We start from the raw sequence: 288,358 nt of genomic DNA on the forward strand, positions 1-288,358 counted from the left end.
CCAGCTCGCTGGGTAATGGACACTTGGGGATGGTAGATCATTAGAAATGGGGCTGATCTACAGCAACTCGGAGCAGCCACTACACGGCGAGCTGGAGCGGTGCTGGTGACATCTGGCCAGAGCTGGCAGCCGATCAATGACGGTGCAGACCTAACCCCCCTGGCACTGCAGAGGTCGCCTCGCAACTTTATAATGATCAGATACTTCCTAGTAAAGTTAATAACAGCATAAATGTGACACATAAGGAACACTACAAGCAGGAGCACGCCCTATGAAACAAACACTACCAGTTTGGTGGCTGTGTACTGATAACAGTGAGCAGCGGCAGACGATGACTTGACCATTTATTTTTTAAATAAATACAATTTACAGAAAAAAAATGATTTCTGGTTCACATGAAACATGAAAATTTGATAAGAATGATTATAGGGAGAAGCTGCAGAGATTGCATTACATGATGTAAACCAGGGAGCCGGGGTGATCCTCACCCTAAATTCCCCCGACCCATCAGTAATACTGCAGAATGGTCCTCCGAGCAGGAACAACATGATCTTTCCCGTGGTCCTTCCCGAGACAAAAAGCACAACCCCCCATTATACTTATCATCAGACACTTTGATCTCTGGTCATTGGTCACACAGACCCCGACCACGTCCCAAAAATACACGTTTCCTATGGAATATATTACAATTCTGTCATAAAAAATACTTTGCCGACCAAAGTTAAGAAAAAAAAAAATCTCTTCCCCTTAGATAATCCTTTGAAAAAACAAACCCAGAGACGACATTAAAAAAAGATCAAAGGATAAAGATTTTTTTGCCTTCGGGGAGAGGCGGTGCTGTCCAGCGAGGGAGATTTTTTGGTTATAGTTTTTTTGTTTTTTTTTCTATAAAACTATTCTTTTAAGAGCTCTGTTTTACAAAAGGGGAAAAAAATGTCAGTCTTGAAGTCTGTGGGAAGAGAGGGGAAAGTGACCAGACACAAGGGAGAACGTGTTTATTACAAGTGCAGATGTCTGCCGATCACAGCAACCGCGGCTCTGCTCCTCAGTCTCCTGCACGCTTCACGGACCTCCAAATCCTCACTCGTTCAGTGCCAAGATAATGTCGTCCTCCAGATCTGAGTTATCTGAACTGTCAGCTGTGGAGAGAAAAGAAAAAAGTCAGCAGAGCACCAAGATCAGCGCCAGAGATCAGCGGTGACATCACTGAGAATGCCTCCTATCCATCACCAGAGATCAGCGGTGACATCACTGAGAATGCCTCCTATCCATCACCAGAGATCAGCGGTGACATCACTGAGAATGTCTCCTATCCATCACTAGAGATCAGCGGTGACATCACTGAGAATGCCTCCTATCCATCACCAGAGATCAGCGGTGACATCACTGAGAATGCCTCCTATCCATCACTAGAGACCAGAGTTGACATCACTGAGAATGCCTCCTATCCATCACTAGAGATCAGAGTTGACATCACTGAGAATGCCTCCTATCCATCACCAGAGATCAGCGGTGACATCACTGAGAATGCCTCCTATCCATCACTAGAGATCAGAGGTGACATCACTGAGAATGCCTCCTATCCATCACCAGAGATCAGAGGTGACATCACTGAGAATGTCTCCTATCCATCATCAGAGATCAGCGGTGACATCACTGAGAATGCCTCCTATCCATCACTAGAGATCAGAGTTGACATCACTGAGAATGCCTCCTATCCATCACCAGAGATCAGCGGTGACATCACTGAGAATGCCTCCTATCCATCACTAGAGATCAGAGGTGACATCACTGAGAATGCCTCCTATCCATCACCAGAGATCAGAGGTGACATCACTGAGAATGTCTCCTATCCATCATCAGAGATCAGCGGTGACATCACTGAGAATGTCTCCTATCCATCATCAGAGATCAGAGGTGACATCACTGAGAATGTCTCCTATCCATCATCAGAGATCAGAGGTGACATCACTGAGAATGTCTCCTATCCATCATCAGAGATCAGCGGTGACATCACTGAGAATGTCTCCTATCCATCATCAGAGATCAGAGGTGACATCACTGAGAATGTCTCCTATCCATCATCAGAGATCAGCGGTGACATCACTGAGAATGTCTCCTATCCATCATCAGAGATCAGCGGTGACATCACTGAGAATGTCTCCTATCCATCACCAGAGATCAGCGGTGACATCACTGAGAATGTCTCCTATCCATCACTAGAGATCAGAGGTGACATCACTGAGAATGTCTCCTATCCATCATCAGAGATCAGCGGTGACATCACTGAGAATGTCTCCTATCCATCACTAGAGATCAGAGGTGACATCACTGAGAATATCTCCTATCCATCACTAGAGATCAGAGGTGACATCACTGAGAATGTCTCCTATCCATCACTAGAGATCAGAGGTGACATCACTGAGAATGTCTCCTATCCATCATCAGAGATCAGCGGTGACATCACTGAGAATGTCTCCTATCCATCATCAGAGATCAGCGGTGACATCACTGAGAATGTCTCCTATCCATCATCAGAGATCAGCGGTGACATCACTGAGAATGTCTCCTATCCATCATCAGAGATCAGCGGTGACATCACTGAGAATGTCTCCTATCCATCACTAGAGATCAGCGGTGACATCACTGAGAATGTCTCCTATCCATCACTAGAGATCAGAGGTGACATCACTGAGAATGTCTCCTATCCATCACTAGAGATCAGAGGTGACATCACTGAGAATGTCTCCTATCCATCATCAGAGCTCAGCGGTGACATCACTGAGAATGTCTCCTATCCATCACCAGAGATCAGCGGTGACATCACTGAGAATGTCTCCTATCCATCACTAGAGATCAGAGGTGACATCACTGAGAATGCCTCCTATCCATCACTAGAGATCAGCGGTGACATCACTGAGAATGCCTCCTATCCATCACTAGAGATCAGCGGTGACATCACTGAGAATGCCTCCTATCCATCACCAGAGATCAGTGGTGACATCACTGAGAATGCCTCCTATCCATCACTAGAGATCAGAGGTGACATCACTGAGAATGTCTCCTATCCATCACCAGAGATCAGCGGTGACATCACTGAGAATGTCTCCTATCCATCACCAGAGATCAGCGGTGACATCACTGAGAATGTCTCCTATCCATCACTAGAGATCAGAGGTGACATCACTGAGAATGTCTCCTATCCATCAACAGAGATCAGCGGTGACATCACTGAGAATGTCTCCTATCCATCACCAGAGATCAGCGGTGACATCACTGAGAATGTCTCCTATCCATCACTAGAGATCAGAGGTGACATCACTGAGAATGTCTCCTATCCATCAACAGAGATCAGCGGTGACATCACTGAGAATGCCTCATATCCATCACTAGAGATCAGAGGTGACATCACTGAGAATGTCTCCTATCCATCACCAGAGATCAGCGGTGACATCACTGAGAATGCGTCCTATCCATCACTAGAGATCAGAGGTGACAGCACTGAGAATGCCTCCTATCCATCACTAGAGATCAGCGGTGACATCACTGAGAATGCCTCCTATCCATCACCAGAGATCAGTGGTGACATCACTGAGAATGCCTCCTATCCATCACTAGAGATCAGAGGTGACATCACTGAGAATGTCTCCTATCCATCACCAGAGATCAGCGGTGACATCACTGAGAATGTCTCCTATCCATCACCAGAGATCAGCGGTGACATCACTGAGAATGTCTCCTATCCATCACTAGAGATCAGAGGTGACATCACTGAGAATGTCTCCTATCCATCAACAGAGATCAGCGGTGACATCACTGAGAATGCCTCATATCCATCACTAGAGATCAGAGGTGACATCACTGAGAATGTCTCCTATCCATCACCAGAGATCAGCGGTGACATCACTGAGAATGCGTCCTATCCATCACTAGAGATCAGAGGTGACAGCACTGAGAATGCCTCCTATCCATCACTAGAGATCAGCGGTGACATCACTGAGAATGCCTCCTATCCATCACCAGAGATCAGTGGTGACATCACTGAGAATGCCTCCTATCCATCACTAGAGATCAGAGGTGACATCACTGAGAATGTCTCCTATCCATCACCAGAGATCAGCGGTGACATCACTGAGAATGTCTCCTATCCATCACCAGAGATCAGCGGTGACATCACTGAGAATGTCTCCTATCCATCACCAGAGATCAGCGGTGACATCACTGAGAATGTCTCCTATCCATCATCAGAGATCAGCGGTGACATCACTGAGAATGTCTCCTATCCATCATCAGAGATCAGCGGTGACATCACTGAGAATGTCTCCTATCCATCATCAGAGATCAGCGGTGACATCACTGAGAATGTCTCCTATCCATCACTAGAGATCAGCGGTGACATCACTGAGAATGTCTCCTATCCATCACTAGAGATCAGAGGTGACATCACTGAGAATGTCTCCTATCCATCATCAGAGATCAGAGGTGACATCACTGAGAATGTCTCCTATCCATCATCAGAGCTCAGCGGTGACATCACTGAGAATGTCTCCTATCCATCACCAGAGATCAGCGGTGACATCACTGAGAATGTCTCCTATCCATCACTAGAGATCAGAGGTGACATCACTGAGAATGCCTCCTATCCATCACTAGAGATCAGCGGTGACATCACTGAGAATGCCTCCTATCCATCACTAGAGATCAGCGGTGACATCACTGAGAATGCCTCCTATCCATCACCAGAGATCAGTGGTGACATCACTGAGAATGCCTCCTATCCATCACTAGAGATCAGAGGTGACATCACTGATAATGTCTCCTATCCATCTCCAGAGATCAGCGGTGACATCACTGAGAATGCCTCCTATCCATCACTAGAGATCAGAGGTGACATCACTGAGAATGCCTCCTATCCATCACTAGAGATCAGCGGTGACATCACTGAGAATGTCTCCTATCCATCACCAGAGATCAGCGGTGACATCACTGAGAATGTCTCCTATCCATCACCAGAGATCAGCGGTGACATCACTGAGAATGTCTCCTATCCATCACTAGAGATCAGCGGTGACATCACTGAGAATGTCTCCTATCCATCACCAGAGATCAGCGGTGACATCACTGAGAATGTCTCCTATCCATCACCAGAGATCAGCGGTGACATCACTGAGAATGTCTCCTATCCATCACTAGAGATCAGAGGTGACATCACTGAGAATGTCTCCTATCCATCACCAGAGATCAGCGGTGACATCACTGAGAATGCGTCCTATCCATCACTAGAGATCAGAGGTGACATCACTGAGAATGCCTCCTATCCATCACTAGAGATCAGCGGTGACATCACTGAGAATGCCTCCTATCCATCACCAGAGATCAGTGGTGACATCACTGAGAATGCCTCCTATCCATCACTAGAGATCAGAGGTGACATCACTGAGAATGTCTCCTATCCATCACCAGAGATCAGCGGTGACATCACTGAGAATGTCTCCTATCCATCACCAGAGATCAGCGGTGACATCACTGAGAATGTCTCCTATCCATCACCAGAGATCAGCGGTGACATCACTGAGAATGCCTCCTATCCATCAATAGAGATCAGCGGTGACATCACTGAGAATGCCTCCTATCCATCAATAGAGATCAGCGGTGACATCACTGAGAATGTCTCCTATCCATCACTAGAGATCAAAGGTGACATCACTGAGAATGCCTCCTATCCATCACCAGAGATCAGCGGTGACATCACTGAGAATGTCTCCTATCCATCACCAGAGATCAGCGGTGACATCACTGAGAATGCCTCCTATCCATCAATAGAGATCAGCGGTGACATCACTGAGAATGTCTCCTATCCATCACCAGAGATCAGCGGTGACATCACTGAGAATACCTCCTATCCATCACCAGAGATCAGCGGTGACATCAATCCCTGTTTGCGGATATTAGTACACATTTTGTGGTGGTACAATGCTGCGGACCCTCAAACATGAAGGTGTTGGGATGTTCACTACTTACAGTCGCCGAGTATCATCTCCACTTCCGGGTCAATGTCCGAGTCTTCATCACGACCATCATCATCGTCTCCATCGTCTTCTTCATCCTCCAGCAGATTAGCAAGTTCTTCATCATCGGAGGGGGAGAAGTCGTTCTCTCCATCCTCTCCCGCCTGCTCCCCTGCCTCCTCCTCTTCTTCCAGTTCAGCATCCAGGAGGGGTCCCAGATCATCAGAGTCATCGTCATCATCGTCATCCTCCTCGTCTTGTTCTTCCTCTTCCTAAGAGTGAGGGGCCACAAATTAGAAACCTCAGCATGAATGAAGCTGATAACCTAACCAGGAATCTCTCCTGTCCATTCTCCTGTGTCAGAACCTGATCACATTCCCCAGCGTATGAGACAATGGAGCCTAAATATAGTCCTAGTAGACCTGCAGCGGAGACGTTCCCCTACCTGATCCTCCTCCTCGTCCTCATCCTCTGCCAGCCGCTGCCTCCCGACCTCATAGAGCCGACAGACGGTGTCCATGTTCAGGGAATCCATGGTTCCTTGGTTCTGGGATCAGAAATATCAGATTAATACAAAAACAAATGCACTGCCCCCTGAACCATTGCAGCGCAGACCCCCACACACCTCTATGACAGCCAGGTAGCAGTCTTTGGTGTCGGTGCACAGGTCAAATATGTTCCTCTTCACGTCAATGGTGGCTGAAGAGTAAATGACACAATTAGGTTCAGAAAAAAAGGCGCAATAAAGAGGAAAAAAAGTCTGTGCCTCATTCACACGTCTGATTTTCACAGATGGAAAACCTATCAATTGTAGGTTATGGAAATGTTCACGTTTCCAAGATGTCTTTGTGGCTCAAGAGTTTGCAAAAAAAAAAAAAAAAAACCACTGAGACATTGCGGTTTTTATAATATGTTTAAAAAATAAATAAATAATGGATCAGGATTAAATAGAAGTAAAATATAAAAGGGAAACAGGATATATTGCTAGCCGTAGAATATTGGGGAGATCACAATCAACATGTCCTAACTGCGCAGGTGGGCACGCTATGGGGGACAGATGACTGTCTCTGCGGGGCCCCCTCTACTGGCAATTGCCTTCCTGCAGCTGACAACACGGCCCTAGGGACCAACACCTCTTGGCACTACCTGTCCATCATGGCACGGACAGTGGTGTGAGACTGCACCAATGTTCAGGTTTCGGCTGATAATTTTGGGACGGTTACTGATTTTGAAGCTTTCAGATTTGGCTTTGTGCCTGGAAATCCTCCCTGGTTTGTCAGACACTCACCGATGGGTTTGTAATCTGTGGCGTTAAATGTGCGGAAAGAGGAACCAAACGGACTCTTCATCTTCTCTTCCATGAGGTCGTCCTCATCGTCGGCCTGCAGCATGGCTGCCAGAACAGAGGATACAGACGTCACAGGACAGAAGGACATAAGAAGAGAAGCGTCGGCTGCGTCGTGCGCTCACCTCCATACATCACCGTCCCCGTGTTATTGAAGACCACACGGCACTGATCCAGGTCTGGCACCGTGTGCAGGAGGTGGAAGGTTCGCAGGTCCCACTTCAGCAGACGGTTATGGAAATAAACTCAAAGCACATCATAGGAAATGGACAGAAATGCAAATCATATATAGGGAAAAGTTCTGCAACTTTCCACAGACCGGACACAATCCATTGCTATTTTCAAGATCTCTGCTTGTTGTCGGTAAAAAAAAACATTCAAAAAGCAGTCTTGACAATAGTGACATCATTACATTTGAATGGAGTCTATGTTGCAGTTTCTGCTTCTAAATTGTCCCTATTCTCCGACAGCAAGCAGTGATATTGAAAACTACAGGAGAGGCCTGTGCTGTGACTCGGCAGAGGATACAATCTCGGTGTTGACTATGACCTCCAAGCCATTCGGATGGAAAACCCCGCTGATGTTCATGTTGAACTTGTCAAACTTGTGAATGGCTTGAGTGGAGCGTACGTCCCATAGGACCCCGTCATTCAGCACCAGGTCGTCCGTGGGGTTGAAGGTGGCGCAGTTACGCTTGTAGTTATTGGCCAGGTCCGGATTATATAAAGTCAGCAATTTCTGTCCCGTCTGGATGTCATAAATCTGTAGGAGATAACGAGGGTAAAGACATAAGAACATTGCAGCAGAGAAAGAGCAAGTAGTCGCCTGCAGAGAACCGTCACAAGCTGGACCAGAGAGGAGACCATTAATAAAACCTAATCCCTGCATAATGGAAAGTTCTGCAACGGAGAAAATCCAGTCCTCTGTGTGTGTCCATTGCTCACAGATGGTTTCTGTGAAACCTGTATAATCCATCGTATTTGCGCGGATACGAGGTTCACAAATTCCATTCACTTATATGAAGCAACTAAACCTGCTGAGTGTGAACCTGCCCGAAAACTAATATCCTGAGCAGCACACAATGAAGACTAGGGGCCGATGAGCGATGCAAGGGCCCCCCACACATTAAAGGACAGTCTCATCATGTCTCTTCAGGACCGCAATGCTTCTCATTTTCCTTCTTGTTGGGGGGACATGAACTCCTGATGACTGACTGTCTGAACCAGGTGGAGGGTCACACCTTTGGCCCGAATTGTGCACTCTCCCATGATGCTAAGAGAGACCACATTACCTCTGCAGCATCGGAGGAGTGCAGGGGGACTGAAGCAGCCGGATAAAGCGATCCAGTGAACTTCAGAGCAGCACGTACAAGCTATTTGCTATAGATCTCGACAGCACACACAAACTGCATGCTCAGGAAACCGGTCACTGCTGATACACCACAGAGGTGATCGGGAACAAGCTGTAAACAATAGAACTAAAAATCTCTCTGTTCTTGAGAACAGAGAGGCTTTTTCACGAGAGGGAAGTTGCAGCATTCCTGGTTTGCACAAGCACATGGCAATTTTACCCATTTGTGATTATGAGAATCATCTGCCAGCTTGGACCTTATTACCGCCAGTTTCTGTGCACCTAGGGAGTACAGGCCAGGCCGAGTGGCCTCCAGAGCTGCTAATAACTCACATGAGCCACGTCTTCCTTGGTGCCGATGACACGGTCCTGGGAAAGTTTGCTAAACTCCACATAATGATCCTCAGTAAACGCATGCCTGGGAATCCAACAAGACAGAGTGAGGTCCAGGCACAGAGACACTAAGAATGTAGGGACCTCCACCGCCTACCCAAAACCCACACTCACTTCATGTCAAAGACAGACTTCATTCCCCATAATGCAGAAAATGGCTGACTCCATGTGGCAGCAGTGAGAAGAAGGGATCCATCCTGTGGGAACAGACATGTTAAAAAGATGAGGGGCGCAGGCTTGGAGGTGGATGGGAAGACAAGGGACTAGATACCTGCTGACTGGACGCACAGGAGCGACATGTGGGCAGGGCGGCAGGTACCTACCCGTGACGGCTCCAGGTGGGTTATGGCAGAGTTGTGACAACTGTAGCTGGCTTCTTCCTGCCCACTAAACACATTATACAGCTTGAGTTGCCCTGTGCAGGTTCCCAACATCAGGAAACGTTCTCGAGCTGAAAAGGCACAACAGGTGAAGCCGCTTTCATCCTCATTGGCTTCTCTGAAAACAGAGATTGGACGGAACCTGGTAGAAGAGAGAAGATAGAAGTGGTGAGTACAGAACGGATCATCCCATACATGGGCCCGTTCCCATTCGATTATCACCTGCTGAATATGAGGTGTCGGTCAAAGCAGCCTCCATCCACACCCCCATATTTCGGGAAGGCGGCGCGGCGAGTCAGACGTGAAGTGCAATTGGTTGGTGCTTGTCTGCGTTGCTTGGGCTCTGGACATTGATGAGGGGTAAACAGGGAAAAGGGAGGGCAAATGGCAACTGGGTTCTTACAACGAGCGTGCTGCTCCCGTAGATATTCTGTCATGATACTGTCCAGAGTGGGTGGGGAAGGCACGTGCCGCTCTAGCTGTTTTCTGATGGCAGGGCTCTGGCTGTAGGCCCCGTGGTCAGACTTCTGTCTCAGGACACGTGATCGCTTTCCATTACAGGGCGACTGCCGCTCTCGTACAAAGCTGATACGACCGATTAGAGGGGAACCTGTAGAGGCTGGGACGGGCGATGACAACTGAGCGGGCAGCTGGGTGCGAGATGGCGGGTGCGGGCACAGAGAGCTGGTAGTCAAACGGGCAGGGAGGCGTGGGGTCCGCGGCAGGGAAACGGGTGAAGACGTAGCTGGTGGCTGAGTGGCTGCAGCTGGCAGAAAGGACGAGGAGTGCGATGCTGCAGTCATAGGCAGGTCCGCCTCCCGAGTCAAAGCCGTTGACGTTTCCTGTAGCCCCTTGGAAATTAGATGATTGCGAATTAACACCAAGAGTTCCTTCTCCGGGAAGGAAATACGAGACTGCGCCACCACATCTGCTTTCTGCAGCCGTGCCAATGATACGTCACTGCCCATCAGCAGGGGCTTCCCCGAGACCCTTTCAATCAGCTCTGCTGCAAACTTGCAGAATCGGACATGTTCGCTGCGTTTATCTTGGAGGATCGGCTCCTTCATTAGTTGCTGGATTTGACCACTGCTGAATAAGGGGAGCTTGCTGATGATCTGCCTCACCGAAGTGCTACGGCCGAGGCCAACCAATGCTTTGCAGGACAGAGCCCGGATCTGGTCGGCATCTGTTATGGGCATCCTCACCGATAGCAGAGACAGAAGCACCTTGATGCCATTATTGGACTGGACGACATTCCACATCTTGGCCAGCGTTGGCTCCCCGCTCCCACCACGTCCGTGCGACTGGAAACTTTGAGACATAGGTGTCCGTCTTCGGGGGGTCCCAGAGACATATTTTGCAATGCTGGAGATGCGAGTCTCTGGGGCACACACACAATTGATGATGATCTGTAGAGCCGATTTCTGGATCTCTGCATCATGGGTGAAAAACTCTCCCTCAGCAACACCCAAGACGATGCTCATCCCTAAGGAAAACGAAAACAGGTGAACTTGGTGACAAACGCTGCGTCTCTAACACTGACAATAGGCTCCATCACAAGGACGTCACAGACTCCTCTTCTTACCTACAGTGGAGACCGTGGAGCCAGCCTCATCCAAAACGTCCACCGGTTCGGACAACTGCAGCTGGATTTTTGGCACCACTGTGAGGATCGCAAGGACGTCCAGAGCATAGCGGACCGTGTCATTTCTGCAGGGTCAATGAGATACAATACAAGATGTGTCAGCGGCCAGGAGCTTTCCAGCCAAGCTGACGAATGAAGCTCCGTAATAAGGTGTAAATGGGGCCAAACAGCAGAGAAAGGCACACACGAATGTACCGCTGCGTCAGATGTACCGCTGCGCCAGATGAACAATATGGGGGCGCTCCAGCGATGTCCTATCACAAGAAAACCCTGAGCGTCACACTCACCTCGCATAGTACGTCTTCCAGCTGCAGGCGATGGAGATGAGCTGAAGAAGCAGCTGCACACAGGAAAGTTTGAGGAAAACCTCAGCAGGTTCCCAGTACAGCTGAGACGGGCCGAACGCTATCAGGTATTCCATCATCTCCACGATCTGCTCTCGGGTGTATGTACAGGCCTAACAAAAAAGCAGAGCGAAGCTTCAGGCAGCAGCGACTACGACAACCAGCTGTAAACTGCAGACAACTCTGCAAAATCTGTGACAAACCATCTACAGATAATACAGGAGAAAGGCTGAAACCGCTCAGGAGACGAGCTGCCCACCTTGTACGGAGGGGGAGGGTGGATCGGCAGACCACCCTCTGTGCGCTGCAGGGACTGCTTCACTTGCTCCACCTTGATGGCAAGATGAGCTTCAAAGTATCGGCGTAACGCCATGCACGTATGTTTTCCCGTTTGCCGACTTGCAAAAATCTCATCATCACTGAGTAGAGCTCCCTGGTCTTCTAGGTTCAGGATCTCCAGAGTGCTGATCTGTGCAAGAAAAGCAAAAGACACGTAATGAGAGGTCCTGCTGCATCAAAAATCTGCTCTCACTCCGTGACCTCCTCACATATAGCACTTTGACCCCCACCCCACTCACGTATAGCACTATGACCCCCCAATCACCTCACATATAGCCTGTGACTCAACCACCTCCCTCACGTATAGGCCTGTGACCCCCACGTTTAGCACTGTGACCCTGCACACCCCTCACGCATAGCACTGTGACCCCCCACTCACGTATAGCACTGTGATCCCCCACACCCCTCACATATAGCAATGTGACCCCCCCACGCAACTCACGTATAGCACTGTGTCCCCCTCCCCCTCAGACACCACCCGAGCACCTCACATATTGCAAGGAGACCCCCTACCTACCTCACATATAGCACTTTGGCCCCCTTAACCCCCCAAATATAGCACTTTGAGCCCCTCATGTTTAGCACTGTGACCCCCCCCCCCCCCCCACCTACTCACATATCACACTGTATTCCCCCCTTATCACTATCCAGGATCCAGCAGATACCCAGCCACAATACACACATGGCCCCATCACTGATATCCAACATCACCCCCCCCCCCCCGGCCTCCCTTACAAGATTAACCAGCCGCCGCAGTCCATCCTGGTTGTCAAACAGCTCCAGAACAGCTCGGAAGGAGAAGCAGATGGAGAAAAACATGGTGGCGTGGCAGCAGCCTGAAGCATGGGAGCACTCCATGAGCCACAGTGTGTAGCTGACCACGTCCGCCAGCACCTTGTGAGGATGCATGCAGACCTAGAAGAGGGGAGGAGATGGTGAGAACGCACGAAACATGGAATTCATAACAAGTTCACAGCCTCATCAGGTCTGAGACATCCCTGTGCACTTTGTATTTTATCATCTGATGACAAACTGTTTCACAAGCTCATTTAATATTCAGTAAAAGATCACCGCTTGCTTTCTGAGAATGAAACGGTCAAGTCCAGCCGACACCGGAGTGCAGCAGGTTACAGAGTCTTTCAGCTGCATCCTGCTTCTCCGCAATCAGACTCACCCGTTCCATAGCATCCTGGTTGTAGGACAAGTAGTACAGACACATAGACACTCCAGTCGCTGCCATGGAAGGACGGGGGATCTCCAGCAGTTTCTGCACACCACCGTGAGAAACAAACTCCGCAGCAAACTTGTTGTGCAGGAGAAGAGAAGCCAAATGCTGGTCAGACAAAGGAAAAAAGGAGAACGAGCTGAAACCACTGGTGGACAATAAGCGCACTCTGCGCTGACCCACATTCACACCAGGTGTGAAACAGTTGCAGGTCGCATGGTCACAACTGGTGAAAACAAAGGCAGAAGTCGGGAATCAGTCCCCCACTCTGGAAGCTTATTACCGTAGAATAAAATGATGAATAAATGAGAATAGCAAACAACATCAGGGAGGAGACCGCTTCTATCACAAAGATCATGGAGGGAATCGGCAAAATTTACCTTCAAGGCCTCAAACGTGAGGAGGACGTCGTTTGTTCTCTTCAGATCGATGTAATACATCATGAGCTCACGGGATCCCATCTGCATGAAGATTGGGAGTAACTAAGGGCGAAAGAAAGCGGGCAACACTGATAACATGGAATCAGAGAGGAGAACCGATGAGCTGCCCCGACATAATTACAAGATTGCAAAACCTATAACCCTAAGTGTGAGCCTTCCTTCCGACTCATAACTCTCAGCTCCTCACCTCCTGGTATTCTCCGAGGGGTGTGAGGTACTGTAGGATCAGCCGCTGCTCAATGGCCGGGGTCAGGGGGGACAAGCTGTAGTTGGTGCCAATAACCCAGACTGACATCTCGGACCAGCTGCTGTTGGACAGTTCGCTTGGTGCTCGTTCAGACTCGAAGCTCAGTTTCTGTTTCACTTTGCGGTGAGAATCGGTGTCGGGTTTTGGTCTCCGTGGTGGTCCGGTGCCATCAGAATTAACCATGACCCCGATACCTGGAGACGTCTCTGCCTGGAAAGAGAGGTCAAGATTTTCCGGCTTTGATCTTGTATCATGTGAATTCTCTCCGTAGTCCATGTCCACAGCCTCTTCATCCAGTGGGAGGAGCGGCTCACCGAGGGGCTTACGCGGACTGGGACGTTTGCTTTCCTGCTTGCTAGAGGTTTCTCGGGTCTGAAGTTCACGAAGTCTGCGCAAAACAAGGGAAACCTACGAAAAGGAGACGTCATCGAGAAGAGTCAGACCAAATATTATATGGACAATTACAGCAATTCTTTAGAGGGTTAATCCCAAAATATTAAGCTATCCCCTTATCCGTGGAATAAGGGACAGCGTCCTGATCGCTGGGCATACTAATGAAGTGGAGATGCAAACGCTGGTCCTCCGCTCCACTTACTCCCTACCTTGTGGAGAGCGGAGAACAGCGACCCGCTATTTCCGGAGTTCCCATAGACAAAGAACAGCGTGAAGGTCGGACAACATCCGCTCCAATCATTAGAACACTGGAGAAAAAAAGGGAGCAAAAGGATGAGTGCAAAAATACCAATGATTTTTTATTTTTAAATATCATACAAAAAGTGCACAAGAATCTAAATGCGGTGCCAATATAAAGCAGATGAAACACACACCTGACAAACCCCTCGTCCATCCGAGATAGAAAATACTATCCTCGTATATATATTCAAGGAATCATGCCTAAAGAGTGGACGCCCAAAAAGTATATAATGCCACCCCATAAAAATCAATGATCTTGCTCCTAATTAGATTCCCTGAGACTAGCTCAAAGTAGGGAACAGGACATGTAATGTCCTGGGGTGCAATGTGTCTAAATATAGACAAGGGCGACCATGATATAAGACAAGGGTTAACGTCAGTACAAATTCTTACCCGAGGAAGCAGGAGGAGGAGGGGAGGCATCTGGCAGTGCCCCCCGACGCGCGTTTCGCGGCGCAAAGAGGCCGCTTTGTCAAAGCGGCCTCTCTACGCCACGAAACACGCGTTGAGGGTCACTGCCAGATGCCTCCCCTCCTCCTCCCTCGGGTAAGAATTTGTACTGACGTTAACCCTTGTCTTATATCATGGTCGCCCTTGTCTATATTTAGACACATTGCACCCCAGGACATTACATGTCCTGTTCCCTACTTTGAGCCTTTGAGCTAGTCTCAGGGAATCTAATTAGGAGCAAGATCATTGATTTTTATGGGGTGGCATTATATACTTTTTGGGCGTCCACGCTTTAGGCATGATTCTTTGAATATACATACGAGGATAGTATTTTCTATCTCGGATGGACGAGGGGTTTGTCGGGTGTGTGTTTCATCTGCTTTATATTGGCACCGCATTTAGATTCTTGTGCACTTTTTGTATGATATTTAAAAATAAAAAATCATTGGTATTTTTGCAATCACCGTTTTGCTCCCTTTTTTTCTCCAGTGTTCTAATGAATGTAGGAGCTGATGTGGCTTGTGCCTAGGGTGAACAAAATGTTTTGGTATCATCCATAGGCATTTTAGCATTCTATATGGGACTTTTGTCAATAATATCCGCTCCAATCAGCAGAATCCCGGAATCTCAGTGTTGGCCCGCCGGTGATCAGCAACTTAACGCACATCCCTTGGCTAGGAGACAACACACTATTGTGGTAAATAACCCAATAATTGAAAAATAGGCAACTCTGACATTGTTTTCTGTGAATTCTTTTTACAGGGTTCATTGTGTGGTATAAGTGACCTGGAATCATGATTCTCCTCATCAGTACGATTACAGCAATACCAAAAGTGGAAAGATTTTTTTTTATTATTATTTTAGTGGTGGTGGAAAAAAAAATTGGGATTGTGTGGTCATCTTCCAGAACTCAATGTTTTCATTTTATGTCAATGGAGCAGAGAGGAGGGCTTGTACAAGAGGGCTTGATTTTTTGCAGGGCGAGACGGTTGTAAAGAAACTATTTTGATCACTCTGTCGGATTTTTTGCAGTGCTGCAAAGACAAAAAACTATTTTGGCATTTTGATTGTTTTCCGACGTCTACTGAGCAGGTAAAATATTTTTCATTTTGATAGAGCGGACTTATTTTGAAAGCAGTGATACCAAATGCGTGTATCTTTTATGATCTTTATTTGGAGGGAGTAATTCAAATTTTTTTTTTCTTTTTAATTTTCGCTATTTTAACATTTTTTCCCATGTAACGTATTGATTTGTCCACTTAGTGGACTTAAATCTGCGATCGTCTAATCGCTTGTGCTATAAACCGCGATCTAAATTATTCCACAAATTCTAGTTTGCTCTGAAGTCCCTGGATGCAGATGAGTCGCACAATGTCCAATCATCGACCGTTGGAGGATAAATCACGTTTATTGGACAAATCTCCCAATGAGAACACGATTTATTTCAAAACTAAAAAACTCAGAAAGCAGCAAATTCTTCTGCAGAACAAGAGTCCGGACATTTCATAGGTTGTGAAGCGCTGAGATCGGTGATTTGTGGGATCTGCAGCGTTAGACGTCACATTACCGACATCAGAAGCTTTTCCAACAGAAACCTGCTGACGGGCCGACTCCACGTCACATCGGAGCCGCTGTGATTTCACCTCCACAACTCGGCCTCCATTGATCTCCTGCGTTTTGAGAGTTTCTGCTTGAATTTCTTTGCAGGATGTCAGACTCCCCTCCAGAGCTGCTGTTCTGATGTGATCGGCCTCCCACCCTCATAGATCTTCTGCTGGAGGATCCTCCAAAGTTTCTCAATACGGCTGAGGTCAGGGGAGGGTGGTGGCCGCACACCGTGAGTTTCTCTTTGTGCCCATAGCAGCCAACGACTCGGAGGTTTCTTTGGAGCATGAGATGGGACATTGACAGCATGAAGGTGATGTTGCTACAGATGGCGCAGTTCTTCTTTTTGTACCAAGAAAGTGGTCATCCGTGCTCTACATACTTTGCCGGGGTCATTTTATCACCTTCAGGGACCCTGAAGGGGCTACCAGCTCTCCCCCCACGATTCCGTCTCCTACTTGCAGACATTGCAGCCTTGTTGGGACATAGTGGCCGAAGAAAACCATCCACTACTCCACCCATGTTTTTCAACAGCAGCAGGGACAGAAGAAATGGACCAAGTCGAGGGTAAGATGCATGGTGCGAAATACAGGGATATTCTTGAGCAAAACCTGTTTCAGTCTGTCAGTGACTTGAGACTGGACGGAGATTCACCTTCCAATAAGACATGACCCAAAGCATACTGCTAAAGCAACGTGGGGAAAGGTGGAAATGTTCAGGAGTGGACGAGTCACAGCCCAGACCTTAACCCCTGACCGCCAGGACGAATTTTTACGGACCTGAGATATAAGAGAATGGCATCCTCATACTGGTGACAATCCAGCCGCTGTCGGCTGTACACTATAGCTGACAACTTGCTGTATCAATATACAACTTGGTCCTGTCTTAAATAGCAATCCTATCAACAATAGGTGCCCAAACCATGAAGAAGGGTGCAGAAAAGAAGGGAGGCACTTAACACTCAAAACAGTAGTTTTCTGCCTGGTAAATGGCAACATCATAACCACAACTCAGAGTAATCAGACAAGAGGTTCATTATCTGCGACTAGAAGGGATTGGGTGCTATATGCTATAACCCATAGATTCCCTACTAACCTTTAATAAATAGTATAAAAAAAGGGAAGAAGGGCGAAACGTGTGTGTCGGGGCAGAGGGACGGGACTCGCGTATTCATTTTCACTCGCTGCCAGGATCCAGGTAATCGCTTCATGACCTGTTAGCTTATATATGGTGCCTGTTTATACTCAAGCAAGTCCTTACATGGCTTTGTTTTACAACCCTTAGGTGTATTCAGGTCCTTAATAGGAGACATATTGGCTGTCCTCATTGTTTTGCATTAATTAGGTTGCACAGGCCAGTGATTTCAGCTACCATGTGGCATTAGGATTATAACACTTGATTTGCATTCCTACTTTTGCAAAAACCTTGTGTATCTGCTATAATCTAAGTCCATTTTTTATATACTATTTATTGAAGGTTAGTAGGGAATCTATGGGTTATAGCATATAGCACCCAATCCCTTCTAGCCGGAGATAATTAACCTCTTGTCTGATTCCTACGAGTTGTGGTTATGATGCTGCCATTTACCAGGCAGCATGTGAGGAACGGCGGACCGCTGTCGCCAACTTGTGACGGACAGCGGACCCTGTGCCACCAATAGGTCACCATCCCACCACTGGCACCAGTAGGTCATCGGACGGAGGGATGCGACGCACTGCCGGCACACGGCTATCGCAGGCACAGTGGGGGCTTATCTAAGTTATCCCACCACTGGCACCATGTGACAAAAATACAGCAAGCTAATCTTGCTCTAACAATTTATCGCAGGGGGGGGGTATTTTGGTTGCCCCACCACTGCTAAAACCTTCCAAGAACTGCGGGGATTTATGTATATCCCACTTTCTCAGTTCCACTTTGGAACTCGCAGCTCTCCGGCGCCCCCCTTACCCTCAGGTCAGTCAGGGAACTGCACCTAGGATAATTAGTCGCCGGACGGGCTGCTTGTTGTGCACGGGCCGCTAGACTACTGCAGTAAGGGAATTATCAATGCTGTGGCCTCAACCACTCATTCAGCAATATAAGACCCTTCTGTACTGCCAGCTAGCCTCGCCAGCCGCGCACACCACCCCGCCACCAGCCACGCTTTACTTAATCAAAGAGTTAATTAAGAGGGTCCGCGGCAAACCCCAAATTAGTAGCGATTATCTAAAAAAGGCGCATAGTTCGTTTCTTAGAGCATGGAGTCAAACTGATAATTTTACGATTTATTCCCCAAAGTCGGGCAGTGATTACAAATACAAAAGTTGTAATAAATTGAGACATTACATATGTACAAATACAAATATAAAACAAAGCGGATGAAAGAACAGAAAGTAACACTCACATGTGCGTAGTTGGTATTAGACAGACCATGTGGCTGGGGGAGGGGCGCTTAACCAAACGTCCCCACTCATTGGCACGTCTCTCTGGCAGAAGGACTCCAGCTGAACTGACTGGAATTTGGTAGGGAATACCTATAGCCTAGAGCCTGTGACCTCACGAAATGGGCGGTCTGGAGAGGTCCAACCTCCCTCTCTCCAAGTTATGATTTGGCTACAATAATAATAATAATAATAATCTTTATTTATATAGCGCCAACATATTCAGAGAATAACTATATCTAAACGAGAAAAGCCAGTACCAACACACATAGGGCATCATTGCTTGTGATTTACCGAATAGAATCCGAAGACACCAAGCATGCCATAATTAAGACCCTCCATTTGGGAGCAATCCATATCTCAGTTTCTGGAAGTCCGAGAATTGTGAAACTTAGGGGTTTAGAAAGCTGGCTTCATTGACTACACAGTGATATGATTATTATATCTCGACGGTGTATGGTTTTTGCGGTACAGTCTCTTTAATATCACCCATAGTTTCATTCAGCCACAAATCTGAGAACAAAGGAAATGCTTTCCCTTAACTAATTAGCATTCCCTTCTGTGGAGAGGGGCCAAATGTTATAGAGGAAGTGTCCTATTACCAGTGCGGGCACACAGCTGATAAGGAGAGGGGGGATGCTGCTGTGTGACAAGGCGATTTTCTGGAAAGAATTGAGGATTCTAGAAAGTTCTACCTTACAGACATTTTACATTACACCTCCCCCTTTTAGAGGGCGCTACGGAGGAATTACCTCTCGGTTATCGGCCATACGCACCTCAGCGGGTTCGCCCCGGCGGGACAACCCATCGGCATTACCATGTTCACTGCCCTTTTTGTGTTGTACTGTAAAATCATACTGTTGAAGGGCAAGGCTCCAGCGGAGCAACCTTCCATTGTTTCCGGACACTGTGTGCAACCAGCTCAGAGTGTTGTGATCGGTTACCACGGTGAAGGTGCGCCCGTACAGGTAGGGCTGCAGACGTTGCAGTGCCCACACCATGGCCAGACACTCCTCGATGTTTGAGTATGCCACTTCCCTCGGCAAAAGTTTCCGGCTCAGGTACCGCACGGGGTGCCCGTTTCCCCGAGTCGACCTGGCTGAGCACAGCACCGAGGCCAAAGTCGCTGGCGTCGGTCTGTACCAGAAACGGGCAACTGCTATCGCCTGCTCTCAACACTGGAGAGTTGCACAGGGCTGCTTTCAAAGCTTGGAAGGCTGCCTCACAGTCATCTGTCCAGATGACTGCTTGGGGTAGCCTCTGCTTGGTGAGGTCAGTCATGGGTTTTGCAAGGGCGCTATAGTCTTGAACAAACCGCCTATAGTACCCTGCAGTGCCCAAGAAGGACTTCACCTGTTTCTTAGTCCTGGGGGTGGGCCAGGACGCGATTGCATCCACCTTCTCTGGCTCCGGAATCATGGAACCCCCGCCTACCCGGTGCCCCAGGTAGTGGACCTCGCTCATGCCCATCTAGCACTTTCCCGGCTTGATAGTCAGGCCTGCCTGGTGAAGACGCCTGAGCACCTCCTGGAGGTGCTGAATGTGTTCCTCCCAGGTGGAACTGAAGATGGCGATGTCGTCCAAGTACGCCACTGCGTACTCCTCCAGTCCCCGGAGCAGGTGGTTGACCATCCGCTGGAAAGTGTCAGGGGCATTTTTCATGCCGAAGGGCATGACTGTGGACTCGTACAGTCCAAAAGGGGTGATAAAGGCGGATTTCTCCTGCGCCTCAGGGCTCAGGGGAATCTGCCAGTATCCCAGACTCAGATCCATGATGGATATGTACCTTGCTTTTGCCAACCGCTCAAGCAGACCCTCGATGCGCGGCATCGGGTGGGCATCAGAGGTTGTGATGGCGTTAAGCCCCCTGTAGTCCACGCAGAACCGGGTGGTTCGATCCTTTTTAGGCACGAGGACTACAGGTGAAGCCCACGCGCTTTTTGACCGTCGAATCACCCCCAGCCTTAACATCTCATTGATCTCTTGGCGCATGACCTGTTGCACCTCCTCAGAGATCCGATAAGGTGTTCGCCGTAGTGGGGCGTGATTCCCGGTGTCCACCTCATGACCCGCTAACTCCGTCCTCCCAGGTCGGTTGGTGAACACGGCCTGGAAGGGTTCCAGGGCTTCCACCAACTGCGACCGCTGGGATACGGTTAGCAAACCACTTATCTCCATGTCCTCAATGGACCCATTGGCCTTGGCTTGGGCCAGCATGTCCAAGAGGGGATCTTCCTCCCCATCCTCGGGCAGGTTGCAGACCGGTAGGACGCAAGCTTCACGTTCGTGGTGCACCTTCAGCATGTTGACGTGAAAGGCCTTGCGCCTACCCCGAGCATGGTCAAGCGTGACCACGTAGGTAACTGGGTTGAGCTGTTGGTGGACGACGTATGGGCCTTCCCAGGCTGCCTGAAGCTTATCCGTTGGTATGGGGACAAGCACCCACACCTTGTGACCCACCTAGTAGGTCCGCTCCCGGGCGTTCTGGTCATACCAGTGCTTCTGGTCAGCCTGAGCCTGCGTCATGTTGTCATGCACCAACTGCGTCAAGGTCTGCATCTTGTCACAGAAGCGCATGACATAGTCCACGATGGACACTTCTGTGGGGTTTGGCTCATCTTCCCAGGATTCTCTTATCAACCCAAGGGGTCCCCGGACTCGCCTGCCATACAGGAACTCGAAGCGTGAGAACCCGGTCGAGGCCTGCGGAACTTCTCTGTAAGCGAACAGCAGGTGTGGGAGGTACCGCTCCCAGTCGCGTCCTTGGGTCTCAACCAGCATGTGGAGCATCTGTTTGAGGGTACCGTTGAAGCGTTCGCACAAACCATTAGTCTGTGGGTGATACGCGCTCGATACCAGGTGTTTCACCTGAATTCTCTTACAGAGAGCCTCCATTAGGCGACACATGAATTGGGTCCCTTGATCGGTAAGCATCTCCCTGGGAAATCCTACCCTTGAAAATATGGTCACCAGTGCGTCAGCCACCTTATCTGCCCTGGTTGAAGACATAGCTACTGCCTCTGGGTACCGGGTAGCGTAGTCTCTCCACGGTGAGACTGTATCGCTTTCCAGAGCTGCTGGGGACGGCCAGCGGGCCTACAATGTCCACCGCGATTCTCTGGAAAGGCTCCTCTATCACCGGCAAACTAAAAAGGGGAGCCTTAAAGGCAGGCCCGCCTTACCCACCTTTTGACAGGTGTCACAGGAGCGGCAGTATTGTGTTACGTCTGTCCCCAGCTTGGGCCAATAGAAGTGTTGAGACAGCCGTGCCTTTGTTTTGCTGATCCCCAAGTGTCCAGCGAGTGGAATCTCATGGGCAATCCGCAACAACTCAGTTCTGAACTGTAGGGGGACGACCAGCTGTCTCTCCCTCAACCACTCCTTTTGGAAATCTCCGGGTACTGGCTCCCGGTACAACCTTCTTCGTTCCCAGAACACCCTCTCCTTATCAGACTCGGAGGTGGGCGTCTCGGCGAGGTGTCTCAATTTCTCCAGGCTGGCATCTGAGTGCAGAGCAGCCTGGAACTCCTTGCTGGAGGCTGCCAGGAGTGATGTCAGGGTTCCTTCCGTACTGTGACCCTCTGGAACCGGCTCTGGGTTCACCTCTGGTTCAGTCTCTCCTGTAGCAGAAGAGGCTCCAGGAGGCAGGGCGCTACCTGCGATCTGGGCACTCTGACTGCGTGTGACAACTGCTATGTATGCTGTCTCCCTGGGGATTTCTACAGACCCACCAATCTGCGCTGCTATGGGCCCTACATCCCCATCCACCCCCAACACTCCAGGAGCAGTGCTACTTATGGGTCAGTTACCTTCCTCGGTGGCACTGGTCAGTTGCATGGCATTACCTTCCTTATGGTCCCCATGCACCTCCCTATTTCCTTGAGCACCGTTGCTTGCTCCTGCGCCAGGGGTTCCTCAGCCGTCTAACTCCGCAGTGACGGGGCTGAGCACTTCGGTACCTGTGGACACATCTACCTTTTAAAAGAAATGGTTAACAGGTTCAGTCGGCACAGATACATCATCATTCCTAGGAAAAGAATGGTTATCAGGTTTCTTTGGTACAGTTACATCACCATCATTCCTGGGGAGAGAATAATTGTTAGGTGCATCATTACTCATAACGTCATTAGCAGGTAACACATTCAGTTTCCCGTCATCATCATCACCAGGGTTGACGTTACCCTTATTATCAGACTTGGGAGGGGTGTCAGGGACGTAGTATGTAACCATCCTCCCCAAGTCAGTCCCCAATAAAACATCAGAGGGCAGGTTTTCAGACACTCCCACTTCCCTCAACCCGCTCCCAGCACCCCAATCAAGGAATACCCGGACCACTGGCAAGGGACAGCGGGTACCCCTGATACCGGTGACCGTCAGGGTTTTCCCCTCAACAAACTCTTCAGGGGCCGCTAGTCCAGGACGGATGAGGGTTCGTTCAGCCACGGTGTCCTTGAGGCCTGTAGCAAGACGGGCCCCCACCTGGACAGGTTGAACGTTGTCGTCAATCCACCCAACCACACCTCCCACCAAAAGAACAGAGGCGTTGGGCCCAGAGGCCTTGGCTGGGGGGTTCTTTGCCTTTTCCGGACAGGCGAGACAGAAGTGAGCAGCCCGATTGCAGTTGAAACACAGGCGACTGTCAGTAGTAGGCCTGGTGTTGGCAACAGGGACGGCCAGCTGGGGGCACTGGGGTTGGTTGCAGGCTTACCCCCTCTCCAGCTGGTGGTGACTGGCCTACGTGCTTCTGGCTTACGGTTGGCCTCGTAGTTGTCGGCGATCTGCGCCGCTTTGTCCATGTTCGTTGGTTCGTGGGCCAGGATGAACTGTCGGACCTCAGCTGGGCAAACATGCAGGAACTGGTCTTTGATCATCAGGTCCCGTAGCTGCTCAAAGGAATCAACGGACAGTCCATGGATCCACTGGTCAAAGTGGGTCCTGAGTCCTTGCACCACATCACTGTAGCTATCGTGTGGGCCACGTTGGAGGTTCCGGAACTTCTTTCGGTATACCTCAGGTGTCAGCCGGTATTTGGCGATCAGAGCCTGTCTTATGGCGTCATAGTCGTCTTCTGACGGAAGAGAAGCAAACACCTCCAGAGCTTTGCCTTTTAGCCCTGGGGTCAAATACCTGGCCCATTGGTCTCTAGGCAGCTGGTACTGTCTGCAGGCTTTCTCAAAGGCTCGCAGGAACTTGTCCAAGTCCCCGTCCTTTTCCATCACGGGAAAATGCTCTGGCCGGGATTTAGGAATCTGGACGCTGCTGGGCTCACTGCTTCGGGCTGTGGGGGCATTCCACCCCCGCTGGAGCATCTCCAGGTCATGGGCCCTCCGAGCATATGCTTGGCGCTCACGTTCGGCTCTCTCAGCCTCTCTTTCGGCTCGCTGCTCCGCTCTCTCCCGAGCTTGCTGGATCAGCGTCAGACGTCCATCACGGTCTTCGGCAGGGAGTGCGTCCAAGGCCGCTTGCAGGTAGGGGTCCAGCGCGCTCTGGTTGGATGTGGGGCCAGCACTCAGGAGTGGAGCCTCTGCTGCAGCCCCATTGTCACTTGGGCCAACTTCTGCATCCGCTGGACCCTGGGTGTTGTCCAGCTGCACCAGAGCCGCGATCAATTGATCTCTGGTTTTGTTTGTGGCGTCAATGCCTCGGTACGTGCATAGTGCATACTGCAGCAAGGTTTTCCTTTTTCTGCTGTCTGTACCAGTGTTCTCCTTTTGCTGCCATGGTTTCCAAATAAAAGATAGAAAAGAAAAACGAAGACGGAGGGAATACTTACAAGTACACAAAAATGTCTCAGGACTAGTAACCATCGAGTCTGTTCTCCAAAACCTATGATGCAGGATTCCCACAGGAACCGTGCAGGTTTTTAGTGAGAGGAATGATTGCTCAAACCAAATCACTAACGCTCTAGGATTATCCCACCGCTCTGCCACCAATATGAGGAACGGCGGACCGCTGTCACCCACTTGTGACGGACAGCGGACCCTGTGCCACCAATAGATCACGATCCCACCACTGGCACCAGTAGGTCAGCGGACGGAGGGATGCGACGCACTGCCGGCACAGTGGGGGCTTATCTTAGTTATCCCACCACTAGCACCATGTGACAAAAATACAGCAAGCTAATCTTGCTCTAACAATTTATCGCAGGGGGATATTTTGGTTGCCCCACCACTGCTAACAACCTTCCAAGAACTGCGGGGATTTATGTATATCCCACTTTCTCAGTTCCACTTTGGAACTCGCAGCTCTCCGGCGCCCCCCTTACCCTCAGGTCAGTCAGGGAACGGCACCTAGGATAATTAGTCGCTGGACGGGCTGCTTGTTGTGCACGGGCCGCTAGACTAATGCAGTACGGGAATTATCAATGCTGTGGCCTCAACCACTCATTCAGCAATATAAGACCCTTCTGTACTGCCAGCTAGCCTCGCCAGCCGCGCACACGACCTCGCCACCAGCCACGCTTTACTTAATCAAAGAGTTAATTAAGAGGGTCCGCGGCAAACCCCAAATTAGTAGCGATTATCTAAAAAAGGCGCATAGTTCGTTTCTTAGAGCATGGAACTGATAATTTTACGATTTATTCCCCAAAGTCGGGCAGTGATTACAAACACAAAAGATGTAATAAATTGAGACATTACATATGTACAAATACAAATATAAAACAAAGCGGATGAAAGAACAGAAAGTAACACTCACATGTGCGTAGTTGGTATTAGACAGACCATGTGGCTGGGGGAGGGGCGCTTAACCAAACGTCCCCACTCATTGGCACGTCTCTCTGGCAGAAGGACTCCAGCTGAACTGACTGGAATTTGGTAGGGAATACCTATAGCCTAGGGCCTGTGACCTCACGAAATGGGCGGTCTGGAGAGGTCCAACCTCCCTCTCTCCAAGTTATGATTTGGCTACAATAATAATAATCTTTATTTATATAGCGCCAACATATTCCGAGAATAACTATATCTAAACGAGAAAAGCCCGTACCAACACACATAGGGCATCATTGCTTGTGATTTACCGAATAGAATCCGAAGACACCAAGCATGCCATAATTAAGACCCTCCATTTGGGAGCAATCCATATCTCAGTTTCTGGAAGTCCGAGAATTGTGAAACTTAGGGGTTTAGAAAGCTGGCTTCATTGCCTACACAGTGATATGATTATTATATCTCGACGGTGTATGGTTTTTGCGGTACAGTCTCTTTAATATCACCCATAGTTTCATTCAGCCACAGATCTGAGAACAAAGGAAATGCTTTCCCTTAACTAATTAGCATTCCCTTCTGTGGAGAGGGGCCAAATGTTATAGAGGAAGTGTCCTATTACCAGTGCGGGCACACAGCTGATAAGGAGAGGGGGGATGCTGCTGTGTGACAAGGCGATTTTCTGGAAAGAATTGAGGATTCTAGAAAGTTCTACCTTACAGACATTTTACATTACACAACACATTCTACTGATCTGAGTCCTAAGTCCTCCCTTCTTTTCTGCACCCTTCTTCATGGTTTATTCTGTAATTTTTTATCATTTTTTGATTTAACAAAATTATTTTGTTTTATACCTTGATTTAGCTTCACTCCTTTATCCTGAGGTGTTTCACTGACCTGGGATCAGTGTTGGCCCCGTTCATATCTGTTTAACCCCTTAGATGCTGCTGTCAATAGTGACATCATATAAATGGTTAACAGAGTGCCTTCTCCCTTTTTATCCCCATCGGCACCCTGAGATCATGATTGTGTGGTCCTGAGGTTTGCCATAGCAGTTCATGACCAAATAGCGGCCTTAAGAGTCTCCCCGGCTACAGTGACCTGTCCAGAAGTCTGCGACATTTAGGTGGTAAAAATACACTTTTTCAATCCTATCATGCCACTTTGCATTAATTCCTAAATTAAGTCACCTGAAGGGTTAATAAACCACCTGACCGTCACCTTCCTTGGTATAAACAGATCCTCGGAGAGATATTTGTATTGTCCCCTTATAGACTTATACAGGGTTATTAGATCGCCCAAACTTCAAACCTGGATAGGTCCCTAAAAATATAAATTTGTTAAATTTCCTTGAAAAAATGAAAAATTCCTGCAACATTGTTAGCCTTTTATGAGGCTTAAAAAACTAAAATAACATTTTACGAATGGTGCTGATGTAAAGCCGACATGTGGGAAATGTTATTTATTAATGATTTGCTGTGGTATAATATCAGTATCTGGATTAAAGAAATAAATCAAAGTTTGAAAATTGGAGAATCTGTGGTAGATGTGAAGATTCCTGTTCACCAATGGAAACCATTGTACTGGAAGGAGCTGGAACAGTTGTGTCTTGCGGAAAGGGCAAAAACCCCAGTGGCAAGATATGGAAAGCTCATAGAGACTTATCCAAAAACACTGCAGCTGTGATTGCCGCAAAAAGAGGCTACACAAAGTAATGACTTTAGGGGGTGAATAGTTATGCACACTGACGTTTACAGTTCTTTTGTTTGCTTCAAAATGAAAAGAAAACCAAATGTTCACAAGTGTAGGGGTGATCTTTACATGAACTGATGCAAACCCTCTAAAAGGTTGGAATTTCAGGTTGTGAGGTAGCAAAACACAAAAATATCAGGGAATACTTTTGCAAGCAACTATATGTACACAGTGACTGCACCAGCAGAATAGTGAGTGCAGCTCTGGGGTATAATACAGGATGTAACTCAGGATTAGTAATGTAATGTATGTACACAGTGACTGCACCAGCAGAATAGTGAGTGCAGCTCTGGAGTATAATACAGGATGTAACTCAGGATCAGTAATGTAATGTATGTACACAGTGACTGCACCATCAGAATAGTGAGTGCAGCTCTGGAGTATAATACAGGATGCACAGTGACTGTGCTGAATGTGTAGACGCTCTCAGTCCTTTTGTACACAGGGCTCAGCTTACCATCTGTGAGTTCTCATCACGATAATTTGCAGCAATATCTTGATTCTCCATGGCTCCCCCCAGCAGTCCGATGGCGTACGTGCGGAGGGGCTGCTCAGCTTCCCGTGCCCATTTAAAAAGGTTTTCCACAATCCCTTCCTAATAATGCAACACAGATATTGTAGCAACCTCCAAACAAAAATTGCCACTTCCCCCAACAGTAAACACTGGGGAGGTTATAAAAAGAGGTTAAAGGACAAAAGAAAAACCCTCTGTCATTGGGGAGAAAGTACTAACCTTCTCCTGGAACACCACAGCGGTCTCCAGCCCCGGCATTATGTCCAGTAATAGTCTGCAGGCGGACGTGTTGAGCGGAGGCTCGCGGCTGGTCATGACATAGGCATTAACCAGCTGGTGGGAAAACAGACACAGTTTCATAAAGGGGAACACCACACGAAAAGTAATCACGTGGAGGCGTCCAGACGGACTCACCGCATTCATGAAGTCGTCGTTCTTGAAGAGAATCCGCAGGAGATGGCCCAGCATACATTCAGGGTTCGCACGGCCTGGAGAATACAGAGAAGTAATATTACACAAAAAGAATAAACGCAACATGCAAAGAATCCCACAGAGGTCAGCGAACAGGCGGATCCGCCATCTAAATCTAGTCTGACGTCAGGCAGATTTACTGCTATCCGTTACATGAGTAATCTCTCTAGACGTGCACTGACCTGGGTGTCTGTCATCAAAGGGGTCGGGGTCTCCCTTACGATATTCCTCTGTCTCCTTCTCGATCAGTTCTGACATCCTAGGAGAAACATGGAAAAGCTCAGTAACAGGTCACCCCCAGCACCAACTGCTCATCTGTGTTTCCTCACCTGGTTAATATGGCCACCATGTCCTGCCCGCTGCCATGTCCCGTCTCCCACTGCTCCAACAGGGAGGTCAGCTCAGACTTGGAGTCAACGTGATTCCCCGTGGACGCCATGACTGTCAGAAGAAGAAACGGGGAGAAATTCACAGAAACCAGAGCACTGATTGGGATACACAAGTCTCCTCCCCAGTAATGGCTGATAACAGGGAGTAATAGATTGTAGTGTCCTGTCCTACAGTCTCCTCCCCAGTAATGGCTGATAACAGGGAGTAATAGATTGTAGTGTCCTGTCCTACAGTCTCCTCCCCCAGTAATGGCTGATAACAGGGAGTAATAGATTGTAGTCTCCTGTCCTACAGTCTCCTCCCCAGTAATGGCTGATAACAGGGAGTAATAGATTGTAGTCTCCTGTCCTACAGTCTCCTCCCCAGTAATGGCTGATAACAGGGAGTAATAGATTGTAGTCTCCTGTCCTACAGTCTCCTCCCCAGTAATGGCTGATAACAGGGAGTAATAGATTGTAGTGTCCTGTCCTACAGTCTCCTCCCCAGTAATGACTGATAACGGGGAGTAATAGATTGTAGTCTCCTGTCCTACAGTCTCCTCCCCAGTAATGGCTGATAACAGGGAGTAATAGATTGTAGTCTCCTGTCCTACAGTCTCCTCCCCAGTAATGGCTGATAACAGGGAGTAATAGATTGTAGTGTCCTGTCCTACAGTCTCCTCCCCCAGTAATGGCTGATAACAGGGAGTAATAGATTGTAGTGTCCTGTCCTACAGTCTCCTCCCCCAGTAATGGCTGATAACAGGGAGTAATAGATTGTAGTCTCCTGTCCTACAGTCTCCTCCCCCAGTAATGGCTGATAACGGGGAGTAATAGATTGTAGTCTAATGTCCTACAGTCTCCTCCCCCAGTAATGGCTGATAACGGGGAGTAATAGATTGTAGTCTCCTGTCCTACAGTCTCCTCCCCAGTAATGGCTGATAACTGGGAGTAATAGATTGTAGTCTCCTGTCCTACAGTCTCCTCCCCCAGTAATGGCTGATAACAGGGAGTAATAGATTGTAGTCTCCTGTCCTACAGTCTCCTCCCCAGTAATGGCTGATAGCGGGGCGTAAAGGCCCCGTTACATACAACGATTATGTTGCAACATCACCAGTTTGGTGACGTTGCAGCGATGTCACAACGACATTGTTGCGCGTGACACGTAGCAACGATCAGTTGGCTGATTGTTGCCTAATGGTCTGGGCCATAAATGTATCATTGGTCTCCCGCTGGGCAGCACACGTCACTGCGCGTGACACCGAGAGACCAACGAACAGCTAGCTCCCAGCGACATACAGCAGACGCTGGGAGCTGGTATCCAGGGTAAATAGCGGGTATCTAAGAGCCACGCGGCGCTTAGATCAGGGCTGTGGAGTCGGAGTCGTAGTCGTGGAGTCGGTGCTCATTTTGGTGGAGTCGGAGTTGGAGTCGGTATAAAATGGACCGACTCCTAAAATATATAATAAATTGGGTGCAGTAATTCAATGCAGGATGTGCTGAATATTTTTTCATAAGAGTTTGGGAAAGTTATGAAATGTCCTATAAATGACTGTTCTATTCCTGATCTAAGTCTACATTCACACACAGCGTTTTTCCTGTGTTTTTTGAGGATACGTTTTTCAGCTGCAAAAGCTCATCATCTTTTTAAAAAACTGCATCACCTGAAAGGATTTTGAGCTCATAGATGTTTTCAATAGCAAAAGCAGATTAGAAATCTGCTCTATCTATATATCCATTTATCCATATCTGTCTATTCATATCTTATCTGTACCAAAAAGAATGAAAACCGGGTAGTACACCAATATATATTCTGTTCTATCTAAATATCTGGATTATTGGATCATAAAAATGATTAAATGTCTGAGGTTCACATTGTACTACAATAAATTTTTCACTTAAATATAAGCAATATGTGTGGGAGTCGGAGTCGTGGAGTCGGAGTTAGAGTCGGTGTAAGGGAAATTGAGGAGTCAGAGTCGCAGGTTTGGCTTACCGACTCCACAGCCCTGGCTTAGATACCTGCTGTTTACCCTGGATACCAGCGTGCTCGCTGGTCCTGATCGCTGGTGAGTCTGTCTATGTGACAGCTCACCAGTCATCAGCTACTGTATGTCCACTTCGGATCGTTGATGGGATCGCTGGGACATTGAAGCGTGTAACGGGGCCTTATTAGATAATTTGCATTTTGCTGCACTCGTGCGGCGGTTGCTGACGCTTCGCTGACTGTGAGCAATATATTCTATGACTGATCCCGATGAGTCCGTTACTGTAGTTTCTTATATACCTGCACCCAAACATGAGGAGGCGACGACAGCAGCTGGCATTGAGCTACTAATGACCCCGCACATCCACCAGGTGGCACCATTCCCACAGGACACAGGCGGGAGAACTGCCCAGATTCTAGGGAGGGAAATACATCAACAATGAGGGTAACAGGGCTCCACCGAAGAGAATTAACCCTGCGAGCACAGCTCACTTATGCAGGATAATAAATGTATAAAGTAATGCAGGGCCGGAGACATCACTGGTGCCCTAGGGGTGAGGGGGGCTGCACTGGGCCCCCTGTGTCCACTCCTGAAATAACATAAAAACAATGTCGCCCCTCATCACACAGACCCCCCCTCACCCCGCACTCATACGGGGGGCTGATGTGGCTCCACATCACTTTATAGGGGTCACTCCATCATTTGAATGTAACATTGCACCAATTTCCACACAGAGGACGATGTGCAGGAGCGGATTCCCAACACGTCACTGACACCACAAAATCACAGGGACCCCAGTAATAAACAACGGCCGGATCTGTACACGACAGGGGAGCCGGCGCGACAAGTGAACTTACTTATAAAAGGCTCTCTAAAGAACCCCGGCCAAACTATGGAAATGGTATGACCCAACCGCACAATCCATCCCAATTCCGTGTCCACTCTGGTTGTGCTGGGAGCTGTAGTTCCAGAACGGCTGGAAAATCACGGAAGGCTCCAGCCCGTGTCTCTCACCGGCTGCTCGCGGTCTAGATGCCGTCACTTGCAGCAACTACAACCCCCAACATCCTCCTGTCTGCTTCACGTAGAGTCACCGGGGTGACATCGCCCCACTGTGACCCCCGAGAATCCGGCTCTCCCGTATTGTGACTTCTCTATCACACCCCATCTCATGTCAGTCTCTTTCCTTCTCCGTCGATCTCTTCACCTCTCCCCTTCTCCATCGGACTCGTCCCCTCTCCGCTTCTCCTCGCCTCCGTCAGTCTCTTCCCCTTCGGTCTCTTCTCCTCTTTCCCTTTCTCCTGTCAGTCTCAATCGGTCTCTTCTCCTCTCCCCTTCTCAGTCGGTCTCTTCTCCTCTTTCCCTTTCTCCTGTCAGTCTCTTCCCCTTCGGTCTCTTCTCCTCTTTCCCTTTCTCTTCTCCTCTCCCCTTCTCAGTCGGTCTCTTCTCCTCTCCCCTTCTCAGTCGGTCTCTTCTCCTCTCCCCTTCTCAGTCGGTCTCTTCTCCTCTCCCCTTCTCAGTCGGTCTCTTCTCCTCTCCCCTTCTCAGTCGGTCTCTTCTCCTCTCCCCTTCTCAGTCGGTCTCTTCTCCTCTTTCCCTTTCTCCTGTCAGTCTCTTCCCCTTCGGTCTCTTCTCCTCTTTCCCTTTCTCCTGTCAGTCTCTTCCCCTTCGGTCTCTTCTCCTCTCCCCTTCTCAGTCGGTCTCTTCTCCTCTCCCCTTCTCAGTCGGTCTCTTCTCCTCTCCCCTTCTCAGTCGGTCTCTTCTCCTCTCCCCTTCTCAGTCGGTCTCTTCTCCTCTCCCCTTCTCAGTCGGTCTCTTCTCCTCTCCCCTTCTCAGTCGGTCTCTTCTCCTCTCCCTCTCTCCTGTCAGTCTCTTCACCTCTCACATTCTCCGTCAGTTTCTTCTTCTCCCCAGGTCCCGTTATCTGCAGTCTCTCCGCTGTCCCCGGGGGTCTCAGTCTCTCTCACCTCTCGGCCTCGGTGCCTCACGCTCTCGGATCTTGTGTCGCACGCTTCCTACGTCACGGTGTGCGGGCCTCGTCTGTCCATCCAACCTCTGACGCGCACAGGACTCTGGGTACTGCAGTCCAAACGTGACGTCACCACAGAGACAGCCGTCGGACATATTTCGAATGGCAGAGCAGATGAACTCTCTATGGCCATGTTGTGAATGGCAGGCGGAAATTCATTTCTGATTTCTCTCATTCCCGCCTTTTCAGACACCTCAGAACTCAGCTTCACAACTAAGCACTGTGACCAATCAGCATTCAGTGTTTTCATTGTGATTGGTTGAAATTAGAAATCGCTGCTTACTGATTGCAGACTTTTAGTTATACCGCAGAGCTGCACTCACTATTCTGCTGGTGCAGTCACTGTGTACATACATTACATTACTGATCCTGAGTTACCTCCTGTATTATACTCCAGAGCTGCGCTCACTATTCTGCTGGTGCAGTCACTGTGTACATACATTACATTACTGATCCTGAGTTACATCCAGTATTATACTCCAGAGCTGCACTCACTATTCTGCTGGTGCAGTCACTGTGTACATACATTACATTACTGATCCTGAGTTACCTCCTGTATTATACTCCAGAGCTGCACTCACTATTCTGCTGGTGCAGTCACTGTGTACATACATTACATTACTGATCCTGAGTTACATCCTGTATTATACCCCAGAGCTGCACTCACTATTCTGCTGGTGCAGTCACTGTGTACATACATTACATTACTGATCCTGAGTTACCTCCTGTATTATACTCCAGAGCTGCACTCACTATTCTGCTGGTGCAGTCACTGTGTACATACATTACTGATCCTGAGTCACATCCTGTATTATACCCCAGAGCTGCACTCACTATTCTGCTGGTGCAGTCACTGTGTACATACATTACATTACTGATCCTGAGTTACCTCCTGTATTATACTCCAGAGCTGCACTCACTATTCTGCTGGTGCAGTCACTGTGTACATACATTACTGATCCTGAGTCACATCCTGTATTATACCCCAGAGCTGCACTCACTATTCTGCTGGTGCAGTCACTGTGTACACACATTACATTACTGATCCTGAGTTACATCCTGTATTATACTCCAGAGCTGCACTCACTATTCTGCTGGTGCAGTCACTGTGTACATACATTACTGATCCTGAGTAACATCCTGTATTATACTCCAGAGCTGCACTCACTATTCTGCTGCTGCAGTCACTGTGTACATACATTACTGATCCTGAGTTACATCCTGTATTATACTCCAGAGCTGCACTCACTATTCTGCTGGTGCAGTCACTGTGTACACACATTACATTACTGATCCTGCGCTACATCCTGTATTATACTCCAGAGCTGCACTCACTATTCTGCTGGTGCAGTCACTGTGTACATACATTACTGATCCTGAGTAACATCCTGTATTATACTCCAGAGTTGCACTCACTATTCTGCTGCTGCAGTCACTGTGTACATACATTACTGATCCTGAGTTACATCCTGTATTATACTCCAGAGCTGCACTCACTATTCTGCTGGTGCAGTCACTGTGTACACACATTACATTACTGATCCTGCGCTACATCCTGTATTATACTCCAGAGCTGCACTCACTATTCTGCTGGTGCAGTCACTGTGTACATACATTACTGATCCCGAGTTACATCCTGTATTATACCCCAGAGTTGCACTCACTATTCTGCTGGTGCAGTCACTGTGTACATACATTACTGATCCTGAGTTATATCCTGTATTATACCCCAGAGCTGCACTCACTAGTCTGCTGGTGCAGTCACTGTGTACACACATTACATTACTGATCCTGAGTTACATCCTGTATTATACCCCAGAGCTGCACTCACTATTCTGCTGGTGCAGTCACTGTGTACACACATTACATTACTGATCCTGAGTTACATCCTGTATTATACTCCAGAGCTGCACTCACTATTCTGCTGGTGCAGTCACTGTGTACATACATTACTGATCCTGAGTTACATCCTGTATTATACCCCAGAGTTGCACTCACTATTCTGCTGGTGCAGTCACTGTGTACATACATTACATTACTGATCCTGAGTTACATCCTGTATTATACCCCAGAGCTGCACTCACTATTCTGCTGGTGCAGTCACTGTGTACATACATTACATTACTGATCCTGAGTTACCTCCTGTATTATACTCCAGAGCTGCGCTCACTATTCTGCTGGTGCAGTCACTGTGTACATACATTACATTACTGATCCTGAGTTACATCCAGTATTATACTCCAGAGCTGCACTCACTATTCTGCTGGTGCAGTCACTGTGTACATACATTACATTACTGATCCTGAGTTACCTCCTGTATTATACTCCAGAGCTGCACTCACTATTCTGCTGGTGCAGTCACTGTGTACATACATTACATTACTGATCCTGAGTTACATCCTGTATTATACCCCAGAGCTGCACTCACTATTCTGCTGGTGCAGTCACTGTGTACATACATTACATTACTGATCCTGAGTTACCTCCTGTATTATACTCCAGAGCTGCACTCACTATTCTGCTGGTGCAGTCACTGTGTACATACATTACTGATCCTGAGTCACATCCTGTATTATACCCCAGAGCTGCACTCACTATTCTGCTGGTGCAGTCACTGTGTACATACATTACATTACTGATCCTGAGTTACCTCCTGTATTATACTCCAGAGCTGCACTCACTATTCTGCTGGTGCAGTCACTGTGTACATACATTACTGATCCTGAGTCACATCCTGTATTATACCCCAGAGCTGCACTCACTATTCTGCTGGTGCAGTCACTGTGTACACACATTACATTACTGATCCTGAGTTACATCCTGTATTATACTCCAGAGCTGCACTCACTATTCTGCTGGTGCAGTCACTGTGTACATACATTACTGATCCTGAGTAACATCCTGTATTATACTCCAGAGCTGCACTCACTATTCTGCTGCTGCAGTCACTGTGTACATACATTACTGATCCTGAGTTACATCCTGTATTATACTCCAGAGCTGCACTCACTATTCTGCTGGTGCAGTCACTGTGTACACACATTACATTACTGATCCTGCGCTACATCCTGTATTATACTCCAGAGCTGCACTCACTATTCTGCTGGTGCAGTCACTGTGTACATACATTACTGATCCTGAGTAACATCCTGTATTATACTCCAGAGTTGCACTCACTATTCTGCTGCTGCAGTCACTGTGTACATACATTACTGATCCTGAGTTACATCCTGTATTATACTCCAGAGCTGCACTCACTATTCTGCTGGTGCAGTCACTGTGTACACACATTACATTACTGATCCTGCGCTACATCCTGTATTATACTCCAGAGCTGCACTCACTATTCTGCTGGTGCAGTCACTGTGTACATACATTACTGATCCCGAGTTACATCCTGTATTATACCCCAGAGTTGCACTCACTATTCTGCTGGTGCAGTCACTGTGTACATACATTACTGATCCTGAGTTATATCCTGTATTATACCCCAGAGCTGCACTCACTAGTCTGCTGGTGCAGTCACTGTGTACACACATTACATTACTGATCCTGAGTTACATCCTGTATTATACCCCAGAGCTGCACTCACTATTCTGCTGGTGCAGTCACTGTGTACACACATTACATTACTGATCCTGAGTTACATCCTGTATTATACTCCAGAGCTGCACTCACTATTCTGCTGGTGCAGTCACTGTGTACATACATTACTGATCCTGAGTTACATCCTGTATTATACCCCAGAGTTGCACTCACTATTCTGCTGGTGCAGTCACTGTGTACATACATTACATTACTGATCCTGAGTTACATCCTGTATTATACCCCAGAGCTGCACTCACTATTCTGCTGGTGCAGTCACTGTGTACATACATTACTGATCCTGAGTTACATCCTGTATTATACTCCAGAGCTGCACTCACTATTCTGCTGGTGCAGTCACTGTGTACACACATTACATTACTGATCCTGAGTTACATCCTGTATTATACCCCAGAGCTGCACTCACTATTCTGCTGGTGCAGTCACTGTGTACACACATTACTGATCCTGAGTTACATCCTGTATTATACCCCAGAGCTGCACTCACTATTCTGCTGGTGCAGTCACTGTGTACATACATTACATTACTGATCCTGAGTTACCTCCTGTATTATACTCCAGAGCTGCACTCACTATTCTGCTGGTGCAGTCACTGTGTACATACATTACATTACTGATCCTGAGTCACATCCTGTATTATACCCCAGAGCTGCACTCACTATTCTGGTGGTGCAGTCACTGTGTACACACATTACATTACTGATCCTGAGTTACATCCTGTATTATACCCCAGAGCTGCACTCACTATTCTGCTGGTGCAGTCACTGTGTACATACATTACTGATCCTGAGTCACATCCTGTATTATACCCCAGAGCTGCACTCACTATTCTGCTGGTGCAGTCACTGTGTACACACATTACATTACTGATCCTGAGTTACATCCTGTATTATACCCCAGAGCTGCACTCACTATTCTGCTGGTGCAGTCACTGTGTACATACATTACATTACTGATCCTGAGTTACATCCTGTATTATACTCCAGAGCTGCACTCACTATTCTCCTGTTGCAGTCACTGTGTACATACATTACTGATCCTGAGTTACATCCTGTATTATACCCCAGAGTTGCACTCACTATTCTGCTGGTGCAGTCACTGTGTACATACATTACTGATCCTGAGTTACATCCTGTATTATACCCCAGAGCTGCACTCAATATTCTGCTGGTGCAGTCACTGTGTACATACATTACTGATCCTGAGTTACTTCCTGTATTATACCCCAGAGCTGCACTCACTATTCTGCTGGTGCAGTCACTGTGTACATACATTACATTACTGATCCTGAGTTACATCCTGTATTATACCCCAGAGCTGCACTCACTATTCTGCTGGTGCAGTCACTGTGTACACACATTACATTACTGATCCTGAGTTACATCCTGTATTATACCCCAGAGCTGCACTCATTATTCTGCTGGTGTAGTCACTGTGTACATACATTACATTACTGATCCTGAGTTACATCCTGTATTATACTCCAGAGCTGCACTCACTATTCTGCTGGTGTAGTCACTGTGTACATACATTACATTACTGATCCTGAGTTACATCCTGTATTATACTCCAGAGCTGCACTCACTATTCTCCTGTTGCAGTCACTGTGTACATACATTACTGATCCTGAGTTACCTCCTGTATTATACTCCAGAGCTGCACTCACTATTCTGCTGGTGTAGTCACTGTGTACATACATTACATTACTGATCCTGAGTTACATCCTGTATGATACTCCAGAGCTGCACTCACTATTCTGCTGGAGCTGTCACTGTGTACATACATTACTGATCCTGAGTTACCTCCTGTATTATACTCCAGAGCTGCACTCACTATTCTGCTGGTGCATTCACTGTGTACATACATTACAATACTGATCCTGAGTTACATCCTGTATTATACCCCAGAGTTGCACTCTCTATTCTGCTGGTGCAGTCACTGTGTACATACATTACATTACTGATCCTGAGTTACTTCCTGTATTATACTCCAGAGCTGCACTCACTATTCTCCTGTTGCAGTCACTGTGTACATACATTACTGATCCTGAGTAACATCCTGTATTATACCCCAGAGTTGCACTCACTATTCTGCTGGTGCAGTCACTGTGTACATACATTACATTACTGATCCCGAGTTACTTCCTGTATTATACTCCAGAGCTGCACTCACTATTCTCATGTTGCAGTCACTTTGTACATACATTACAATACTGATCCTGAGTTACATCCTGTATTATACCCCAGAGTTGCACTCTCCATTCTGCTGGTGTAGTCACTGTGTACATACATTACATTACTGATCCTGAGTTACATCCTGTATTATACTCCAGAGCTGCACTCACTATTCTCCTGTTGCAGTCACTGTGTACATACATTACAATACTGATCCTGAGTTACATCCTGTATTATACCCCAGAGCTGCATTCACTGTTCTCCTGGTGCAGTCACTGTGTACATACATTACCGATCCGGAGTTACATCCTGTATTATACCCCAGAGCTGCACTCTATTCTGCTGGTGCAGTCACTGTGTACATACATTACTGATCCTGAGTTATATCCTGTATTATACTCCAGAGCTGCACTCACTATTCTCCTGTTGCAGTCACTGTGTACATACATTACATTACTGATCCTGAGTTACATCCTGTATTATGCCCCAGAGCTGCACTCACTATTCTGCTGGTGCAGCCACTGTGCACATACATTACTGATCCTGAGTTACATCCTGTATTATCCTCCAGAGCTGCGCTGCACTCGCTATTCTGCTGGTGCAGTCACTGTGTACATACATTACTGATCCTGAGTTACATCCTGTATTATACTCCAGAGCTGCACTCAATATTCTGCTGGTGCAGTCACTGTGTACATACATTACTGATCCTGAGTTACCTCCTGTATTATACCACAGAGCTGCACTCACTATTCTGCTGGTGCAGTCACAGTGTACATACATCACTGATCCTGAGTTACCTCCTGTATTATACTCCAGAGCTGCACTCACTATTCTGCTGGTGCAGTCACTTTGTACATACATTACATTATTGATCCTGAGTTACATCCTGTATTATGCTCCAGAGCTGCACTCACTATTCTGCTGGTGCAGTCACTGTGTACATACATTACTGATCCTGAGTTACATCCTGTATTATACTCCAGAGCTGCACTCACTATTCTGCTGGTGCAGTCACTGTGTACATACATTACATTACTGATCCTGAGTTACCTCCTGTATTATACTCCAGAGCTGCACTCACTATTCTGCTGGTGCAGTCACTGTGTACTTACATTACTGATCCTGAGTTACATCCTGTATTATACCCCAGAGCTGCACTCACTATTCTGCTGGTGTAGTCACCGTGTACATACATTACATTACTGATCCTGAGTTACTTCCTGTATTATACTCCAGAGCTGCACTCACTATTCTCCTGTTGCAGTCACTGTGTACATACATTACAATACTGATCCTGAGTTACATCCTGTATTATACCCCAGAGTTGCACTCTCTATTCTGCTGGTGTAGTCACTGTGTACATACATTACATTACTGATCCTGAGTTACATCCTGTATTATACTCCAGAGCTGCACTCACTATTCTCCTGTTGCAGTCACTGTGTACATACATTACAATACTGATCCTGAGTTACATCCTGTATTATACCCCAGAGTTGCACTCTCTATTCTGCTGGTGCAGTCACTGTGTACATTACTGATCCTGAGTTACCTCCTGTATTATACTCCAGAGCTGCATTCACTGTTCTCCTGGTGCAGTCACTGTGTACATACATTACCGATCCGGAGTTACATCCTGTATTATACCCCAGAGCTGCACTCTATTCTGCTGGTGCAGTCACTGTGTACATACATTACTGATCCTGAGTTACATCCTGTATTATACTCCAGAGCTGCACTCACTATTCTCCTGTTGCAGTCACTGTGTACATACATTACATTACTGATCCTGAGTTACATCCTGTATTATGCCCCAGAGCTGCACTCACTATTCTGCTGGTGCAGCCACTGTGCACATACATTACTGATCCTGAGTTACATCCTGTATTATCCTCCAGAGCTGCGCTGCACTCGCTATTCTGCTGGTGCAGTCACTGTGTACATACATTACTGATCCTGAGTTACCTCCTGTATTATACCCCAGAGCTGCACTCACTATTCTGCTGGTGCAGTCACAGTGTACATACATCACTGATCCTGAGTTACCTCCTGTATTATACTCCAGAGCTGCACTCACTATTCTGCTGGTGCAGTCACTTTGTACATACATTACATTATTGATCCTGAGTTACATCCTGTATTATGCTCCAGAGCTGCACTCACTATTCTGCTGGTGCAGTCACTGTGTACATACATTACTGATCCTGAGTTACATCCTGTATTATACTCCAGAGCTGCACTCACTATTCTGCTGGTGCAGTCACTGTGTACATACATTACATTACTGATCCTGAGTTACCTCCTGTATTATACTCCAGAGCTGCACTCACTATTCTGCTGGTGCAGTCACTGTGTACTTACATTACTGATCCTGAGTTACCTCCTGTATTATACTCCAGAGCTGCACTCACTATTCTGCTGGTGCAGTCACTGTGTACATACATACATTACTGATCCTGAGTTACAGCCTGCATTATACCCCAGAGCTGCACTCACTATTCTGCTGGTGCAGTCACTGTGTACATACATTACATTACTGATCCTGAGTTACCTCCTGTATTATACTCCAGAGCTGCACTCACTATTCTGCTGGTGCAGTCACTGTGTACATACATTACATTACTGATCCTGAGTTACATCCTGTATTATACTCCAGAGCTGCACTCACTATTCTGCTGGTGCAGTCACTGTGTACATACATTACTGATCCTGAGTTACCTCCTGTATTATACTCCAGAGCTGCACTCACTATTCTGCTGGTGCAGTCACTGTGTACATACATTACTGATCCTGAGTTACCTCCTGTATTATACTCCAGAGCTGCACTCTCTATTCTGCTGGTGCAGTCACTGTGTACATACATTACATTACTGATCCTGAGTTACATCCTGTATTATACTCCAGAGCTGCACTCACTATTCTGCTGGTGCAGTCACTGTGTACATACATTACTGATCCTGAGTTACCTCCTGTATTATACTCCAGAGCTGCACTCACTATTCTGCTGGTGCAGTCACTGTGTACGTACATACATTACTGATCCTGAGTTACAGCCTGTATTATACTCCAGAGCTGCACTCACTATTCTGCTGGTGCAGTCACTGTGTACATACATTACATTACTGATCCTGAGTTACCTCCTGTATTATACTCCAGAGCTGCACTCTCTATTCTGCTGGTGCAGTCACTGTGTACATACATTACATTACTGATCCTGAGTTACATCCTGTATTATACTCCAGAGCTGCACTCACTATTCTGCTGGTGCAGTCACTGTGTACATACATTACTGATCCTGAGTTACCTCCTGTATTATACTCCAGAGCTGCACTCACTATTCTGCTGGTGCAGTCACTGTGTACGTACATACATTACTGATCCTGAGTTACATCCTGTATTATACTCCAGAGCTGCACTCACTATTCTGCTGGTGCAGTCACTGTGTACATACATTACTGATCCTGAGTTACCTCCTGTATTATACTCCAGAGCTGCACTCACTATTCTGCTGGTGCAGTCACTGTGTACGTACATTACTGATCCTGAGTTACATCCTGTATTATACTCCAGAGCTGCACTCACTATTCTGCTGGTGCAGTCACTGTGTACATACATTACTGATCCTGAGTTACCTCCTGTATTATACTCCAGAGCTGCACTCACTATTCTGCTGGTGCAGTCACTGTGTACGTACATACATTACTGATCCTGAGTTACATCCTGTATTATACTCCAGAGCTGCACTCACTATTCTGCTGGTGCAGTCACTGTGTACATACATTACTGATCCTGAGTTACCTCCTGTATTATACTCCAGAGCTGCACTCACTATTCTGCTGGTGCAGTCACTGTGTACATACATTACTGATCCTGAGTTACATCCTGTATTATACTCCAGAGCTGCACTCACTATTCTGCTGGTGCAGTCACTGTGTACATACATTACTGATCCTGAGTTACCTCCTGTATTATACTCCAGAGCTGCACTCACTATTCTGCTGGTGCAGTCACTGTGTACATACATTACTGATCCTGAGTTACCTCCTGTATTATACTCCAGAGCTGCACTCACTATTCTGCTGGTGCAGTCACTGTGTACGTACATACATTACTGATCCTGAGTTACAGCCTGTATTATACTCCAGAGCTGCACTCACTATTCTGCTGTGCCTCCACATTATACGTCTCCTTCCCGCATTAGAGGAATTAGTGACAGACGATGTTTCTGGCTTTTTTTTTAAGATTTAACATTTATTTTACAAAAAAAGTCACTGATGACGGCGTCGTCCTCTCCGCACTTGGAGCCTCCAGTATTTGGGCAATTGATGTGTTTTCTTTTATATTTGCTTTAAAAAAAAAAAACAACGGGGCACGAGACCATAGAAATAAATAGGAATCTATAAACAGAGGTGTCGGTACAATGAGCGTTGACACCGCGCTGAGGAGTCGCCACACAGGAGCAGAGCCGCAGTGTCCGTGCGGTGGTGTGAGGCGCAGGCTCCTCTCCGCTGTCACCGGTCCTGGGCCACGTTCGCTGCACAGACTTTGTATTTGGCAGATTTGTGAGATGTTACAGTAGGAGGAACACGAGGGCGTAGAACGACCGGACACCACCGGGAGACCCTGAGCGTCTGCCAACGAGTGTTCAGAGCTGCAGCTGTACGGGGGTGAACTGCAGACTGTGCAAAGATTGAGCACATGGGAAAAGCGCTTCTCAGACGGGACCACCGGATCACTGACAGGATCACAGACGAGACCGTTCATTAGACGGGAGCACGCATCACAGATCGGACCACCACACTGCACAATTTGGACCCCCTGAATCTCATTCTTGTTGGATGGTTGAGTTTAGGATTTTATTAGGAATTTAAAGCCATTTGACCATCAGCAATTTACCCCTCACATTGGGAAAGGGTTAAATGTTCATGTAATACCATGAGATCGGATTGACTCCTGTAAATATGGAGGGTCACCGGCCGTCTCCCGCATCGGTCAGGTCTAGTCCTCGCTGCTCAGCCATGACCTAGTTGTAGCCGAGGTTGATGCCCCCGTGGTCCCGGTGGCTGTGTGGATCCCCAGCGCCTCCGCCACACAGGACAGCAGGGCGGTGACCACAAAGGAGAAGTATGACACCCCGACGAGAAATGGTGGAAATCACCGGACGGGAACGTCACTGATCTGACAGAAAAATGGACACCACAATAAGGCTGTGTGCACACGCTGCGGATTCTGCTGCGGTGTACAGTACCATTAAAATCAATGAAAAACAAAAACCGCTGTGCTCACGCTGCATTTTTTTCCGAGCGGATTTGCTGCGGTTTCTAATCCGCAACATGTCAATTCTTTGTGCGAATTCCGCAGCGGTTTCACAGCTTCTGCATTGTAGAGGTGTGAATCCGCAGGGCAAACCGCAGGCTAATCAGCAGGTAAACCACAGGCTAATCAGCAGGTAAACCGCAGGTCTTTTGACCTGCCGATTTATCTGCGGATTTTACCAAATCCGTGCGGAAAAATCCGCAGACCAATCCGCAGAGTGTGCACTCACCCTTACAACCTCTGGATTCTTCAGTCCAGAGTCTGAGCCTCATGCAGAATTCCCGGCACCTCCGGCCTCGGCTGTTGTCACTGGGGTTATTAATAGTCGCCCAAGAAAGGAAATCTTCAGGATCCGCTGCCAGCAGCTCCTGTGTAATTACCGACCAATGACTTCGCCGATGTGCTTGATAAAGACAAGTCTGGAGACGCCGCGGCTATAGGAGACAAATCCAGAGACGCGGCCATGGGAGACAAGTCTGGAGACGCTGCAGCCACGGGAGAAAAGTCTGGAGACACGGCCATGGGAGACAAGTCTGGAGACGCTGCAGCCACGGGAGACAAGTCTGGAGACGACGCAGCTATGGGCAGCAGCAGAACCTTCCACAGACGACCACTACTGACCTCAGTGACAGGAGCCGAGGCCGGAGGTGCCGGGATTTCTGCACGAGACCGGAGGTGCCGGGATTTCTGCACGAGGCTCAGACTCCGGATTGTGAGGATTTAGTTTCCGTCACTTGCAGATGGGCGACGTCTCAGTCCTGTGATCTCCCATCCTTCTCCTTTTTGGGGCCATAATAGTGATCTGCGCTGTGTGAGAATCGCTGCCCACTTCCACAGCTAACCCAGCCTCCTTCTCGGTCACGACCAAGTGTAGACGCAGGGGTCTGGCTTAGCTACAGAAACTGAGAGTTCAGCCGCCCTTTTCACACAGAGCACATGCGAGCAGTGGAGCCGCTGAGCTCGGGGGGTCGTCTGGAGATCGGGCCCCCGTGATCAGTGCATTGTGTCCCTTTCATGTATAATGCGGACGTGACAGAAGACTCGTCCCCCGGGAATGGCGCAGCATCTCAGGGGGTGCGAGCGGCACATTTCCATCCCTTTCCCCTCATCCCACCTCCTGTATTAACACTGGGCCTAAGACTGATGTCAGTCTCTCTACTTTGTATCATGTGACCGAGGGAAATGTACAATAAAAAAATAAGATTTAAAAGGAAATACAGTAAAATACCTGACAAACCGGAACGTATTAACCCCTCACTTCCGGGGCTGCTCTTTGCAACCTGTCGGACAAATCTGCAACTAAACTTAATGCAGCAGAACTTCTCTAGAAGCGACTTCCTGTGACGTCCGATGAGTCACCGACTACACGCAGGAAAGCGTCGGGCGAGCAGAGCGTGTGCGCACAGATCTGACCTCTGGCGGAACGTACGGACCACCACATCAGAGCACGCACCCCCCCCCCGACGACGGCTCAGTGACGCTATGTTGGTGATATCTGCCACTCTACGATGGTGGACGTGTGACTGCGATGGCCGGTCCCCGAGCCGGACGGCTTCCCAGACCATTCTGCCATTGTAGGAAAGCGTTAAGGAAGTGGAGCTTCTCTGGAAGTCTGACAACCAACACTCATTTTATCAAGTAGGTCATTAGTCCTGAGGAGAGGGGAGGTGACCCCTGTCCTGTCCCCTTCCCTGTGGAATGACAAGAATGATGAATCTGTGCTTGTTGCCCCCGCAGCGCTTATTCAGGTTCCTGGAGCGGTTCCCCCCACAACTGAAGATCCAGCGCAGTGGGGGGAGGCACAGTATTCTGCCAATGCCTAGCGGCACCGAGTCCTCACTGCCCCGGCACCTCCACCACGTCATCGTCTTTCCCATCCTCTTCGCTGGACTCCAGCTCTCCCTCGCCCAGAGGAAGGGAGCGGGATGCAGCTCCGGCAGCTGGAGGTTGGTAGCCGGGCTGGGAGGAGAGGTAGCCAGGGAAGGTCGAAGCTGCGCTGTTAGTGGAGAGACCTCGGTTCAGCATTGAAGATGGAAATGGGGCAAACATTCGTGTCTGAGCGGGCAATGGTTGTGTGAAGGGCATAGAGAAAGACGGGGGCAGAAGGTACGGGGGCACACTGGAGGAGGCTGAGGTGCCCGAGGTGGGGGGCAGTAGAGTGTCAGGAACCATCGGGAGACCTAACTGTGGGTCCGATAGCAAGGAGGGCAGCTGAAAGTGGGAAGCACCACCGCCAGCCCCCATATACACAGAGTTCGCTGCCCTCGATAAGCTGTGGTTCAGCGAGGGAGTGACGCCAAAGCCTGCCAAACCGGGGAAAGGCAGCTGGCTGAAGGGGTGCCGCTTACTGGACGACCACTGGCTGGACTGGTCCGGCAGCTCCTTGCGCTTTCTGGACTGTATTTTGGGCACCTGAATCACACCTGGAGGCTGAATGTTGGGGATTGGGAGCTGTGGGGCACCGTGAGAGCTGCGTGGCCCCGCGTGTGCATACTGCTGCAGCTCGCTAAGAATCTCTGGGCTGTCCGGAGACAGCGGCTGTGATGGCTCCTCGCGGGCCTGGGAAGGGGAGCTGGACGTATGACGCCCGTTACTCACATAGGGCATTGGCTGACCTTGGCCCGGGCCCAGTCCCTGGGTTCCTACAGATGGAAACAGAGACAGGACAAATAAGTCCTCAGCGTCACAGAGGGTTAAAAGCTATGGCTGCAATACTGGGGGGCTGTCGTCCACCAACAGGAATGAGAGGATGGCGTATTACCTAACTGCACCGAACGCCGCAGTTCAGAACTTTTCTGTTTGCTGCTTGACCTGATAGCGAATATGCGCCCGTCGCTGGTACGGATGTACGTTCCTGCAATGACAAGGATAACAAAGGCATACCACAGACTTATTAAGACTTCTGCAACTTTCTAATAACTTTGTGATTCCGTTTCTGCTTGCTGTCAATATATACTAAGGCTTATTGTGATCTATCAGGGTAAGAAATCCTCCGTGATCACAAATCTCACTACTGTCCTAAATGCTGCAATCTGCTGACAGCAAGCAGAGATTTTATAATGAGATTTCAAAAAGCGTCTTAGCAAGTTACTAATGGCCAGCGAGGTCTCCTCACCTTTTGTTCCACGGATCACGTGAATGCTCTCGCCCGCACTGATTCGCGCCTGCACGTCCGTGGATGTCGTCATTCCAGGTATTACAATATCTACCAGAAAGAGACGATGAGAATATGGATGGAGGGTCTCCTCAAGAAAGCAATCTGAGCTGCCCACCGTGGTGAACCCATGAGACCACTGGCTACAGTAACCTACCTGTGGTGGTGACCACCTTCTGAACAATGACCCCCGCCCTCTGAAGGTAGTTCACTGGGAAGTTAAAGGAAGGGACAGAGCCGGAGGCAGAACCATGGCTGACAGGAATGTGTCGGGGCATCATGGGGATCGGCGTGGACTGCAGAGGTCGGACACTGGCCACCGGCCTCTCATCGGTCTTCAGCAATGACCGCCTGGGATCAAAAATAAAAACAGTGAGCTCATTAAGCTACAGACCTCTCAGACACCGTGCACCTTCTGTCAGCTCCGGCTCCCTCACCAGTTCCTCTGGCTGAAAGCTGGGATATTTGCCAGGTTGTGGTCTGGTGCCGGGTAGTACTGGGTATAGGACGGTCGGGTGTAGGGCACAGACGCCCTCTTCTCCTCCTCATAGCTGCGCTTAGCTGCTTTTTTCTCAGCCAGAGTCAGTTTTTGTTCCTTACGATCCAGGAGAAGAGATTCGTGTTGGAAAGGATCCTGCAGGACGAGAGTGAAGATGATGATGGGACAATGTGCTGACATTATGAATGAATGCAAGCGATGGGCCAGGAATGTTGAGAGCGAGCGCCGGGGTGAAGGACGTGAGTCTCCCCCATGGCCGGTGCTGTGGTGCCAGGGGTGGCTCACCTTGGTGATGAGCTGAGGATACGCCGTACAAGCTTTCTGCAGCACAGTCTCATTGAATCTCTCGGGGTCCAGGTGCTGACGGGACAGATCCGGCTCCTCTTCCACAAAATGCAGCAGATTCTCCACTTCTCGTCGGGTGAAGTTTACATCTGGGTTCAGGTCATCGACCACACGATCTGGAGAGAGACAGTGGCGTTACATCCTTGGGGTGCAGGCTGCGGTGTATCACCGCCCGTCAGCCGCACACTCACCTGACATGCCCTGCTTAGTGATCTGCCGGTCGTATATCTTCCTCTCTAAGGTGAAGTCAGACACTAGACGGTAAATGTGACAAGGTTTCCGCTGGCCATATCTGTAGACGCGGCACACGGCCTGGGCATCATGACACGGGTTCCACGAGGCATCAAACACGACCACTCGGTTAGCGCCAATCAGGTTGACACCCAGGCAGCCGGCACTGGAAGAAAACTAATGTTGTCAGCTCCTGACTAATGGAAAAAAATCTATCAATGTCTGACAAGGCCTGCCCTCTCCCCCCACTCACCGGGTGGACAGCAAGAACAGCCAGACATTCTCATTACCGGGATCGTTAAACTGATTTATTAACCTCTCCCGTTCAGAGGCCGAAGTGCTTCCATCCAACCCTGATAAAGGAAAAGAATATGAGTAGAAAGCAATGATAGAGTACAGAGGTCACATCGGAGATCTGACAAATCAGATCCTTTCCTAATAAACATCAAATGAAAACACACTAAACTATATGATGCAGTTACAGCAGTGGCCACTAGATGTCAGCAGAGGCCGCTAAACTAAGTCATGTTCTATTGCTCCTATCAGGATGAGAGCGAAGGGTTAATGAACGGGGCCATCTCTCTGCTGCGGAGCCTGACCAGCAGCATTCACACTGACCGGAAACCAAGCAAAAATGGTAAAGTCAACGGACAGGGAAAAAGTGAGGTGGTAGGTGATCCAGGGATGCCTGGTGATGTCACTGCACACCCTGTCATTTCAAAAAGATTATTATGGGACAAGAGCGCTGCGCCATGCGGCACTCACTGTAGTAGTTGACGTTCCTGACCCAGGTGTTCCTGTCCTGACTTTCATTCCCCGGAGCGACGGGCATCGGCCTCTTCGATAAAAAATCTTCAATGATGGAAAGTGTTGACAAGCTCTGACTGCAAGAGAAAGGTTGTGAGCTCAAGAGACGGAAACCAGATCACTACACGGCCCCCCACCCCACCTCCCCGAACCACCGTACGGACCCCCGCATTACCCAGGAGCCTTGTACCCCACCTCCCCGAACAAACGTAAGGACCCCCGCATTACCCAGGAGCCCTGCACCCCACCTCCCCGAACCATCGTACGGACCCCTGCACCCCACCTCCCCGAACCACCGTACGGACCCCCGCATTACCCAGGAGCCCTGTACCCCACCTCCCCGAACAAACGTAAGGACCCCCGCATTACCCAGGAGCCCTGCACCCCACCTCCCCAAGCCACCGTACGGCCCCACGCATTACCCAGGAGCCCTGCACCCCACATCCCCGAACCATCGTACGGACCCCCGCACCCCATCTCCCAGAACCACCGTACGGACCCCTGCATTACCCAGGAGCCCTGAACCCCACCTCCCCGGACCATCGTACGGACCCCCCATTACCCAGGAGCCCTGCACCCCATCTCCCAAAACCACCGTATGAACCCATGCATTTCCCAGGAGCCCTGCACCCCACCTCCCCGAACCATCGTACGGACCCCCGCATTACCCAGGAGCCCTGCACCCCACCTCCCCGAACCATCGTATGGACCCCCGCACCCCACCTCCCCGAACCACCGTACGGACCCCCGCATTACCCAGGAGCCCTGTACCCCACCTCCCCGAACCATCGTACGGACCCCCGCATTACCCAGGAGCCCTGCACCCCACCTCCCCGAACCATCGTACGGATCCCCGCATTACCCAGGAGCCCTGCACCCCACCTCCCCGAACCATCGTATGGACCCCTGCATTACCCAGGAGCCCTGAACGCCACCTCCCCGAACCATCGTACGGACCCCCGGATTACCCAGGAGCCCAGCACCCCATCTCCCAGAACCACCGTACGGACCCCTGCATTACCCAGGAGCCCTGAACCCCACCTTCCCGAACCACCGAACAGACTCCCGCATTACCTTGGAGCCGTGAACCCCACCCTCTCCGAATCATCGTAAAGACCCCCGCATTACCCAGGAGCCCTGCACCCCACCTCCCAAAATGACTGCACGGCCCCCCACATTACCCAGGAGCCCTGCACCCCACCTCCCCAAACAGACCCTTGCATTACCCAGGAGTCCTGCTCCCCACCTCCTCGAACCACCTTACAGACCCCCGCATTACCCAGGAGCCCTGCACCCCACCTCTCCGAACCACCGTACAGACCCCTGCACCCCACCTCCCAAAATGACTGCACGGCCCCCCCACATTACCCAGGAGCCCTGCACCCCACCTCCCCGAACAGACCCTTGCATTATCCAGGAGCCCTGCACCCCACCTCCTCGAACCACCATAAGGCCCCCCGCAATACCCAGGACCCCACCTCCCAGAAACGGCCCCCTGCATTACCCATGAGCCCTGCACCCCACCTCCCAGAACCACCGTACAGACCCCTGTATTACCCATGAGCCCTGCACCCCACCTCCCCGAACCACCTTATGGACCCCCGCATTACCCAGGAGCCCTGCACCCCACCTCCCCGATCCACCGCACAGACCCCTGTGGGGAGCCCTGCACCCCACCTTCCAGAACCACTGCACGTCGCTCTGAATTACCCAGGAGCCCTGCACCCCACCTCCCAGAACCACTGCTCGGACCCCAGGTGTCCCCCCAGAATCACTGCACGACCACCTCCCATGTATCCCCCAGAATCACTACATGCCCACCTCCCTGACATGCTAAAAAGGAAGAAAAAAATGTTTATAAAATGGAAAGAGGGAGACATATCTAAAGAAGAATATAATGCTGTCTGCAGAACCTGCAGGGCACAAATCAGATTGTCTAAAGCTGAAAATGAATTGAGGCTTGCAAGAAATGTCAAAAGCAATAATAAAGGATTTTGGGGATATGTCAAAAGTAAAAGAAAAGTCAAAGATGCTATAGGATTTTTACAGGATGAAAATGATGAAATGGTAAGACAGGATGTTGAGAAGGCTGAACTTTTAAATTCCTATTTTGCATCTGTTTTCTCTCAGAAAAGAAAATGTAACATCAACTGTTATTCACTGTCCTATTAAGGGAATAGAAGAATCCAGGATATCTATAAACAGAAAGATAGTGAGGAAACACTTAGCTAACCTAAATGAATTCAAGTCTCCAGGTCCAGATGAATTACACCCCAGAGTACTGAAGGAGATAGCAGAAGAAATTTTTGAACCCCTCTCCATAATCTTTGAAAATTCTTGGAGAACAGGAGAAGTCCCAGAAGACTGGAGAAGAGCAAATGTTGTTCCTATCTTCAAAAAGGGGAAGAAGGTGGACCCACGCAACTATAGGCCGGTGAGTCTGACTTCTATACCAGGAAAGATCTTTGAACAAATTATTAAACAACATGTATGTCAGTACCTGGATAAGAATGAAGTGATTAAACAGAGTCAGCATGGGTTTGTAACTAATAAGTCATGTCAGACTAACTTAATTTCCTTCTATGACGGAATCACTGATTGGGTGGATCAAGGAAATGCTGTAGATATAGTATATCTTGACTTCAGCAAAGCATTTGACAAAGTATCTCATACAATCCTTATTGAAAAAATGACTAAGTATGGAATGGACAAGGCAACTGTTAGGTGGATTCATAACTGGCTTAGTGATCGGACCCAAAGAGTGGTCGTAAATGGCTGCACATCCAGTTGGAAGAATGTCTCAAGTGGGGTACCACAGGGCTCTGTCCTGGGCCCTGTATTGTTCAACATCTTTATCAACGATTTAGATGAAGGAATTGAGGGTAAACTGATTAAATTTGCTGATGACACAAAGCTAGGAGGGATAGCTAATACTAGAGAAGAGAGAGAGAGGATTCAAAAAGATATAAATAAACTGGAGAAGTGGGCAGCGACTAACAGAATGGTTTTTAACAGGGAGAAATGCAAAGTACTACATCTGGGGAATAAAAATGAAAAAAGCATATATAGAATGGGAGGAATAGGGCTAAGTGACAGCACATGTGAAAAAGACTTGGGTATACTAATAGATCACAAACTGAATATGAGTCAACAGTGTGATGCAGCAGCAAAAAAGGCAAATGCAATTCTAGGATGTATTAACAGAAGCATACAGTCTAGATCACGTGAAGTCATTATTTCTCTCTACTCCTCTTTGGTCAGACCTCATCTGGAAAATTGTGTCCAGTTTTGGGCACCACATTTTAAAAAAGACATCAACAAACTGGAGCAAGTTCAGAAAAGAGCGACCAGAATGGTGACCGGTCTGCAAACCCTGTCTTATAAGGAAAGGTTGCAGGATTTGGGAATGTTTAGTTTGCAAAAGAGAAGACTGAGAGGAGACTTAATAGCTGTCTACAAATATCTAAAGGGCTGTCACATTGTAGAAGGATCAACTTTATTCTCATTTGCACAAGGAAAGACTAGAAGAAATGGGATGAAACTGAATGGGAGGAGACACAGATTAGATATTAGAAAAAACTTTTTGACAGTTAGAGTGATCAATGAGTGGAACAGGCTGCCACGAGAAGTGGTGAGTTCTCCTTCAATGGAAGTCTTCAAACAGAGGCTGGACAGACATCTGACTGGGATGATTTAGCGAATCCTGCTTTGAGCAGGGGGTTGGACCAGATGGCCCAGGAGGTCCCTTCCAACTCTACGATTCTATGATTCTATGAAAACGGAATTCCCATTCCCAGAATTACTGCTCGGCCCCAAGCTATTCCCCAGAATCACTACATGTCCACCTCCCAAAATCACTACTCGGCCCCCAGGTATCCCCCAGAATCACTACATGCCCACCTCCCAGAATCACTGCTCTGCCCCCAGGTATCTCCCAGAATCACTGCTCAGCCCCCAGGTATCTCCCAGAATCACTGCTCAGCCCCCAGGTATCTCCCAAAATCACTGCTCAGCCCCCAGGTATCCCGAGCACTGCACGCCCAGCTCCCAGAGTCACTGCTCGGCCCCCAGGTATCCCGAGCACTGCACGCCCAGCTCCCAGAGTCACTGCTCGGCCCCCAGGTATCTCCCAGGAGCACTGCTCGTCCCCCCAGGTATCTCCCAGAATCACTGCTCAGCCCACAGGTATCTCCCAGAATCACTGCTCGGCCCCAGGTATCTCCCAGAATCACTGCTCGGCCCACAGGTATCTCCCAGAATCACTGCTCGGCCCCAGGTATCTCCCAGGAGCACTGCACGCCCAGCTTCCAGAATCACTGCTCGTCCCCCAGGTATCTCTCAGAATCACTGCTCGGCCCCCAGGTATCTCCCAGAATTACTGCTTGGCCCCGAGCTATTCCCCAGAGTCACTACATGTCCACCTCCCAAAATCACTACACGGCCCCCAGGTATCCCCCAGAATCACTACATGCCCACCTCCCAGAATAACTGCTCGGCCCCCAGGTATCTCCCAGAATTACTGCTCAGCCCCCAGGTATCTCCCAGAATCACTGCTCGGCCCCCAGGTATCTCCCAGAAGCACTGCACGCCCAGCTCCCAGAATAACTGCTCGGCCCCCAGGTATCCCGAGCACTGCACATCCAGCTCCCAGAATCACTGCTCGACCCCCAGGTATCTCCCAGAAGCACTGCACGCCCAGCTCCCAGAATCACTGCTCGGCCCCCAGGTATCCCGAGCACTGCACGCCTAGCTCCCAGAATCACTGCTCGGCCCCCAGGTATCTCCCAAGAGCACTGCACGCCTAGCTCCCAGAATCACTGCTCGGCCCCCAGGTATCCCCCAGGAGCACTGCATGCCCAGCTCCCAAAATCACTGCTCGGCCCCCAGGTATCTCCCAGGAGCACTGCACGCCCAGCTCCCAGAATCACTGCTCGGCCCCCAGGTATCTCCCAGGAGCACTGCACGCCCAGCTCCCAGAATCACTGCTCGGCCCCCAGGTATCTCCCAGGAGCACTGGACGTCCAGCTCCCAGAATCACTGCTCGGCCCCCAGGTATCTCCCAGGAGCAATGCATGCCCAGCTCCCAGAATCACTGCTCGGCCCCCAGGTATCTCCCAGGAGCAATGCACGCCCAGCTCCCAGAATCAATGCTTGGCCCCCAGGTATCTCCCAGGAGCACTGCACGCCCAGCTCCCAGAATCAAGACTCAGCCCCCGGGTATCCCCCAGGAGCACCGCACGCCCAGCTCCCAGAATCAAGACTCGGCCCCCGGGTATCCACCAGGAGCACTGCACGCCCAGCTCCCAGAATCACTGCTCGGCCCCCAGGTATCTCCCAGGAGCACTGCACGCCCAGCTCCCAGAATCACTGCTCGGCCCCCAGGTATCCCCCAGGAGCACTGCACGCCCAGCTTCCAGATTCACTGCTCGACCCCCAGGTATCTCCCAGAAGCACTGCACACCCAGCTCCCAGAATCACTGCTCGGCCCCCAGGTATCCCGAGCACTGCACGCCCAGCTCCCAGAATCACTGCTCGGCCCCCAGGTATCTCCCAGGAGCACTGCACGCCTAGCTCCCAGAATCACTGCTCGGCCCCCAGGTATCTCCCAGAAGCACTGCACGCCCAGCTCCCAGAATCACTGCTCGGCCCCCAGGTATCTCCCAGGAGCACTGCACGCCCAGCTCCCAGAATCAAGACTCGGCCCCTGGGTATCCCCCAGGAGCACTGCACGCCCAGCTCCCAGAATCACTGCTCAGCCCCAGATATCTCCCAGGAGCACTGCACGCCCAGCTCCCAGAATCACTGCTCAGCCCCAGGTATCTCCCAGGAGCACTGCACGCCCAGCTCCCAGAATCACTGCTCAGCCCCAGGTAACCCCCAGAAGCACACACCTGAACACCAGGATCTTGTCTCCCAATTTCATGCTTTCCTCAATGAGGTGGAACAGCAGGACCATCTTTGGGGAGTTTGACAGTACGCCCGTTTGGTAGTCACACAGAATCTCTTTGGCCTGAAGAGGAGAGAAAGGAACAGACCGTAAATGATCACACAACGGGGTCACAGCTGATTTTAGGCTTTGTGGGGGTGCAGGGGAAATGTAATGGGGAAACAGAGGGCGACGTGATCTGCCGCAGCCCTGACATCCGGTATACGGAGGGGAGCAGGCGGCAGGTCCGGGCACTCACCCATTCATACGTAACCACTTGGTTGGCTTTCTCCTGGCCGGGATGAAAGCCCATGCCTTGCAGAAGTTTGCTATTGGCTGCCTCCCCCATAAGGGCCCCTAATGCCCCAGTTTCCACTTTGACTTTTGATCCCTGAGTCTGACATCGGGTGTTTGTTCCGAGATCATCAACATCCAAATCCTGTTCATTGGCCAAGTTCTCCTTCTGGAGAGCCTCGTACAAAACATCCGGATGATTCCAGATCTGGAATGAGAAAACGTAGTCACACCCACTGTATGAACACTGAAGGACCCGACAGGGGGCGGTGTGAGGGTGCGGACCAACAACACTCTCAGATCTGACCAGGAATGGTGTGAGGGCCTGGACTGTCACCACTGCTGGATCTGAAAGGGGGCGTGAGGGTGCGGGCCGTCTCCACTGCCGGACCTGACAAGGAATGGTGTGAGGGTGCGGACCGTTACCACTGCCTGAAATGATAGAGGGTGGTGTGAGGATGCGGACTGTCACCACTGCCTGAAATGATAGAGGGAGGTGTGAACGTGCGGACCATCATCACTGCCTGACCTGACAGGGGGTGGTGTGAGGGTGCGGACCAACGCCATTGCCGCATCTGACAGGGGGCGGTGTGAGGGTGCGGACCAACAACACTCTCAGATCTGACCAGGAATGGTGTGAGGGCCTGGACTGTCACCACTGCTGGATCTGAAAGGGGGCGTGAGGGTGCGGGCCGTCTCCACTGCCGGACTTGACAAGGAATGGTGTGAGGGTGCGGACCGTTACCACTGCCTGAAATGATAGAGGGTGGTGTGAGGATGCGGACTGTCACCACTGCCTGAAATGATAGAGGGCGGTGTGAACGTGCGGACCATCATCACTGCCTGACCTGACAGGGGGTGGTGTGAGGGTGCGGACCAACGCCATTGCCGCATCTGACAGGGGGCAGTGTGAGGGTGCGGACCGTCTCCATTGCAGGACCTGACAGGGGGCCGTGTGGGGGTGCGCACTGTATCCACTGCCGGATCTGACAGAGAATGGTGTGAGTGTCCAGCCCGTCACCATTGCCGGATCTGACAAGGGTCGATGTGAGGATGCGGACCGTCACCACTGCCAGACCTAACGGGGCAGGTGTGAGGGTCTGAACTGTTACCACTGTATGAGCACTGCAGGACCTGACAGAGCAGTGTAAGGGTCTGGACCGTCACCACCGTATGAACAATGTCGGACCTGAAGTGGCGGTTTGAGGGTCCAGACCGTCACCAATGTATGAACACTGCCAGACCTGACAGGGGGGCGGTGTAAGGGTGCGAACCGACAACACTGCTGGATCTGACAGGGGGCGGTGTGAGGGTGTGGAGCATCTCCATTGCAGAACCTGACAGGGAATGGTGTGAGGGTCCGGACCGTCATCACTCTATGAACATTGCCGAACCTGACAGGGGGCAGTTTGAGGGTCCAGGCCATCACTACTGTATGAACACTGCCGGACCTGACAGGGGACAGTGTAAGGGTCTGGACCACTACTGCTGTATGAACACTGTCGGACCTGACAGGGGGCGATGTGACGGTCCAGGCCATCACCACTGTATCAACACTGCGGGACATGACGGGGCGGTGTGATGGTCCAGGCCATCACCACTGTATGAGCACTGTCAGACCTGACGGGGGCGGGGGGAGAGAGTGTGTGAGGGTCCGGACCGTCACCACTGTAGTAACGCTCACCTTGCAGCACACACAGAAAGCTTTCAGCGGGTTGAGCCCGAGCCATCCACTGTTCCCAGCATCCCGGAACCTGTTCATGAACTCCGTGTATAGGGCCCTCTGTATCGGGGACAGACGAACCAGGATCACATGTTCTTCTTTAGAGGGGAGCTGCGCCTTTAGAACTGTGTGCCCACGCCTACACCATACAGGTGAAAACAGAGAACAGTAGCCTCAGAGCCCAGAATAGTGCGCCGATATTAGAGCACTAAGAATGTCTGGAGCTGCAGAACATTAATCCTGAAAACATTAATAAGCATCATCCCATGCTGGAATATCAGAAAATCACATGATCGTCCGGCACAGGTCAGATGAGGGGAGAGGCACCTCATGGGTTTAGTGATACTAAAGAGCCCATGAATTGACCCCAGCATATCCAGATCTGACACACCACGTGCCAGACTATCAGGTAAGTGAATACATGTGTGCGCCAGGTATGTGTCAGGGCTCAGAATGTCCAATACTCCAGGTAATCGAATGGATTCCTGGGACTTTACTGCACTTGTGCTTCTGCAGGAGGCCCCTATAATCCCCAGCCAGCGAGCGTCGCCCCATCCTCACCTCTGCACGAAGCCTTCCAGCAGGCTGTGGAGCACGTGGCTGCGGTACCTCATCAGCCGCTTGTCCTGCGGCGTACTGTCCGTACATTGACCATTCAGGATGGGCCTCTCAAACATGTTACTAAACTCTTGTCTGGTGCCTAGAAAGTCCGGTCGCACAAAGTCCACCATGCACCAGTATTCAATGAGGTTGTTCTGCAGAGGGTATCCCGTCAAGACCACCCGCCGCCGGGACCGTATGTTCTTCAGGGCTTGGGATGTGCTGGCATGACAGTTCTTTATACGATGACCCTCATCACAGATGACCACGTCAGGGCCTGGCCGAGACAAAGCCTTCTCCATCCCTAAGAACGAAGGGGGAGGTTAGTAAGAAGCTGTACTAGGGAGATATGTAACGATGGGTCAAAGATGCGGTCTCCCCTGAAGCACCGCGACCAGAACACCACCAACCTTTTAGCATCTCTTGCTGCCGATCCTCCTCATCCAGGTCAATGATCACCGGTCCGGCTGCTTTCTTGCTCCTTTTCTTTCTACCCACAGTGAAGGATTTCTTGAGGGACAGAAGCCGGTACATCTCATACCCCATTAAGAGGACGCCCCCATCTGCTGCCCATTCATTCACAACCTTGGCTCGAGCAGCTGTTGTTCTAAAGGAAATGAGGAACGATTATATTGCAAGTCTGATAGGAAGGTCCAACTCAGGATTATCCACATACCCAGGACTAGTGGGGTCCAACCCGGGGCACCCACATACCCAGGACTGGTGGGGTCCAACCCAGGAAACCCACATACCCAGGGACTGGTGGGGTCCAACCCAGGACACCCACATACCCAGCATTGGTGGGGTCCAACACAGGACACCCACATACCCAGCACTGGTGGGGTCCAACTCAGGATTATCCACATACCCAGGACTGGTGGGGTCCAACCCAGGACACCCACATACCCAGGGACTGGTGGGGTCCAACATAGGACACCCACATACCCAGCACTGGTGGGGTCCAACACAGGAAACTCTCATACCCAGCACTGGTGGGGTCCAACACAGGACACTCTCATACCCAGCACTGGTGGGGTCCAACCCAGGACACCCACATACCCAGCACTGGTGGGGTCCAACACAGGACACCCACACACCCAGGACTGGTGGGGTCCAACATAGGACACCCACATACCCTGCTGGTGGGGTCCAACCCAAGACACCCACATACCAATGACTGGTGGGATCCAACCCAGGACACCCACATACTCAGGGCTGGTGGGGTCCAACCCAGGACACCCACATACCCAGCACTGGTGGGGTCCAACACAGGACACCTACATACCCAACACTGGTGGGGTCCAACACAGGACACCTACATACCCAACACTGGTGGGGTCCACCACAGGAACACCCACATACCCAGGGCTGGTGGGGTCCAACCAGGGACACCCACATAACCAGGACTGGTGGGGTCCAACACAGGACACCTACATACCCAGCACTGGTGGGGTCAACACAGGACACCCACATACCAAGCACTGGTAGGGTCCAACACAGGACACCCACATACCCAGGACTGGTGAGGTCCAACCCGGGACACCCACATACCTAGGTCTGGTGGGGTCCAACCCAGGACACCCACATACCCAACACTGGTGGGGTCCAACACATGACACCCACATACCCTGCTGGTGGGGTCCAACCCAAGACACCCACATACCCAGGCCTGGTGGGTTCCAACCCAGGACACCCACATACCAAGGACTAGTGGGATCCAACCCAAGACACCCACATACCCACGACTGGTGGGGACCAGCCCAGGACACCCACATACCCAGCACTGGTGTGGTCCAAACCAGGACACCCACATACCTAGGACTTGTGGGGTCCAACACAGGACACCCACATAACCCTGCTGGTGGGGTCCAACCCAAGACATTGACATACTCAGGTCTGGTGGGGTCCAACCCAGGACACCCACATACCCAGCACTGGTGGGGTACAACCGAGTACACCTACATACCCAGGACTGGTGGGGTCTAACCCAGGACACCCACATACCCAGCACTGGTGGGGTCCAACACAGGACACCCACATACCCAGCACTGGTGGGGTCCAACACAGGACACCCACATACCCAGCACTGGTGAAGTCAGACCCCAGGGAACCCATAGACTCAGATATCTAGTAACTTCCCCCAAAACGGAGCAGAGACACTTACTTGTGCTCATCATTCAGGGTATGAACCTTGAAGGCTCGTGGCCGCACAAACTCAGAGTCATGATCAGGAGGTAACGACTCAGGAGCAGGAAGCCACATATTAAACTCAGCGAGCCAGTTCTGCAGAGTGTTCACCTGACAAGAGAAATTACCATATAAGACCCCAACCTTAAGGACGTCCAAAGCAGAGTGCACATCCCATCCTATATAGGTAAACCAGTCATTCACCTGCGCAATGACTGCACCAGCAGAATAGTGAGTGCAGCTCTGGAGTATAATACAGGATGTAACTCAGGATCAGTTATGTAATGTATGTACACAGTGACTGAACCAGCAGAATAGTGAGTGCAGCTCTGGGGTATAATACAGGATGTAACTCAGGATCAGTAATGTAATGTATGTACACAGTGACTGCACCAGCAGAATAGTGAGTGCAGCTCTGGAGTATAATACAGGATGTAACTCAGGATCAGTAATGTAATGTATGTACACAGTGACTGCACCAGCAGAATAGTGAGTGCATCTCTGGAGTATAATACAGGACGTAACTCAGGATCAGTAATGTAATGTATGTACACAGTGACTGCACCAGCAGAACAGTGAGTGCAGCTCTGGAGTATAATACAGGAGGTAACTCAGGATCAGTAATGTAATGTATGTACACAGTGACTGCACCAGCAGAATAGTGAGTGCAGCTCTGGAGTATAATACAGGATGTAACTCAGGATCAGTAATGTAATGTATGTACACAGTGACTGCACCAGCAGAATAGTGAGTGCAGCTCTGGAGTATAATACAGGATGTAACTCAGGATCAGTAATGTAATTTATGTACACAGTGACTGCACCAGCAGAATAGTGAGTGCAGCTCTGGAGTATACTACAGGATGTAACTCAGGATCAGTAATGTAATGTATGTACAAAGTGACTGCACCAGCAGAATAGTGAGTGCAGCTCTGGAGTATACTACAGGATGTAACTCAGGATCAGTAATGTAATGTATGTACACAGTGACTGCACCAGCAGAATAGTGAGTGCAGCTCTGGAGTATAATACAGGATGTAACTCAGGATCAGTAATGTAATGTATGTACACAGTGACTGCACCAGCAGAATAGTGAGTGCAGCTCTGTAGTATAATACAGGATGTAACTCAGGATCAGTAATGTAATGTATGTACACAGTGACTGCACCAGCAGAATAGTGAGTGCAGCTCTGGAGTATACTACAGGATGTAACTCAGGATCAGTAATGTAATGTATGTACACAGTGACTACACCAGCAGAATAGTGAGTGCAGCTCTGGAGTATAATACAGGAGGTAACTCAGGATCAGTAATGTAATGTATGTACACAGTGACTACACCAGCAGAATAGTGAGTGCAGCTCTGGAGTATAATACAGGATGTAACTCAGGATCAGTAATGTAATGTATGTACAAAGTGACTGCACCAGCAGAATAGTGAGTGCAGCTCTGGAGTATACTACAGGATGTAACTCAGGATCAGTAATGTAATGTATGTACACAGTGACTACACCAGCAGAATAGTGAGTGCAGCTCTGGAGTATAATACAGGAGGTAACTCAGGATCAGTAATGTAATGTATGTACACAGTGACTGCACCAGCAGAATAGTGAGTGCAGCTCTGGAGTATAATACAGGATGTAACTCAGGATCAGTAATGTAATGTATGTACACAGTGACTACACCAGCAGAATAGTGAGTGCAGCTCTGGAGTATAATACAGGAGGTAACTCAGGATCAGTAATGTAATGTATGTACACAGTGACTGCACCAGCAGAATAGTGAGTGCAGCTCTGGAGTATAATACAGGATGTAACTCAGGATCAGTAATGTAATGTATGTACACAGTGACTGCACCAGCAGAATAGTCAGTGCAGCTCTGGGGTATAACACTGCATGTCACTCAGGCGATGCTGCCTATTAAATGATATATATAACTTGTACAAAAATCGGACTTGATTCTGGGCCTTAATGTCATGGCCACGTTATGCTTTCATTGATACCACTTTGTGTTCAGTAGAACAAGGTATTTGTGGAAGTGTCCTTGCAGGTTTCGCCAGTCTCATCAGTATATTCTGGCTGTGATGTTGACCATAGTTTTGCAGTGTGTGGATACCCAGATAATGAAACACGAGAGCTCCTCACCGGTACAATCGCCAGCACGGTCTTGGCCGGGGTGTGCTGGAAGAGAACGTCCAGGAAAGAGATAACCTGCAGGGTCTTGCCCAATCCCATGCTGTGCGCCAGGATGCAGCCAAACCCACTGCTGCTGGAAAATCTCTCCAGAGACTCCACAAGGTTATCATACAGAAAGCGGATGCCCCCAATCTGCCCAGGAGAGAACAGCCGGATATTGGAGGTTACATGGACCAGCAGGACATATTAGGGGAGTCATTGGAAGCAGATCGGAGACTGTGCACTCACCTGATGTGGTTTGACAGATCCGGCCAGCTGTGGTGCCAGGAAAATGTCCTTCTCATTGGGCGGGTGGTTAATATTGACAAGGACCCGTCCAAAGGCATCTGGCAGGTTCAAAGTGTCATTGACATGGGAGCCGCTGTTCTCACCCCCGAGATCAGCGTCATCAACGTCATTAGTGGATTCGCCAGTGTCCACGAGCTGCAGAGATTCCTCCTCCCCCGAGCTCAGCTCGATCACTTCTGTAGGGGGCAAACAAAGCGGGAGCGTGACAATGATGGGAGTTATGGTATGTTCACTCATGGGCACACGGACCGAACACTGATGAAAAGCCACCGAGGCCTCACACCCCACAACGCATGTCCTCACCAGCCAGAGCTTTCCTCTGGGACTCGTCCTCGCTGTCCCCACTGCTGCTGTCCAGGCAGATGATCTCCTGGTTCCCCACAATGTGTGACACGTCGGCCGGCCTCAGTTCAATCTCTTCTGTAAAGCAAATTGCAGATCACTCTATTGGTGGTATCGGCTCTACCGTCCCTCCAGGCCCCAACCAGCCCGACGCCCGTACCAGTGAGGAAGTCTAGAGGGACAGCAGGCAGCGTAGGGATCAGGGGTACAGGGTAGTCCTTCCTCTGCTGCTCCAGACGTTTCCGTCTTTCCAGCTCCTCCTGCTGCGCGGTCTTGGTCACCGCCTCCAACTGATCTTCACGGAGCAGCTTCCTGCGTCACAGCGAGACAAGCGTCATTATTTAGAGCGTCACACACAGGAGGACCAGAGTGACGCAGAGCCCAACCACTGTGTGATCATAAAGGTGGGCATAAAGCAGAACCTCGAATAGGAGCACAGATCTGCACACTGGACCTACCCCCTGGACTGCGAGATCAGACCTGCCCAATGGACTCAGAGATATGACCTGCCCAATGGACTCAGAGATATGACCTGCCCCCTGGACAGTAAAATAAGACTCGCCCCATGGACTGCTAGATCAGATCTGCCCACGGGACTCCGAGATCAGACCCGCCCACTGGACGCCGAGATCAGACCCGCCCACTGGACGCCGAGATCAGACCCGCCCACTGGACTCCGAGATCAGACCCGCCCACTGGACTCCGAGATCAGACCCGCCCACTGGACTCCGAGATCAGACCTGCCCACTGGACTCCGAGATCAGACCTGCCCACTGGACTCCGAGATCAGACCTGCCCACTGGACTCCGAGATCAGACCTGCCCACTGGACTCCGAGATCAGACCTGCCCTCTGGACTCCGAGATCAGACCTGCCCTCTGGACTCCGAGATCAGACCTGCCCTCTGGACTCCGAGATCAGACCTGCCCAATGGACTGCGAGATCAGACCTGCCCACTGGACTGCGAGATCAGCCCCCCAAACCGAAAGATCTGACCCGCCCCATGGACAGTAAAATCAGACCCGTTCGCTGGACTGCTAGATATAACCCGACTCCTGGACTGTGAAACCAGACCCGCCCCATCGACTGCGAGATATGACCCGCCGAACATGACTGAATGAACAGACCTGCCCCTCTGGACTGCGAGATGAGACCCACCCCCTAGACTGAACGATCAGACCTGCCCCCTGGATTGTGAGATCAGACCCACCCCATGGATTAGTAGATCAGACCCGACCACTAGACTGCGAGATCAGACCTGCACCCTGGACTGCGAGACTAGACCCGCACTATGAGATCAGACCCATGCCCTAGACTGCGAGATCAGACCCACCCCATGGACTGCAAGATCAGACCCACCCCTGCACTATGAGATCAGACCCGCCCCCACACTATGAGATCAGACCCACCCCCTGGACGGCGAGATCAGATTCGCCCCCGCACTATGAGATCAGACCCGCCCTTCACTATGAGATCAGACCCACCCCCGCACTATGGGATCAGACCCGCCCACGCACTATGAGATCAGACCCGCCCCCGAACTATGAGATCAGACCCGCCCCCGCACTATGGGATCAGACCCGCCCCCGCACTGTGAGATCAGACTCGCCCCCGCACTATGAGATCAGATCCACCCTTCGCTGAGATCAGACCCACCCACACTATGAGATCAGACCCGCCCCCGCACCATGGGATCAGACCCGCCCCCGCACTATGGGATTAGAACCGCCCCCGCACTATGAGATCAGACCCGCCCCCGCACTATGGGATCAGAACCGCCCCCGCACTATGAGATCAGACCCGCCCCCGCACTATGAGATCAGACCCGCCTCCGCACTATGAGATCAGATCCGCCCTTCACTGAGATCAGACCCGCCCCCGCACTATGAGATCAGACCTGCCCCTGCACTATGAGATCAGACCCGCCCCCGCACTATGGGATCAGACCCACCCCCGCACTATGAGATCAGACCCGCCCCCGTACTATGAGATCAGACCCGCCCCCGCACTATGAGATCAGACCCGCCCCCGCACTATGAGATCAGACCCTCCACCGCACTATGAGATCAGACCCGCTCCCACACTATGAGATCAGACCCGCCCCCGCACTATGAGATCAGACCCGCCCCCGCACTATGAGATCAGACCCGCCCCCGCACTATGAGATCAGACCCGCCCCCGCACTATGAGATCAGACCCGCCCCCGCACTGCGAGATCAGACCCACCCCCGCACTATGAGATCAGACCCGCCCCCGCACTATGAGATCAGACCCGCCCCCGCACTATGAGATCAGACCCGCCCCCGCACTGCGAGATCAGACCCACCCCCGCACTATGAGATCAGACCCGCCCCCGCACTATGAGATCAGACCCGCCCTCGCATGTCCTCACCTGATGTTCCTCCTCAGGTTGGTTGGCTTCTGTAATCGTTTCTTCTTTTCCTCCTCATTTGATGTTGTCTTCTCCCCTTTTTCGCTCTGCTCTGAGGTAGATGAGCATTTCCATTCATCCTCGCCACCAGAGCCATGCTCCGAATTGTCTGCACCACGTGCGGAGGTTTGAGACTTTTCTGCAAAAGAGAGAAGAAATCTGAGACACTCCTCACAATAAATGAACATTAGGGCAGCATCCAGTAGGGGGCGCTCAGGAGGGAGCTTAGGGCAGGTGTAACAATGAGCGGACAGTCTGTGCACCCCAACACTTTCCTCCGCCAGGATCTATCTGGCTGTCACTGACCCCAGCAGTCACCCCTGCAGATAGGTCATTGGTGTGTCTGCCTACTTATCGCCATCTATGTCCTGCACCCACACCGTCCTGCAACCTCCACACTAAGACTGAGTACAACGTCCGGTGTTAATATGTGCGCGAGGAGGCGCTATGTCAGCGGGGAGGGATCTGGAACATAAGGGGTTACACAGCTGAATATTTGGCCTCCTGTTATATAAGTGGGTTAATCTGCCGGGTGTTACATAAAGAGGCCGCGTCGTTACATAATGCTGCGAGGACCAGACGACGCAGACCCCAGGAAGGCCAGAAACGGACCCTGAAGGTTGGATAAAAGCTGGGCACAAGCCCTGCGCACTGTCACTAAGAACAGACCCGGCAGGGAGGACACAGACCCCGCAGGGAGGACACAGACCCCGCAGGGTGGGCACAGAACCTGAGCACAAACCACGAAGGGTGAGCACAGACCTCGCAGGCAGGGCACAGACCCAGAGCACAGACTTCGCAGGCAGGGCACAGAACCAGAGCCCAAACCCCGAAAGGTAAGCACAAACCTCGCAGGCAAGGCACAGACCCTGAGCACAGACCCTGCAGGGAGGGCACAGACCCTGAGCACAAACCACGAAAGGTGAGCACAGACCTCGCAGACTGGGCACAGACCCCGAGCAAAGACCCTGAAAGGTGAGCACAGACCTCGCAGACAGGGCACAAACCCCGAGCACAGACCCTGAGCACAGACCCCGAAGGGAGGGTACAGACCCTGTAAGGAGGGCACAGAACCTGAGCACAAACCCCGAAAGGTAAGCACAAACTTCGCAGGCAAGGCACAGACCCTGAGCACAGACCCTGCAGGGAGGGCACAGAACCTGAGCAAAAACCACGAAAGGTGAGCACAGACCTCGCAGACCAGGCACAGACCCCGAGCACAGACCCTGAGCACAGACCTCGCAGGCATGGTACAGACCCCACAGGGTGGGCACAGAACCTGAGCATAAACCCTGAAGCGTGAGCACAGACCCCGAGGACAGACCCCGCAGGGAGGGCACAGAACCTGAGCACAAACCCCGAAAGGTAAGCACAAACCTTGCAGGCAGGGCACAGATCCTGAGCACAGACCCCGAGCACAGACCCCGCAGGGAGGGCACAGACCCTGTAAGGAGGGCACAGAACCTGAGCACAAACCCCGAAAGGTAAGCACAAACCTCGCAGGCAAGGCACAGACCCTGAGCACAGACCCTGCAGGGAGGGGACAGAACCTGAGCACAAACCACGAAAGGTGAGCACAGACCTCGCAGACCGGGCACAGACCCCGAGCACAGACCCTGAAAGGTGAGCACAGACCTCGCAGGCAGGGCACAGACCCCGCAGGGAGGGCACAGAACCTGAGCACAAACCCCGAAAGGTAAGCACAAACCTCGCAGGTAGGGCACAGATCCTAAGCACAGACCCCACAGAGTGCACCAACTGTGGTCATCTACATATATATACATAAATCTGAGTGTATGCATGCATGTGTGTGTGTATCAAGCCAGACCCATTCCACACATTATATATATATATATATATATATATATATATATATATACACGTATTTTCATGTATTTTCAGCTCTTTCACAATTTTTTGTTAATTATATAATTCCACATGTGTTAATTCATACTCTTGATGCTTTCAGAGTGAATCTACAATTTTCATAGTCATGAAAATAAAGAAAACTCTTTGAATGAGAAAGTGTGTCCAAACTTTTGGTTTGTACTATATATATATATATATATTATATTATATTATATTATATTATATATATATATATATATATATATATATATATATACATACACACACACAAACACACTCTAGCTGAAGAGCCCGGCCACACTCACTCTAATATCCCACATCATCCTGTCAGATGTGGGATATTAGTGGTAGTAGTCTGGTGGCTCTGGCTGACGGGATGATGTGGGATATTAGGGGTAGTAGTCAGGTAGCTTTGGCTGACGGGATGATGTGGGATATTAGGGGTAGTAGTCCGGTAGCTATGGCTGACGGGATGATGTGGGATATTAGGGGTAGTAGTCCGGTAGCTTTGGCTGACTGGATGATGTGGGATATTAGGGGTAGTAGTCCGGTGGCTCTGGCTGACGGGATGATGTGGGATATTAGGGGTAGTAGTCCGGTAGCTTTGGCTGACGGGATGATGTGGGATATTAGGGGTAGTAGTCCGGTAGCTCTGGCTGACGGGATGATGTGGGATATTAGTGGTAGTAGTCTGGTGGCTCTGGCTGACGGGATGATGTGGGATATTAGGGGTAGTAGTCCGATAGCTATGGCTGACGGGATGATGTGGGATATTAGTGGTAGTAGTCCGGTGGCTCTGGCTGACGGGATGATGTGGGATATTAGTGGTAGTAGTCTGGTGGCTCTGGCTGACGGGATGATGTGGGATATTAGGGGTAGTAGTCCGGTGGCTCTGGCTGACGGGATGATGTGGGATATTAGTGGTAGTAGTCCGGTGGCTCTGGCTGACGGGATGATGTGGGATATTAGAGGTAGTAGTCCGGTGGCTCTGGCTGACGGGATGATGTGGGATATTAGGGGTAGTAGTCCGGTGGCTCTGGCTGATGGGATGATGTGGGATATTAGGGGTAGTAGTCCGGTGGCTCTGGCTGACGGGATGATGTGGGATATTAGGGGTAGTAGTCCGGTAGCTTTGGCTGACGGGATGATGTGGGATATTAGGGGTAGTAGTCCAGTAGCTCTGGCTGACGGGATGATGTGGGATATTAGTGGTAGTAGTCTGGTGGCTCTGGCTGGCGGGATGATGTGGGATATTAGTGGTAGTAGTCTGGTGGCTCTGGCTGGCGGGAGGATGTGGGATATTAGTGGAAGTAGTCGGTGGCTCTGGCTGACAGGATGATGTGGGATATTAGGGGTAGTAGTCCGGTGGCACTAGCTGACGGGATGATGTGGGATATTAGGGGTAGTAGTCTGGTGGCTCTGGCTGACGGGATGATATGGGATATTAGTGGTAGTAGTCCGGTGGCTCTAGCTGACGGGATGATGTGGGATATTAGGGGTAGTCTGGTGGCTCTGGCTGGCGGGAGGATGTGGGATATTAGTGGAAGTAGTCGGTGGCTCTGGCTGACGGGATGATGGGGGATATTAGTGGTAGTAGTCCGGTGGCTCTGGTTGGCGGGAGGATGTGGGATATTAGTGGAAGTAGTCGGTGGCTCTGGCTGGCGGGAGGATGTGGGATATTAGCGGAAGTAGTCGGTGGCTCTGGCTGACGGGATGATGTGGGATATTAGGGGTAGTAGTCTGGTGGCTCTGGCTGACGGGAGATATTAGTGGTAGTAGTCCGGTGGCTCTGGCTGATGGGATGATGTGGGATATTAGTGGTAGTAGTCCGGTAGCTCTGGCTGACGGGATGATGTGGGATATTAGTGGTAGTAGTCCGGTGGCTCTGGCTGACGGGATGATGTGGGATATTAGTGGTAGTAGTCTGGTGTCTCTGGCTGGCGGGAGGATGTGGTATATTAGTGGAAGTAGTCGGTGGCTCTGGCTGACGGGATGATGTGGGATATTAGGGGTAGTAGTCTGGTGGCTCTGGCTGGCGGGAGGATGTGGGATATTAGTGGTAGTAGTCCGGTGGCTCTGGCTGACGGAATGATGTGGGATATTAGTGGTAGTAGTCCGGTGGCTCTAGCTGACGGGATGATGTGGGATATTAGGGGTAGTAGTCTGGTGGCTCTGGCTGGCGGGAGGATGTGGGATATTAGTGGTAGTCGGTGGCTCTGGCTGACGGGATGATGGGGGATATTAGTGGTAGTAGTCCGGTGGCTCTGGCTGACCGGATGATGTGGGATATTAGTGGTAGTAGTCTGGTGGCTCTGGCTGACGGGATGATGTGGGATATTAGTGGTTGTAGTCTGGTGGCTCTGGCTGGCGGGAGGATGTGGGATATTAGTGGAAGTAGTCGGTCGCTCTGGCTGAAGGGATGATGTGGGATATTAGGGGTAGTAGTCTGGTGGCTCTGGCTGACGGGATGATGTGGGATATTAGTGGTAGTAGTCCGGTGGCTCTACCTGACGGGATGATGTGGGATATTAGGGGTAGTAGTCTGGTGGCTCTGGCTGGCGGGAGGATGTGGGATATTAGTGGAAGTAGTCGGTGGCTCTGGCTGACGGGATGATGGGGGATATTAGTGGTAGTAGTCCGGTGGCTCTGGCTGACGGGATGATGTGGGATATTAGTGGTAGTAGTCTGGTGGCTCTGGCTGGCGGGAGGATGTGGGATATTAGTGGAAGTAGTCGGTGGCTCTGGCTGACGGGATGATGGGGGATATTAGTGGTAGTAGTCCGGTGGCTCTGGCTGACGGGATGATGTGGGATATTAGTGGTAGTAGTCCGGTAGCTCTGGCTGACGGGATGATGTGGGATATTAGTGGTAGTAGTCTGGTGGCTCTGGTTGGCGGGAGGATGTGGGATATTAGTGGAAGTAGTCGGTGGCTCTGGCTGATGGGATGATGTGGGATATTAGGGGTAGTAGTCCGGTGGCTCTGGCTGACGGGATGATGTGGGATATTAGTGGTAGTAGTCGGTGGCTCTGGCTGACTGAATGATGTGGGATATTAGGGGTAGTAGTCTGGTGGCTCTGGCTGGTGGGAGGATGTGGGATATTAGTGGTAGTAGTCCGGTGGCTCTGGCTGACGGGATGATGTGGGATATTAGTGGTAGTAGTCCGGTGGCTCTGGCTGACGGGATGATGTGGGATATTAGGGGTAGTAGTCTGGTGGCTCTGGCTGGCGGGAGGATGTGGGATATTAGTGGAAGAAGTCGGTGGCTCTGGCTGACGGGATGATGGGGGATATTAGTGGAAGTAGTCCGGTGGCTCTGGCTGACGGGATGATGTGGGATATTAGTGGTAGTAGTCCGGTAGCTCTGGCTGACGGGATGATGTGGGATATTAGTGGTAGTAGTCTAGTGGCTCTGGTTGGCGGGAGGATGTGGGATATTAGTGGAAGTAGTCGGTGGCTCTGGCTGATGGGATGATGTGGGATATTAGGGGTAATAGTCCGGTGGCTCTGGCTGATGGGATGATGTGGGATATTAGGGGTAGTAGTCCGGTAGCGCTGGCTGACGGGATGATGTGGGATATTAGGGGTAGTAGTCTGGTGGCTCTAGCTGACAGGATGATGGGGGATATTAGGGGTAGTAGTCCGGTGGCTCTGGCTGATGGGATGATGTGGGAGATTAGGGGTAGTAGTCCGGTAGCGCTGGCTGACGGGATGAAGTGGGATATTAGGGGTAGTAGTCCGGTGGCTCTGGCTGACTGGATGATGTGGGATATTAGGGGTAGTAGTCCGGTGGCTCTGGCTGACTGGATGATGTGGGATGTTAGGAGTAGTGTAGATACCGACCCCTGGAAGTGCTATTGTCGTCGGTGCGTGCTCACTCTCTCCTTCAGCCTCCAGGCCATGAAGTTTTAATTGTGTGCAAATAAAGCGGACTTTCTATTTGGATCAGTGAGTGCTAGTCTTTTTTCTTTGATGGTGGATTCATACAACTGTATTTTTGGACTAAGCACCCGAGATCACGGTGAAGCCTATAACGCAGCATGAGTTTGACGGCATAACCTAGCAGCGGCGCCGCCGACCGGCTTTTTCCTAAACCAGTCGAATATAATCACTATAATTTGTTAGAACTAACCACAGTTACTATGCCCGGGCAGCGCCGGGCTCTTCAGCTAGTAAGTAATAAAAAAGGAAGTGTGGTCAATGATATCTGTGATCACTATCTCTTGACTACAAGCCCCAGCATGCCCTTATCATTGAAGACTGGCCCCAACAGGAAATCTCACACACGCAGGAATCTGCTCGTATTCATGGGGTTGATGATGACCAGCGACGGCAGCCGCTGATCACATAGGGAGACACCTGCCGACTGTCAGGAGGGTGCCCTGTTAATACCCGGCAGCCGGCTACATGCACTTTATAAGGAGAGGGTGGCAGTGAGGATCGCAGAGGACAACACGGCATTCATCTCCAGGGAGCAGTGACTGCAGCTGGAGGAGCCCCAGGACAGACTCACCTACTGCTCCTACCTAAGCCCTGGGGTGTAGCACACGGACACCGCTCACACAGATGTACCAGAGCAGAGTATGTCATCGACTTGTATCATCCAATTCAGACCCAAAGAGAAACTAATAGAATGTAGTCACCTCCCTTCCAGTAATGGCTGATAACGGGGAGTAATAGATTGTAGTCTCCTGTCCTACACTCTCCTCCCCAGTAATGGCTGATAACAGGGAGTAATAGAGTGTAGTCTCCTGTCCTACAGTCTGCCCCTCAGTAATGGCTGATAACAGGGAGTAATAGAGTGTAGACTCCTGTCCTACAGTCTCCCCCTCAGTAATGGCTGATAACAGGGAGTAATAGAGTGTAGTCTCCTGTCCTACAGTCTCCTCCCCAGTAATGGCTGATAACAGGGAGTAATAGATTGTAGTCTCCTGTCTTACAGTCTCCTCCTCCAGTAATGGCTGATAACGGGGAGTAATAGATTGTAGTCTCCTGTCCTACAGTCTCCTCCCCAGTAATGGCTGATAACGGGGAGTAATAGATTGTAGTCTCCTGTCCTACAGTCTCCCCCCCAGTAATGGCTGATAACAGGGAGTAATAGATTGTAGTCTCCTGTCCTACAGTCTCCTCCCCAGTAATGGCTGATAACAGGGAGTAATAGAGTGTAGTCTCCTGTCCTACAGTCTCCCCCTCAGTAATGGCTGATAACAGGGAGTAATAGAGTGTAGTCTCCTGTCCTACAGTCTCCCCCTCAGTAATGGCTGATAACAGGGAGTAATAGAGTGTAGTCTCCTGTCCTACAGTCTCCTCCCCAGTAATGGCTGATAACAGGGAGTAATAGATTGTAGTCTCCTGTCCTACAGTCTCGTCCCCCAGTAATGGCTGATAACGGGGAGTAATAGATTGTAGTTTCCTGTCCTACAGTCTCCCCCCCAGTAATGGCTGATAACGGGGAGTAATAGATTGTAGTCTCCTGACCTACAGTCTCGTCCCCCAGTAATGGCTGATAACAGGGAGTAATAGATTGTAGTCTCCTGTCCTACAGTCTTGTCCCCCAGTAATGGCTGATAACAGGGAGTAATAGATTGTAGTCTCCTGTCCTACAGTCTCCCCCCCAGTAATGGCTGATAACGGGGAGTAATAGATTGTAGTCTCCTGACCTACAGTCTCCTCCCCCAGTAATGGCTGATAACAGGGAGTAATAGATTGTAGTCTCCTGTCCTACAGTCTCCTCCTCCATTAATGGCTGATAACGGGGAGTAATAGATTGTAGTCTCCTGTCCTACAGTCTCCTCCCCAGTAATGGCTGATAACGGGGAGTAATAGATTGTAGTCTCCTGTCCTACAGTCTCCTCCTCCAGTAATGGCTGATAACGGGGAGTAATAGATTGTAGTCTCCTGTCCTACAGTCTCCTCCTCCAGTAATGGCTGATAACAGGGAGTAATAGATTGTAGTCTCCTGTCCTACAGTCTCCTCCTCCAGTAATGGCTGATAACGCGGTGTAATAGATTTGCAGGTCCCTACACATCATCTACGGCAGGGGTGGGGAACCTCGGGTCCCAGGGCCATTTACGGCCCCCGGGCAGATTCTCAGGGACTGCAGTGCTTTAGCAGGGAGCTGTATTTTGTCTTCTTGCTCTGTTAGCACACACGCAGTGTTCATTACTAAACACTGAAGGGCATGCAATGAAAGATTACGTCCTGACACCAGTGCCAGAGTCAGGAGGTACTTTGTGGGCAGAGTTTGTACGGCCCTCAAAGGATGGTATAAATATCCAAATGGCCCATGGCAGAAAAAAGATTCCCCACCCCTGATCTACGGGGTATGGGGCCCCTGACATCATACAGGACACAGGATCCCTCGGGATGAGCGTACACGGGTGCAGGGTTATCACATCCCTCTCCTGAAATCCTCTGTGCTGCTGTGAGCTCTGTTCTAATATAATCATCCTCTGGACAGAAGGTAATAGATTGATATTTGGAAATCTGGAGCAGAGCCGCACCCTAGCCCGCCTCACCCCCTACGTGCAGAGGTCACACACTACACTCACTTTTCTTGTCATCCACTTCATCTTCATCATCACCATCATTTTCATCATCCAACTCATCCTCTTCATCAGCCTCGTCGTCCTCATCATCTTCCTCCTCGTCCTCCTCCTCTTCTTCCTGTGGATCCAGGTCTGGCTCACTTGGCGAGATGGATGCGTCAGACATTGCAAATCCTTCCGGTGAGCAGCACGTTACCTGCACATCCTCCTGGCACAAGCGGGGAGCTGTAGATACAAACACAGCGACATCAGGAAACAAGGTTCCCATTCACTGACAGCAAGCAGATATTTCATGGAAAGAAATTAAAGCTCCAAATAAATTAGAAAGTTGCATAACTTAAGTGAAGAAAAAAAGCAGCATCAGGATGGTGGAGACCGGAGAAGAGCCTGGGATGTGGGGAAGCATTTTCAGGGTGCACCTTCGTCTGTTCCCATCACACGGTAATTGGTGTACTGATAAACAGATTGGATTCGTGGATGCTTGTCATGTGACCCGACAGTGCAGTCGCTATCCTCCCCATAACTGTGAGATCACCCAGTGAACACTGGGCTGATAACAGAGAGCAACAGCCTGCATGCATCATACAAAGTCAGAAGCAGGTGACGTCTGGCAGAACCAGGCCCACCGAGATCAGGACCGTGTGCACCCAACCTGGCGCAGGGGAAAGACGCCAGCTAAGCGCTGGACTAGCAGGGAGTCCGGACTATTAGACATGGCAGACGGCAGCTCTTCCATACAAACATCGGTAGGCTCAGGTCCTGCACCTGCACCGCTGTGTATGACTGGCGCGCCTCCTGCTCATGTCAGCCAGATGCTGGATCAGTGGGGATGGGGTTGCCAAGCCCCATGTTTGCAGCAATAGTTACATGCAGGAACTGTCCTTTTGCTTATTACAAAGCCTCTATCGCCCACATCACCCCGAAACATGGCATCCCAGGACCCTAACTTATGGGTGAGGAGCAGAGGCCACAATGACACCTCCGTAAAACGCTAGGTGTATAACTACTCAGGAAGAAGACAGCACTCCTGATGATTGGGCTGAGCGCTGATGAAGTGATCGATCTGCCAAGCCATCAGCAGAACCAAGCTGGCACAGAGCCGCCCCGCTCTTTCCTGGATGCCACTAACCAGATGGCAGCTTCATCTCCTCAGCATGACACCACTGTGATGCTGCAGGTCAGGGTCAATGAGTCTGTTATGTCCCCACTGTCTGGTAGACACCCTCACTATGCAATGAAAACCCCCTGCATATGACCGTCTGCCCCAGAGAAGGAAAACGCTGAGTTACTACCCCCATCAGGAGAACCAGCGCTGAATTACTACCCCCATCAGGAGAACCAGCACTGAATTACTACCCCCATCAGGAGAACCAGCACTGAATTACTACCCCCAGCAGGAGAACTAGCTCTGAATTACTACCCCCAGCAGGAGAACCAGCGCTGAATTACTACCCCCAGCAGGAGAACCAGCGCTGAATTACTACCCCCATCAGGAGAACCAGCACTGAATTACTACCCCCAGCAGGAGAACTAGCTTTGAATTACTACCCCCAGCAGGAGACACAGCTCTGAATTACTACCCCCAGCAGGAGAACTAGCTCTGAATTACTACCCCCAGAAGGAGACCCAGCGCTGAATTACTACCCCCAGAAGGAGACCCAGCGCTGAATTACTACCCCCAGCAGGAGAACTAGCTCTGAATTACTACCCCCAGCAGGAGAACTAGCTCTGAATTACTACCCCCAGCAAGAGAACTAGCTCTGAATTACTACCCCCAGCAGGAGACCCAGCTCTGAATTACTACCCCCAGCAGAAGAACTAGCTCTGAATTACTACCCCCAGCAAGAGAACTAGCTCTGAATTACTACCCCCAGCAGGAGACCCAGCACTGAATTACTACCCCCAGCAGGAGACCCAGCGCTGAATTGCTACCCCCAGCAGGAGACCCAGCGCTGAATTACTACCCCCAGCAGGAGAACCAGCTCTGAATTACTACCCCCAGCAGGAGAACTAGCTCTGAATTACTACCCCCAGAAGGAGACCCAGCGCTGAATTACTACCCCCAGCAGGAGACCCAGCGCTGAATTACTACCCCCAGCAGGAGACCCAGCGCTGAATTACTACCCCCAGCAGGAGAACTAGCTCTGAATTACTACCCCCAGCAGGAGACCCAGCGCTGAATTACTACCCCCAGCAGGAGACCCAGTGCTGAATTATTACCCCCAGCAGGAGACCCAGCGCTGAATTACTACCTCCAGCAGAACTAGCTCTGAATTACTACCCCCAGCAGGAGAACTAGCTCTGAATTACTACCCCCAGCAGGAGAACTAGCTCTGAATTACTACCCCCAGCAGGAGACCAAGCTCTGAATTACTACCCCCAGCAGGAGAACTAGCTCTGAATTACTACCCCCAGCAGGAGAACTAGCTCTGAATTACTACCCCCAGCAGGAGACCCAGCACTGAATTATTACCCCCAGCAGGAGACCCAGCGCTGAATTACTACCCCCAGCAGGAGACCCAGCGCTGAATTACTACCCCCAGCAGGAGAACCAGCTCTGAATTACTGCCCCCAGCAGGAGAACTGGCTCTGAATTACTACCCCCAGCAGGAGACCCAGCGCCGATTTACTACCCCCAGCAGGAGAACTAGCTCTGAATTTCTACCCCCAGCAGGAGAACTAGCTCTGAATTACTACCCCCACCAGGAGACCCAGCGCTGAATTACTACCCCCAGCAGGAGACCCAGTGCTGAATTACTTCCCCCAACAGGAGACCCAGCGCTGAATTACTACCCCCAGCAGGAGAACTAGCTCTGAATTACTACCCACAGCAGGAGAACTAGCTCTGAATTACTACCCCCAGCAGGAGAACTAGCTCTGAATTACTACCCCCAGCAGGAGACCCAGCTCTGAATTACTACCCCCAGCAGGAGAACTAGCTCTGAATTACTACCCCCAGCAGGAGAACTAGCTCTGAATTACTACCCCCAGCAGGAGACCCAGCACTGAATTACTACCCCCAGCAGGAGACCCAGCGCTGAATTACTACCCCCAGCAGGAGAACCAGCTCTGAATTACTACCACCAGCATGAGAACCAGCGCTGAATTACTACCCCCAGCAGGAGACCCAGCGCTGAATTACTACCCCCAGCAGGAGACCCAGCGCTGAATTACTACCCCCAGCAGGAGAACCAGCTCTGAATTACTACCCCCAGCAGGAGAACTAGCTCTGAATTACTACCCCCAGCAGGAGACCCAGCGCCGAATTACTACCCCCAGCAGGAGAACTAGCTCTGAATTACTACCCCCAGCAGGAGAACTAGCTCTGAATTACTACCCCCAGCAGGAGACCCAGCGCTGAATTACTACCCCCAGCAGGAGACCCAGCGCTGAATTACTACCCCCAGCAGGAGACCCAGCGCTGAATTACTACCCCCAGCAGGAGACCCAGCGCTGAATTACTACCCCCAGCAGGAGACCCAGCGCTGAATTACTACCCCCAGCAGGAGACCCAGCGCTGAGTTACTACCCCCAGCAGGAGACCCAGCGCTGAATTACTACCCCCAGCAGGAGACCCAGTGCTGAATTACTACCCCCAACAGGAGACCAAGCGCTGAATTACTACTCCAGCAGGAGAACCAGCGCTGAATTACTACCCCCAGCAGGAGACCCAGCACTGAGTTACTACCCCCTGCAGGAGACCCAGCGCTGAGTTACTACCCCCAGCAGGAGACCCAGCGCTGAGTTACTACCCCCAGCAGGAGACCCAGCGCTGAATTACTGCCCCCAGCAGGAGAACCAGCTCTGAATTACTAACCCCAGCAGGAGAACCAGCTCTGAATTACTACCCCCAGCAGGACAACCAGCGCTGAATTACTACCCCCAGCAGTAGACCCAGAGCTAAATTACTACCCCCAGCAGGAGACCCAGTGCTAAATTACTACCCCCAGCAGGAGACCCAGTTCTGAATTATTACCCCCAGCAGGAGACCCAGCGCTGAATTACTACCCCCAGCAGGAGACTCAGTTCTGAATTATTACCCCCAGCAGGAAACCCAGCGCTGAATTACTACCCCCAGCAGGAGAATCAGCTCTGAATTACTACCCCCAGTAGGAGACCCAGCGCTGAATTACTACCACCAGCAGGAGACCCAGCGCTGAATTAATGCCCTCAGCAGGAGACCCAGTTCTGAATTATTACCCCCAGCAGGAGACCCAGCGCTGAATTACTACCCCCAGCAGGAGAATCAGCTCTGAATTACTACCCCCAGTAGGAGACCCAGCGCTGAGTTACTACCCCCAGCAGGAGACCCAGCGCTGAGTTACAACCCCCAGCAGGAGACCCAGCGCTGAGTTACTACCCCCAGCAGGAGAACCAGCGCTGAATTACTACCCCCAGCAGGAGAACCAGCGCTGAATTACTACCCCCAGCAGGAGACCCAGCGCTGAATTACTACCCCCAGCAGGAGAACCAGCTCTGAATTACTACCCCCAGCAGGAGACCCAGCGCTGAGTTACTACGCCCAGCAGGAGACCCAGCGCTGAATTACTACCCCCAGCAGGAGACTCAGCGCTGAATTACTACCCCCAGCAGGAGAACCAACTCTGAATTACTACCCCCAGTAGGAGACCCAGCGCTGAGTTACTACCCCCAGCAGGAGACCCAGCGCTGAATTACTACCCCCAGCAGGAGACCCAGCGCTGAATTACTACCCCCAGCAGGAGACCCAGCGCTGAATTACTGCCCCCAACAGGAGACACAGCGCTGAATTACTACCCCCAGCAGGAGAACCAGCTCTGAGTTAATGCCCCCAGCAGGAGACCCAGCGCTGAATTATTGCCCCCAGCAGGAGACCCAGCGCTAAATTACTACCCACAGCAGGAGAACCAGCTCTGAGTTAATGCCCCCAGCAGGAGAACCAGCACTGAATTACTACCCCCAGCAGGAGACCCAGCGCTGAATTACTACCCCCAGCAGGAGACCAAGCGCTGAATTACTACCCCCAGAAGGAGAACCAGCTCTGAATTACTACCCCCAGCAGGAGAACCAGCTCTGAATTACTACCCCCAGCAGGAGACCCAGCTCTGAATTACTACCCCCAGCAGGAGAACCAGCTCTGAATTACTACCCCCAGCAGGAGAACCAGCTCTGAGTTAATGCCCCCAGCAGGAGAACCAGTACAGAATTACTACCCCCAGCAGGAGACCCAGCGCTGAATTACTACCCCCAGCAGGAGACCCAGCGCTGAATTACTACCCCCAGCAGGAGACCCAGCGCTGAATTACTACCCCCAGCAGGAGAACCAGCGCTGAATTACTACCCCCAGCAGGAGAAACAGCTCTGAATTACTACCCCCAGCAGGAGACCCAGCGCTGAATTACTACCCCCAGCAGGAGAACCAGCGCTGAATTACTACCCCCAGCAGGAGAAACAGCTCTGAATTACTACCCCCAGTAGGAGACCCAGCGCTGAATTACTACCCCCAGCAGAAGAACCAGCTCTGAATTACTACCCCCAGCAGGAGACCCAGCGCTGAGTTACTACTCCCAGCAGGAGAACCAGCTCTGAATTAATGCCCCCAGCAGGAGACTCAGCGCTGAGTTACTACCCCCAGCAGGAGACCCAGCGCAGAATTACTACCCCCAGCAGGAGACCCAGCGCTAAATTACTACCCCCAGCAGGAGATCCAGTTCTGAATTACTACCCCCAGCAGGAGACCCAGCGCTGAATTACTACCCCCAGCAGGAGAACCAGCTCTGAATTACTATCCCCAGTAGGAGACCCAGCGCTGAATTACTACCCCCAGCAGGAGACCCAGCGCTGAATTAATGCCCTCAGCAGGAGAACCAGCTCTGAGTTACTACCCCCAGCAGGAGACCCAGCGCTGAGTTACTACCCCCAGCAGGAGACCCAGCGCTGAATTACTACCCCCAGCAGGAGACCCAGCGCTGAATTACTACCCACAGCAGGCGAACCAGCGCTGAATTACTACCCCCAGCAGGAGAACCAGCGCTAATTTACTACCCCCAGCAGGAGACCCAGCGCTGAATTACTAATCACAGTAGGATACCCAGCGCTGAATTACTACCCCCAGCAGGAGAACCAGCTCTGAATTACTACCCCCAGCAGGAGACCCAGCGCTGAGTTACTATCCCCAGCAGGAGAACCAGCTCTGAATTACTACCCCCAGCAGGAGACCCAGCGCTGAATTACTACCCCCAGCAGGAGACCAAGCGCTGAATTACTACCCCCAGAAGGAGAACCAGCTCTGAATTACTACCCCCAGCAGGAGAACCAGCTCTGAATTACTACCCCCAGCAGGAGACCCAGCTCTGAATTACTACCCCCAGCAGGAGAACCAGCTCTGAATTACTACCCCCAGCAGGAGAACCAGCTCTGAGTTAATGCCCCCAGCAGGAGAACCAGTACAGAATTACTACCCCCAGCAGGAGACCCAGCGCTGAATTACTACCCCCAGCAGGAGACCCAGCGCTGAATTACTACCCCCAGCAGGAGACCCAGCGCTGAATTACTACCCCCAGCAGGAGAACCAGCGCTGAATTACTACCCCCAGCAGGAGAAACAGCTCTGAATTACTACCCCCAGCAGGAGACCCAGCGCTGAATTACTACCCCCAGCAGGAGAACCAGCGCTGAATTACTACCCCCAGCAGGAGTAACAGCTCTGAATTACTACCCCCAGTAGGAGACCCAGCGCTGAATTACTACCCCCAGCAGAAGAACCAGCTCTGAATTACTACCCCCAGCAGGAGACCCAGCGCTGAGTTACTACTCCCAGCAGGAGAACCAGCTCTGAATTAATGCCCCCAGCAGGAGACTCAGCGCTGAGTTACTACCCCCAGCAGGAGACCCAGCGCAGAATTACTACCCCCAGCAGGAGACCCAGCGCTAAATTACTACCCCCAGCAGGAGATCCAGTTCTGAATTACTACCCCCAGCAGGAGACCCAGCGCTGAATTACTACCCCCAGCAGGAGAACCAGCTCTGAATTACTATCCCCAGTAGGAGACCCAGCGCTGAATTACTACCCCCAGCAGGAGACCCAGCGCTGAATTAATGCCCTCAGCAGGAGAACCAGCTCTGAGTTACTACCCCCAGCAGGAGACCCAGCGCTGAGTTACTACCCCCAGCAGGAGACCCAGCGCTGAATTACTACCCCCAGCAGGAGACCCAGCGCTGAATTACTACCCACAGCAGGCGAACCAGCGCTGAATTACTACCCCCAGCAGGAGAACCAGCGCTGATTTACTACCCCCAGCAGGAGACCCAGCGCTGAATTACTAATCACAGTAGGATACCCAGCGCTGAATTACTACCCCCAGCAGGAGAACCAGCTCTGAATTACTACCCCCAGCAGGAGACCCAGCGCTGAGTTACTATCCCCAGCAGGAGAACCAGCTCTGAATTACTACCCTCAGCAGGAGACCCAGCGCTGAATTACTACCCCCAGCAGGAGAACCAGCTCTGAATTACTACCCCCAGCAGGACAACCAGCGCTGAATTACTACCCCCAGCAGGACAACCAGCGCTGAGTTACTACACCCAGCAGGAGACCCAGCGCTGAATTACTACCCCCAGCAGGAGACCCAGCGCTGAATTACTACCCCCAGCAGGAGACCCAGCGCTGAATTACTGCCCCCAGCAGGAGACCCAGCGCTGAATTACTACCCCCAGCAGGAGAACCAGCTCTGAGTTAATGCCCCCAGCAGGAGACCCAGCACTGAATTACTACCCCCAGCAGGAGACCAAGCGCTGAATTACTACCCCCATCAGGAGACCAAGCGCTGAATTACTATCCCCAGCAGGAGAACCAGCTCTGAATTACTGCCCCAGCAGGAGACCCAGCGCTGAATTACTACCCCCAGCAGGAGACCCAGCGCTGAGTTACTAACCGCAGCAGGAGAACAAGCTCTGAATTACTACCCCCATCAGGAGACCCAGCACTGAATTACTACTACCCCAAGCAGGAGAACCAGCTCTGAATTACTACCCCCAGCAGGAGACCCAGCGCTGAATTACTACCCCCAGCAGGAGAACCAGCGCTGAATTACTACCCCCAGCAGAAGACCCAGCGCTGAATTACTACCCCCCAGCAGGAGAACCAGCGCTGAGTTACTACCTCCAGCAGGAGACCCAGCGCTGAATTACTACCCCCAGCAGGAGACCCAGCGCTGAATTACTACCCCCAGCAGGAAACCCAGTGCTGAATTACTACCCCCAGCAAGAGACCAAGCGCTGAATTACTACTCCAGCAGGAGAACCAGCGCTGAATAACTACCCCCAGCAGGAGACCAAGCGCTGAGTTACTACCCCCTGCAGGAGACCCAGCGCTGAGTTACTACCCCCAGTAGGAGACCCAACGCTGAGTTACTACCCCCAGCAGGAGACCAAGCGCTGAATTACTACCCCCAGCAGGAGACCCAGCGCTGAATTACTCCCCCCAGCAGGAGACCCAGCGCTGAATTAATGCCCTCAGCAGGAGAACCAGCTCTGAATTACTACCCCCAGCAGGAGACCCAGCGCTGAATTACTACCCCCAGCAGGAGACCCAGCGCTGAATTACTACCCCCAGCAGGAGACCCAGCGCTGAATTACTACCCCCAGCAGGAGACCCAGCGCTGAATTACTACCCCCAGCAGGAGAAGTAGCTCTGAATTACTACCCCCAGCAGGAGAACTAGCTCTGAATTACTACCCCCAGCAGGAGACCCAGCTCTGAATTACTACCACCATCAGGAGAACTAGCTCTGAATTACTACCCCCAAGCAGGAGAACTAGCTCTGAATTACTAACCCCAGCAGGAGACCCAGCACTGAATTACTACCCCCAGCAGGAGACCCAGCGCTGAATTACTACCCCCAGCAGGAGACCCAGCGCTGAATTACTACCCCCAGCAGGAGAACCAGCTCTGAATTACTGCCCCCAGCAGGAGAACTGGCTCTGAATTACTACCCCCAGCAGGAGACCCAGAGCCGAATTACTACCCCCAGCAGGAGAACTAGCTCTGAATTACTACACCAAGCAGGAGAACTAGCTCTGAATTACTACCCCCAGCAGGAGACACAGCTCTGAATTACTACCCCCAGCAGGAGACAAAGCTCTGAATTACTACCCCCAGCAGGAGACCCAGCGCTGAATTACTACCCCCAGCAGGAGACCCAGCGCTGAATTACTTCCCCCAACAGTAGACCCAGCGCTGAATTACTACCCCCAGCAGGAGAACTAGCTCTGAATTACTACCCCCAGCAGGAGAACCAGCTCTGAATTACTACCCCCAGCAGGAGACCCAGCGCTGAATTACTACCCCCAGCAGGAGACCCAGCGCTGAATTACTACCCCCAGCAGGAGACCCAGCGCTGAATTACTACCCCCAGCAGGAGACCCAGCGCTGAATTACTACCCCCAGCAGGAGAACTAGCTCTGAATTACTACCCCCAGCAGGAGAACTAGCTCTGAATTACTACACCCAGCAGGAGACCCAGCTCTGAATTACTACCACCATCAGGAGAACTAGCTCTGAATTACTACCCCCAAGCAGGAGAACTAGCTCTGAATTACTACCCCCAGCAGGAGACCCAGCACTGAATTACTACCCCCAGCAGGAGACCCAGCGCTGAATTACTACCCCCAGCAGGAGACCCAGCGCTGAATTACTACCCCCAGCAGGAGAACCAGCTCTGAATTACTGCCCCCAGCAGGAGAACTGGCTCTGAATTACTACCCCCAGCAGCAGACCCAGAGCCGAATTACTACCCCCAGCAGGAGAACTAGCTCTGAATTACTACCCCCAGCAGGAGAACTAGCTCTGAATTACTACCCCCAGCAGGAGACACAGCTCTGAATTACTACCCCCAGCAGGAGACAAAGCTCTGAATTACTACCCCCAGCAGGAGACCCAGCGCTGAATTACTACCCCCAGCAGGAGACCCAGCGCTGAATTACTTCCCCCAACAGTAGACCCAGCGCTGAATTACTACCCCCAGCAGGAGAACTAGCTCTGAATTACTACCCCCAGCAGGAGAACTAGCTCTGAATTACTACCCCCAGTAGGAGACCCAGCGCTGAGTTACTACCCCGAGCAGGAGACCAAGCGCTGAGTTACAACCCCCAGCAGGAGACCCAGCGCTGAGTTACTACCCCCAGCAGGAGAACCAGCGCTGAATTACTACCCCCAGCAGGAGAACCAGCGCTGAATTACTACCCCCAGCAGGAGAACCAGCGCTGAATTACTACCCCCAGCAGGAGAACCAGCGCTGAATTACTACCCCCAGCAGGAGACCCAGCGCTGAATTACTACCCCCAGCAGAAGAACCAGCTCTGAATTACTACCCCCAGCAGGAGACCCAGCGCTGAGTTACTACCCCCAGCAGGAGACCCAGCGCTGAATTACTACCCCCAGCAGGAGACCCAGCGCTGAATTGCTACCCTCAGCAGGAGAACCAGCTCTGAATTACTACCCCCAGCAGGAGACCCAGCGCTGAGTTACTACCCCCAGCAGGAGACCCAGCGCTGAATTACTACCCCCAGCAGGAGACCCAGCGCTGAATTACTACCCCCAGCAGGAGACCCAGCGCTGAATTACTGCCCCCAACAGGAGACACAGCGCTGAATTACTACCCCCAGCAGGAGAACCAGCTCTGAGTTAATGCCCCCAGCAGGAGACCCAGCGCTGAATTATTGCCCCCAGCAGGAGACCCAGCGCTAAATTACTACCCCCAGCAGGAGAACCAGCTCTGAGTTAATGCCCCCAGCAGGAGAACCAGCACTGAATTACTACCCCCAGCAGGAGACCCAGCGCTGAATTACTACCCCCAGCAGGAGACCAAGCGCTGAATTACTACCCCCAGAAGGAGAACCAGCTCTGAATTACTACCCCCAGCAGGAGACCCAGCGCTGAGTTACTACCCACAACAGGAGAAGCAGCTCTGAATTACTACCCCCAGCAGGAGACCCAGCTCTGAATTACTACCCCCAGCAGGAGAACCAGCTCTGAATTACTACCGCCAGCAGGAGAACCAGCTCTGAGTTAATGCCCCCAGCAGGAGAACCAGTACAGAATTACTACCCCCAGCAGGAGACCCAGCGCTGAATTACTACCCCCAGTAGGAGACCCAGCGCTGAATTACTACCCCCAGCAGGAGACCCAGCGCTGAATTACTACCCCCAGCAGGAGAACCAGCGCTGAATTACTACCCCCAGCAGGAGAAACAGCTCTGAATTACTACCCCTAGTAGGAGACCCAGCGCTGAATTACTACCCCCAGCAGAAGAACCAGCTCTGAATTACTACCCCCAGCAGGAGACCCAGCGCTGAGTTACTACTCCCAGCAAGAGAACCAGCTCTGAATTAATGCCCCCAGCAGGAGACTCAGCGCTGAGTTACTACCCCCAGCAGGAGACCCAGAGCAGAATTACTACCCCCAGCAGGAGACCCAGCGCTAAATTACTACCCCCAGCAGGAGATCCATGTCTGAATTACTACCCCCAGCAGGAGACCAAGCGCTGAATTACTACCCCCAGCAGGAGAACCAGCTCTGAATTACTATCCCCAGTAGGAGACCCAGCGCTGAATTACTACCCCCAGCAGGAGACCCAGCGCTGAATTAATGCCCTCAGCAGGAGAACCAGCTCTGAGTTACTACCCCCAGCAGGAGACCCAGCGCTGAGTTACTACCCCCAGCAGGAGACCCAGCGCTGAATTACTACCCCCAGCAGGAGACCCAGCGCTGAATTACTACCCACAGCAGGCGAACCAGCGCTGAATTACTACCCCCAGCAGGAGAACCAGCGCTGAATTACTACCCCCAGCAGGAGACCCAGCGCTGAATTACTAATCCCAGTAGGAGATCCAGCGCTGAATTACTACCCCCAGCAGGAGAACCAGCTCTGAATTACTACCCCCAGCAGGAGACCCAGCGCTGAGTTACTATCCCCAGCAGGAGAACCAGCTGTGAATTACTACCCTCAGCAGGAGACCCAGCGCTGAATTACTACCCCCAGCAGGAGAACCAGCTCTGAATTACTACCCCCAGCAGGACAACCAGCGCTGAATTACTACCCCCAGCAGGACAACCAGCGCTGAGTTACTACACCCAGCAGGAGACCCAGCGCTGAATTACTACCCCCAGCAGGAGACCCAGCGCTGAATTACTACCCCCAGCAGGAGACCCAGCGCTGAATTACTGCCCCCAGCAGGAGACCCAGCGCTGAATTACTACCCCCAGCAGGAGAACCAGCTCTGAGTTAATGCCCCCAGCAGGAGACCCAGCACTGAATTACTACCCCCAGCAGGAGACAAAGCGCTGAATTACTACCCCCATCAGGAGACCAAGCGCTGAATTACTATCCCCAGCAGGAGAACCAGCTCTGAATTACTGCCCCAGCAGGAGACCCAGCGCTGAATTACTACCCCCAGCAGGAGACCCAGCGCTGAGTTACTAACCGCAGCAGGAGAACAAGCTCTGAATTACTACCCCCATCAGGAGACCCAGCACTGAATTACTACTACCCCCAGCAGGAGAACCAGCTCTGAATTACTACCCCCAGCAGGAGACCCAGCGCTGAATTACTACCCCCAGCAGGAGAACCAGCGCTGAATTACTACCCCCAGCAGGAGACCCAGCGCTGAATTACTACCCCCCAGCAGGAGAACCAGCGCTGAGTTACTACCTCCAGCAGGAGACCCAGCGCTGAATTACTACCCCCAGCAGGAGACCCAGTGCTGAATTACTACCCCCAGCAAGAGACCAAGCGCTGAATTACTACTCCAGCAGGAGAACCAGCGCTGAATAACTACCCCCAGCAGGAGACCAAGAGCTGAGTTACTACCCCCTGCAGGAGACCCAGCGCTGAGTTATTACCCCCAGTAGGAGACCCAACGCTGTTACTACCCCCAGCAGGAGACCAAGCGCTGAATTACTACCCCCAGAAGGAGAACCAGCTCTGAATTACTACCCCCAGCAGGAGAACCAGCTCTGAATTACTACCCCCAGCAGGAGAACCAGCTCTGAATTACTACCCCCAGCAGGAGACCCAGCGCTGAATTACTACCCCCAGCAGGAGAACCAGCGCTGAATTACTACCCCCAGCAGGAGACCCAGCGCTGAGTTACTAACCCCAGCAGGAGACCCAGCTCTGAATTACTCCCCCCAGCAGGAGACCCAGCCCTGAATTAATGCCCTCAGCAGGAGAACCAGCTCTGAATTACTACCCCCAGCAGGAGACCCAGCGCTGAATTACTACCCCCAGCAGGAGACCCAGCGCTGAATTACTACCCCCAGCAGGAGACCCAGCGCTGAATTACTACCCCCAGCAGGAGACCCAGCGCTGAATTACTACCCCCAGCAGGAGAACTAGCTCTGAATTACTACCCCCAGCAGGAGAACTAGCTCTGAATTACTACCCCCAGAACGAGACCCAGCTCTGAATTACTACCACCATCAGGAGAACTAGCTCTGAATTACTACCCCCAGCAGGAGAACTAGCTCTGAATTACTACCCCCAGCAGGAGACCCAGCACTGAATTACTACCCCCAGCAGGAGACCCAGCGCTGAATTACTACCCCCAGCAGGAGACCCAGCGCTGAATTACTACCCCCAGCAGGAGAACCAGCTCTGAATTACTGCCCCCAGCAGGAGAACTGGCTCTGAATTACTACCCCCAGCAGGAGACCCAGAGCAGAATTACTACCCCCAGCAGGAGAACTAGCTCTGAATTACTACCCCCAGCAGGAGAACTAGCTCTGAATTACTACCCCCAGCAGGAGAACTAGCTCTGAATTACTACCCCCAGCAGGAGACAAAGCTCTGAATTACTACCCCCAGCAGGAGACCCAGAGCTGAATTACTACCCCCAGCAGGAGACCCAGCGCTGAATTACTTCCCCCAACAGGAGACCCAGCGCTGAATTACTACCCCCAGCAGGAGAACTAGCTCTGAATTACTACCCCCAGCAGGAGAACTAGCTCTGAATTACTACCCCCAGCAGGAGAACTAGCTCTGAATTACTACCCCCAGCAGGAGACCCAGCTCTGAATTACTACCCCCAGCAGAAGAACTAGCTCTGAATTACTACCCCCAGCAGGAGAACTAGCTCTGAATTACTACCCCCAGCAGGAGACCCAGCACTGAATTACTACCCCCAGCAGGAGACCCAGCGCTGAATTACTACCCCCAGCAGGAGAACTAGCTCTGAATTACTACCCCCAGCAGGAGACCCAGCGCTCAATTACTACCCCCAGCAGGAGACCCAGCGCTGAATTACTACCCCCAGCAGGAGAACCAGCTCTGAATTACTACCCCCAGCAGGAGAACTAGCTCTGAATTACTACCCCCAGCAGGAGACCCAGCGCCGAATTACTACCCCCAGCAGGAGAACTAGCTCTGAATTACTACCGCCAGCAGGAGAACTAGCTCTGAATTACTACCCCCAGCAGGAGAACTAGCTCTGAATTACTACCCCCCGCAGGAGACCCAGCGCTGAATTACTACCCCCAGCAGGAGACCCAGCGCTGAATTACTACCCCCAGCAGGAGACCCAGCGCTGAATTACTACCCCCAGCAGGAGACCCAGCGCTAAGTTACTACCCCCAGCAGGAGACCCAGCGCTGAATTACTACCGCCAGCAGGAGACCCAGTGCTGAATTACTACCCCCAGCAGGAGACCAAGCGCTGAATTACTACTCCAGCTGGAGAACCAGCGCTGAATTACTACCCCCAGCAGGAGACCCAGCACTGAGTTACTACCCCCTGCAGGAGACCCAGCGCTGAGTTACTACCCCCAGCAGGAGACCCAGCGCTGAGTTACTACCCCCAGCAGGAGACCAAGCGCTGAATTACTGCCCCCAGCAGGAGAACCAGCTCTGAATTACTACCCCCAGCAGGAGACCCAGCGCTGAATTACTACCCCCAGCAGGAGAACCAGCGCTGAGTTACTACTCCCAGCAGGAGAACCAGCTCTGAATTAATGCCCTCAGCAGGAGAACCAGCTCTGAATTACTACCCCCAGCAGGAGACCCAGCGCTGAATTACTACTACCCCCAGCAGGAGACCCAGCGCTGAGTTACTACCCCCAGCAGGAGACCCAGCGCTGAGTTACTACCCCCAGCAGGAGACCAAGGGCTGAATTACTACCCCCAGCAGGAGACCAAGGGCTGAATTACTACCCCCAGCAAGAGACCCAGCGCTAAATTACTACCCCCAGCAGGAGACCCAGCGCTAAATTACTACCCCCAGCAGGAGACCCAGTTCTGAATTATTACCCCCAGCAGTAGACCCAGCGCTGAATTACTACCCCCAGCAGGAGACCCAGTTCTGAATTATTACCCCCAGCAGGAGACCCAGCGCTGAATTACTACCCGCAGCAGGAGAATCAGCTTTGAATTACTACCCCCAGCAGCAGACCCAGCGCTGAATTACTACCCCCAGCAGGAGACCCAGCGCTGAATTAATGCCCTCAGCAGGAGACCCAGTTCTGAATTATTACCCCCAGCAGGAGACCCAGCGCTGAATTACTACCCCCAGCAGGAGAATCAGCTCTGAATTACTACCCCCAGTAGGAGACCCAGCGCTGAGTTACTACCCCCAGCAGGAGACCCAGCGCTGAGTTACTACCCCCAGCAGGAGACCCAGCGCTGAGTTACTACCCCCAGCAGGAGAACCAGCGCTGAATTACTACCCCCAGCAGGAGAACCAGCGCTGAATTACTACCCCCAGCAGGAGAACCAGCGCTCAATTACTACCCCCAGAAGGAGACCCAGCGCTGAATTACTACCCCCAGGAGAACCAGCTCTGAATTACTACCCCCAGCAGGAGACCCAGCGCTGAATTACTACCCCCAGCAGGAGAACCAGCGCTGAATTACTACCCCCAGCAGGAGAAACAGCTCTGAATTACTACCCCCAGTAGGAGACCCAGCGCTGAATTACTACCCCCAGCAGAAGAACCAGCTCTGAATTACTACCCCCAGCAGGAGACCCAGCGCTGAGTTACTACTCCCAGCAGGAGAACCAGCTCTGAATTAATGCCCCCAGCAGGAGACTCAGCGCTGAGTTACTACCCCCAGCAGGAGACCCAGCGCAGAATTACTACCCCCAGCAGGAGACCCAGCGCTAAATTACTACCCCCAGCAGGAGATCCAGTTCTGAATTACTACCCCCAGCAGGAGACCCAGCGCTGAATTACTACCCAAAGCAGGAGAACCAGCTCTGAATTACTATCCCGAGTAGGAGACCCAGCGCTGAATTACTACCCCCAGCAGGAGACCCAGCGCTGAATTAATGCCCTCAGCAGGAGAACCAGCTCTGAGTTACTACCCCCAGCAGGAGACCCAGCGCTGAGTTACTACCCCCAGCAGGAGACCCAGCGCTGAATTACTACCCCCAGCAGGAGACCCAGCGCTGAATTACTACCCACAGCAGGAGAACCAGCGCTGAATTACTACCCCCAGCAGGAGAACCAGCGCTGATTTACTACCCCCAGCAGGAGACCCAGCGCTGAATTACTAATCCCAGTAGGATACCCAGCGCTGAATTACTACCCCCAGCAGGAGAACCAGCTCTGAATTACTACCCCCAGCAGGAGACCCAGCGCTGAGTTACTATCCCCAGCAGGAGAACCAGCTCTGAATTACTACCCTCAGCAGGAGACCCAGCGCTGAATTACTACCCCCAGCAGGAGAACCAGCTCTGAATTACTACCCCGAGCAGGACAACCAGCGCTGAATTACTACCCCCAGCAGGACAACCAGCGCTGAGTTACTACACCCAGCAGGAGACCCAGCGCTGAATTACTACCCCCAGCAGGAGACCCAGCGCTGAATTACTACCCCCAGCAGGAGACCCAGCGCTGAATTACTGCCCCCAGCAGGAGACCCAGCGCTGAATTACTACCCCCAGCAGGAGAACCAGCTCTGAGTTAATGCCCCCAGCAGGAGACCCAGCACTGAATTACTACCCCCAGCAGGAGACCAAGCGCTGAATTAATACCCCCATCAGGAGACCAAGCGCTGAATTACTATCCCCAGCAGGAGAACCAGCTCTGAATTACTGCCCCAGCAGGAGACCCAGCGCTGAATTACTACCCCCAGCAGGAGACCCAGCGCTGAGTTACTAACCGCAGCAGGAGAACAAGCTCTGAATTACTACCCCCATCAGGAGACCCAGCACTGAATTACTACTACCCCAAGCAGTTGAACCAGCTCTGAATTACTACCCCCAGCAGGAGACCCAGCGCTGAATTACTACCCCCAGCAGGAGAACCAGCGCTGAATTACTACCCCCAGCAGGAGACCCAGCGCTGAATTACTACCCCCCAGCAGGAGAACCAGCGCTGAGTTACTACCTCCAGCAGGAGACCCAGCGCTGAATTACTACCCCCAGCAGGAGACCCAGCGCTGAATTACTGCCCCAGCAGGAAACCCAGTGCTGAATTACTACCCCCAGCAAGAGACCAAGCGCTGAATTACTACTCCAGCAGGAGAACCAGCGCTGAATAACTACCCCCAGCAGGAGACCAAGCGCTGAGTTACTACCCCCTGCAGGAGACCCAGCGCTGGGTTACTACCCCCAGTAGGAGACCCAACGCTGAGTTACTACCCCCAGCAGGAGACCAAGCGCTGAATTACTACCCCCAGCAGGAGACCCAGCGCTGAATTACTCCCCCCAGCAGGAGACCCAGCGCTGAATTAATGCCCTCAGCAGGAGAACCAGCTCTGAATTACTACCCCCAGCAGGAGACCCAGCGCTGAATTACTACCCCCAGCAGGAGACCCAGCGCTGAGTTACTACCCCCAGCAGGAGACCCAGCGCTGAATTACTACCCCCAGCAGGAGACCCAGCGCTGAATTACTACCCCCAGCAGGAGAACTAGCTCTGAATTACTACCCCCAGCAGGAGAACTAGCTCTGAATTACTACCCCCAGCAGGAGACCCAGCTCTGAATTACTACCACCATCAGGAGAACTAGCTCTGAATTACTACCCCCAAGCAGGAGAACTAGCTCTGAATTACTACCCCCAGCAGGAGACCCAGCACTGAATTACTACCCCCAGCAGGAGACCCAGCGCTGAATTACTACCCCCAGCAGGAGACCCAGCGCTGAATTACTTCCCCCAGCAGGAGAACCAGCTCTGAATTACTGCCCCCAGCAGGAGAACTGGCTCTGAATTACTACCCCCAGCAGGAGACCCAGAGCCGAATTACTACCCCCAGCAGGAGAACTAGCTCTGAATTACTACCCCCAGCAGGAGAACTAGCTCTGAATTACTACCCCCAGCAGGAGACACAGCTCTGAATTACTACCCCCAGCAGGAGACAAAGCTCTGAATTACTACCCCCAGCAGGAGACCCAGCGCTGAATTACTACCCCCAGCAGGAGAGCCAGCGCTGAATTACTTCCCCCAACAGTAGACCCAGCGCTGAATTACTACCCCCAGCAGGAGAACTAGCTCTGAATTACTACCCCCAGCAGGAGAACTAGCTCTGAATTACTACCCCCAGTAGGAGACCCAGCGCTGAGTTACTACCCCGAGCAGGAGACCAAGCGCTGAGTTACAACCCCCAGCAGGAGACCCAGCGCTGAGTTACTACCCCCAGCAGGAGAACCAGCACTGAATTACTACCCCCAGCAGGAGACAAAGCTCTGAATTACTACCCCCAGCAGGAGACCCAGCGCTGAATTACTACCCCAAGCAGTTGAACCAGCTCTGAATTACTACCCCCAGCAGGAGACCCAGCGCTGAATTACTACCCCCAGCAGGAGAACCAGCGCTGAATTACTACCCCCAGCAGGAGACCCAGCGCTGAATTACTACCCCCCAGCAGGAGAACCAGCGCTGAGTTACTACCTCCAGCAGGAGACCCAGCGCTGAATTACTACCCCCAGCAGGAGACCCAGCGCTGAATTACTGCCCCAGCAGGAAACCCAGTGCTGAATTACTACCCCCAGCAAGAGACCAAGCGCTGAATTACTACTCCAGCAGGAGAACCAGCGCTGAATAACTACCCCCAGCAGGAGACCAAGCGCTGAGTTACTACCCCCTGCAGGAGACCCAGCGCTGGGTTACTACCCCCAGTAGGAGACCCAACGCTGAGTTACTACCCCCAGCAGGAGACCAAGCGCTGAATTACTACCCCCAGCAGGAGACCCAGCGCTGAATTACTCCCCCCAGCAGGAGACCCAGCGCTGAATTAATGCCCTCAGCAGGAGAACCAGCTCTGAATTACTACCCCCAGCAGGAGACCCAGCGCTGAATTACTACCCCCAGCAGGAGACCCAGCGCTGAGTTACTACCCCCAGCAGGAGACCCAGCGCTGAATTACTACCCCCAGCAGGAGACCCAGCGCTGAATTACTACCCCCAGCAGGAGAACTAGCTCTGAATTACTACCCCCAGCAGGAGAACTAGCTCTGAATTACTACCCCCAGCAGGAGACCCAGCTCTGAATTACTACCACCATCAGGAGAACTAGCTCTGAATTACTACCCCCAAGCAGGAGAACTAGCTCTGAATTACTACCCCCAGCAGGAGACCCAGCACTGAATTACTACCCCCAGCAGGAGACCCAGCGCTGAATTACTACCCCCAGCAGGAGACCCAGCGCTGAATTACTTCCCCCAGCAGGAGAACCAGCTCTGAATTACTGCCCCCAGCAGGAGAACTGGCTCTGAATTACTACCCCCAGCAGGAGACCCAGAGCCGAATTACTACCCCCAGCAGGAGAACTAGCTCTGAATTACTACCCCCAGCAGGAGAACTAGCTCTGAATTACTACCCCCAGCAGGAGACACAGCTCTGAATTACTACCCCCAGCAGGAGACAAAGCTCTGAATTACTACCCCCAGCAGGAGACCCAGCGCTGAATTACTACCCCCAGCAGGAGAGCCAGCGCTGAATTACTTCCCCCAACAGTAGACCCAGCGCTGAATTACTACCCCCAGCAGGAGAACTAGCTCTGAATTACTACCCCCAGCAGGAGAACTAGCTCTGAATTACTACCCCCAGTAGGAGACCCAGCGCTGAGTTACTACCCCGAGCAGGAGACCAAGCGCTGAGTTACAACCCCCAGCAGGAGACCCAGCGCTGAGTTACTACCCCCAGCAGGAGAACCAGCGCTGAATTACTACCCCCAGCAGGAGAACCAGCGCTGAATTACTACCCCCAGCAGGAGAACCAGCGCTGAATTACTACCCCCAGCAGGAGAACCAGCGCTGAATTACTACCCCCAGCAGGAGACCCAGCGCTGAATTACTACCCCCAGCAGGAGAACCAGCTCTGAATTACTACCCCCAGCAGGAGACCCAGCGCTGAGTTACTACCCCCAGCAGGAGACCCAGCGCTGAATTACTACCCCCAGCAGGAGACCCAGCGCTGAATTACTACCCTCAGCAGGAGAACCAGCTCTGAATTACTACCCCCAGCAGGAGACCCAGCGCTGAGTTACTACCCCCAGCAGGAGACCCAGCGCTGAATTACTACCCCCAGCAGGAGACCCAGCGCTGAATTACTACCCCCAGCAGGAGACCCAGCGCTGAATTACTGCCCCCAACAGGAGACACAGCGCTGAATTACTACCCCCAGCAGGAGAACCAGCTCTGAGTTAATGCCCCCAGCAGGAGACCCAGCGCTGAATTATTGCCCCCAGCAGGAGACCCAGCGCTAAATTACTACCCCCAGCAGGAGAACCAGCTCTGAGTTAATGCCCCCAGCAGGAGAACCAGCACTGAATTACTACCCCCAGCAGGAGACCCAGCGCTGAATTACTACCCCCAGCAGGAGACCAAGCGCTGAATTACTACCCCCAGAAGGAGAACCAGCTCTGAATTACTACCCCCAGCAGGAGACCCAGCGCTGAGTTACTACCCACAACAGGAGAACCAGCTCTGAATTACTACCCCCAGCAGGAGACCCAGCTCTGAATTACTACCCCCAGCAGGAGAACCAGCTCTGAATTACTACAGCCAGCAGGAGAACCAGCTCTGAGTTAATGCCCCCAGCAGGAGAACCAGTACAGAATTACTACCCCCAGCAGGAGACCCAGCGCTGAATTACTACCCCCAGTAGGAGACCCAGCGCTGAATTACTACCCCCAGCAGGAGACCCAGCGCTGAATTACTACCCCCAGCAGGAGAACCAGCGCTGAATTACTACCCCCAGCAGGAGAAACAGCTCTGAATTACTACCCCTAGTAGGAGACCCAGCGCTGAATTACTACCCCCAGCAGAAGAACCAGCTCTGAATTACTACCCCCAGCAGGAGACCCAGCGCTGAGTTACTACTCCCAGCAAGAGAACCAGCTCTGAATTAATGCCCCCAACAGGAGACTCAGCGCTGAGTTACTACCCCCAGCAGGAGACCCAGAGCAGAATTACTACCCCCAGCAGGAGACCCAGCGCTAAATTACTACCCCCAGCAGGAGATCCATGTCTGAATTACTACCCCCAGCAGGAGACCCAGCGCTGAATTACTACCCCCAGCAGGAGAACCAGCTCTGAATTACTATCCCCAGTAGGAGACCCAGCGCTGAATTACTACCCCCAGCAGGAGACCCAGCGCTGAATTAATGCCCTCAGCAGGAGAACCAGCTCTGAGTTACTAACCCCAGCAGGAGACCCAGCGCTGAGTTACTACCCCCAGCAGGAGACCCAGCGCTGAATTACTACCCCCAGCAGGAGACCCAGCGCTGAATTACTACCCACAGCAGGCGAACCAGCGCTGAATTACTACCCCCAGCAGGAGAACCAGCGCTGAATTACTACCCCCAGCAGGAGACCCAGCGCTGAATTACTAATCCCAGTAGGAGATCCAGCGCTGAATTACTACCCCCAGCAGGAGAACCAGCTCTGAATTACTACCCCCAGCAGGAGACCCAGCGCTGAGTTACTATCCCCAGCAGGAGAACCAGCTGTGAATTACTACCCTCAGCAGGAGACCCAGCGCTGAATTACTACCCCCAGCAGGAGAACCAGCTCTGAATTACTACCCCCAGCAGGACAACCAGCGCTGAATAACTACCCCCAGCAGGACAACCAGCGCTGAGTTACTACACCCAGCAGGAGACCCAGCGCTGAATTACTACCCCCAGCAGGAGACCCAGCGCTGAATTACTACCCCCAGCAGGAGACCCAGCGCTGAATTACTGCCCCCAGCAGGAGACCCAGCGCTGAATTACTACCCCCAGCAGGAGAACCAGCTCTGAGTTAATGCCCCCAGCAGGAGACCCAGCACTGAATTACTACCCCCAGCAGGAGACAAAGCGCTGAATTACTACCCCCATCAGGAGACCAAGCGCTGAATTACTATCCCCAGCAGGAGAACCAGCTCTGAATTACTGCCCCAGCAGGAGACCCAGCGCTGAATTACTACCCCCAGCAGGAGACCCAGCGCTGAGTTACTAACCGCAGCAGGAGAACAAGCTCTGAATTACTACCCCCATCAGGAGACCCAGCACTGAATTACTACTACCCCAAGCAGTTGAACCAGCTCTGAATTACTACCCCCAGCAGGAGACCCAGCGCTGAATTACTACCCCCAGCAGGAGAACCAGCGCTGAATTACTACCCCCAGCAGGAGACCCAGCGCTGAATTACTACCCCCCAGCAGGAGAACCAGCGCTGAGTTACTACCTCCAGCAGGAGACCCAGCGCTGAATTACTACCCCCAGCAGGAGACCCAGCGCTGAATTACTGCCCCAGCAGGAAACCCAGTGCTGAATTACTACCCCCAGCAAGAGACCAAGCGCTGAATTACTACTCCAGCAGGAGAACCAGCGCTGAATAACTACCCCCAGCAGGAGACCAAGCGCTGAGTTACTACCCCCTGCAGGAGACCCAGCGCTGGGTTACTACCCCCAGTAGGAGACCCAACGCTGAGTTACTACCCCCAGCAGGAGACCAAGCGCTGAATTACTACCCCCAGCAGGAGACCCAGCGCTGAATTACTCCCCCCAGCAGGAGACCCAGCGCTGAATTAATGCCCTCAGCAGGAGAACCAGCTCTGAATTACTACCCCCAGCAGGAGACCCAGCGCTGAATTACTACCCCCAGCAGGAGACCCAGCGCTGAGTTACTACCCCCAGCAGGAGACCCAGCGCTGAATTACTACCCCCAGCAGGAGACCCAGCGCTGAATTACTACCCCCAGCAGGAGAACTAGCTCTGAATTACTACCCCCAGCAGGAGAACTAGCTCTGAATTACTACCCCCAGCAGGAGACCCAGCTCTGAATTACTACCACCATCAGGAGAACTAGCTCTGAATTACTACCCCCAAGCAGGAGAACTAGCTCTGAATTACTACCCCCAGCAGGAGACCCAGCACTGAATTACTACCCCCAGCAGGAGACCCAGCGCTGAATTACTACCCCCAGCAGGAGACCCAGCGCTGAATTACTTCCCCCAGCAGGAGAACCAGCTCTGAATTACTGCCCCCAGCAGGAGAACTGGCTCTGAATTACTACCCCCAGCAGGAGACCCAGAGCCGAATTACTACCCCCAGCAGGAGAACTAGCTCTGAATTACTACCCCCAGCAGGAGAACTAGCTCTGAATTACTACCCCCAGCAGGAGACACAGCTCTGAATTACTACCCCCAGCAGGAGACAAAGCTCTGAATTACTACCCCCAGCAGGAGACCCAGCGCTGAATTACTACCCCCAGCAGGAGAGCCAGCGCTGAATTACTTCCCCCAACAGTAGACCCAGCGCTGAATTACTACCCCCAGCAGGAGAACTAGCTCTGAATTACTACCCCCAGCAGGAGAACTAGCTCTGAATTACTACCCCCAGTAGGAGACCCAGCGCTGAGTTACTACCCCGAGCAGGAGACCAAGCGCTGAGTTACAACCCCCAGCAGGAGACCCAGCGCTGAGTTACTACCCCCAGCAGGAGAACCAGCACTGAATTACTACCCCCAGCAGGAGACAAAGCTCTGAATTACTACCCCCAGCAGGAGACCCAGCGCTGAATTACTACCCCAAGCAGTTGAACCAGCTCTGAATTACTACCCCCAGCAGGAGACCCAGCGCTGAATTACTACCCCCAGCAGGAGAACCAGCGCTGAATTACTACCCCCAGCAGGAGACCCAGCGCTGAATTACTACCCCCCAGCAGGAGAACCAGCGCTGAGTTACTACCTCCAGCAGGAGACCCAGCGCTGAATTACTACCCCCAGCAGGAGACCCAGCGCTGAATTACTGCCCCAGCAGGAAACCCAGTGCTGAATTACTACCCCCAGCAAGAGACCAAGCGCTGAATTACTACTCCAGCAGGAGAACCAGCGCTGAATAACTACCCCCAGCAGGAGACCAAGCGCTGAGTTACTACCCCCTGCAGGAGACCCAGCGCTGGGTTACTACCCCCAGTAGGAGACCCAACGCTGAGTTACTACCCCCAGCAGGAGACCAAGCGCTGAATTACTACCCCCAGCAGGAGACCCAGCGCTGAATTACTCCCCCCAGCAGGAGACCCAGCGCTGAATTAATGCCCTCAGCAGGAGAACCAGCTCTGAATTACTACCCCCAGCAGGAGACCCAGCGCTGAATTACTACCCCCAGCAGGAGACCCAGCGCTGAGTTACTACCCCCAGCAGGAGACCCAGCGCTGAATTACTACCCCCAGCAGGAGACCCAGCGCTGAATTACTACCCCCAGCAGGAGAACTAGCTCTGAATTACTACCCCCAGCAGGAGAACTAGCTCTGAATTACTACCCCCAGCAGGAGACCCAGCTCTGAATTACTACCACCATCAGGAGAACTAGCTCTGAATTACTACCCCCAAGCAGGAGAACTAGCTCTGAATTACTACCCCCAGCAGGAGACCCAGCACTGAATTACTACCCCCAGCAGGAGACCCAGCGCTGAATTACTACCCCCAGCAGGAGACCCAGCGCTGAATTACTTCCCCCAGCAGGAGAACCAGCTCTGAATTACTGCCCCCAGCAGGAGAACTGGCTCTGAATTACTACCCCCAGCAGGAGACCCAGAGCCGAATTACTACCCCCAGCAGGAGAACTAGCTCTGAATTACTACCCCCAGCAGGAGAACTAGCTCTGAATTACTACCCCCAGCAGGAGACACAGCTCTGAATTACTACCCCCAGCAGGAGACAAAGCTCTGAATTACTACCCCCAGCAGGAGACCCAGCGCTGAATTACTACCCCCAGCAGGAGAGCCAGCGCTGAATTACTTCCCCCAACAGTAGACCCAGCGCTGAATTACTACCCCCAGCAGGAGAACTAGCTCTGAATTACTACCCCCAGCAGGAGAACTAGCTCTGAATTACTACCCCCAGTAGGAGACCCAGCGCTGAGTTACTACCCCGAGCAGGAGACCAAGCGCTGAGTTACAACCCCCAGCAGGAGACCCAGCGCTGAGTTACTACCCCCAGCAGGAGAACCAGCGCTGAATTACTACCCCCAGCAGGAGAACCAGCGCTGAATTACTACCCCCAGCAGGAGAACCAGCGCTGAATTACTACCCCCAGCAGGAGAACCAGCGCTGAATTACTACCCCCAGCAGGAGACCCAGCGCTGAATTACTACCCCCAGCAGGAGAACCAGCTCTGAATTACTACCCCCAGCAGGAGACCCAGCGCTGAGTTACTACCCCCAGCAGGAGACCCAGCGCTGAATTACTACCCCCAGCAGGAGACCCAGCGCTGAATTACTACCCTCAGCAGGAGAACCAGCTCTGAATTACTACCCCCAGCAGGAGACCCAGCGCTGAGTTACTACCCCCAGCAGGAGACCCAGCGCTGAATTACTACCCCCAGCAGGAGACCCAGCGCTGAATTACTACCCCCAGCAGGAGACCCAGCGCTGAATTACTGCCCCCAACAGGAGACACAGCGCTGAATTACTACCCCCAGCAGGAGAACCAGCTCTGAGTTAATGCCCCCAGCAGGAGACCCAGCGCTGAATTATTGCCCCCAGCAGGAGACCCAGCGCTAAATTACTACCCCCAGCAGGAGAACCAGCTCTGAGTTAATGCCCCCAGCAGGAGAACCAGCACTGAATTACTACCCCCAGCAGGAGACCCAGCGCTGAATTACTACCCCCAGCAGGAGACCAAGCGCTGAATTACTACCCCCAGAAGGAGAACCAGCTCTGAATTACTACCCCCAGCAGGAGACCCAGCGCTGAGTTACTACCCACAACAGGAGAACCAGCTCTGAATTACTACCCCCAGCAGGAGACCCAGCTCTGAATTACTACCCCCAGCAGGAGAACCAGCTCTGAATTACTACAGCCAGCAGGAGAACCAGCTCTGAGTTAATGCCCCCAGCAGGAGAACCAGTACAGAATTACTACCCCCAGCAGGAGACCCAGCGCTGAATTACTACCCCCAGTAGGAGACCCAGCGCTGAATTACTACCCCCAGCAGGAGACCCAGCGCTGAATTACTACCCCCAGCAGGAGAACCAGCGCTGAATTACTACCCCCAGCAGGAGAAACAGCTCTGAATTACTACCCCTAGTAGGAGACCCAGCGCTGAATTACTACCCCCAGCAGAAGAACCAGCTCTGAATTACTACCCCCAGCAGGAGACCCAGCGCTGAGTTACTACTCCCAGCAAGAGAACCAGCTCTGAATTAATGCCCCCAACAGGAGACTCAGCGCTGAGTTACTACCCCCAGCAGGAGACCCAGAGCAGAATTACTACCCCCAGCAGGAGACCCAGCGCTAAATTACTACCCCCAGCAGGAGATCCATGTCTGAATTACTACCCCCAGCAGGAGACCCAGCGCTGAATTACTACCCCCAGCAGGAGAACCAGCTCTGAATTACTATCCCCAGTAGGAGACCCAGCGCTGAATTACTACCCCCAGCAGGAGACCCAGCGCTGAATTAATGCCCTCAGCAGGAGAACCAGCTCTGAGTTACTAACCCCAGCAGGAGACCCAGCGCTGAGTTACTACCCCCAGCAGGAGACCCAGCGCTGAATTACTACCCCCAGCAGGAGACCCAGCGCTGAATTACTACCCACAGCAGGCGAACCAGCGCTGAATTACTACCCCCAGCAGGAGAACCAGCGCTGAATTACTACCCCCAGCAGGAGACCCAGCGCTGAATTACTAATCCCAGTAGGAGATCCAGCGCTGAATTACTACCCCCAGCAGGAGAACCAGCTCTGAATTACTACCCCCAGCAGGAGACCCAGCGCTGAGTTACTATCCCCAGCAGGAGAACCAGCTGTGAATTACTACCCTCAGCAGGAGACCCAGCGCTGAATTACTACCCCCAGCAGGAGAACCAGCTCTGAATTACTACCCCCAGCAGGACAACCAGCGCTGAATAACTACCCCCAGCAGGACAACCAGCGCTGAGTTACTACACCCAGCAGGAGACCCAGCGCTGAATTACTACCCCCAGCAGGAGACCCAGCGCTGAATTACTACCCCCAGCAGGAGACCCAGCGCTGAATTACTGCCCCCAGCAGGAGACCCAGCGCTGAATTACTACCCCCAGCAGGAGAACCAGCTCTGAGTTAATGCCCCCAGCAGGAGACCCAGCACTGAATTACTACCCCCAGCAGGAGACAAAGCGCTGAATTACTACCCCCATCAGGAGACCAAGCGCTGAATTACTATCCCCAGCAGGAGAACCAGCTCTGAATTACTGCCCCAGCAGGAGACCCAGCGCTGAATTACTACCCCCAGCAGGAGACCCAGCGCTGAGTTACTAACCGCAGCAGGAGAACAAGCTCTGAATTACTACCCCCATCAGGAGACCCAGCACTGAATTACTACTACCCCCAGCAGGAGAACCAGCTCTGAATTACTACCCCCAGCAGGAGACCCAGCGCTGAATTACTACCCCCAGCAGGAGAACCAGCGCTGAATTACTACCCCCAGCAGGAGACCCAGCGCTGAATTACTACCCCCAGCAGGAGAACTAGCTCTGAATTACTACCCCCAGCAGGAGAACTAGCTCTGAATTACTACCCCCAGCAGGAGAACTAGCTCTGAATTACTACCCCCAGCAGGAGACCCAGTTCTGAATTACTACCCCCAGCAGAAGAACTAGCTCTGAATTACTACCCCCAGCAGGAGAACTAGCTCTGAATTACTACCCCCAGCAGGAGACCCAGCACTGAATTACTACCCCCAGCAGGAGACCCAGCGCTGAATTACTACCCCCAGCAGGAGAACTAGCTCTGAATTACTACCCCCAGCAGGAGACCCAGCGCTCAATTACTACCCCCAGCAGGAGACCCAGCGCTGAATTACTACCCCCAGCAGGAGAACCAGCTCTGAATTACTACCCCCAGCAGGAGAACTAGCTCTGAATTACTACCCCCAGCAGGAGACCCAGCGCCGAATTACTACCCCCAGCAGGAGAACTAGCTCTGAATTACTACCCCCAGCAGGAGAACTAGCTCTGAATTACTACCCCCAGCAGGAGAACTAGCTCTGAATTACTACCCCCCGCAGGAGACCCAGCGCTGAATTACTACCCCCAGCAGGAGACCCAGCGCTGAATTACTACCCCCAGCAGGAGACCCAGCGCTGAATTACTACCCCCAGCAGGAGACCCAGCGCTAAGTTACTACCCCCAGCAGGAGACCCAGCGCTGAATTACTACCGCCAGCAGGAGACCCAGTGCTGAATTACTACCCCCAGCAGGAGACCAAGCGCTGAATTACTACTCCAGCTGGAGAACCAGCGCTGAATTACTACCCCCAGCAGGAGACCCAGCACTGAGTTACTACCCCCTGCAGGAGACCCAGCGCTGAGTTACTACCCCCAGCAGGAGAACCAGCGCTGAATTACTACCCCCAGCAGGAGACCCAGCGCTGAATTACTACCCCCAGCAGGAGAACCAGCTCTGAATTACTACCCCCAGCAGGAGACCCAGCGCTGAGTTACTACCCCCAGCAGGAGACCCAGCGCTGAATTACTACCCCCAGCAGGAGACCCAGCGCTGAATTACTACCCTCAGCAGGAGAACCAGCTCTGAATTACTACCCCCAGCAGGAGACCCAGCGCTGAGTTACTACCCCCAGCAGGAGACCCAGCGCTGAATTACTACCCCCAGCAGGAGACCCAGCGCTGAATTACTACCCCCAGCAGGAGACCCAGCGCTGAATTACTGCCCCCAACAGGAGACACAGCGCTGAATTACTACCCCCAGCAGGAGAACCAGCTCTGAGTTAATGCCCCCAGCAGGAGACCCAGCGCTGAATTATTGCCCCCAGCAGGAGACCCAGCGCTAAATTACTACCCCCAGCAGGAGAACCAGCTCTGAGTTAATGCCCCCAGCAGGAGAACCAGCACTGAATTACTACCCCCAGCAGGAGACCCAGCACTGAATTACTACCCCCAGCAGGAGACCAAGCGCTGAATTACTACCCCCAGAAGGAGAACCAGCTCTGAATTACTACCCCCAGCAGGAGACCCAGCGCTGAGTTACTACCCACAACAGGAGAACCAGCTCTGAATTACTACTCCCAGCAGGAGACCCAGCTCTGAATTACTACCCCCAGCAGGAGAACCAGCTCTGAATTACTACCGCCAGCAGGAGAACCAGCTCTGAGTTAATGCCCCCAGCAGGAGAACCAGTACAGAATTACTACCCCCAGCAGGAGACCAAGCGCTGAATTACTACCCCCAGTAGGAGACCCAGCGCTGAATTACTACCCCCAGCAGGAGACCCAGCGCTGAATTACTACCCCCAGCAGGAGAACCAGCGCTGAATTACTACCCCCAGCAGGAGAAACAGCTCTGAATTACTACCCCTAGTAGGAGACCCAGCGCTGAATTACTACCCCCAGCAGAAGAACCAGCTCTGAATTACTACCCCCAGCAGGAGACCCAGCGCTGAGTTACTACTCCCAGCAAGAGAACCAGCTCTGAATTAATGCCCCCAACAGGAGACTCAGCGCTGAGTTACTACCCCCAGCAGGAGACCCAGAGCAGAATTACTACCCCCAGCAGGAGACCCAGCGCTAAATTACTACCCCCAGCAGGAGATCCATGTCTGAATTACTACCCCCAGCAGGAGACCCAGCGCTGAATTACTACCCCCAGCAGGAGAACCAGCTCTGAATTACTATCCCCAGTAGGAGACCCAGCGCTGAATTACTACCCCCAGCAGGAGACCCAGCGCTGAATTAATGCCCTCAGCAGGAGAACCAGCTCTGAGTTACTAACCCCAGCAGGAGACCCAGCGCTGAGTTACTACCCCCAGCAGGAGACCCAGCGCTGAATTACTACCCCCAGCAGGAGACCCAGCGCTGAATTACTACCCACAGCAGGCGAACCAGCGCTGAATTACTACCCCCAGCAGGAGAACCAGCGCTGAATTACTACCCCCAGCAGGAGACCCAGCGCTGAATTACTAATCCCAGTAGGAGATCCAGCGCTGAATTACTACCCCCAGCAGGAGAACCAGCTCTGAATTACTACCCCCAGCAGGAGACCCAGCGCTGAGTTACTATCCCCAGCAGGAGAACCAGCTGTGAATTACTACCCTCAGCAGGAGACCCAGCGCTGAATTACTACCCCCAGCAGGAGAACCAGCTCTGAATTACTACCCCCAGCAGGACAACCAGCGCTGAATAACTACCCCCAGCAGGACAACCAGCGCTGAGTTACTACACCCAGCAGGAGACCCAGCGCTGAATTACTACCCCCAGCAGGAGACCCAGCGCTGAATTACTACCCCCAGCAGGAGACCCAGCGCTGAATTACTGCCCCCAGCAGGAGACCCAGCGCTGAATTACTACCCCCAGCAGGAGAACCAGCTCTGAGTTAATGCCCCCAGCAGGAGACCCAGCACTGAATTACTACCCCCAGCAGGAGACAAAGCGCTGAATTACTACCCCCATCAGGAGACCAAGCGCTGAATTACTATCCCCAGCAGGAGAACCAGCTCTGAATTACTGCCCCAGCAGGAGACCCAGCGCTGAATTACTACCCCCAGCAGGAGACCCAGCGCTGAGTTACTAACCGCAGCAGGAGAACAAGCTCTGAATTACTACCCCCATCAGGAGACCCAGCACTGAATTACTACTACCCCCAGCAGGAGAACCAGCTCTGAATTACTACCCCCAGCAGGAGACCCAGCGCTGAATTACTACCCCCAGCAGGAGAACCAGCGCTGAATTACTACCCCCAGCAGGAGACCCAGCGCTGAATTACTACCCCCAGCAGGAGAACTAGCTCTGAATTACTACCCCCAGCAGGAGAACTAGCTCTGAATTACTACCCCCAGCAGGAGAACTAGCTCTGAATTACTACCCCCAGCAGGAGACCCAGTTCTGAATTACTACCCCCAGCAGAAGAACTAGCTCTGAATTACTACCCCCAGCAGGAGAACTAGATCTGAATTACTACCCCCAGCAGGAGACCCAGCACTGAATTACTACCCCCAGCAGGAGACCCAGCGCTGAATTACTACCCCCAGCAGGAGAACTAGCTCTGAATTACTACCCCCAGCAGGAGACCCAGCGCTCAATTACTACCCCCAGCAGGAGACCCAGCGCTGAATTACTACCCCCAGCAGGAGAACCAGCTCTGAATTACTACCCCCAGCAGGAGAACTAGCTCTGAATTACTACCCCCAGCAGGAGACCCAGCGCCGAATTACTACCCCCAGCAGGAGAACTAGCTCTGAATTACTACCCCCAGCAGGAGAACTAGCTCTGAATTACTACCCCCAGCAGGAGAACTAGCTCTGAATTACTACCCCCCGCAGGAGACCCAGCGCTGAATTACTACCCCCAGCAGGAGACCCAGCGCTGAATTACTACCCCCAGCAGGAGACCCAGCGCTGAATTACTACCCCCAGCAGGAGACCCAGCGCTAAGTTACTACCCCCAGCAGGAGACCCAGCGCTGAATTACTACCGCCAGCAGGAGACCCAGTGCTGAATTACTACCCCCAGCAGGAGACCAAGCGCTGAATTACTACTCCAGCTGGAGAACCAGCGCTGAATTACTACCCCCAGCAGGAGACCCAGCGCTGAATTACTACCCCCAGCAGGAGAACCAGCTCTGAATTACTACCCCCAGCAGGAGACCCAGCGCTGAATTACTACCCCCAGCAGGAGAACCAGCTCTGAATTACTACCCCCAGCAGGAGACCCAGCGCTGAGTTACTACCCCCAGCAGGAGACCCAGCGCTGAATTACTACCCCCAGCAGGAGACCCAGCGCTGAATTACTACCCTCAGCAGGAGAACCAGCTCTGAATTACTACCCCCAGCAGGAGACCCAGCGCTGAGTTACTACCCCCAGCAGGAGACCCAGCGCTGAATTACTACCCCCAGCAGGAGACCCAGCGCTGAATTACTACCCCCAGCAGGAGACCCAGCGCTGAATTACTGCCCCCAACAGGAGACACAGCGCTGAATTACTACCCCCAGCAGGAGAACCAGCTCTGAGTTAATGCCCCCAGCAGGAGACCCAGCGCTGAATTATTGCCCCCAGCAGGAGACCCAGCGCTAAATTACTACCCCCAGCAGGAGAACCAGCTCTGAGTTAATGCCCCCAGCAGGAGAACCAGCACTGAATTACTACCCCCAGCAGGAGACCCAGCACTGAATTACTACCCCCAGCAGGAGACCAAGCGCTGAATTACTACCCCCAGAAGGAGAACCAGCTCTGAATTACTACCCCCAGCAGGAGACCCAGCGCTGAGTTACTACCCACAACAGGAGAACCAGCTCTGAATTACTACTCCCAGCAGGAGACCCAGCTCTGAATTACTACCCCCAGCAGGAGAACCAGCTCTGAATTACTACCGCCAGCAGGAGAACCAGCTCTGAGTTAATGCCCCCAGCAGGAGAACCAGTACAGAATTACTACCCCCAGCAGGAGACCAAGCGCTGAATTACTACCCCCAGTAGGAGACCCAGCGCTGAATTACTACCCCCAGCAGGAGACCCAGCGCTGAATTACTACCCCCAGCAGGAGAACCAGCGCTGAATTACTACCCCCAGCAGGAGAAACAGCTCTGAATTACTACCCCTAGTAGGAGACCCAGCGCTGAATTACTACCCCCAGCAGAAGAACCAGCTCTGAATTACTACCCCCAGCAGGAGACCCAGCGCTGAGTTACTACTCCCAGCAAGAGAACCAGCTCTGAATTAATGCCCCCAACAGGAGACTCAGCGCTGAGTTACTACCCCCAGCAGGAGACCCAGAGCAGAATTACTACCCCCAGCAGGAGACCCAGCGCTAAATTACTACCCCCAGCAGGAGATCCATGTCTGAATTACTACCCCCAGCAGGAGACCCAGCGCTGAATTACTACCCCCAGCAGGAGAACCAGCTCTGAATTACTATCCCCAGTAGGAGACCCAGCGCTGAATTACTACCCCCAGCAGGAGACCCAGCGCTGAATTAATGCCCTCAGCAGGAGAACCAGCTCTGAGTTACTACCCCCAGCAGGAGACCCAGCGCTGAGTTACTACCCCCAGCAGGAGACCCAGCGCTGAATTACTACCCCCAGCAGGAGACCCAGCGCTGAATTACTACCCACAGCAGGCGAACCAGCGCTGAATTACTACCCCCAGCAGGAGAACCAGCGCTGAATTACTACCCCCAGCAGGAGACCCAGCGCTGAATTACTAATCCCAGTAGGAGATCCAGCGCTGAATTACTACCCCCAGCAGGAGAACCAGCTCTGAATTACTACCCCCAGCAGGAGACCCAGCGCTGAGTTACTATCCCCAGCAGGAGAACCAGCTGTGAATTACTACCCTCAGCAGGAGACCCAGCGCTGAATTACTACCCCCAGCAGGAGAACCAGCTCTGAATTACTACCCCCAGCAGGATAACCAGCGCTGAATTACTACCCCCAGCAGGACAACCTGCGCTGAGTTACTACACCCAGCAGGAGACCCAGCGCTGAATTACTACCCCCAGCAGGAGACCCAGCGCTGAATTACTACCCCCAGCAGGAGACCCAGCGCTGAATTACTGCCCCCAGCAGGAGACCCAGCGCTGAATTACTACCCCCAGCAGGAGAACCAGCTCTGAGTTAATGCCCCCAGCAGGAGACCCAGCACTGAATTACTACCCCCAGCAGGAGACAAAGCGCTGAATTACTACCCCCATCAGGAGACCAAGCGCTGAATTACTATCCCCAGCAGGAGAACCAGCTCTGAATTACTGCCCCAGCAGGAGACCCAGCGCTGAATTACTACCCCCAGCAGGAGACCCAGCGCTGAGTTACTAACCGCAGCAGGAGAACAAGCTCTGAATTACTACCCCCATCAGGAGACCCAGCACTGAATTACTACTACCCCCAGCAGGAGAACCAGCTCTGAATTACTACCCCCAGCAGGAGACCCAGCGCTGAATTACTACCCCCAGCAGGAGAACCAGCGCTGAATTACTACCCCCAGCAGGAGACCCAGCGCTGAATTACTACCCCCCAGCAGGAGAACCAGCGCTGAGTTACTACCTCCAGCAGGAGACCCAGCGCTGAATTACTACCCCCAGCAGGAGACCCAGTGCTGAATTACTACCCCCAGCAAGAGACCAAGCGCTGAATTACTACTCCAGCAGGAGAACCAGCGCTGAATAACTACCAACAGCAGGAGACCAAGCGCTGAGTTACTACCCCCTGCAGGAGACCCAGCGCTGAGTTACTACCCCCAGTAGGAGACCCAACGCTGTTACTACCCCCAGCAGGAGACCAAGCGCTGAATTACTACCCCCAGAAGGAGAACCAGCTCTGAATTACTACCCCCAGCAGGAGAACCAGCTCTGAATTACTACCCCCAGCAGGAGAACCAGCTCTGAATTACTACCCCCAGCAGGAGACCCAGCGCTGAATTACTACCCCCAGCAGGAGAACCAGCGCTGAATTACTACCCCCAGCAGGAGACCCAGCGCTGAGTTACTAACCCCAGCAGGAGACCCAGCTCTGAATTACTCCCCCCAGCAGGAGACCCAGCCCTGAATTAATGCCCTCAGCAGGAGAACCAGCTCTGAATTACTACCCCCAGCAGGAGACCCAGCGCTGAATTACTACCCCCAGCAGGAGACCCAGCGCTGAATTACTACCCCCAGCAGGAGACCCAGCGCTGAATTACTACCCCCAGCAGGAGACCCAGCGCTGAATTACTACCCCCAGCAGGAGAACTAGCTCTGAATTACTACCCCCAGCAGGAGAACTAGCTCTGAATTACTACCCCCAGAAGGAGACCCAGCTCTGAATTACTACCACCATCAGGAGAACTAGCTCTGAATTACTACCCCCAGCAGGAGAACTAGCTCTGAATTACTACCCCCAGCAGGAGACCCAGCACTGAATTACTACCCCCAGCAGGAGACCCAGCGCTGAATTACTACCCCCAGCAGGAGACCCAGCGCTGAATTACTACCCCCAGCAGGAGAACCAGCTCTGAATTACTGCCCCCAGCAGGAGAACTGGCTCTGAATTACTACCCCCAGCAGGAGACCCAGAGCAGAATTACTACCCCCAGCAGGAGAACTAGCTCTGAATTACTACCCCCAGCAGGAGAACTAGCTCTGAATTACTACCCCCAGCAGGAGAACTAGCTCTGAATTACTACCCCCAGCAGGAGACAAAGCTCTGAATTACTACCCCCAGCAGGAGACCCAGAGCTGAATTACTACCCCCAGCAGGAGACCCAGCGCTGAATTACTTCCCCCAACAGGAGACCCAGCGCTGAATTACTACCCCCAGCAGGAGAACTAGCTCTGAATTACTACCCCCAGCAGGAGAACTAGCTCTGAATTACTACCCCCAGCAGGAGAACTAGCTCTGAATTACTACCCCCAGCAGGAGACCCAGCTCTGAATTACTACCCCCAGCAGAAGAACTAGCTCTGAATTACTACCCCCAGCAGGAGAACTAGCTCTGAATTACTACCCCCAGCAGGAGACCCAGCACTGAATTACTACCCCCAGCAGGAGACCCAGCGCTGAATTACTACCCCCAGCAGGAGAACTAGCTCTGAATTACTACCCCCAGCAGGAGACCCAGCGCTCAATTACTACCCCCAGCAGGAGACCCAGCGCTGAATTACTACCCCCAGCAGGAGAACCAGCTCTGAATTACTACCCCCAGCAGGAGAACTAGCTCTGAATTACTACCCCCAGCAGGAGACCCAGCGCCGAATTACTACCCCCAGCAGGAGAACTAGCTCTGAATTACTACCCCCAGCAGGAAAACTAGCTCTGAATTACTACCCCCAGCAGGAGAACTAGCTCTGAATTACTACCCCCCGCAGGAGACCCAGCGCTGAATTACTACCCCCAGCAGGAGACCCAGCGCTGAATTACTACCCCCAGCAGGAGACCCAGCGCTGAATTACTACCCCCAGCAGGAGACCCAGCGCTAAGTTACTACCCCCAGCAGGAGACCCAGCGCTGAATTACTACCGCCAGCAGGAGACCCAGTGCTGAATTACTACCCCCAGCAGGAGACCAAGCGCTGAATTACTACTCCAGCTGGAGAACCAGCGCTGAATTACTACCCCCAGAAGGAGACCCAGCTCTGAATTACTACCACCATCAGGAGAACTAGCTCTGAATTACTACCCCCAGCAGGAGAACTAGCTCTGAATTACTACCCCCAGCAGGAGACCCAGCACTGAATTACTACCCCCAGCAGGAGACCCAGCGCTGAATTACTACCCCCAGCAGGAGACCCAGCGCTGAATTACTACCCCCAGCAGGAGAACCAGCTCTGAATTACTGCCCCCAGCAGGAGAACCAGCGCTGAATTACTACCCCCAGCAGGAGACCCAGCGCTGAGTTACTAACCCCAGCAGGAGACCCAGCTCTGAATTACTCCCCCCAGCAGGAGACCCAGCCCTGAATTAATGCCCTCAGCAGGAGAACCAGCTCTGAATTACTACCCCCAGCAGGAGACCCAGCGCTGAATTACTACCCCCAGCAGGAGACCCAGCGCTGAATTACTACCCCCAGCAGGAGACCCAGCGCTGAATTACTACCCCCAGCAGGAGACCCAGCGCTGAATTACTACCCCCAGCAGGAGAACTAGCTCTGAATTACTACCCCCAGCAGGAGAACTAGCTCTGAATTACTACCCCCAGAAGGAGACCCAGCTCTGAATTACTACCACCATCAGGAGAACTAGCTCTGAATTACTACCCCCAGCAGGAGAACTAGCTCTGAATTACTACCCCCAGCAGGAGACCCAGCACTGAATTACTACCCCCAGCAGGAGACCCAGCGCTGAATTACTACCCCCAGCAGGAGACCCAGCGCTGAATTACTACCCCCAGCAGGAGAACCAGCTCTGAATTACTGCCCCCAGCAGGAGAACTGGCTCTGAATTACTACCCCCAGCAGGAGACCCAGAGCAGAATTACTACCCCCAGCAGGAGAACTAGCTCTGAATTACTACCCCCAGCAGGAGAACTAGCTCTGAATTACTACCCCCAGCAGGAGAACTAGCTCTGAATTACTACCCCCAGCAGGAGACAAAGCTCTGAATTACTACCCCCAGCAGGAGACCCAGAGCTGAATTACTACCCCCAGCAGGAGACCCAGCGCTGAATTACTTCCCCCAACAGGAGACCCAGCGCTGAATTACTACCCCCAGCAGGAGAACTAGCTCTGAATTACTACCCCCAGCAGGAGAACTAGCTCTGAATTACTACCCCCAGCAGGAGAACTAGCTCTGAATTACTACCCCCAGCAGGAGACCCAGCTCTGAATTACTACCCCCAGCAGAAGAACTAGCTCTGAATTACTACCCCCAGCAGGAGAACTAGCTCTGAATTACTACCCCCAGCAGGAGACCCAGCACTGAATTACTACCCCCAGCAGGAGACCCAGCGCTGAATTACTACCCCCAGCAGGAGAACTAGCTCTGAATTACTACCCCCAGCAGGAGACCCAGCGCTCAATTACTACCCCCAGCAGGAGACCCAGCGCTGAATTACTACCCCCAGCAGGAGAACCAGCTCTGAATTACTACCCCCAGCAGGAGAACTAGCTCTGAATTACTACCCCCAGCAGGAGACCCAGCGCCGAATTACTACCCCCAGCAGGAGAACTAGCTCTGAATTACTACCCCCAGCAGGAAAACTAGCTCTGAATTACTACCCCCAGCAGGAGAACTAGCTCTGAATTACTACCCCCCGCAGGAGACCCAGCGCTGAATTACTACCCCCAGCAGGAGACCCAGCGCTGAATTACTACCCCCAGCAGGAGACCCAGCGCTGAATTACTACCCCCAGCAGGAGACCCAGCGCTAAGTTACTACCCCCAGCAGGAGACCCAGCGCTGAATTACTACCGCCAGCAGGAGACCCAGTGCTGAATTACTACCCCCAGCAGGAGACCAAGCGCTGAATTACTACTCCAGCTGGAGAACCAGCGCTGAATTACTACCCCCAGCAGGAGACCCAGCACTGAGTTACTACCCCCTGCAGGAGACCCAGCGCTGAGTTACTACCCCCAGCAGGAGACCCAGCGCTGAGTTACTACCCCCAGCAGGAGACCAAGCGCTGAATTACTGCCCCCAGCAGGAGAACCAGCTCTGAATTACTACCCCCAGCAGGAGAACCAGCTCTGAATTACTACCCCCAGCAGGAGACCCAGCGCTGAATTACTACCCCCAGCAGGAGAACCAGCGCTGAGTTACTACTCCCAGCAGGAGAACCAGCTCTGAATTAATGCCCTCAGCAGGAGAACCAGCTCTGAATTACTACCCCCAGCAGGAGACCCAGCGCTGAATTACTACTACCCCCAGCAGGAGACCCAGCGCTGAGTTACTACCCCCAGCAGGAGACCCAGCGCTGAGTTACTACCCCCAGCAGGAGACCAAGCGCTGAATTACTACCCCCAGCAGGAGACCCAGCGCTAAATTACTACCCCCAGCAGGAGACCCAGCGCTAAATTACTACCCCCAGCAGGAGACCCAGTTCTGAATTACTACCCCCAGCAGGAGACCCAGCACTGAGTTACTACCCCCTGCAGGAGACCCAGCGCTGAGTTACTACCCCCAGCAGGAGACCCAGCGCTGAGTTACTACCCCCAGCAGGAGACCAAGCGCTGAATTACTGCCCCCAGCAGGAGAACCAGCTCTGAATTACTACCCCCAGCAGGAGAACCAGCTCTGAATTACTACCCCCAGCAGGAGACCCAGCGCTGAATTACTACCCCCAGCAGGAGAACCAGCGCTGAGTTACTACTCCCAGCAGGAGAACCAGCTCTGAATTAATGCCCTCAGCAGGAGAACCAGCTCTGAATTACTACCCCCAGCAGGAGACCCAGCGCTGAATTACTACTACCCCCAGCAGGAGACCCAGCGCTGAGTTACTACCCCCAGCAGGAGACCCAGCGCTGAGTTACTACCCCCAGCAGGAGACCAAGCGCTGAATTACTACCCCCAGCAGGAGACCCAGCGCTAAATTACTACCCCCAGCAGGAGACCCAGCGCTAAATTACTACCCCCAGCAGGAGACCCAGTTCTGAATTATTACCCCCAGCAGTAGACCCAGCGCTGAATTACTACCCCCAGCAGGAGACCCAGTTCTGAATTATTACCCCCAGCAGGAGACCCAGCGCTGAATTACTACCCCCAGCAGGAGAATCAGCTCTGAATTACTACCCCCAGCAGGAGACCCAGCGCTGAATTACTACCCCCAGCAGGAGACCCAGCGCTGAATTAATGCCCTCAGCAGGAGACCCAGTTCTGAATTATTACCCCCAGCAGGAGACCCAGCGCTGAATTACTACCCCCAGCAGGAGAATCAGCTCTGAATTACTACCCCCAGTAGGAGACCCAGCGCTGAGTTACTACCCCCAGCAGGAGACCCAGCGCTGAGTTACTACCCCCAGCAGGAGACCCAGCGCTGAGTTACTACCCCCAGCAGGAGAACCAGCGCTGAATTACTACCCCCAGCAGGAGAACCAGCGCTGAATTACTACCCCCAGCAGGAGAACCAGCGCTCAATTACTACCCCCAGAAGGAGACCCAGCGCTGAATTACTACCCCCAGGAGAACCAGCTCTGAATTACTACCCCCAGCAGGAGACCCAGCGCTGAGTTACTACCCCCAGCAGGAGACCCAGCGCTGAATTACTACCCCCAGCAGGAGACCCAGCGCTGAATTACTACCCCCAGCAGGAGAACCAGCTCTGAATTACTACCTGCAGCAGGAGACCCAGCGCTGAGTTACTACCCCCAGCAGGAGACCCAGCGCTGAATTACTACCCCCAGCAGGAGACCCAGCGCTGAATTACTGCCCCCAACAGGAGACCCAGCACTGAATTACTATCCCCAGCAGGAGAACCAGCTCTGAGTTAAGGCCCCCAGCAGGAGACCCAGCGCTGAATTACTGCCCCCAGCAGGAGACCCAGCGCTGAATTACTACCCCCAGCAGGAGAACCAGCTCTGAGTTAATGCCCCCAGCAGGAGAACCAGCACTGAATTACTACCCCCAGCAGGAGACCCAGCGCTGAATTACTACCCCCAGCAGGAGACCAAGCGCTGAATTACTACCCCAAGAAGGAGAACCAGCTCTGAATTACTACCCCCAGCAGAAGACCCAGCGCTGAGTTACTACCCACAACAGGAGAACCAGCTCTGAATTACTACCCCCAGCAGGAGACCCAGCTCTGAATTACTACCCCCAGCAGGAGAACCAGCTCTGAATTACTACCCCCAGCAGGAGAACCAGCTCTGAGTTAATGCCCCCAGCAGGAGAACCAGCACAGAATTACTACCCCCAGCAGGAGACCCAGCGCTGAATTACTACCCCCAGTAGGAGACCCAGCGCTGAATTACTACCCCCAGCAGGAGACCCAGCGCTGAATTACTACCCCCAGCAGGAGAACCAGCGCTGAATTACTACCCCCAGCAGGAGAACCAGCTCTGAATTACTACCCCCAGTAGGAGACCCAGCGCTGAATTACTACCCCCAGCAGAAGAACCAGCTCTGAATTACTACCCCCAGCAGGAGACCCAGCGCTGAGTTACTACTCCCAGCAGGAGAACCAGCTCTGAATTAATGCCCCCAGCAGGAGACTCAGCACTGAGTTACTGCCCCCAGCAGGAGACTCAGCGCTGAGTTACTACCCCCAGCAGGAGACCCAGCGCAGAATTACTACCCCCAGCAGGAGACCCAGCGCTAAATTACTACCCCCAGCAGGAGACCCAGTTCTGAATTACTATCCCCAGTAGGAGACCCAGCTCTGAATTACTACCCCCAGCAGGAGACCCAGCGCTGAATTAATGCCCTCAGCAGGAGAACCAGCTCTGAGTTACTACCCCCAGCAGGAGACCCAGCGCTGAGTTACTACCCCCAGCAGGAGACCCAGCGCTGAATTACAACCCCCAGCAGGAGACCCAGCGCTGAATTACTACCCAAAGCAGGAGAACCAGCGCTGAATTACTACCCCCAGCAGGAGACCCAGCGCTGAATTACTACCCCCAGCAGGAGAACCAGCTCTGAATTACTACCCCCAGCAGGAGACCCAGCTCTGAATTACTACCCCCAGCAGGAGACCCAGCACTGAATTACTACCCCCAGCAGGAGAACTAGCTCTGAATTACTACCCCCAGCAGGAGAACCAGCTCTGAATTACTACCCCCAGCAGGAGACCCAGCACTGAATTACTACCCCCAGCAGGAGAACTAGCTCTGAATTACTACCCCCAGCAGGAGAACTAGCTCTGAATTACTACCCCCAGCAGGAGAACTAGCTCTGAATTACTACCTCCAGCAGGAGAACTAGCTCTGAATTACTACCCCCAGAAGGAGACCCAGCGCTGAATTACTACCCCCAGCAGGAGACCCAGCTCTGAATTACTACCCCCAGCAGGAGACCCAGCGCTGAATTACTACCCCCAGCAGGAGACCCAGCGCTGAATTACTACCCCCAGCAGGAGAACTAGCTCTGAATTACTACCCCCAGCAGGAGACCCAGCGCTGAATTACTACCCCCAGCAGGAGACCCAGCGCTGAATTACTACCCCCAGCAGGAGACCCAGCGCTGAATTACTACCCCCAGCAGGAGAACTAGCTCTGAATTACTACCCCCAGCAGGAGAACTAGCTCTGAATTACTACCCCCAGCAGGAGAACTAGCTCTGAATTACTACCCCCAGCAGGAGAACTAGCTCTGAATTACTACCCCCAGCAGGAGACCCAGCGCTGAATTACTACCCCCAGCAGGAGACCCAGCGCTGAATTACTACCCCCAGCAGGAGACCCAGCGCTGAATTACTACCCCCAGCAGGAGAACTAGCTCTGAATTACTACCCCCAGCAGGAGACCCAGCGCTGAATTACTACCCCCAGCAGGAGACCCAGCGCTGAATTACTACCCCCAGCAGGAGACCCAGTGCTGAATTACTACCTCCAGCAGGAGAACTAGCTCTGAATTACTACCCCCAGCAGGAGAACTAGCTCTGAATTACTACCCCCAGCAGGAGAACTAGCTCTGAATTACTACCTCCAGCAGGAGACCCAGCTCTGAATTACTACCCCCAGCAGGAGAACTAGCTCTGAATTACTACCCCCAGCAGGAGAACTAGCTCTGAATTACTACCCCCAGCAGGAGACCCAGCACTGAATTATTACCCCCAGCAGGAGACCCAGCGCTGAATTACTACCCCCAGCAGGAGACCCAGCCCTGAATTACTACCCCCAGCAGGAGACCCAGCGCTGAATTACTACCCCCAGCAGGAGAACCAGCTCTGAATTACTGCCCCCAGCAGGAGAACTGGCTCTGAATTACTACCCCCAGCAGGAGACCCAGCGCCGAATTACTACCACCAGCAGGAGAACTAGCTCTGAATTACTACCCCCAGCAGGAGAACTAGCTCTGAATTACTACCCCCAGCAGGAGAACTAGCTCTGAATTACTACCCCCAGCAGGAGACAAAGCTCTGAATTACTACCCCCACCAGGAGACCCAGCGCTGAATTACTACCCCCAGCAGGAGACCCAGCGCTGAATTACTTCCCCCAACAGGAGACCCAGCGCTGAATTACTACCCCCAGCAGGAGAACTAGCTCTGAATTACTACCCCCAGCAGGAGAACTAGCTCTGAATTACTACCCCCAGCAGGAGAACTATCTCTGAATTACTACCCCCAGCAGGAGACCCAGCTCTGAATTACTACCCCCAGCAGGAGAACTAGCTCTGAATTACTACCCCCAGCAGGAGAACTAGCTCTGAATTACTACCCCCAGCAGGAGACCCAGCACTGAATTACTACCCCCAGCAGGAGACCCAGCGCTGAATTACTACCCCCAGCAGGAGACCCAGCTCTGAATTACTACCCCCAGCAGGAGAACTAGCTCTGAATTACTACCCCCAGCAGGAGAACTAGCTCTGAATTACTACCCCCAGCAGGAGACCCAGCACTGAATTACTACCCCCAGCAGGAGACCCAGCACTGAATTACTACCCCCAGCAGGAGACCCAGCGCTGAATTACTACCCCCAGCAGGAGAACCAGCTCTGAATTACTACAACCAGCACGAGAACCAGCGCTGAATTACTACCCCCAGCAGGAGACCCAGCGCTGAATTACTACCCCCAGCAGGAGACCCAGCGCTGAATTACTACCCCCAGCAGGAAAACCAGCTCTGAATTACTACCCCCAGCAGGAGAACTAGCTCTGAATTACTACCCCCAGCAGGAGACCCAGCGCCGAATTACTACCCCCAGCAGGAGAACTAGCTCTGAATTACTACCCCCAGCAGGAGAACTAGCTCTGAATTACTACCCCCAGCAGGAGAACTAGCTCTGAATTACTACCCCCAGCAGGAGAAGTAGCTCTAAATTACTACCCCCAGCAGGAGACCCAGCGCTGAATTACTACCCCCAGCAGGAGACCCAGCGCTGAATTACTACCCCCAGCAGGAGACCCAGCGCTGAATTACTACCCCCAGCAGGAGACCCAGCGCTGAATTACTACCCCCAGCAGGAGACCCAGCGCTGAGTTACTACCCCCAGCAGGAGACCCAGCGCTGAATTACTACCCCCAGCAGGAGACCCAGTGCTGAATTACTACCCCCAGCAGGAGACCAAGCGCTGAATTACTACTCCAGCAGGAGAACCAGCACTGAATTACTACCCCCAGCAGGAGACCCAGCACTGAGTTACTACCCCCTGCAGGAGACCCAGCGCTGAGTTACTACCCCCAGCAGGAGACCCAGCGCTGAGTTACTACCCTCAGCAGGAGACCAAGCGCTGAATTACTGCCCCCAGCAGGAGAACCAGCTCTGAATTACTACCCCCAGCAGGAGAACCAGCTCTGAATTACTACCCCCAGCAGGAGACCCAGCGCTGAATTACTACCCCCAGCAGGAGACCCAGCGCTAAATTACTACCCCCAGCAGGAGACCCAGCGCTAAATTACTACACCCAGCAGGAGACCCAGTTCTGAATTATTACCCCCAGCAGGAGACCCAGCGCTGAATTACTACCCCCAGCAGGAGACCCAGTTCTGATTTATTACCCCCAGCAGGAGACCCAGCGCTGAATTACTACCCCCAGCAGGAGAATCAGCTCTGAATTACTACCCCCAGTAGGAGACCCAGCGCTGAATTACTACCCCTAGCAGGAGACCCAGCGCTGAATTACTACCCCCAGCAGGAGAACCAGGGCTGAATTGCTACCCCCAGCAGGAGACCCAGTGCTGAATTACTACCCCCAGCAGGAGACCCAGCGATGAATTACTACCCCCAGCAGGAGACCCAGCGCTGAATTTCTACCCCCAGCAGGAGACCCAGCTCTGAATTACTACCCCTAGCAGGAGACCCAGCGCTGAATTACTACCCCCAGCAGGAGAACCAGGGCTGAATTGCTACCCCCAGCAGGAGAACCAGTGCTGAATTACTACCCCCAACAGGAGACCCAGCGCTGAATTACTACCCCCAGCAGGAGACCCAGCGCTGAATTACTACCCCAATCAGGAGACCCAGCGCTGAATTACTACCCCCATCAGGAGACCCAGCGCTGAATTACTACCCCCAGCAGGAGACCCAGCGCTGAATTACTACCCCCAGCAGGAGACCCAGCGCTGAATTACTACCCCCAGCAGGAGACCCAGCGCTGAATTACTACCCCCAGCAGGAGACCCAGCTCTGAATTACTACCCCTAGCAGGAGACCCAGCGCTGAATTACTACCCCCAGCAGGAGAACCAGGGCTGAATTACTACCCCCAGCAGGAGACCCAGCTCTGAATTACTACCCCCAGCAGGAGATCCAGCGCTGAATTACTACCCCCAGCAGGAGACCCAGCGCTGAATTACTACCCCCAGCAGGAGACCCAGCGCTGAATTACTACCCCCAGCAGGAGACCCAGCGCTGAATTACTACCCCCAGCAGGAGACCCAGCGCTGAATTACTACCCCCAGCAGGAGACCCAGCTCTGAATTACTACCCCTAGCAGGAGACCCAGCGCTGAATTACTACCCCCAGCAGGAGAACCAGGGCTGAATTGCTACCCCCAGCAGGAGAACCAGCGCTGAATTACTACCCCCAGCAGGAGACCCAGCGCTGAATTACTACCCCTATCAGGAGACCCAGCGCTGAATTACTACCCCCATCAGGAGACCCAGCGCTGAATTACTACCCCTATCAGGAGACCCAGCGCTGAATTACTACCCCCATCAGGAGACCCAGAGCTGAATTACTACCCCCAGCAGGAGACCCAGCGCTGAATTACTACCCCCAGCAGGAGACCCAGCTCTGAATTACTACCCCTAGCAGGAGAACCAGCGCTGAATTACTACCCCCAGCAGGAGAACCAGGGCTGAATTGCTACCCCCAGCAGGAGACCCAGCGCTGAATTACTACCCCCAGCAGGAGACCCAGCGCTGAATTACTACCCCCAACAGGAGACCCAGCGCTGAATTACTACCCCCAGCAGGAGACCCAGCGATGAATTACTACCCCCAGCAGGAGACCCAGCGCTGAATTTCTACCCCCAGCAGGAGACCCAGCTCTGAATTACTACCCCTAGCAGGAGACCCAGCGCTGAATTACTACCCCCAGCAGGAGAACCAGGGCTGAATTGCTACCCCCAGCAGGAGAACCAGCGCTGAATTACTACCCCCAACAGGAGACCCAGCACTGAATTAATACCCCCAGCAGGAGACCCAGCGGTGAATTACTACCCCAATCAGGAGACCCAGCGCTGAATTACTACCCCCATCAGAAGACCCGGCGCTGAATTACTACCCCCAGCAGGAGACCCAGCGCTGAATTACTACCCCCAGCAGGAGACCCAGCGCTGAATTACTACCCCCAGCAGGAGACCCAGCGCTGAATTACTACCCCTAGCAGGAGACCCAGCACTGAATTACTACCCCCAGCAGGAGAACCAGCGCTGAATTACTACCCCCAACAGGAGACCCAGCGCTGAATTCCTACCCCCAGCAGGAGACCCAGCGCTGAATTACTACCCCCAGCAGGAGACCCAGCTCTGAATTACTACCCCCAGCAGGAGACCCAGCTCTGAATTACTACCCCCAGCAGGAGACCCAGCTCTGAATTACTACCCCCAACAGGAGACCCAGCGCTGAATTACTACCCCCAGCAGGAGAACCAGGGCTGAATTACTACCCCCAGCAGGAGACCCAGCGCTGAATTACTACCCCCAGCAGGAGACCCAGCGCTGAATTACTACCCCCAGCAGGAGACCCAGCGCTGAATTACTACCCCCAGCAGGAGACCCAGTGCTGAATTACTAACCCCAGCAGGAGACCCAGCGCTGAATTACTACCCCCAGCAGGAGACCCAGCGCTGAATTACTACCTCCAGCAGGAGACCCAGTGCTGAATTACTACCCCCAGCAGGAGACCCAGCGCTGAATTACTACCCCCAGCAGGAGACCCAGCGCTGAATTACTACCCCCAGCAGGAGAACCAGCACTGAATTACTACCCCCAGCAGGAGACCCAGTGCTGAATTACTACTCCAAGCAGGAGACCCAGCGCTGAATTACTACCCCCAGCAGGAGACCCAGTGCTGAATTACTACCCCCAGCAGGAGACCCAGTGCTGAATTACTACTCCAAGCAGGAGACACAGCGCTGAATTACTACCCCCAGCAGGAGACCCAGCGCTGAATTACTACCCCCAGCATGAGACCCAGCGCTGAATTACTACCCTGAGCAGGAGACCCAGTGCTGAATTACTACCCCCAGCAGGAGACCCAGTGCTGAATTACTACCCCCAGCAGGAGACCCAGCGCTGAATTACTACCCCCAGCAGGAGACCTTACACAGAGAACGTTTGTGAAAACGTCCCGACATTCTGGATACTGTATATGGAGGCCGTGACGTCCATCATCTATAGACTTCTCTATACTTCTCCTAGAAGGTGAGATGGTGCAGTCTGTGACTGTATCACTCACAGTATAGGTGCATTTACAGCCAGAGATGGGGGGATATTGGCGCCCACCTTGCCCGGTATACTCGTGTGGTGTGTGTTGTGTACACAAGACGTCGTCGTGTTTCTCTGCAGACACAGCTCCTAACAATACTTGTTCCTCCCCAATGGAGTGCAACTACCCTGCTGTAAAGTATGTAGTGCGACCTTCGGTGATGGGGAGCATCTCATGGATGGATCCTGCTGTGGGTCATGTACTCGGATTTCCGCTCTCGGCAGCAGACATGCGACGCCGGCTGTGCAGGAGACGTTATTCTACAACTGTGACTAAAGCAAAACCGATCCCCGTGGATCAGCGCTGACAATCTGTAGGAGACAGACATCAGGCAGAGATGGTCGCAGACAGATCACCGAGCCAAAACTCACAGGGTGTGGTGGAGGGCGTGCAGTGCGGGCCATCACAAGAAAGTGCCCTGTACGGGACATCTCAAACTCATCCAGGGGCTCATACATACTGATCCATCATCCCATACACAACCAAGGGCACATACACAACCAGGGACACATACACACTGATCCATCATCTCATACACAACCAGGGGCACATACACACTGATCCATCATCTCATACACAACCAGGGGCACATACACACTGATCGGTCATCTCATACACAACCAGGGGCACATACACAACCAGGGACACATACACACTGATCCATCATCTCAAACACAGCAAGTAGCTCATATACACTGATCCATCATCTCATACACAACCAGCGGCTCATACACACTGGTACATCATCTCATACACAACCAGGGGCACATACACAACCAGGGGCACATACACACTGATCAATCATATCATACACAACCAGCGGCTCATAAACACTGATCCGTCATCTCAAACACAGCCAGGGGTTCATACACAACCAGGGGCACATACAAACTGATCCATCATCTCACACACACTAGTCCATCAATTCATACAAAAACAGGGCACATGCACACTGATTCATCATCTCATTACAACCAAGTACTCAAATACTGATCCATCATCCCATACACACTGATCCATCATCGCATACACAACCAGGGGCACATACACACTGATCCATCTCAAACACAGCCAGTGGCTCATATACACTGATCCATCATCTCAAATACAGCCAGTAGCTGATATACCCTGATCCACCATCTCATACACAACCAGGGGCACATACACACTGATCCATGATATCATACACAACCAGCGGCTCATACACACTGATCCATCATCTCATACACAACCAGGGGCACATACACACTGATCGGTCATCTCATACACAACCATGGGCACATACACAACCAGGGACACATACACACTGATCCATCATCTCAAACACAGCCAGGGGTTCATACACAACCAGGGGCTCATACACACTGATCCATCATCTCATACACACTAGTCCATCATTTCATACAAAAACAGGGCGCATGCACACTGATTCATCATCTCATTATAACCAAGTACTCAAATACTGAGCCATCATCCCATACACACTGATCCATCATCTTGCACACATCCAAGGCGCATACACACTGGGTCCTATACTCACTGATCCATCACCCAGTACAAACCCAGGGTTCTATACTCAATGATCCATCAATCAACCACTTTAACCCTGGGCTCCATACTCACTGATGTATCATTCAGTATACACCCTGGGATCCATACTCACTGATCCATCATCTCATACACACTGATACATAATCTATATATATATAAAGCTAAGTGTATGTATGTGTGTGTATGTATCAAGCCCCGCCCACTCCACACAGTCCACGTTGTTAGTGCACATGGGCGGAGACACATTCAATTCGAAAGCCATCCTGCAAAACACACTGGCTGCGAACTCCCAGCCGCTGCGATCTACAATCAGGGCCGCCGTCTTCAGAGTATCAGTGCACAGGCCATATCTAGCTCCATCGTGTCTAGAATGGAGTTGCTCCTGTGAGGCATGACATCAAGGGAAAGGGAGGAGCTTCATGGATTACACAGCTGTGCTCATAACAGGAAGTTGCTGTGTGGTGCTAGAACAAATGTCCTATATATATCAATCTCTCTTTCCAAGGTCTTATACCTTGATCCATCACAAACTATAAACCCAATGTTCCATACTCACTGATCCAAAATTTTCTACAGACCCAGGTTTCTGTGCTCACTGATCCATTATCTTCTATAAACCCAGAGTCTCATACACACTAATCCATCACTATGGACTCAATTCAGGGTCCTGTACTCACTGATCCACCATTTTATACAGTCACAGGGTCCCATATTCACTGATCCAGGATTCCCTATAGACAATGGGTCTCACACAGAATTCCATCACCCACTATAATGCCTGGGTCCCATACTCACTAATCCATCACCCACTATAATGCCTGGGTCCCACACTCACTGATCCATCACCCCCTAAAATATCTGGGTCCCATACTCACTGATCCATCACCCACTATAATTCTTGGGTCCCATACTCACTAATCCATCACCCACTATAATGCCTGGGTATACATACTCACTAATCCATCATTCACTAAACTGCCTGGGTCCCATACTCACTACTTCATCACCCACTATACAACCTGGGTCCCATACTCACTAATCCATCACCCACTATACTGCCTGAGTCCCATGCTCACTGATCCTTCACCCACCTTACTGCCTGGGTCCCATACTCACTAATCCATCACCCATTATAATGCCTGGGACCCATACTCACTAATCCATTACCCACCATGCTGCCTAGGTCCCATGCTCACTGATCCATCACCCACTATACTGCCTGGGTCCCATACTCACTGATCCATCACCCACTACACTGCCTGGGTCCCATACTCACTGATCCATCACCCACTATAATGCCTGGGTCCAATACTCACTGATCCATCATCCACTTTAATGCCTGGGACCTATACTCACTAATCCATCACCCACTCTAATGCCTGGGGACCCATACTCACTAATCCATCACCCACTATACTACCTGGGTCCCATACTCACTGATCCATCAACCACTATAATGCCTGGCTCCCATACTCACTGATCCATCACCCACTATACTACCTGGGTTCCATACTCACTAATCCATCACCCACTATACTACCTGGGTCCCATACTCACTAATCCATCACCCACTATATTGCCTGGGACTCATGCTCACTGATCCATTTCCCACTATAATGCCTGGGTCCCATACTCACTTATCCATCACCCACTATAATGCCTGGGTCCCACACTCACTGATCCATCACCCACTATAATGCCTGGGTCCCATACTCACTAATCCATCACCCACTATACTACCTGGGTCCCATATTCACTAATCCATCACCCATTATAATGCCTGGGTCCCATACTCACTGATTCATCACCCACTATAATGTCTGGGACCAATACTCTGTAATCCATCACCCACTATACTGCCTGGGTCCCATACTCACTGATCCATCACCCACTTTAATGCCTGGGACCTATACTCACTAATCCATCACCCACTATACTGCCTGGGTCCCATACTCACTGATCCATCACACACTACACTGCCTGGGTCCCATACTCACTGATACATGACCCACTATAATCCCTGGGTCCCATACTCACTGATCCACCACCCTCTATAATGCCTGGGACCTATACTCACTAATTCATCACCCACTATAATGCCTGGGACCCATACTCACTAATCCATCACCCACTATAATGCCTGAGTCCCATACTCACTGTTCCATCACCCACTATAATGCCTGGGACCCATACTCACTGATTCATCACCCACTATAATGCCTGGGTCCCATACTCACCTACTACAATGCCTGGGATCCATGCTCACTGATCCATCACCCACTATAATACCTGGGACCTATACTCACTAAACCATCACCCACTATACTACCAGGGACCCATAATCACTGATCCATCACCCACTATAATGCCTGGGTCCCATACTCACTGATCCATCACCCACTATACTACCTGGGTCCCATACTCACTAATCCATCACCCACTATAATGCCTGGGTCCCATACTCACTGATCCATCACCCACTATACTGCCTGGGTCCCATGCTCACTGATCCATCACCCACTATAATGCCTGGGACCCATGCTCACTGATCCATCACCCACTATAATGCCTGGGACCTATACTCACTAATCCATCACCCACTATACTACCTGGGACCCATACTCACTGATCCATCACCCACTATACTGCCTGGGCCCCATACTCACTGATCCATCACCCATTATACTGCCTGGGTCCCATACTCACTAATCCATCACCCACTATACTGCCTGGGTCCCATACTCACTGATCCATCACCCACTATACTGCCTGGGTCCCATACTCACTGATCCATCACCCACTATACTGCCTGGGTCCCATGCTCACTGATCCATCACCCACTACACTGCCTGGGACCCATACTCACTGATCCATCGCCCACTATACTGCCTGGGACCCATACTCACTAATCCATTACCCACTATACTGCCTGGGACCCATACTCACTGATCCATTACCCACTATACTGCCTGGGTCCCATGCTCACTGATCCATCACCCACTACACTGCCTGGGACCCATACTCACTGATCCATCACCCACTATACTGCCTGGGTCCCATGCTCACTGATTCATCACCCACTATACTGCCTGGGACCTATACTCACTAATCCATCGCCCACTATACTGCCTGGGACCCATACTGACTGATCCATCACCCACTATAATGCCTGGGACCTATACTCACTAATCCATCACCCACTATACTGCCTGGGTCCCATGCTCACTGATCCATCACCCACTATACTGCCTGGGTCCCATGCTCACTGATTCATCACCCACTATACTGCCTGGGACCTATACTCACTAATCCATCACCCACTACACTGCCTGGGACCCATACTCACTGATCCATCACCCACTACACTGCCTGGGACCCATACTCACTGATCCATCACCCACTATACTGCCTGGGTCCCATGCTCACTGATTCATCACCCACTATACTGCCTGGGACCTATACTCACTAATCCATCGCCCACTATACTGCCTGGGTCCCATACTCACTGATCCATCACCCATTATACTGCCTGGGTCCCATACTCACTGATCCATCACCCATTATAATGCCTGGGACCTATACTCACTAATCCATCGCCCACTATACTGCCTGGGACCCATACTCACTAATCCATTACCCAGTATACTGCCTGGGACCCATACTCACTGATCCATCACCCATTATACTGCCTGGGTCCCATACTCACTGATCCATCACCCATTAAACTGCCTGGGTCCCATACTCACTGATCCATCACCCATTATACTGCCTGGGTCCCATACTCACTGATCCATCACCCACAATAATGCCTGGGACCTATACTCACTGATCCATCACCCATTATACTGCCTGGGTCCCATACTCACTGTTCCATCACCCACTATAATGCCTGGGACCTATACTCACTAATCCATCGCCCACTATACTGCCTGGGACCCATACTCACTAATCCATTACCCAGTATACTGCCTGGGACCTATACTCACTAATCCATTACCCACTATACTGCCTGGGTCCCATACTCACTGATCCATCACCCACTATACTGCCTGGGACCTATACTCACTAATCCATCGCCCACTATACTGCCTGGGACCCATACTCACTGATCCATCACCCATTATACTGCCTGGGTCCCATACTCACTGATCCATCACCCACAATAATGCCTGGGACCTATACTCACTGATCCATCACCCATTATACTGCCTGGGTCCCATACTCACTGTTCCATCACCCACTATAATGCCTGGGACCCATACTCACTAATCCATTACCCAGTATACTGCCTGGGACCCATACTCACTAATCCATCACCCACTATACTGCCTGGGACCTATACTGACTAATCCATCACCCACTATAATGCCTGGGACCCATACTCACTAATCCATTACCCACTATACTGCCTGGGACCTATACTCACTAATCCATCGCCCACTATACTGCCTGGGACCCATACTCACTGATCCATCACCCATTATACTGCCTGGGTCCCATACTCACTGATCCATCACCCACAATAATGCCTGGGACCTATACTCACTGATCCATCACCCATTATACTGCCTGGGTCCCATACTCACTGTTCCATCACCCACTATAATGCCTGGGACCCATACTCACTAATCCATTACCCAGTATACTGCCTGGGACCCATACTCACTAATCCATCACCCACTATACTGCCTGGGACCTATACTGACTAATCCATCACCCACTATAATGCCTGGGACCCATACTCACTAATCCATTACCCAGTATACTGCCTGGGACCCATACTCACTAATCCATTACCCAGTATACTGCCTGGGACCTATACTCACTAATCCATCACCCACTATACTGCCTGGGACCCATACTCACTGATCCATCATCCACCATAGATCCAGGTTTCCGTGCTCACTATCCTGGAGGAGGGGCTTTGTCCTGGTTCCCGGGACCCCTATATAACACACGTGTATATAACAACGTCTCCGTGCGGAGCGGCGGGGGCACCGAGCGGCGGCCGCTCACACTCACCTCACACCGGTTCGGTTCTGCCCTCAGACCGGGCTCTCTCCCCAGCTCCAGCTCCCCGTTTCCCTGACTCCTGTTCCGGCCTCTGCGAGTCTCCTCCACCTCCGCTCAGTCCCTGCAGGCCTGTCCGCTCAGCGCCGCCCCGCCGGGAACACAGGACACGGCACAGAACGTTCCGACCTGCAAGAAAGGTTCCGCCTCAGGGGACGGTGTAGAACGGGGAACGGCGGCCGTAACCCGGGGCTGAGCCGGTGCTACGTCCCGGACGGTGGTTACCTTGATGTGTGTCCGGTATCACCCACTGCCCGTCAGACACTGCGGTGTAAGAGTGTGATACAGAGTATGGAGAGCAGAGCAATGTCAGTGACGTGAGGAATCCTGAGCACTAGCGGAATAACGGGGGAAGAGCAGAGAAGACCGCGGGGTAGAGTCACCTAATAGTGGGAGAGTATACTGAGCTACAGTGATAACCGTCAGCGAGCACAAGACTGCGGGTGTTAAAGGCGGGGTGACTGCCCCTCATCGCCCCCGTCCCCCGGTACTGCCCCTCATCGCCCCCGTCCCCCGGTACTGCCCCTCATCGCCCCCGTCCCCCGGTACTGCCCCTCATCGCCCCCGTCCCCGGGTACTGCCCCTCATCGCCCCCGTCCCCCGGTACTGCCCCTCATCGCCCCCGTCCCCCGGTACTGCCCCTCATCGCCCCCGTCCCCCGGTACTGCCCCTCATCGCCCCCGTCCCCCGGTACTGCCCCTCATCGCCCCCGTCCCCCGGCACTGCCCCTCATCGCCCCGTCCCCGGGTACTGCCCCTCATCGCCCCCGTCCCCGGGTACTGCCCCTCATCGCCCCCGTCCCCGGGTACTGCCCCTCATCGCCCCCGTCCCCGGGTACTGCCCCTCATCGCCCCCGTCCCCGGGTACTGCCCCTCATCGCCCCCGTCCCCGGGTACTGCCCCTCATCGCCCCCGTCCCCCGATACTGCCCCTCATCGCCTCTGTCCCCGGGTACTGCCCCTCATCGCCCCCGATACTGCCCCTCATCGCCCCCAATACTACCCCCTCATCGCCCCCGTCCCCCGGTACTGCCCCCTCATCGCCCCCGTCCCCCAGTACTGCCCCCTCATCGCCCCCGTCCCCCGGTACTGCCCCCTCATCGCCCCCGGTACTGCCCCCTCATCGCCCCCGTCCCCGGGTACTGCCCCTCATCGCCCCCGTCTCCGGGTACTGCCCCTCATCGCCCCCGTCCCCGGGTACTGCCCCTCATCGCCCCCGTCCCCGGGTACTGCCCCTCATCGCCCCCGTCCCCGGGTACTGCCCCTCATCGCCCCCGTCCCCGGGTACTGCCCCTCATCGCCCCCGTCCCCGGGTACTGCCCCTCATCGCCCCCGTCCCCCGGTACTGCCCCTCATCGCCTCGGTCCCCCGGTACTGCCCCTCATCGCCTCGGTCCCCCGGTACTGCCCCTCATCGCCTCGGTCCCCCGGTACTGCCCCTCATCGCCTCGGTCCCCCGGTACTGCCCCTCATCGCCTCGGTCCCCCGGTACTGCCCCTCATCGCCTCGGTCCCCCGGTACTGCCCCTCATCGCCTCGGTCCCCCGGTACTGCCCCTCATCGCCCCCGTCCCCCGGTACTGCCCCTCATCGCCCCCGTCCCCCGGGTACTGCCCCTCATCGCCCCCGTCCCCCGGGTACTGCCCCTCATCGCCCCCGTCCCCCGGGTACTGCCCCTCATCGCCCCCGTCCCCGGGTACTGCCCCTCATCGCCCCCGATACTGCCCCCTCATCGCCCCCGTCCCCCGGTACTGCCCCCTCATCGCCCCCGTCCCCCGGTACTGCCCCCTCATCGCACCCGTCCCCCGGTACTGCCCCCTCATCGCGCCCGTCCCCCGGTACTGCCCCCTCATCGCACCCGTCCCCCGGTACTGGCCCCTCATCGCACCCATACCCGGTACTGACCCCTCATCGCCCCCGTCCCCCGGTACTGCCCCTTATCGCTCGCGTCCCCCGGTACTGCCCCTCATCGCCCCCGTCCCCGGGTACTGCCCCTCATCGCCCCCGTCCCCGGGTACTGCCCCTCATCGCCCCCGATACTGCCCCCTCATCGCCCCCGTCCCCCGGTACTGCCCCCTCATCGCCCCCGGTACTGCCCCCTCATCGCCCCCGGTACTGCCCCCTCATCGCCCCCGTCCCCGGGTACTGCCCCTCATCGCCCCCGTCCCCGGGTACTGCCCCTCATCGCCCCCGGTACTGCCCCCTCATCGCACCCGTCCCCCGGTACTGCCCCTCATCGCCCCCGTCCCCGGGTACTGCCCCTCATCGCCCCCGATACTGCCCCCTCATCGCACCCGTCCCCCGGTACTGCCCCCTCATCGCACCCGTCCCCCGGTACTGCCCCCTCATCGCACCCGTCCCCCGGTACTGCCCCCTCATCGCACCCGTCCCCCGGTACTGCCCCCTCATCGCACCCGTCCCCCGGTACTGCCCCTCATCGCACCCATACCCGGTACTGACCCTTTTCATCTTACCCATTTCCCCAGTACTAAACCCCTCATTTGACCCATCCCCCGGTACCTACCCTCCGTATCTGACCTATCACCAGTATTGACCCTCCACATCTGACCCGTTCCCCGATACTGATCCTCTTCATCTCACCTATTCCCCGTTACTGACCTTCCTCATTTGACCCATCACCGGTACTAAACCTCATCTCATCCGTACAGCGGTACTAGTCCACCTTCTTTGACCCTCCTCATCTGACCCATCCACTGTTGCTGATCCTCCTCATCTGACCCATCCCCCCGGTATTGATCCTCCTCATCTGACCCATCCCCCAGTACAGATCTTCATCATTTCATCCATCCCCAAGTACTGTTCCTCCTTTTCTGACCCATACCCCGGAATTGATCCTCCTCATCTGACCCGTCCCCTATACTAATCCTCCTCATCTGAACCATCCCTTGTACTGACCTCCTCATCTTACCCTTACCCTGGTACTGATTCTCTTCATCTGACCCATCCCCTAGTACTGATTCTCTTCATCTGACCCATCTCCTGGTACTGATTCTCCCCAGTACTGACCCATCCCTCATTACTGATTCTCCTCATATAACCCATCCCCTGGTACGGACCCTCCTCGTTTGACCCATTCCGCGATACTGATCCTTTTCATTTCACCCATCCCCATTACTGATCCTTCTCATCTGACCCATCCCCCAGTACCGATCCTCCTCATCTTACCCATCCCGTTACTGATCATCATCTGACCCATCCCCTGTACTGACCCTCCTCATCTGACACATCCCCTGTACTGATCCTCCCCATCTGACACACCTCCCGGTACTGATCCTTCTCATCTGACTCATTCCCCGGTAGTGATGATCCTCCTCATCTGACCCATCCCCGGGACTGACCCTCCTCATTTCACCCACTCCCTGGTATTGATCCTCCTCATCTGACCCATCCCCTGGTCCTGATCCTTCTCCTCTGACTCATCCCCAGGTACTGACCTGCCTAATCTGACCCATCCCCCCGGTACTGATCCTCTTCATCTCACCCATCCCCTGGTACTAATCCTCTTCTTCTGACCCTCCTCATCTGACCCATCCCCCGGTACAGACCCTCCTCACCCATCTCCCGATACTGATCCTCCTCATCTGACCCATCCCAATTTACTGATCCTCCTCACCTAATCCATTCCCCGATACTGATGATCTTCCTCATCTGACCCAAGCCCAGGTACTGATCCTCTTCATCTCACCCATCCCCTAGTACTTATCCTCTTCATCTGACCCATCCCTTGGTACTGATTCTCCCCAGTACTGACCCATCCCTCATTACTGATTCTCTTCATCTAACCCAACCCCCGGTACTGACCCTCCTCATCTCACCCATCTCCCGGTACTGATGATCCTCCTCATCTGACTCATCCCCAGGTACTGATCCTCCTCACCTAATACATTCGCCAGTACTGATGATCTTACTCATCTGACCTATCCCCTGGTACTGATCCTCTTCATCTAACCCATCCCCAAATGCCGATCCTCTTAATCTGATTCATCCCCCGGTATTGATCTTCCTCATCTGACCCCTTCCTCCTGTACTAATCATCCTCATCTGACCCATCTCCGGTACTGATCCTCTTCAACGACCCATCCCACCGTACTGATCCTCTTCATCAACCCATCACCCGGTACTGATCCTCCTCATCTGACCCATCCCTTGGTACTGATTTTCTTCATCTGACCCATCCCTTGGTACTGATTTTCTTCATCTGACCCATCCCTTGGTACTGGTTTTCTTCATCTGACCCATCCCCTGGTACTGATCCTCCTCATCTCACCCATCCTCCGGTACTGATCCTCCTCATCTGACCCTCCTCATCTGACCCATCCTCCGGTACTGACCCTCCTCATCTCACCCATCCCTCGGTACTGATTCTCCTCATCTGACCCATCCTCCGGTACTGACCCCCCTCATCTCACCCATACCCTGGCACTGACCCTCCTCATCTGCCCCATCCCCCGGTACTGATCCTCCTCATTTGACCTATTCCCAGGTATTGATCCTCCTCATCTGACCCATTCCTCGGTACTACGATGTGAAGGGTCAGATGAGGAGGATCAATACCAGGGGATGGGTCAGATGAGGAGGATCAATACCAGGGGATGGGTCAGATGAGGAGGATCAATACCAGGGGATGGGTCAGATGAGGAGGATCAATACCAGGGGATGGGTCAGATGAGGAGGATCAATACCTGAGGAGGATCAGTACTGAGTATTAGATACGCAGCTCAGTATACAGTCTCTGAAGTGACAGCATTCGATACAGCAGATCAGGAGACTGGATCACACTTAAAAGGATGAGTGAACTACAACCCGAACTCCATAAATGTGAGCCCGCTGTGGAAAATGTAAGAATATCAGAATATGATGATCAGGAAATTTTAGATCCTCGTAATTATTCGAACATAAAATAATAATTTCTAAATTGACAGTAGCGACAAATCTGACAAAGTGCCACTAACGAAGGACAGTCGGAGGATTTAGCCTCAAAGTAGTCACACGACTGCGCGTAAAGTACATGAAAGAGGCAGAGTCTCTCTGAAGCAAGGATGATCGGAGGTCACTGTGATGGTGTGATATGTTATGTGGATGTCATTTTTTGTATATTCCTATTTTTCTATTTCAGTTATTTTCGTAGTGTTTTTCTTATTACATTGTAAGTCTACAGCCTCACTGTATCTGTCTCTTGATGACCCCCTGTAGTGCATTAATCCCTAAGGCCCTTTGTTCTCCTCTGGGAGTCCATGAAACTGCCCCAGCTTGTTTGACTACCCCTGGACAAGGAAGGGGGTGGGGAGAACGGCAGCTGGACAGGTCAGTTCCAGGGTGGACAGGATCATGTACAGACAGCACTTTAGAGAGAGAAGGACCCATTTTATCCTCTGGTGCTAGAGTTTTGGAATCTCGTTTCCTTGGACATTTTATCCTGATACTGGACTGCATTCTTATTCTGGACTATCTTATCCTTTGTGTGGTGGACTGAATATGGACCTTTTCGTATTTTTGCCTGAATAAAGGTCTTGGAATTGTTCACTCTTCGCTTGCTCGCTCTGTTGATTGTGTGATACCAGAGAAGGACCCCGTGACAACTGGTGGCAGCGGTGGGATCAACAGAGCGTCACCCAATGGAGAACCACCCACAGAGTGAGTACAGAAATTGGACTGTATGCAGTTTACAGGAGAGAGCCAGAGACCTGGGCCTGAACTACCAGGGACTGACTAAAGAGGCCTTAATCGATCTACTGGTGGGCGCTAGCCCGGCCACCTCCTCCCAGATGTCGGAAGGACGAGCACTGGAGACAGGGATCCCCTTCCAGAAAAGCCAGTGGTTGGTGTGGTACGAAGAAGAGATGGCGGTTCTGGGCCCCGGCGTCTCTCAGGAGTTCAAGGAGGAGGCTGCCCGCCTGGCACAGCGGAGACAGGAGGCAATGGAGCTTGAAAAAGGGAGTAACGCAATGTGGAGTGTAACCTCAACAATCCGGGAGCCTGTACGGATCACCCGGACAGAGTTTAAGCTATTTGATGAGGCTTCTGGAGATGTGGAGGGGTTCTTCAAAGACTTTGAGCAGCAGTGTGCTGTGATGGAGGTGCCCCACTATAGCTGGATGCGTTTGTTAGTGGGGCTCCTGAACGGAAGCTTGGCGGAGGCTTACCGAACCATTGACGTACAGCGGAATCGGGATTATAACATTGTAAAGCGGACTATCCTGGATTACCATGCTATCACCCCAGACTCATATAGGGCCAAGTTCCGAGACCTCCCATGCACCACGGGGGGATCGTTTAGGATGTATGCACATAAGATGTCCGAGGCATGTCGGAGATGGCTGGAAGCAGAAAACGCCTTTACTGTGGAAGATGTTATACAGGCGTTCCTTATAGAACAATTTCTTGCCAAGTGCCCTACAGAGGTACGGGAATGGGTCCGGGAGCGCACGCCGTGTACCGTGGATAGAGCTGCAGCCCTGGCCGATGAAGCCCTTACTATCCGGCCGCAATGGAGGAGGCTTCTGGACAATGAACCTGCTCCCGCTCCCCGTCCCCCTCCAATTATATCTGCCCTTCCACCTAGTCGCAAGCCGATGACAATCACGGCTCACAATCCTAGGCCCCAACGGTTCCGACCACAACCTGGGGGTATCACAGAGAGGAGGTGTTATGGGTGTGGGCAACCTGGACATTTGCAGTCTGGCTGTCCCTCCAGGATTCGGAGGGAGCCCCACGCAGCCCCACCTCGTCCAGTGCATCTTGTACACTCCACCACACCTGAGGAAGAGCTACCACCACCCCCACCAGAGTGGACCACAGACCACGGCACCATAGATACCTCTCCTGGAGTGTACGGACTCCGGCCTCTGTCCTTTAGCTACTCAGAGCAATGGCAACGCCACCTGCAGGATGTCTTTATTGATGGATACAAAGTGTCAGGATTTAGAGAGACGGGGGCATTCTTGACTATCGCTGACCCCGTGTGGTTCGACCCGAGGCAATTTACCAGGGTCCGGGAATTCCCATTGTCCTGGCGGGGGGTGCCCGCAAATATATACAGCGAGCTTCTGTGCGTTTGGATTATGGTTGTGGAGAAAAACTGTGTTGGATTGAAGTTATGGGAGGACTTCCTGCAGATATCCTCCTTGGGAACGACATTGGGGAGTTACAGTGCCAATTTGTGGGAGCAGTCACCCGACTACAGGCCCTTCAAGCACTACGTCATCCGGACCCCACCGGGGAGCAACCACCATGAACCGCATCACAGTCGGTAAGCAATACTTTCGCTGCTACTACATTGGGAGAGTCTTGGGACAGAGAGGAGTTTAGGAGAGAAATAGAGGGTGACACTACCTTAGCAGCCCTTAGACGAAAGGCAGAAACTGGGCACATGGGAGATAATGGGGATGGCTTCACTCGAGAAAACGGACTGTATTATCGTGTAACAAAGGGCTGTGACCAGGGCAACCCTGACGCAACGACCAGGCAACTCATTGTCCCTCAGAAGTACAGGGCACAGCTACTTCAACTGGCCCATGACATCCCCTTGGCTGGGCATCAAGGGAGAAAAAGGACTGAAAAGAGACTCACCCAAAGTTTTTACTGGCCGGGCGTCTCGCAGTCGGTAGCCCATTATTGCCACACCTGCGATGTGTGCCAGCGAATGCGGCATCCAGGAGCTTGACATAAGGTACCCCTGCAATCCCTGCCCATAATTGAGGAACCATTTCAACGTGTAGGTGTCGACATCATAGGTCCTCTGGCCCCCCCAGCAGGTCAGGAAAAAAATATATCCTGACCGTGGTGGACTATGCCACTAGGTATCCTGAAGCTGTGGCCCTGTCCAGTATTACAGCAGTAAAGGTAGCCGAGGCCCTTGTTACCATCTTTACCCGGGTAGGGTTTCCTAGTGAAATATTGTCAGATCATGGCACTTAGTTCATGTCAGATCTGGTCCAGTCCCTATGGCATACCTGTGGTGTTCGAGCCATTCGCACCACCCGCAGACCAACGGACTATGTGAACGCTTTAATGGAACCCTAAGAAATATGCTGAGGGCTTTTGTTGACATTGAAAAAGACTGGAAAAGTACCTGCCACATCTCCTCTTCGCCTATCGGGAGGTTCCCCAAGAGTCCACAGGGTTCTCTCCCTTCGAACTACTGTTTAGCCGGAAGGTCCGTGGGCCTCTCACTCTTCTGAAAGAACATTTGGAGGGAGACTTCTCAGATACCGGAATGCCCATCGGTCCCTATGTTCTAGAGCTCCGAGACCGTCTCGCCCAGCTAGCTACCTTGGCTAAAGAACATCAGCGAATGGCCCAGTCCAGACAAAAAACCTGGTATGACCGTAATGCCAGGAACCGGGAATTTATGGAAGGACAGCAAGTGCTCATGATTACTGCTTCCCCTGCCAACAAGCTTCAAGCAGTGTGGGAAGGCCCTTATCAGGTTGTCAAGAAAATTAATGACACTAACTATGTTATTGCCCTGGACTCTAGTGGTCGACGACAGAAAACCGTCCACATTAACATGCTGAAAGACTACCACGACCGATCTCTGCCTGTTCTAGCTGTCTGCCACCCCCCTAGTGATACCGCCGACGACGAGTATCTCCCAGATCTCCTCCAGGTTGCCCAAGCGGGAGGATCACTGGAACAAGTGCCCCTGGGCTCCCATTTATCGGATATACAAAAGGACGATATTGTCGCCGTACTAAGGCCGAGGGCTGCTGCTTTCTCCTCAAAGCCGGGGAAGACTACTCTCACCAGCCACCATGTGGAAACCCCCGGACAACGCCTCATCCAGCAGGCTGCCTACCGGGTTCCAGAGGCTGTTCAAGGCATGATAAAGAACGAACGGGAGGAGATGAAACAACTGGGAGTTATTCAGCCATCTCACAGTTCTTGGGCCTCTCCTGTCGTCCTGGTCCCCAAGAAGGATGGTACAACACGATTCTGCGCTGATTACAGACGACTAAATGATGCCACCAAGAGTGATGCTTATCCCATGCCCAGGATTGATGACCTATTGGATCGTCTGGCCAGTGCCCAATTTGTGACCACGTTAGACTTGAGCAAGGGGTACTGGCAGATACCCCTAACGGAGGACGCTCGGGAGCGCTCAGCCTTCATTACTCCATTTGGGCTTTATGAGGTCCTGGGAATGCCCTTTGGGATGAAAACTGCCCCCGCTACTTTCCAGAGACTGGTGGATCGACTGTTACAACAATGTCAGGACTTTGCCTGTGCTTACTTAGACGACATCGCCATTTTTAGCACAACCTGGGAGGAACATCTTAAACACTTGGGCATAGTGCTGGACTGTATTGTTACTGCAGGACTGACCATTCGCCCTGATAAGTGCCAAATAGGGATGGCTGAGGTGCAGTACCTCGGGCATAGAGTAGGGGGTGGGACACTAAGGCCTGAGCCTGCCAAGGTGGAAGCCATTAGCAACTGGTGTAGACCCCAGACTAAAAAGCAGGTACTTGCGTTTTTAGGAACTGCTGGTTACTATCGCAAATTTGTTTCTAACTTCAGCACCTTGGCCAAGCCCCTAACCGACCTGACCCGCAAGAACATGCCTAGGAATGTGACGTGGACGACGGCATGCGAGGATGCCTTTTCAGCGTTAAAGACTGCCCTCGTCACTGCTCCTGTCTTGGCTGCTCCGGATTATAAACGCAGGTTCCTCGTGCAGACAGATGCATCCACCTTTGGGATTGGGGCAGTACTTAGCCAAGTGAACGCCGCCGGAGAAGAACATGCTGTTGCTTTTGCCAGTTGGAAACTACTGGATAAGGAAGTTGCCTATGCCACTATTGAAAAGGAGTGCCTTGCCATCGTATGGGCGCTAAAAAAATTGCAGCCCTACTTGTATGGCAGAGACTTTACAATTGTTACAGACCACAACCCCATCACATGGCTGAATCGCGTATCAGGGGACAATGGAAGATTGCTGCGGTGGAGCTTGTCCTTACAACCCTACTGCTTCTCCATCCAATACAAGCGGGGAAGTCAACACCAGAACGCCGATGGACTGTCTCGACAAGAAGAACCATAGGCTCCCCAGGCCGACCTACCCCTGCCACTGTACAAGGAACTATAAATAACTGAGCAATGTGGACTAAAGTGAGCAGGCCAGAGGTCTGTGTAGACCTCATGGCGTGCTCACTTATTATGGGGGGGGGGAGGTTGTGATGGTGTGATATGTTATGTGGATGTCATTTTTTGTATATTACTATTTTTAACAATTCCAGTTATTTTCATAGTGTTTTTCTTATTACAGTGAGGCTGTAGACTTACAATGTATCTGTCTCTTGATGACCCCCTGTAGTGCATTAATCCCTAAGGCCCTTTGTTCTCCTCTGGGAGGCCGTGAAACCGCCCCAGCTTGTTTGACTACCCCTGGACAAGGAAGGGGGTCGGGGGAGAACAGGAGCTGGACAGGTCAGTTCCGGGGTGTACAGGATCGTGTACAGACAGCACTTCAGAGAGAGAAGGACCCATTTTATCCTCTGGTGCTAGAGTTGTGGAATCTCGTTTCCCTGGACATTTTATCCTTATACTGGACTGCATTCTTATTCTGGACTATCTTATCCTTTGTGTGGTGGACTGAATATGGACCTTTTCATATTTTTGCCTGAATAAAGGTCTTGGAATTGTTCACTCGTCGCTTGCTCTGTTGATTGTGTGATACCAGAGAAGGACCCCGTGACAGTCACTGATCTATGACATCCGAGACTAAAATGTGTGGAACAACTCTCCTGCGTGGGTTTCCTCTCGAGTCTACACACATTCCAAAGACTGATGGGGAATGTAGATTGTGAGCCCCATTGGGGACAGTGATGATGATGTCTGTAAAGCGCTGGGGAATATGTTGGCGCTATATAAATTATTATTATTGTGCAGTTGGCTGAGGGAGAACCAGGGGTTCAGAGATTCCAGGTATCAGTGGGTGAGGACCACATAGCTGCACTGTACGCGTCTCCTCGTGTCTAATAAAGGAGAAATCTCATGGGTAATTCATCTGTTATCAGTAAGTCATGTCAAGGAAAAAACGGCAAGATGATCAAAATCCCGCAATCTCCAGAGCATAAAATCATCAGGGACAAGTCTGACGGCACAATGGGGGACTCAGCCCGGGTACAATGGTGGGACACGGCCCGGGCACATTGGGGGACACAGCCCGGGTACATTGGGGGACACGGCCCGGGTACAATGGTGGGACACGGCCCGGGCACATTGGGGGACACAGCCCGGGTACATTGGGGGACATGGCCCCTACACATTGGGGGACACAGCCCCTGCACATTGGGGTACTCAGCCCGGGTACAATGGTGGGACACGGCCCGGGCACATTGGGGGACACAGCCCGGGTACATTGGGGGACACGGCCCCTGCACATTAGGGGACACAGCCCCTGCACATTGGGGTACTCAGCCCGGGTACAATGGTGGGACACGGCCCGGGCACATTGGGGGACACGGCCCGGGCACATTGGGGGACACAGCCCGGGTACAATGGTGGGACACGGCCCGGGCACATTGGGGGACACAGCCCGGGTACATTGGGGCACACGGCCCCTGCACATTGGGGGATTCAGCCAGGGCACATTGGGGGACATGTCCCTGCACATTGGGGGATTCAGCCCGGGTACAATGGTGGGACACGGCCCCTGCACATTGGGGGACTCAGCCCGGGTACAATGGTGGGACACGGCCCGGGCACATTGGGGGACATGGCCCCTGCACATTGGGGGACTCAGCCCGGGTACAATGGTGGGACACGGCCCGGGCACATTGGGGGACATGGCTCAGGAACAATCCTGTGTCGCCGTCATCAATTTCTAGGTTAGATAATTTATTTTATGAAAGAGATCAGTTTCCAGATCGTCACATTCTGGTATTCTCACATGTTACAATTAAAGATTTAGTTTTAAACTTGAAAACCTTAGATATACGGCTCAGCAGTCAGTATCACACAGGAGAGGATTAGATACACGGCTCAGCAGTCAGTATCACACAGGAGAGGATTAGATACACGGCTCAGCAGTCAGTATCACACAGGAGAGGATTAGATACACAGCTCAGCTGTCAGTATCACACAGGAGAGGATTAGATACACGGCTCAGCAGTCAGTATCACACAGGAGAGGATTAGATACACAGCTCAGCAGTCAGTATCACGCAGGAGAGGATTAGATACACGACTCAGCAGTCATTATCACACATGATAGGATTAGATACACGGCTCAGCAGTCAGTATCACACAGGAGAGGATTAGATACACGGCTCAGCAGTCAGTATCACACAGGAGGATTAGATACACGACTCAGCAGTCAGTATCACACAGGATAGGATTAGATACAGGTCTCAGCAGTCAGTATCACACAGGAGAGGATTAGATACACGGCTCAGCAGTCAGTATCACACAGGAGAGGATTAGATACACGGCTCAGCAGTCAGTATCACACAGGAGAGGATTAGATACACAGCTCAGCTGTCAGTATCACACAGGAGAGGATTAGATACACGGCTCAGCAGTCAGTATCACACAGGAGAGGATTAGATACACAGCTCAGCAGTCAGTATCACGCAGGAGAGGATTAGATACACGACTCAGCAGTCATTATCACACATGATAGGATTAGATACACGGCTCAGCAGTCAGTATCACACAGGAGAGGATTAGATACACGGCTCAGCAGTCAGTATCACACAGGAGGATTAGATACACGACTCAGCAGTCAGTATCACACAGGATAGGATTAGATACAGGTCTCAGCAGTCAGTATCACACAGGAGAGGATTAGATACACGGCTCAGCAGTCAGTATCACACAGGATAGGATTAGATACACGGCTCAGCAGTCAGTATCACACTGGATAGGATTAGATACACGGCTCAGCAGTCAGTATCACACAGGAGAGGATTAGATACACGGCTCAGCAGTCAGTATCACAGGAGAGGATTAGATACACAGCTCAGCTGTCAGTATCACACAGGAGAGGATTAGATACACGGCTCAGCAGTCAGTATCACACAGGAGAGGATTAGATACACAGCTCAGCAGTCAGTATCACGCAGGAGAGGATTAGATACACGGCTCAGCAGTCATTATCACACATGATAGGATTAGATACACGGCTCAGCAGTCAGTATCACACAGGAGAGGATTAGATACACGGCTCAGCAGTCAGTATCACACAGGAGGATTAGATACACGACTCAGCAGTCAGTATCACACAGGATAGGATTAGATACAGGTCTCAGCAGTCAGTATCACACAGGAGAGGATTAGATACACGGCTCAGCAGTCAGTATCACACAGGATAGGATTAGATACACGGCTCAGCAGTCAGTATCACACTGGATAGGATTAGATACACGGCTCAGCAGTCAGTATCACACAGGATAGGATTAGATACATGGCTCAGCAGTCAGTATCACACAGGAGAGGATTAGGTCCACGGCTCAGCAGACAGTATCACACAGGATAGGATTAGATACACGGCTCAGCAGTCAGTATCACACAGGATAGGATTAGATACACGGCTCAGCAGTCAGTATCACACAGGATAAGATTAGATACACGGCTCAGCAGTCAGTATCATACAGGATAGGATTAGATACACGGCTCAGCAGACAGTATCACACAGGATAGGATTAGATACACGGCTCAGCAGACAGTATCACACAGGATAGGATTAGATACACGGCTCAGAAGACAGTATCACACAGGATAGGATTAGATACACGGCTTAGCAGTCAGTATCACACAGGATAAGATTAAATACACGGCTCAGCAGTCAGTATCACACAGGATAGGATTAGATACACGGCTCAGCAGACAGTATCACACAGGATAAGATTAGATACACGGCTCAGCAGTCAGTATCACACAGGATTGGATTAGATACACGGCTCAGCAGACAGTATCACACAGGATAAGATTAGATACACGGCTCAGCAGTCAGTATCACACAGGATAGGATTAGATACACGGCTCAGCAGACAGTATCACACAGCATAAGATTAGATACACGGCTCAGCAGGCAGTATCACACAAGATAAGATTAGATACACAGCTCAGCAGTCAGTATCACAAAGGATAGGATTAGATATACAACTCAGCAGTCAGTATCACAGGATAAGATTAGATACACGGCTCAGCAGTCAGAATCACAAAGAATAGGATTAGATACACGGCTCAGCAGTCAGTATCACAGAGGAGAGGATTAGATACACGGCTCAGTAGTCAGTATCACACAGGATAAGATTAGATACACGGCTCAGCAGTCAGTATCACACAGGAGAGGATTAGATACACGGCTCAGTAGTCAGTATCACACAGGATAGGATTAGATACACGGCTCAGCAGTCAGTATCACACAGGATAAGATTAGATACACGGCTCAGCAGTCAGTATCACACAGGAGAGGATTAGATACACGGCTCAGCAGTCAGTATCACACAGGAGAGGATTAGATACACGGTTCAGCAGACAGTATCACACAGGATAGGATTAGATCCACGGCTCAGAAGTCAGTATCACACAGGAGAGGATCAGATATACGGCTCAGCAGTCAGTATCACACAGGATAGGATTAGATCCACGGCTCAGCACTCAGTATCACACAGGAGAGGATTAGATACACGGCTCAGCAGTCAGTATCACAAAGGATGGGATTAGATACACATAGGATTAGATACACAGCTCAGCAGTCAGTATCACAAAGGATGGGATTAGATACACATAGGATTAGATACACAGCTCAGCAGTCAGTATCACACAGGATAGGATTAGATACACAGCTCAGCATTCAGTATCACACAGGATAGGATTAGATACACGGCACAGCAGTCAGGTATCACACAGGATAGGATTAGATACACGGCTCAGCAGTCAGTATCACGCAGGATAGGATTAGATATACGGCTCAGCAGTCAGTATCACACAGGATAGGATTAGATACACGGCTCAGCAAACAGTATCACAGAAGAGGATTAGATACACGGCTCAGCAGTCAGTATCACACAGGATAGGATTAGATACAAAGCTTAGCAGTCAGTATCACACAGGATAGGATTATATACACGGCTCAGCAGTCAGTATCACACAGGATAGGATTAGATACACGGCTCAGCAGTCAGTATCACACAGGATAGGATTAGATACACGGCTCAGCAGTCAGTATCACACAGGATAGGATTAGATACACAGCTCAGCACACAATATCACACAGGATAGGATTAGATACACGGCACAGCAGTCAGTATCACACAGGATATGATTAGATACACGGCTCAGCAGTCAGTATCACAAAGGATAGGATTAGATGCACGACTCTGCAGTAAGTATCACACAGGATAAGATTAGATACACGGCTCAGCAGTCAGTATCACACAGGATAGGATTAGATACACGGCACAGCAGTCAGTATCACACAGGATAGGATTAGATACACGGCTCAGCAGTCAGTATCATGCAGGATAGGATTAGATATACGGCTCAGCAGTCAGTATCACGCAGGATAGGATTAGATATACGGCTCAGCAGTCAGTATCACACAGGATAGGATTAGATACACGGCTCAGCAAACAGTATCACAGAAGAGGATTAGATACACGGCTCAGCAGTCAGTATCACACAGGATAGGATTAGATACAAAGCTTAGCAGTCAGTATCACACAGGATAGGATTAGATACACGGCTCACCAGTCAGTATCACACAGGATAGGATTAGATACACAGCTCAGCAGTCAGTATCACACAGGATAGGATTAGATACACAGCTCAGCATTCAGTATCACACAGGATAGGATTAGATACACGGCACAGCAGTCAGTATCACACAGGATAGGATTAGATACACGGCTCAGCAGTCAGTATCACGCAGGATAGGATTAGATATACGGCTCAGCAGTCAGTATCACACAGGACAGGATTAGATACACGGCTCAGCAAACAGTATCACAGAAGAGGATTAGATACACGGCTCAGCAGTCAGTATCACACAGGATAGGATTAGATACAAAGCTTAGCAGTCAGTATCACACAGGATAGGATTAGATACACGGCTCAGCAGTCAGTATCACACAGGATAGGATTAGATACACGGCTCAGCAGTCAGTATCACACAGGATAGGATTAGATACACGGCTCAGCAGTCAGTATCACACAGGATAGGATTAGATACACAGCTCAGCACACAATATCACACAGGATAGGATTAGATACACGGCACAGCAGTCAGTATCACACAGGATATGATTAGATACACGGCTCAGCAGTCAGTATCACAAAGGATAGGATTAGATGCACGACTCTGCAGTAAGTATCACACAGGATAAGATTAGATACACGGCTCAGCAGTCAGTATCACACAGGATAGGATTAGATACACGGCACAGCAGTCAGTATCACACAGGATAGGATTAGATACACGGCTCAGCAGTCAGTATCATGCAGGATAGGATTAGATATACGGCTCAGCAGTCAGTATCACGCAGGATAGGATTAGATATACGGCTCAGCAGTCAGTATCACACAGGATAGGATTAGATACACGGCTCAGCAAACAGTATCACAGAAGAGGATTAGATACACGGCTCAGCAGTCAGTATCACACAGGATAGGATTAGATACAAAGCTTAGCAGTCAGTATCACACAGGATAGGATTAGATACACGGCTCACCAGTCAGTATCACACAGGATAGGATTAGATACACAGCTCAGCAGTCAGTATCACACAGGATAGGATTAGATACACAGCTCAGCATTCAGTATCACACAGGATAGGATTAGATACACGGCACAGCAGTCAGTATCACACAGGATAGGATTAGATACACGGCTCAGCAGTCAGTATCACGCAGGATAGGATTAGATATACGGCTCAGCAGTCAGTATCACACAGGACAGGATTAGATACACGGCTCAGCAAACAGTATCACAGAAGAGGATTAGATACACGGCTCAGCAGTCAGTATCACACAGGATAGGATTAGATACAAAGCTTAGCAGTCAGTATCACACAGGATAGGATTAGATACACGGCTCAGCAGTCAGTATCACACAGGATAGGATTAGATACACGGCTCAGCAGTCAGTATCACACAGGATAGGATTAGATACACGGCTCAGCAGTCAGTATCACACAGGATAGGATTAGATACACAGCTCAGCACACAATATCACACAGGATAGGATTAGATACACGGCACAGCAGTCAGTATCACACAGGATAGGATTAGATACACGGCTCAGCAGTCAGTATCACAAAGGATAGGATTAGATGCACTACTCCGCAGTCAGTTTCACACAGGATAAGATTAGATACACGGCTCAGCAGTCAGTATCACACAGGATAGGATTAGATACACAGCTCAGCATTCAGTATCACACAGGATAGGATTAGATACACGGCACAGCAGTCAGTATCACAGGATAGGATTAGATACACGGCTCAGCAGTCAGTATCACGCAGGATAGGATTAGATATACGGCTCAGCAGTCAGTATCACACAGGATAGGATTAGATACACGGCTCAGCAAACAGTATCACAGAAGAGGATTAGATACACGGCTCAGCAGTCAGTATCACACAGGATAGGATTAGATACAAAGCTTAGCAGTCAGTATCACACAGGATAGGATTAGATACACGGCTCAGCAGTCAGTATCACACAGGATAGGATTAGATACACGGCTCAGCAGTCAGTATCACACAGGATAGGATTAGATACACGGCTCAGCAGTCAGTATCACACAGGATAGGATTAGATACACAGCTCAGCACACAATATCACACAGGATAGGATTAGATACACGGCACAGCAGTCAGTATCACACAGGATAGGATTAGATACACGGCTCAGCAGTCAGTATCACAAAGGATAGGATTAGATGCACGACTCCGCAGTCAGTATCACACAGGATAAGATAAGATACACGGCTCAGCAGTCAGTATCACAAAGGATAGGATTAGATACACGACTCAGCAGTCAGTATCACAAAGGAGAGGATTAGATACACGGCTCAGCAGTCAGTATCACACAGGAGAGGATTAGATATACGGCTCAGTAGTCAGTATCACACAGGATAAGATTAGATACATGGCTCAGCAGTCAGTATCACACAGGAGAGGATTAGATACACGGCTCAGCAGTCAGTATCACACAGGAGAGGATTAGATACACGGCTCAGCAGACAGTATCACACGGGAAAGGATTAGATACACGGTTCAGCAGTCAGTATCACATAGGATAAGATTAGATACACGGCTCAGCAGTCAGTATCACACAGGAGAGGATTAGATATACGGCTCAGTAGTCAGTATCACACAGGATAGGATTAGATACACGGCTCAGCAGTCAGTATCACACAGGATAGGATTAGCTACACGGCTCAGCAGTCAGAATCACACAGGACAGGATTAGATACACGGCTCAGCAGTCAGTATCACACAGGATAAGATTAGATACACGGCTCAGCAGTCAGTATCACACAGGATAGGATTAGATACACGGCTCAGCAGACAGTATCACACAGGAGAGGATTAGATCCACGGCTCAGCAGTCAGTATCACACAGGATAAGATTAGATACACGGCTCAGCAGTCAGTATCACACAGGAGAGGATTAGATATACGGCTCAGTAGTCAGTATCACACAGGATAGGATTAGATACACGGCTCAGCAGTCAGTATCACACAGGATAGGATTAGCTACACGGCTCAGCAGTCAGAATCACACAGGACAGGATTAGATACACGGCTCAGCAGTCAGTATCACACAGGATAAGATTAGATACACGGCTCAGCAGTCAGTATCACACAGGATAGGATTAGATACACGGCTCAGCAGACAGTATCACACAGGAGAGGATTAGATCCACGGCTCAGCAGTCAGTATCACACAGGATAAGATTAGATACACGGCTCAGCAGTCAGTATCACACAGGAGAGGATTAGATATACGGCTCAGTAGTCAGTATCACACAGGATAGGATTAGATACACGGCTCAGCAGTCAGTATCACACAGGAGAGGATTAGATATACGGCTCAGCAGTCAGTATCACACAGGATAGGATTAGATACACGGCTCAGCAGTCAGTATCACGCAGGAAAGGATTAGATACACGGCTCAGCAGTCAGTATCACACAGGACAAGATTAGATACACGGCTCAGCAGTCAGTATCACACAGGAGAGGATTAGATACACGGCTCAGTAGTCAGTATCACACAGGATAGGATTAGATACACGGCTCAGCAGTCAGTATCACACAGGAGAGGATTAGATACACGGTTCAGCAGACAGCATCACAGGATAGGATTAGATCCACGGCTCAGCAGTCAGTATCACACAGGAGAGGATTAGATACACGGCTCAGCAGACAGTATCACACAGGATAGGATTACATCCACGGCTCAGCAGTCAGTATCACACAGGATAGGATTAGATACACGGCTCAGCAGTCACTATCACAAAGGATAGGATTAGATGCACGACTCCGCAGTCAGTATCACACAGGATAAGATAAGATACACGGCTCAGCAGTCAGTATCACAAAGGATAGGATTAGATACACGACTCAGCAGTCAGTATCACAAAGGAGAGGATTAGATACACGGCTCAGCAGTCAGTATCACACAGGAGAGGATTAGATATACGGCTCAGTAGTCAGTATCACACAGGATAAGATTAGATACATGGCTCAGCAGTCAGTATCACACAGGAGAGGATTAGATACACGGCTCAGCAGTCAGTATCACACAGGAGAGGATTAGATACACGGCTCAGCAGACAGTATCACACGGGAGAGGATTAGATACACGGTTCAGCAGTCAGTATCACATAGGATAAGATTAGATACACGGCTCAGCAGTCAGTATCACACAGGAGAGGATTAGATATACGGCTCAGTAGTCAGTATCACACAGGATAGGATTAGATACACGGGTCAGCAGTCAGTATCACACAGGATAGGATTAGCTACACGGCTCAGCAGTCAGAATCACACAGGACAGGATTAGATACACGGCTCAGCAGTCAGTATCACACAGGATAAGATTAGATACACGGCTCAGCAGTCAGTATCACACAGGATAGGATTAGATACACGGCTCAGCAGACAGTATCACACAGGAGAGGATTAGATCCACGGCTCAGCAGTCAGTATCACACAGGATAAGATTAGATACACGGCTCAGCAGTCAGTATCACACAGGAGAGGATTAGATATACGGCTCAGTAGTCAGTATCACACAGGATAGGATTAGATACACGGCTCAGCAGTCAGTATCACACAGGAGAGGATTAGATATACGGCTCAGCAGTCAGTATCACACAGGATAGGATTAGATACACGGCTCAGCAGTCAGTATCACGCAGGAAAGGATTAGATACACGGCTCAGCAGTCAGTATCACACAGGACAAGATTAGATACACGGCTCAGCAGTCAGTATCACACAGGAGAGGATTAGATACACGGCTCAGTAGTCAGTATCACACAGGATAGGATTAGATACACGGCTCAGCAGTCAGTATCACACAGGAGAGGATTAGATACACGGTTCAGCAGACAGCATCACAGGATAGGATTAGATCCACGGCTCAGCAGTCAGTATCACACAGGAGAGGATTAGATACACGGCTCAGCAGACAGTATCACACAGGATAGGATTACATCCACGGCTCAGCAGTCAGTATCACACAGGAGAGGATTAGATACACGGCTCAGCAGACAGTATCACACAGGAGAGGATTAGATACACGGCTCAGCAGAGAGTATCACACGGGAGAGGATTAGATACACGGTTCAGCAGTCAGTATCACACAGGATGGGATTAGATACACAGCTCAGCAGTCAGTATCACACAGGATAGGATTAGGTACACGGCTCAGCAGTCAGTATCACACAGGAGAGGATTAGATACACGGCTCAGCAGTCAGTATCACACAGGATAAGATTAGATACACGGCTCAGCAGTCAGTATCACACAGGAGAGGATTAGATATACGGCTCAGTAGTCAGTATCACACAGGATAGGATTAGATACACGGCTCAGCAGACAGTATCACACAGGATAGGATTAGATACACTCAGAAGTCAGTATCACACAGGATAGGATTAGATACACGGCTCAGCAGTCAGTATCACACAGGATAAGATTTGATACACGGCTCAGGAGTCAGTTTCAAACAGGAAAGGATTAGATACATGGCTCAGTAGTCAGTATCACACAAGATAGGATTAGATACACGGCTCAGCAGTCAGTATCACACAGGATAAGATTAGATACACGGCTCAGAAGACAGTATCACACAGGATAGGATTAGATCCACGGCTCAGCAGTCAGTATACACAGGAGAGGATTAGATACACGGCTCAGCAGTCAGTATCACACAGGATAGGATTAGATGCACGGCTCAGCAGTCAGTATCACAGGATAAGATTAGATACACGGCTCAGCAGTCAGTATCACACAGGAGAGGATTAGATATACGGCTCAGCAGTCAGTATCACACAGGATAGGATTAGATACACGGCTCAGCAGTCAGTATCACGCAGGATAGGATTAGATACACGGCTCAGTAGTCAGTATCACACAGGATAAGATTAGATACACGGCTCAGCAGTCAGAATCACAGGAGAGGATTAGATACACGGCTCAGTAGTCAGTATCACACAGGATAGGATTAGATACACGGCTTAACAGTCAGTATCACACAGGATAAGATTAGATACACGGCTCAGCAGTCAGTATCACACAGGAGAAGATTAGATACACGGCTCAGCAGTCAGTATCACACAGGAGAGGATTAGATACACGGTTCAGCAGACAGCATCACACAGGATAGGATTAGATCCACGGCTCAGCAGTCAGTATCACACAGGATAAGATTAGATACACGGATCAGCAGTCAGTATCACACAGGATAGGATTAGATACACGGCTCAGCAGTCAGTATCACACAGGATAGGATTAGATACACGGCTCAGCAGTCAGTATCACACAGGAGAGGCTTAGATGCACGGCTCAGCAGTCAGTATCACACAGGATAGGATTAGATACACGGCTCAGCAGTCAGTATCACACAGGAGAGGATTAGATACACGGCTCAGCAGTCAGTATCACACAGGATAGGATTAGATACACGGCTCAGCAGTCAGTATCACACAGGAGAGGATTAGATACACGGCTCAGCAGTCAGTATCACACAGGAGAGGATTAGATACACGGCTCAGCAGTCAGTATCACACAGGATAGGATTAGATACACGGCTCAGCACTCAGTATCACACAGGAGAGGATTAGATACACGGCTCAGCAGTCAGTATCACACAGGAGAGGATTAGATACACGGCTCAGCACTCAGTATCACACAGGATAGGATTAGATACACGGCTCAGCAGTCAGTATCACACAGGAGAGGATTAGATACACGGCTCAGCACTCAGTATCACACAGGATAGGATTAGATATACGGCTCAGCAGTCAGTATCACACAGGAGAGGATTAGATACACGGCTCAGCACTCAGTATCACACAGAATAGGATTAGATACACGGCTCAGCAGTCAGTATCACACAGGAGAGGATTAGATACACGGCTCAGCAGTCAGTATCACACAGGAGAGGATTAGATACACGGCTCAGCAGTCAGTATCACACAGGAGAGGATTAGATACACGGCTCAGCAGTCAGTATAACACAGGAGAGGATTAGATACACGGCTCAGCAGTCAGTATCACACAGGAGAGGATTAGATACACGGCTCAGCAGTCAGTATCACACAGGAGAGGATTAGATACACGGCTCAGCAGTCAGTATCACACAGGAGAGGATTAGATACACGGCTCAGCACTCAGTATCACACAGGAGAGGATTAGAGACAGTATCTACTGTGTGATCACGGAGGATAAGATGCAAAATAAGGATAACCCGTATTCTGACACTGAGGGTAAACTATTTAAATTTAATGAAATAACCCGTCATTATTTCGTTCTTCTTGACCAGGAGAGATCTATTGTAACGACCACAACAAAGCACAGGGTGTGCCAAGATGGCGGCGACGGAATTTCCGGTGATTACACAACTGACGGGACAAAACAACAGAAGGGACAGTATCAACTTCCGCTCGTTTTAAAAACGCAAACTATAATGTCCCCCGCGCATGCGTGAATTAGCGAACAAAGAGCGGCTCAGTGCGCTTGCGGACAGGAAGTTTCTGTTGTCGTGGTGATAGCAAGCTGCGCATGCGTAACAGCAGTGTTTTATTTCTATAGCAACATCATAACGAAGTTGCCTCCTGTGAGAGACGATGGAATCCAACCCCGTGCTGCTGTACGGAGAGGCCGAGGGCACGGTGCGGGGTCTGCGGAGCTTCACCCTGCGCGACACCGGCTCCGGGGGGTGAGAAACGGGGAGAGAATGGGAGTGCAGCTCTGGAGGATCAGTAATGTAATGTGTGTACACAGTGACTGCACCAGCAGAATAGTGAGTGCAGCTCTGGAGTATAATACAGGATGTAACTCAGGATCAGTATTGTAATGTATGTACACAGTGACTGCACAGCAGAATAGAGAGTGCAGCTCTGGAGTATAATACAGGATGTAACTCAGGATCAGTAATGTAATGTATGTACACAGTGACTGCACCAGCAGAATAGTGAGTGCAGCTCTGGAGTATAATACAGGATGTAACTCAGGATCAGTATTGTAATGTATGTACACAGTGACTGCACAGCAGAATAGAGAGTGCAGCTCTGGAGTATAATACAGGAGGTAACTCAGGATCAGTAATGTAATGTATGTACACAGTGACTGCACCAGCAGAATAGTGAGTGCAGCTCTGCGGTATAATACAGGAGGTAACTCAGGATCAGTAATGTAATGTATGTACACAGTGACTGCACAGCAGAATAGAGAGTGCAGCTCTGGGGTATAATACAGGAGGTAACTCAGGATCAGTAATGTATGTACACAGTGACTGCACAGCAGAATAGAGAGTGCAGCTCTGGAGTATAATACAGGAGGTAACTCAGGATCAGTAATGTAATGTATGTACACAGTGACTGCACCAGCAGAATAGTGAGTGCAGCTCTGCGGTATAATACAGGAGGTAACTCAGGATCAGTAATGTAATGTATGTACACAGTGACTGCACAGCAGAATAGAGAGTGCAGCTCTGGGGTATAATACAGGAGGTAACTCAGGATCAGTAATGTAATGTATGTACACAGTGACTGCACAGCAGAATAGAGAGTGCAGCTCTGGGGTATAATACAGGAGGTAACTCAGGATCAGTAATGTAATGTATGTACACAGTGACTGCACCAGCAGAATAGTGAGTGCAGCTCTGGGGTATAATACAGGAGGTAACTCAGGATCAGTAATGTATGTACACAGTGACTGCAACAGCAGAATAGAGAGTGCAGCTCTGGGGTATAATACAGGAGGTAACTCAGGATCAGTAATGTAATGTATGTACACAGTGACTGCACCAGCAGAATAGAGAGTGCAGCTCTGGGGTATAATACAGGAGGTAACTCAGGATCAGTAATGTATGTACACAGTGAGTGCACCAGCAGAATAGTGAGTGCAGCTCTGGGGTATAATACAGGAGGTAACTCAGGATCAGTAATGTAATGTATGTACACAGTGACTGCACCAGCAGAACAGTGAGTGCAGCTCTGGAGTATAATACAGGAGGTAACTCAGGATCAGTAATGTAATGTATGTACACAGTGACTGCACCAGCAGAATAGTGAGTGCAGCTCTGGAGTATAATACAGGAGGTAACTCAGGATCAGTAATGTAATGTATGTACACAGTGACTGCACCAGCAGAATAGTGAGTGCAGCTCTGGAGTATAATACAGGAGGTAACTCAGGATCAGTAATGTAATGTATGTACACAGTGACTGCACCAGCAGAATAGTGAGTGCAGCTCTGGAGTATAATACAGGATGTAACTCAGGATCAGTAATGTAATGTATGTACACAGTGACTGCACCAGCAGAATAGTGAGTGCAGCTCTGGGGTATAATACAGGAGGTAACTCAGGATCAGTAATGTAATGTATGTACACAGTGACTGCACAGCAGAATAGTGAGTGCAGCTCTGGGGTATAATACAGGATGTAACTCAGGATCAGTAATGTAATGTGTGTACACAGTGACTGCACCAGCAGAATAGAGAGTGCAGCTCTGGGGTATAATACAGGATGTAACTCAGGATCAGTAATGTAATGTGTGTACACAGTGACTGCACCAGCAGAATAGAGAGTGCAGCTCTGGGGTATAATACAGGATGCAACTCAGGATCAGTAATGTAATGTGTGTACACAGTGACTGCACCAGCAGAATAGAGAGTGCAGCTCTGGGGTATAATACAGGAGGTAACTCAGGATCAGTAATGTAATGTATGTACACAGTGACTGCACAGCAGAATAGAGAGTGCAGCTCTGGGGTATAATACAGGAGGTAACTCATGATCAGTAATGTAATGTATGTACACAGTGACTGCACCAGCAGAATAGTGAGTGCAGCTCTGGAGTATAATACAGGATGTAACTCAGGATCAGTATTGTAATGTATGTACACAGTGACTGCACAGCAGAATAGAGAGTGCAGCTCTGGAGTATAATACAGGATGTAACTCAGGATCAGTAATGTAATGTATGTACACAGTGACTGCACCAGCAGAATAGTGAGTGCAGCTCTGGAGTATAATACAGGATGTAACTCAGGATCAGTATTGTAATGTATGTACACAGTGACTGCACAGCAGAATAGAGAGTGCAGCTCTGGAGTATAATACAGGAGGTAACTCAGGATCAGTAATGTAATGTATGTACACAGTGACTGCACCAGCAGAATAGTGAGTGCAGCTCTGCGGTATAATACAGGAGGTAACTCAGGATCAGTAATGTAATGTATGTACACAGTGACTGCACAGCAGAATAGAGAGTGCAGCTCTGGGGTATAATACAGGAGGTAACTCAGGATCAGTAATGTATGTACACAGTGACTGCACAGCAGAATAGAGAGTGCAGCTCTGGAGTATAATACAGGAGGTAACTCAGGATCAGTAATGTAATGTATGTACACAGTGACTGCACCAGCAGAATAGTGAGTGCAGCTCTGCGGTATAATACAGGAGGTAACTCAGGATCAGTAATGTAATGTATGTACACAGTGACTGCACAGCAGAATAGAGAGTGCAGCTCTGGGGTATAATACAGGAGGTAACTCAGGATCAGTAATGTAATGTATGTACACAGTGACTGCACAGCAGAATAGAGAGTGCAGCTCTGGGGTATAATACAGGAGGTAACTCAGGATCAGTAATGTAATGTATGTACACAGTGACTGCACCAGCAGAATAGTGAGTGCAGCTCTGGGGTATAATACAGGAGGTAACTCAGGATCAGTAATGTATGTACACAGTGACTGCAACAGCAGAATAGAGAGTGCAGCTCTGGGGTATAATACAGGAGGTAACTCAGGATCAGTAATGTAATGTATGTACACAGTGACTGCACCAGCAGAATAGAGAGTGCAGCTCTGGGGTATAATACAGGAGGTAACTCAGGATCAGTAATGTATGTACACAGTGAGTGCACCAGCAGAATAGTGAGTGCAGCTCTGGGGTATAATACAGGAGGTAACTCAGGATCAGTAATGTAATGTATGTACACAGTGACTGCACCAGCAGAACAGTGAGTGCAGCTCTGGAGTATAATACAGGAGGTAACTCAGGATCAGTAATGTAATGTATGTACACAGTGACTGCACCAGCAGAATAGTGAGTGCAGCTCTGGAGTATAATACAGGAGGTAACTCAGGATCAGTAATGTAATGTATGTACACAGTGACTGCACCAGCAGAATAGTGAGTGCAGCTCTGGAGTATAATACAGGAGGTAACTCAGGATCAGTAATGTAATGTATGTACACAGTGACTGCACCAGCAGAATAGTGAGTGCAGCTCTGGAGTATAATACAGGATGTAACTCAGGATCAGTAATGTAATGTATGTACACAGTGACTGCACCAGCAGAATAGTGAGTGCAGCTCTGGGGTATAATACAGGAGGTAACTCAGGATCAGTAATGTAATGTATGTACACAGTGACTGCACAGCAGAATAGTGAGTGCAGCTCTGGGGTATAATACAGGATGTAACTCAGGATCAGTAATGTAATGTGTGTACACAGTGACTGCACCAGCAGAATAGAGAGTGCAGCTCTGGGGTATAATACAGGATGTAACTCAGGATCAGTAATGTAATGTGTGTACACAGTGACTGCACCAGCAGAATAGAGAGTGCAGCTCTGGGGTATAATACAGGATGCAACTCAGGATCAGTAATGTAATGTGTGTACACAGTGACTGCACCAGCAGAATAGAGAGTGCAGCTCTGGGGTATAATACAGGAGGTAACTCAGGATCAGTAATGTAATGTATGTACACAGTGACTGCACCAGCAGAATAGTGAGTGCAGCTCTGGGGTATAATACAGGATGTAACTCAGGATCAGTAATGTATGTACACAGTGACTGCACCAGCAGAATAGTGAGTGCAGCTCTGGGGTATAATACAGGATGTAACTCAGGATCAGTAATGTAATGTATGTACACAGCGACTGCACCAGCAGAATAGTGAGTGCAGCTCTGGGGTATAATACAGGATGTAACTCAGGATCAGTAATGTATGTACACAGTGACTGCACCAGGAGAATAGTGAGTGCAGCTCTGGGGTATAATACAGGAGGTAACTCAGGATCAGTAATGTAATGTATGTACACAGCGACTGCACCAGCAGAATAGTGAGTGCAGCTCTGGGGTATAATACAGGATGTAACTCAGGATCAGTAATGTAATGTATGTACACAGTGACTGCACCAGCAGAATAGTGAGTGCAGCTCTGGAGTATAATACAGGATGTAACTCAGGATCAGTAATGTAATGTGTGTACACAGTGACTGCACCTGCAGAATAGTGAGTGCAGCTCTGGAGAATAATACAGGATGTAACTCAGGATCAGTAATGTATGTACACAGTGACTGCACCAGCAGAATAGTGAGTGCAGCTCTGGAGAATAATACAGGATGTAACTCAGGATCAGTAATGTATGTACACAGTGACTGCACCAGCAGAATAGTGAGTGCAGCTCTGGAGAATAATACAGGATGTAACTCAGGATCAGTAATGTATGTACACAGTGACTGCACCAGCAGAATAGTGAGTGCAGCTCTGGGGTATAATACAGGAGGTAACTCAGGATCAGTAATGTATGTACACAGTGACTGCACCAGCAGAATAGTGAGTGCAGCTCTGGAGTATAATACAGGATGTAACTCAGGATCAGTAATGTATGTACACAGTGACTGCACCAGCAGAATAGTGAGTGCAGCTCTGGGGTATAATACAGGATGTAACTCAGGATCAGTAACGTAATGTATGTACACAGTGACTGCACCAGCAGAATAGTGAGTGCAGCTCTGGGGTATAATACAGGAGGTAACTCAGGATCAGTAATGTAATGTATGTACACAGTGACTGCACCAGCAGAATAGTGAGTGCAGCTCTGGGGTATAATACAGGACGTAACTCAGGATCAGTAATGTAATGTATGTACAAAGTGACTGCACCAGCAGAATAGTGAGTGCAGCTCTGGGGTATAATACAGGACGTAACTCAGGATCAGTAATGTAATGTATGTACACAGTGACTGCACCAGCAGAATAGTGAGTGCAGCTCTGGGGTATAATACAGGAGGTAACTCAGGATCAGTAATGTAATGTACGTACATAGTGAGTGCACCAGCAGAATAGTGAGTGCAGCTCTGGGGTATAATACAGGATGTAACTCAGGATCAGTAATGTAATGTATGTACACAGTGACTGCACCAGCAGAATAGTGAGTGCAGCTCTGGGGTATAATACAGGATGTAACTCAGGATCAGTAATGTAATGTATGTACACAGTGACTGCACCAGCAGAATAGTGAGTGCAGCTCTGGGGTATAATACAGGATGTAACTCAGGATCAGTAATGTATGTACACAGTGACTGCACCAGCAGGATAGTGAGTGCAGCTCTGAGGTATAATACAGGATGTAACTCAGAATCAGTAATGTATGTACACAGTGACTGCACCAGCAGAATAGTGAGTGCAGCTCTGAGGTATAATACAGGATGTAACTCAGGATCAGTAATGTAATGTATGTACACAGTTACTGCACCAGCAGAATAGTGAGTGCAGCTCTGGGGTATAATACAGGAGGTAACTCAGGATCAGTAATGTAATGTATGTACACAGTGACAGGACCAGCAGAATAGTGAGTGCAGCTCTGGAGGATCAGTAATGTAATGTATGTACACAGTGACTGCACCAGCAGAATAGTGAGTGCAGCTCTGGGGTATAATACAGGATGTAACTCAGGATCAGTAATGTAATGTACTGTATGTACACAGTGACTGCACCAGCAGAATAGTGAGTGCACCTCTGGAGTATAATACAGGATGTAACTCAGGATCAGTAATGTAATGTATGTACACAGTGACTGCACCAGCAGAATAGTGAGTGCAGCTCTGAGGTATAATACAGGAGGTAACTCAGGATCAGTAATGTAATGTATGTACACAGTGACTGCACCAGCAGAATAGTGAGTGCAGCTCTGGAGTATAATACAGGGTGTAACTCAGGATCAGTAATGTAATGTATGTACACAGTGACTGCACCAGCAGAATAGTGAGTGCAGCTCTGAGGTATAATACAGGATGTAACTCAGGATCAGTAATGTAATGTATGTACACAGTGACTGCACCAGCAGAATAGTGAGTGCAGCTCTGGGGTATAATACAGCATGTAACTCAGGATCAGTAATGTATGTACACAGTGACTGCACCAGCAGAATAGTGAGTGCAGCTCTGGAGTATAATACAGGGTGTAACTCAGGATCAGTATTGTAATGCATGTACACAGTGACTGCACCAGCAGAATAGTGAGTGCAGCTCTGGTGTATAATACAGGAGGTAACTCAGGATCAGTAATTTATATACACAGTGACTGCACCAGCAGAATAGTGAGTGCAGCTCTGGGGTATAATACAGGATCAGTAATTTATATACACAGTGACTGCACCAGCAGAATAGTGAGTGCAGCTCTGGGGTATAATACAGGATCAGTAATTTATATACACAGTGACTGCCCCCTTGCTGTTTTCTGCTGTCTCCTTCCCTTAGAGCTTATTAATTATTGTGGGTGATACCACTTCCATCACTGAGGACTCTCAATTCTAAATATTCTTCTATCTACTGGTACAATGATGTATATCTTTCCTGTGGTTTTGCAGTGATGCGGTGGGGAGAGGGGCACTGGAGACCCTTTTTTGTGTTGATTATTGGGGTCTCGGTGCTGATGCAGTAATCCTGTGTCCTGTATAGTGGGGGTCAGAGTGGGGTCTTTCACTTTTTGTTAACAGATTATAAAAAAGTCAGACAGTCAGACTCACACACAGATCGGTGATGCAGATATCTTTTTTCCCTTGGTCTCAGATGGATGAAGCAGCACGAGTACGTGGAGAAGCTGAACATGCAGGCGATCATCAACGCATCCACCGGCCAGGAGGAGATGATCAAGGATTTACTGGTGACACATGGAAAGGTATCAGAATATCTATCTATCTATCTATCTATCTATCTATCTATCTATCTATCTATCTATCTATCTGTCTGTCTGTCTGTCTGTCTGTCTATCCTCTCTGTGTGATTGTGCTGTATCGCTGATGTCTGGCGGTTCCCACATTGTGAGATGTCCATGTTTTCCGCCGTGTTGCGATCCAGGTCAGTGGTGCCTGCACCGCTACGTTCCGGCCGTCCGGCATCAGTTGTGCATGAGGCCACGTTCCCACCATGAGGATCTCATGTGATATTTCTGCACTGATTAGACACATTTGGTTACTTGTGGGTTTTTCTTTCGGTTATTAGGAGCCGTGTTCTATAAATCTCATCCACTTTGCTGTGAGATTTTGTGTATTTTTTGCACAGTGATCGTGTGCAGTGTGAAGACTTCATGGTGAGAACTTAACCTAAGGGTCCAGTGTGGTTTGCACGACTCTTGTAGTTCTGCCCTCTTTGGATCCCCGGTCTTACTGGCGGTGCCGCCTATGAATATCCGTCTCGGTTGTTGCCTTTCCTGCTGTTCCATCAGGTTTCCACGTTGATCCGGGAGTTGATCGCTGTAGAGATCTGGAAGCAGAAGGTTTTTCCAGTGATCTCCGGACTGCAGGATTTCCAGCCCAGAAGCACCTTCCCCCTGTACATGGTGGTACGTGCATCTCATGAGCGCCCCCCGCAGCGGCTGCCGGGTCCCATACTCACCAGTGTCTCCTTCCTGCAGATTCATCATGAGGCGACCATCATTAATCTCCTGGAAACGATATTCTACCACAAGGTGAGACTTGCAGGGGCCAGGGAAGCCCCGTACAATAATCCTAGAGGCACCAGACAAGTACAAGAGCATGGCGCCTCTCACCGCCGACACCAACCCAGGCGCCTTGTGCCACCATCACCAACCCAGGCGCCTTGTGCCGCCGTAACCAACCCAGGCGCCTTGTGTCGCCGTAACCAACCCAGGCGCCTTGTGCCACCATCACCAACCCAGGCGCCTTGTGCCGCCGTAACCAACCCGGGTGCCTTGTGCCTCCGTCACCAACCCGGGCGCCATGTGCCGCCGTCACCAACCCGGGCGCCTTGTGCCGCCGTCACCAACCCGGGCGCCTTGTGCTGCCGTCACCTTGTGCCGCAGTAACAACCTAAACTTTCAGATTCTTCACTTGGCGTCTGTCGGTGTGCACAGGTGACTGCCAGGTAACACAGCTTTGTGCACGCTTCCAGGGAGTTGTCAAGGTCCACACATGTCATGTCGCATGATATAAAACACCCAGTAGGCGATGGCTGCAGGCGCTGAGGGCTATATACGCAGCGGAGCGTCATCTCCGGAGCCCAGATTCCCACCAGTAGGCGATGGCGGCAGGCGCTGAGGGCTATATACGCAGCGGAGCGTCATCTCCGGAGCACGGATTCTGACCAGTAGGCGATGGCTGCAGGCGCTGAGAGTTATCTACGCAGCAGAGCGTCATCTCTGGAGCCCGGATTCTCACCAGGGTGATGGCTGCAGGCGCTGAGAGTTATATACGCAGCAGAGCGTCATCTCCGGAGCCCGGATTCTCACCAGGGTGATGGCTGCAGGCGCTGAGGGTTATATACGCAGCAGAGCGTCATCTCCGGAGCCCGGATTCTCACCAGGGTGATGGCTGCAGGCGCTGCGAGTTATATACGCAGCAGAGCGTCATCTCCGGAGCCCGGATTCTCACCAGGGTGATGGCTGCAGGCGCTGAGAGTTATCTACGCAGCAGAGCGTCATCTCTGGAGCCCGGATTCTCACCAGGGTGATGGCTGCAGGCGCTGAGAGTTATATACGCAGCAGAGCGTCATCTCCGGAGCCCGGATTCTCACCAGGGTGATGGCTGCAGGCGCTGAGGGTTATATACGCAGCGGAGCGTCATCTCCGGAGCCCAGATTCTCACCAGTGGGCAATGGCTGCAGGCGCTGAGGGTTATATACGTAGCGGAGTGTCATCTCCGGAGCCCAGATTCTCACCAGGGTGATGGCTGCAGGCGCTGAGAGTTATATACGCAGCAGCGCGTCATCTCCAGAGCCCAGATTCTCACCAGTGGGCGATGGCTGCAGGCGCTGAGGGTTATATACGTAGCGGAGTGTCATCTCCGGAGCCCAGATTCTCACCAGTGGGCGATGGCTGCAGGCGCTGAGGGTTATATACGTAGCGGAGCGTCATCTCCGGAGCACGGATTCTGCTTATTCTCATTTTCTTTTTGATAAAGAACAGATCCTGCCGGGTTATTATACGCCCCAGGACGATGAGCGGATCTCTCAGACCACCCAGCCTGGTGTAAACTGGTGATGTCCCACCGCACCACTATATTGTCCATTACTGTGCTATGCCCATTGTGAGCCGCTGGACGTAGCAGAGACTGACAATCGGGCACAGTGCTTTGCTGGGACATCACTGCTCTCACCAGGCCCCTTGTCACAAGCCCATCACCTGTGTGACAGCTTCCATTCATAGACAGCAAGCGGAGATCCTGAAAACAGTGATGCATGAGTAATCCAATGTAAGGTTCAGTGTGGGATGATGTGATGTCTCGTGATCTCCGCAGGACGTGTGTGAATCTGCCGAGGATCTGGTGCTGGATCTCATTGACTATTGTCATCGGAAGCTGACGGTGCTGCTGTCGCGATGTTCTGCAGGAGATATAGTGAGTCAGGACAGGCTGCTGCCGAGCTCTGCAAGCAAGACGTCTTCTCTGGAGGTACAGTACACGAGTGTCTGCCGAATCCCGGGCAGGGGTAAGAGACAGACAATGCCGCCATTCACTGCAGAATATTCCTCCCGCCGCCTCCGCACAACCCACAGAAGAGGCGAAACGTGCAGTGATCTCTACAGCGGGACCCCGGTCTCAGATATAGGGGGCTACATTCTTAAAGGGCCAGTAATGATCATAGTACAAAGATTGTAATATCCCTGGAGATTAAGTAATGATCATGGGGCTGAAGGGGTCTACATCTGTCACTCACGACATCCGCCTCTCCCTGACCTGAAATGGCTGATAACGGGGAGTAATAGATTGTAGTCTCCTGTCCTACAGTCTCCTCCCCAATAATGGCTGATAACGGGGAGTAATAGATTGTAGTCTCCTGTCCTACAGTCTCCTCCCCAGTAATGGCTGATAACAGGGAGTAATAGATTGTAGTCTCCTGTCCTACAGTCTCCTCCCCAGTAATGGCTGATAACAGGGAGTAATAGATTGTAGTCTCCTGTCCTACAGTCTCCTCCCCCAGTAATGACTGATAACGGGGAGTAATAGATTGTAGTCTCCTGTCCTACAGTCTCCTCCCCCAGTAATGACTGATAACGAGGAGTAATAGATTGTAGTCTCCTGTCCTACAGTCTCCTCCCCCAGTAATGACTGATAACGAGGAGTAATAGATTGTAGTCTCCTCTCCTACAGTCTCCTCCCCCAGTAATGACTGATAACGGGGAGTAATAGATTGTAGTCTCCTGTCCTACAGTCTCCTCCCCCAGTAATGACTGATAACGAGGAGTAATAGATTGTAGTCTCCTGTCCTACAGTCTCCTCCCCCAGTAATGACTGATAACGGGGAGTAATAGATTGTAGTCTCCTGTCCTACAGTCTCCTCCCCCAGTAATGACTGATAACGGGGAGTAATAGATTGTAGTCTCCTCTCCTACAGTCTCCTCCCCCAGTAATGGCTGATAACAGGGAGTAATAGATTGTAGTCTCCTGTCCTACAGTCTCCTCCCCCAGTAATGGCTGATAACAGGGAGTAATAGATTGTAGTCTCCTGTCCTACAGTCTCCTCCCCAGTAATGGCTGATAACAGGGAGTAATAGATTGTAGTCTCCTGTCCTACAGTCTCCTCCCCCAGTAATGACTGATAACGGGGAGTAATAGATTGTAGTCTCCTGTCCTACAGTCTCCTCCCCCAGTAATGGCTGATAACAGGGAGTAATAGATTGTAGTCTCCTGTCCTACAGTCTCCTCCCCCAGTAATGGCTGATAACAGGGAGTAATAGATTGTAGTCTCCTGTCCTACAGTCTCCTCCCCAGTAATGGCTGATAACAGGGAGTAATAGATTGTAGTCTCCTGTCCTACAGTCTCCTCCCCCAGTAATGGCTGATAACAGGGAGTAATAGATTGTAGTCTCCTGTCCTACAGTCTCCTCCCCAGTAATGGCTGATAACGGGGAGTAATAGATTGTAGTCTCCTGTCCTACAGTCTCCTCCCCCAGTAATGGCTGATAACAGGGAGTAATAGATTGTAGTCTCCTGTCCTACAGTCTCCTCCCCAGTAATGACTGATAACGGGGAGTAATAGATTGTAGTCTCCTCTCCTACAGTCTCCTCCCCCAGTAATGACTGATAACAGGGAGTAATAGATTGTAGTCTCCTGTCCTACAGTCTCCTCCCCCAGTAATGGCTGATAACAGGGAGTAATAGATTGTAGTCTCCTGTCCTACAGTCTCCTCCCCAGTAATGGCTGATAACAGGGAGTAATAGATTGTAGTCTCCTGTCCTACAGTCTCCTCCCCAGTAATGGCTGATAACGGGGAGTAATAGATTGTAGTCTCCTGTCCTACAGTCTCCTCCCCCAGTAATGACTGATAACAGGGAGTAATAGATTGTAGTCTCCTGTCCTACAGTCTCCTCCCCAGTAATGGCTGATAACAGGGAGTAATAGATTGTAGTCTCCTGTCCTACAGTCTCCTCCCCCAGTAATGGCTGATAACAGGGAGTAATAGATTGTAGTCTCCTGTCCTACAGTCTCCTCCCCAGTAATGGCTGATAACAGGGAGTAATAGATTGTAGTCTCCTGTCCTACAGTCTCCTCCCCCAGTAATGGCTGATAACAGGGAGTAATAGATTGTAGTCTCCTGTCCTACAGTCTCCTCCCCAGTAATGGCTGATAACGGGGAGTAATAGATTGTAGTCTCCTGTCCTACAGTCTCCTCCCCCAGTAATGGCTGATAACAGGGAGTAATAGATTGTAGTCTCCTGTCCTACAGTCTCCTCCCCAGTAATGACTGATAACGGGGAGTAATAGATTGTAGTCTCCTCTCCTACAGTCTCCTCCCCCAGTAATGACTGATAACAGGGAGTAATAGATTGTAGTCTCCTGTCCTACAGTCTCCTCCCCCAGTAATGGCTGATAACAGGGAGTAATAGATTGTAGTCTCCTGTCCTACAGTCTCCTCCCCAGTAATGGCTGATAACAGGGAGTAATAGATTGTAGTCTCCTGTCCTACAGTCTCCTCCCCAGTAATGACTGATAACGGGGAGTAATAGATTGTAGTCTCCTGTCCTACAGTCTCCTCCCCCAGTAATGACTGATAACGGGGAGTAATAGATTGTAGTCTCCTGTCCTACAGTCTCCTCCCCCAGTAATGGCTGATAACGGGGAGTAATAGATTGTAGTCTCCTGTCCTACAGTCTCCTCCCCCAGTAATGGCTGATAACGGGGAGTAATAGATTGTAGGTCTTTTTTATTATTATAAAATCCTTCACGACGTTACAAATAAAACACAACAGAACAAACATAGAACAAAAACTCCAATCAGAAACAATATGACAAAATCAGACACAAACACAAAGAAATAAACCAGAAATGGAAACAATAAGGGAAATTCTCGACCTACAAAACGGGAAAAGAAAATTAAATTAAAGAAACAAAAAATTAAAAACTAAAAAAAAAAACGAAAAAGGAACAAAATTACAATAATTACACCAGTACCCCCTTAAAATAATAAATAAATAAAATCATGTAAAACCCCCGACCCAGCTCCATTCACACTATTATATACAACCCTGAACTACATTTACACCGTCCTATATACAATACTATATACACTATATACAATATAAACATATGACACCAGTCCGAATATTGTACAAGACACCAGAACACACCTAATACCCTCTGGTCCCACTGCCTTACCTCACAGCCTCCCCCTTACACCGCCACATTCACACTTACGACAAACCTAATTACAAACATAGTATAGAAAATTAACAATATTTATATATTTTTCCTTTTATTTTTTTTTTCCTTTTTTTGGGATTTTTTTTTTTTTTTTTTAACACTATATATAAAACACACATCTACTCTAACTATCCCACCACCCCTGATCCAGCTCTGGCCACAAAGTTCAGGATTTCTCCGAGCTAGGATCAGGCCCCAAAGTTTTTCCCCAGGCGGGGCCTGGACCAGGCCAGATCAGTCTCTTATCACCGCTGTTGAAAACCCCCCATCCCCCCAATCCCCCCACCCAACCTAACTAAGACCCTCTATTATACACAATATATACAATACACTATATACAATATATACATAAACCAACGTTACAGAACATAACCTACGTACTCACCACTTAAGGCTCAAGTTCGATGCTTGCAAACCTTCTATTCAGGAGACTGAAATTCAAAACAAAACTCTAGAGTGAAAAGGCATCAGCCCACCACCAGGATATAGGAGTACTAACGGACTAAGGCACCCCGAAGGAGAAACCCCTCCAGAGATGGGCCGCCCTCCGGGCACCCAGTCTTTCATACTCCAGAGAACGGACCTTCACCAGGGCACCTAGGATGCTGCTATAAACTTCGTCTACACGGAGGATTTTACTCTGCGTCGAAACTAAAACTCGTGCGTTCCACGTGAAGTACCTGACCACTGCGCTGACTATAAATAAAGTGACTCTGTCCCTTCTCCCGAGGTCTCCGAACGCTCCATAGGCCCACTCGGCATAGGACAGAGTAGCCAGCCGCGGCCAACCAATGGAAGCTCCCACCCTGTTGTACACCTCTGTATTAAAGGGACAATGAAGCAGGAAGTGCTCCATGCTTTCCAGCATGTTAGCACAAGCCTCACGGGGGCAATTCCTGTCCTCGGAGCTCCTGTACTTCAGATTGTCCCTCACATACAACTTACCTTGGAAGCAGCGCCAAGTCAAGTCCCAGTACTTCTTGGGGATCCTATTAGAATTTAACAAACTCAACCCAACCTCTAGATCCCGACTTGGGCAGTCCTTGAGGACCAATGGACTCTGAAAATGCGAAAGCAAGACCCGCATGTCGAGGAGTTTCCTCGGGAGGGACCTCACCTCCCACATTCCCAGACCCCACCGGCGCATCATCTTCAGAACCGGGGTAACATAAGCCGGGAGATGCCCATGCGGTGTGCGAAGATCCTTCAATCTTCCCCCTGTCTCCCATTCCTGGAAGAAAGGCTGAAACCATCCCTTGCAGGAGAATACCCACGGAGGAGCCCTCTCTTTCCAGAGGTTTGCCACGTTGACCTTCAAAAAGGTGTTCACTAGGAACACCACGGGGTTCACCATATTCAACCCCCCTAGTCTCCTCGTGCGGTAAGTGACCTCCCGCTTGACTAGGTTCAGTCTATTCCCCCATAACATCTGAAAGAACAGACTGTAGACCCGAGTCCAGAGAGGCTCTGGCAAGACACAGACGCTGCCCAGGTAGAGTAGTAAGGGGAGCAGGAAAGCTTTGCACAGGCCAACCCTTTCCCTCAGGGTCAAAGACCAACCCTTCCATTGGTCCACTTTTTGAGCGACACCTTTGATTCTGCCTTCCCAGTTTTTCGTGGGGTAATCACCCTGACCAAATTCGATGCCTAGGACTTTGGCGTGTTCTTGGGGTTCGGGGAGGGTGTCCGGAAGATCAAACCCGGGATCCCCGCCTCCCAGCCAGAGACTCTCACACTTGTCCTGGTTGACCTTGGACCCGGAAGCCTCCGAGTAGCTCTCCACTTCTGACATCACCACCATCGCCTCCTCTCGCGAAGAAACAAAAACGGTGACATCGTCCGCGTAGGCCACTACCCTCAGGATAGCCTCTGGCGCCACCCCGCCCATCCCCACCCCCGCCAACGGTCCACACTCGATCCTTCTGAGGAAGGGATCGATCGCAAACGCGTACAGCAATGGGCTAAGAGGGCAGCCCTGACGGACACCAGATCCTACCCCGAAAGGTTGTCCAATCCACCCATTTACCAGAGGGAAAGTCTCAGCCCCAGCGTATAAGGTCTTAAGCCAGTCCACAAACCCCCCAGGCAGACCGTACCTCAAAAGAGTGGACCAGAGGTACTCGTGGTCAACCCGGTCAAAAGCCTTTGCCTGATCCAGGGTCAGCAGGAACCCCTTCCAAAGGCCCGCCCTGCCTTGCTCCACGGCCTCTCGGACACCCAGAACAGCACTGAAAGTGCTACGGCCAGGAACGCAACAGTTCTGAGCCTCTGAAAGCAGCCGCGGCGCAAACTTCACCAGCCTGTTGAAAAGTATCTTAGCCAAAACCTTCCTGTCCACATTGAGAAGTGCTATGGGACGCCAATTCTCAATGCGTGACGGATCCTTACCCTTTGACAAAATGATCAAAGCTGACCTCCTTAATGATCTCGGCAGGGTGCCCGAGGAGAGACACTCATTAAACACCTGAGTCAAGAGGGGAACCAAGGAGTCCCTAAAGGTCCTAAAGAACTCGGATGTTAAGCCATCCGGACCTGGTGATTTTTTGGGCCTGAGCCCATCGATCGCCAGTCTCACTTCCTCTTCTTTGATCGCTTCTGCCAAAACGTCCAGCGAGAGGTCAGCCCCTGGCTCCGGAACAGCTTCAGCCAGGAAAGCCGACATCCTGTCACGATCCAGTTCCCTCCTTCCCAAGAGGTGTGAGTAGTATGAACTGACGACCTCCAAGATCCCTGATCTGGACCTCTTCAAGGATCCCGTACTGTCCATCAGCCCCGTCACTATCTTACTATTCACTGACATCTTGCAGCTTCTGTAAGGGTCGGGCGAGTAGTACTTCCCGTAGTCCCTCTCAAAAACCAAAGATGCGTGCCTATCGTACTGACACCTCTTCAGCAAGGACTTCACACCGGAGATCTCCTCGCGGCTACCTCCAGTCGAGACAAGATGCTCGAGTCTCCTCCTCAGGCTCTGATACAGGCGATCCCTGTTCAGGCTTCTGAGGTTCGAGAGTTGCCGGAAGAATTTCGCCACCCGATGTTTGAACATCTCCCACCACTCTGACTTAGTGTTACTTAGGCCCAGCAGCGGTACCTGGCTCTGAAGAAAATCCTCAAAAGACCGTCTCACAGCTTCTTCCTCAAGGAGTGATGAATTCAGCTTCCAATAACCTCTTCCCATCCTAGGAGTCTCTGTAACGTTCAGAGAAAACATAATCAAACAGTGGTCGGAGAACTCCACCTCCACAACCGACAACGGCGAGGAGACGGCTTCCTCCTTCAAATAAAACCTATCTATCCTAGACCTGCACTGACTACCTCTAAAAAAGGTGAATCCCGTGCTGCCTGTGTTGTGCCGGATGTGGACATCCACTAGGCGTGCCTCACTTACTATCCTGTTTAGCGCGACGCAATCATAAGTCAGCCGGTCCCCAGAACCTCCTCTATCACAGGGTCTCGTGACGTTGTTGAAATCCCCTCCAAAGACCACCTGCCGACTTGAAAATAAGAAAGGTTTGATCTTCAAGAAGAGACATTTGCGGTCCCACTTGGATTGGGGACCGTAGATGTTAATGAGCCGAAGCTCCTGTCCCCCCATGGAGACATCTAGGATCAAGCATCTCCCCATTTCTAATTCAATTAATCGTCTGCATTCAACCGCTGCAGTCCTAAAAAGGACCGCCACCCCGCTATACGGCTCGGCCGTAAGAGACCAGTAGGAGGGCCCATGCCTCCACTCCCTCCTTGCTTTATGCATGGTTGATAGGTCAGTCAACCTGGTCTCCTGCAAAAACAAAATGTCGGCATCAAGTTGGCCGAGAAAATGAAAGGCCGTGTACCTTGCCGCTTCTGACTTTATGCTGGCAACATTAATGGTTGCCAGCGTCAACGGTGTGGGTGCCGCCATCATGATTGATTGGATTAGATAGCCTTTTTCTTCCCACCCCCAACAGCTTCACCCTCTTCCTCAGACAATGATGAGCTTTTAGTGCGCTTAAGACACACAGACTCATCCATTCTCTCCTTACATACACTCTGGCCCTTGTCTGGTGGTCCCGAGGTAGTCCCCCCCCAGAGGGCCCTTTAATTGCTCCCTGAGAAGAAGACTCAGTGACCCCCTGAGCCCCAACATCCCCGTCCGCTACCTCCGGCTCCGGGCCCCTGTCCTCCCCCTCTGCAGGGGAGTCCTGGAGGGCCCCGAACCGGTTGGAGAGATCCACCAGAGGGGGGGCGGCTGGACCTTCCAATGGCACCTGGATCAGGGCTAGAGAATCAGAGGGGTCGCACTCCAGAGCGGAGGCTCGAGACCCGGACCCACTCCTACCCTTGGTTGTTTTCCGGTTACCCTTTTTCCTTTGTTGTGACCATTCCCCCTCTCCCTCATCCAGACTGTCACCGGATGAGGGTTCCTGGGAGGACATGGCGTCTGCCTGCTCCTCCCTTTCAAGTCTCCTGACTTCCTCACTCAATTCGCTGTCTTTAGGATCCTCAGCTGCAAGTGAAGTACCTGGGTCAGGGTTTAGGGTCATTACTCCCTGCCCCCTGTTCCCATGGCGTTGCTCCTGCCGCCTGATGTTGGATGGCGGCAGCTTGCTCCTCACCGGTTCCCTGCCTCCTCCGCCCCTACTGGTCCCTTCACCGGCAAGATTAGTCCCGGCTTTCGCCTGTCCCGCACTCGCCGCTTTCAGGACTGCATTGGCAAAGGAACGCGGACAGCGACTGAATGGATGACCGAGGTCACCACACAAGTTACACCTAATCCTGCCACAGGTAGCAGCGAGAAGGCCAAGGTCCCCACACAGTGCACACTTCTGGGTGGTACACTGCGCACTGAAGTGTGTGGGGCTGCCGCACCTGTGACAGACCTTAGGCTGCCCCTGGTAGAAAATCAGGATCCTGTCCCTCCCCAAAAATGTAGAGGAAGGTATATGGGTAACAGTGTTTCCTGAAACCTTCAATTTCACCATGAAGGTCCAGGCCCCTGACCAGATACCATGGTCGTCGCGGGTCTTCTCAGGAATGCCGACGATGTCGCCATATCGACCAATCCAGGTGGAGATGTCCATGCAGGAAAGTGACTCGTTACTGTTCAAAACGGTCACCTTCCTGACCGAGTTCTGGCGGGATATTGCGACAGGGACGAAACCTTGCCATTCGGGGCGACCCCGAGCCAGCTCATGGCGAGACCAAAAAAGCTCAAGGCCCTCCGGTCTCACGAAGCTGACATCGAAGTAGGAGGTCCCATAGGGATGGATCAAGGCAAAGATGTCGTATGCCGCGAAGCCCATCCCCAGCAGGAGCTCAGCAACCTTTGACCGATCAGGACAGGCATCCTTGCTTACCCACTGGAGACGGGCCACGTTCCTACGGTTACTCCTCTGCCCCGGTGTCGGCAGAGACCAGACAGTCTCTGCCCCTCTATCTCGGAAGGCGGAAAGACCGTGTCTCTCTATCCAGAAAGACAGATCAACCTCCCTCCCCTCTACATTGATGGAACTCTCCCCTTTCTTCAGGGCATCCAGGAAGCGCTGCTGCAAGTCACCGTCCTCGGGGCCACCAGACAAGGGCGCACTACTACCCCCAGCAGTGACAGCCCCCGAATAGCTAGGGGCTGAAGCCTTCGCCACCGCTGGGGGGGCAGTGGGACCACTACCTACTTCCCCTCCACCAACACCAGTGCTGCTCTCCTCATTCACTCCACCAATACTCCCATCATTTGCGGCACCACAACTCCCATCATTCACTCCACCACTATTCCCACCATTCACTCCAGCAGTACTCCCATCATTTGCGGCACCACAACTCCTATCATTCACTCCACCACCTGTCCCATCATTCACTCCACCAATACTCCCATCATTTGCGGCACCACAACTCCCATCATTCACTCCACCACTATTCCCACCATTCACTCCACCACAACTCCCATCATTCACTCCACCACTATTCCCACCATTCACTCCAGCAGTACTCCCATCATTTGCGGCACCACAACTCCTATCATTCACTCCACCACCTGTCCCATCATTCACTCCACCAATACTCCCATCATTTGCGGCACCACAACTCCCATCATTCACTCCACCACTATTCCCACCATTCACTCCACCACTATTCCCATCATTCACTCAACCAATACTCCCAACGTTTGCGGCACCACAACTCCCATTATTCACTCCACTACTACTCCCATCATTCACCCCATTACCAGTGTTCTCTGCACCTTCCACAGTCACCTCCATTCCCTCCTCCCTTGTGTCTGCAGTCTCTGCACTCACACCTGCTGGGTCGGGGGAGCGGTGCAGCACCACACCCGTTTTAATTAGCTCAGTGCTGACATTGTGCCGTTCTTTTGGAGCACTGTGCCCCTTATTGTTCTGGGCTGCCTGCCCTGTAGCCACAGACTTCGGGGTGCTGGTATCACATTTTGGGGCATGCTGTCCCCCCGTCACAGCAGAGCGCACAGTGTTCCTTGCTGATGATGTTCCCTGCTTTTGCTGTGTATTTCTTTTTTCCCGTGGCTCTGACTCAGCTGCGCGCCTCCTCTCCTCTGTTGAGGCGCACTGCGCCCCTGTCACAACAGTGCGCCCCCCTTTCGCCGCACCATGCTCCTCGGCCCTGCCCCCCACAGCCCCGGCGTCGGCCGGCGCAGCTGCAGTGAGCAGGGATGGAGTCTGCCCACACCGTCCCCCTTTCGCAACGGCGTGGACATCCCCCCGCTCTCCTCGGCCCCGGTGATAACCGGCTTAGCCGCAGCAGGCAGGGAGGGAAACTCCACGGGGTCCCCTATGTCCGGCGCCGTGAGTACCTCCACAGCCTCACCCCCTGCACTGTTCCCCGCACAGACGGCAGCATTGCCGGACGTCCTCCTCCTCTCCCCACCTTGCCTATGCCCCGGACCCACTGCAGAGCCCGTGCTTTTAGGTTTGGTGGGGTTTACACAGGAGGTGGTAGGTGTAACATCAGACATTGGTACATATTTGTAACTCACCACCTCCTGTGTCATCTTTTTTTTCTTCCTCCTCTTTTTGGTCTCCTCCGCTGGCTCGTCCTCCCCGAAGGAGAATCTGGTCAGGTCCACAGGAGACTCCAGCTCTCTGATCTCCCTCAACAGACCGCACTCCTCCTCTTCCTCCGCTGACACTCCAGCATGGGTTGTCGGAGTCCTCTGCCGTGCCGGGAGGCCGCTGCCTTGCTGGCTCTGCGACTCTTTCTCCCGGCTTGTTCCAGCACGAGAGACTCCAGCCACGACTTCATCGTCCTCCTCCTCCTCGCTTAGGACGCCGGCTGGCAGTTCTCCCGAGGTATTTAACCCCTTCATTTCAGAGAACCGCCGCTGGTTCTTAAACCTCTCCAGGAAGGGACCTGCGCTTTTCTCAATCCCCTCCCGGAGGAGCACTAACCGGACCACTTCATCTCTGAGGGCTTTAAACCTCTGGGAGGTCGCGGGTCTTTCCTTGTTAGAGGCACGGGTGTTCAGGATCCGTGCCTCCCGCAGCTGCTCCTTCAGCCCGGTCAGTGCTTTGCCGGCGTCCTCGTACTCTCGCAACATGGCGACCACTCGGGAGGAGAAGGAGCTCGTGGACTCGCTGGAGGTCATCTCGCCCCATGATGTTGCTGGGCTCTTCTTCCTGGGGCCTGGGGTGCCCCTGTCTCCCTCTCTGGGCGGACGATGAGCCGTCTCGGGGTTGGAGTAGGTGGGTACGGTCTTTCTCATCCGACCAGATCTCCTCACGCCCTCCTGGGCCGGTTGCTGCTGCTCTCTGTCCCCCGCCGGCACAGACCGGGGAACAGAAGCCTGGGAAGCCATGCCTGGCTCCCAGGAAGCCTGCCTCTCCCTGGGGAGAAGAGAGGCAGACTCTGGGCCTCCTCCTGGAAGTCCTGGAGCTCACAAGACAGGTGCTGCTCTCAGCAGGGTGTGACTGATTGTGGGCACCTGTCCTACAGTCTTCTCCTCCAGTAATGGCTGATAACAGGGAGTAATAGATTGTAGTCTCCTGTCCTACAGTCTCCTCCCCCAGTAATGGCTGATAACGGGGAGTAATAGATTGTAGTCTCCTGTCCTACAGTCTCCTCCCCAGTAATGGCTGATAACAGGGAGTAATAGATTGTAGTCTCCTTTCCTACAGTCCCCGCCCCCAGTAATGGCTGATAACGGGGAGTAATAGATTGTAGGTCTTTTTTATTATTATAAAATCCTTCACGACGTTACAAATAAAACACAACAGAACAAACATAGAACAAAAACTCCAATCAGAAACAATATGACAAAATCAGACACAAACACAAAGAAATAAACAAGAAATGGAAACAATAAGGGAAATTCTCGACCTACAAAACGGGAAAAGAAAATTAAATTAAAGAAACAAGAAATTAAAAACTAAAAAAAAAAAAAAAAAAAAAAAAAAGGAACAAAATTACAATAATTACACCAGCACCCCCTTAAAATAATAAATAAATAAAATCATGTAAAACCCCCGACCCAGCTCCATTCACACTATTATATACAACCCTGAACTACATTAACACCGTCCTATATACAATACTATATACACTATATACAATATAAACATATGACACCAGTCCGAATATTGTACAAGACACCAGAACACACCTAATACCCTCTGGTCCCACTGCCTTACCTCACAGCCTCCCCCTTACACCGCCACATTCACACTTACGACAAACCTAATTACAAACATAGTATAGAAAATTAACAATATTTATATATTTTTCCTTTTATTTATTTTTTTTTTTTTTTCCTTTTTTTTTTTTTTTTTTAACACTATATATAAAACACACATCTACTCTATCTATCCCACCACCCCTGATCCAGCTCTGGCCACAAAGTTCAGGATTTCTCCGAGCTAGGATCAGGCCCCAAAGTTTTTCCCCAGGCGGGGCCTGGACCAGGCCAGATCAGTCTCTTATCACCGCTGTTGAAAACCCCCCATCCCCCCAATCCCCCCACCCAACCTAACTAAGACCCTCTATTATACACAATATATACAATACATACTTTACGCTATATACAATATATACATAAACCAACATTACAGAACATAACCTACGTACTCACCACTTAAGGCTCAAGTTCGATGCTTGCAAACCTTCTATTCAGGAGACTGAAATTCAAAACAAAACTCTAGAGTGAAAAGGCATCAGCCCACCACCAGGATATAGGAGTACTAACGGACTAAGGCACCCCGAAGGAGAAACCCCTCCAGAGATGGGCCGCCCTCCGGGCACCCAGTCTTTCATACTCCAGAGAATGGACCTTCACCAGGGCACCTAGGATGCTGCTATAAACTTCGTCTACACGGAGGATTTTACTCTGCGTCGAAACTAAAACTCGTGCGTTCCACGTGAAGTACCTGACCACTGCGCTGACTATAAATAAAGTGACTCTGTCCCTTCTCCCGAGGTCTCCGAACGCTCCATAGGCCCACTCGGCATAGGACAGAGTAGCCAGCCGCGGCCAACCAATGGAAGCTCCCACCCTGTTGTACACCTCTGTATTAAAGGGACAATGAAGCAGGAAGTGCTCCATGCTTTCCAGCATGTTAGCACAAGCCTCACGGGGGCAATTCCTGTCCTCGGAGCTCCTGTACTTCAGATTGTTCCTCACATACAACTTACCTTGGAAGCAGCGCCAAGTCAAGTCCCAGTACTTCTTGGGGATCCTATTAGAATTTAACAAACTCAACCCAACCTCTAGATCCCGACTTGGGCAGTCCTTGAGGACCAATGGACTCTGAAAATGCGAAAGCAAGACCCGCATGTCGAGGAGTTTCCTCGGGAGGGACCTCACCTCCCACATTCCCAGACCCCACCGGCGCATCATCTTCAGAACCGGGGTAACATAAGCCGGGAGATGCCCATGCGGTGTGCGAAGATCCTTCAATCTTCCCCCTGTCTCCCATTCCTGGAAGAAAGGCTGAAACCATCCCTTGCAGGAGAATACCCACGGAGGAGCCCTCTCTTTCCAGAGGTTTGCCACGTTGACCTTCAAAAAGGTGTTCACTAGGAACACCACGGGGTTCACCATATTCAACCCCCCTAGTCTCCTCGTGCGGTAAGTGACCTCCCGCTTGACTAGGTTCAGTCTATTCCCCCATAACATCTGAAAGAACAGACTGTAGACCCGAGTCCAGAGAGGCTCTGGCAAGACACAGACGCTGCCCAGGTAGATTAGTAAGGGGAGCAGGAAAGCTTTGCACAGGCCAACCCTTTCCCTCAGGGTCAAAGACCAACCCTTCCATTGGTCCACTTTTTGAGCGACACCTTTGATTCTGCCTTCCCAGTTTTTCGTGGGGTAATCACCCTGACCAAATTCGATGCCTAGGACTTTGGCGTGTTCTTGGGGTTCGGGGAGGGTGTCCGGAAGATCAAACCCGGGATCCCCGCCTCCCAGCCAGAGACTCTCACACTTGTCCTGGTTGACCATGGACCCGGAAGCCTCCGAGTAGCTCTCCACTTCTGACATCACCACCATCGCCTCCTCTTGCGAAGAAACAAAAATGGTGACATCGTCCGCGTAGGCCACTACCCTCAGGATAGCCTCTGGCGCCACCCCGCCCATCCCCACCCCCGCCAACGGTCCACACTCGATCCTTCTGAGGAAGGGATCGATCGCAAACGCGTACAGCAATGGGCTAAGAGGGCAGCCCTGACGGACACCAGATCCTACCCCGAAAGGTTGTCCAATCCACCCATTTACCAGAGGGAAAGTCTCAGCCCCAGCGTATAAGGTCTTAAGCCAGTCCACAAACCCCCCAGGCAGACCGTACCTCAAAAGAGTGGACCAGAGGTACTCGTGGTCAACCCGGTCAAAAGCCTTTGCCTGATCCAGGGTCAGCAGGAACCCCTTCCAAAGGCCTGCCCTGCCTTGCTCCACGGCCTCTCGGACACCCAGAACAGCACTGAAAGTGCTACGGCCAGGAGCGCAACAGTTCTGAGCCTCCGAAAGCAGCCGCGGCGCAAACTTCACCAGCCTGTTGAAAAGTATCTTAGCCAAAACCTTCCTGTCCACATTGAGAAGTGCTATGGGACGCCAATTCTCATTGCGTGACGGATCCTTACCCTTTGACAAAATGATCAAAGCTGACCTCCTTAATGATCTCGGCAGGGTGCCCGAGGAGAGACACTCATTAAACACCTGAGTCAAGAGGGGAACCAAGGAGTCCCTAAAGGTCCTAAAGAACTCGGATGTTAAGCCATCCGGACCTGGTGATTTTTTGGGCCTGAGCCCATCGATCGCCAGTCTCACTTCCTCTTCTTTGATCGCTTCTGCCAAAACGTCCAGCGAGAGGTCAGCCCCTGGCTCCGGAACAGCTTCAGCCAGGAAAGCCGACATCCTGTCACGATCCAGTTCCCTCCTTCCCAAGAGGTGTGAGTAGTATGAACTGACGACCTCCAAGATCCCTGATCTGGACCTCTTCAAGGATCCCGTACTGTCCATTAGCCCCGTCACTATCTTACTATTCACTGACATCTTGCAGCTTCTATAAGGGTCAGGCGAGTAGTACTTCCCGTAGTCCCTCTCAAAAACCAAAGATGCGTGCCTATCGTACTGACACCTCTTCAGCAAGGACTTCACACCGGAGATCTCCTCGCGGCTACCTCCAGTCGAGACAAGATGCTCGAGTCTCCTCCTCAGGCTCTGATACAGGCGATCCCTGTTCAGGCTTCTGAGGTTCGAGAGTTGCCGGAAGAATTTCGCCACCCGATGTTTGAACATCTCCCACCACTCTGACTTAGTGTTACTTAGGCCCAGCAGCGGTACCTGGCTCTGAAGAAAATCCTCAAAAGACCGTCTTACAGCTTCTTCCTCAAGGAGTGATGAATTCAGCTTCCAATAACCTCTTCCCATCCTAGGAGTCTCTGTAACGTTCAGAGAAAACATAATCAAACAGTGGTCGGAGAACTCCACCTCCACAACCGACAACGGCGAGGAGACGGCTTCCTCCTTCAAATAAAACCTATCTATCCTAGACCTGCACTGACTACCTCTAAAAAAGGTGAATCCCGTGCTGCCTGTGTTGTGCCGGATGTGGACATCCACTAGGCGTGCCTCACTTACTATCCTGTTTAGCGCGACGCAATCATAAGTCAGCCGGTCCCCAGAACCTCCTCTATCACAGGGTCTCGTGACGTTGTTGAAATCCCCTCCAAAGACCACCTGCCGACTTGAAAATAAGAAAGGTTTGATCTTCAAGAAGAGACATTTGCGGTCCCACTTGGATTGGGGACCGTAGATGTTAATGAGCCGAAGCTCCTGTCCCCCCATGGAGACATCTAGGATCAAGCATCTCCCCATTTCTAATTCAATTAATCGTCTGCATTCAACCGCTGCGGTCTTAAAAAGGACCGCCACACCGCTATACGGCTCGGCCGCAAGAGACCAGTAGGAGGGCCCATGCCTCCACTCCCTCTTTGCTTTATGCATGGTTGATAGGTCAGTCAACCTGGTCTCCTGCAAAAACAAAATGTCGGCATCAAGTTGGCCGAGAAAATGAAAGGCCGTGTACCTTGCCGCTTCTGACTTTATGCTGGCAACATTAATGGTTGCCAGCGTCAACGGTGTGGGTGCCGCCATCATGATTGATTGGATTAGATAGCCTTTTTCTTCCCACCCCCAACAGCTTCACCCTCTTCCTCAGACAATGATGAGCTTTTAGTGCGCTTAAGACACACAGACTCATCCATTCTCTCCTTACATACACTCTGGCCCTTGTCTGGTGGTCCCGAGGTAGTCCCCCCCCCAGAGGGCCCTTTAATTGCTCCCTGAGAAGAAGACTCAGCGACCCCCTGAGCCCCAACATCCCTGTCCGCTACCTCCGGCTCCGGGCCCCTGTCCTCCCCCTCTGCAGTGGAGTCCTGGAGGGCCCCGAACCGGTTGGAGAGATCCACCAGAGGGGGGGCGGCTGGACCTTCCAATGGCACCTGGATCAGGGCCAGAGAATCAGAGGGGTCGCACTCCAGAGCGGAGGCTCGAGACCCGGACCCACTCCTACCCTTGGTTGTTTTCCGGTTACCCTTTTTCCTTTGTTGTGACCATTCCCCCTCTCCCTCATCCAGACTGTCACCGGATGAGGGTTCCTGGGAGGACATGGCGTCTGCCTGCTCCTCCCTTTCAAGTCTCCTGACTTCCTCACTCAATTCGCTGTCTTTAGGATCCTCAGCTGCAAGTGAAGTACCTGGGTCAGGGTTTAGGGTCATTACTCCCTGCCCCCTGTTCCCATGGCGTTGCTCCTGCCGCCTGATGTTGGATGGCGGCAGCTTGCTCCTCACCGGTTCCCTGCCTCCTCCGCCCCTACTGGTCCTTTCACCGGCAAGATTAGTCCCGGCTTTCGCCTGTCCCGCACTCGCCGCTTTCAGGACTGCATTGGCAAAGGAACGCGGACAGCGACTGAATGGATGACCGAGGTCACCACACAAGTTACACCTAATCCTGCCACAGGTAGCAGCGAGATGGCCAAGGTCCCCACACAGTGCGCACTTCTGGGTGGTACACTGCGCACTGAAGTGTGTGGGGCTGCCGCACCTGTGACAGACCTTAGGCTGCCCCTGGTAGAAAATCAGGATCCTGTCCCTCCCCAAAAATGTAGAGGAAGGTATATGGGTAACAGTGTTTCCTGAAACCTTCAATTTCACCTTGAAGGTCCAGGCCCCTGACCAGATACCATGGTCGTCGCGGGTCTTCTCAGGAATGCCGACGATGTCGCCATATCGACCAATCCAGGTGGAGATGTCCATGCAGGAAAGTGACTCGTTACTGGTCAAAACGGTCACCTTCCTGACCGAGTTCTGGCGGGATATTGCGACAGGGACGAAACCTTGCCATTCGGGGCGACCCCGAGCCAGCTCATGGCGAGACCAAAAAAGCTCAAGGCCCTCCGGTCTCACGAAGCTGACATCGAAGTAGGAGGTCCCATAGGGATGGATCAAGGCAAAGATGTCGTATGCCGCGAAGCCCATCCCCAGCAGGAGCTCAGCAACCTTTGACCGATCAGGACAGGCATCCTTGCTTACCCACTGGAGACGGGCCACGTTCCTACGGTTACTCCTCTGCCCTGGTGTCGGCAGAGACCAGACAGTCTCTGCCCCTCTATCTCGGAAGGCGGAAAGACCGTGTCTCTCTATCCAGAAAGACAGATCAACCTCCCTCCCCTCTACATTGATGGAACTCTCCCCTTTCTTCAGGGCGTCCAGGAAGCGCTGCTGCAAGTCACCGTCCTCGGGGCCACCAGACAAGGGCGCACTACTACCCCCAGCAGTGACAGCCCCCGAATAGCTAGGGGCTGAAGCCCTCGCCACCGCTGGGGGGGCAGTGGGACCACTACCTACTTCCCCTCCACCAACACCAGTGCTGCTCTCCTCATTCACTCCACCAATACTCCCATCATTTGCGGCACCACAACTCCCATCATTCACTAAACCACTATTCCCACCATTCACTCCAGCAGTACTCCCATCATTTGCGGCACTACAACTCCTATCATTCACTCCACCACCTGTCCCATCATTCACTCCACCAATACTCCCAACGTTTGCGGCACCACAACTCCCATTATTCACTCCACTACTACTCCCATCATTCACCCCATTACCACTGTTCTCTGCACCTTCCACAGTCACCTCCATTCCCTCCTCCCTTGTGTCTGCAGTCTCTGCACTCACACCTGCTGGGTCGGGGGAGCGGTGCAGCACCACACCCGTTTTCATTAGCTCAGTGCTGACATTGTGCAGTTCTTTTGGAGCACTGTGCCCCTTATTGTTCTGGGCTGCCTGCCCTGTAGCCACAGACTTCGGGGTGCTGGTATCACATTTAGGGGCATGCTGTCCCCCTGTCACAGCAGAGCGCACAGTGTTCCTTGCTGATGATGTTCCCTGCTTTTGAAGTGCATTTTTTTTTCCTGTGGCTCTGTCTCAGCTGCGCGCCTCCTCTCCTCTGTTGAGGCGCACTGCGCCCCTGTCACAACAGTGCGCCCCCCTTTCGCCGCACCATGCTCCTCGGCCCTGCCCCCCACAGCCCCGGCGTCGGCCGGCTCAGCTGCAGTGAGCAGGGATGTAGTCTGCCCACACCGTCCCCCTTTCGCAACGGCGTGGACATCCCCCCCGCTCTCCTCGGCCCCGGTGATAACTGGCTTAGCCGCAGCAGGCAGGGAGGGAAACTCCACGGGGTCCCCTATGTCCGGCGCCGTGAGTACCTCCACAGCCTCACCCCCTGCACTGTTCCCCGCACAGACGGCAGCATTGCCGGACGTCCTCCTCCTCTCCCCACCTTGCCTATGCCCCGGACCCACTGCAGAGCCCGTGCTTTTAGGTTTGGTGGGGTTTACACAGGAGGTGGTAGGTGTAACATCAGACATTGGTACATATTTGTAACTCACCACCTCCTGTGTCATCTTTTTTTTCTTCCTCCTCTTTTTGGTCTCCTCCGCTGGCTCGTCCTCCCCGAAGGAGAATCTGGTCAGGTCCACAGGAGACTCCAGCTCTCTGATCTCCCTCAACAGACCGCACTCCTCCTCTTCCTCCGCTGACACTCCAGCATGGGTTGTCGGAGTCCTCTGCCGTGCCGGGAGGCCGCTTCCTTGCTGGCTCTGCGACTCTTTCTCCCGGCTTGTTCCAGCACGAGAGACTCCAGCCACGACTTCATCGTCGTCCTCCTCCTCGCTTAGGACGCCGGCTGGCAGTTCTCCCGAGGTATTTAACCCCTTCATTTCAGAGAACCGCCGCTGGTTCTTAAACCTCTCCAGGAAGGGACCTGCGCTTTTCTCAATCCCCTCCCGGAGGAGCACTAACCGGACCACCTCATCTCTGAGGGCTTTAAACCTCTGGGAGGTCGCGGGTCTTTCCTTGTTAGAGGCACGGGTGTTCAGGATCCGTGCCTCCCGCAGCTGCTCCTTCAGCCCGGTCAGTGCTTTGCCGGCGTCCTCGCACTCTCGCAACATGGCGACCACTCGGGAGGAGAAGGAGCTCGTGGACTCGCTGGAGGTCATCTCGCCCCATGATGTTGCTGGGCTCTTCTTCCTGGGGCCTGGGGTGCCTCTGTCTCCCTCTCTGGGCGGACGATGAGCCGTCTCGGGGTTGGAGTAGGTGGGTACGGTCTTTCTCATCCGACCAGATCTCCTCACGCCCTCCTGGGCCGGTTGCTGCTGCTCTCTGTCCCCCGCCGGCACAGACCGGGGAACAGAAGCCTGGGAAGCCATGCCTGGCTCCCAGGAAGCCTGCCTCTCCCTGGGGAGAAGAGAGGCAGACTCTGGGCCTCCTCCTGGAAGTCCTGGAGCTCACAAGACAGGTGCTGCTCTCAGCAGGGTGTGACTGATTGTGGGCACCTGTCCTACAGTCTCCTCCCCCAGTAATGGCTGATAACGGGGAGTAATAGATTGTAGTCTCCTGTCCTACAGTCTCCTCCCCCAGTAATGGCCGATAACGGGGAGTAATAGATTGTAGTCTCCTGTTTGTGTAACTTGGATTTGTGCTAAACTCTTGCGACCGTTATCGTTTTCTTGCCGGTTTCGCCAGCTGTTGCTTCCTCCTGAGTGCAGTCAGATTTGTGGTGCTGCACTCGGATCTGTACATTTTTGTTCTAGAACATTTTCGGATCAGATGTGACCAGTGCGTTTCCATTCACTGACAGATATCGGTGGTGAGCAATGGTAGCACAAAATGTCTTAGGTTTCCAACATTTCGGCCTGGACAGGACGTACACTAATCTAATTTATCAACCAACCTAGTGAGGGCTGATGACACAGTGAGACCGGCTGGAAACGAGCGTCAGCCGCGGAGCAGACACCAATTTTTCGCCTCCTCCGCTCACATCACTTGCTGCGGGTCTCCTGGGCTGTAAAGCCTCCGTCACCTATAGATTATAACAGGGTCACTGTATGGTGCCGGCATCTGCTGAAGGGCACGCTGAACACGCAGAGCTGCAATGTGATTGCAGCTCTGGAGGTGATTGGAGGATCAGCAAAGCTTCCAGACCGGTGATGCTCTGCGGATACATCTGACCTGCAGCGAGGTGTACAGAGCGTGTGGTAAAGCCGCCACCTGTGTACACCACGTATGACGTTCACTCCCATCATCCCCAGGACCTGAAGCTGCAGGCCGAGGCGCTGGACTTTGATGTTGCCCTGAAGTGTCTGTCTATCCTGCGGTACATCACCGACCACACAGACAGGTAAGTCCCCGGGGTGATGGGGTGTAAGACCTCGCCTAAGAGTGATATACGCTGTATACCCGCAGCCTCCCGCTGAGCACTACCACCCGCCTGCTCAACACCCACAACCTGCCCTGCGTCCTGGTGGAACTGCTGCACAGCTGCCCCTGGAGCCGGCGGAGCCAAGGTATGAGGCGCCGCCCAGCACCACGACATGTAGCCCCCTCCTCATAAATACCCCATCCCTCACTGTCTCCCCCTGCAGGTCTGATGCAGAAGTACGAGAGCGGCCGCTGGTTGTCAGTGCCGGCCGAGGACCACCAGAAGATGACCAAGCTGGATGGTCAGGTGTGGATATCGCTGTACAACCTGCTGCTGAGGCCGGAGTGCCAGCGGAAGTACAACATCGACAGTTTCACCCGGGGACAGCTGCTGAAGGTGGGACCCCCGGAGCGGACCCCCGGTGCAGGCTGGGCAGCTCAAGCCGTCATTTCTCACCCCATGTCCTGTCGTTTCAGCTCCGCTCTCACCTCACTGAGGTCGTCATCGATCAGCTGCCGAACCTGACGGAGCTGCAGCGATTCCTCGGTCATCTGTCAGTGAGCGAAGCGGCCTCCCCAAAGAAAGAGCTGATCTTAGAACAGGTATGAGCGGGGGTCCCGGCATCCAGGGGGGCAGCCTTGTGCCCATATGAATGGGAACGTTCCTGTTTCCATCTGCTGTCCAGGACGTAGACCCCTGTGCAGGGCTGGTTCTCGGAGCGGCCGGACGTTGGACCTTGTGCAGGGCTGGTTCTCAGAGCGGCCGGACGTAGGCCCCTGTGCAGGGCTGGTTCTCAGAGCGGCCGGGCGTAGGCCCCTGTGCAGGGCTGGTTCTCAGAGCGGCTGGACGTAGGCCCCTGTGAAGGGCTGGTTCTCGGAGCGGCCGGACGTAGGCCCCTGTGCAGGGCTGGTTCTCGGAGCAGCCGGACGTAGGCCCCTGTGCAGGGCTGGTTCTCAGAGCGTCCGGATGTTGGCCCCTGTGCAGGGCTGGTTCTCATAGCGTCCGGATGTTGGCCCCTGTGCAGGGCTGGTTCTCGGAGCGTCCGGACGTAGGCCCCTGTGCAGGGCTGGTTCTCGGAGCGTCCGGATGTAGGCCCCTGTGCAGGGCTGGTTCTCTGAGTGGCCGGACGTTGGACCTTGTGCAGGGCTGGTTCTCGGAGTGTCCGGACGTTGGCCCTTGTGCAGGGCTGGTTCTCGGATCGGCCGGACGTAAGCCCCTATGCAGGGATGGTTCTCGGAGTGGCCGGACGTAGGCCCCTGTGCAGGGCTGCTTCTCTGAGCGGCCGGACGTAGGCCCCTGTGCAGGGCGGGTTCTCGGAGCGGCCGGACGTAGGCCCCTGAGCAGGGCTGGTTCTCGGAGCGGCCGGACGTAGAACCCCGTGCAGGGACGGTCCTCGGAGCGTCCGGACGAAGACCCCTGTGCAGGGCCGGTTCTCGGAGCGGCCGGACGTTGGCCTGTTGTGAGCTCATCTGTTCATTCACCTTTTGTGTCCGAGGATCTCCCTCTTCTGGTGAAGGAAGGTAGTGAGGCTGATTTGGATGAAAGAAACCAAACACCTGATCAGGTGGATTGTGACTGGGTAACGGGAACTTCAGACTGGATATAAGGCAGCCGACACCCTTCTGAGTCGCTGGTGATTTCTCTGCTGGATTCTTGGAGGCCAGTCTGATTCCTGCTTTCCAAAGATAAGTTTTGCTCTGCTATTGAACTTATTAGTTTTTGTTTTGTTTACCTTGTTTTCTGAGTTCAGCCATCCCCGGCCGAGGGTGTGCTGGATTCTTTTTCCTTGATCAGTGTTCTCTTTTGCTCTGCTTCCAGAATATTCTGAGTGCTGATATAGGGTTTGAAGTCTAGTGACTTCAGGGTCCTTTTTGCTTATCAGTTGTGTTGGTAATATTTTTAGCAGGGTTTTCTCGGATTGCAGACAGCAGCTTTTCTGTCCTGTCCTGTCCTTTTTAGTTAGCTTGGACCCCATCGTTTGCTCAACCTAGCTTTCTATCTGTGTTAGTGTTTTCATCTTGCTTCACCGTCATTATATGTTGGGGCTGCCTATTGCTTTGGGGTCTGCTCTGGGGCAGTCAGTTTTTCCCTTTTCTCTCTTTAGGCTTATGTAGATCTCTGGCTGTGACGAGGTGTCTAGTATCACCGTAGGAACACTCCACGGCTACTGCTAGTTGTGTGATAGGATTAGGGGTCTGCAATCCACTAGTTTCCAACCTCTCTGATTTTCTGGGCTGAGCTTGTGTTTTGTTTTTTCCTCCTCGGTGACTCAATCATAACATTGGCCCCTGTGCAGGGCTGGTTCTCGGAGCTCCCGGACGTAGGCCCCTGTGCAGGGCTGGTTCTCAGAGCGTCCGGATGTTGGCCCCTGTGCAGGGCTGGTTCTCATAGCGTCCGGATGTTGGCCCCTGTGCAGGGCTGGTTCTCGGAGCGTCCGGACGTAGGCCCCTGTGCAGGGCTGGTTCTCGGAGCGTCCGGATGTAGGCCCCTGTGCAGGGCTGGTTCTCTGAGTGGCCGGACGTTGGACCTTGTGCAGGGCTGGTTCTCGGAGTGTCCGGACGTTGGCCCTTGTGCAGGGCTGGTTCTCGGATCGGCCGGACGTAAGCCCCTGTGCAGGGATGGTTCTCGGAGTGGCCGGACGTAGGCCCCTGTGCAGGGCTGCTTCTCTGAGCGGCCGGACGTAGGCCCCTGTGCAGGGCGGGTTCTCGGAGCGGCCGGACGTAGGCCCCTGAGCAGGGCTGGTTCTCGGAGCGGCCGGACGTAGAACCCCGTGCAGGGACGGTCCTCGGAGCGTCCGGACGAAGACCCCTGTGCAGGGCCGGTTCTCGGAGCGGCCGGACGTTGGCCTGTTGTGAGCTCATCTGTTCATTCACCTTTTGTGTCCGAGGATCTCCCTCTTCTGGTGAAGGAAGGTAGTGAGGCTGATTTGGATGAAAGAAACCAAACACCTGATCAGGTGGATTGTGACTGGGTAACGGGAACTTCAGACTGGATATAAGGCAGCCGACACCCTTCTGAGTCGCTGGTGATTTCTCTGCTGGATTCTTGGAGGCCAGTCTGATTCCTGCTTTCCAAAGATAAGTTTTGCTCTGCTATTGAACTTATTAGTTTTTGTTTTGTTTACCTTGTTTTCTGAGTTCAGCCATCCCCGGCCGAGGGTGTGCTGGATTCTTTTTCCTTGATCAGTGTTCTCTTTTGCTCTGCTTCCAGAATATTCTGAGTGGTGATATAGGGTTTGAAGTCTAGTGACTTCAGGGTCCTTTTTGCTTATCAGTTGTGTTGGTAATATTTTTAGCAGGGTTTTCTCGGATTGCAGACAGCAGCTTTTCTGTCCTGTCCTGTCCTTTTTAGTTAGCTTGGACCCCATCGTTTGCTCAACCTAGCTTTCTATCTGTGTTAGTGTTTTCATCTTGCTTCACCGTCATTATATGTTGGGGCTGCCTATTGCTTTGGGGTCTGCTCTGGGGCAGTCAGTTTTTCCCTTTTCTCTCTTTAGGCTTATGTAGATCTCTGGCTGTGACGAGGTGTCTAGTATCACCGTAGGAACACTCCACGGCTACTGCTAGTTGTGTGATAGGATTAGGGGTCTGCAATCCACTAGTTTCCAACCTCTCTGATTTTCTGGGCTGAGCTTGTGTTTTGTTTTTTCCACCTCGGTGACTCAATCATAACATTGGCCCCTGTGCAGGGCTGGTTCTCGGAGCTCCCGGACGTTGGCCCTTGTGCAGGGCTGGTTCTCGGAGTGGCCGGACGTTGGACCTTGTGCAGGGCTGGTGTCATGATCCAGGACAGGGTTTCGCTTTGGCCCGTCCTGGTCAGACAGGGGGTTAATTGTTTCTGCCTCTGTCTGGCAAAGGGCGGCTATTTAATGCTCACTGGACCTGGGTCCGGTGTCAGTTATACTCCTGCCCTCGGCTGAGTTAAGTGACCTCTTGTATACGTGTGCCTTGTGCCTGATAACTTGTTGCTTGTTTTTTTGTGATCTGGTTCTGTCCCTGTTACGAGTTCTGCCTGACCCTCTTGTACCGCACCGTCCTCTCGTGTATGACCCTCTGCTTGTGACTCGACTGCTCTCTGTTCGTCCCTTTTGTACCGCACAGCCCTCTTGTGTATGACCTTTGGCTTCGTCTGACCTCCCATCTGCTTGTCCCTCCTGTACCTCGTTCGCCCGTATTGTGTATGATCTCTGGTTTGCCCGACTCTGAGTGTTCTTCCATCTTAGCAAGCAGGACGCTAAGCCCCGCCCCCTTGTGGTCACATGACCGTAGGTCCCATGCCTGCTTGCTAATACTTCAGCGTTCAGGTCCTGTGCGTCTGTACTTTCCAGCTGTTACTGTCCCCGGGACCCCTACAGCACTGGTGAGTCCCTGCTCAGCGAGGGCTGTACGCCAGCGCTGTCAGGATCCTGACATTATAACTGACAGTTACCTTTTTTTTTTTCTCTGCTGCCATTCTCCTGTGTGTGTGTGATGGATCCTATGCACGCTCTTTCTGAGCAGGTTAAGCACCTAACTGTGATGTCTCAGAAACTCCTTGGAGAACAACGAGTCCTGGCTCAGTCTCATTAGCTGATCGAACCCACTGTGCAGGGGGTATTCTCATCGGGGGCTCGGGATGTTACATTAGTTTCCCCTGAGTCTCCGGTTAAGTTACCAGATACCTTTTCTGGAGATAAAAGGGAATTCAGAGTTTTCAAGGAGGGATGTAAGCTTTTTTTTTTCTTTGAGACCACACTCGTCTGGGAGTGAAAGCCAGAGAGTGGGGGTCATTATGTCTCTGTTAAGCTTGGGCTTTCTCCCTTCCGACCACGGCCCCTGAGCGTATGACTGTGGATGCATTTTTTGAGGCCCTGGGGCATATTTATGATGAGCCTGATCGGATACGTATGGCTGAGGACATGGTGATGAGTGTGTGCCAGGGAAAGCACTCAGCCGAGTGGTTTTGTTCAGAGTTCAGACGCTGGGCTGCTGAGGTCTGCTGGAATGACGCCGCCCTCCGTGGTTTGTTCCGTAGAGGCCTGTCTGAACATCTGAAAGACGCCTTGGCTCTCCACCCTCCGCCTGATTCCCTGGAGGAAGCTATGACACAGGCAATCCAAATGGATCGCAGGCTACGGGCGAGGGGAGTGATGCAGATTGAGACACCGTTATTCTCCCAAGGAAGGGGAGCCAGTCCTACATTGGAGACCATCGACCTCAAAGAAAAAGAAAGAACACAATGACTCATGGGAAAATGCTGTTTTTTCTGTGGCGATTCTGGACATTGGAAAAAGGATTGCCCCTCCTGTCCTCTGACCAACAAGCGACTGAGCCCGGGTGATTGTTATGGAGGTCACCCAGACTCTCAGGTACCTTTTTCTGCCTTCTCTAAAATGTTGTTGCAAGTGGAACTTTGTTGTGGGAGTGTCTCCACATTCATTTCTGCCTTCGTGGATTGCGGATCATCATTAAACTTTATTGACTCTGACTTGGTATCCAGGTGTAAGTTAGGGACAGTTAGGTTGGAGACTCCTATTCACATTGTTGCCATTGACAAAACACCACTGGTTAAAAATGAAGTTATGTTTCGTACAGAAGAGTTTCTCCTTAAAGTAAGTTCCTTGCACCAGGAACATATTTCATGTTTTGTTATGGACAACCTGCCTGCGGGACTGGCGTTGGGGTTCCCCTGGTTACAGCTGCATAATCCAGTGATTAAATGGGAATCTCGGGACATTGTTAAATGGGGTCCCTATTGTTCTGAGAAATGTCTTGATACTGAGTCTGTGTCGTCCGTGGGTCTGGAAGGTATTCCGGAGTGCCTGAAAGACTATACAGACATTTTCTCTGAAAAAGAGGCTGAGGTTTTACCACCACACCGCCCATTTGATTGTGCCATTGACCTGGTTCCAGGTGCTAAATTGCCCAAAGCCCACTTGTATAACCTTTCAGGTCCAGAACGGGCTGCAATGAAGGAATATATTTCCGAGAGTCTCCGTAAGGGACACATTCGTCCTTCTGTTTCTCCCGTGGCGGCGGGGTTCTTTTTTGTAAAGAAAAAAGACGGTGATTTACGTCCATGCCTCGATTTTCGTGAGTTAAATAACTGTGAGGAATACGTATCCCCTTCCACTTATTCCTGATTTATACAACCAATTGTCCGGAGCTAAGTGGTTTTCGAAACTAGATCTACGGGGAGCATATAACCTTATCCGAGTCCGAGACGGAGATGAGTGGAAAACCGCTTTTCTCACTACTGAAGGGTTGTTTGAAAATGTGGTCATGCCTTTCGGTCTGACCAATGCGCCAGCAGTCTTCCAAAATTTCATAAACTACGTGTTCTCTGATTTTATTGGACGTTTTATGATGGTATATTTGGATGACTCACTGATCTACTCTCCTGATAAACAGGCTCACATTGGTCATGTTCGGGCAGTTCTCCAAAGGCTCCGGGAGAACTGTCTCTTTGCTAAACTTGAAAGATGTCTATTTTGTGTTCAAGAACTGTCGTTTCTGGGGTTCATTGTGTCTGCAGAAAGGTATCGCATGGATCCTAATAAGGTGCAGGCCATTGTCGAGTGGGTTCAACCTTGTGATTTGAAGGCTCTGCAGCGTTTCCTAGGGTTCGCCAATTATTATCGTAAATTTATAAGGGGGTTATCACAGGTGGTTAAACCCGTCACAGACATGACTTAAAAGGGGGCTGATATCAAGAATTGGTCAGCCGCAGCAGTAGCGGCGTTTCAGTTTTTGAAAAAATGTTTCATGTCTGCCCCGGTTCTTGTTCAACCGGACCCGTCTGAACCATTTATTGTCGAGGTAGATGCCTCAGAGGTGGGGGTGGGGGCAGTATTGTCCCAGGGACCTGCCACTTTGACCAATTTGAGATCTTGTGCCTTTTTCTCGAAGAAATTCTCTCCTGCGGAGAGAAACTATGATGTTGGGAATCGAGAACTTCTGGCCGTTAAGTTGGCCTTTGAAGAATGGAGGCATTTTTTGGAGGGGGCTGTCCATCCTATAACCGTAATTACGGACCACAAAAACCTAGCTTACATTGAGTCAGCTAAAAGGTTGACTCCCAGGCAGGCTAGATGGTCACTTTTTTTTTTTCCCAATTCAACTTCTCGATCACTTTTCGGCCAGGATCCAAAAATGTCAGAGCGGATGTCTTGTCACGCAGTCTAGATCTGGTGTCCCCCCCGGAACCTCCATCCTCCATTCTTCAGCCTGGGGTGGTGGTGGCAGGTGTTTCTAACATGTTGGAACGGGAGATTCGGGAAGCCCAGTCTCTTGCACCTTCGGCTAAGCCGGTGGATAAACTTTTCGTGCCAGCTCAGTTTCGTCTCAAGGTCCTCCGAGAGTTCCATGACTCAGTTCTGGGTGGACATCCAGGGATCTCGGCTACCCGGAAGGCCATTGCTCGAGTATTCTGGTGGTCTTCTTTAGCCTCTGATGTTGGGGAATATGTGTCTGCATGTGATGTTTGTGCCCGTGAAAAAAACCCCCATAACCGGCTGGCCGGGGAATTGGTACCACTGCCAATTCCTAAGAGACCATGGACCCACTTGTCCATGGATTTCATCACCAATCTTCCCCCCTCCAAGGGTAATACCGTCGTTTGGGTTGTGGTGGACAGGTTTAGTAAGCAGGCACATTTTGTACCTTTGGCAGCTCTACCTAATGTGGAAACATCGTCCAGATTGTTTGTTGAGCATGTGGTGCGGTTGCATGGGGTACCCTTGAATGTGGTGTCTGATAGAGGAGTGCAATTTGTTTCCAGATTTTGGAGGGCTTTTTGTAAGAGGTTGGGTATTGGTCTGTCCTTTTCATCCGCTTATCATCCTGAGACTAATGGGCAGACCGAGAGGACCAATCAGTCTCTGGAGCAAATTCTGCGTTGCTTGACCTCAGCCCGACAGGATGATTGGTGTTCTGTGTTACCGTTGGCCGAGTTTGCATTTAACAACCGCATTAACCAGTCTACGGGTACATCTCCCTTTTTCTGCAACTATGGGTTTCATCCACATTTTGGAGAATTTTCCCGTTTGAATTCTGGGTGTCCTGGGGCGGATGAGACGATCCAGCGGTTGGAGGAGGTATGGCGGGAGGTCCAGAGTAACATTACTAAGGCTCAGGATAAATTTAAATTTTTTGCAGACAAAAAATGATCCGCGGGACCAGTGTTTCAGGTTTGGGATAAGGTATGGTTATCCACCAAGAATAAAAGGCTCAAGGTCCCCTCCGCGAAGCTTGGACCCAAGTTTATAGGTCCCTATGAAATTACCGAAGCAGTTAACCCGGTGGCTTTTCGGTTGCGTCTCCCGCCATCTCTGCGGATCCCAAATGTTTTCCATAGGGCCCTTTTGAAACCTGTGAGGTCCGGTGGGGAGGGACCATCAGCTTCCCCGCTACCGGTTTTGGTAGACGGGCAGTCCGAGTACGAGGTGGAACGAATTGTCGACTCCAGGTTGGTCCATCATGCCCTTCAGTATCTGGCACATTGGAAAGGCTACGGTCCGGAGGAACGTCGTGGGTTCCTGCTCGATCGGTTGGTCCGGGGATTTCACGCCAAGTATCCTGAGAAACCTGGGGGTCCGGTGGCCCCCCATTGAGAGGGGGGTACTGTTATGATCCAGGACGGGGTTTCGCTTTGGCCCGTCCTGGTCAGACAGGGGGTTAATTGTTTCTGCCTCTCTCTGGCAGAGGGTGGCTATTTAATGCTCACTGGACCTGGGTCCGATGTCAGTTATACTCCTGCCCTCAGCTGAGTTAAGTGACCTCTTGTATACGTGTGCCTTGTGCCTGATAACTTGTTGCTTGTTCGGTTGTGATCTGGTTCTGTCCCTGTTACGAGTTCTGCCTGACCCACTTGTACCGCACTGTCCTCTCGTGTATGACCCTCTGCTTGTGACTCGACTGCTCTCTGCTCGTCCCTTTTGTACCGCACCGCCCTCTTGTGTATGACCTTTGGCTTAGTCTGACCTCCCATCTGCTTGTCCCTCCTTTACCTCGTTCGCCCGTATTGTGTATGATCTCTGGTTTGCCGAACTCTGCGTGTTCTTCCATCTTAGCAAGCAGGACGCTAAGCCCCGCCTCCTTGTGGTCACATGACCGTAGGTCCCGTGCCTGCTTGCTAATACTTCAGCGTTCAGGTCCTGTGCGTCTGTACTTTCCAGCTGTTACTGTCCCCGGGACCCCTACAGCACTGGTGAGTCCCTGCTCAGTGAAGGCTGTACGCCAGCGCTGTCAGGATACTGACAGCTGGTTCTGGACGTAGGCCCCTGTGCAGGGCTGGTTCTCGGAGCGGCCGGACGTTGGCCCTTGTGCAGGGCTGGTTCTCGGAGCGGCCGGACGTTGGACCTTGTGCAGGGCTGGTTCTCGGAGCGGCCGGACGTTGGACCCTGTGCAGGACTGGTTCTCGGAGCGGCCGGACGTTGGCCCTTGTGCAGGGCTGGTTCTCGGAGCGGCCGGACGTTGGCCCCTGTGCAGGGCTGGTTCTCGGAGCGGCCGGACGTTGGCCCCTGTGCAGGGCTGGTTCTCGGAGCGGCCGGACATAGGCCCCTGTGCAGGGCTGGTTCTCGGAGCGGCCGGACATTGGCCCTTGTGCAGGGCTGGTTCTCGGAGCGGCCGGACGTAGGCCCCTGTGCAGGGCTGGTTCTCGGAGCGGCCGGACGTTGGCCCCTGTGCAGGGCTGGTTCTCGGAGCGGCCGGACGTTGGACCTTGTGCAGGGCTGGTTCTCGGAGCGGCCGGACGTTGGCCCCTGTGCAGAGCTGGTTCTCGGAACGGCCGGACATTGGCCCCTGTGCAGGGCTGGTTCTCGGAGCGGCCGGACGTTGGCCCCTGTGCAAGGCTGGTTCTCGGAGCGGCCGGACGTTGGACCTTGTGCAGGGCTGGTTCTCGGAGCGGCCGGACGTAGGCCCCTGTGCAGGGCTGGTTCTCGGAGCGGCCGGACGTTGGACCTTGTGCAGGGCTGGTTCTCGGAGCGGCCGGACGTTGGCCCCTGTGCAGGGTTGGTTCTCGGAGCGGCCGGACGTTGGCCCCTGTGCAGGGCTGGTTCTCGGAGCGGCCGGACGTTGCACCTTGTGCAGGGCTGGTTCTCGGAGCGGCCGGACGTGGGCCCCTGTGCAGGGCTGGTTCTCGGAGCGGCCGGACGTTGGCCCCTGTGCAGGGCTGGTTCTCGGAGCGGCCGGACGTTGGACCTTGTGCAGGGCTGGTTCTCGGAGCGGCCGGACGTTGCACCTTGTGCAGGGCTGGTTCTCGGAGCGGCCGGACGTGGGCCCCTGTGCAGGGCTGGTTCTCGGAGCGGCCGGACGTTGGCCCCTGTGCAGGGCTGGTTCTCGGAGCGGCCGGACGTTGGACCTTGTGCAGGGCTGGTTCTCGGAGCGGCCGGACGTTGGCCTCTGTGCAGAGCTGGTTCTCGGAACGGCCGGACATTGGCCCCTGTGCAGGGCTGGTTCTCGGAGCGGCCGGACGTTGGCCCCTGTGCAGGGCTGGTTCTCGGAGTGGCCGGACGTTGGACCTTGTGCAGGGCTGGTTCTCGGAACGGCCGGACGTAGGCCCCTGTGCAGGGCTGGTTCTCGGAGCGGACGGACGTTGGACCTTGTGCAGGGCTGGTTCTCGGAGCGGCCGGACGTTGGACCTTGTGCAGGGCTGGTTCTCGGAGCGGCCGGACGTTGGCCCCTGTGCAGGGCTGGTTCTCAGAGCGGCCGGACGTTGGACCTTGTGCAGGGCTGGTTCTCGGAGCGGCCGGACGTAGGCCCCTGTGCAGGGCTGGTTCTCGGAGCGGCCGGACGTTGGACCTTGTGCAGGGCTGGTTCTCGGAGCGGCCGGACGTTGGCCCCATGCAGGGCTGGTTCTCGGAGCGGCCGGACGTTGGCCCTTGTGCAGGGCTGGTTCTCTGAGCGGCCGGACGTTGGCCCCTGTGCAGGGCTGGTTCTCGGAGCGGCCGGACGTGGGCCCCTGTGCAGGGCTGGTTCTCGGAGCGGCCGGACGTGGGCCCCTGTGCAGGGCTGGTTCTCGGAGCGGCCAGATGTTGGCCCCTGTGCAGGGCTGGTTCTCGGAGCGGCCGGACGTGGGCCCCTGTGCAGGGCTGGTTCTCGGAGCGGCCGGACGTTGGCCCCTGTGCAGGGCTGGTTCTCGGAGCGGCCGGACGTTGGCCCCTGTGCAGGGCTGGTTCTCTGAGCGGCCGGACGTTGGCCCCTGAGCAGGGCTGGTTTTCTGAGCGGCCGGACGTTGGACCTTGTGCAGGGTTGGTTCTCGGAGCGGCCGGACGTTGGCCCCGTGCAGGGCTGGTTCTCGGAGAGGCCCCTCAGCTAAGACAAGGGCCATTCACCCACAGCAAGCAGAGATCCTGAGAAAAGACAATGAGCAGCTAATAAGAAAGCTGCAGAATCCAGTGTTGTCCCCTCCTGACACGGTGACGTCTCAGGGCTCGGACCTCCGGTCGTCTGTACCCTGTGGTGACATTTTCAGATTTCTGCCCCTCCCCCGCGCTGCGCTGTTACTCCGTCCGTCATCTCATCACTTTCTCACCTCTCCGGAGTTTTCAGGTTCCAGAAGTCTACGACTCCATTATCAGAGAGAATTCTGGGAAATGGAAGGCGATAGCAAAGCACCAGATAAAGCACACCTTCTCCCCCAGTGACAGCGAACTGCGCCACCAGGCCCAGAGGTCAGTGACCCTCCCGAGACCACCGTGTATGTGTGTGTACCCACCCGCAGGGGGCACAACCACCTGAGCTTTGTTATCACCCGCAGGTGGGCGCAGACCTATAACATGGATGTAATGGAGTCATTAGTGCCAGATAAACCCAAGTGTGGATCTTGTGGAGCCGAGGCTGTGAAACGCTGCGCCCGCTGCCAGAGTGAGCGGTACTGCACCAGGTGAGTGCTGAGCGGTGTGCCCGCACCGTCTGAGGGTCCACCCATACCACCGCAAAGTAGTGAGTGCAGCAGAGTAGTGAGTGCAGCTCTGGAGTATAATACAGGATGTAACTCAGGATCAGTAATGTAATGTATGTACACAGTGACTGCACCAGCAGAATAGTGAGTGCAGCTCTGGAGCATAATACAGGAGGTAACTCAGGATCAGTAATGTAATGTATGTACACAGTGCCTGCACCAGCAGAATAGTGAGTGCAGCTCTGGAGCATAATACAGGAGGTAACTCAGGATCAGTAATGTAATGTATGTACACAGTGACTGCACCAGCAGAATAGTGAGTGCAGCTCTGGAGTATAATACAGGATGTAACTCAGGATCAGTAATGTAATGTATGTACACAGTGACTGCACCAGCAGAATAGTGAGTGCAGCTCTGGAGTATAATACAGGATGTAACTCAGGATCAGTAATGTAATGTATGTACACAGTGACTGCACCAGCAGAATAGTGAGTGCAGCTCTGGGGTATAATACAGGATGTAACTAGGATCAGGAATGTAATGTATGTACACAGTGACAGCACCAGCAGAATAGTGAGTGCAGCTCTGGGGTATAATACAGGTGGTAACTCAGGATCAGTAATGTAATGTATGTACACAGTGACTGCACCAGCAGAATAGTGAGTGCAGCTCTGGGGTATAATACAGGATGTAACTCAGGATCAGGAATGTAATGTATGTACACAGTGACTGCACCAGCAGAATAGTGAGTGCAGCTCTGGGGTATAATACAGGAGATAACTCAGGATCAGGAATGTAATGTATGTACACAGTGACTGCACCAGCAGAATAGTGAGTGCAGCTCTGGGGTATAATACAGGAGGTAACTCAGGATCAGTAATGTAATGTATGTACACAGTGACTGCACCAGCAGAATAGTGAGTGCAGCTCTGGGGTATAATACAGGATGTAACTCAGGATCAGGAATGTAATGTATGTACACAGTGACTGCACCAGCAGAATAGTGAGTGCAGCTCTGGGGTATAATACAGGATGTAACTCAGGATCAGTAATGTAATGTATGTACACAGTGACTGCACCAGCAGAATAGTGAGTGCAGCTCTGGGGTATAATACAGGATGTAGGGTAACTCAGGATCAGTAATGTAATGTATGTACACAGTGACTGTACCAGCAGAATAGTGAGTGCAGCTCTGGGGTATAATACAGCAGGTAACTCAGGATCAGTAATGTAATGTATGTACACAGTGACTGCACCAGCAGAATAGTGAGTGCAGCTCTGGGGTATAATACAGGAGATAACTCAGGATCAGGAATGTAATGTATGTACACAGTGACTGCACCAGCAGAATAGTGAGTGCAGCTCTGGGGTATAATACAGGATGTAACTCAGGATCAGTAATGTAATGTATGTACACAGTGACTGTACCAGCAGAATAGTGAGTGCAGCTCTGGGGTATAATACAGGAGATAACTCAGGATCAGGAATGTAATGTATGTACACAGTGACTGTACCAGCAGAATAGTGAGTGCAGCTCTGGGGTATAATACAGGATGTAACTCAGGATCAGTAATGTAATGTATGTACACAGTGACTGCACCAGCAGAATAGTGAGTGCAGCTCTGGGGTATAATACAGGAGGTAACTCAGGATCAGTAATGTAATGTATGTACACAGTGACTGCACCAGCAGAATAGTGAGTGCAGCTCTGGGGTATAATACAGGATGTAACTCAGGATCAGGAATGTAATGTATGTACACAGTGACTGCACCAGCAGAATAGTGAGTGCAGCTCTGGGGTATAATACAGGATGTAACTCAGGATCAGTAATGTAATGTATGTACACAGTGACTGCACCAGCAGAATAGTGAGTGCAGCTCTGGGGTATAATACAGGATGTAGGGTAACTCAGGATCAGTAATGTAATGTATGTACACAGTGACTGTACCAGCAGAATAGTGAGTGCAGCTCTGGGGTATAATACAGCAGGTAACTCAGGATCAGTAATGTAATGTATGTACACAGTGACTGCACCAGCAGAATAGTGAGTGCAGCTCTGGGGTATAATACAGGAGATAACTCAGGATCAGGAATGTAATGTATGTACACAGTGACTGCACCAGCAGAATAGTGAGTGCAGCTCTGGGGTATAATACAGGATGTAACTCAGGATCAGTAATGTAATGTATGTACACAGTGACTGTACCAGCAGAATAGTGAGTGCAGCTCTGGGGTATAATACAGGAGATAACTCAGGATCAGGAATGTAATGTATGTACACAGTGACTGCACCAGCAGAATAGTGAGTGCAGCTCTGGGGTATAATACAGGATCTAACTCAGGATCAGTAATGTAATGTATGTACACAGTGACTGCACCAGCAGAATAGTGAGTGCAGCTCTGGGGTATAATACAGGATGTAACTCAGGATCAGTAATGTAATGTATGTACACAGTGACTGCACCAGCAGAATAGTGAGTGCAGCTCTGGGGTATAATACAGGATGTAACTCAGGACCAGTAATGTAATGTATGTACACAGTGACTGCACCAGCAGAATAGTGAGTGCAGCTCTGGAGTATAATACAGGAGGTAACTCAGGATCAGTAATGTAATGTATGTACGCAGTGACTGCACCAGCAGAATAGTGAGTGCAGCTCTGGAGCATAATACAGGAGGTAACTCAGGATCAGTAATGTAATGTATGTACACAGTGACTGCACCAGCAGAATAGTGAGTGCAGCTCTGGGGTATAATACAGGATGTAACTCAGGATCAGTAATGTAATGTATGTACACAGTGACTGCACCAGCAGAATAGTGAGTGCAGCTCTGGGGTATAATACAGGAGGTAACTCAGGATCAGTAATGTAATGTATGTACGCAGTGCCTGCACCAGCAGAATAGTGAGTGCAGCTCTGGGGTATAATACAGGAGGTAACTCAGGATCAGTAATGTAATGTATGTACACAGTGACTGCACCAGCAGAATAGTGAGTGCAGCTCTGGGGTATAATACAGGATGTAACTCAGGATCAGGAATGTAATGTATGTACACAGTGACTGCACCAGCAGAATAGTGAGTGCAGCTCTGGGGTATAATACAGGAGGTAACTCAGGATCAGTAATGTAATGTATGTACACAGTGACTGCACCAGCAGAATAGTGAGTGCAGCTTTGGAGTATAATACAGGATGTAACTCAGGATCAGTAATGTAATGTATGTACACAGTGCCTGCACCAGCAGAATAGTGAGTGCAGCTCTGGGGTATAATACAGGAGGTAACTCAGGATCAGTAATGTAATGTATGTACACAGTGACTGCACCAGCAGAATAGTGAGTGCAGCTCTGGGGTATAATACAGGATGTAACTCAGGATCAGGAATGTAATGTATGTACACAGTGACTGCACCAGCAGAATAGTGAGTGCAGCTCTGGGGTATAATACAGGAGGTAACTCAGGATCAGTAATGTAATGTATGTACACAGTGACTGCACCAGCAGAATAGTGAGTGCAGCTTTGGAGTATAATACAGGATGTAACTCAGGATCAGTAATGTAATGTATGTACACAGTGACTGCACCAGCAGAATAGTGAGTGCAGCTCTGGGGTATAATACAGGAGGTAACTCAGGATCAGTAATGTAATGTATGTACACAGTGACTGCACCAGCAGAATAGTGAGTGCAGCTCTGGGGTATAATACAGGATGTAACTCAGGATCAGGAATGTAATGTATGTACACAGTGACTGCACCAGCAGAATAGTGAGTGCAGCTCTGGGGTATAATACAGGAGATAACTCAGGATCAGGAATGTAATGTATGTACACAGTGACTGCACCAGCAGAATAGTGAGTGCAGCTCTGGGGTATAATACAGGATGTAACTCAGGACCAGTAATGTAATGTATGTACACAGTGACTGCACCAGCAGAATAGTGAGTGCAGCTCTGGAGTATAATACAGGAGGTAACTCAGGATCAGTAATGTATGTACACAGTGACTGCACCAGCAGAATAGTGAGTGCAGCTCTGGTGTATAATACAGGATGTAACTCAGGATCAGTAATGTATGTACACAGTGACTGCACCAGCAGAATAGTGAGTGCAGCTCTGGGGTATAATACAGGATGTAACTCAGGACCAGTAATGTAATGTATGTACACAGTGACTGCACCAGCAGAATAGTGAGTGCAGCTCTGGAGTATAATACAGGAGGTAACTCAGGATCAGTAATGTATGTACACAGTGACTGCACCAGCAGAATAGTGAGTGCAGCTCTGGTGTATAATACAGGATGTAACTCAGGATCAGTAATGTATGTACACAGTGACTGCACCAGCTGAATAGTGAGTGCAGCTCTGGACACACCCAGGAAGAGGAGGAGCGTCGCAGCTGAGCGTCTGCAGGCTGGGATTTTGCTAAGCTCCTGGGAAGGGAGGTTTTTTTTTCCTGCAAGGACTTTCCATCTGCCCCCTTCCCAGGAAAGAGGACTCTACCTGGGACTGAGCGCCGGGGCTGTGCCCCTGCCTCCCACCCCCCGGCAAGCCAGCTGGGGGTGGGGGGCCTCATCCACCACCAGGAGGCCCAAGGCACAGCCAGCCAGTCCCAGGGATGGGGAAAAAGCGGACACCAGGGGTCCGCAAGGCTCCAGGGTCCGGGACCCCTGAAGTGAAGGCTGTGGCGGGCCCTTCCCCCGGAGGTGCAGCAGCCGGCAGAGGTGAGGCGGGGCCCCCCCTTAACATCTGGGGCTCCAAGGCTGCGGGAGAGTTGGCTACCACCTACGCGTCCCACATCCATGCCCACCTCTCCGAATATGAGGAGGCCGGGAAGCAGCTGAGGAGACTTCGGGGGGAGTTGGAGGGAGTCAGGATAATATCTAAAAACAGGCACCGTACCTCAAAGAAAGCGGAGGTCGCCGCCACAGTCCAGCGGCTGGAAGAGGAGATTCGGGCCCTGGAGGACCGGCGAAGTACCATCATGGCCGGCAGCGGCCCCTTCCAGGAGAAGCTGCGGAACGAGGACCGGTTCAGGGCCATGGCCGGTGGGTCTCCTGGGGGGTCAGGAGGCCCCACCCAGGTGGAGGAAAGTGAGGAGAAGGAAGAGCAAGATGGCGCCCACACCACACCCGGGCCGCCTCCACCTGAAGACCTGACGGACACCAGCAGGAGTCAGGTAACATGCAGCGGGATAGCCCCTGAGCAAGTGGCCCTCCCGCTGGACTCCAGTAACGCGGAGGAAAGCAGGAGCGAGGGGGAGGATGGAGGGAGTGGGAGTAATACCGAGGGGGGCTGCCTCATCCTCAGGCAAGTGCGGCAGATGGAATCCCCAGCACGGTTTGGCACGCTGTTGTTTGGGTATGAAGTCTGCCCGGAGGATGAGGCAACCGGGAAGAGGAGAAACAGGAGGCGCAGGCGTAAGGCCTCTGAAGGCGTGGAGGAACAACTGGTTTTTGCTCCACTTCCCGGGGCCCCTCTGTCCCGCTGTGTGGAACCCGCTACCCACCCCGGCTCGGGCCCTGTGGTGGGTCCGCAGCGAGGGAGCGGGGAGAGAGATGACTGTTGTGACCTGACTGTCGCATCTGGTGACAGTTCAGACCAGGGCAGCGACATGGAGGTCAGTGCTGGTTGTGGTGGTGGTGTCCAGGCTCAGCCCTCAGTGGCAGGGGGGGCTGGCCTGGCACCAGGTAAAGTTGGTACAGCCAGGGCTGCACCTCCGGCGGCGAGTGCTGGGGCTCCTGGGCCCCCCATGTACGGATCCGCTAAGTCTGGATCGCTAGTGGGGGTCCAGAAGTCTAGGAAGGGCGAGCAAAAAATCAAACAACAACTGAAGCGGTGCAGGGAGCTGGTCGCTCCCATGGCAGCGCCCGTGGTAAGAGCGGGGTCTCCGGCACGTCGACCCAAAAGGGGGTCCGTGCGGGGGGCTCCGCCACCACTGGGCGACAAGGGGGAGTGGCCGGCCCTGCCTGTTGCAAGTGGTGGGCACAGAGTGGCGGCGGTGGTCTGCGAGGGGGGCGGGGCCTCCCCGAGTGTTGCCCGGCCTGCAAAGGCTGTGGCATGCGGGGGGGGGCGTGTCCTCCTCGGCCGCTGTCCCGCTCGCTACGTCCGCGTCACCTGGGGGGGCGTGGCCTCTCAAGGGGTCACTGCTCTGCCCGTGGTGGCCGTGACTGGCGGGGGGGCGTGGCCACGGCAGGCCCGCTGCCCTCTGTCCCACCCACCCTCCCAAGCAGTGCAAGTAAGCTGCCCCCAAAAGCTGGCGGGGGTTGTCGGGGTCCCCAGCCCACCTACCTTCATCTGAGGGTGCGGGGACTCTGGCGCCCCCTGGCAAGCCAGCAGAGGGGGTGAAGAAGGATGCAGGGCAGGGAGCTGTGCCAGAGGCCGTCCCTGCCCAGAGCAAGGAAATCAAAAGAAACTCTGAAAAAGAAAAAAAAATGGTGCTGGAGAAACCAGGAGCTGCTGCTACTCCCAGGCACAGCCAGGGAAATGTGCAGTATGTCATCAGCGCTGAGGCACTTAAAGGGGCAGCAGCACTCCTGGCCAGTAAGGGCAATCATGGAGCACCTGGCCAGCTAGGGCCCCCAGCAGGTGGGAGGGAAAATTGCGGCAAAGGAACTGTTAATGCTGATGTAAATAAAAATGTAAATATAAATAAAATTGGTGCTGAGGAGTATGAGGAGTGCGTGAGTGAATGTGAGAGCGGGGTGACTGATATTTTTGAGGAGTTGTTTGTGGACGTGAATGGGGATGTGAGTGACATGGATGAGGGAGCGAATGTGGCTGAAAGTGCTGGAGTGAATGCTGGGGTGAGTGGGAATAATAGAGTGAATGGGAGAGTGAGTGGGAGGACGAATGAGGGTGCAGGCACAAGTGGTGGTGGGAGGGCTGGCCCATCTGCCCCCCCGGCCGCGAGACCCCAACGTAACTATGCGGGGGCCGCGGCTGGGGGTCAGGGTGGTCCTGGGGGGGTCTCCTCGCCTCCGGGCTCCAGGGACGGCGCTTTGCACCACCGTTTCCTGGAGGCCCTTAAAAGGGGAGAAAGGTCGGTAACAGTAGAGGGGAGGACAGTGGACCTGTCTTTCTGGATAGAGAGACACGGCCTTGCTGCCTTCCAAAATCAAAGGGAGGGAGGGACTGTTTGGTCTCTCCCCACAGCCGGGCAGGGGCCGCCAAGAAGGAATGTGGTCCTTCTTAGGTGGGGGGGCAATGAAGCTTCTCCACCCAGGAGCAAGGTGGTGGAGCTCCTCCTTAAGATGGGCTTCGGGGCGAATGACATCTTTGCCCTGATACATCCTTCGGCGTCCCGCTTCTTTGATGTCAGTTTCGTGTGGCCAGAGGGGCTTGAGCTCTTCTGGTCGAACTACGAGCTGGTGCGAGAGGAGCCCGGATGGCGAGACTTCGTTGCGCAAGCGGTGTCTCGCCAAAATGCCGTCAAGCGAGTGACCGTGGTGACTTGTAACGAGTCGCTCGCAGGCGTGGACATAATGACGTGGCTTTCTCGTTACGGGGAAGTCACCGAGGTCCCAAAAAAGAACAGGGACGAATTTGGCATCTGGTCGGGGGGCTGGACCTTCATGGTAAAGCTGAAGGTTTCCGGCGGCACGGTCACCCACATCCCTTCCTCGGCGTTCTTGGGGAGGGACAGGATCCTGGTCTTCTACCAGGGGCAACCGAAGGTCTGCCACAAGTGCGGCGACCCCACCCACTTCAGCGCCAGCTGCAAGGTGCAGAAGTGCGCGTTGTGTGGTGGGGTAGGCCACCTGGCCGCCTTGTGCAAAGACATTCGGTGCCACCTGTGTGGTGACCTAGGTCACCCGCTCAGCCGCTGCCCTCGCTCTTTCTCCAATACCGCTGCAGGCCCGGTGGGGGGAGACCGTGAGGGGGCAACCTCTGGCGGTGCTTCTGCCGTGGCAGGTGGTGACGGAGGGGGAAGGGCTGAGGGGCCGGTGAGGAAGGGCAACGCTAAGGCAAGGGGCCCCGCGTATGAGCGGAGGCAAGAAAAACGCCATGGAGGCAAGGGGCAGGTGGAGCCTCGGGAAACTGGGGTGATGCCTGCCCCTCCCTCTAGGCCCGTGGCAAAAGCCTCTGAGGCCCTGGGGGAGAGTGCGGTGAGTGAGGAGATCAGGAGGATGGAGAGAGAGGAGAAAGCGGCTGACTCAGACGACTCCTCTCGTTATGAAAGTGTCGACGAGGATGTCAGGGGGCAGCCTACAGCATCAGGTGGCAAAAACAAGCGTGCCAACCGTAAATCGGGAGGGAAGAGGGCTGACAAGTCTTCAAAGTCCCCCCCGCCCCCGACCACAAGAGTGCATACGGAAGGGCCCGCTGACCCCCCTCTGATCAGACTCTCCAACCGGTTCAGCACCCTCGGAGGTTCAGATGATGATCCGCAAGACGAGGGTGCTGGGCCGCGGGTAACACTAGAGGGTCCTTCGGGGGATGGTGGAGTCAGTCCCTCAGGGGGCACTGTTCCTCCTGAGGGGGGGACATGCCTGGAACCCGGGGGCGAGGACACTGGGGGGGGAGGGATGGACACGTCGGGGGCTTCCCTAAAAAGGAAGGTGTCTGACCCCTCCCCAGGAGGAGGTGATAGCGGGGCAGGGAAGAAACTGGCCATCCAACTCGATCACCCATGATGGCTGAACTCGCCCCGTTGACACTGGCGTCCATTAATGTCGCCAGCATTAAGTCAGATGCGGCTCGCTTCACGGCCTTTGACTTTTTCTCCCGGATTGAGGCAGAAATTTTATTTTTGCAAGAGACCAGACTAACGGACATGGGGGCCATCTATAAAGCACGGAGGGAGTGGAGGTGCGGGCCCTCATACTTGTCTCTTGCGGCTGAGCCGTATAGCGGGGTGGCAGTCCTTTTTAAGACTGCAGCTGTTGAATGCCGACGGGTTACTGAGTTGGAAATGGGAAGGTGCCTGATCCTAGATGTCTTCATGAGGGGACAAGAGCTCCGGCTCATTAATATCTACGGCCCACAGTCCAAGTGGGACCGTAAATGTCTCTTCCTGAGGATCAAGCCCTTTCTTTTTACGAGCCGACAGGTGGTCTTCGGTGGGGACTTCAACACCGTTACGAGGTCCCGTGACCGGGGGGGTCCCGGAGATCGCCTGGCTTATGACAGCGTCGCGCTTAATAGCATAGCTAGTGAAGCTCGCCTGGTGGATGTCCACATCCGGCACACCCCAGGCCACGGGGGTTTCACCTACCATAGGGGTAGCAGTAGGTCTAGAATAGACAGGTTTTTTTTGAAGGAGGACGCCATCTTTTCTGCTGTGTCCGCCGTTGAGGTGGAGTTCTCCGACCACTGAATGTTGCAGAGACTTCTCGGATGGGAAGAGGGCTGTGGAAGCTCAATTCGTCCCTGCTGGAAGAAGCGGAGGTGAGACAATCCTTCGAGGATTTTCTTCAGAGCCAGGTACCGCTGTTGGATCTCTGTAGTAGTAAGTCAGAGTGGTGGGAGATCTTCAAAAAGCGGGTGGCGGGGTTCTTCCGTCAGCTCTCGAACCTCAGAAGTCTGAACAGGCACCGCTTGTATCAGGCTCTGGGGAGGAAACTCGAGCAGCTTGTCTCGACTGGAGGTGACCGTGAGGAAATCTCCAGAGTGAAATCTTTGCTCAAGAGGTGTCAGTATGATAGACACACATCTTTAGTTTTTGAGAGGGACTTCGGGAAGTACCGCTCGCCCGACCGACCCTTACAGAAACTGTAAGATGTCAGTGAATTGTAAGATGGTGACAGGACTGATTGACAGTACCGGGTCCCTGAACAGTTCCAAATCAGGGATCCTGGAGGTGGTCAGATCCTTCTACTCGCGCCTCTTGGAAAAGAAGGATCTGGATCGGGATAGGATGTCGGCTTTCCTGGCTGAAACCGTCCCTGAGCCAGGGGGTGATCCCTCTCTTGGTGTTTTGGCAGAAGAAATTAGGGAGGAGGAAGTGAGACTGGCCATTGATGGGCTTCGGCCCAAGAAATCGCCAGGTCCGGATGGCTTAACATCCGAGTTTTATAAGACTTTTAGGGGCTCCTTGGTGCCCCTCTTGACAGGGGTCTTTAATGAGTGTCTATCCTCGGGCACTCTTCCCGACTCAATGAGGAAGTCAGCCCTAATTATTCTGTCAAAGGGTAAAGACCCGTCCCGTATCGAGAATTGGCGTCCCATAGCGCTTCTCGATACGGACCGGAAGGTTCTGGCCAAAGTGCTGTTTAATCGGCTGGTGAAGTTTGCACCCCGGCTCCTTTCAGGGGCCCAGCATTGCTCTGTTCCAGGCCGCAGTACTTTTAGTGCTGTGCTCGGTGTCCGGGAGGCAGTGGAGCAGGGTAGGGCAGGCCACTGGAAGGGGTACTTGCTGTCGTTAGACCAAGCGAAAGCCTTTGACCGGGTCAACCATGAGTACCTCTGGTCCGTCCTTTTGAGGTATGGTCTGCCTGGGAGGTTTGTAAAATGGTTAGAGATCTTGTACCAAGGGGCTGAGACTTTTCCGCTGGTGAACGGTTGGTCAGGTCGCCCTTTTGAGGTGGGTTCTGGGGTCCGTCAGGGCTGTCCGCTGAGCCCGCTTTTATACGTGTTCGCGATCGATCCCTTCCTAAGGAGGGTAGATCGTGGGCCGTTGGCGGGAGTCGGGATGAACCAAGCGGGCTCTGGGTCCTCTCTGAGGGTGGTGGCGTACGCCGATGATGTTTCCCTTTTCGTGTCCTCGAGGGGGGAGGCGGATTGGGTCATGTCAGAGGTAGTGCGCTACTCGGAGGCATCCGGGTCCATGATCAACCGGGATAAGTGTGAAAGTCTCTGGCTGGGAGGGGGAGATCCTAGTTTTGATCTCCCGGACACCCTTCCAGGGCCCCAGGCCACCGCCAAAATTCTAGGCATCGAATTTGGCCCCGGGGACTACCCCCAGCAAAATTGGGAGGGCAGACTTAAGATTGCCGCCCAAAAGGTGGACCAATGGAAGGGTTGGTCTTTGTCCCTAAGGGAAAGGGTTGCCCTGGCTAAAGGCTTTCTGCTTCCCTTGTTAATTTACCTAGGCAGCGTGTGCATCTTGCCAGAACCTCTCTGGACACGGGTCTATAGCCTGTTCTTCCAGCTGTTATGGGGGAATAGGCTCAACCTAATCAAGAGAGAGGTCACATACCGCACGAGGAGACTAGGTGGGTTGGGTATGTCAACCCGGTAGTGTTCTTAGTGAACACCTTTCTTAAAGCCAACATTTCCAACCTCTGGCTAGAGAGGGCTCCTCCGTGGGTAGTCTCCTGCAAGGGTTGGCTTTGGCCCTTCTTCCAGGAATGGGAGACAGGAGGGCAAGTGAAGGACCTCCGCACACCTCATGGGCATCTCCCGGCTTATGCTACCCCGGTTCTGAAGGTGATCCGCCGGTGGGGTCTGGGAATGTGGGAAATCAGGACCATGTCGCGGCAATGCCTTGACAGAAGGGTTCTGTTGACCCATTTCCAGAAGCCCCTGGCCCTTAAGGATTGCCCAGGCTGGGATCTGGAGGTGGGGCTCGGGCTTTTAAATTCTAAGCGGATCCCCACGAAGTTTTGGGACTTGACCTGGCGCTGCTTCCATGGGAGGCTGTATGTAAAGGATAACCTGAAGTGCAGGAAATCCGATGATCGGGGTTGTCCCCGTGAGGAGTGTGGCGATGTGCTGGAAAGCATGGAGCACTTCCTGCTTCAGTGTCCCTTTAATACAGAGGTTTACAACAGGGTGGGGGCTTCCATACGTTGGCCGCGGCTGGCGTCCCTCTCCTATGCCGAGTGGGCCTATGGAGCGTTCAGAACTCTGGGTGGCCGAGACCGGGGCACTTTATTCCTAGTTAGTGTAGTGGTTAGGTTCTACATTTGGAATGCACGGTGCTTAGTTTCGATGCGGCAGAAAGCCCTCCCAAGGGAAGAGGTGGTTAGTAACATCCTGGGTGACCTGGTGAAGGTGCGTTCTTTGGAGTTCGAAAGGTTGGGTGTGAGGAGGGCCTCTTGGCTTTGGAGGGGCCTTTCCTTTTAAAAACGCACTCTAGGGAGAGCTAGATTTTGTGTGAATGTGTTTAGGGACAGCATAAGGTGGTGTGGGTGGTGAGGGACAGAAGTAGGGGCAGATAGGGACATGGAGGGACAGGCACTGAGGGACAGATAGAGAGTTAGTTATGATAAGGTAGGTAGAGTAGGGGCAGGTAAGGACAGATAGGGACAGTTTCTTTAGGGACAGAAGTAGGGACAGTCTTAGTCGTTGAGGGACAGGGTGAATGTGTTAGTGAGGGATGGGGCCTCTAGAACTCCTTTTTCCTGGTGGTGGGCTATTGCATGGCACATCTAGATTTTTGTTTTGAGATAGAGAAATAATGGATATTGGGCTTGCAGGCACTGAACTTGGGCCTGTAAGTAAAGGTTTGTGGTGTGGCATTATTCGGTAAAGCAAATGATGTAATGACATTGCATTGTAATATGTATTGTAGTATGTGTATTGTAGTATGTGTTGTTATTCTTTTCCGTAGTCAGAGGTGCATGGGGGGCGTAGTGAGGTTGGGAGGGGGGTGAATGGGGGGGTGAGAGCGGGAAAAAAAAAGTAAAAGGACCCTAAACCAAGGGGAAAGTGGCGAATGGATATACCATATACCATGGACCATGGAAATTATGGAAAATGGACCATTTTTGAGCACATCAGGGGCAAATGGGTGAGGGTTTTGCTTATGGGCATAAACTTTCGTGCTCATCAGGCCTAGACGTGATAAGGCCATGGACATTTATGGACCTGTGGTGTGGGTGGAGGGAAAAATAATAATAAAAAAAAAAAAATATATGTATGTATAGAGGTGTTAAGCTGGTGTAGGTAATTTTGCCAAAAAAGAATTGGCTAGGTTTATTTAAGGCAGCATGGGCCAAGAATATTATTTTTGTTTTCCTGTATATAGGTATGGGTGGAAGTGTGAATGGGGGTGAAAGATTAAAAACTGTTTTTCATTATTTTATGGGAAAAGTTTTCTGTTGGAAAGTTCCTGCTGGGGGTCCCCTAAGCTGGAAAGCTTGGGGACTATAACAAGTTGCGGTTTTGCACAAGTTTCTGTATGTCCTAAGTGTATGATTAATGTGTGTATTTTGGTTTATGTGTTTTCTTTTCTGGAATGTTGTGTTGTATTGTTTTTGATATTTTATAATAAAAGAGATACAGGATGTAACTCAGGATCAGTAATGTAATGTATGTACACAGTGACTGCTCCAGCAGAATAGTGAGTGCAGCTCTGGTGTATAATACAGGATGTAACTCAGGATCAGTAATGTATGTACACAGTGACTGCACCAGCAGAATAGTGAGTGCAGCTCTGGAGGATAATACAGGATGTAACTCAGGATCAGTAATGTAATGTATGTACACAGTGACTGCACCAGCAGAATAGTGAGTGCAGCTCTGGAGTATAATACAGGATGTAACTCAGGATCAGTAATGTATGTTCACAGTGACTGCACCAGCAGAATAGTGAGTGCAGCTCTGGGGTATAATACAGGATGTAACTCAGGATCAGTAATGTATGTACACAGTGAGTGCAGTGCCATTGTTCGGTGCATTTATGACTTATAGGACGTTTTGCGGTCTCTTTTCTGTCGCAGGCAGTGTCAGGTCAGTCATTGGCAGAAGCATAAGAAGGCCTGTGATCTAGTGAGTTCCGCCATGAAGAAGATGAAGGATGATATGAAGACTCCGATGTGACGCTGTAACTGTGGGAATCGTCGCTCTGCCCCATCTGCCGACCTCATGACCCTTTACATGTCCAAGAGCCAATCGGATTGTGCCGGCTCGCGAAGACTCCACCCCCAGCGCTGACCGGTAGATTTGGTTTCTCGGTGATTTCTGCGTTTGGTTGTAAATATTTGGATTTTGTTTTGTTTCTTTTATTAAATGATTTTTTGGTAATAAATATCTTGTTCTGAGAATGTAGAATGTGATAGCTGCGTTATGTGTCTCAGAGCTGCGCTCTCACATCTCCTCAGACGATCACACCCCGGGAGGACGTCAGCATCACTGCCTGAGTCTCTTGATAAACTTGGCTCCTGTTCACACCATGTTCTCCAGTCTTCCTGCGCTTTTCTGTTGTACAGGGGTGGATTCATGTGACTACTGCTCCCAGCATGCTATGACCGCTGCAGACAGTCGGGGAATGCTGGGAGTGGCTCTGATGTGTTAGAGATGTCATTTCATGAGACATAAATTCTGCGAGGTATCGAGACGCCGGAGAGCGCATCATTGTGGTTTCCTCCCGATGCAGAATGAAGCGCGAGATGATGGGATGTGGCGGCCACAGGACCACATGGTAATGACGTCTGCAGCAGAAGCCATCATCAGGCAGCAGACGGGCCGATCCCTACACACGGGCCGATCCCTACACACGGGCCGATCCCTCCACACGGGCCGATCCCTCCACAGGGCCGCGACACCCCCTCCACACGGGCCGATCCCTCCACACGGGCCGCGCCACCCCCTCCACACGGGCCGATCCCTCCACACGGGCCGATCTCTCCACACGGGCCGCGACACCCCCTCCACACGGGCCGATCCCTCCACAGGGCTGCGACACCCCCTCCACACAGGCCGATCCCTACACACGGGCTGCAATACACCCTACACACGGGACGGGCCACCCCCTCCACACGGGCCGATCCCTCCACACGGGCTGCAATACACCCTACACACGGGACGGGCCTATCCCTCCACATGGGCCGCAACACCCCCTCCACACGGGCCGATCCCTCCTCACAGGCCGATCCCTCCACATGGGCCGATCCCTCCACATGGGCCAAGCTGTTCCCATTAGTTATAACCAAACCTGAGCAAAAAGCTTTGCTCTCCTGGTCGGTGTCCTGTTCATTCTTCTGCTGCCGGCATCCGGGGCCTCGTGTGGGTGACCAGGGTGACAGCCGTAATGAGCTGTAATGCCGGCCATACCGGTTCCCACCTAGTTCTCTCAATGCTGGATATGTGACGCCGCACTGACTTCTTTTCTTTGTGATTTCTTGACTTCAGGAGGAAACAAGCAGGATCTGGCTTGAGGTTCGGGGCGATGGGCGCAGTCGCCCTCAGTAATTAGTAATAGACGCTGCTCTCACTAGATAAAGCGACAGGAAGTTTAGTTCAAATACAAGAAAAAAAAAGTCTGGAGCCAGCGGGGGGCTTCCTGATATTCATGGATGGGGGGATGAATGTCAGCATGATGCTCCTGAGACCTGGGGATGTCAGAGCGACAGAGGAACGTTCACACGAGGAAAGCGGGGCCATTGTTACTACCCCCCTACACCAGACCTAGGGGTCCTATAACTACCCCCCTACACCAGACCTAGGGGTCCTATAACTACCCCCCTACACCAGACCTAGGGGTCCTATAATTACCCCCCTACACCAGACCTAGGGGTCCTATAACTACCCCCCTACACCAGACCTAGGGGTCCTATAACTACCCCCCTACACCAGACCTAGGGGTCCTATAACTACCCCCCTACACCAGACCTAGGGGTCCTATAACTACCCCCCTACACCAGACCTAGGGGTCCTATAATTACCCCCCTACACCAGACCAAGGGGTCCTATAATTACCCCCCTACACCAGACCTAGGGGTCCTATAACTACCCCCCTACACCAGACCTAGGGGTCCTATAACTACCCCCCCTACACCAGACCTAGGGGTCCTATAATTACCCCCCTACACCAGACCTAGGGGTCCTATAACTACCCCCTACACCAGACCTAGGGGTTCTATAACTACCCCCCCTACACCAGACCTAGGGGTCCTATAATTACCCCCCTACACCAGACCTAGGGGTCCTATAACTACCCCCCTACACCAGACCTAGGGGTCCTATAACTACCCCCCCTACACCAGACCTAGGGGTCCTATAACTACCCCCCTACACCAGACCTAGGGGTCCTATAACTACCCCCCTACACCAGACCTAGAGGTCCTATAACTACCCCCCCTACACCAGACCTAGGGGTTCTATAACTACCCCCTACACCAGACCTATGGATCCTATAACTACCCACCTACACCAGACCTAGGGGTCCTATAACTACCCCCCTGCACCAGACCTAGGGGTCCTATAACTACCCCCCTACACCAGACCTAGGGATCCTATAACTACCCCCCTACACCAGACCTAGGGGTCCTATAACTACCCCCCTACACCAGACCTAGGGGTCCTATAACTACCCCCTACACCAGACCTAGGGGTCCTATAACTACCCCCCTACACCAGACCTAGGGGTCCTATAACTACCCCCTACACCAGACCTAGGGGTCCTATAACTACCCCCTACACCAGACCTAGGGGTCCTATAACTACCCCCTACACCAGACCTAGGGGTCCTATAACTACCCCCCTACACCAGACCTAGGGGTCCTATAACTACCCCCTACACCAGACCTAGGGGTCCTATAACTACCCCCCTACACCAGACCAAAGGGTCCTATAACTACCCCCCTACACCAGACCTAGGGGTCCTATAACTACCCCCCTACACCAGACCTAGGGGTCCTATAACTACCCCCCTACACCAGACCTAGGGGTCCTATAACTACCCCCCTACACCAGACCTAGGGGTCCTATAACTACCCCCCTACACCAGACCTAGGGTTCCTATAACTACCCCCCTACACCAGACCTAGGGGTCCTATAACTACCCCCGAAACCGGAACATAGAATGTGTAATTATCCCCATAATCCATCTTGAATTATTCTGCATACTATGTCCCCCATGTTAAGATCCAAATATTCCAGCACATCTTCTTACTTAAAAATAGAATCTTTATTGAGAAATCTTCATTAAAAATCCAAAAGCAGGATACAGGTTAAAAAACCATGGTAAAGACAGGTTCTGTTGAGTTGAAACGCGTGAATGCCGGTCTTTACCATGGTTTTTTAACCTGTATCCTGCTTTTGGATTTTTAATGAAGATTTCTCAATAAAGATTCTATTTTCAAGTAAGAAGATGTGCTGGAATATTTGGATCTTTGCATTTATGTCAGCTTGTGACATTTCCTAGCACCTTCATCAAAGAACTGGCTCCAACGTGACAAGTAATAAAAGGTGAGCTGAATATATTCGTTTATGTCCCCCATGTTGTACTGCTTCTCATATCTCGACCATCTTGTATCACTTGTACTCTGTCCCTCTATGTTGCTTCGCTCGTTGTACCCCGGCCCCCATATTTTATCGCTCGTCATACCCCAGCCCCCATATTTTATCGCTCGTCGTACCCAGCCCGCATATTTTATCGCTCGTCATACCCCAGCCCCCATATTTTATCGCTCGTCATACCCCGGCCCCCATATTGTATCGCTCGTCGTACCCCAGCCCCCATACTGTATCGCTCGTCGTACCCGGCCCCCATATTGCATCGCTCGTCGTACCCGGCCCCCATATTGCATCGTTCGTCGTACCCCGGCCCGCATATTGTATCGCTCGTCATACCCGGCCCCCATACTGTATCGCTCGTCGTACCCGGCCCCCATACTGTATCGCTCGTCGTACCCGGCCCCCATATTGTATCGCTCGTCGTACCCGGCCCCCATACTGTATCGCTCGTCGTACCCGGCCCCCATACTGTATCGCTCGTCGTACCCGGCCCCCATATTGTATCGCCCCCATACTGTATCGCTCGTCGTACCCCAGCCCCCATACTGTATCGCTCGTCGTACCCCAGCCCCCATACTGTATCGCTCGTCGTACCCCAGCCCCCATACTGTATCGCTCGTCGTACCCCAGCCCCCATACTGTATCGCTCGTCGTACCCCGGCCCGCATATTGTATCGCTCGTCGTACCCCAGCCCCCATACTGTATCGCTCGTCGTACCCTTGCCCCCATATTGCATCACTCGTCGTACCCTGGCCCCCATATTGTATCGCTCGTCGTACCCGGCCCCCATACTGTCGCTCATCGTACCCGGCCCCCTTATTGTATCGCTCGTCGTACCCCGGCCCCCAACTGTATCGCTCGTCGTACCCGGCCCGCATATTGTATCGCTCGTCATACCCCGGCCCCCATATTGTATCGCTCGTCGTACCCAGCGCCAATATTTTATCGCTTGTTGTACCCCGGCCCCCATATTGTATCGCTCGTCGTACCCGGCCCCCATACTCTATCGCTCATCGTACCCGACCCCCTTATTGTATCGCTCGTCGTACCCCGGCCCCCATACTGTATCGCTCGTCGTACCCGGCCCCCATACTGTATCGCTCGTCGTACCCTGGCCTCCATATTGTAACGCTCGTCGTACCCGGCGCCAATATTTTATCGCTTGTTGTACCCCGGCTCCCATATTTTATCGCTCGTCGTACCCGGCGCCAATATTTTATCGCTTGTTGTACCCCGGCCCCCATATTGTATCGCTCGTCGTACCCGGCCCCCATACTGTATCGCTCGTCGTACCCGGCCCCCTTATTGTATCGCTCGTCGTACCCTGGCCCCCATATTGCATCGCTCGTCGTACCCTGGCCCCCATATTGCATCGCTCGTCGTACCCTGGCCCCCATATTGTAACGCTCGTCGTACCCTGGCCCCCATATTGTAACGCTCGTCGTACCCGGCACCAATATTTTATCGCTTGTTGTACCCCGGCCCCCATATTGTATCGCTCGTAGTACCCAGGCCCCCATATTGCATCGCTCGCCGTATCCCGGACCCCATATTGTATCGCTCGTCGTACCGCGGCCCGCATATTGCATCACTCGTCGTACCCAGCCCCCATATTGTAACGCTCGTCATACCCCAGCCCCCATACTGTATCGCTCGTCGTACCCGGCCCCCATACTGTATCGCTTGTCGTACCCCGGCCCCCATATTCTATCGCTCGTCGTACCCCGGCCCGTATATTGTATCGCTTGTCATACCCCGGCCCCATATTTTATCGCTCGTCGTACCCGGCCCCCATACTGTATCGCTCGTCGTACCCGGCCCGCATATTGTATCGCTTGTCGTACCCCGGCCCCCATACTGTATTGCTCGTCGTACCCTGGCCTGGCCCCCATATTATATTGCTCATCGTACCCGGCCCCCATATTGTATTGCTTGTCGTACCCCGCTCAGTGTTGGCTACCAAATTTCTAGGTAATGGTGCGTGGCGCTGAGTGCGGTCAGTGACCCCTAAGGCTCTTCTGCTGCTCGATCATCAGGTTGAGGGAACTTTTCTGCATTTTTCTCTCCTCTCGTCACCGCAGCCACTGCCTCCACATTCCGGCTTTTCACTAATCTAGTTTTGTTTTTTGCTCTTTTCTATGGGACCTGGGACTGTGTGGAGCAGCACCGGCCGGGGTCTCCTCCGTCTCTCCTCAGCCCCTCCGTATCTCCTTCGTCTCTCCTCAGCCCCTCCGTATCTCCTCCGTCTCTCCTCAGCCCCTCCGTATCTCCTCCGTCTCTCCTCAGCCCCTCCGTATCTCCTCCGTCTCTCCTCAGCCCCTCCGTATCTCCTTCGTCTCTCCTCAGCCCCTCCGTATCTCCTCCGTCTCTCCTCAGCCCCTCTGTATCTCCTCCGTCTCTCCTCCGCCCCTCCGGATCTCCTCTGCCCCTCCATATCTCCTCCGTCTCTTCTCCGCCCCTCCATCTCTCCTCTGCCCTTCCATATCTCTCCTCTGCACTTTCGTCTCTCCTCCGCCCCTCCGTATCTCCTCCATTTCTCCTCCGCCCCTCCGTATCTCCTCCATTTCTCCTCCGCCCCTCCATATCTCCTCCGTCTCTCCTCAGCCCCTCCGTATCTCCTTCGTCTCTCCTCAGCCCCTCCGTATCTCCTCCGTCTCTCCTCAGCCCCTCCGTATCTCCTCCGTCACTCCTCCGCCCCTCCGGATCTCCTCTGCCCCTCCATATCTCCTCCATCTCTTCTCCGCCCCTCCATCTCTCCTCTGCCCTTCCATATCTCTCCTCTGCACTTTCGTCTCTCCTCCGCCCCTCCGGATCTCCTCCATTTCTCCTCCGCCCCTCCGTATCTCCTCCATTTCTCCTCCGCCCCTCCATATCTCCTCCGTTTCTCCTCCGCCCCTCCGTATCTCCTCCGCCCCTCCGTCTCATCCCCGCCCCTCTGTATCTCCTCCATCTCTCCTCCGTCTCTCCTCCCTATCTCCTCCGCCCCTCTGTATCTCATCCGTCTCTGCTCCGCTCCTCTGTATCTCCTCCATCTCTCCTCCACCTCTTTGTATCTTCTCCATCTCTCCGCCCCTGTCTCTCCTCTGCCCCTCTGTTTCTCCTCCCGTGTCTCCTCAACCCTGCCATATCGCCTCCACCCCTCCGTATCTCCTCCATCTCTCCTCCGTCCCTCCGTATCTCCTTTGTCTCTCCTCCGTCCCGCCATATCTCCTCCGCCCTTCCGTATCTCCTCCGTCCCTCCGTATCTCCTCAGTTTCTCCTCCACCCTTCCTTATCTCCTCCATCTCTCATCCGCCCCTCCGTATCTCCTCCATCTCTCCTCCGCCCCTCCGTATCTCCTCCGTCTCTCCTCCGCCCCTCCGTATCTCCTCCGTCTCTCATCCGCCCCTCCGTATCTCCTCCATCTCTCCTCCGCCCTTCCGTATCTCCTCCGTCTCTCCTCCGCCCCTCCGTATCTCCTCCGTCTCTCCTCCGCCCCTCCGTATCCCCTCCATCTCTCCTCCGCCCCTCCGTATCTCCTCTGTCTCTTCTCCGCCCCTCCGTAACTCCTCCGCCTCTCTGTATCTCCTCCGTATCTCCTCCACCCCTCCGTATCTCCTCCATATCCCCTCCGTATCCCCTCCGCCCTCTGTATCTACTCCGTATCCCCTCCGCCCCTCTGTATCACCTCCGTCTCTCCTCTGCCCCTCTAGATCTCCTCTGTCTCTCCTCCGCCCCTCCATATCTCCTCCGTCTCTCTGTATCTCCTCCGTCTCTTCTCCGCCCCTCCGTCTCTCCTCCGCCCCTCTGTATCTCCTCCATTACTCCTCCGCCCCTCTGTATCTCCTCCGTATCTCCTCCGCCCCTTCGTATCTCCTCCATCTCTCCTCCGCCCCTCTGTATCTACTCCGTCTCTCCTCCGCCCCTCCGTATCTCCTCCATCTCTACTCCACCCCTCCGTATCTCCTCTGTCTCTTCTCCGCCTCTCTGTATTTCCTCCACCCCACCGTATCTCCTCCATATCCCCTCCGTCTCTCCTCCGCCCTCTGTATCTACTCTGTATCCCCTCCACCCCTCCGTAACCCCTCCGTCTCTCCTCTGCCCCTCTGTATCCCCTCCACCCCTCTGTATCCCCTCCACCCCTCCGTAACCCCTCCATCTCTCCTCTGCCCCTCTGTATCTCCTCCGTCTCCCCTCCGCACCTCCGTATCTCCTCCGTCTCTCCTCCGCCCTTCCGTATCTCCTCCGTCTCTCCTCCGCCCTTCCGTATCTCCTCCGTCTCTCCTCCGCCCCTCCGTATCGCCTCCGTCTCTCCTCCGCCCCTCCGTATCTCCTCTGTCTCTTCTCTGCCCCTCCATAACTCCTCCGCCTCTCTGTATCTCCTCCGTATTTCCTCCGTATCTCCTCCACCCCTCCGTATCCCCTCCGCCCCTCCTCCACCCGTTTCTCCTCCGTCTCTCCTCCGCCCCTCTGTTTCTCCTCCGTCTCTCCTCTGCCCCTCTGTATCTCCTCTGTCTCTCCTCCGCATCTATCTCCTCCGTCTCTTCTCCGCCCCTCCGTCTCTCCTCCGCCCCTCCGTATCTCCTCTGTCTCTCCTCCGCCCCTCCGTATCTCCTCCGTCTCTCCTCCGCCCCTCCGTATCTCCTCTGTCTCTTCTCTGCCCCTCCATAACTCCTCCGCCTCTCTGTATCTCCTCCGTATTTCCTCCGTATCTCCTCCACCCCTCCATATCCCCTCCGTCTCTCCTCCGCCCTCTGTATCTACTCCGTATACCCTCCGCCCCTCTGTATCTCCTCCGTCTCTCCTCCGCCCCTCCGTATCTCCTCCGTATCTCCTCCGCCCCTCTGTGTCTCCTCCGCCCCTCTGTTTCTCCTCCGTCTCTCCTCCGCCCCTCTGTATCTCCTCCGTCTCTCCTCCACCCCTCCGTATCTCCTCCGTATCTCCTCCTCCCCTCCGTCTCTCCTCCGCCCCTCCGTATCTCCTCCATCTCTCCTCCGCCCCTCCGTATCTCCTCCATCTCTCCTCCGCCCCTCCGTATCTCCTCCGTCTCTCCTCCGCCCCTCCGTATCTCCTCCGCCCCTCCGTATCTCCTTCGTCTCTCCTCCGCCCCTCCGTATCTCCTCCGCCCCTCCGTATCTCCTTCGTCTCTCCTCCGCCCCTCCGTATCTCCTCTGTCTCTCCTCCGCCCCTCCGTATCTCCTCCGTCTCTCCTCCGCCCCTCCGTATCTCCTCCGTCCCTCCGTATCTCCTCCTCCCCTCCGTCTCTCCTCCGCCCCTCCGTATCTCCTCCGTATCTCCTCCGCCCCTCCGTATCTCCTCCGTATCTCCTCCGCCCCTCCGTATCTCCTCCGTATCTCCTCCTCCCCTCCGTCTCTCCTCCGCCCCTCCGTATCTCCTCCATCTCTCCTCCGCCCCTCCGTATCTCCTCCATCTCTCCTCCGCCCCTCCGTATCTCCTCCGTCTCTACTCCGCCCCTCCGTATCTCCTCCGCCCCTCCGTATCTCCTCCGCCCCTCCGTATCTCCTCCGTCTCTCCTCTGCCCCTCCGTATCTCATCCGTCTCTCATCCGCCCCTCCGTATCTCCTCCGTATCTCCTCCGCCCCTCTGTATCTCCTCTGTATCTCCTCCGTATCTCATCCGCCCCTCCGTATCTCCTCCGTATCTCCTCCGCCCCTCTGTATCTCCTCTGTATCTCCTCCGTATCTCCTCCGTCTCTCCTCCGTATCTCCTCCGCCCCTCTGTATCTCCTCTGTATCCCCTCCGTCTCTCCTCCGCCCCTCCGTATCTCCTCCGTCCCTCCGTATCTCCTCCGTCTCTCCGCCGCCTGCTGCTGACGTTCTCCTTTGCTTCAGACCATTTTCCATCCTACAAAGCGATTTTGTCAGTCACTTTGGGCTGGGCAGCGGTGTTTTCTCCTCTTTTGGTTTCCTTTGTCCTGACTTTACAGGATCTTTGTAGACTTTTGTGGAGTTGCCAGGTCCCCTCTTCATTCCCCGCCTGGACCCCAGCAGCAGCTGTTGGCATTGCTTCCCTAACCCCTTCATGGCCAGATTAGATCGCAGACTCATCCGCCGTCCATCCTGCTGATTGTCGCCAGACTGTGGTGCCTGGGACACGACACTGAACTTCAGTGGGTGGTCTGTGAATTCCTGAGACCCCCACACCTAACAGCCCACTGGCTCCACAGCCCCAGCTGCAGCTCGGACCTTTGGGACCCTGATAACGGTTTCTTCCACCGATGATGAGACGTTCAAACTGTAAGAAAGCGAAGAAAGAAAGACGGAAGAATGTGACCAAGGGGAGGAGGGAAGGAAGCCAGAAATGAGAAAGAAGAGCGAGAAGAAGGCAAGAAAAACCGCAGCAGAGACAGCAAGTAGTGAGAGGTTGGGGTCATTCTGACCCCCATTACTGCACCCCAAGCTTTATGGGATGTCTTATGAGATGATAGAACTGCACACCTTGAGTCCCTGTGATGGCCTGGATCTGACCAAGAACCCTAAAGGGGCTCACCGTCTGGAGCGGACGAATGCGGTGAGGATCCCTCCGGGCAGAGCGCCCCTCATCCTACAGCGGAGTCTCCGGAGAAGGGTCGTGTCAGGACAGGAGGACCTGCTGCCATCAGGCAAAGTAGGGAAGGGGCACTACTTCCAGCCCACGTCCCACTCGCAGTATACCTGGTGCGACCTCTGTGGGGACTTCATCTGGGGCATCTACCGGAAGAGCCTGCGCTGCGCCTGTGAGTACAAACTCGGGTGGAAGGGGTTAACGGCAGTGAGGGCAGACGCAGCACCGGCTGCAACATGAGAGCAAAACCGCAGCTCTCGCCCGTCACATGGAGGAAAAAGTCACAAGAGACTCGCACAACTCGCGGGACGATAAGGCCGTGTTCACATGTCCGGGAATCATCCATGACATCCCGCAGCGATCACTGACTTCTGCACACAGAACTTTTATGTTCGTTTATAAAAAACTGATTTCTACTGGATCCGGTTTTTTTAACTTTCAAGTCTATGGAAAACGGATCCGTTATTTCGGCATCTGTTGTTCTCCCTTTTGAAGCAGATCCTGTTAGGCCTCTTTCACACTTCAGTTTTTTGTGTCAGTTAAAATCCGCCAAAAAGGCGGAAAAGCGGATCCGTTCCTAACTGATGTGAACGGATGCCACAGGAACCGTTTTTTTACGGATCCGCAGAATGAAGAAATTTAAAGGAACCGCAGAGAGAGAGAGAATTTTTTCCTCCGCCACAAAGGATTTCAGGGTTCATTTTCTCCCTGACTTCCTTTCTCCATGTGCAATGGAAAATGCGGATCCAACAACAAAAAAAACGTTGCAGGGTCCGTCCAGGCATGCCGGCGGACGCCAAAAATTTGGCGGATCCTCAAAAAAACGGATCCAACGGACGGCCATCCGTCAAGATCCGACAGTAATGCAACTCAATGGGGAAAAAAACGGATCCGCAAAAAAAATGGCGGATCCGTTTTTTTCATAACCTGGCGGATTTTGACTGATGGTCAATAACGGAGGTGTGAAAGAGGCCTAAGAAAAGCGAATGGCGAAATAACGGATCTGTCGTCCATAGACATCAATAGTAAAAAGACGGATTTAGCTGAAATCAGTTTTTTACACAAAAGTTCTATGTGCAGAAGTCAGTGATCGCTGCTGGAGCCGACAGATGAGTCCCGGACATGTGAACACGGCCTTAGAGAAAGCCGCCATCTCGAGCCGACGTTCACACTGTGCGCCAGGTCTGTTCCGTGTTACACACCCTCTGCTCCTCCGTTCTGGGAGTCGTAAGATGCAACATAAAGTAAAGAGGTGTTATCCTCCAGAGCTGCAGTCACTATTCTGCTGTTACGTTGGTGTCTTATCCTCCAGAGCTGCAGTCACTATTCTGCTGTTACATCTTGTCTTATCCTCCAGAGCTGCAGTCACTATTCTGCTGTTACATCTTGTCTTATCCTCCAGAGCTGCGGTCACTATTCTGCTATTACATCGTGTCTTATCCTCCAGTCACCTCCAGAGCTGCAGTCACTGTCTTATCCTCCAGTCACCTCCAGAGCTGCAGTCACTGTCTTATCCTCCAGTCACCTCTAGAGCTGCAGTCACTATTCTGCTATTACATCGTGTCTTATCCTCCAGTCACCTCCAGAGCTGCAGTCACTATTCTGCTATTACATCGTGTCTTATCCTCCAGTCTCCTCCAGAGCTGCAGTCACTATTCTGCTATTACATTGTGTCTTATCCTCCAGTCTCCTCCAGAGCTGCAGTCACTATTCTGCTGTTACATCGTGTCTTATCCTCCAGTCTCCTCCAGAGCTGCAGTCACTATTCTGCTATTACATCGTGTCTTATCCTCCAGTCTCCTCCAGAGCTGTAGTCACTATTCTGCTATTACATCGTGTCTTATCCTCCAGTCTCCTCCAGAGCTGCAGTCACTATTCTGCTATTACATCGTGTCTTATCCTCCAGTCTCCTCCAGAGCTGCAGTCACTATTCTGCTATTATATCATGTCTTATCCTCCAGTCTCCTCCAGAGCTGCGGTCACTATTCTGCTGTTACATCGTGACTTATCCTCCAGTCTCCTCCAGAGCTGCAGTCACTATTCTGCTGTTACATCGTGTCTTATCCTCCTGTCACCTCCAGAGCTGCGGTCACTATTCTGCTATTACGCAGTGTCTTACCCTCCAGTCACCTCCAGAGCTGCGGTCACTATTCTGCTGTTACATCATGTCTTATCCTCCAGTCACCTCCAGAGCTGCAGTCACTATTCTGATATTATGTGGTGTCTTACCCTCCAGTCACCTCCAGAGCAGCACTCACTATTCTGCTGTTACATCATGTCTTATCCTCCAGTCACCTCCAGAGCTGCAGCGGACATGTTTGGGTACAGCCCCTACATAACCTCCTGCTGCAGTCTCGGGGTCGGAGGACCCTCTTATACTGATATATACTCTGCTTCTGGTGGTCTCTGATTGGTCACTTTTCCCTTGCATTAGTTTGGATAAAATCCTCTGAATTAAAGGGGCGCGCCGTCAGTCTTCTGTTTCCTAATTGTAACAGGACGTCCACGAGCCGTCTGTAGAGCTGTGGCCCCTTTATTAGTAGAATTAATGGGGGCCCAGATTCCTCCTGTAACATGTGCCTGGGCCGGGACGGGTGGACTGCCCCTTTAAGAGCTGCATGGTGAAGGTCTCATCTGAGAAATGATGGGGGGACCTGGGAGCCCCCCTCTCACACAGAATAGTGGTCTGGCTCTTCTGGCCCTTGAGGGTCCCAATGTGTCTGCACATCCACAGAGGACAGAGCGCTCACTGCTCACAGCCGGAGGTTTGCTCCAGTTGTGTCCTGTCCTCTTTTCATCCGCAGTGATACATTGTATCAGGACAGGAGAGGGGTCAGCAGCTTCTGTTTACTGCACTGACACATTATAACAAACCAATATATCTGTGCATGTGTCATCCTCTGATGTGATGGATCCTTCAGGTTTTCTGATTACAGCTTTTATGTCAATATCTCCACCAGCTGTCAGTGAATGAAAACACTGCAAACCCAGCACAAGTATCCAGTGTAGACAATGGAGCCCAAACCTCCAGCTACAGTGGATCAGCCAAGAGTCCTGTGCACTGGATACACTGTAACAAACCCTCAGCTGCACTATCTGTACCTGGGACCTTTGGCCAACCTAAGTGTGAGGGCTAACGAGTGCAAGATCGCCACCTGCAGGACACTGGAGGCAAGGCGGATACGTGAAAACTATCAGGAAATACCATGACCAAGTGTAGAGTTGTGTGTGAGTGGGATGATGTGTACACGTACATGTATGACGGTGTATGTGCAGTGTATGACGGTGCATGTGCAGTGTATGACGGTGTATGTGCAGTGTATGACGGTGCATGTGCAGTGTATGACGGTGTATGTGCAGTGTATGACGGTGTATGTGCAGTGTATGATGATGTATGTACAGTGTATGATGATGTATGTGCAGTGTATGACGGTGTATGTACAGTGTATGACGGTGTATGTGCAGTGTATGATGATGTATGTACAGTGTATGATGATGTATGTTCAGTGTATGATGATGTATGTAAAGTGTATGATGATATATGACGGTGTATGTACAGAGTATGATGATGTATGTACAGTGTATGGTGATGTATGTGCAGTGTATGACGGTGTATGTGCAGTGTATGATGATGTATGACGGTGTATGTACAGAGTATGATGATGTATGTACAGTGTATGGTAATGTATGTACAGTGTATGACGGTGTATGTGCAGTGTATGATGATGCATGTGCAGTGTATGACGGTGTATGTGCAGTGTATGTACAGTGTATGGTGAAGTATGTGCAGTGTATGATGATATATGACGGTGTATGTACAGTGTATGATGCTGTATGTACAGTGTATGGTAATGTATGTGCAGTGTATGACGGTGTATGTGCAGTGTATGATGATGTATGACGGTGTATGTACAGAGTATGATGATGTATGTACAGTGTATGGTAATGTATGTACAGTGTATGACGGTGTATGTGCAGTGTATGATGATGCATGTGCAGTGTATGACGGTGTATGTGCAGTGTATGTACAGTGTATGGTGAAGTATGTGCAGTGTATGATGATGTATGACGGTGTATGTACAGTGTATGATGCTGTATGTACAGTGTATGGTAATGTATGTGCAGTGTATGACGGTGTATGTGCAGTGTATGATGATGCATGTGCAGTGTATGATGGTGTATGTGCAGTGTATGTACAGTGTATGGTGAAGTATGTGCAGTGTATGATGATGTATGACGGTGTATATACAGTGTATGATGCTGTATGTACAGTGTATGATAATGTATGTGCAGTGTATGACGGTGTATGTGCAGTGTATGATGTATGTGCAGTGTATGATGATGTACGTGCAGTGTATGATGATGTATGTACAGTGTATGATGTATGTACGTGTATGACGGTGTATTACAGTGTATGACGGTGTATGTACAGTGTATGATGGTGTATGTACAGTGTATGATGATGTATGTGCAGTGTATGGCGGTGTATGTGCAGTGTATGACGATGTATGTACAGTGTATGACGGTGTATGTGCAGCGTATGATGATGTATGTGCAGTGTATGACTGTGTATGTGCAGTGTATGATGATGTATGATGGTGTATGTACAGAGTATGATGATGTATGTACAGTGTATGATGATGTATGTGCAGTGTGTGATGTATGTGCATTGTATGACGGTGTATGTGCAGTGTATGACGGTGTATGTGCAGTGTATGATGTATGACGGTGTATGTACAGTGTATGATGATGTATGTGCAGTGTATGACGGTGTATGTGCAGTGTATGATGTATGATGGTGTATGTATAGTGTATGATGATGTATGTGCAGTGTATAACGGTGTATGTGCAGTGTATGATGATGTATAATGGTGTAGGTACAGTGTATGATGATGTATGTACAGTGTATGATGATGTATGTGCAGTGTATGACGGTGTATGTGCAGTGTATGACGGTGTATGTACAGTGTATGATGATGAATGTGCAGTGAATGATGATGTATGTGCAGTGTATGACAATGTATGTACAGTGTATGACAGTGTATGTACAGTGTATGATGATGTATGTGCAGTGTATGACAATGTATGTACAGTGTATGATGATGTATGTGCAGTGTATGATGATGCATGTGCAGTGTATGACAATGTATGTACAGTGTATGATGATGTATGTGCAGTGTATGATTATGTATGTGCAGTGTATGACGGTGTATGTGTAGTGTATGATGCCGTATAACGGTGTATGTACAGTGTATGAAGGTGTATATACAGTGTATGATGATGTATGTGCAGTGTATGACGGTGTATGTGCAGTGTATGATGTATGATGGTGTATGTATAGTGTATGATGATGTATGTGCAGTATATAACGGTGTATGTGCAGTGTATGATGATGTATAATGGTGTAGGTACAGTGTATGATGATGTATGTACAGTGTATGATGATGTATGTGCAGTGTATGACGGTGTATGTGCAGTGTATGACGATGTATGTACAGTGTATGATGATGAATGTGCAGTGAATGATGATGTATGTGCAGTGTATGACAATGTATGTACAGTGTATGACAGTGTATGTACAGTGTATGATGATGTATGTGCAGTGTATGACAATGTATGTACAGTGTATGATGATGTATGTGCAGTGTATGATGATGCATGTGCAGTGTATGACAATGTATGTACAGTGTATGATGATGTATGTGCAGTGTATGATTATGTATGTGCAGTGTATGACGGTGTATGTGTAGTGTATGATGCCGTATAACGGTGTATGTACAGTGTATGAAGGTGTATATACAGTGTATGATGATGTATGTACAGTGTATGATGATGTATGTGCAGTGTATGATGATGTATGTGCAGTGTATGATGATGTATGTGCAGTGTATGACGGTATATGTGCAGTGTATGACGATGTTTGTACAGTGATGATGAATGTGCAGTGAATGATGATGTACATACAGTGTATGATGATGTATTCGCAGTGTATGACGGTGTATGTGCAGTGTATCATTGTGTACGTACAGTGCATGATGTATGTACAGTGTATGATGATGTATGTGCTGTGTATGACGGTGTATGTGCAGTGTATGATGATGAGTGTGCAGTGAATGATGATGTATGTGCAGTGTATGATGATGTACGTGCAGTTGCAGTGTATGACGGTGTACGTGCAAGTGTATGATGATGTATATACAGTGTATGATGATGAATGTACAGTGTATGATGTATATGCAGTGTATGACGGTGTATGTGCAGTGTATGACGGTGTATGTACAGTGTATGATGATGTATGTGCAGTGTATGGCGGTGAATGTGCAGTGTATGACGATGTATGTACAGTGTATGACGGTGTATGTGCAGCGTATGATGATGTCTGTGCAGTGTATGACTGTGTATGTACAGAGTATGATGATGTATGTGCAGTGTGTGATGTATGTGCATTGTATGACGGTGTATGTGCAGTGTATGACGGTGTATGTGCAGTGTATGATGTATGACGGTGTATGTACAGTGTATGATGATGTATGACGGTGTATGTACAGTGTATGATGATGTATGTGCAGTGTATAACGGTGTATGTACAGTGTATGACGGTGTATGTGCAGCGTATGATGATGTTTGTGCAGTGTATGACTGTGTATGTACAGTGCATGATGATGTATGTGCAGTGTGTGATGTATGTGCATTGTATGACGGTGTATGTGCAGTGTATGACGGTGTATGTGCAGTGTATGATGTATGACGGTGTATGTACAGTGTATGATGTATGACGGTGTATGTGCAGTGTATGATGTATGACGGTGTATGTACAGTGTATGATGATGTATGACGGTGTATGTACAGTGTATGATGATGTATGTGCAGTGTATAACGGTGTATGTACAGTGTATGACGGTGTATGTGCAGTGTATGACGATGTATGTACAGTGTATGATGAATGTGCAGTGTATGACAATGTATGTACAGAGTATGACGGTGTATGTGCAGTGTATGATGCCGTATAACGGTGTATGTACAGTGTATGATGGTGTATGTACAGTGTATGATGATGTATGTGCATCAGGGGGACAGTCTTGAGGAGATCATTTGCATATTCCCAGTGCCTTCTGGGATAAGTGAAGAGTCTCCGCGGGCTCAACGATCACTGGGTTTTGGCCGTTGCAGCTGAAAAGAGGAAATCGGAAAACCAGGGGAAGAGTCTTGAGGAGATCATTTGCATATTCCCAGTGCCTTCTGGGATAAGTGAAGAGTCTCCGTGAGCTCAACGATCACAGGGTTTTGGCCGTTGCAGCTGAAAAGAGGAAATCGGAAAAACCGCTCGCCTATCGGCGCGCGAATTTTGGCTCATCTTTCATCGTTTTTAAGAAATCTCAAGATGGAAGAGGCCAGGAGCCATTTGGTGAGCTGCATTTCTTGCTACATGTTCACAGATTTACCAGTGGAAAAGCCAAACTTCACATGCCACAAATGCAGCTTGTGACCCTGTTGGAGGAAAAGTTGCAAAATCTCGAAGAGAGGTTAGCTACGTTGAAGATCATTAAGGAAGGTGAAGAGTTCTTGGACAGAGCAGAATTATCTCTTCATGTTACAGAAAGAGAAGAAATTCGAAGTGCACCTGAAGAAACAGAGGAATGGAGACATGTGACCCAGAGAAGCAGGAGGATCAGGAGGCAGTCAGCACCCATACTGCTCAGAAACCAGTACCAGGCTCTCACGCAGGAGAACGATGAAGAAATACATCAGGATAAGACTTTGCCCACAAACAGCAACCTTGTACGCCTTCAGAGTCCTCCTGGATGGAGAAAGAAAAATGTTGTGAAGAAGAAACGGAGAGTGGTGGTCATGGGGGATTCCCTGCTGAGAGGAACAGAGGCCGCTATCTGCAGACCGGATATAACTTCAAGAGAAATGTGCTGTCTTCCAGGTGCAAAAATTAAAGATGTGTCTGACAGGATATCAGGACTCTTCAGACCTACAGATGACTACCCATTCCTGCTACTACATGTGGGGACAAATGACACCGCAAGAAACGACCTGGAAACCATCTGCAGAGACTTTGAAGACTTAGGCAAGAAAGTGAAAGAACTGGGAGCGCAGGTGGTCTTCTCTTCCATCCTCCCAGTGGATGGCCATGGAACAAGGAGGTGGAATAAGATTCTGCAGGTGAACAACTGGCTACGTCGATGGTGCCGTCAGCAACGATTTGGATTTCTGGATCACGGAGTGATTTACCTTTACGATGGACTACTTGCTAGAGATGGGGTGCACCTTACGAAGACTGGAAAACATGTATTTGGAAGTCGCCTTGCTACACTTGTAAGGAGAGCTTTAAACTAGAACAACATGGGAAGGGAAGCAAAAGACCAGAAAAAGCCATACACCTGACAAATGCTATTGAGAACTCTGCTATTAGAAGTGGAAAGGAAGAACAAAGACGAAAGAATCTAATTAATAAAAACATTGGAGAAAGAGAAACCAATCACAAACTAAAATGTTTCTATACTAATGCACAAAGCATGGGCAACAAACAAGGAGAATTGGAACTACTAACACAGGAAAAGAAATATGATGTCATTGGAATCACTGAAACTTGGCGGGACGATACACATGATTGGAATACAAGACTAGAAGGATACAACTTATTTGCAAGAAACAGACTTGATAAACGAGGAGGGGGTGTCGCATTGTATGTTAGAAACGCGTATATCTGCACAGAGATTGAAGCTTCAGAGACTGGGAGTTCTGTGGAAACTGTTTGGGTAAGAATACAAGGACAGAACAATGGAAAGGACACCATTGTAGGCATTTACTACAGGCCGCCTGTGCAAGCTGAAGATATGGATGAACTCTTTATGCATCAAATGGCCAAGTTCTCCAAAAAATATGACATAGTTGTCATGGGAGATTTCAACTATCCAGACATTTGTTGGGAATCTCTCTCAGGCAAAACTAACAGGTCAAGGAAATTCTTATCCTCTCTTGCTGACAACTTTATCTTCCAAAAAGTAAGGGAGAAAACAAGGGGAACTGCTACCTTGGATCTAATCCTTATAAACAGGGAGGAAATGGTTGAGGAGGTAAAAGTGGCTGGGACCCTAGGAGGTAGCGACCATGCTATTTTAGAATTTTGGATAACTAGAGGAGGAAGACCTGTGAAGACTCAGACATCAAGGTTAGATTTCAGAAAGGCAGATTTTAAAGGATTCAGAAAGAGAATTGGAGGGATCCAATGGCTGGATATCCTTAAAGACAAAAATGTCCAGGAAGGATGGGAAATCTTGAAAAATGAAATTCTCAAAGCACAGTTGTTAACAATTCCGAAAAGAGGGAAGAATAGGAAGCATTTAAGGAAACCAGGATGGATGAACACAGAACTTAAGCACATGCTAAAAAGGAAGAAAAAAATGTTTATAAAATGGAAAGAGGGAGGCATATCTAAAGAAGAATATAATGCTGTCTGCAGAACCTGCAGGGCACAAATCAGATTATCTAAAGCTGAAAATGAATTGAGGCTTGCAAGAGATGTCAAAAGCAATAATAAAGGATTTTGGGGATATGTCAAAAGTAAAAGAAAAGTCAAAGATGCTATAGGATTTTTACAGGATGAAAATGATGAAATGGTAAGACAGGATGTTGAGAAGGCTGAACTTTTAAATTCCTATTTTGCATCTGTTTTCTCTCAGAAAGGAAATGTAACATCAACTGTTATTCACTGTCCTATTAAGGGAATAGAAGAATCCAGGATATCTATAAACAGAAAGATAGTGAGGAAACACTTAGCTAACCTAAATGAATTCAAGTCTCCAGGTCCAGATGAATTACACCCCAGAGTACTGAAGGAGATAGCAGAAGAAATTTTCGAACCCCTCTCCATAATCTTTGAAAATTCTTGGAGAACAGGAGAAGTGCCAGAAGACTGGAGAAGAGCAAATGTTGTTCCTATCTTCAAAAAGGGGAAGAAGGTGGACCCAGGCAACTATAGGCCGGTGAGTCTGACTTCTATACCAGGAAAGATCTTTGAACAAATTATTAAACAACATGTACGCAAGTACCTGGATAAGAATGAAGTGATTAAACAGAGTCAGCATGGGTTTGTAACTAATAAGTCATGTCAGACTAACTTAATTTCCTTCTATGATGGTATCACTGATTGGGTGGATCAAGGAAATGCTGTAGATATAGTATATCTTGACTTCAGCAAAGCATTTGACAAAGTCTCTCATACAATCCTTATTGAAAAAATGACTAAGTATGGAATGGACAAGGCAACTGTTAGGTGGATTCATAACTGGCTTAGTGATCGGACACAAAGAGTGGTCGTAAATGGCTGCACATCCAGTTGGAAGAATGTCTCAAGTGGGGTGCCACAGGGCTCTGTCCTGGGCCCTGTATTGTTCAACATCTTTATCAACGATTTAGATGAAGGAATTGAGGGTAAACTGATTAAATTTGCTGATGACACAAAGCTAGGAGGGATAGCTAATACTAGAGAAGAGAGAGAGAGGATTCAAAAAGATTTAAATAAACTGGAGAAGTGGGCAGCAACTAACAGAATGGTTTTTAACAGGGAGAAATGCAAAGTACTACATCTGGGCAATAAAAATGAAAAAAGCATATACAGAATGGGAGGAATAGGGCTAAGTGACAGCACATGTGAAAAAGACTTGGGTATACTAATAGATCACAGACTGAATATGAGTCAACAGTGTGATGCAGCAGCAAAAAAGGCAAATGCAATTCTAGGATGTATTAACAGAAGCATACAGTCTAGATCACGTGAAGTCATTATTTCCCTCTACTCCTCTTTGGTCAGACCTCATCTGGAATATTGTGTCCAGTTTTGGGCACCACATTTTAAAAAAGACATCAACAAACTGGAGCAAGTTCAGAAAAGAGCGACCAGAATGGTGACCGGTCTGCAAACCCTGTCTTATGAGGAAAGGTTGCAGGATTTGGGAATGTTTAGTTTGCAAAAGAGAAGACTGAGAGGAGACTTAATAGCTGTCTACAAATATCTAAAGGGCTGTCACATTGTAGAAGGATCAACTTTATTCTCATTTGCACAAGGAAAGACTAGAAGCAATGGGATGAAACTGAATGGGAGGAGACACAGATTAGATATTAGAAAAAACTTTTTGACAGTTAGAGTGATCAATGAGTGGAACAGGCTGCCACGAGAAGTGGTGAGTTCTCCTTCAATGGAAGTCTTCAAACAGAGGCTGGACAGACATCTGACTGGGATGATTTAGCGAATCCTGCTTTGAGCAGGGGGTTGGACCAGATGGCCCAGGAGGTCCCTTCCAACTCTACGATTCTATGATTCTATGATTCTATGTGCAGTGTATGACGGTATATGTGCAGTGTATGACGATGTTTGTACAGTGTATGATGATGAATGTGCAGTGAATGATGATGTATATACAGTGTATGATGATGTATTCGCAGTGTATGACGGTGTACGTGCAGTGTATCATGGTGTATGTACAGTGCATGATGTATGTACAGTGTATGATGATGTATGTGCAGTGTATGACGGTGTATGTGCAGTGTATGATGATGAGTGTACAGTGAATGATGATGTATGTGCAGTGTATGACGGTGTACGTGCAGTGTATGATGATGTATATACAGTGTATGATGATGAATGTACAGTGTATGATGTATATGCAGTGTATGACGGTGTATGTGCAGTGTATGACGGTGTATTACAGTGTATGACGGTGTATGTACAGTGTATGATGGTGTATGTACAGTGTATGATGATGTATGTGCAGTGTATGACGATGTATGTACAGTGTATGATGATGTATGTGCAGTGTATGACTGTGTATGTGCAGTGTATGATGACGTATGACGGTGTATGTACAGAGTATGATGATGTATGTACAGTGTATGATGATGTATGTGCAGTGTATGGTGTATGTGCATTGTATGACGGTGTATGTACAGTGTATGATGATGTATGTACAGTGTATGATGATGTATGTACAGTGTATGGTGTATGTGCATTGTATGACGGTGTATGTACAGTGTATGATGGTGTATATAAAGTGTATGATGATGTATGTACAGTGTATGATGATGTATGTGCAGTGTATGACGGTGTATGTGCAGTGTATGATGATGTATGTGCAGTGTATGATGCTGTATAACGGTGTATGTACAGTGTATGATGGCGTATATACAGTGTATGATGATGTATGTACGGTGTATGATGATGTATGTGCAGTGTATGATGATGTATATGCAGTGTATAACGGTGTATGTACAGTGTATGATGGCGTATATACAGTGTATGATGATGAATGTGCAGTGAATGATGATGTATGTGCAGTGTATGATGATGTACGTGCAGTTGCAGTGTATGACGGTGTACGTGCAGTGTATTATGATGTATATACAGTGTATGATGATGAATGTACAGTGTATGATGATGTATATGCAGTGTATGACGGTGTATGTACAGTGTATGATGGTGTATGTACAGTGTATGATGATGTATGTGCAGTGTATGACGGTGTATGTGCAGCGTATGATGATGTATGTGCAGTGTATGACTGTGTATGTGCAGTGTATGATGATGTATGACGGTGTATGATGATGTATGTGCAGTGTATGGTGTATGTGCATTGTATGACGGTGTATGTACAGTGTATGATGGTGTATGTACAGTGTATGATGATGTATGTACAGTGTATGACGGTGTATGTGCAGTGTATGATGCTGTAAACCGGTGTATGTACAGTGTATGATGGTGTATATACAGTGTATGATGATGTATGTACAGTGTATGATGATGAATGTGCAGTGTATGACGGTGTATGTGCAGTGTAAGATGTATGTGCAGTGTATGATGTATGTGCAGTGTATGACGGTGTATGTGCAGTGTATGACGGTGTATGTGCAGTGCATGATGTATGACGGTGTATGTACAGTGTATGATGTATGTGCAGTGTATGATGTATGATGGTGTATGTACAGTGTATGATGATGAATGTGCAGTGAATGATGATGTATGTGCAGTGTATGATGATGTACGTGCAGTTGCAGTGTATGACAATGTATGTACAGTGTATGACAGTGTATGTACAGTGTATGATGATGTATGTGCAGTGTTTGATGATGCATGTACAGTGTATGATGTATGTGCAGTGTATGACGGTGTATGTGCAGTGTATGACGATGTATGTACAGTGTATGATGATGAATGTGCAGTGAATGATGATGTATGTGCAGTGTATGACAATGTATGTACAGTGTATGATGATGTATGTGCAGTGTATGATGATGTACTTGCAGTTGCAGTGTATGACGGTGTACAGGCAGTGTATGATGATGTATATACAGTGTATGATGATGTATGTACAGTGTATGATGATGTATGTGCAGTGTATGATGGTGTATGTACAGTGTATGATGATGTATGTGCAGTGTATGACGGAGTATGTGCAGTGTATGACGGTGTATGTGCAGTGTATGATGATGTATGTGCAGTGTATGACAATGTATGTACAGTGTATGACAGTGTATGTACAGTGTATGATGATATGTGCAGTTTGATGATGTATGTACAGTGTATGATGGTGTATGTACAGTGTATGATGATGAATGTGCAGTGAATGATGTATGTGCAGTGTATGATGATGTATGTGCAGTGTATGACAATGTATGTACAGTGTATGACAGTGTATGTACTGTGTATGATGATGTATGTGCAGTGTATGATGATGTACGTGCAGTTGCAGTGTATGACGGTGTACGTGCAGTGTATGATGATGTATATACAGTTTATGATGATGTATGTACAATGTATGATGATGTATATGCAGTGTATGACGGTGTACGTGCAGTGTATGATGATGTATATACAGTTTATGATGATGTATGTACAATGTATGATGATGTATATGCAGTGTATGACGGTGTACGTGCAGTGTATGATGATGTATATACAGTTTATGATGATGTATGTACAATGTATGATGATGTATATACAGTGTATGATGATGTATGTACAGTGTATGATGATGTATATGCAGTGTATGACGGAGTATGTGCAGTGTATGACGGTGTATGTGCAGTGTATGATGATGTATGTGCAGTGTATGACAATGTATGTACAGTGTATGACAGTGTATGTACAGTGTATGATGATGTATGTGCAGTTTGATGATGTATGTACAGTGTATGATGGTGTATGTACAGTGTATGATGATGAATGTGCAGTGAATGATGTATGTGCAGTGTATGATGATGTATGTGCAGTGTATGACAATGTATGTACAGTGTATGACAGTGTATGTACTGTGTATGATGATGTATGTGCAGTGTATGATGATGTACGTGCAGTTGCAGTGTATGACGGTGTACGTGCAGTGTATGATGATGTATATACAGTTTATGATGATGTATGTACAATGTATGATGATGTATATGCAGTGTATGACGGTGTATGTGCAGTGTATGATGGTGTATGTACAGTGTATGATGATGTATGACGGTGTATGTGCAGTGTATGACGATGTATGTACAGTGTATGATGATGAATGTGCAGTGAATGATGATGTATGTGCAGTGTATGATGATGTATGTGCAGTGTATGACAATGTATGTACAGTGTATGACAGTGTATGTACAGTGTATGATGATGTATGTGCAGTGTATGACGGTGTATGTGCAGTGTATGATGGCGTATATACAGTGTATGATGTATGTACAGTGTATGATGATGTATGTGCAGTGTATCATGGTGTATGTGCAGTGTATGATGATGTACGTGCAGTTGCAGTGTATGACGTGTACGTGCAGTGTATGATGATGTATATACAGTGTATGATGATGTATGTACAGTGTATGATGATGTATATGCAGTGTATGACGGTGTATGTGCAGTGTATGACGGTGTATTACAGTGTATGACGGTGTATGTACAGTGTATGATGGTGTATGTACAGTGTATGATGATGTATGTGCAGTGTATGACGGTATATGTGCAGTGTATCACGATGTATGTACAGTGTATGACGGTGTATGTGCAGCGTATGATGATGTATGTGCAGTGTATGACTGTGTATGTGCAGTGTATGATGATGTATGACGGTGTATGTACAGAGTATGATGGTGTATGTACAGTGTATGATGATGTATGTGCAGTGTATGGTGTATGTGCATTGTATGACGGTGTATGTGCAGTGTATGACGGTGTATGTGCAGTGTATGATGTATGACAGTGTATGTACAGTGTATGATGATGCATGTGCAGTGTATGATGGTGTATGTGCAGTGTATGATGTATGACGGTGTATGTACAGTGTATGATGATGTATGTGCAGTGTATGATGATGTATGTGCAGTGTATGATGGTGTATGTGCAGTGTATGATGATGTATAACGGTGTATGTACAGTGTATGATGATGTATGTGCAGTGTATGACGGTGTATGTGCAGTGTATGATGCTGTATAACGGTGTATGTACAGTGTATGATGGTGTATATACAGTGTATGACAGTGTATGTACAGTGTATGATGATGTATGTACAGTGTATGATGATGTATGTGCAGTGTATGACGGTGTATGTGCAGTGCATGATGTATGACGGTGTATGTACAGTGTATGATGATGTATGTGCAGTGTATAATGTATGTGCAGTGTAAGACGGTGTATGTGCAGTGTATGATGTTGTATGTACAGTGTATGACGGTGTATGTGCAGTGTATGATGGTGTATGTACAGTGTATGATGGTGTATGTACAGTGTATGATGATGTATGTGCAGTGTATGTACAGTGTATGATGGTGTATGTACAGTGTATGATGATGTATGTGCAGTGTATGACGGTGTATGTACAGTGTATGATGGTGTATGTGCAGTGTATGATGATGTATGTGCAGTGTATGATGGTGTATGTGCAGTGTATGACAATGTATGTACAGTGTATGACAGTGTATGTACAGTGTATGATGATGTATAACGGTGTATGTACAGTGTATGATGTATGTGCAGTGTATGATGGTGTATGTGCAGTGTATGACAATGTATGTGCAGTGTATGATGGTGTATGTGCAGTGTATGACAATGTATGTCCAGTGTATGACAGTGTATGTACAGTGTATGATGATGTATGTGCAGTGTATGACGGTGTATGTGCAGTCTATGATGCTGTATATCGGTGTATGTACAGTGTATGATGGTGTATATACAGTGTATGATGATGTATGTACAGTGTATGATGTATGTGCAGTGTACGACGGTGTATGTGCAGTGTATGATGTATAACGGTGTATGTACAGTGTATGATGAAGTATGTGCAGTGTATGATGAAGTATGTGCAGTGTATGATGATGTATGTGCAGTCTATGATGATGTATGTGCAGTCTATGATGATGTATGTGCAGTGTATGACGATGTATGTGCAGTCTATGATGCTGTATATCGGTGTATGTACAGTGTATGATGGTGTATATACAGTGTATGATGATGTATGTACAGTGTATGATGTATGTGCAGTGTATGACGGTGTATGTGCAGTGTATGATGTATAACGGTGTATGTACAGTGTATGATGATGTATGTGCAGTGTATGACGGTGTATGTGCAGTGTATGATGTATAACGGTGTATGTACAGTGTATGATGATGTATGTGCAGTGTATGACAGTGTATGTGCAGTGCATGACGGTGTACACATACATATACAGTGACGGAAATAAGTATTTGATCCCTTGCTGATTTTGTAAGTTTCCCCATTGACAAAGACATGAACAGTCTATAATTTTAAGGGAAGATTAATTTTAACATTGAGCAGGGGCGTAACTACCACGGTTGCAGCAGTCGCCACTGCGATGGGGCCCGGCAGGCACATCTCCCAACCGTCCCGATTCTCGCAGGACAGTCCCATTTTTGACCCCCCCACCCGCGTCCCGCACTGCACTGAGCCCCCACACTCCCCCATGCACCCCATCCTTGCCCTCCCGCAGAGACCCACCTCACAGCCTGCAATGACGTCCTAGGCTCTTTTCTCTAATGTGTGCACAGGACCTGTGATGAGGTCACAGGAGGGGAGGAGTCAGAGGTCACATGATCAGGGGCCAGGCGTATGCAGGACTTTGCTGTGCTGGTTGCCATGGTGCTGGATGAGGTAAAGTTTCTTTGTGGAGTCAGGAGGGGTTTACAGGTTGTACGGAGCGGAGCCGCGCGTGTACGAGGTGTACGGAGCGGAGCCGCGCATGTACTAGGTGTACAGAGCGGAGCCACGCGTGTACTAGGTGTACAGAGCGGAGCCACGCGTGTACGAGGTGTATGGAACGGAGCCCCGTGTGTATGAGGTGTACGGAGAGGAGCCGTGTGTGTACGGAGCGGAGCCGCGCGTGTACGAGGTGTATGGAGCGGAGCCGCGCGTGTACGAGGTGTACGGAGGTGTGCGAGGTGTATGGAGCGGAGCTGTGCGTGAACGAGGTGTATGGAGCGGAGCTGTGCGTGAACGAGGTGTATGGAGCGGAGCTGTGCGTGAACGAGGTGTACGGAACGGAGCCGTGTGTGTACGAGGTGTATGGAGCGGAGATGTGCGTGTACGAGGTGTATGGACCGGAGCCGCGCGTGTACGGGGTGGACGGAGCGGAGCCGTGTGTGTACGAGGTGTATGGAGCGGAGATGTGCGTGTACGAGGTGTATGGAGCAGAGCCGTGTGTGTACAAGGTGTATGGAGCGGAGCCGCGTATGTACGAGGTGTACGGAGCAGAACCATGTGTATACGAGGTGTACGGAGCGGAGATGTGCGTGTATGAGGTGTATGGAGCGGAGCCGCGCGTGTACGAGGTGTACGGAGGTGTGCGAGGTGTATGGAGCGGAGCTGTGTGTGTACGAGGTGTATGATGTGGAGATGTGCGTGTTACGAGGTGTATGGAGCGGAGCCGCGTGTGTACGAGGTGTACGGAGCGGAGCCATGTGTGTACGAGGTGTATGGAGCGGAGATGTGCGTGTACGAGGTGTATGGACCGGAGCCGCGTGTGTACGGGGTGGACGGAGCGGAGCCGTGTGTGTACGAGGTGTATGGAGCGGAGATGTGCGTGTACGAGGTGTATGGAGCAGAGCCGTGTGTGTACAAGGTGTATGGAGCGGAGCCGCGTATGTACGAGGTGTACGGAGCAGAACCATGTGTATACGAGGTGTACGGAGCGGAGATGTGCGTGTACGAGGTGTATGGAGCGGAGATGTGCGTGTACGAGGTGTACGGAGCGGAGCCGCACGTGTATAAGGTGAACCGAGCGGAGCCGTGTGTGTACTAGGTGTGTGGAGCGGAGATGTGCGTGTACGAGGTGTACGGAGAGGAGCCGTGTGTGTACAAGGTGTACGGAGCGGAGCCGCGCGTGTACGAGGTGTATGGAGCGGAACTGCGCATGTACTAGGTGTACGGAGCGGAGCCACGCGTGTACGAGGTGTATGGAACGGAGCCGCGTGTGTATGAGGTGTACGGAGAGGAGCCGTGTGTGTACAAGGTGTACGGAGCGGAGCCACGCGTGTACGAGGTGTATGGAGCAGAGGCACGCGTGTACGACGTGTACGGAGCGGAGCCGCGTGTGTACGAGGTGTACGGAGCGGAGCCGCGCGTGTACGAGGTGTACGGAGCGGAGCCGCGCGTGTACGAGGTGTACAGAGAGGAGCCGTGTGTGTACGAGGTGTACGGAGCGGAGCCACGCGTGTACGAGGTGTATGGAGCGGAGCCGCGCGTGTACGAGGTGTACGGAGCAGAGGCACGCGTGTACGATGTGTACGGAGCGGAGCCGCGTGTGTACGAGGTGTAAGGAGCGGAGCCGCGCGTGTACGAGGTGTACGGAGCAGAGCTGCGCATGTACAAGGTGTACGGAGCGGAGCCATGTGTGTGCGAGGTGTATGGAGCGGAGCTGTGCGTGTACGAGGTGTATGGAGCGGAGCCGTGTGTGTACGAGGTGCATGGAGCGGAGCCGCGTATGTACGAGGTGTACGGAGCGGAGCCGTGTGTGTACGAGGTGTATGGAGCGGAGATGTGCGTGTACGAGGTGTATGGAACGGAGCTGTGTGTGTACAAGGTGTATGGAGCGGAGCCGCGTATGTACAAGGTGTATGGAGCAGAGCCATGTGTGTACGAGGTGTACGGAGCGGAGATGTGCGTGTAAGAGGTGTATGGAGCGGAGATGTGCGTGTACGAGGTGTATGGAGCGGAGCCGCACGTGTATAAGGTGTACGGAGCGGAGCTGTGTGTGTACGAGGTGTGTGGAGCGGAGCCGCATATGTACGAGATGTACGGAGCGGAGCCATGTGTGTACGAGGTGTACGGAGTGGAGCCGTGTGTGTACGAGGTGTATGGAGCGGAGATGTGCGTGTACGAGGTGTATGGAGCGGAGCCGTGTGTGTACAAGGTGTATGGAGCGGAGCCGCCTATGTAAGAGGTGTACGGAGCGGAGCCGTGTGTGTATAAGGTGTACGGAGCGGAGCCGCGTATGTACGAGGTGTACGGAGCGGAGCCATGTGTGTACGAGGTGTATGGAGCGGAGATGTGCGTGTACGAGGTGTATGGAGCGGAGCCGCGCGTGTACGGGGTGGACGGAGCGGAGCCGTGTGTGTATGAAGTGTATGGAGCGGAGATGTGCGTGTACGAGGTGTATGGAGCAGAGCCGTGTGTGTACAAGGTGTATGGAGCGGAGCCGCGTATGTACGATGTGTACGGAGCAGAACCATGTGTATACGAGGTGTACGGAGCGGAGATGTGCGTGTACGAGGTGTATGGAGCGGAGATGTGCGTGTACGAGGTGTATGGAGCGGAGATGTGCGTGTACGAGGTGTACGGAGTGGAGTAGCGCGTGTATAAGGTGTACGGAGCGGAGCCCTGTGTGTGCGAGGTGTGTGGAGCGGAGATGTGCGTGTATTTTGGCATGTGGGGCCATTTGAAAGTTCGCATCGGGGCCCATAACTTTGTAGATACGCCACTGACATTGAGAGATAGAATATCAAAAATAAAATCCAGAGAATCACATTGTATAAATTATATAAACGTATTTGCATTTTGCAGTGAGAAATAAGTATTTGATCCGTCTGGCAAACAAGACTTTACCCCTTAAGCCTGTTTCACACTTCCGTTTTTTAGGGTCAGTCAAAATCCGCCAAAAAGGCGGAAAGCGGATCCGTTCCTAACTGATGTGAACGGATGCCACCGGATCCGTTTTTTTTACGGATCCGCCGAATGAAGAATTTTAAAGGAACCGCTGCGAGAGAGAGAGAGAGAATTTTTTTTGTCCGCCAGAAAGGATTTCAGGGTTAAATTCACGGCTGACTTCTTTTCTCTGGGCATGCGCAATGTAAAATGCGAATCCTGCAAAAAAAACGTTGCAGGGTCCGTCCATGCATGTCGGTGGACGAAAAAAATTTGGCGGATCCGCAAAAAAACGGATCCAATGGATGGCCATCCGTCAAGATCCGCCGGTAATGCAACTCAATGGGGAAAAAAACGGATCCGCCAAAAAAAATGGATCCGTTTTTTTCAAAAACCAGCGGATTTTGACTGATGGTCAAAAACGGAAGTGTGAAACAGGCCTTAACAACTGCTGATACACCTTTTAACAGTGCTGAGAAATAAGTATACGGTGCTCCCCAGAGTCGGAATTTCTCCAGGGTCTCAGCTACCAAATTTGTAAAAATTGGCTCTGTCACTAAGGGGTTAATACTTGGTGGCAAAACCCTTGTTGGCAGGCACAGCAGTCAGACGTTTTCTTGTAGTTGATGATGAGGTTTGCGCACATGTCAGGAGCTTGGTAACTCGGAGCTTCACCTCCCACCATAAGTTTTCTATGGGATTACCGTCTGGAGACTGGCTAGGCCACTCCATGATCTTAATGTGTTTCTTTTTGAGCCACTCTTTTGTTGCCTTGGCTGTATGTTTTGGGTAATTGTCTTGCTGGAAGACCCAGCCACGACCGATCCTGGTGAAGTGAAGGAGGTTGTCACTCAGGATTTTACGGTACATGGCTCCATTCATTGATGCGGTGGAGTAGTCCTGTGCCTTTAGTAGAGAAACACGCCCAAAACATAATGTTTCCCCCTCCATGCTTGACAGTGGGGATGGTGTTCTTTGGGTCATAGGCAGCATTTCTCTTCCTCCAAACACGGCGAGTTGAGTAAATGCCAAAGAGCTCAATTTTTGTCTCATCTGACCACAGCACCTTCTCCCAATCACTCACAGAATCATCCAGGTGTTCACTGGCAATCTTCAGACGGGCTGTACATGTGCCTTCTGGAGCAGGGGGACCTTGTGGGCACTGCAGGATTGTAAATCTTTACAGCGTAATGTGTTACCAATGGTGACTGTGGTCACAGCTGCCTTGAGATCATTAACAAGTTCCCCCTTGTAGTTTTAGGCTGACCTCTCACCTTCCACATGATCAAGGATACCCCACGAGGAGAAATTTTGCATGGTGCCCCAGATCGATGTCGATTGACAGTCATTTTGTATTTCTTCCATTTTCTTACTATTGTACCAACAGTTGTCTCCTTCTCATGCAGGTCTATGATCTTGTCCCTGACATCCTAATAAAGCTCTTTGGTCTTGCCCATGTTGTAGAGGTTAGAGTCTGACTGATTAATTGAGTCTGTGGACAGGAGTCTGTTATAAAGGTAACTATGTAAGACAGCTATCTATAATGCAGGTAACGAGATGATTAGGAGCGTCTAACTGGCCTGTAGGAGCCAGAACTCTTAATGGGTGGTAGGGGATCAAATACTTCTCACTGCAAAATGCAAATCTATTTATATAATGGCCTTGTAATGTTTTCTTTTCCTGTTCTGTCCAGATGTTACCGTATCCCAGAATTCCAAGCAGAGGAAGTTCACCGACCGCCATATTGGGACACCCAAGTGATGGGTGTCTCAATATGGAAACTGCTGCTGGTGCCAACCTATTGCGCGGTACCACCAGCGGAACACCGTTGCACCACACACACATTCTATACGCCGTACGCACCACACTCACACTCAGACGCACACACACTCAGACTCACTCACACATTCACACACACTGACACGCAGCTTCTTGCGCGATACCACCAGTGGAACACCGTCGCACTGAGCATGCGTGAATTCCTCGCAGGCGCAGTGAATCATTCGGCTGATCCCGGCAGCAGATGCGCAACGTGTCTACAGGCAGAGGAAGCCGGTCACAGTAAAGGGGTTTTCCCACGAACGAAAGTTTATTTTAGAAATTGTGTCTGACCGTGTACGGAGAATACCACAGCTCCTGGGCAGGGGAGGAAGCAAAATACAATACTGACATGACAGCAGGGGATCACAGAGGATTCATTTTGTGAGGTAAAATAGTTCACTGACTGTTTTTAAACAATATTTTACATCACAAAATATATCCTCTGCGATCTCCTGCTGTAATGTCAGTATTGTCTTTTGCTTCCTCCCCTGCCCAGGAGCTGTGGTATGTTCTGTACATGGTCAGACACAGGGGTGAGAGAGACAGAGCACAGGGGGTGAGACACCTCAAACGGGACAGCACATGAGGGGAGAACACAGTACAGGAAGGAGAGAGACAGCAGACAAGGGGATAGCACATGAGGTAGACAGGTCAAAGAAGAGAGCGCAGACGGGAGAAGTCAGCACATGGGGAAAGAGAGAGTGGATAGGTGGGTTAGCACATGGGGGGAGAGAGAGCCGGCCGCCATCGGGACATTACCGCCCTCCCGATGCGATAGCATCGCTCCTCCATCTAGTACATTTATATAATTTATACAATGTGATTCTCTGGATTTTATTTTTGATATTCTATCTCTCAATGTTAAAATTAACCTACCCATAAAATAATAGACTGTTCATGTCTTTGTCAGTGGAGAAACTTACAAAATCAGCAAGGGATCAAATACTTATTATCTTCACTGTGCATGTGTACATCGTCATACACTGAACATACACCGTCATACATGTACAGGTGTACAAAGCCACTGCGCTTTCCTCTGTGCTGCTGCTTTTCCCTCTTTGCGGTTGCGCTTCCCTATTTGTGGCTGCATTTTCGTCTGTGCCACTGCGCATCTCTGTGCTGCTGCACTTCCCTGTGTGTCGCTGCACTTCCCTCTGTGCCTCTGCACGTCTCTCTGTGCTGCTGCACTTCCCTCAGTGTTTCCCTAATTGCTGCCACACTTCCCTCTGTGCCGCTTTGCTTCCCTCTTTGCTGCTGTGCTTCCCTCTGTGCCGCTGCACTTCCCCCTGTGCCGCTGCCCTTCCCTGTTTGCTGACGCGCTTCCCTCTGCATGTCCCTCTTTGCGGCTGCACTTTCCTCTGTGTCGCTGCATTTCCCTCCTTGCGGCTGTGTTTCTCTCTGTGCCGCTGCGCTTCCCTCTGTGTCACTGAGCTTCCTTCTTTGCCGTTGCGCTTCCCTCTTTGCCGCTGCTCTTCCCTCTTTGCCGCTGCTCTTCCCTCTTTGCCGCTGCACTTCCCTCCATCATTAGGACCCTGACAACTTCTCTGCTTTTCCTCTCTTGGGGTAGAAAAGACATGTAGCGCCCCCTGCTGGGGATGTGCTGTGTTTGGGCCTCACCAGTCACCTGCATTACTCTTGTGTCTCGCAGATTGCAGCTTCACGTGTCACTACCGATGCCGAGCTCTGATCCGACTGGACTGCAGCAGAGAAGACGACGCGGACAGTGACAGCGACCAATCACAGGACGCAGCCTGGGAGAAAGACACTAATGTGGTAAGACCACCACGCCTGGTGACCCTGATATTACTGAACACCATCCATGACTGACCTATAGGGGGAGAGAGAATCATTTCCCGTCCGGTCCAGTTATGGAAGATTGGAGATGAGTCTAGAGGATGGGGGCAGAGGAGTCTGGAGGATGGGGGCAGTTGGGTCTGGAGGAAGGGACAGAGGAGTCTGGAGGAGGAGAGAGAGGAGTCTGGAGGATGGGGGCAGTTGGGTCTGGAGGAAGGGACAGAGGAGTCTGGAGGAGGAGAGGGGCAGAGGAGTCTGGAGGAGAGGGGCAGAGGAGTCTGGAGGAGAGGGGCAGAGGAGTCTGGAGGATGGGGGCAGAGGAGTCTGGAGAGAGGTAGCGGAATGTGGGGAATGTGGAGGAAGGGGGCAGATGGGTCTGGAGGAGGAGGCAGAGGAGTGTGGAGAAGGGGGAAGAGGAGTCTGGAGGAAGAGGCAGAGGAGTGTGGAGGAGGAGGCAGAGGAGGGTGGAGGAGGAGGCAGAGGAGTGTGGAGAAGGGGGAAGAGGAGTCTGGAGGAAGAGGCAGAGGAGTGTGGAGGAGGAGGCAGAGAAGTGTGGAGAAGGGGGAAGAGGAGTCTGGAGGAGGAGGCAGAGGAGTGTGGAGGAGGAGGCAGAGGAGTGTGGAGAAGGGGGAAGAGGAGTCTGGAGGAAGAGGCAGAGGAGTCTGGAGGAGGAGGCAGAGGAGGGTGGAGGAGGAGGCAGAGAAGTGTGGAGAAGGGGTAAGAGGAGTCTGGAGGAGGAGGCAGAGGAGTGTGGAGGAGGAGGCAGAGGAGGGTGGAGGAGGAGGCAGAGGAGTGTGGAGAAGAGGGAAGAGGAGTGTGGAGGAGGAGGCAGAGGAGTGTGGAGGAGGAGGCAGAGGAGTGTGGAGAAGGGGGAAGAGGAGTCTGGAGGAAGAGGCAGAGGAGTGTGGAGGAGGAGGCAGAGGAGGGTGGAGGAGGAGGCAGAGAAGTGTGGAGAAGGGGTAAGAGGAGTCTGGAGGAGGAGGCAGAGGAGTGTGGAGGAGGAGGCAGAGGAGGGTGGAGGAGGAGGCAGAGGAGTCTGGAGAAGAGGGAAGAGGAGTGTGGAGGAGGAGGCAGAGGCGTGTGGAGAAGGGGGAAGAGGAGTCTGGAGGAGGGTGGAGAAGGGGAAGAGGAGGGTGGAGGAGGAGGCAGAGGAGTGTGGAGAAGGGGGAAGAGGAGTGTGGAGGAGGAGGCAGAGGAGTGTGGAGAAGGGGGAAGAGGAGTCTGGAGGAGGGTGGAGAAGGGGAAGAGGAGTGTGGAGGAGGAGGCAGAGGAGTGTGGAGAAGGGGGAAGAGGAGTCTGGAGGAGGAGGCAGAGGAGTGTGGAGGAGGAGGCAGAGGAGGGTGGAGGAGGAGGCAGAGGAGTGTGGAGGAGGCAGAGGAGTCCATAGGAATGTATGGAGGAGCTTGACGATCTCTGCACCTTGGCCGCAGGCGCCAGTGATTTCTGCAGAACATAAAATGTGCCCCCTATAATATTGGGGTGCAGCCGCTGCCCCTGACAGTCTGTGATGTCTGAGGATCCATATAAATTGATGATTATTCACACCTGCTGTGCCGCTCAGGGATCTGTCACTTTAAGACAACACTGGTCCTGTAGTAAACCCTTAGTGACCCTCGGACTGTGTATAATTACATTAGAAACTTTGGCACTCAAATAAGTTGATTGCAGGAAAAGTTTATTAACAGAAAAAGTGACCAGGAGAACGTCAGATCGTCAGAAACCAACGTGTCGGCCTTTATCAAGAAATATCTGTATGAGAATACAAAGCAAAATAGAGAAAAATAATGATCACATATATAAAGATACCAAGTATATAGAGCATATAGCTATAGAGCGACATTACACACAATCAATGTGGTGTACTAGGGCCGAGGAGGGAGAGCGAGGGAAGAGACGGTCACCACATACATCAGCTGGAGGGAAGAGACGGTCACCACATACATCAGCTGGAGGGAGAGAGAGGGAAGAGACGGTCACCACATACATCAGCTGGAGGGAAGAGACGGTCACCACATACATCAGCTGGAGGGAGAGAGAGGGAAGAGACGGTCACCACATACATCAGCTGGAGGGAGAGAGAGAAAAGAGACGGTCACCACATACATCAGCTGGAGGGAGAGCGAGGGAAGAGACGGTCACCACATACATCAGCTGGAGGGAGAGCGAGGGAAGAGACGGTCACCACATACATCAGCTGGAGGGAGAGCGAGGGAAGAGACGGTCACCACATACATCAGCTGGAGGGAGAGAGAGGGAAGAGACGGTCACCACATACATCAGCTGGAGGGAGAGAGAGGGAAGAGACGGTCACCACATACATCAGCTGGAGGGAGAGAGAGGGAAGAGACGGTCACCACATACATCAGCTGGAGGGAGAGCGAGGGAAGAGACGGTCACCACATACATCAGCTGGAGGGAGAGAGAGGGAAGAGACGGTCACCACATACATCAGCTGGAGGGAGAGAGAGGGAAGAGACGGTCACCACATACATCAGCTGGAGGGAGAGAGAGGGAAGAGACGGTCACCACATACATCAGCTGGAGGGAGAGCGAGGGAAGAGACGGTCACCACATACATCAGCTGGAGGGAGAGAGAGGGAAGAGACGGTCACCACATACATCAGCTGGAGGGAGAGAGAGGGAAGAGATGGTCACCACATACATCAGCTGGAGGGAGAGAGAGGGAAGAGACGGTCACCACATACATCAGCTGGAGGGAGAGCGAGGGAAGAGACGGTCACCACATACATCAGCTGGAGGGAGAGAGAGGGAAGAGACGGTCACCACATACATCAGCTGGAGGGAGAGAGAGGGAAGAGACGGTCACCACATACATCAGCTGGAGGGAGAGCGAGGGAAGAGACGGTCACCACATACATCAGCTGGAGGGAGAGAGAGGGAAGAGACGGTCACCACATACATCAGCTGGAGGGAGAGCGAGGGAAGAGACGGTCACCACATACATCAGCTGGAGGGAGAGAGAGGGAAGAGACGGTCACCACATACATCAGCTGGAGGGAGAGAGAGGGAAGAGACGGTCACCACATACATCAGCTGGAGGGAGAGAGAGGGAAGAGACGGTCACCACATACATCAGCTGGAGGGAGAGCGAGGGAAGAGACGGTCACCACATACATCAGCTGGAGGGAGAGAGAGGGAAGAGACGGTCACCACATACATCAGCTGGAGGGAGAGAGAGGGAAGAGACGGTCACCACATACATCAGCTGGAGGGAGAGAGAGGGAAGAGACGGTCACCACATACATCAGCTGGAGGGAGAGCGAGGGAAGAGACGGTCACCACATACATCAGCTGGAGGGAGAGCGAGGGAAGAGACGGTCACCACATACATCAGCTGGAGGGAGAGAGAGGGAAGAGACGGTCACCACATACATCAGCTGGAGGGAGAGCGAGGGAAGAGACGGTCACCACATACATCAGCTGGAGGGAGAGAGAAGGAAGAGACGGTCACCACATACATCAGCTGGAGGGAGAGAGAGGGAAGAGACGGTCACCACATACATCAGCTGGAGGGAGAGCGAGGGAAGAGACGGTCACCACATACATCAGCTGGAGGGAGAGAGAGGGAAGAGACGGTCACCACATACATCAGCTGGAGGGAGAGCGAGGGAAGAGACGGTCACCACATACATCAGCTGGAGGGAGAGAGAGGGAAGAGACGGTCACCACATACATCAGCTGGAGGGAGAGCGAGGGAAGAGACGGTCACCACATACATCAGCTGGAGGGAGAGCGAGGGAAGAGACGGTCACCACATACATCAGCTGGAGGGAGAGCGAGGGAAGAGACGGTCACCACATACATCAGCTGGAGGGAGAGAGAGGGAAGAGACGGTCACCACATACATCAGCTGGAGGGAGAGAGAGGGAAGAGATGGTCACCACATACATCAGCTGGAGGGAGAGAGAGGGAAGAGACGGTCACCACATACATCAGCTGGAGGGAGAGAGAGGGAAGAGACGGTCACCACATACATCAGCTGGAGGGAGAGCGAGGGAAGAGACGGTCACCACATACATCAGCTGGAGGGAGAGAGAGGGAAGAGACGGTCACCAGAAACATCAGCTGGAGGGAGAGAGAGGGAAGAGACGGTCACCACATACATCAGCTGGAGGGAGAGAGAGGGAAGAGACGGTCACCACATACATCAGCTGGAGGGAGACCGAGGGAAGAGACGGTCACCACATACATCAGCTGGAGGGAGAGAGAGGGAAGAGACGGTCACCACATACATCAGCTGGAGGGAGAGAGAGGGAAGAGACGGTCACCACATACATCAGCTGGAGGGAGAGAGAGGGAAGAGACGGTCACCACATACATCAGCTGGAGGGAGAGAGAGGGAAGAGACGGTCACCACATACATCAGCTGGAGGGAGAGAGAGGGAAGAGACGGTCACAACATACATCAGCTGGAGGGAGAGCGAGGGAAGAGACGGTCACCACATACATCAGCTGGAGGGAGAGCGAGGGAAGAGACGGTCACCACATACATCAGCTGGAGGGAGAGAGAGGGAAGAGACGGTCACCACATACATCAGCTGGAGGGAGAGCGAGGGAAGAGACGGTCACCACATACATCAGCTGGAGGGAGAGAGAGGGAAGAAACGGTCACCACATACATCAGCTGGAGGGAGAGCGAGGGAAGAGACGGTCACCACATACATCAGCTGGAGGGTGAGCAAGGGAAGAGACGGTCACCACATACATCAGCTGGAGGGAGAGCGAGGGAAGAGACGGTCACCACATACATCAGCTGGGGGGAGAGCGAGGGAAGAGACGGTCACCACATGCATCAGCTGGAGGGAGAGAGAGGGAAGAGACGGTCACCACATACATCAGCTGGAGGGAGAGCGAGGGAAGAGACGGTCACCACATACATCAGCTGGAGGGAGAGAGAGGGAAGAAACGATCACCACATACATCAGCTGGAGGGAGAGCGAGGGAAGAGACGGTCACCACATACATCAGCTGGAGGGAGAGCGAGGGAAGAGACAGTCACCACATACATCAGCTGGAGGGAGAGAGAGGGAAGAGACGGTCACCACATACATCAGCTGGAGGGAGAGAGAGGGAAGAGATGGTCACCACATACATCAGCTGGAGGGAGAGAGAGGGAAGAGACGGTCACCACATACATCAGCTGGAGGGATATATAGAAATCTCCTATGGCAGCTCCACAGAGAAGAAGAGCAACAATATTACTGCAAAAAGAATGTGTAATCATTGTGTCACGATCCATTCTTGGATCTGTGGCAGAGTCTGGATTCTCATTTATAAACCTTTTTCCTTTCAAGCCATCAGGGGTTAAGGTCACTTGTTGCCCCCGGTGGCCGCTGGTGTTACTACACGTTTAATTAGCCAGCAGGTGGTGACCACCCCTCCTCCTTCCTATCAAAGGTCGTCAGCTGCGCCAGGTCACTGTTGGTAATATTGGTCATTCACTAACCAACCTTGCTGAAGAGAGGAGCTATCTGGTGCAGAGGGGGTTCAGCTTATCTGGAGCAGGGGTGTTGCTGCTGGATGCTGATTGGGTGCCTTACTCTGCTGCTGGGAGCATTGGCTGCAGATAAAGCTAAGTTTTGGTTTTTAGTTGCTTTAACCCCGTGGTGTCTGTTTTATATTTCCTTTCGTGTGTTATTTGGTGCAGTACATTCCCTGTTTCACCTCCTGGGGAGAGGGTTGGGGGTTTAGTTCAGGGCTTAAAGGGAACCTGTCACCCCCCAGGCGTTTTTAAGTAAAAGAGCCCCCTTGTGCTGCACTAATGCTGCATTCTGTCAAGGTGGCTTTTTTAGTTGGGTTCCCTTCCACCGCCGAAAGAATCGTTTTTATAATTTGTCCCTCATACCTCTAGTTTGTCCGGGGTGCAGGTCTTTCCCCCCGGACACAGACACCCCACAGCCATCAGTCATTTCCTCCATTCTTCTGGACGCCGCCTCCTCAGCGTTCAGTTATTTACCCGGCGCCTGCGCTGTAATCTTGTTTCTTGGGCATGCGCAGTTAGCGCTGACCGTGCTCTCACATCACATCATGGCCTACCTATCGCACCTGCGTGGATGCGCGGCCCGAGATCCCGCCCCGCAGTGTGAATAAATCATAAGCGACTGCGGCGCGGGATAGGAAGGCCATGATGTGATGTGAGGGCACGGGCAGCGCTAACTGCGCATGCCCAAGAAACAAGATTACAGCGCAGGCCCAAGGAATTGAAATGAACGCTGAGGAGGCGGCGCCAAATTCAAAAGGAGGACATGACTGATGGATGTGAGGCGTCTGTGTCCGAGGGGGAAAGACCTGCCCCCCGGTCAAAAATCAGGTATGTCTGACCAATTTTAAAAATGATTATTTCGGCGGTGGAAGGGACGCTAAATAAAAGAGCCACCTTGACAGTATGCAGCATTAGTGCTGCACAAGGGGGCTCTTTTACTTAAAAACGCCTGGGGGGGGGAGACAGGTTCCCTTTAACAGGAGACAGGGACAGGTTGGGGACTTGGGCCTCACTACCATCAAGTGTAAACCCAAGTTAAGGAAAGTCAGGGCACCCCCTTAGCCTGAGGGGCAGTTCAGGAGCCCAGGTTCCACGTCTCTTGTTTTTTCCCAACTGCCCCGTGACACATTGTAAAAGAAAAACAAAAAGGGGGGGAAATGGAAAAAAAAATAAAAAAATGAAAAAAATGAAAAAATGTTTTACTTTTCCAATGACTATAAACCAGGTGGCTTCATCCATGTCTGCATCTTCGGAGTGTGGTTGTCAGACACTAAGATAGTTGTCAGCCCAGTATAAATGTGTTTTCAATGGGGAAAGGAGGAATAAAAGCAACTCGGGATCTTCCACGTCGCAGAGGTCGGACCCCTCTGACGATAGTGATGCCATATCCTTTATTACAGTATCAGCCACCGCGTCCAGTCCCTGTGCAGGTGCCGCAGGTCTGTAGTTGAGGCTGGGCCTCTGTGAATGGAGGCCGCTCAGTGTCTCAGAGTACAGCACAGAGGGGCAATGACCCAGAGGGACCGGTAACTATTAAAAGCAGGATGTTCCCAGATCTGGCTGGAGACCCTCCCAGGATACATGGTCATGTGACCGAGAGTCGCTGCCAAAATCACAAGAACAAAGATTAAAATGAAGTAGAGCAGTGGGGGAAGGGGTGTCATGTGCTAATCACAGGGTCCATGTAAAGCACCACGAAAGGAGCCCATAGACGTGCCCAGAGCCAAATATAAGGGCCACACTCAAGACAGACACCCAGGGTGAAGAAAACAGGTCCGACACCCGGGGGTGAAGAAAACCAGGTCCAACACCCGGGATGAGGAGAACCAGATCCAACACCTAGGGTGCACATAACCAGGTCCGACACCCGGGGGTGAAGAGAAACAAGTCTAACACCCGGGGTGAGAACCAGGTCCGACTCTCAGGATAAAGAAAACCAGGTCTGACACCCGGGGTGAGGAGAACCAGGTCCGACACCTGGATTGCAGAGAACCAGGTCCGACACCCAGGATGAAGAAAACCAGGTCCGACATACGGAGTGTGGAGAACCAAGTCCCACACCCGGGTTACAGAGAACCTGGTCCAACACCCAGGATAAAGAAAACCAGGTCCGACTCTTGGGATGAAGAAATCCAGGTCTGACACCCGGGGTGAGGAGAACCATGTCCGATACCTGGATTGCAGAGAACCAGGTCCGACACCCAGGATGAAGACAACCAGGTCCAACACCCGGAGTGCGGAGAACCAGGTCCGGCACCAAGGATGAAGAAAGCCAGGTCTGACTCCCGGGGTGAGGAGAACCAGGTCCAACACCCAGGATGAAGAGAACCAGGTCCAACACCCGGAGTGCGGAGAACCAGGTCCGGCACCAAGGATGAAGAAAGCCAGGTCTGACTCCCGGGGTACAAAGATATAAATGGGGTTTGTCCTCTGTTTTCCGTGCACACAGAGATCAGGTGTCTTATTTCCGCTGTGATCTTTCAATGGCCGCGCTTCTCCTCTTCACGTGCAGCGGAGGCAGAGCGCTGTACTTTATGCAGGTTTTGGTGCAGATCAGGGGGTCCCACCATTGCTTACAGGGGGTCCCACCATTGAATGCAGGGAGTCACACCATTGGTTACATAGGGTCCCACCATTGGTTACAGGAGTCCCACCATTGGTTGCAGGAGGTCCCACCATTGGTTGCAGGAGTCCCACCATTGGTTGCAGGGAGTCCCACCATTGATTGCAGGGGGTCCCACCATTGGTTGCAGGAGTCCCACCATTGGTTGCAGGGAGTCCCACCATTGGTTACAGGTGGTCCCACCATTGGTTGCAGGGGGTCCCACCATTGGTTGCAGCGAGTCCCACCATTGGTTGCAGGAGTCCCACCATTGGTTGCAGGGAATCCCACCATTGGTTACAGGGGGTGCCACCATTGGTTGCAGGGAGTCCCACCATTGGTTGCAGGGAGTCCCACCATTGGTTGCAGGGAGTCCCACCATTGGTTGCAGGAGTCCCACCATTGGTTGCAGTGGGTCTCACCATTGGTTACAGGGGGTCCCACCATTGGTTGCAGGGGGTCCCACCATTGGTTGCAGGGGGTCCCACCATTGTTTGCAGGGAGTCCCACCATTGGTTGCAGGGAGTTCTACCATTGGTTTCAGGGGGCCCACCATTTTTTACAGGGGGTCCCATCATTGGTTGCAGGGGTCTCACCATTGGTCCCACTACGGTCTGAAGATTTGAAGTGTATGTGATCCTGTTCACATTGATGTCCAGCTCTCTGTTCCAGTCACATGTCACGGCAGGACCCGGGGGGTCTGCAGTGCTGTTCTGTATGTGAAGATTGCAGATATCACAGCAAGACCCTCAAAGCCGCCACAAATAACAGTCATGTGAACATTGGCCGATCGCCCGATCTGATGCCAGGACCTGTGTGTGAGGCACCTGTGCTGCCTGTGTCTGCGGGGGGGGGGGGGGGGGGTTCATGTTATCCTAGAATGGTAGAGTTGGAAGGGACCTTCTGAGTCATCTGGTCCATCCCCCTGCAGGCCTTCAGATATTTGTAGACGGCTATTACGTCTCCTCTCAGTCTCCTCTTTTGCAGCTAAACATTCCCAGATCCTGTAAGGACAGGTTCATAGCGTTAACGCATGCATTAAACGGACTGCGCTAACGCTACTCTTCTTTTGATCGCGTTTGTGACATCGCGTTAGCGCAGCTGCTCATTGTGCGCTAGCCGTGACGGACCCTTGAACGCGTTAGACCACGTCCGACAGCATAACGGCACTTCGCTAACGCATGCCGATTTGACATGCGTTAGCAATGCGCTAGGTTATGGCAGTCTATGGGTGCATTAATGGATGCGTTACATTGCGTTAATGCCGTTTTGTAACGCACCCATTAAACGGACTGCCAGAACGCTATGTGAACCTGGCCTAACTGTTCCTCATAAGACAGGGTTTGCAGACCGGTCACCATTCTGGTCGCTCTTTTCTGAACTTGCTCCAGTTTGTTGATGTCTTTTTTAAAATGTGGCGCCCAAAACTGGACACAATATTCCAGATGAGGTCTGACCAAAGAGGAGTAGAGAGAAATAATGACTTCACGTGATCTAGACTGTATGCTTCTGTTAATACATCCTAGAATTGCATTTGCCTTTTTTGCTGCTGCATCACACTGTTGACTCATGTTCAGTCTGTGATCTATTAGTATACCCAAGTCTTTTTCACACGTGCTGTTGCTTAGCCCTATTCCTCCCATTCTGTAGATGTAATTTTCGTTTCTCTTGCCCAGATGCAGAATATTGCATTAGTTGCTGCCCATTGTTAAAGTTTCTCTAGATCCTTCTGGATCCTTTCTCTGTCTTCTCTAGTGTACGCTTTCCCTCTGTGCATTCACGTCCGGGCTCCGCACCATTATATTATTCTCATCATTTCTTATTGTTATTAAACCTGTAAAAAGCAAAAAAAAACATTCTGTAACATTCTGGGTTTAGGACTGGATCCGGATGTGGGACTGGGTCTAGGACTGGATCCGGATGTGGGACTGGGTCTAGGACTGGATCCGGATGTGGGACTGGGTCTAGGACTGGATCCGGATGTGGGACTGGGTCTAGGACTGGATCCGGGTGTGGGACTGGGTCTAGGACTGGATCCGGGTGTGGGATTGGGTCTAGGACTGGATCCGGGTGTGGGACTGGGTCTAGGACTGGATCCGGGTGTGGGACTGGGTCTAGGACTGGATCCGGGTGTGGGACTGGGTCTAGGACTGGATCCGGGTGTGGGACTGGGTCTAGGACTGGATCCGGGTGTGGGACTGGGTCTAGGACTGGATCCGGGTGTGGGACTGGGTCTAGGACTGGATCCGGGTGTGGGATTGGGTCTAGGACTGGATCCGGGTGTGGGACTGGGTCTAGGACTGGATCCGGGTGTGGGACTGGGTCTAGGACTGGATCCGGGTGTGGGACTGGGTCTAGGCCTGGATCCGGGTGTGGGACTGGGTCTAGGACTGGATCCGGGTGTGGGACTGGCTCTAGGCCTGGATCCGGGTGTTTGGCGCTGGTTTGAATGATGCTCCTGTGCGGGCGGATGGGAGGAGGGTGAAGTCATCGCCCCGCCCGATCCTCCTCGCAGACGCCACTCGGTCTGATCTCTGCCGCGGACAGGACGTCGTGCGATCTGCTCGGTCTGTGATCGGCGCCATTATGGGGAAGGGAGACCAGGACGGCGCCACCTTCGAGCGGAGCTGGAGCAGCACCACGAGCAGCGGCTACTGCAGCCAGGAGGAGGCCGACCCGGAGCTGGAGCTCTACTACACAGCCAGGACCTCCATCCCGCCCCGGAGACCCCCGGCCAAGAGCCAGGTCAGAGGCCACCGCACCCGCATGTAGCGCCGACACAGGCCGCAGGGGAGCCCGAGGACTGCGACACCAAACCCGGGACTGAGGGGTCGGGGGCGGCAGGAGGAGCAGGCGAGGGGTCTGGGGGGCGACAGGGGGAGCAGGCGAGGGGTCTGGGGGGCGACAGGGGGAGCAGGCGAGGGGTCTGGGGGGCGACAGGGGGAGCAGGCGAGGGGTCTGGGGGGCGACAGGGGGAGCAGGCGAGGGGTCTGGGGGGCGACAGGGGGAGCAGGCGAGGGGTCTGGGGGGCGACAGGGGGAGCAGGCGAGGGGTCTGGGGGGCGACAGGGGGAGCAGGCGAGGGGTCGGGGGCGACAGGAGGAGCAGGCGAGGGGTCGGGGGCGACAGGGGGAGCAGGCGAGGGGTCGGGGGCGACAGGGGGAGCAGGCGAGGGGTCTGGGGGGCAACAGGAGGAGCAGGCGAGGGGTCGGGGGCGACAGGAGGAGCAGGCGAGGGGTCGGGGGCGACAGGGGGAGCAGGCGAGGGGTCGGGGGCGACAGGGGGAGCAGGCGAGGGGTCTGGGGGGCGACAGGGGGAGCAGGCGAGGGGTCGGGGGCGACAGGAGGAGCAGGCGAGGGATCGGGGGCGACAGGAGGAGCAGGCGAGGGATCGGGGGCGACAGGAGGAGCAGGCGAGGGGTCGGGGGCGACAGGAGGAGCAGGCGAGGGGTCGGGGGCGACAGGAGGAGCAGGCGAGGGATCTGGGGGGCGGCAGGGGGAGCAGGCGAGGGGTCGGGGGCGACAGGAGGAACAGGCGAGGGATCGGGGGCGACAGGAGGAGCAGGCGAGGGGTCTGGGGGGCGACAGGGGGAGCAGGCGAGGGGTCTGGGGGGCGACAGGAGGAGCAGGCGAGGGGTCTGGGGGGCGACAGATGAAGTCTCAGGAAGGATATAGGAGGGGCTGTGGTGCACCATGTGTATGTGAGCCATATACCGCCGGGTGGGAGCGCTATATTATGCTGGGCAAAGGGCCGGCTGGGAGCCGTATACGGGGGAGAGCTGTAAACCGCCGGGGTTGACCGGGAGCCGTATCTCGCTGGGTGGGAGCCTTATACCGCCGGGGCCGGGTGGGAGTCGGGTTCTCAAGTCTTTCCTCTCGGTTTCTGGTTCTCAGGACTCCTCTCACTTCAGCTAAACTCCAGAGATAGAGCTGGGCTGCCGGAGGCTGGCGGCTGTCCAATGGCTCCCAACCCCCATCATCTGCACCAAACTGAGTGATGCAACTGTGAGCAAGAAACGGAAGGAAGGGGAGCGTGGAGAACAGGGGGCAGAGAGGTGGTGTCGTCATGGAAGCTGCTTTGTGCCTATGATAGTTCTTCTTGTTGCTCCATATCTCATATAGTGTATGGTATAGGTATAAAGTACGGGTGGAAATGCCCATCATGGGAGGGGATGAGTGTGAAGGGCCAGGGTGCGGGTCAGTTTATCTGTGCCGCCCTATTGATCCCAAGAAGACCCCATGGTCTCATCAGTCAGTTTCCTGGAGGTCACAGTAAGGCCCAGAGACTTGTACAGGAAAGGATTCTTTACAGTGAGAGCAGATGACCCGGCCACAGGAGGAATCCTGTCCAGCTGTGAAGGGTTAATCCTGCCCTGTGATCAGGGAATCTGCTGTCACTCCCTGAGCTCAGAGAACTCAGCGTCTTCACCTCCCAAAACCAGAAAGACTCGTCACCGCGCGTCAGGAGCTCCGCAGCCGCCTCTAATAAAGGTGACGATCTGAGTGACAGTGGATCATAACTCCCATCATGTCTTGTCTTTACAGGATGAGAAGCAGCCGCCGGCCCTGAGCCCGAAGGAGACGCAGCAGATGATCAAGGATTACAACTCCAAGATCAAAAGCAACCTCTTCATGAGCCTGGTGGGTCCTCTGGGCTGTCACCTGCGAGACGTCACTGATGGGGGACGGCAGGGTGACCAGCGCCGACTGTCTGTGAGGCTGTGGAGTGACAGGGGGACGACTGTCAGTGGGGCTGCGGAGTGATGGGGGACGACTGTCTGTGGGGCTGCGGAGTGACGGGGGGACGACTGTCTGTGGGACTGCGGAGTGACGGGGGGGCGACTGTCTGTGGGACTGCGGAGTGACGGGGGGGCGACTGTGAGGCTGCGGAGTGACGACTGTCTGTGGGGCTGAGGAGTGACGGGGGGACGACTGTCTGTGGGGCTGAGGAGTGACGGGGGGACGACTGTCTGTGGGGCTGAGGAGTGACGGGGGGACGACTGTCTGTGGGGCTGAGGAGTGACGGGGGGACGACTGTCTGTGGGGCTGAGGAGTGACGGGGGACGACTGTGGGGCTGAGGAGTGACGGGGGGACGACTGTCTGTGGGGCTGAGGAGTGACGGGGGGACGACTGTCTGTGGGGCTGAGGAGTGACGGGGGACGACTGTCTGTGGGGCTGAGGAGTGACGGGGGGACGACTGTCTGTGGGGCTGAGGAGTGACGGGGGGACGACTGTCTGTGGGGCTGATGAGTGACGGGGGGACGACTGTCTGGGGCTGATGAGTGACGGGGGGACGACTGTCTGTGGGGCTGCGGAGTGACGGGGGGACGACTGTCTGGGGCTGCGGAGTGACGGGGGGACGACTGTCTGGGGCTGCGGAGTGACGGGGGGACGACTGTCTGTGGGGCTGCGGAGTGACGGGGGGACGACTGTCTGTGGGGCTGCGGAGTGACGGGGGGGGGGAGCTGCTGACTGTCGGGTGGGGGGGGTCTATGGAGCGACAGGGGGCCGACTGTCGGGGAAGCTGCGGAGTAACGGGGGGGGCTGTAGAGTGACAGGCCGGCTTTCGGGGAGCCGGTGGGATGATGACTGCGGTCGCCGCTTCCGGTGTCGGGGCCTGGTTCTCCTTCTCGGCACCGGGATACCGTTCTCGGGGGATAAATGAGTCTGTTCTCCCCACCTCAGAATAAAGACGGCTCCTACACCGGATTCATCAAGGTGCAGCTGAAGCTCGTCCGCCCGGTCTCTGTGCCCGAAGCGAAGAAGCCATCTTGTAATCATGAGAGGAGAGGAGCTGTGCGCGCCCAGGTGAAACGCAGAACCTCCTTCTACCTCCCCAAGGACGCCTCCAAACACCTGCACCTCAGCTCCCGCACCCCGGCCAGCGAGGTCATCCAGGCGCTGCTGCGCAAATTCACCGTGCTGGATAATCCCCGGAAATTCGCCTTGTTCCAGAGAACAGAGAAGAAAGGTCAAGGTGAGACCCCGACACGGCGTAACATCACCAATGGCTGCACCGCATGTGACAGCCCCTCTTATAACGCTCCAGTACTGATATAACCTCCAGACATTACACCATATGTGACTGATATCTGCCCCTCTTATAACGCTCCAGTACTGATATAACCTCCAGACATTACACCATATGTGACTGATAACAGCCCCTCTTATAACGCTCCAGTACTGATATAACCCCCAGACATTACACCATGTGACTGATATCAGCCCCTCTTATAACGCTCCATTACTGATATAACCTCCAGATATTACACCATATGTGACTGATATCAGCCCCTCTTATAGCGCTCCAGTACTGATATAACCTCCAGATATTACACCATATGTGACTGATATCAGCCCCTCTTATAACGCTCCAGTACTGATATAACCTCCAGACATTACATCATATGTGACTGATATCAGCCCCTCTTATAACGCTCCAGTACTGATATAACCCCCAGACATTACACCATATGTGACTGATATCAGCCCCTCTTATAACGCTCCAGTACTGATATAACCTCCAGACATTACACCATATGTGACTGATATCAGCCCCTCTTATAACGCTCCAGTACTGATATAACCTCCAGACATTACACCATATGTGACTGATATCAGCCCCTCTTATAACGCTCCAGTACTGATATAACCTCCAGACGTTACATCATATGTGACTGATATCAGACCCTCTTATAACGCTCCAGTACTGATATAACCTCCAGACATTACACCATATGTGACTGATATCAGCCCCTCTTATAACGCTCCAGTACGGATATAACCCCCAGACATTACACCATATGTGACTGATATCAGCCCCTCTTATAACGCTCCTGTACTGATATAACCTCCAGACATTACACCATATGTGACTGATATCAGCCCCTCTTATAACGCTCCAGTACGGATATAACCCCCAGACATTACACCATATGTGACTGATATCAGACCCTCTTATAACGCTCCTGTACTGATATAACCTCCAGACATTACACCATATGTGACTGATATCAGCCCCTCTTATAACGCTCCAGTACGGATATAACCCCCAGACATTACACCATATGTGACTGATATCAGCCCCTCTTATAACGCTCCTGTACTGATATAACCTCCAGACATTACACCATATGTGACTAATATCAGCCCCTCTTATAACGCTCCAGTACTGATATAACCTCCAGACATTACATCATATGTGACTGATATCAGCCCCTCTTATAACCTCCAGACATTACACCATATGTGACTGATATCAGCCCCTCTTATAACGCTCCAGTACTGATATAACCCCCAGACATTACACCATATGTGACTGATATCAGCCCCTCTTATAACGCTCCAGTACTGATATAACCTCCAGACATTACATCATATGTGACTAATATCAGCTCCTCTTATAATGCTCCAGTACTGATATAACCCCCAGACATTACATCATATGTGACTGATATCAGCCCCTCTTATAACACTCCAGTACTGATATAACCTCCAGATATTACATCATATGTGACTAATATCAGCTCCTCTTATAACGCTCCAGTACTGATATAACCCCCAGACATTACACCATATGTGACTGATATCAGCCCCTCTTATAACGCTCCAGTACTGATATAACCTCCAGACATTACATCATATGTGACTGATATCAGACCCTCTTATAACGCTCCAGTACTGATATAACCCCCAGACATTACATCATATGTGACTGATATCAACTCCTCTTATAACACTCCAGTACTGATATAACCCCCAGACATTACACCATATGTGACTGATATCAGCCCCTCTTATAACACTCCAGTACTGATATAACCCCCAGACATTACACCATATGTGACTGATATCAGCCCCTCTTATAACGCTCCAGTGATGATATAACTTCCAGACATTATACCATATGTGACTGATAGCAGCTCCTCTTATAACACTCCAGTACTGATATAACCCCCAGACATTACACCATATGTGACTGATATCAGCCCCTCTTATAACGCTCCAGTGCTGATATAACCTCCAGACATTACACCATATGTGACTGATAACAGCCCCTCTTATAACGCTCCAGTACTGATATAACCCCCAGACATTACATCATATGTGACTGATATCAGCCCCTCTTATAACGCTCCAGTACTGATATAACCCCCAGACATTACACCATATGTGACTGATATCAGCCCCTCTTATAACGCTCCAGTACTGATATAACCCCCAGACATTACACCATATGTGACTGATATCAGCTCCTCTTATAACGCTCCAGTACTGATATAACCTCCAGACATTACACCATATGTGACTGATATCAGCCCCTCTTATAGCGCTCCAGTACTGATATAACCCCCAGACATTACACCATATGTGACTGATATCAGCCCCTCTTATAACGCTCCAGTGCTGATATAACCTCCAGACATTACACCATATGTGACTGATAACAGCCCCTCTTATAACGCTCCAGTACTGATATAACCCCCAGACATTACATCATATGTGACTGATATCAGCCCCTCTTATAACGCTCCAGTACTGATATAACCCCCAGACATTACACCATATGTGACTGATATCAGCCCCTCTTATAACGCTCCAGTACTGATATAACCTCCAGACATTACACCATATGTGACTGATATCAGCCCCTCTTATAACGCTCCAGTACTGATATAACCTCCAGACATTACACCATATGTGACTGATATCAGCCCCTCTTATAACACTCCAGTACTGATATAACCCCCAGACATTACACCATATGTGACTGATATCAGCCCCTCTTATAACACTCCAGTACTGATATAACCTCCAGACATTACACCATATGTGACTGATATCAGCCCCTCTTATAACGCTCCAGTACTGATATAACCTCCAGACATTACACCATATGTGACTGATATCAGCCCCTCTTATAACGCTCCAGTACTGATATAACCCCCAGACATTACACCATATGTGACTGATATCAGCTCCTCTTATAACGCTCCAGTACTGATATAACCTCCAGACATTACACCATATGTGACTGATATCAGCCCCTCTTATAGCGCTCCAGTACTGATATAACCCCCAGACATTACACCATATGTGACTGATATCAGCTCCTCTTATAACGCTCCAGTACTGATATAACCCCCAGACATTACACCATATGTGACTGATATCAGCCCCTCTTATAACGCTCCAGTACTGATATAACCCCCAGACATTACACCATATGTGACTGATATCAGCTCCTCTTATAACGCTCCTGTACCTCCATACATTATAACCTCCAGACATTACACCATATGTGACTGATATCAGCCCCTCTTATAACGCTCCAGTACTGATATAACCCCCAGACATTACACCATATGTGACTGATATCAGCTCCTCTTATAACGCTCCAGTACTGATATAACCTCCAGACATTACACCATATGTGACTGATATCAGCCCCTCTTATAGCGCTCCAGTACTGATATAACCTCCAGACATTACACCATATGTGACTGATATCAGTCCCTCTTCTAGCGCTCCAGCACTGATATAACCCCCAGACATTACACCATATGTGACTGATATCAGCCCCTCTTATAACGCTCCAGTACTGATATAACCCCCAGACATTACACCATATGTGACTGATATCAGCCCCTCTTATAACGCTCCAGTACTGATATAACCCCCAGACATTACACCATATGTGACTGATATCAGCCCCTCTTATAACGCTCCAGTACTGATATAACCCCCAGACATTACACCATATGTGACTGATATCAGCCCCTCTTATAGCGCTCCAGTACTGATATAACCCCCAGACATTACACCATATGTGACTGATATCAGCCCCTCTTATAACGCTCCAGTACCGATATAACCCCCAGACATTACACCATATGTGACTGATATCAGCCCCTCTTATAACGCTCCAGTACTGATATAACCCCCAGACATTACACCATATGTGACTGATATCAGCCCCTCTTATAACGCTCCAGTACCGATATAACCCCCAGACATTACACCATATGTGACTGATATCAGCCCCTCTTATAACGCTCCAGTACTGATATAACCCCCAGACATTACACCATATGTGACTGATATCAGCCCCTCTTATAACGCTCCAGTACTGATATAACCCCCAGACATTACACCATATGTGACTGATATCAGCCCCTCTTATAACGCTCCAGTACTGATATAACCCCCAGACATTACACCATATGTGACTGATATCAGCCCCTCTTATAGCGCTCCAGTACTGATATAACCCCCAGACATTACACCATATGTGACTGATATCAGCCCCTCTTATAACGCTCCAGTACCGATATAACCCCCAGACATTACACCATATGTGACTGATATCAGCCCCTCTTATAACGCTCCAGTACTGATATAACCCCCAGACATTACACCATATGTGACTGATATCAGCCCCTCTTATAACGCTCCAGTACCGATATAACCCCCAGACATTACACCATATGTGACTGATATCAGCCCCTCTTATAACGCTCCAGTACTGATATAACCCCCAGACATTACACCATATGTGACTGATATCAGCCCCTCTTATAATGCTCCAGTACTGATATAACCCCCAGACATTACACCATATGTGACTGATATCAGCCTCTTATAACGCTCCATTACTGATACTCTTTCTTGCAGTTTGTATGCGGAGACTCTCTGATGATGAGGAGCCCTTGAGGTTGCGGCTGCTCTCAGGACCGTGTGAGAAGATTCTGAGCTTCATCCTGAAGGAGAATGAGACTGGTGAAGTGAATGTAAGTTGTGGCTCTGCGGTGCCTTGTCTCCGGGCTCTGCGTTGCCGGGCTCTGCGTTGCCGGGCTCTGCGTTGCCGGGCTCTGCGGTGCCTTGTCTCCGGGCTCTGCGTTGCCGGGCTCTGCGTTGCCGGGTCGCCGGGCTCTGCTTTTCCGGGTCGCCGGGCTCTGTGCTCTTGCTACTGACCCCGTCTCTTCCTCGCAGTGGGACGCATTCAGCATGCCGGAGCTGCAGAACTTCCTGCGTATTCTTCAGCGGGAGGAAGAGGAGCACATGCGGCAGATTGTGCAGCGCTACGCCCGTTGCCGGCAGCAGATGCAGGAGGCGCTGGTGTCGCGGACCCCTGGCTGAGACGCCGTGCAGACACCTAGAGGCAATGAGCGCATGAAGACTGCACGACTGATCCAGAGGACGCGGTGTGACTGGAGTGTGGGAGAGCGACTGCCGGGGGCTCTGAGATCTCCCCCCCGCAGAATACATGTGAGTGAGCGGAAGCGAGAGTGCAACTACAATGGTGGACGATGCCACCGAGGGATGAACGTCTCAGCGTAACCTGAGCAGGAACCTCGACGCGCGGCGCTGTGACCGCGACCTTCGTGAGGCTGTGCTGAAGACGGACAGGCGATGGGGCAGGTGGGGGAGGAGGTGCCCGTGGTCCCATCTGATTCTATGTGTTTGTGTTTCTGGCACTAATAAAGTTTTGTGCTACTTTGTTCTTGCAGTTTCCTGTCAGTATAGAAATCCTACGCCGCACAATGGGACACGTAGGGCCGATCCCGCAAAGCTTTCACCCAAGTATTCTGGCATAAAAGCTTTGAAAAGGTTGCAAAAATTAGGCACAAATCGAAGTTCCTCCTAAACAGTTTCTCCAGCATCACCCAAAAGATGTAACTGCAGAATAGTGAGTGCAGCTCTGGAGGGTAAGACATGGCAGGTTTGGGGTAGTAGAAATGATCTCATCATTTGTAGATTTATGCTGTGGACAGGCGTTGACTGGACATTTGCAGTAATGACACTTGGTGTGATCGCCCCTTTCCCGTCACTGGCGATACAGAGTATTGCACCACTGATGAGTCATTTCCTGCAGCTGGGGAACGGTTCATTTGCAGAAACCATTATTCTACCTGAATCATATCCTTATTTCATTTAAAGATACAGCGTCCTCATTCTCTCCAGGATCTGAGTCGAGATCATATAGTTTAGTATGTTCTCTCAGGTAGGAAACCAGAATCAGATGTGAGTAAAGAGCGCCCCCACATCACAGGCTGTATTGGGAAGGGGCTGGAGCGTGGGGGACTGAGGGGCTGGAGCGTGGGGGACTGAGGGGCTGGAGCGTGGGGGACTGAGGGGCTGCGCTGGAGATATTGAGATGTTACAGGAACTTCATGGAATTGTCAGAAAATGTAACAATGTGCGGAATGTTTATAATTCTTTGTTGGTAACCATAGAAACAGCGACTAAGGCCTCATTTTGGCCACATAATACCAGTCTGGGGTCATCCATGTTTTGTCCGTGTAGCGTTTTATGATCAGTTTCATCAGCGATTTCCTGATAATTGCCGCAGCTTCTCCCAGCCATTGCTTTGTGACCCCCCCCCCCCCGTGTGCTGTATGGAGCGTCATGGACCCATAGACTTGTATTGCATGTTCTACCAATGGAAATCTCAGGCCACGTACATGAACCACCGATGTCTGATGCTGAAAAGTTCCAAAACCATGTAAGCAGCAATCTGTGAAAACCAAAGTGTCATCACAAGAGCGCCCCCACAGGCTGCACTGGGTCCTGCAGGGCCGGCGGAGGCGCACTGTCCTCTCCCATCAGTCGTTCCCGGTGTTTCCAGCTGATCGTCTCTGAGCCGCCATTCCGGCCGTCTTGTACTGTGATTAATATTCCCCGCATCGAGTCAGTCTTACTGCGTCTCAATGAGGCGAGGGGGGATCGGCTGCAAGTAACGGTCGGCTCGGGACTCTTGGGCCCGGCTCTCGTGATTGGGGGCCCCGGCTCTCGTGATTGGGGGCCCCGGCTCTCGTGATTGGGGGCCCCGGCTCTCGTGATTGGGGGCCCCGGCTCTCGTGATTGGGGGCCCCGGCTCTCGTGATTGGGGGCCCCGGCTCTCGTGATTGGGGGCCCCGGCTCTCGTGATCGGGGGCCCCGGCAATCGTTCATCACATGATGGGATGGCTGAAGACTCGAGGCAGAAAATCCACAAGAAATGAGAGAACGCTGCATGTCGGCCGGACACAATGAGCCGCCATCCACCGCCCTTGTGTGACACCTGTGTGGGGCGGCGCAGGGTGGAGCGCAGAGGGCACAGACGCCTCGGCGCAGCGCGGTCCTGTACACAGTATAGTGGTCCCTGACGCCATAACTCTCCATATAACAGCGCGTGGTGACCCCTCATCTCCACACTGCGACCGGTCACCGCCCTCAGCACACAACACTGCAGGGAGCAGAGGAGAGACGCAATGTCACCTACAATCATCCACAGTAGCTGGGGAGTGACAACGTGGTTTCCATGGCAACCAATAAGCTCCTTTCATTTTCTATTCTGTGGGGGATACATGAAAGCTGGATTCTGATTGGCTGCTCGGCCTGTCCTCAGCATCACCTGCTTTTCCGAGGCTAATGAGAGAGGGCGGGCCATGCATCACGTGATCGGTCGTTTTCTAGTGCAGGGGTGGGGAACCTCAGGCCCCAGGGCCATCTATGGCCCCCGGGCAGATTCTCAGGGACTGCAGTGCTTTAGCAGGGAGCTGTATTTTGATAGCCACAATCTCATTAATGTCTTCTTGCTCTGTTAGCACACACGCAGTGTTCACTACTGAGCACTGAAGGGCATACAATGAAAGATCACGTCCTGACACCAGTGCCAGAGTCAGGAGGTACTTTGTGGGCGGAGTTTGTACGGCCCCCGAAGGATGGAATAATTATCCAAATGGCCCTTGGCAGAAAAAAGATTCCCCACCCCTGCTGTAGGGTCACATGCAGTCACGTGCTTATCCAAGCCTCGCTGTGAATAGAGGTCACGCCCCTATTCTTGATTCTGATTGGCTGTGGTGACAGCACGCTCCGGTCCATTCCCGGAAGTGACGCAGTGAGGTAGCGGAGTGACTGGAGGCTGCGGGCACCGGGGGTCGGTCCTCTGGGTGCCCGGTGTACACCGCGCTGTGCGAGCCACCCTGCCGAGCCGTCATGGGCGGCAGCGGATCCAGAGCCCGCGGTCTGTGGCCTTTCTCATCACAGGGAACCGAGAACCCCGGGAATAACAGCGAGCAGAGCGTGGCCCGGACCCGCAAAGCCACCCCGTTCATCTTCACTCGGCGCGGGTGAGCGGGGGCCTGCGGGAGGGCGGCGACCCCAGTGCAGAGCATGAGCCCCCCACCCCCGATACTGAGTGTGGGTCCATGCCAAACATGATCCCCCGACACGGAGCGTGACCCCCCCCGACACGGAGCGTGACCCCCCACCCCCCTGACACGGAGCGTGACCCCCCTGACACGGAGCGTGACCCCCCACCCCCCTGACACGGAGCGTGACCCCCCCCGACACGGAGCGTGACCCCCCCACCCCCCCCCCCCGACACGGAGCGTGACCACCCCCCCCGACACGGAGCGTGACCCTCCCCCCGACACGGAGCGTGACCCCCCCTCCGACACGAAGCGCGAGCCTCCCCCCCGACACGGAGCATGATCCCCCCTCCCCCCCGACACGGAGCGCGAGCCAAGGCTGAGCCCACTTCAATGCTGAGCGCCTTCATCTCCCCGCTGCCGTGTTTGGACCATCGGCCGCCATGTGTTGCAGTTAGTCAGCATTATGACCGTTGCCCCCGGACCCTGCACACTTGTATCGTTCGCCCCAGAGATCGTCCTGATGGCTCCCGGGGGGCCGCACTGTATGACAATGCTCTGGTAGACCATCACTGGACCCCCGGTGTGTGGCTGAACGCTCTGTGAGATCTGCGGCGTGATTGGGCTGATCTGCCGGATTATCGGATATTCTGAACCGCTGGACAAGACTCTGGGGGGCGCTGTGAGGTCTCTTCATTCATGTGGATGGCACCTGCATCAGAGGACTGGGCGTGCCCCGGAGAAGACCCTCCAAGGGCCGAGCATCGGGGGAGCCCCTGATGGCCTGGCATTAGCCTCTGTTCACCCACTGCTGTATTGTGAGGGGCCCCAGATCATAAAGCACCGGATTCCAGGATCTGTCAGTGATCACCGCTGACAGTGGATCCTGCCCTGACGTGAATCTGACTTAACCTTCTAATCCCCAACTCTTTGCAGTTTTTTCCTCAGTCCGTTCTTCTTTGGCGCTGACATTAATTCTGTTGTCTGGATCTAATTACAATCTTTTTTTTTTTTTAATTAATTTATTTTTTTTTCCTCAGCTCCATGTACTTTGATGAGGACGGTGACCTGGCGCACGAATTCTACGAAGAAACAATTGTGACCAAGAACGGCCGGAAACGGGCAAAACTGAAACGAATCCACAAGAACCTGCGGCCCCAGGTAAATCCACAGAGAATGCAAATGAGAGGGCATAAGAATGCGAGCTATTACTCCCTGTTATCAGTCATTACTGGGGGAGGAGACTGTAGGACAGGAGACTACAATCTATTACTCCTCGTTATCGGCCATTACTGGGGGAGGAGACTGTAGGACAGGAGACTACAATCTATTACTCCCTGTTATCAGCCATTACTGGGGGAGGAGACTGTAGGACAGGAGACTACAATCTATTACTCCCTGTTATCAGCCATTACTGGGGGAGGAGACTGTAGGACAGGAGACTACAATCTATTACTCCCCGTTATCAGCCATTACTGGGGAGGAGACTGTAGGACAGGAGACTACAATCTATTACTCCCTGTTATCAGCCATTACTGGGGAGGAGACTGTAGGACAGGAGACTACAATCTATTACTCCCTGTTATCAGCCATTACTGGGGAGGAGACTGTAGGACAGGAGAGTACAATCTATTACTCCCTGTTATCAGCCATTACTGGGGAGGAGACTGTAGGACAGGAGACTACAATCTATTACTCCCTGTTATCAGCCATTACTGGGGAGGAGACTGTAGGACAGGAGACTACAATCTATTACTCCCCGTTATCGGCCATTACTGGGGGAGGAGACTGTAGGACAGGAGAGTACAATCTATTACTCCCCGTTATCAGCCATTACTGGGGAGGAGACTGTAGGACAGGAGACTACAATCTATTACTCCCTGTTATCAGCCATTACTGGGGGAGGAGACTGTAGGACAGGAGACTACAATCTATTACTCCCCGTTATCAGCCATTACTGGGGAGGAGACTGTAGGACAGGAGACTACAATCTATTACTCCCTGTTGTCAGCCAGGATTCAGTGACTTCTCCTTTTGCTTCTACACAGGGCACCATCAGGTTAGACCATCCACGTATCCATGTGGATTTTCCTGTCGTCCTATGTGAGGTCTGACGCCACCACCCTCGCCTGCCAAGCTGCGCCCTCCTCTGCCACCTTTGCACCCTATGCTGTGCTCCTGGGACATGGAGCAATGAATGATGGGGAGGTGCAGACTTCGGAGTGGTATGTGCACAGATGCTGACTGGGCTGTGAATAGAGACAATTAACCCGCTCTCTGCCAGGGCCGACACTACTGGGGTGTAATGTTCTGCGCTCTTCTGTGGGCTGCTGGACCTTTCTCTCTTTGGCTTTAATACTCACTGGTGTCTGCACTGTCCTTCATGGAGGCTCAGTCTCCGACCTCTTCTGGGGGACGCGGCTCAGTACTGACGATGTGACGGCCCACAGCTGCCCAGTGCACTCGGCTCCAGACGTAGCATAGATGTCAACCTGGCACCGTCTCGGGGATCCGTTCTGGTCTCCAGTCTTCTGGCCTCACGGTCCAGCCTCAATCTCAATGGTCTTAATGTTCTCCAGCGCATGTAGAGTTGTCGGTGACCCATGTGTCCCTGGTAAGGGGCTGCTCTGCACTCTTCGGGGGGCGCTCGTCTCTTCTGTGTGATGCACTGTTGCTGCCGGACGTTCCTTGGTACAATCACATGTATATACGGCTCGGGTGGGCTCACGCCTCCATTTATTTATTACATGTATGTTTTAGTTTGTGTTCCATATTCCTGAGCTGTGAAGCCTCTCGCCCCGACCAGACTGTGATTATTCTACATGGCAGCAGGAGATATGTGGGGCGCTGGAATCTCCCCCCAATAAACCCTATGTTTGTTAGTCGGACCCCTGGTGTCATTGTTATTCCAGATCCTGGTAAACATCTCCTGGCACCGGATCTGGAGACGTGAGAAGAGAAGGTAACACAGCATCATCAACCTCCAGCTGAACATCGCCCGTCCCTGAGGCGGCAGGTGGATATCAGGCGTCATACTATGGGAAGTTCTTGGGGTTATAATGAGGACATGGGAGGTCTTTGATGTCTTCTCGCATCGCCACCGCTGACTCGCAAGCCTCCTGGCTCATGATGGGGGGGGGGGGGGGGGTTGTAGTAGTCCTGATTCATGGTCCCACCGTCCCCCAGCACGTGCGATCTACGATCAGACGTGGTGCTTTGTTCTTATGGGTTGTTGCATCCCTTCTAATGGGACATCGCCCCATCCTACCCCAAATGCACTCAGGGTGTCGACACTTCTGTATTTTTCTGCATGTTGTGTGGCTATGTTGACTATGGTCAGCCATCTTGCCTGGGTCCTTGGGCTCATCTAATCAGTGAAGTGTGTTCTCCCTGGGTGAAAAGCGAAGGGGCCAAAGCTACTGAATACCCTATAGCAGGGGTCCCCAACCTGTAGCTCGGGAGCCACTTTTGGCTCGCGGACCCATGAATTGTGGCTCGCGGCTGTCTGCCAGCTTGGTGCATTAGCTGCAGATCTAGCAAACAGGTATGAGGAGCACATCTCAAAATGGTGAATTGTGTGAGTAGCCCTGCACAGAAGAGCAGATCTGGATGCACATACACTGGTCTTAGTGGTGTAGAGATGGCCTGGTACACTAGAGACAGGATGATACTACCTGTTAGAGGAGGTGCTCAAAGCTGGATGTGACAATGTGTTGGGAGTCCTTGATGGGAGAACACTGATTGGAGGGATTGTGGGAACCCCTGGGTCTCCGTGTACTGCTTTGGGGTGATTTCTGTGGAAAAGCTTTTATTTATCATTATACCTGTAATGGGGGCTTAAGTTGACACTACTGTGTGGGGGAGGGAGCTGGATGTTGTTCGTGACCCCCCTCTCTCTAAGCCGAATGTGGCTCTCAAGGTCAGAAAGGTTGGAGACCACTGCCCTATAGTGTAGATATATTGCCCCATAATGCTGCATAGATGAGATTAGTGACTGCTGGCAGCGGTCCTGACCCTGCAGCCAGGGGACATCACTGTCCTTATTGCACCCCAGCCGCCACCACTCAATAAATCCTGCACATTGTGAGGGATCGGCAGAGCTCGGACCCCAGAGACCATCTGACGCCTTCCATTGCTCTGAACCTGGATGCAAAATGAATCCTTGTCTTCTTTGTGTCCGTCCACATGGGGGCGCCCATCCCCTGAGTATCAGCCGCGGAGCCAAGTCCCTGCTGCAGTCACCGCCGCGCATTCTCCAGCTCGGCCCCAAACCTCCGGCATTATGATTCCCCCCGCACACTGCAGCTTCTTATGGGGGGCTCCGATCATCGGCTCTGGGCTTTTTCCAGATTCTTAGTGCATTCAGTGGGTGCTTGCGAAGTCACAGACAACCGACACTATAGATAGCGGGCAAGACGCCGTGACATCCCAGCCTCACGCTGTGTCTTCTTGCATCCTTTTCCTCTGCCTGCACTGACGTTCTAGGTGACCCCAGAGGAAATCCTGAGGGAGGAGGAGAGGTCGGTCTGTGCTATGAAAGCGCAAGTTGTCAATTCTCACCCAACCCAAAATCTGAGCATCAGGCCCCCCCCGAGAGGACACCCCCCCCACCCCGCGCGCTCCTAGAGAGGACCCCTCCCCATGTGCTCCCAGGGAGGACCTGCTGGTGGCGCTGTGCTGGTCAGTATGGCAGTGGGGGGGCAGGTTGGAGCGATGAGGGTAGAGCATGTCCGCTGTAGGGTGCATGGAGAAAAGCCAGCTCCGGACTGATACATGGTGACAAACGAGTGAAAGTGCCGCTGATGTCTGCACTGATGCGACTGTACCAAACCCTCTGCTGGACAGGTGTTCAGGCTGTTTGCATTCACTGGCAGCAGAGATCTCCTTCCAGGAGCGATCAGTCAGCAACGTTGGGGTCGGAGCGATAATCTGCAGTAATCGATACAAGATGGCAGCAGGTAATCTCAGGCGGGTGGATGAACTGGAGCTTGAAATGTGTGATGGAGACAAGCGCAGAGCCGCGACCCCGAGCGACAACGCTGATACCAAAGAGTGGGCGCAGGAATGATCTTACCTAATCCGTGTCCTTCACATGTGTGGGTGAGAATAGACCTTGCGCCAGAGCGCCCCCCGCTGTCCATGGGAGCGAGTCACAGGCCCCGGGGATTGCAGCGGAGAGGCCACAGGAGATACATGGCTCAGCAGTCAGTATCACACAGGAGAGGATTAGATACACGGCTCAGCAGTCAGTATCACACAGGAGAGGATTAGATACACGGCTCAGCAGTCAGTATCACACAGGAGAGGATTAGATACACGGCTCAGCAGTCAGTATCACACAGGATTAGATACACGGCTCAGCAGTCAGTATCACACAGGAGAGGATTGGATACACGGCTCAGCAGTCAGTATCACACAGGAGAGGATTGGATACACGGCTCAGCAGTCAGTATCACACAGGATGGGATTAGATACACGGCTCAGCAGTCAGTATCACACAGGATGGGATTAGATACACGGCTCAGCAGTCAGTATCACACAGGATGGGATTAGATACACGGCTCAGCAGACAGTATCACACAGGAGAGGATTAGATACACGGCTCAGCAGTCAGTATCACAGGAGAGGATTAGATACACGGCTCAGCAGTCAGTATCACACAGGATGGGATTAGATACACGGCTCAGCAGTCAGCATCACACAGGAGAGGATTAGATACACGGCTCAGCAGTCAGCATCACACAGGAGAGGATTAGATACACGGCTCACCAGACAGTATCACACAGGATAGGATTAGATACACAGCTCAGCAGTCAGTATCACACAGGTGTCTGTGCAGTATGTTGTGCCTGTGATGTGACAGGCGGCAATGGTAGTGCAGTATGTTGTGCCTGTGACGGGACAGGTGGCGATGGTAGTGCAGTATGTTGTGCCTGTGACGTTGCGATGGTAGTGCAGTATGTTGTGCCTGTGATGTGGTAGGCGGCGATAGTAGTGCAGTATGTTGTGATGTGACAGGCGGCGGTGGTAGTGCGGTATGTTGTGCCTGTGATGTGACAGGCGGCGGTGGTAGTGCGGTATGTTGTGCCTGTGATGTGACAGGCAGCGGTGGTAGTGCAGTATGTTGTATTTGTGACGTGACAGGCGGCGGTGGTAGTGCAGTATGTTGTATTTGTGATGTGACAGGCGGCGGTGGTAGTGCAGTATGATGTGCCTGTGATGTGACAGGTGGCGGTGGTCGTGCGGTATGTTGTACCTGTGACATGACAGGAGGCGGTGGTAACCATAGACTCTCAGAAGTATAGATCCCACTATCCTGTGTACAGACTGAAAGGGTTAACCCCGTCGCTGCCTCCTGAATGCCAGGACATATTGTGCCCGATTTGTCAGCGTTGTTGATAATTCTTCCAGTTCAGCCCAGACTTCCTTCCTGCCCGGCTGGGTGCGGTGTCAGCTCCGATGGGTTCTCTGCCCTTCGCAGCTGGCATTGAGGCTGTGTGACCCCGGAGTGGTGGTGCCCAGAATCCCCGTCCCACAGTTATAGTGCCAGGGAGCATTCCTCTCTGCTGAACTACTACTCCCCTGGGCTCATCTCCATGGTAGAAAGATAGGGTCGTCTGGGAGAGCCAGACATGCTGAGAGTTGTAGTTTCACATGAGCTGGAGTGCTGCAGACCCCTCTTACACCATAATAACTTAGTGAAATGTCAATCGTGCACAAATAAATATATATATATATATATATATATATATATATATATATATATATATATATATATATATATGCTGAAGAGCCCGGCACTGCAACTAACTGTGGTTAGTTATCACAAATTATAATGATTATCCTCCACCCCATAGTCCAGTGCCCATATACCCATCATACATATCCCCATCCCATAGTCCCGTGCCCATATACCCATCACACATCCTCCATCCCATAGTCCAGTGCCCATATACCCATCATACATATCCCCATCCCATAGTCCCGTGCCCATATACCCATCACACATCCCCCATCCCATAGTCCAGTGCCCATATACCCATCATACATATCCTCCATCCCATAGTCTAGTGCCCATATACCCATCATACATATCCTCCATCCCATAGTCCCGTGCCCATATACCCATCACACATCCTCCATCCCATAGTCCCGTGCCCATATACCCATCATACATCCTCCATCCCATAGTCTAGTGCCCATATACCCATCATACATATCCTCCATCCCATAGTCCCGTGCCCATATACCCATCACACATCCTCCATCCCATAGTCCTGTGCCCATATACCCATCATACATCCTCCATCCCATAGTCCCGTGCCCATATAACCATCATACATATCCTCCATCCCATAGTCCAGTGCCCATATACCCATCACACATATCCTCCATCCCATAGTCCCGTGCCCATATACCCATCACACATATCCTCCATCCCATTGTCTAGTGCCCATATACCCATCATACATATCCTCCTTCCCATAGTCTAGTGCCCATATAACCATCATACATATCCTCCATCCCATAGTCCCGTGCCCATATAACCATCATACATATCCTCCATCCCATAGTCCAGTGCCCATATACCCATCACACATATCCTCCATCCCATAGTCCTGTGCCCATATACCTATCATACATATCCTCCTTCCCATAGTCTAGTGCCCATATACCCATCATACATATCCTCCTTCCCATAGTCTAGTGCCCATATACCCATCATACATATCCTCCATCCCATAGTCTAGTGCCCATATACCCATCATACATATCCTCCATCCCATAGTCCCGTGCCCATATACCCATCACACATCCTCCATCCCATAGTCCCGTGCCCATATACCCATCATACATCCTCCATCCCATAGTCTAGTGCCCATATACCCATCATACATATCCTCCATCCCATAGTCCCGTGCCCATATACCCATCACACATCCTCCATCCCATAGTCCCGTGCCCATATACCCATCATACATCCTCCATCCCATAGTCCCGTGCCCATATAACCATCATACATATCCTCCATCCCATAGTCCAGTGCCCATATACCCATCACACATATCCTCCATCCCATAGTCCCGTGCCCATATACCCATCATACATCCTCCATCCCATAGTCCCGTGCCCATATAACCATCATACATATCCTCCATCCCATAGTCCCGTGGCCATATACCCATCACACATATCCTCCATCCCTTTGTCTAGTGCCCATATACCCATCATACATATCCTCCATCCCTTTGTCTAGTGCCCATATAACCATCATACATATCCTCCATCCCATAGTCCCGTGCCCATATAACCATCATACATATCCTCCATCCCATAGTCCAGTGCCCATATACCCATCACACATATCCTCCATCCCATAGTCCCGTGCCCATATACAGTCATATGTAAAAGTTTGGGCACCCCTATTAATGTTAACCTTTTTTCTTTATAACAATTTTGGTTTTTGCAACAGCTATTTCAGTTTCATATATCTAATAACTGATGGACTCAGTTATATTTCTGGATTCAAATGAGGTTTATTGTACTAACAGAAAATGTGCAATCTGCATTTAAACAAAATTTGACCGGTGCAAAAGTATGGGCACCCTTATCATTTTCTTTATTTGAACACTCCTAACTACTTTTTACTGACTTCCTGAAGCACTAAATTGGTTTTGTAACCTCATTGAGCTTTGAACTTCATAGCCAGGTGTATCAAATCATGAGAAAAGGTATTTAAAGTGGCCACTTGCAAGTAGTTCTCCTATTTGATTCTCCTATGAAGAGTGGCATCATGGGCTCCTCAAAACAACTCTCAAATGATCTGAAAACAAAGATTATTCAACATAGCTTTTCAGGGGAAGGATACAAAAAGTTGTCTCAGAGATTTAACCTGTCAGTTTCCACTGTGAGGAACATAGTAAGGAAATGGAAGAACACAGGTACAGTTCTTGTTAAGCCCAGAAGTGGCAGGCCAAGAAAAATATCAGAAAGGCAGAGAAGAAGAATGGTGAGAACAGTCAAGGACAATCCACAGACCACCTCCAAAGACCTACAGCATCATCTTGCTGCAGATGGTGTCACTGTGAATCGGTCAACAATACAGCGCATGCATAACGCCTTTTTGTATGACCAAACAACTCAATCTTTGTTTCATCAGTCCACAGGACCTTCTTCCAAAATGTAACTGGCTTGTCCTAATGTGCTTTTGCATACCTCAGGCGACTCTGTTTGTGGCGTGCTTGCAGAAACGGCTTCTTTCGCATCACTCTCCCATACAGCTTCTCCTTGTGCAAAGTGCGCTGTATTGTTGACCGATGCACAGTGACACCATCTGCAGCAAGATGATGCTGCAGGTCTTTGGAGGTGGTCTGTGGATTGTCCTTGACTGTTCTCACCATTCTTCTTCTCTGCCTTTCTGATATTTTTCTTGGCCTGCCACTTCTGGGCTTAGCAAGAACTGTACCTGTGTTCTTCCATTTCCTTACCATGTTCCTCACAGTGGAAACTGACAGGTTAAATCTCTGAGACAACTGTTTGTATCCTTCCCCTGAAAAGCTATGTTGAATAATCTTTGTTTTCAGATCATTTGAGAGTTGTTTTGAGGAGCCTATGATGCCACTCTTCATAGGAGAATCAAATAGGAGAACTACTTGCAAGTGGCCACCTTAAATACCTTTTCTCATGATTTGATACACCTGGCTATGAAGTTCAAAGCTCAATGAGGTTACAAAACCAATTTAGTGCTTCAGGAAGTCAGTAAAAAGTAGTTAGGAGTGTTCAAATCAAGAAAATGATAAGGGTGCCCATACTTTTGCACCGGTCAAATTTTGTTTAAATGCAGATTGCACATTTTCTGTTAGTACAATAAACCTCATTTGAATCCAGAAATATAACTGAGTCCATCAGTTATTAGATATATGAAACTGAAATACATGTTGCAAAAACCAAAATTGTTATAAAGAAAAAAGGTTAACATTAATAGGGGTGCCCAAACTTTTACATATGACTGTACCTATCATACATATCCTCCTTCCCATAGTCTAGTGCCCATATACCTATCACACATATCCTCCATCCCATAGTCTAGTGCCCATATACCCATCATACATATCCTCCTTCCCATAGTCTAGTGCCCATATACCCATCACACATATCCTCCATCCCATAGTCCCGTGCCCATATACCTATCATACATATCCTCCTTCCCATAGTCTAGAGCCCATATACCTATCACACATATCCTCCATCCCATAGTCTAGTGCCCATATAACCATCATACATATCCTCCATCCCATAGTCTAGTGCCCATATACCCGTCATACACATCCTCCATCCCATAGTCCCGTGGCCATATATCCATCATACATAACCTCCATCCCATAGTCCCGTGCCCATATACCCATCATACATATCCTCCATCCCATAGTCTAGTGCCCATATACCCATCATACATATCCTCCATCCCATAGTCCCGTGCCCATATACCCATCATACATATCCTCCATCCCATAGTCCCGTGCCCATATACCCATCATACATATCCTCCATCCCATAGTCCCGTGCCCATATACCCATCATACATATCCTCCATCCCATAGTCCCGTGCCCATATACCCATCATACATATCCTCCATCCCATAGTCCCGAACCCATATACCCATCATACATATTCTCCATCCCATAGTCCCGTGCCCATATACCCATCATACATATTCTCCATCCCATAGTCTAGTGCCCATATACCCATCATACATATCCTCCTTCCCATAGTCTAGTGCCCATATAACCATCATACATATCCTCCATCCCATAGTCCCGTGCCCATATACCCATCATACATATCCTCCATCCCATAGTCCCGTGCCCATATACCCATCATACATATTCTCCATCCCATAGTCCCGTGCCCATATACCCATCATACATATTCTCCTTCCCATAGTCTAGTGCCCATATATCCATCATACATATCCTCCTTCCCATAGTCCCGTGCCCATATACCCATCATACATATCCTCCATCCCATAGTCCCGTGCCCATATACCCATCACACATATCCTCCATCCCATAGTCCAGTGCCCATATACCCATCATACATATCCTCCATCCCATAGTCCCGTGCCCATATACCCATCATACATATCCTCCATCCCATAGTCCCGTGCCCATATACCCATCATACATATTCTCCATCCCATAGTCCCGTGCCCATATACCCATCACACATATCCTCCATCCCATAGTCCAGTGCCCATATACCCATCACACATATCCTCCATCCCATAGTCCAGTGCCCATATACCCATCACACATATCCTCCATCCCATAGTCCAGTGCCCATATACCCATCACACATATCCTCCATCCCATAGTCCCGTGCCCATATACCCATCATACATATCCTCCATCCTATAGTCCCGTGCCCATATACCCATCATACATATCCTCCATCCCATAGTCCCGTGCCCATATACCCATCATACATATCCTCCTTCCCATAGTCCAGTGCCCATATACCCATCATACATATCCTCCATCCCATAGTCCAGTGCCCATATACCCATCATACATATCCTCCATCCCATAGTCCCGTGCCCATATACCCATCATACATATCCTCCATCCCTTAGTCCCGTGCCCATATACCCATCATACATATCCTCCATCCCATAGTCCCGTGCCCATATACCCATCATACATATTCTCCATCCCATAGTCCCGTGCCCATATACCCATCATACATATCCTCCATCCCATAGTCCCGTGCCCATATACCCATCATACATATCCTCCATCCCATAGTCCCGTGCCCATATACCCATCATACATATCCTCCATCCCATAGTCCCGTGCCCATATACCCATCATACATATCCTCCATCCCATAGTCCCGTGCCCATATACCCATCATACATATCCTCCATCCCATAGTCCCGTGCCCATATACCCATCATACATATCCTCCATCCCATAGTCCCGTGCCCATATACCCATCATACATATCCTCCATCCCATAGTCCCGTGCCCATATACCCATCATACATATCCTCCATCCCATAGTCCCGTGCCCATATACCCATCATACATATCCTCCATCCCATAGTCCCGTGCCCATATACCCATCACTCATCCTCCATCCCATAGTCCCGTGCCCATATACCCATCATACATATCCTCCATCCCATAGTCCCGTGCCCATATACCCATCACACATCCTCCATCCCATAGTCCCGTGCCCATATACCCATCATACATATCCTCCATCCCATAGTCCCGTGCCCATATACCCATTCTGGCATCATTGTTGCCACGGCAACCTATTATGACATCACTGTCAACATGACAACCATTGTGACATCATCGTTGATACACACATACACTTGTTTTTATACATATAGAGACATCACCCACTGTTAGAGCCCCTCGTGTTGTCAGGACCCCCGATGCAGAACCTTAGGTGCCCCCAGAATTTGCCTACCGTGATGGGGGCTCCACCGTCTCCCCACCATTAAGGAGGGGCCACAGGAAGGAGATAAGAAAATGTTCCAATCCACAAAATGTTCTGAAGGAGAGAATTTCACCTGTCAGCAGATTCCAGGCCGGCGGGCGTCACAAGACCCTCCGAAGGAAAAGCAGGATCCGGCTACAATAATAATGATAAGTGATCCCCACACCCAGCACAGGGGAGAAGCCGCGGCCCCTCCGTCAGCAGAGATCGGAAAACATCCTATTCCATTCAACAGAGGAAATCAGCAGAGTCTGGGAAGGGGCGGCGGGCAGGAAGGAAAGAGGGGAGCAGGACTGGACACCACCACCAGTACAAGTGCAAAGGATTTACAGCAGCGCCAGAGTCAGAGAGATAGTGAAGGCAGGACTGGTAGCAGCGGGCATCACCCGGCGGACTGGCAGCAGCGGGCATCACCTGGAGACGTGACCTCGGCGGGCATCACCTGGTGGACTGACAGCGGCAGGCATCACCTGGTGGACTGACAGCGGCGGGCATCACCTGGTGGACTGACAGCAGCGGGCATCACCTGGTGGACTGACAGCAGCGGGCATCACCTGGTGGACTGACAGCGGCAGGCATCACCTGGTGGACTGACAACAGCGGGCATCACCTGGTGGACTGACAGCGGCAGGCATCACCTGGTGGACTGACAACAGCGGGCATCACCTGGTGGACTGACAGCAGCGGGCATCACCTGGTGGACTGACAGCAGCGGGCATCACCTGGTGGACTGACAGCGGCAGGCATCACCTGGTGGACTGACAGCAGCGAGCATCACCTGGTGGACTGACAGCGGTGAGCATCACCTGGAGACGTGACCTCGGCAGGCATCACCTGGTGGACTGACAGCAGTGGGCATCACCTGGAGACGTGACCTCGGCGGGCATCACCTGGTGGACTGACAGCAGCGGGCATCACCTGGTGGACTGACAGCAGCGGGCATCACAGGTAACAGCGTCCCCAGTGTAACACTTGTAGCGGTGAGAGGTGTTAGGGCCCATTGGGTTTTCTAGATCGTTTCATTCCTTGACAACAAGCAGAGATCGTAAAAATGATGATGAATGAAACCATTGGGCTCGGACTCCTTCCGCCATTTGCACCATTTTCTGTCTCGTTTTTGCTATTTTTTTCATTGGAGCCCAGGTCTGTGCTTGTTTTGCTTTTCCCTGGTTGCTCACCTGCTTTACCTTCACCTTTGTGATTTGAGGCTCCAGATCTTTGATTCTTCGATTGCGACCTTTTGATATTTTGGTGCCAATGTTCTGCAGTCCGCGCCGGCCGCCCCGCGGGAGTTTATTCACGCCGGTTATTTTAGCTTCATTTTTTGTGCAACTGGAAGTCATAAAACATCAAGGACAGAAATCAAGGCCGGTTACTGACTGCAAAAAATTTATGAAATACTTTCCCCATTTCAAAGAATTTGGTGCAAAAATAACAGATCTCAGACGATCAAGAAAAGTGACGTAGAAGTGAGGAATTCGGGCCTCTGGCTATTAGGAAGGGGCGGACGGCATTGCTCAGCAAGGCGTGCACACTCCTTAGCGAGGCGTGCACACTCCTTAGCGAGGCGTGCACACTCCTTAGCGAGGCGTGCACACTCCTTAGCGAGGCGTGCACACTCCTTAGCGAGGCGTGCACACTCCTTAGCGAGGCGTGCACACTCCTTGGATTTTCCAGGCATCTTCCTAATGGATTAGCAGTAACTGGAAGTCAGTGACATCCTCGGCGCCTCCAGACTCCACAACAATTGAAGGGTGCGAGCAGAGGCACAGGTGGTGGAGGCACTAAAATAAGGGGGAATCAACTGTCCCCAAAACCTCTCCCACCAGTGACACCAGGTCTATCAATAGATCAGTACAATGTAACAAACGCCACGTTACACACACTGCGCCCCCAGACACGCCTGGCTCCATCACTGCCCGCACTCACACACACACACTGCCCGCGCACATTGCCGCTCACACACACACACTGCCCGCGCACATTGCCGCTCACACACACACACTGCCCGCGCACATTGCCGCTCACACACACAGACTGCCCGCGCACATTGCCGCTCACACACACACACACTGCCCGCGCACATTGCCGCTCACACACACTGCCCGCGCACATTGCCGCTCACACACACACACTGCCCGCGCACATTGCCGCTCACACACACACACTGCCCGCGCACATTGCCGCTCACACACACACACTGCCCGCGCACATTGCCGCTCACACACACTGCCCGCGCACATTGCCGCTCACACACACACACTGCCCGCGCACATTGCCGCTCACACACACACACACACACACTGCCCGTGCACATTGCCGCTCACACACACACACTGCCCGCGCACATTGCCGCTCACACACACACACTGCCCGCGCACATTGCCGCTCACACACACACACTGCCCGCGCACATTGCCGCTCACACACACACACACACACTGCCCGCGCACATTGCCGCTCACACACACACACACTGCCCGCGCACATTGCCGCTCACACACACACACACACTGCCCGCGCACATTGCCGCTCACACACACACACACTGCCCGCGCACATTGCCGCTCACACACACACACACTGCCCGCGCACATTGCCGCTCACACACACACATTGCCGCTCACACACACACTGCCCACGCACATTGCCGCTCACACACACACACACTGCCCGCGCACATTGCCGCTCACACACACACACACTGCCCGCGCACATTGCCGCTCACACACACACTGCCGCTCACACACACACTGCCCGCGCACATTGCCGCTCACACACACACACACTGCCCGCGCACATTGCCGCTCACACACACACACACTGCCCGCGCACATTGCCGCTCACACACACACACACACACTGCCCGTGCACATTGCCGCTCACACACACACACTGCCCGCGCACATTGCCGCTCACACACACACACACTGCCCGCGCACATTGCCGCTCACACACACACACACTGCCCGCGCACATTGCCGCTCACACACACACACACTGCCCGCGCACATTGCCGCTCACACACACACACACTGCCCGCGCACATTGCCGCTCACACACACACACTGCCCGCGCACATTGCCGCTCACACACACACACACACACTGCCCGCGCACATTGCCGCTCACACACACACACACTGCCCGCGCACATTGCCGCTCACACACACACACACACTGCCCGCGCACATTGCCGCTCACACACACACACACACACACACTGCCCGCGCACATTGCCGCTCACACACACACACACTGCCCGCGCACATTGCCGCTCACACACACACACACACACTGCCCGCGCACATTGCCGCTCACACACACACTGCCCGCGCACATTGCCGCTCACACACACTGCCCGCGCACATTGCCGCTCACACACACACACACTGCCCGCGCACATTGCCGCTCACACACACACACACTGCCCGCGCACATTGCCGCTCTCACACACGCACACTGCCCGCGCACATTGCCGCTCACACACGCACGTGTTGCTCAGTTTGTGGCATTAATAACTCCTTATGCTGCAGAGAAGATACCAGAATAGCGGCCCCAGTATGGCGGGCGGGTATCAGCGGTATTACCGATCTGTGAGCGCTGGCACATACATTGTGCGGTATTCAGGGGCACAAGATGGCGGAGCAGACTCTCACCTCTGATGTAAATGTGGAGCAGATAATGTGATTGCTCGGGACAGTTGGAGCTGCTGCTGATGGGGGGCCCGGGGCCACTCCAGCTGCTGCCCTGACACAGAGCCTCTATTGTCCGGGCGTCACCATTGTCTGTGCCGCGTTCACACTCTCTTATGTCGCAGTCACACTTGTGGCTGGAGATCAGAGGGGGCAGATGGCGGAGGGGTCAGGACACTGCCAAAAATTCCCCACATAGCTCATTCATGTAGAGGCAGATCAGACGCCAGCCAGGGGCAGAGGTGAGTGTGTCGCTCCAAGGAAGCAAAATCCAATTATCACCCCCAAATCCTAATGATCCCCCCACAGTCGTGGGTGACAGCCACTATTGGCGCCATAGCCTGGGAGCCCATTCTGTGGCAGTGTGGTGGGGGCAATGCTCAATGCCGGGGTTGGAGCTGCTTTGTACTGCGCTGCGGAGTATGTCGGCTGCATATTATCCCAGGAATGTCCTGGAGGCTCGGCTGCTGCAGGATGTCGGCGTCTGTGATGATCCGTCAGAGTGGTCACATCGGCCAGAGCAGTGGACGTCGGCCACACACAGGCCCGGTACAGCCGTGGACGATTTTCCACACGGACCGATGGTTTCCCAGGAAAATAAACTTGCAGTTTGCACTAAATTGGTCTGAGGCCGCTGCTGCACAGAAGACCCCAAGAGACCTGTAATAATGGGGTCTAATGGAGGCTTCCTACTGATCAAGTTAGGTGCTGACCAACATGGAAGGAACAGACGCCACACTGCTTCCCTCAAACCAATAGACAGCCCCCACAGCCAGGGAGCGTCTCCACTGTATCCCCCCCACAGCCAGGGAGCGTCTCCACTGTATCCCCCCCCACAGCCAGGGAGCGTCTCCACTGTATCCCCCCCCACAGCCAGGGAGCGTCTCCACTGTATCCCCCCCACAGCCAGGGAGCGTCTCCACTGTATCCCCCCCACAGCCAGGGAGCGTCTCCACTGTATCGTCTCCACTGTATCCCCCCCACAGCCAGGGAGCGTCTCCACTGTATCCCCCCCACAGCCAGGGAGCGTCTCCACTGTATCCCCCCCACAGCCAGGGAGCGTCTCCACTGTATCCCCCCCACAGCCAGGGAGCGTCTCCACTGTATCCCCCCCACAGCCAGGGAGCGTCTCCACTGTATCCCCCCCCACAGCCAGGGAGCGTCTCCACTGTATCCCCCCCACAGCCAGGGAGCGTCTCCACTGTGTCCCCCCCACAGCCAGGGAGCGTCTCCACTGTGTCCCCCCCACAGCCAGGGAGCGTCTCCACTGTATCCCCCCCACAGCCAGGGAGGGTCTCCACTGTATCCCCCCCACAGCCAGGGAGCGTCTCCACTGTATCCCCCCCACAGCCAGGGAGCGTCTCCACGGTATCCCCCCCACAGCCAGGGAGCGTCTCCACTGTATCCCCCCCACAGCCAGGGAGCGTCTCCACTGTATCCCCCCCACAGCCAGGGAGCGTCTCCACTGTATCCCCCCCACAGCCAGGGAGCGTCTCCACGGTATCCCCCCCACAGCCAGGGAGCGTCTCCACGGTATCCCCCCCACAGCCAGGGAGCGTCTCCACGGTATCCCCCCCACAGCCAGGGAGCGTCTCCACTGTATCGTCTCCACTGTATCCCCCCCACAGCCAGGGAGCGTCTCCACTGTATCCCCCCCACAGCCAGGGAGCGTCTCCACGGTATCCCCCCCACAGCCAGGGAGCGTCTCCACGGTATCCCCCCCACAGCCAGGGAGCGTCTCCACTGTATCCCCCCCACAGCCAGGGAGCGTCTCCACGGTATCCCCCCCACAGCCAGGGAGCGTCTCCACTGTATCCCCCCCACAGCCAGGGAGTGTCTCCACTGTATCGTCTCCACTGTATCCCCCCCACAGCCAGGGAGCGTCTCCACTGTATCCCCCCCACAGCCAGGGAGCGTCTCCACGGTATCCCCCCCACAGCCAGGGAGCGTCTCCACTGTATCCCCCCCACAGCCAGGGAGCGTCTCCACGGTATCCCCCCCACAGCCAGGGAGCGTCTCCACTGTATCCCCCCCACAGCCAGGGAGCGTCTCCACTGTATCCCCCCCGCAGCCAGGGAGCGTCTCCACTGTATCGTCTCCACTGTATCCCCCCCACAGCCAGGGAGCGTCTCCACGGTATCCCCCCCACAGCCAGGGAGCGTCTCCACGGTATCCCCCCCACAGCCAGGGAGCGTCTCCACTGTATCCCCCCCGCAGCCAGGGAGTGTCTCCACTGTATCGTCTCCACTGTATCCCCCCCACAGCCAGGGAGCGTCTCCACTGTATCCCCCCCACAGCCAGGGAGCGTCTCCACTGTATCCCCCCGCAGCCCGGCCACGCCTCTGGAGGAGAGTGTATATTTATATCCCTGGCACAGGAACCGCACAGGCCAGTAATAATGCCATGTACAGTAGTGACGATGATGGGAGTGATGGTCCGCACTGACGTCACCACGTGATTCGCCCCTGCCGGAGCCGCTCACTGTCACGTGCACTGACCGCGGAGCTCGCGCTCTACAGCCGCATGTCGCTCATTGCCAGGGCGCCTGTCCCTTTAATCTCCGACTCCGCCCCCTAAGAATAGACTTTCCCACTCGCAGGGGTGTCCGGGACCGAACAGCTCAAGCGTCAGGGAGGAGAGACGAGCCGGAGCGAGCGGCGCCCCCATTGTTACCGTGCACGGTGGTTGTGCCGAGCGAAGAATGAAAGGCCCGGGACAGAGACGGGAGCAGTGAGACAATGTGTCCCGGGGAGCGACGGCAGCGGGGAGCGGAGGGTGAGTGCGGAGAGCGGAGGGGGAGAGCGGCGGGAGCGGCGGCGGAGGGGGAGAGCGGCGGCACAGTGGAGACAGCGGTGCCCGCCCGACATCACCTGTGTTATACCGGTGTATATAATATATAGCTGTGTGTACGGGGAGGTGTATATATATATACTAGCTGAAGAGCCGGCGCTGCCCGGACATAGTAACCAACTACGGTTATAGCAAATTATAATGATTATATATATTCAATTCAAAGAAGCTTTATTGGCAGGAAAAATACACATTAGTTTTTTTATATATATAACTGACTGTATAGCCCCGCCCACTCCACATTCACTATAATATCCCGTCAGCCAGAGCCACCGGACTACTACCCCTAATATCCCACATCATCCCGTCAGCCAGAGCCACCGGACTACTACCCCTAATATCCCACATCATCCCGTCAGCCAGAGCCACCGGACTACTACCCCTAATATCCCACATCATCCCGTCAGCCAGAGCCACCGGACTACTACCCCTAATATCCCACATCATCCCGTCACAGCCACCGGACTACTACCACTAATATCCCACATCATCCCGTCAGCCAGAGCCACTGGACTACTACCACTAATATCCCGCATCATCCCGTCAGCCAGAGTCACCGGACTACTACCCCTAATATCCCACATCATCCCGTCAGCCAGAGCCACCGGACTACTACCCCTAATATCCCACATCATCCCGTCAGCCAGAGTCACCGGACTACTACCACTAATATCCCACATCATCCCGTCAGCCAGAGCCACCGGACTACTACCCCTAATATCCCACATCATCCCGTCAGCCAGAGCCACCGGACTACTACCCCTAATATCCCACATCATCCCGTCAGCCAGAGCCACCGGACTACTACCACTAATATCCCACATCATCCCGTCAGCCAGAGCCACCGGACTACTACCCCTAATATCCCACATCATCCCGTCAGCCAGAGCCACCGGACTACTACCACTAATATCCCACATCATCCCGTCAGCCAGAGCCACTGGACTACTACCACTAATATCCCGCATCATCCCGTCAGCCAGAGCCACCGGACTACTACCCCTAATATCCCACATCATCCCGTCAGCCAGAGCCACCGGACTACTACCCCTAATATCCCACATCATCCCGTCAGCCAGAGCCACCGGACTACTACCACTAATATCCCACATCATCCCGTCAGCCAGAGCCACCGGACTACTACCCCTAATATCCCACATCATCCCGTCAGCCAGAGCCACCGGACTACTACCACTAATATCCCACATCATCCCGTCAGCCAGAGCCACCGGACTACTACCCCTAATATCCCACATCATCCCGTCAGCCAGAGCCACCGGACTACTACCCCTAATATCCCACATCATCCCGTCAGCCAGAGCCACCGGACTACTACCACTAATATCCCACATCATCCCGTCAGCCAGAGCCACCGGACTACTACCACTAATATCCCACATCATCCCGTCAGCCAGAGCCACCGGACTACTACCACTAATATCCCACATCATCCCGTCAGCCAGAGCCACCGGACTACTACCCCTAATATCCCACATCATCCCGTCAGCCAGAGCCACCGGACTACTACCACTAATATCCCACATCATCCCGTCAGCCAGAGCCACTGGACTACTACCACTAATATCCCGCATCATCCCGTCAGCCAGAGCCACCGGACTACTACCCCTAATATCCCACATCATCCCGTCAGCCAGAGCCACCGGACTACTACCCCTAATATCCCACATCATCCCGTCAGCCAGAGTCACCGGACTACTACCACTAATATCCCACATCATCCCGTCAGCCAGAGCCACCGGACTACTACCCCTAATATCCCACATCATCCCGTCAGCCAGAGCCACCGGACTACTACCACTAATATCCCACATCATCCCGTCAGCCAGAGCCACCGGACTACTACCCCTCATATCCCACATCATCCCGTCAGCCAGAGCCACCGGACTACTACCCCTAATATCCCACATCATCCCGTCAGACAGAGCCACCGGACTACTACCCCTAATATCCCACATCATCCCGTCAGCCAGAGCCACCGGACTACTACCCCTAATATCCCACATCATCCCGTCAGCCAGAGCCACCGGACTACTACCCCTAATATCCCACATCATCCCGTCAGCCAGAGCCACCGGACTACTACCACTAATATCCCACATCATCCAGTCAGCCAGAGCCACCGGACTACTACCCCTATTATCCCACATCATCCCGTCAGCCAGAGCCACCGGACTACTACCACTAATATCCCACATCATCCCGTCAGCCAGAGCCACCGGACTACTACCCCTCATATCCCACATCATCCCGTCAGCCAGAGCCACCGGACTACTACCCCTAATATCCCACATCATCCCGTCAGCCAGAGCCACCGGACTACTACCCCTAATATCCCACATCATCCCGTCAGCCAGAGCCACTGGACTACTACCACTAATATCCCGCATCATCCCGTCAGCCAGAGCCACCGGACTACTACCCCTAATATCCCGCATCGTCCCGTCAGCCAGAGCCACCGGACTACTACCCCTAATATCCCGCATCGTCCCGTCAGCCAGAGCCACCGGACTACTACCCCTAATATCCCACATCATCCCGTCAGCCAGAGCCACCGGACTACTACCCCTAATATCCCACATCATCCCGTCAGCCAGAGCCACCGGACTACTCCCCCTAATATCCCACATCATCCCGTCAGCCAGAGCCACCGGACTACTCCCCCTAATATCCCACATCATCCCGTCAGCCAGAGCCACCGGACTACTACCACTAATATCCCACATCATCCCGTCAGCCAGAGCCACCGGACTACTACCCCTAATATCCCACATCATCCCGTCAGCCAGAGCCACCGGACTACTCCCCCTAATATCCCACATCATCCCGTCAGCCAGAGCCACCGGACTACTCCCCCTAATATCCCACATCATCCCGTCAGCCAGAGCCACCGGACTACTACCACTAATATCCCACATCATCCCGTCAGCCAGAGCCACCGGACTACTCCCCCTAATATCCCACATCATCCCGTCAGCCAGAGCCACCGGACTACTACCCCTAATATCCCACATCATCCCGTCAGCCAGAGCCACCGGACTACTACCCCTAATATCCCACATCATCCCGTCAGCCAGAGCCACCGGACTACTACCCCTAATATTCCACATCATCCCGTCAGCCAGAGCCACCGGACTACTACCCCTAATATCCCACATCATCCCGTCAGCCAGAGCCACCGGACTACTACCCCTAATATCCCACATCATCCCGTCAGCCAGAGCCACCGGACTACTACCCCTAATATCCCACATCATCCCGTCAGCCAGAGCCACCGGACTACTACCCCTAATATCCCACATCATCCCGTCAGCCAGAGCCACCGGACTACTACCCCTAATATCCCACATCATCCCGTCAGCCACTGGACTACTACCCCTAATATCCCACATCATCCTGTCAGCCAGAGCCACCGGACTACTACCACTAATATCCCACATCATCCCGTCAGCCAGAGCCACCGGACTACTACCCCTAATATCCCACATCATCCCGTCAGCCAGAGTCACCGGACTACTACCCCTAATAGAGTCACCGGACTACTACCCCTAATATCCCACATCATCCCATCAGCCAGAGCCACCGGACTACTACCCCTAATATCCCACATCATCCCGTCAGCCAGAGCCACCGGACTACTACCCCTAATATCCCACATCATCCCGTCAGCCAGAGCCACCGGACTACTACCCCTAATATCCCACATCATCCCGTCAGCCAAAGCCACCGGACTACTACCCCTAATATCCCACATCATCCCGTCAGCCAGAGCCACCGGACTACTACCCCTAATATCCCACATCATCCCGTCAGCCAGAGCCACCGGACTACTACCCCTAATATCCCACATCATCCCGTCAGCCAGAGCCACCGGACTACTACCACTAATATCACACATCATCCCGTCAGCCACCGGACTACTACCCCTAATATCCCACATCATCCCATCAGCCAGAGCCACCGGACTACTACCCCTAATATCCCACATCATCCCGTCAGCCAGAGCCACCGGACTACTACCACTAATATCACACATCATCCCGTCAGCCACTGGACTACTACCCCTAATATCCCACATCATCCTGTCAGCCAGAGCCACCGGACTACTACCACTAATATCCCACATCATCCCGTCAGCCAGAGCCACCGGACTACTACCCCTAATATCCCACATCATCCCGTCAGCCAGAGCCACCGGACTACTACCACTAATATCCCACATCATCCCGTCAGCCAGAGCCACCGGACTACTACCCCTAATATCCCACATCATCCCGTCAGCCAGAGCCACCGGACTACTACCCCTAATATCCCACATCATCCCGTCAGCCAGAGCCACCGGACTACTACCCCTAATATCCCACATCATCCCGTCAGCCAGAGCCACCGGACTACTACCCCTAATATCCAGTTTGTGACGGGAGTATTCTCCAGAGCAAGGAGGGACAACAGGCCTGGGAATAATCCAACAGATTTATTGACCAAAAAACAGGAACAACACGAAGGTAATTTGCAGAGTCCCAAAATAAGTCCACAGGAAACTGATTCGGGGGCACCTCCCGACAATCCTTGTGCCAGATCACAAAACCATAGTCCTTTAAGAGTCCCAGAAATCCACCACGATCACACAGAGGCCGAAGCTTCCTCAGACAGCCTCATCCTTCTCTTTTAGCATCCAACTCACAATTTTTCAAGCAGAAAATTGATAACATCAGGGACAGTTTTGGTCAACAACCCCCAGAGCCCTTCCTCCCGACTTCCCAGCCCTCCACCTTCAAAACCAACTTCTCCACCATTACAGAAGATCGACTCTCCACTCTACTCTCAAGATCACATCTCACCACCTGTGCACTCGACCCGATCCCATCCCACTTCATCCCAAACCTCACCACAGTCTTCATCCCAACCCTAACCCATCTCTTCAACCTATCACTAACAACTGGTGTTTTCCCCTCAAGCTTTAAACATGCCTCCATCACACCTATCCTCAAAAAGCCCTCTCTTGACCCATCCTCTGTATCTAGCTATCGCCCTATATCACTTCTCCCATACGCCTCCAAGCTACTGGAACAACACGTCTACCTTGAACTGTCCTCCCATCTCTCTTCTTGCTCCCTCTTCGACCGCTTACAATCTGGCTTCCGGTCACACCACTCCACTGAAACTGCCCTTACTAAGGTCACCAATGACCTCTTAACTGCCAAGAGCAAGCGACACTACTCTGTCCTCCTCCTCCTGGACCTGTCGGCTGCCTTTGACACAGTGGACCATTCCCTATTATTACAGACCCTCTCATCCCTCGGCATCACAGACTTGGCCCTCTCCTGGATCTCATCATACCTAACAGACCGGACATTCAGCGTCTCCCACTCACACACCACCTCCTCACCTCGCCCCCTATCTGTCGGAGTCCCACAAGGTTCAGTCCTAGGGCCCCTGCTGTTCTCTATTTACACCTTTGGCCTGGGACAGCTCATAGAATCTCATGGCTTTCAGTATCATCTTTATGCTGATGACACAAAGATCTACATCTCTGGACCAGATATCACCTCCCTACTAACCAGAATCCCTCAATGTCTGTCCACTATTTCATCCTTCTTCTCCACTAGATATCTGAAACTCAACATGGACAAAACAGAATTCATCATCTTTCCCCCATCTCACGTGACCCCCCCTACGAACCTATCAATTACAGTAAATGACTGCCCACTCTCCCCAGTCCCACAAGCTCGCTGCCTCGGAGAAATACTTGATGCTGATCTCTCCTTCAAACCACATATCCAAACCCTTTCCACTTCCTGCCGACTTCAACTCAAAAATATTTCACGCATCCGTTCATTCCTCACCCAAGAATCTGCAAAAACCCTAGTCCATGCCCTCATCATCTCTCGCCTTGACTACTGCAACCTCATGCTCTGCGGCCTCCCCTCAAACACTCTCGCACCCCTCCAATCTATTCTAAACTCTGCTGCCCGACTAATCCACCTGTCCCCCCGCTATTCCCCAGCTTCTCCCCTCTGTCAATCCCTTCACTGGCTCCCAATTGCCCAGAGACTCCATTACAAAACCCTAACCATGACATACAAAGCCATCCACAACCTGTCTCCTCCATACATCTGTGACCTCGTCTCCCGGTACTTTCCTGCACGCAACCTCCGATCCTCACAAGATCTCCTTCTCTACTCCCCTCTTATCTCCTCTTCCCACAATCGCATACAAGATTTCTCTCGCGCATCACCCCTACTCTGGAACTCTCTACCACAACATATCAGACTCTCACCTACCATCGAAACCTTCAAAAAGAGCCTGAAGACCCACCTCTTCCGACAAGCCTATAACCTGCAGTAACCACCGATCGACCAAACCGCTGCACGACCAGCTCTACCCTCGCCTACTGTATTATCACCCATCCCTTGAAGATTGTGAGCCCTCGCGGGCAGGGTCCTCTCTCCTCCTGTACCAGTTATGACTTGTATTGTTTAAGATTATTGTACTTGTTTTTATGTATACCCCCCTCACATGTAAAGCGCCATGGAATAAATGGCGCTATAACAATAAATAATAATAATAATAATATCCCGTCAGCCAGAGCCACCGGACTACTACCCCTAATATCCCACATCATCCCGTCAGCCAGAGCCACCGGACTACTACCACTAATATCACACAT

General features: G+C 51.8%; 7 protein-coding genes across 14 annotated transcripts in view; 5 read left to right on the plus strand and 2 right to left on the minus strand.

Moving 5' to 3' along the window:
* Positions 1–331: 331 nt before the first annotated feature.
* Positions 332–32,891, minus strand: DCAF1 (DDB1 and CUL4 associated factor 1). Of its 4 annotated transcripts, none has more exons than XM_073562535.1 (24): positions 32,649–32,891; positions 28,655–28,766; positions 28,508–28,584; positions 28,269–28,342; positions 28,074–28,187; positions 27,798–27,935; positions 13,657–14,124; positions 13,410–13,511; positions 12,979–13,137; positions 12,540–12,719; positions 11,725–11,934; positions 11,409–11,578; positions 11,062–11,186; positions 9,699–10,962; positions 9,420–9,618; positions 9,211–9,293; positions 9,037–9,121; positions 7,882–8,115; positions 7,479–7,572; positions 7,297–7,401; positions 6,634–6,707; positions 6,454–6,555; positions 6,022–6,280; positions 332–1,139 (listed from the first exon to the last, which is right to left on the minus strand). In XM_073562535.1, exons 1-24 carry the CDS (start codon positions 32,803–32,805, stop codon positions 1,081–1,083), a joined length of 4,644 nt encoding a protein of 1,547 aa, XP_073418636.1. In that variant the 5' UTR covers positions 32,806–32,891; the 3' UTR covers positions 332–1,080. The 4 variants fall into 4 exon arrangements, with proteins under 4 accessions (XP_073418636.1, XP_073418639.1, XP_073418638.1 ...); XM_073562538.1 differs by having other exon boundaries at positions 32,560–32,765; XM_073562537.1 differs by having other exon boundaries at positions 31,539–32,765.
* Positions 32,892–43,335: 10,444 nt separating this feature from the next.
* On the minus strand, positions 43,336–127,582 carry RAD54L2 (RAD54 like 2). 2 transcript variants are annotated; one of them, XR_012227283.1, is made up of 23 exons: positions 127,185–127,582; positions 73,249–73,470; positions 64,791–64,968; positions 62,560–62,711; positions 62,361–62,477; positions 61,998–62,233; positions 61,719–61,901; positions 59,553–59,686; positions 57,799–57,995; positions 57,350–57,692; positions 56,750–56,927; positions 55,031–55,273; positions 54,737–54,855; positions 48,804–48,922; positions 48,292–48,391; positions 47,999–48,204; positions 47,748–47,923; positions 47,401–47,597; positions 47,121–47,314; positions 46,925–47,014; positions 46,571–46,663; positions 44,475–46,451; positions 43,336–44,097 (listed from the first exon to the last, which is right to left on the minus strand). XR_012227283.1 is itself a non-coding variant. In XM_073562539.1 (23 exons), the coding sequence occupies exons 3-23, from the start codon at positions 73,409–73,411 to the stop codon at positions 45,646–45,648; spliced, it is 4,224 nt and encodes a 1,407-aa protein (XP_073418640.1). In that variant the 5' UTR covers positions 73,412–73,470; positions 127,185–127,361; positions 127,458–127,579; the 3' UTR covers positions 43,336–45,645. The 2 variants fall into 2 exon arrangements, 1 of the variants encoding a protein (XP_073418640.1); XM_073562539.1 differs by having other exon boundaries at positions 43,336–46,451; positions 127,185–127,361; positions 127,458–127,579.
* A 22,932-nt stretch (positions 127,583–150,514) lies between these two features.
* ZMYND10 (zinc finger MYND-type containing 10) lies at positions 150,515–206,876 on the plus strand. Its single transcript, XM_073562541.1, has 12 exons — positions 150,515–150,650; positions 157,798–157,906; positions 158,453–158,569; positions 158,642–158,695; positions 160,482–160,634; positions 180,978–181,066; positions 181,132–181,232; positions 181,311–181,483; positions 181,564–181,689; positions 192,616–192,737; positions 192,824–192,949; positions 206,569–206,876. Exons 1-12 carry the CDS (start codon positions 150,559–150,561, stop codon positions 206,666–206,668), a joined length of 1,362 nt encoding a protein of 453 aa, XP_073418642.1. The 5' UTR covers positions 150,515–150,558; the 3' UTR covers positions 206,669–206,876.
* A 5,322-nt stretch (positions 206,877–212,198) lies between these two features.
* LOC141075458 (uncharacterized) lies at positions 212,199–216,023 on the plus strand (the record flags this gene model as incomplete). The annotated part of the gene is made up of 2 exons (XM_073562521.1): positions 212,199–213,537; positions 216,013–216,023. Coding segments are annotated over 2 exons (1,350 nt in total), but the record flags the coding sequence as incomplete, so codon positions are not given.
* Positions 216,024–216,122: 99 nt separating this feature from the next.
* On the plus strand, positions 216,123–259,983 carry RASSF1 (Ras association domain family member 1). Of its 3 annotated transcripts, XM_073562542.1 has the most exons (6): positions 216,123–216,801; positions 240,231–240,355; positions 253,025–253,120; positions 254,166–254,457; positions 259,155–259,270; positions 259,473–259,983. In XM_073562542.1, exons 1-6 carry the CDS (start codon positions 216,495–216,497, stop codon positions 259,617–259,619), a joined length of 1,083 nt encoding a protein of 360 aa, XP_073418643.1. In that variant the 5' UTR covers positions 216,123–216,494; the 3' UTR covers positions 259,620–259,983. The 3 variants fall into 3 exon arrangements, with proteins under 3 accessions (XP_073418643.1, XP_073418644.1, XP_073418646.1); XM_073562543.1 differs by lacking the exons at positions 216,123–216,801; positions 240,231–240,355 and adding an exon at positions 250,771–251,226; XM_073562545.1 differs by lacking the exons at positions 216,123–216,801; positions 240,231–240,355 and adding an exon at positions 252,125–252,534.
* A 2,297-nt stretch (positions 259,984–262,280) lies between these two features.
* TUSC2 (tumor suppressor 2, mitochondrial calcium regulator) lies at positions 262,281–265,503 on the plus strand. Its single transcript, XM_073562546.1, has 3 exons — positions 262,281–262,594; positions 263,656–263,776; positions 264,664–265,503. Exons 1-3 carry the CDS (start codon positions 262,461–262,463, stop codon positions 264,727–264,729), a joined length of 321 nt encoding a protein of 106 aa, XP_073418647.1. The 5' UTR covers positions 262,281–262,460; the 3' UTR covers positions 264,730–265,503.
* Positions 265,504–275,477: 9,974 nt separating this feature from the next.
* HYAL2 (hyaluronidase 2) overlaps positions 275,478–288,358 on the plus strand; it is a 23,027-nt gene continuing 10,146 nt past the window's right edge. Inside the window, exon 1 of one of the 2 annotated variants that reach the window (XM_073562548.1) lies at positions 275,478–276,074. Coding sequence is in view for 1 of the 2 variants with exons in the window: in XM_073562547.1 (XP_073418648.1) it covers positions 281,559–281,595 (37 nt within the window). In the remaining variant the exon portion in view is untranslated. Of the gene's footprint in view, positions 276,075–281,310; positions 281,596–288,358 lie in introns of those variants that run through there. The other variant, XM_073562547.1, reaches the window with a different exon arrangement.

This window comes from Dendrobates tinctorius, unplaced genomic scaffold, assembly GCF_039654945.1.
Source record: "Dendrobates tinctorius isolate UK_male_01 unplaced genomic scaffold, ASM3965494v1 ptg000357l, whole genome shotgun sequence".
Classification (NCBI taxonomy): Eukaryota; Metazoa; Chordata; class Amphibia; order Anura; family Dendrobatidae; genus Dendrobates; species Dendrobates tinctorius.

Bases quoted from the DNA above. Each gene is read 5' to 3' on its own strand.
- DCAF1 (XM_073562535.1), bottom strand. From the start codon at position 32,805: ATGTCCGACGGCTGTCTCTGTGGTGACGTCACGTTTGGACTGCAGTAC. The intron at 28,585-28,654 runs GTGAGGAAACAC...TGTTTCTCCTAG, and splicing joins ATGGTGGCCATATTAACCAG to GATGTCAGAACTGATCGAGA. The intron at 9,619-9,698 runs GTGATAATCGAA...CTCTTCTACCAG, and splicing joins CGACACCTCATATTCAGCAG to GTTCCGTCCAATCTCTGTTT.
- RAD54L2 (XM_073562539.1), bottom strand. From the start codon at position 73,411: ATGTCTGACGCATCCATCTCGCCAAGTGAGCCAGACCTGGATCCACAG. The intron at 61,902-61,997 runs GTGAGTGCACAG...TCTCCTGGGCAG, and splicing joins GATCTGTCAAACCACATCAG to ATTGGGGGCATCCGCTTTCT. The intron at 46,452-46,570 runs GTAATACGCCAT...TTCCATCTGTAG, and splicing joins GCGGCGTTCGGTGCAGTTAG to GAACCCAGGGACTGGGCCCG.
- ZMYND10 (XM_073562541.1), top strand. From the start codon at position 150,559: ATGGAATCCAACCCCGTGCTGCTGTACGGAGAGGCCGAGGGCACGGTG. The intron at 181,067-181,131 runs GTAAGTCCCCGG...GTATACCCGCAG, and splicing joins ATCACCGACCACACAGACAG to CCTCCCGCTGAGCACTACCA. The intron at 192,738-192,823 runs GTCAGTGACCCT...TATCACCCGCAG, and splicing joins CTGCGCCACCAGGCCCAGAG to GTGGGCGCAGACCTATAACA.
- RASSF1 (XM_073562542.1), top strand. From the start codon at position 216,495: ATGTCTTATGAGATGATAGAACTGCACACCTTGAGTCCCTGTGATGGC. The intron at 216,802-240,230 runs GTGAGTACAAAC...TGTGTCTCGCAG, and splicing joins GAAGAGCCTGCGCTGCGCCT to ATTGCAGCTTCACGTGTCAC. The intron at 253,121-254,165 runs GTGGGTCCTCTG...TCCCCACCTCAG, and splicing joins GCAACCTCTTCATGAGCCTG to AATAAAGACGGCTCCTACAC.
- TUSC2 (XM_073562546.1), top strand. From the start codon at position 262,461: ATGGGCGGCAGCGGATCCAGAGCCCGCGGTCTGTGGCCTTTCTCATCA. The intron at 262,595-263,655 runs GTGAGCGGGGGC...TTTTTTCCTCAG, and splicing joins TTCATCTTCACTCGGCGCGG to CTCCATGTACTTTGATGAGG. The intron at 263,777-264,663 runs GTAAATCCACAG...GCTTCTACACAG, and splicing joins ACAAGAACCTGCGGCCCCAG to GGCACCATCAGGTTAGACCA.